Source organism: Podarcis liolepis (assembly GCF_965112155.1).
Source record: "Podarcis liolepis genome assembly, chromosome: 2".
NCBI classification, from domain to species: domain Eukaryota; kingdom Metazoa; phylum Chordata; class Lepidosauria; order Squamata; family Lacertidae; genus Podarcis; species Podarcis liolepis.
This window is the reverse complement of record NC_139555.1, coordinates 18,637,196-18,899,583: the sequence shown is the minus strand read 5'-3', so window position 1 is coordinate 18,899,583 and position 262,388 is coordinate 18,637,196. Positions and strand designations below refer to the sequence as shown.

General features: G+C 45.3%; 2 protein-coding genes and 2 long non-coding RNA genes across 5 annotated transcripts; 1 reads left to right on the top strand and 3 right to left on the bottom strand.

The window, feature by feature from the left end:
* Window positions 1-25,313: 25,313 nt before the first annotated feature.
* Window positions 25,314-29,225, bottom strand: LOC310700736. Of its 2 annotated transcripts, none has more exons than XR_014522773.1 (3): window positions 29,180-29,225; window positions 27,049-27,199; window positions 25,314-25,358 (listed from the first exon to the last, which is right to left on the bottom strand). It is a non-coding gene; the product is annotated as an uncharacterized lncRNA (long non-coding RNA). The 2 variants fall into 2 exon arrangements; XR_014522774.1 differs by lacking the exon at window positions 29,180-29,225 and adding an exon at window positions 28,901-28,991.
* Window positions 29,226-32,083: 2,858 nt separating this feature from the next.
* LOC310700747 lies at window positions 32,084-41,261 on the top strand. Its single transcript, XR_014522785.1, has 2 exons — window positions 32,084-32,762; window positions 39,902-41,261. It is a non-coding gene; the product is annotated as an uncharacterized lncRNA (long non-coding RNA).
* Window positions 35,338-172,115, bottom strand: STXBP4 (syntaxin binding protein 4). Its single transcript, XM_083490006.1, has 18 exons — window positions 171,602-172,115; window positions 161,365-161,450; window positions 159,425-159,557; window positions 157,842-157,974; window positions 149,275-149,381; window positions 148,571-148,742; window positions 142,150-142,228; window positions 139,169-139,263; window positions 135,380-135,476; window positions 133,616-133,728; window positions 132,762-132,851; window positions 121,961-122,026; window positions 119,177-119,353; window positions 112,915-113,031; window positions 111,357-111,406; window positions 107,750-107,883; window positions 64,143-64,200; window positions 35,338-37,914 (listed from the first exon to the last, which is right to left on the bottom strand). The coding sequence occupies exons 1-18, from the start codon at window positions 172,078-172,080 to the stop codon at window positions 37,794-37,796; spliced, it is 2,307 nt and encodes a 768-aa protein (XP_083346132.1). The 5' UTR covers window positions 172,081-172,115; the 3' UTR covers window positions 35,338-37,793.
* A 6,696-nt stretch (window positions 172,116-178,811) lies between these two features.
* On the bottom strand, window positions 178,812-238,386 carry TOM1L1 (target of myb1 like 1 membrane trafficking protein). The gene is made up of 15 exons (XM_083490041.1): window positions 237,774-238,386; window positions 231,630-231,714; window positions 227,438-227,516; window positions 210,548-210,697; window positions 204,479-204,598; window positions 203,346-203,447; window positions 202,267-202,383; window positions 192,940-193,073; window positions 191,766-191,826; window positions 190,830-190,950; window positions 188,412-188,514; window positions 188,042-188,102; window positions 182,823-182,901; window positions 181,789-181,870; window positions 178,812-180,463 (listed from the first exon to the last, which is right to left on the bottom strand). Exons 1-15 carry the CDS (start codon window positions 237,829-237,831, stop codon window positions 180,397-180,399), a joined length of 1,419 nt encoding a protein of 472 aa, XP_083346167.1. The 5' UTR covers window positions 237,832-238,386; the 3' UTR covers window positions 178,812-180,396.
* Window positions 238,387-262,388: the final 24,002 nt, after the last annotated feature.

Here is a 262,388-nt window from a genome sequence, read left to right as displayed (position 1 = left end):
CCCCAAATAACAATGAATTATTATCATTACTCTAGGCAGCTCCCAACAAAATATTCAAAACACCGCCCTGAGTTCCATGGAAGAAACAAAGAATATGAATGTAATAAACAACCATCCAAATCCACTCTCAATTAGGGATCTACTCTCTGATTAGGGATGGTGTGGGGAGGAGAAAAACATGATTCAGCTTGTACTGAAATACAAATTTATCTATTTCGGAGCTTCCAAAATTTGCAGTTTACAAAACAAGTGAACTGAAACACACCCATCCTTCAAAATTTGCATTTCTCCCAATCTGGCAATGCAATTCTCCAGCCGAAGCAATGTGCATATGCAAAATATACAATATACAAAAGATGTGTTATATTGGGGAACACCGCTTTGCAAATGTGTGTCAACGAAGCAAAATTGCACACAAAAATGTGTATATTAGGAGACTGTCACACTAAAATTGTGGTGAATTTTCGTGAGGAATTTTATAAATAATAATCCCAAACTGATGTGAAAATTTGAAGAACTGAATTTAAGACTGGAAAAATGAGGAATCGAGAGAACCCAAAATTCACACTTTAACCCACCTCTCATTCTCTCACGTATGAAAATTTGAGTCTGCACGTTTCATGTTGGGTTGTAAATTTGCCAGAGTCATGTTGGTAAAGGGACCCCTGACCATAGCTGTCAACTTTCCCCTTTTCTTGCGAGGAATCCTATTTGGAATAAGGGAATTTCCCTTTAAAAAAGGGAAATGTTGACAGCTATGCCCCTGACCGTTAGGTCCAGTCGCGGACAACTCTGAGGTTGCAGCGCTCATCTCGCTTTATTGGCCGAGGGAGCCGGCGTACAGCTTCCGGGTCATGTGGCCAGCATGACTAAGCCGCTTCTGGCGAACCAGAGCAGCACATGGAAACGCCGTTTACCTTCCCGCCGGAGCGGTACCTATTTATCTACTTGCACTTTGTCGTGCTTTCGAACTGCTAGGTTGGCAGGAGCAGGGACTGAGCAATGGGAGCTCACCCCATCATGGGGATTTGAACCGCCGACCTTCTGATCGGCAAGCCCTAGGCTCTGTGGTTTAACCCACAGTGCCACCTGCATCATGTTGGTATTCAGCACCTAATTCCACCACCCATTATCGGCTCCCGAGGAAGTGAAGCAAAAACCACCTAGCAGCACCCATTCGTGCAAAGGGCTGTCATCATTCTGCATCTAAAGGACTGCACTTTGATTGGAGATGACCGGAGGGGGGAGGGACTACTGCTGACATGCAGGATCATAGCAAAGGAATCGCTCAGCTGTACCGCTACATGGCAGAGAGATTATCAACCTCCTAGGTAAAAATCAACCAGTGTTTATGTTCCTTTTACTGCTGTTACTTTCTTCAGAGGAACTCGGCGCGTTTGAAGGTCAGGTTCAAGGAGTGCGTTGGAGGAAGCTGTTACCCACTTTATTACTAACCAATTAACAATTATTGTGATGGATGATGGGGGGTGGGAATATGTGTGCTTGCGGTCCACCGTGGAAATCCTTCCCAATAAAGGCTGGGTCACCCACTCGGCCTGGGATAGCTCAGTCGGTAGAGCACAAGACTCTTAATTGCAGGGTTGTGGGTTCAAATCCCATGCTGGGCAAAAGATTCCTGCATTGCATGGGGTTGGACTAGATGACCCCTGTGGTTCCTTCCAACTCTATACCAGGGGTCAGCAAACTTTTTCAGAAGGGGGCTGGTCCACTGTCCCTCAGACCTTGTGGGGGATTATATTTTGAAGGGGGGGATGAACAAATTCCTATGCTCCACAAATAGCCCAGAGATGCATTTTAAATAAAAGCACACATTCTACTTACGTAAAAGCATGTTGATTCCCGGAGCATCCGCAGGCTGAATTTAGATGGCAATAGGGCCAGATCTGGCCACCAGGCCTTAGTTTGCCTACCCATGCTCTATACTGTGCATTGTGCACAGAATGCAAGGGAATTATAGCTTTAGCAACTGCCCAGCATCATTGCTAGAGATGCGGGTGGCGCTGTGGGTTAAACCACAGAGCCTAGGACTTGCCGATCAGAAGGTTGGCGGTTCGAATCCCAGTGACAGGGTGATCTCCCATTGCTTGGTCCTAGCTCCTGCCAACCTAGCAGTGCAAGTAGATAAATAGGTACTGCTCTGGCGGGAAGGTAAACGGTGTTTCCATGTGCTGCTCTGGTTTTCCAGAAGTGGCTTAGTCATTCTGGCCACATGACCCGGAAGCTGTATGCCGACTCCCTCGGCCAAAAAAGTGAGATGAGCGCCGAAACCCCAGAGTCTTTCACGACTGGACCTAATTGTCAGGGGTCCCTTTACCTTTACCAGCATCGTTGCTAACTACATTTCCCAGGTCCCGTTTTTGGAACTTTCACTATACAGTACTTATCAGCCATTGTGATGGGTGTTCACCACTGGAAGCATGAAATTTAAAAATGGAAATGAAGAGCAGTGGTTAGATCAGCTTTTGCCAACCTGATTCCGTCTGGGAGTTTTGGACTGCAACTTTCAGTCAGCCCCAGGCAGCATGGACCATGGGCAAGGAAGCATAACAGCCAAGGAACTCTGCTGCTCTATCCTTTCTTAGTCTGCACAGGAAAATTGCAATTTGCTCTTTTCCAAAAGCTCTGTCGGTGCATGCATTTCGCAGCTAAGTCACAAGGCCGGCAACTTCTACTATTTTATTTCGAACCATGCTATTTTTAGAAAGCTACTTAAAGCCTAAAAACAGAGACTCGTAGCAGAACCAAAGGAATTTCAGACTTCACGTTAAAAATCAGAGCGCGCTGTTTTTAGAGCTGAACACCTGGGCTGTCTCAAAATTACACTTGGAGGTTAGAAACTGGACCATCTGTTGACGTTCCTTGACCTCTAAACCATCCTCAGCCCCGTTCTCCAAATTCTGAGCAAGCCGTACATAGTCGTGCTGTTACAGGATATCACGGTGCGATCAACGCGGGGAGTGCTTTTGTTTTAATGGCGTGTTTTTGTTTATTTAAATGAGATCACTGGGATGTGCCTGGGGAAGGCCCATGACTCAGTGTCACAGCATCTGCCTTTGTATATACAGTGGTACCTCGGGTTACATACACTTCAGGTTACATATGCTTCAGGTTACACACTCTGCTAACCCAGAAATAGTGCTTCAGGTTAAGAACTTTGCTTCAGGATAAGAACAGAAATCGGGCCCCGGCGGCGCGGCGGCAGCAGGAGGCCCCATTAGCTAAAGTGGTGCTTCAGGTTAAGCACAGTTTCAGGTTAAGAACGGACCTCCAGAACGAATTAAGTACTTAACCCGAGGTACCACTGTATAAGCATTTGGGTTCAACCACAGCATCTCCACATAGGAAAATGGGTTGAAACTCTTCCAGTCAGTCTAGACAGTACTGAGCTGGAACTGGGTCTGACTTGGTACAGATCTGCTCTTTTGTGTGAAAAGCTGCACACACATCCAGCAGTGTAGCATTGGCTATCAGTGCCCAGGTGTCTAGGACATGGGTAGGCAAACTAAGGCCCGGGGGCCGGATCTGGCCAAATCGTCTTCTCAATCCGGCCCGCAGACGGTCCAGGAATCAACGTGTTTTTACATGTGTAGAATGTGTGCGTTTATTTAAAATGCATCTCTGGGTTATTTGTGGGGCACAGGAATTTGTTCATCCCCCCCCGCCCAAAAAAATATAGTCCGCCCCCCACAAGGTCTGAGGGACAGTGGACCGGCCCCCTGCTGAAAAAGTTTGCTGACCCCTGGTCTAGGAGGTCAGTCAAGTATATACTTCCAGAGTCAATGCTCAACACATTACCTCTAGTAAATGAGCGACCATAGCCGCTAAAGGGCTGTGAAAATTTGTGTTCCAGGCTTTTTAGACCCATCTACCCATGTATTATGGGACGCGGGTGGCGCTGTGGGTTAAACCACAGAGCCTAGGACTTGCCAATCAGAAGGTCAGCGGTTCAAATCCCCACAATGGCGTGAGCTCCTGTTGCTCGGTCCCTGTGCCTGCCAACCTAGCAGTTCGAAAGCACGTGAAAGTGCAAGTAGATAAATAGGTACCGCTGCAATGGGAAGGTAAACGGTGTTTCCATGTGCTGCTCTGGTTTGCCAGAAGCGGCCTAGTCATGCTGGCCACATGACCCAGAAGCTGTACGCCGGCTCCCTCGCCAATAAAGCAAGATGAGCACTGCAACCCCAGAGTCAGTCATGACTGGACCTAATGGTCAGGGGTCCCTTTACCTTTACCCATGTACTATCTCAGGGATTTCCAACCGATCAACCCCCAGTTGTTAGAAGTCGATCGCGGTCAATCGCGGGCTCAGTTTCCTTTGTGGGGGGGAAAGGAACATCCGTCCCCGCCCCCCTCGCTCTCTCCTTTAACCACACACATTTTCAAGAACCACACACATTTTCAAGAAGACCAAGGAGACCAGAAAGAATGGGGAAATTTTTTTAATTTATTTAGGAGACCACTGCAAGCAGATGAAAACATTAGCATTATTTCAATCTCACTTGTAATGTAACAAATACTATGGACAATATGGATAGATACAAAATATAGACTATGAAATAATATACAGTTGAAAATGTTGACACAAAAACCCATGGGGTTTGGGCGTGGGGAGTCTTGAGATTCAGAGAAATCTCTTTACAGTGGTACCTCAGGTTACAGATGCTTCAGGTTACAGACGCTTCAGGTTATAGACTCCACTAACCCGGAAGTAGTACCTCGGGTTAAGAACTTTGCTTCAGGATGAGAACAGAAATCGTGCTCTGGCAGCGCGGCGGCAGCAGGAGGCCCCATTAGCTAAAGTGGTGCTTCAGGTTAAGAACAGTTTCAGGTTAAGAACAGACCTCCAGAACGAATTAAGTTCTTAACCTGAGGTACCACTGTATATGGATATGTATTTGGTATTGCTATAAATTCATATTTGTGAAATCAAATAAAAATGATTTCAAAAAAAGAAGGAAACACTGGCAGAGACCAATTTATTCAAAAAGAAATAAGTTACATGACTCTAGGAAATGAACTTAGGAGGAACAAGGTTTATGATGAGGACGACAATGACGTGAAAGCTGTTGGTCCTTTCATTATAACTGCAAAGCCTTTTTTTTTTTTAACAGAACAGGTTGTGTGCCGGCAAATTACAGCAGAGCAAATCAGGCAGGAGGAACCGTGTGTGGAACATGTGACGATTTACCGTGGAAGAGCAGCCAGTACTTTTACATGGTCATCTGAATCCCGTTGCTATGCAACGGGGATAACTTGCTCGACATCAGGCCCCGTTCAGATACAGTAGATAAGCACAGGGTGCTGTGCCCACACTACTCATGAAACCTCTTTTGCTAAGCAATATTTATGGGGGGACGGCGATGCGCATAAAGGGGCATGTTTGTGGAATCAAGGCTATCCTATGCTGCCAATAAAGCATGCTGTTTGCAAGTGCTAATTAAAAGTGGAAACCATTCCTGCTTCAGCTTGTTGTTGTTTAGTCGTTTAGTCGTGTCTGACTCGTCATGGACCAGAGCACACCAGGCACTCCTGTCTTCCACTGCCTCCCGCACCTTGGTCAAACTCATGTTAGTAGCTTCAAGAACACTGTCCAACCATCTTGTCCTCTGTCATCCCCTTCTCCTTGTGCCCTCCATCTTTCCCAACATCAGGGTCTTTTCCAGGGAGTCTTCTCTTCTCATGAGGTGGTCAAAGTATTGGAGCCTCAGCTTCAGGATCTGTCCTTCCAGTGAGCACTCAGGGCTGATTTCCTTCAGAATGGATAGGTTTGATCTTCTTGCAGTCCATGGGACTCTCAAGAGTCTCCTCCAGCACCATAATTCAAAAGCACCCATTCTTTGGTGATCAGCCTTCTTTATGGTCCAGCTCTCACTTCCATACATCACTACTGGGAAAACCATAGCTTTAACTATACGGACCTTTGTCAGCAAGGTGATGTCTCTGCTTTTTAAGATACTGTCTAGGTTTGTCATTGCTTTTCTTCTAAGAAGCAGGCGTCTCCAGCTACTTTACCGTTACTGTGGTACCACAGGTTAAGACTTAATTCGGTCCGGAGGTCCGTTCTTAACCTGAAACTGTTCTTAACCTGAAGCACCACTTTAGCTAATGGGGCCTCCTGCTGCTGCCACGCCGCAGGAGCACAATTTCTGTTCTCATCCTGAAGCAAAGTTCTTAACCCGAGGTAATATTTCTGGGTTAGCGGAGTCTGTAACCTGAAGCGTATGTAACCTGAAGCATATGTAACCTGAGGTACCACTGTATTTGGCTTGTTTCGTATGACTGTAGGTAGAATTCAATTTGCAGCTCATGCTGGCTTTCTTTGCATCCGGCATTAAGCATTCGTTTGGCCAACCAATCATAGGAATGAGCACAGATTGCTGACAGGCACATGCCAACATCCGCCACCCTCCTCCCCTGCAATCCAGAGATGAGGAAAGTTCAACTATTGATTTCTGCCTGTCATGTCACTATTCAAAATACAGGAGCTCGTCCAGGGAAAAGAAGAAAAAAGCTGGCATCCTAGTGACAAGCCGTGTGGCATTTCCTTATGCTGCTGACGATTGGTGATCTGCGCTTGAAACAAATCGAGTGACACTAAACACCGTTTTCAGTACACATCTGAAACATAACAACCCCCAAGAATGGCTTGAGTGGAAATAAACTCAGTTTGCCACGGTACGAGGCAAGCCATTCATGCACTTGGTCGGGGAATGTGCAATTTCGACACGTTCTCTAACAAGTAAAACAGATGGCCAGGTGTCAGGGGTTTAGGAGCAGAGGCACGGGCAAGGGAGGAAACAGAGAGCGAAGGGGAGGAGGCAGAAGAAAAGATGAGTGATGACGACGACCCGAGATCTCCTAGTCTTTCCAGTGAATCAGAGGATTCACAGAAAGGAGCACCAGTGGCCAGGGCAAGGGGGGAGTCTAGGGGGGCACCCCAGGAAGATAGAGCCAGAGGGGACTCAGGGGGGAGCAGCTGGAAATCGGGACCAGCGTCACCGCCAGGAAGCAGGGAAGAGGAAAGGAGCCAGGGGGGAAGCGCTGGCAGCTCACCACAGGAGGGAGGGCATGAGTCAGGAGTGGCCACACCTCCATCGGGGAGCGAAGAAACGGTTAAGAGGAAAGTGGAAGGTTGGGCGCGCGCGCCAAGTTCAAATGCAGAGGAAGGCGGCGCAGTAAGCAGCCCCGAAAGGGAACCAGGTCCTAAAGCCCGGCGCAAGGAGGCAGGAGGGTCCGGGTCAGCGTCAGAAGAATCCCGGAAGGAAGAAGCCCCGGGGGGTAGAGGGACCCAGAGGAGGACAGTCAGGCGGAAAAGGTGGAGCAAGGCTAGGATATTAAGTTGGTGCACACGGGGCGGAGACTCAGACGGAGCTTCGCCGATCTAGCTACTAGACGTAGAGTTGCGCGCAGCAGCGTGAGAATGGAAACTGTAATTCAATAAAGACTTTTACTTAATGATCGCTGGCTAGCGTGATCCTCTGTGAGCTAGGATCTTCAAGCAGCTCTGACACCAGGGAATATGTTTAAAATTACGAGCGGCTCTATAGAATCATAGAATTGAAAGGGATCATAAGGCAAGAATCTTTTGCTCAATGTGGTGCAGCATCCTCTGCCTTGTGAACCATGGTTTGTGTGTGGGCTGGTTCTGGCTACTCACATAACCCAGAGAGGGCACTGTAAATGTGCTCCAGATATATCCCATATCTGAGCTATGGCATTAAAAAAATAAGTTTGGTAGGTCTAAGCCCCTGTGAGTTCTGATTCAAGTTGAACTCTGGATGCTCTTCCTCTCTCCCTCTCCCCCTCCCTCTCTCTCCCTCTCCCCATGTGTGCTTGCAGTGGGGAGTGCTTACCAGGAGGACAAGGCAGTCAGAATTGTGAATGACAAGTTGCTGCTCTTCTAGACACCCTGAATCTGCATAGGTAGAAAGCTATGTAAGAACGTGCTGGAGCTTGCTTTCCCCTCCTTCCTCCCATTCCTTTTCCCCTCTCATGACATGTCTCTATTTCACTTCTTAAGTTCTCTATGTTTTTTAGCAGTTCTTGTTCTTAACTGTAAGTTGTCTTGAGTACCATCAGGCTATGGTATGTATAAACAACAAACAAATATTATTTGTACCACACCCTAATAATATCAATATCAATTTTAGTATCCTGTCCATCTGACTGGGTGGCATTTAGCATATATAATACATACATACATACATACATAACAAAACATTATACAGTAAAAGGCTTCCCTATACAGTGGTACCTCAGGTTACAGACGCTTCAGGTTACATACTCCGCTAAGTCAGAAATATTATCTCGGGTTAAGAACTTTGCTTCAGGATGAGAACAGAAATCGTGCAGCGGCAGCGCAGTGGCAGCAGGAGGCCCCATTAGCTAAAGTGAGGCTTCAGGTTAAGAACAATTTCAGGTTAAGAACAGACCTCCAGAACGAATTAAGTTCTTAACCCGAGGTACCACTGTACAGGGCTGCCTTCAGATGTCGCCTAAAGGTTATATAGTTACTCATCTCCTTGATATCTGATGGGAGGGTGTTCCACAGGGAGGGGGCCACTACTGAGAAGGCCCCCTGCCTAGTTCCCTGTAGCATCACTTCTTGCAGTGATGAAACCTCCACATCAGTTTGTATTGATTAAAAAGTAGATTCAAAACTCATTTTTATACATTATTGCCACACATTCTTGTTACATTTTTATTGATGGACTGATTTGCCAGCCAAGATTGTGAGGTAGCACAGGTCATGTTCCACTTATGGGGGTGAGGCGGGGGCAGATTTTCCTGATGCTCATGCACAAAGAGACTTTCACACGCCAAACTGGCTCTGTTCTGACAACGTGCTGGCCAAACAGTATTCTTTTTCAGACACCCTGGCAGAAAACTGATGGATGGGGAGACTCTTAACGGTGAAGAGCAATTTGAGAGACCTACAAAATTCATATGAATAGGTAAAGGTAAAGGGACCCCTGACCATTAGGTCCAGTCATGGCCGACTCTGGGGTTGCAGCGCTCATCTCGCTTTACTGGCCGAGGGAGCTGGCGTACAGCTTCTGGGTCATGTGGCCAGCATGACTAAGCCGCTTCTGGCGAACCAGAGCAGCGCACGGAAATGCTGTTTACCTTCCCGCCGGAGTGGTACCTATTTATCTACTTGCACTTTGACGTGCTTTCGAACTGCTAGGCTGGCAGGAGCAGGGACCGAGCAATGGGAGCTCACCCCGTCAAGGGGATTCAAACCGCCGACCTTCTGATCTGCAAGTCCTAGGCTCTGTGATTTAACCCACAGCGCCACCCATGTCCCTTGTTCATATGAATAGCCGGCAGTGAATCAGATCTAGCAGTCCCCCTGTAACAGGGACCTGTCAGATGCTCCTGGGGAGCTCAGAAGCAGAGCAAGATGAAATGGCTTCTTCCACCACCCCTCTGCTGAGGGATAAACTGCTGCTGAAGATGGAGGCTCCATTGCTTGTCACTGGAAAGAATCCACCTCTCTTCTTCATAGCAGAGACTGAGGTCGAGACAGGAGCCAAAATAAGACGTCCTCCTCCTCCACCCATTCTTCATAACCCAATAAAGATCTTAATTTGTTTCTTTAAAAGGAAAACAACAGGGGAAGCTCTTTGGCCACCAGTGGGTCCAGCACCTACATTAGAATATCCTCCAAGGTCAACCAGCATACAATTGCAGACTAAAAGTATTTTCTGCAGACAGTGCAGTATCTTTTGAGGGGAGGTCCATTAAATTTGGTTAAAGGGGACCTTGGAGGGTTTGTTTTTTGGCTTGTCAGAGGGGAAGCAGGATCTGTACAAAGTGGTTCTTCAGTGATGTGGTTCTTCGGTGATGCAGTCACCGAAATAAATTTTAAAATGCCTTGGACAAGCATCTTCTAAAAGCAAAAGAAATGTCTCTAAGCTTACCATGAGCTAGCACCAGGGTGGGGTGATAAGGAAAAGAGAGCAAATACCACAGTGGAGAGAGGGTGAAGAGAGAGTTTTTATTGTGACTAACAGGTCAAGCTTGTAATCAGCTTTGTCCAGAAAGCAAATCCCTTCCCAAGCCCAAATCAGTTTTAAATGTGCTCGGCACAAAAGTACCTAAAACCGTATGTTTGCAAAATAAAAAAAATCCTTCCTGTTGCACCTTAAAGACCAACTAAGTTAGTTCTTGGTATAAGCTTTCGTGTGCATGCACACTTCTTCAGATAACTTAGTTGGTCTTTAAGGTGCTACAGGAAGGATTTTTTTTATTTTGACTATGGCAGACCAACACGGCTACCTATTTGTAACCGTATGTTTGCAGTTCAGGAAGTGTTTTTTGTTTTTGTTTTGTTTTACCCAGGGGCACCTCTTTCATCTCTGCAGTTTTCAGACTTGCAAAATGCTTGGGGAGATTAAGTTATTCATTTTCACACACCTTAAAACTCTAACAGCTGCCCTCGTGGGAAATTACTGCAGCTCTTTCTCACGAAATTTGGCAAGATTTGTGACCTCAGAAGACCAACCTTGCCTGGAAATTTCACCAATTCTGCAGCAAATATTAAAAAGCTATAGACATCTCATTAAGAAAGTGTGCTTGCACGAAGCCCCTGAAACTATTTACCTGTAATTTGCCAGGCTCTATTCACTCTGAGAATGCCTGCAAATTTCATCCACTTCTGCCAAAGGAAAAACCAGCAGCTGTTTTTCAAATTTCCCTGTAGTAAATTGTGGGAGCGGCGAAAATGAAGCAGACTCAGAAAGAACTCAAGCCAAACTAGGCAGCCTACAAAACACCTTGACACCAAGGTGTTTTCCAAAGCACTGGATCAGAGTCTGAACAAAATCTTGTGACTGGTGCACACACCCAGTTTTAAATTCTGCTGCTGAACAATTTGTGGTAGTTTTACTCCTGCTCCCTTTTAAAGGTTGATTTGTTTTGTATTACAACTGTATGTATCCATTAAGGTTTTTATGCTGTTTTCTGTTGGCCTGTTGCTTTTATTGAATGCTACTTCAAGTGCCATTAGGCAGAGAGGTCACCTACGCCTGAAAGTAACAAAGCACAATATTTTCAAGGACGAATAATATTCTACACAATATATCGTGATTTTGTTTAGCATGTACATTGTAAAAATAGCAAACTATGGATTTGTGCCAGTGAGTCTAATTTACAGATGGACTGTGATACAGTGTCCTGAGTCAGGCATACCCCAAGGTAAGTCCCAATAGTGTACACAGTCCCATGGGCAATGCTTGAGAGGAGTCCAGTGGTCAAATACATGTTCAGGTCTAATGCAACAAGAAAGATTCAAAGTCAAACTGTAAGGCCAGGTACCCATATCTGAAGAAGCTCCAGGGTTAGAATCCTAGGGTTAGAATCCTAAATGGCCTCAGCCCACTAGGAGCGTCTCCACCCCCATCGTTCAGCCCGGACATTGAGGTCCAGCTCTGAGGGCCTTCTGGTGGTTCTCTCACTGCGAGAAGTGAGGCTACAGGGAACCAGTCAGAGGGCCTTCTCGGTAGAGGCGCCTGCCTTGTGGAACACCCTCCCATCAGATGTCAAGGAAATAAACAACTATCTGACTTTTAGAAGACATCTGAAGGCAGCCCTGTACAGGGAAGTTGTTAATGTTTGATGTTTATGCTTTTAATATTCTGTTGGGAGCCACCCAGAGCGGTTGGGGAAACCCAGCCAGATGGGCGAGGCATAAATAAATTATTATTATTATTATTATTATTATTATTATTATTATTATTATTATATAAAATCACAGTCCAGTTGAGTTCATCATTACGCCCCATCAACAGTGAGAGTTGAGCAGAGAGTTTGACCATGTCGAGCCGATAGAAACACACAGCAGTCTTCCCCTATTACAGGCAGAAATCCTGGTGTTATTAGTCACAGCCTGACTTTGTCACTGGTGGCCTTGAATTGCTTTCAACACACTAAGCTACCTTCTACTGAGTCAGCGCATAGGACCATCTAGGTCAGGCTTGTTTACTGCAGCTAGCAGTGCCTCTGCAAGGTTTCAGGAAGGAGTCTCTCCCAGACTACCTGGAGATGCTGAAGACAGAACCGCTCACCTTCTGCATGCCCTACCGCTGAGCTGCTCCAGAATTTTTAATTGTTGCTTTGCTTCCTCTGCTTGGCTTGTGGCAAAGGAAACACACAAATGAACCCTCATGAGCAGAGAGCAAAATAACTGTTGAATGAACTGTCTCCTCCTCCTCTCTCCCTCCCTCCCTCCTTTACCCCTGCTCCGCCTGTGCTTAGAGGAGCAATTGAATGTGGGAGAGGCAAGTTTGGAGCTGTTCCCGGGCCAATGGCAAGAGTGGCTCCTGGCGTGGTTCCAAGCTGCATTCCTGTTCTCAGAAAAATAGGTGTTGTTAGTCATCACTTAAGTGCCCGTGGACTGAAAGATTAATAGGGTGTCTCCACCCCCATATTCTCCCTGCCTTGCCAAAGTTTACGGTCGGGCTTGAGGCAACAGCAACATGAGTGCATGTACTTTCATGGGCGACTGACCTTGTTTGAACTGTGCAAGAGTTATGATGCAGAGAGTAACTCCCTTTTCAGAGCAGCGCTTCGGAGGTGGGCAGGGAGCCCAACAGCCACCCTGCGAGAGGGGCAAAAGTGGAGTAAGGACATGGATTACCGTATTTTTCGCTCTATAAGATGCACCAGACCATAAGACGCACCGTGTTTTTGGAAGAGGAAAACAAGAGAAAAAAATATTCTGAATCCCAGGAGCCAGGACAGCCAGCGGGATCGCAGCATTCCAGGACATGTAGCCAGAATGACTAAACTGCTTCTTGTGCAACGGTTACCATGACGGAAGCCAGAGCGCACAGAAATGCTGTTTACCTTCCTGCTGCAGTGGTACCTATTTATCTACTTGCACTGGTGTGCTTTCGAACTGCTAGGTTGAAAGGAGCTGGGACAGAGCAATGGGAGCTCACCCTGTCGCGGGGATTCAAACTGCCGACCTTCTAATCGGCAAGCCCAAGAGGCTCGGTGGTTTAGACCACAGCGCCACCCGCATCCCTTTCCCAGGAACTGTAGTTTACCCCTCACAGAGCTACGTTGCCCAGCATGCTAAGAAAACTACAGTTCTCAGCATCCTTTGGGGAAAGCCATGTGCAACAATTCTCATTTGGCATCTGCTAGCTACAATGGATACATTGGATATGTGTTGTGCAGCAGCATGGCATGGGTTGCCAGTGTCTGGGGTGGGCAAGCCACTGATGCTGCCAGAGCACCCCTCCCCTCCGGAGCCAAGAATGGCTGTGTTGCACCTTGCCTGCCTTCCTCTGTCCGTGGGCCTGAGCTGCTCTGCTGCCTTCGCCAGATTCAGCAAGGTGAGCACAAGGTCCAAATCAGGGATTCTGTTTGCAGCAATGCTAACACACCCCAGCTTTGGACTCTGCTGAGTCTAGGGACTTGGACATAAGCCCTTTGCAACATACCTGGGCTCCTCCTATGCTATTTTGATACAAGGATGGGGCACAATGATTTTCTTTTAGAGGGGAGCTGGCCTTGTTTGCTTCTCTGGGTGAGATGCTTTTCTCGGTTCGCCTCCATCCCATCAGGATTCGCACTCAGACCAGAGATATCAGCACCGAGCACGACACAAAAATGTGCAACAGAGAAATGTGTTAAAGAACATGTTGTTTTGGTAGGCATAGGAAATCAAGCTGTAGTCTCCCTCCTTCTCCATTTATGAAGGCTGTTCCTAAACCTTATCAAAGGCAGAAATAGAAGACTTTTTATGTGGCTGCTTGCCAACATTACTAATCAGGTTTTTAATTAGGGTTTTTTAAATTAAAAAATGAGGCCTAATTTAAGTCCAATTAACCGTTTACAAAGCAAACATTCTATGCCACGAAGAGAAGTGATTATATTTTCTGCTAATTATATAGAATTTACATGTGTATCTGTTTCCTAGAGGAAATGTCAGCTAGAAGCTTGATATGCTCACTTTTAATTTACTGTACTCAGACATCTTGCTTGATCTGCTCCAAAGAATGTTGCCTTTAGCAATGTGGATCTACATTGTTGTTGTTTTGATTACATCTGTAAAGTGGTCACACATGCCATATTTCAGTGTCACCCCTACAAACCTCTGATACCAGAAGTACGCATTTCCCTGCTCCCTGCAATAAAATTGGAGGCATGCTTCACTCTTAAGCCTGAAGATGGTTCCAGTGGGAACATAAGAATTAGCTGCTCTAAGAGGTGCTCAGCTTCTTGTATTTTCTAAATGAGTTGGTGTTCTGAATGTGTGACCCCTGATTTGGAAGGAGGGGAGCCCAGAGCAGAAATTTATGCAGAGTAGGTAATTTGGGCTGAAGCCCTGCATCAAAACAGTGTTTCAGTGATTCACTTAAAACCTAAGGTGTAGGTGCACCAAGCCAAGAACAGGGATGGGGAGACTGTGGCCCTCCAAATGTTGTTTGATGATGTTGCCCTTGACTGTTGGCTATGCTGGCTGGGTTTGATGGGAGTTGTTGCACAGCAACATCTGAAGGTCTTCAGGTTCTCCATCCCTAGAATCATCAATCCCTGTTGATGTAAGGAAAAAAATAGGTCTAAAAGGAGAATTCTCTGGAGACCTAGATCCAGGTTTGGGGCACACACCCTTTGTTGATATTTAAAATCTCCTGGCAGAGATTTAAAATCACAAAACACGCAACAAAGCAAAGCATGGAAATCTAGGCTGTTAGATCTTTAAAATATGCCCACATGAGTACCAAAACTCCCCTCTTCCCTTAGCATAGAAAAAGACCACACGTTTGGTTTACTTACAAAACCTCCAAAGGTCCGATGCATGTGCTTTCTCATACAGCATTCAGAAAAAGTTGCACAGGCAGGAAAACTTAGTTCGGTGGTGAAAGCTCCGGAATTATTGGTATCGTTCTGTGTGTGGGAAAGATGCCCCTCCTCTCTTTTTCTCACGTTCTTGCAAGATGAACCAAGGTGTTGATGTTGTGTTGGATCCACACAAGGAAAGATACAGAGTAGGCTGAGGTGATATTTTGTTAGCGCTATGTGTTGGTGGGGAAAGTTTTGTCGGGTTTTCTTTTTCAAAGCTAACTTTATTGTGCTCGCTTTCTCTCTTCTGCCTTGCAAACAAAAACAAACCACCTGTTGGGGAACAGCATTGGAAAGGTGGGTACACAATGTCAATGAGTAAGCTTGCTGTTATTGTACGGATATTTTTGAGCAGCCAAAAGTCTATGCGTACATTTGGGGGTGGGGAAAACTGGCAGCTATTCACAGCCTTTAGAGACGAAAAGCACGAGAAAGAAATACATATGATTAGAAACATGTTCAGGCTTTAAGGGGAATGTAGGAAGAAGAAGAAGAAGAAGAGTTTGGATTTGATATCCCGCTTTAGCACTACCCGAAGGAGTCTCAAAGCGGCTAACATTCTCCTTTCCCTTCCTCCCCCACAACAAACACTCTGTGAGGTGAGTGAGGCTGAAAGACTTCAGAGAAGTGTGACTGGCCCAAGGTCACCCAGCAGCTGCATGTGGAGGAACGGATACGTGAACCCGGTTCACCAGATTACGAGTCTACCACTCTTAACCACTACACCACACTGGCTCTCGACCCAAGTCAGACCATTTGTCCAGCTCTCTCAGTATTGTTTACACCAGAGCTGGGGAACCCATGGTCCTCCGGATGTGGCCACACTCTGACTCCCATCATTGACCATTGGCCATGCGAGTTGAGTCTGACGGGAGTAAGAGTCCAAGAACAACAGGACAGTCACAGGTTCCCCAGTCTTGGTTTACACTGACTGGGACCACAGCTGCGTTGTGTCCTGTTCCTTCTATCATATATGGAAGCAGTGGCGTAGCAGTTGCCCCGGGCACAGAATTCTTAGGGGTGCAAAATTTCAACACTTGGTGCTGCTTCAGTACAGCTGCATGCTTCCGGTGCTGGGGTCTGTTGAAAATGGTTTCTCCATGTGAACCAGGAAGTGACCTCTCCAGACAATGGAACAACTCTTCTTTTCTCTGTGACTGCAACCTCCTGGGTGGTGCAGACACTGTTAGGCAGTTGAATGCATATGCATACAGTGTCAATTCCCCCCCTCCACGTGGCCCAGGGTGCCAGCAACCCATGTTACACCACTGCAAGGGAGAAATTTGGGCAGCTGTATCTTCTGTTAGTGCCAGATGCATCCAGAGAATTATTTCATCAAACAGTCACAGCATTTGATCGAATGGAGACGTAACTGCTCTTAAACAGTCCTGGCTTGACGTCACCAACAACATGCTATCTGGTGGGGCCCCTTATTTTAGTGGGCCCTCATGCTACAGGCTTACCCAGTGGCTGGGTCCGGGAAGCTGCCATTTTGAATTTCCCACAATGCCCTGGAGTGCCTGACATAGCATCCCTTCAGGGCATTGTGGGAATTTCAAATGCTGGTTTCCCACACCCAGCAGCTTGGAATGTATTTGTGCCAATAGGGCTCATCACAGCCCTGGCAGCTGCCTAACAGAACCAGGTGCTGATGACAGGCCTGCATTTCAATTTCCATATGGCAGTGTGTACATTTCTTCAGCTGTGTAAATACTGCGTTTGCTATGCTTGTAAAAATAAGAGCGAGCCACAGGACAGGGCCAGACAGGATAATTTTGTGTACTTTCTGGACAGGGCTTTAGCTCATTTGTATTAGAAATAGTTGATCTTTATTTTATTTCTTTCTCCAAGTCAGAGGACGAGAATGGAATTTTGATAACTCTTTCCAGATGTTCATGTGCTTGAATGTCAGCTTGCCTGGGATTATGGCAGGAGTGGCTAAGCTGTGACCCACCAGATCATAGAATTGGAAGGGACCCAATGATAATCTAGTCCAACCACCTAAAACGCAGGAATCCCAGCTAAAGCATCCATGACAGCTGGCCTTCCAACCTTCGCTTAAAAACCTCCAAGGAAAGAGTCCACCACCTTCCAAGGGAGACCGTTCCACTGTCAAACAGCTCTTACTGTCAGGAAGTTTTTCCTGATGTTCAGTCGGAATCTCCTTTCGTGTGTGTGTGTGTATATATATATAATTTTTATTAAGTTTTCCATTTAACAATCCAGTCATGTCACATTAATTAATCTGAATTATACCAATACATAACATAACATCCAAATATTTTGCCGATTTTTTAAAAAAAATTGTTGGGGGTACCCATGCTTCGAGTTCAGAAAGGGTCCAATCATCTCATATTTCTGCTGCTTTGATGTTCACAAGTCCCATCTTTCCATCTCTTTGTTGTTATCCTTTACAAATCCCGTCTTCCAATCTTCTTGTTGTTATCGTTTTTCTTCTTAATTTCCTCTGAGTTGTTTCCACAAGCGAGTTGAAGCAAACATTATTATATTCCTGTGTGGATTTTCACGCTGATCCAAAAGTCCTATTCGGGCGGCAGGCGCCATTTCGGCAGTTCCGATGAAATACAGTCTAAGTGCCTGCTCATTAATTTTCCCAGACCTGTTGCTCCATAAATCAGCCTTTCCAGGAGAGTTTTTGCCAAATCAGACGTAGAATCCAAACATGATAACAGAACAGCGGCTCGCCTCCCGCTTTGACTGTAAATCTCGCAACAAAGTCTGTCTCATAATGGCGGATCCCGATTAGAACTGCATCACCTAAAAGCCTTTCGTTTCCTTTCCAGATCTTCCGCAAAACAAAGCCTTTAGTTAATATTTTTATTTCCACACAGTTTATTTTCCAGTCTCACTTGCTATCAATCATGGGGTGGTTCTTCTAGGGGAGGGGTTGTTAGGTAAATCATATTGAAGAAGAGAAAAGTCCCCCCCCCCCTTTCCGTTCCGTTTCAACATACCGACATAGCTGTGATTCTTTGATGTAGTCTTCCGTTCAGTCTCCTTTCTTGTAATTTAATTGGTTCAAGTTCTACCCTCTAGAGCAGGAGAAAGCAACCATGCTCCCTCTTCCATGTGGCTGTCATGACATGTCTTGTCATTGTTGGCCAGATGAGCCATTTGGTATTAGGCTTGCAGTCAGGTGGATATTCTCCATGGTAGAATACCGAGCAGGTCTCGTGCGCACAGAACATACAAAGGTTGCACACAAGATTTGCATACCCTCCAATATTTCTCCAATGAAAATAGGGACGTCCAACCATACCCGTCAATCTTTATCCAGTGAAAATAGGGATGTCCTAAGGAAAAGTGAGACATTCTGGGATCAAATCAGAAAACGGAACAGCTTCTGCAAATCTGGGACTGTCCCTAGAAAATAGGGAAACTTGGAGGGTCTACATTTTGTGAGATGGAAGACACACAGTGGCCCAATTTGCACATAACATTAGGCCTAACAAGGCAACCGCATACCCTCCAACATTTCTCTGATGTAAATTGGGACGTCCTATTCCAGAATAATAATAAAGATGTTTTTTGTACCCCACCCATCTGACTGCGCTGTCCCAGCCATTCTGGGTGGCTTCCAACATATATAAAAACATTACATTAAACATTAAAAAAACCTTCTCTATACAGGGCTGCCTTCAGATGTCTTCTAAAGGTTGAATACTTACTTACCTCCTTGGCTTGGGGGGTCGCATAACTCCATACCCTCCATCATTTCTCTGATGAAAATAGGGACATCCAAAGGAAAAGCAGGACATTCTGAGATCAAATAAAAAACAGGATGGTTTCTGTAAATCTGGGAATGTCCCTGGAAAATAGGGACGGTCTGCAACTGTGTGGTTGCAGTTGTTTTGCTTCTGCTCTTGTGCGCTGCCGCCATGCTCCTCTGAATGACTGAGGACCATGGGGCAACAACATTAGCTCTGTCAAACTACCTTCTGATAAATAATTACATGATGTTTCTGGCCTAGGCGCTCTGAAATGAATGATTAGCAGCTGTGTTTTATTACTTAAAGGTGGAACTAGATGTTATGGGGGCAAAGGGAGGGTTCTCAATTGCATGAGCAAGAAGGGACTGGGGAGAAATGCAGTCCACACTTTAAGGCAGACCTTTCTAATTCATGCTCTCCAAAACAAAATGAATGGAAGCAAAGCCATTCAGCCAACCTTCAAACCTTACTGAATTTTGCAATGTGCTTCTCCAGCCAACTAAGGTGTACAAAAAAAATGTGTGCGCTGCTTTAAAGTGTGCTCAAAATATAGTGAAAATGGCATGCAAATGGGTGTAAAGTAGATTCCAATATATATTATATTTGGGGGAAATGTATATGACAGAATTGCATACATATAGGGGTATAGATAGGGACGCAGGTGGCGCTGTGGTGTAAACCACTGAGCCTTGGGCTTGCCGATCGGAAGGTTGGCAGTTCGAATCCCCGTGATGGGGTGAGCTCCCATTGCTCGGTCCCAGCTCCTGCCAACCTAGCAGTTTGAAAGCACGTCAAAGTGCAAGTCGATAAATAGGTACTGCTTTGGCGGGAAGTTAAACGGTGTTTCTGTGCGCTGCTCTGGTTTTGCCAGAAGCGGCTTAGTCAAGCTGGCCACATGACCTGGAAAAACTGTCTGTGGAGTAGACAAACAATGGCTCCCGGCCTGTAAAGCGAGATGAGCAACCCCAGAGTCGTTCGCGACTGGACTTAACTGTCAGGGGTTCTTTACCTTTACCTTTTAGGGGTATATTAGGAGAAAGTTATACTAAAATGCTGAGACGTTTTCACAAGGACTTCTTCTAAAAAACAAAACAAAACCACAAGCTGATACATGGAGAACTGAACTTAAGATTGGGAAAAGGAGAAATGGAGAGAAAACAGCCTTGACAGATGCACCTAGCCCTGTGCTAAACGCTCTTCCCACCTGCCAATTCTCCCAAGGACAGACTCTCCAGCTTTGCAAAAAAAACCCCACCTTATTATTATTTGTCACAGCAAAGCTCTGGGAGAAGTAGCAAAAAAACAGCTACAGCAAAAAGCAAAACCCCAAAGCATTTGTAGGGGAGAATATGAAGGCATGGGGAGAATTTAGCACCTCTCACTGCGACTGTCACTTCTGTCCCTGCATTCATATGAACCAGAAGATGCGTGTTTAAAATGCACATGCTCACCTGCATAATGTGTACTATTACCCCAAGGCAATAGTTTAAAGGGGAAACACAGAGCATGAGAGACAGTGTGGGGTAGTGGTTAGAGTGTTGGACTTGGACCTGGGAGACCAGAGTTCAAATTACCGCTTGGCCATAAAGCTCTCTGATTGACCTTGGGCCAGTCGCTCTCAGCCTAACCTACCTCACAGTGTCCTTTACCTTTACCTTTACCTTCAAGGTAAACCTCACAGGGTTGTTGTAAGGATTAAATGAGGAGGGGGAGAACCATGCCTGCTACTTTGAGCTCCTTAAGAGAAAAAAAGGTGGGATGTTGATGCAATTAATAAAGAAATAAGCAAACAAACAATTCTATCCATATTGTAAAGCTACACTGTGGCACACAGGAAAAACACCCTAACTGGACAGCATAGTTGGTTGCAAGTTACAATACGAAAAATGGGAATCGGTCCTTGAAGAGCGTCATGCTATGCTGACTGGTAAAGCACTGCATTATTGTGGCGGGAAATGCCAACCTATATCCCCCAGTTGAAGAATGTTATTGATAGCCACAACATCACAAATGTCCCTGCTTAATGCAATTAACTCTGCTAGGCAGCATCTTAAAAAGCAGAGACATCACCTTGCCAGCAAAGGTCCGTACAGTTAAAGCTATGGATTTCCCAGTAGTGATGTATGGAGTGAGAGCTGGACCATAAAGAAGGCTGATCGCCGAAGAATCGATGCTTTTGAATTATGGTGCTGGAGGAGACTCTTGAGAGTCCCATGGACTGCAAGAAGATCAAACCTATCCATTCTGAAGGAAATCAGCCCTGAGTGCTCGCTGGAAGGACAGATCCTGAAGCTGAGGCTCCAATACTTTGGCCACCTCATGAGAAGAGAAGACGCCCTGGAAAAGACCCTGATGTTGGGAAAGATGGAGGGCACAAGGAGAAGGGGACGACAGAGGACGAGATGGTTGGACAGTGTTCTTGAAGCTACCAGCATGAGTTTGACCAAACTGCGGGAGGCAGTGGAAGACAGGAGTGCCTGGCATGCTCTGGTCCATGGGGTCACGAAGAGTCGGACACGACTAAACATCAACATCAAAGTCCACTGAACGTTGCACAGGGGCTGTGGATAGGACTTCTGACAGTGTTTTGTGACTCTCGGCAGCCCGCACTGCAAACAAACAATTCAACTTTCTTTCGATGCTGCTAGGAAAAGACTGTTTTGTGAGCTTCTCAAAAAGCCCACTCGCTACTTCAACTGGCTTTTACAAGAGACGTCCCTCGTGTTTTGAAGTGTTGGCTGCCAGCTCCACTCCAACATCTGGCTTGGTCCAGAGTCTCTACTCAAGAGATAGGGCTGTTAAGAGGATTTGCACGTCCAGGCAAATATGACTCACTCTCCTTTCCATTTTCGAACTGACTAGCTTTGTCCTCCGTATTTATCCTGGTCTGGTGAGCTCCTCACTGCTTGGATACCCTTCAACCGTTCCTTGTTAAGTGAATGTAAGTAACAGCTGATCGACACATCTGGTGGCTGCTTTTCTCTTGCAGAGTGCTGTATGTGGGCGGCATTCAGCTTAAAAGTTGCTCTGCAGCAGGATTTTCCAAACTTGAGTCCCCAGCTGTTTTTGGACTACAGTTCCCATCTTCTCTGACCACTGGTCTTGCGATCTAAGTTAGAGAAACACTAGTTTAGTCCAAGGGAACCATTTGCTGTGGCAAACGCCTACTGGGTTTCAAGTTCCACGGGGAGCTGAATGGTATTTTCCATCTTAAGTGCATTGGCCCAAGCTCTTCAACTGGCCTAATGAAAAATCTTTACACCTGTCCAGGAAAGCAGTTGCTAGTTCAATACGCAAATATTCCCCTTTCCTGTTCCTGTTTCCTTTCATATATAATTTTTATTAAACATTCTGTCTTACAACTGAAAATACTCATTTTACATCCTTAATATATCAATGAATTCCATTCTTTTCTTTCCGTGACTCATTTTACATATCATAAAGCCCTGCATATTTTACAAAAACAATACCATTCCGTATTCCATTATTGCATCCGTCAAAACTTATTTACACTGCTGAATTTATCTTAAACCCTGCCAGCATTTTCAGCTGTACACAATTATTTGCCATATATTCAATAAACGTTTTCCAATCTTCTTTAAACGTTTGTCATTCTTGTTCTCTTATTCTATCTGTTAAGTCTGTGAGTTGTGCATATTCTGTCAACTTCAGTTGACATTCTTCTTTGGTTGGGACCTCGCTCATTTTCCATTTTAGGGCTAACGAAACAAGTGCCACAGTAGTAGCATACATCAATAACCTTTTTTGACACCTGGGAAATTCTGTCTGAATTATCCCCAACAGAAAGGACTCTCCTGACCTGCGATCAGCCCAATTCTGAAAGTTAGTATTTGGCAGGTTTTTCTTCTCTGAGTCAGCGATATTTCTTGTATTTCTACGAAAGCTCCCTGGGGGAAGGGAAAGCAAACCAGAGCGTGTCTGTATATAAGCCTATCAGAGCTGCAGATTGAATGTGGAGTAGCATAATTAATTGATCTTCACTAATGTGCCTTATCTGAAAGAGATATACCGGTATATATCTCTTGATGCAAAGCAAAGCACTCCTGTTGTACTGATAACACACCGCTAGGGTTATGTGCAGAGGCCGCCAGGGATGCATTTGTAAACAGCTCTGTAGGAGGTCAATCCTCTTTATATAATTAGAAGCTAGGAGAAAAGCGATGACAAACCTAGACAGCATCTTAAAAAGCAGAGACATCGCCTTGCCGATAAAGGTCCGTATAGTTAAAGCCATGGTTTTCCCAGTAATGATGTATGAAAGTGAGAGCTGGACCATAAAAAAGGCTGATCACCGAAGAATTGATGCTTTTGAATTATGGTGCTGGAGGAGACTCTTGAGAGTCCCATGGACTGCAAGAAGATCAAACCTATCCATTCTTAAGGAAATCAGCCCTGAGTGCTCACTGGAAGGACAGATCCTGAAGCTGAGGCTCCAATACTTTGGCCACCTCAGGAGAAGAGAAGACTCCCTGGGAAAGACCCTGATGATGGGAAAGATGGAGGGCACAAGGAGAAAGTGATGACAGAGGACGAGATGGTTGGACAGTGTTCTTGAAGCTACCAGCATGGGTTTGACCAAACTACGGGAGGCAATGGAAGACAGAAGTGCCTGGCGTGCTCTGGTCCATGGGGTCACGAAGAGTCTGACACGACTAAACGACTCAACAACAACAACAACAACAGAGAGGCTGGTTGCCTTCAGCTTCAGGTCTCAGTGCTGTTCTCTTGGTTCAAGCCCCATCTACTTCCATGACCTTTTCTGGTCAGTAGAGTGCTTTAAAGATCACTGTGCAATGGAAATGGCATTGATGTTAGCCTTTTGAGATACACGGAAGCAGCTGTGTGTTAGCAATGATTACCCTTGTTTGTGTTCTAAGCAGGTGTTAGAGGCCTGATCCTGTCCGATGCTGATCATGCCAGTGAATCAGTGATGACAGCGAATCAGTGATATCTTTTTTAGGGCACTTAGCACCAGCCATTGCAGAGTTACAACTCTTGATTCTCCTGCAAATCCGAGAACCATCACATGAAAAGATACTTGATTTTTCCCGGGTCATAACTGAATGTGGCCACTTCATTCCTTGGTTTCGCTGAAGTCTTATGACATTTTGGAAGCTCTCCAAAGACTGCATTACGCTGCCCAGAATAGTTCAAGAGCCCTTTGGGTGTATTCTAGACGAGGCAATCTAATGGATTTCCTCTAACTTTCTTTAAGGGGAAAAAGTCACTTTCACAGGGTTGAATGATAACCTTGTGGGAGCAAATGAAGGAAAGAAGACTGAAGCCATTGATGGGGTGAAATGGCAGGGGAGCTGGCATGAGAGATCATGAGATATGGAAATGCGAGAGGCAGTGTTGGGCGTGTAACAGGGGAGGAGAACTGCAGGCAGAACTGAACAGGTGGCAGAACTGAGGCTAGATGAAAGAGACCTGAATCAGCGAGAAAGGAAGATCAGAAAGGAAAGAATTCTATATACATCAAACCGGGAGAGAACAAGGCTACACGCCCAAGCACGTTTACACACAGTGGTTACAGGTAGGTAGCCGTGTTGGTCTGCCGTAATCGAAACAAAATAAAAAAACCCCTTCCAGTAGCACCTTAAAGGTAAAGGGACCCCTGACCATTAGGTCCAGTCGTGGCTGACTCTGGGGTTGCGGGGCTCATCTTGCTTTATTGGCCAAGGGAGCTGGCGTACAGCTTCTGGGTCATGTGGCCAGCATGACTAAGCTGCTTCTGGCGAACCAGAGCAGCACACGGAAACACCGTTTACCTTCCCGCCGGAGTGGTACCTATTTATCTACTTGCACTTTGACGTCCTTTTGAACTGCTAGGTTGACAGGAGCTGGGACCGAGCACCTTAGAAACCAACTAAGTTTGTTATTGGTATGAGCTTTCGTGTGCATGCACACTTCTTCAGATACACTGAAACAGAAGTCACCAGACCCTAATATATAGTGAGAGGGAAGGGGTAATAAGACAGGTACTTTGAGATCTTGTACAGAATGTCCTGGGAGATTGAAGTGTTCTCCTACTGGTTTCTGTTTCTTGTGATTCCTGATATCAGATTTATGCCCATTTATCTATATTGGACAAACAGGCCAAACCCTACGCCAAAGGATAAATGGACCTGAATCTGATATCATGAATCACAAGACACAGAAACCAGTGGGAGAACACTTCAATCTCCCAGGACATTCTGTACAAGATCTCAAAGTACCTGCCTTATTACAAAAGATTTTCAGAAATAGATTGGAAAGAGAAGATGCTGAATTGCAACTTATTACCAAACTTAAAACCATGGAAAGACCTAATCTGAATAGAGACATTGGATTCTTATCTCATTATACATGTTATTGCTATTTTTAGCCATCTCACCCCTTGCTTTTTCCTGTAAAACCAATGGCAGTCGTTAACAGTCGTCAACAGGTTTACCACACCTATCAGCCAATCACCCATTCCCACTACCCTTCTGAGTAATATCCCACCCCAACCTCTCACTATATATAAGGGCCTGGTGACTTCTGTTTCAGTGTATCTGAAAAAGTGTGCATGCACACAAAAGCTCATAACAATAACAAACTTAGCTGGTCTCTAAGTTGCTACTGGAAGGAATTTTTTTTATTTTGTTACACACAGTGGGATCAACTTCTGAGTCATGCATAAGATTATGTTGTAGGAGAACAAAGCAATACCTTTGCAGCAGGAGTTTAATGAACCCTTTTTCGTGTCTGCAATATATTGAAAAAGAAAGAGAAGAACCTAAGATATATTCTTAAGATTTTTATCCCAGCCTAGAGGCTCTCAAGGGGCAGTGAACACAACTGTATGGAAATGTGTGCATCACATAACAAATGTAATGTCAAAATCACAAACAGGAACGGCAAAAGCATGCCACAGCGGACACAACTGCACTGTAGAGCATACAAAAATGAGACTTTGGAGCACAGGCGGAGGCTCTGTGGTGCCCCAGATGTTGCTATGCTACAGTGCCCTCCAGATGTTGGGCTATAACTCCCATCAGTCCCAGCCAGTAGAGCTTGTGGCTAAGGATGATATACAGGGTTAGGCCCTTTATACCTAAAATAGTGTCTCCATCCTCATCATCCAGCTTGGACACTGAGATCCAGCTCCAAGGGCCTTCTGGTGGTTCCCTCACTGTGAGAAGTGAAGCTACAGGGAACCAAGCAGAGGGCCTTCTCGGTAGTGGCACCTGCCTTGTGGAATGTCCTTCCATCAAGGAGATGAGTAACTATATCACCTTTAGAAGACATCTGAAGGCAGCCCTATATCAGGAAGTTTTTAATGTTTGATTTTTGGTTGTGTTTTTATGATGTCGAAAGCTGTTCAGAGTGGCTGGGGCAACCCAGTCAGATGGGTGGGGTATATTATGATTATAATTATTATGGTTGTATTCCAGCAACATCTGGAGGGAACTGTGTTGGGTATCCCCATGGCACCATAATTCCCATCATCCCTTATCATGGTACTAATTCTTGTGTGTACAATTTAAAACCAATCCTGAACCCCCCCTACATTTAACCATCACCATTTATTTGCATAATACCTTTCCATCATTAAACCATGTTTGTGTGTGTACACGCACACACACACCAAAATCCAGTCACAATATATAACATAGTTTTTGTGATTATAAACAATAAACCAGGGTTTCCCAAACTTGGGTCTCCAGCTGTTTTTGGAGAGGAGGAGGAAGCACTAGGCGGGTGACGGCTGATGGACACAGTGTCTTTAGAAAGCATTCCAGACCCCCTCTCACCCAGAACCTGGCGAGCCTTGAAAGTAGGAGAGCAAAGAGCTCAAAGGCAGAAGGCACCTAGCAGCACCCATAGGAGAGACAATGAGAATGATGAATGAGGAAGTGGGAGAGATGGGGGGTAGGGTGGATAGGACAACACCATTATCCAAGAGGCTGGGTTTTATAGCCTCTCTCTGTAAATACTGAATAGAAAATGGAAGGCAAGAAACATTTCCTTGTCTTTGTACATTCCTGGGCAACCAGCCGTGAGTCGCTGGCAGCAGCATGATCCAAGGTGATGAGAGTCTAGTGTGGCTCTTTTCTTCTGCATCATGACATTGTTTGTTGTGCACTGGATCCTGAGAATCTGATGGAGATTCAATAGGCACACATGGCGCCCCCCCTTTTTTGCCTGTCCCATGCCAGGAAGTCTGCTGAATGTGCCTTACCTTCCACATTGACGTTAAAACTGTGTTGCATGGTTGGTGGCTGGATGTAGAAGTTGAACAAGGAAAACCAACATCAACTCAAGCTTAGCTGGACTCATGGGAAGTGATGCATGAGTTTGAATGGCTCACCTGACTCACGTCCTCATATGTGACTATTCCCAACAATCCCAGTAATTATGGTCTTGGGACATAGTTGTGCTGTTGACCTCTCACCTGCTGGTTTCCCTGTTGAACTCATCCAACAAGTTCTGTAAGTCCTCTTCCTCTTGCCCTTGGGTGCCATTCAATCCTGGCGCTGGGTGCAAGGGAAGAAAGCTCAGTTACAAGAAAAGGAAATGCTCAGATTTTAAATATTGGCATTGAGCTGGAAAAGGAAACAACACCCAATGAAAAGAAGGGAGCATCTTATATAACAGTATTGCACATCTCTGGAAGTGCCCATATTTTATCCTTCTGTTGTAGAGCTACCGATGGCTCGGGCAAGAAAATAACTGACTGAAAACTGAGAAGCAAGGGAAGATAATACACTGTGTTTTGGAGGGGAAATGGTTTGAATAGGAAAGATTATATACACATCCACAACCCTCTTCCATATGAGAACCTCACAGGGAAAGAGTTTTCTCTTTGCTGAAAGGATATGTTAGTAAGGTCAACTGGTTAAGTCCAGTTTAATTTGACTATGGCTTTCAGGCCAAGGGAGCCGGCGATTGTCCACAGACAATTCCAGGTCATGTGGCCAGCAGGACTAAATTGCTTCTGGCATACGGAACACCGTGACGAGTACCAGAGTTCACGAAAATGGTTTACCTTCCCGCCACAGTAGTACCTATTTATCTACTCGTGCTGGTATGTTTTTGAACTGCTAGGTTGGGAGGAGCTGGGACAAAGCAGCAATCAATTGTATATAGCCAGGCCTTACATTACAGCTGCATCTGTTCCAACTCTACAGACAGGGATTCTCACTTAAGAGATCTACGGCAAACATTTTTGGAGCTAAAATATCCACCTGATGAAGTTAAACAACAGATCAACAAAGCCAGACTGATACCCAGAGAGAACTTGCTGCAAGACAAACCCCAAAGAGAAAATAACAGAACATCACTAGTAATCACATACAGCTCCCAAGTTAAAACAGTTCAATGCATCATCAGAGATTTACAACCTCTCCTAGACAATGACAGTTCTCTTTCTCAAGCTCTGGGAGGAAGACCTTTCATTGCCTACAGACAGCCACCCACCCAATCTTAAACAACTCCTCACCCACAATAATACAGCAACCAGACTTAACATGGACACTGGTACCAGAGCCTGCAATAAACCCAGATGCCAACTTTGCTGCCACATACACCCAGACAACACCATCACTGAACCAAACAACATCAAACATACCATCTCAGGCCTATTTAATTGCTCATCTTATAACATTGTGTATGCCATCAAATGCCAACAGTGCCCTTCAGCTCTCTATATTGGACAAACAGGCCAAACCCTACGCCAAAGGATAAATGGACATAAATCTGACATCAGGAATCACAAGACAGAGAAACCAGTAGAACACTAGGAGAATCTCCCAGGACATTCAATACAGTATCTCAAAGCCGCTGTCTTATTACAAAAGAATTTCAGAAATAGACTTGAAAGAGAAGTTGCTGAATTACAACTTATTACTAAACTGAAAACTATGGAGAGACCTGGTCTGAATAGAGATATTAGATTCTTGTCTCATTGCACATGCTAAAGCTATTTTTGGTCATCTGCATAATATCCCATGCTTTTCTCTGTAGAACTAATTGCAGTCATTAACAGTCGTCAACAGGTTTACCATACCCATTGAGTCAATCATCCACCTCCCACTACCCTTCTGAGAAAAACCTCACCCCACCCTCCCACTATATATAAGGGTCTGGTGACTTCCGTTTCAGTGTATCTGAAGGAGTGTGCATGCACACAAAAGCTTACACCCAGAACAAACTCAGTTGGTCTCTAAGGTGCTACTGGAGAATTTTTTAATTTTTAAAAATTTTAAAATTTATTTCAACTTCGTCAGACCAACATGGCTACCTACCTGAATGTAAAAGCAGCAGGAGTTCACTCCATTGCATGGGTTCGAACTGCCGACCTTACAATCAGCAGGCCCAAGAGACTCAGTGGTTTAGACCACAGCGCCACCCGCGTCCCTAGTATGTCCCTACTAACAGCGTGGGTGGCTTCTGATGCAACAGCGTTACTAACAGTGTTAGTAACGCTGTTGCATCAGAAGCCACCAATCACTAGCTTAATCTCACGTCTATTTCCATGTCTAGCAGCCAACACAACTTGCTCTAAAGAAATAGGTGAAGCTTACCTTCCTCTTCCAGGCCCTGAAGCAAAGACTCCAGAACAGATGGGGACACAGTGCTGAGCAATAGCCAGTGAAGCAACTGTTTGGAACTATAAATAAATGCAAGCAGAAAAAAACAAAACAGGAAGGGAGGAGGGAGGGAGGGAAAGAAGAGCAGGTCAACGTCAACCAAGGGTGAATCCAGACCAACATTATTTTCAATCACATACTGAAAATTCAGGATGGGAAGTGACCGTTTATTGGAAAGTCTTGTACAGCATCAAGGCCACTTCCCCGAAATACCACTTTTTATTTGGGCAGTAAGGAAAGTGATGGGGAAATGTGCCATGAAGTGTGTGACAACACTGGCTTTTACCCATCATCTAACCTTCCAGCAAACAAATCGGAATGGCTGCTCAAGGAACGGGTTGTTCAGAAATGCCACAAGAAGGGAAGTTTAGGCCGGCACTCGCTCAGTTATAGTCTGTTCTTATGGCCACATTTTCATATGCATTCCCATCATCTGATGGTTGTCTCACGGGTTTACATAGTCTTTAATCAAACTAGCCACAGCATAGCAGTGAAATACAGAGGACTGTTGCTAGAAGGACTTAAAAGTGGACAATCATCCTTTCCATGCTAGGCACACATTCATTTTCCTTTTGTCCCAATCTGCTGAAGTTGATTTTGCAAGATCTGGGGAATGTGACCAGATGGCAGTACATTTAGTATGCACACCATGTAGTAATAATAATAATAATAATAATAATAATAATAATAATAATAAATTGTAGCCCACCCATCTGGCTCGGTTCCCTCAGCCAGTCAGTTTATGTACAGAAACATAATACAACATTTTTTATAAAATCTCTATACAGGGCTGCCTTCAGATGTCTTCCAAAGGTTGTATAGTTACTTATCTTCTTGATATCTGCTGGGAGGTCATTTCACAGGGAGGGTGCCACTACCGAGAAGGCCCTCTGCCTGATTCCCTGTAACTTCACTTCTCACAGTGAGAGAACTGCCAGAAGGCCCTTGGAGATGGATCTCTGTGTCTAGGCTGAATGATGGAAGTGGAGATGCTCCTTCAGGTATGCTATAGTGCACCAGACGCTCTCTCACGACTGCTGTGGAAATGCTCCTTCATTCATTCTGCTGATACCCATCAACATACCCCCTAATCCTACTTTACAGTTTCTGGGAGTGAGCCCCAGCAGTGAAACAGATTTTGGAGCTATGCAATGCTTCTAATTCACCTCCAGGGACCCAAACCATCTTGTTGATGAGCAAGTAATCCTTGCCATCGTCTCTCCTTAGCCTTCTTCTCAGTCTGCCCAGAAGTGATTAATGGATTTAAAATCTGCCACTGGTCTCCTGAAAACAGCCCCCAAACCACTGTGAATACTAAGCAGGAAAAAATGAGCAAAGGATTTAATATGAAAGACTTCAAAGGGTTTAAATTCAACGCTGGATCGTTTCCTCTTTAAAACTCTTCAGAAAAATTATGGAGGGTAGAACGGCTGCACATTACTAGGCAAAAACATGCTGGGTTTTAGGAGCATCCCAGAATTTCATATTAATCATTTACATATCAGATACTTCATCTTCCTCCTCATTAGAAAATCTGCAGCGCTATGATTACTAGAGTGTCATGTAAAAGCTCACAGGGCAACAACTTCCAAGAACTGTCAATAGAACAGAGTTCTGCTTCCTGGGCCCTTGAGATTTGATGCATTTCATATAAGTAACATTCCCTCCCATTCTTAGCACTGCACTCATAACAAAAGAACAGAGCTAATGGCACAAACAGAGGAAGACAGCTTAGATGCTCCAGAGGGCAGAAGCAGAACCAGTTTCTTTCTTTCTTTGTTTAAATTTATTATTGGGAAATGATATATAATGAAATGAAAAGGATGTTTAAAATAACGTTTGTAAAAACCCCAGAAGCCTTTCTTCTGGGGATTATAGGGATAAAACTACCTAAATTGTATAGAAATAGCGACAAGAATGTTACTTGCCCAAAAATGGAAAGAAGAAGAAGTCCCAGCAAAGGAAGAATGGATACAAAAACTTATGGAATATGCAGAAATATCAAAACTCACTGGAAGAATAAGGAATCAAAATAACAAACTTTTTTTTATAAAAGAATGGAAATGGTTTATTGAATATCTACAGATAAATTGTAAACAGATAAAAACACTGGCAGGATTATTGTAATAACCTGCAGCTATATACCGGGGTGTGTGTGCGTGTGTATGTGTGTGTGTGTGTGTGTGTATGATAAATGAGGAAGTTAATTTGGATATGCAGAAGATAGTAAAAATAAATTCATGGAACCGCAGAAAGAAGGGGAAGGAAGTCAAGTTTTCAAATGTCAACATGAATGTAAAATTAGTGAAATGTATATATATCTGAAAAGTATAAATTATATATATAATTTTAGAATTTACATTTATACTATACCCTTGAAAATCAATCAATGCGTTCCTATGGAGACCGTCCGGGGACAGAGGGGAAGCGCCGCACGCCTTCCCCTCTGTCCCCGGACCTGTTTTAAAGCAAGGGAAGGGGCAGCGGGGAGAATCACTTCTCCCCGTTGCCGCCCCTTGGTTCAAAAGGGGTCCGGGGAGAGAGGGGAAGGCGTGCGCGCCTTCCCCTCTGTCCCCGGAGATTGCGGGGCTGGCAACGGGGAGAAGCGATCTTCCCCCACCGCCCCTTGCTTCAAAAGAGGTCCGGGGACAGCGGGGAAGACGCGCTGCGCTTCCCCGCTATCCCCGGAGCTTGCGGGGCAAGCTTCGTTTTGCGAAGCAAGCCCATAGGGATATGCATCTTGCAAAGCAGCTAAGAAAATGAAAAACTCCTTCGTCTAGCGAGTTTTTCGTCTTCCGAGGCGTTCGTCTTGTGGGGTACCACTGTACTGGTTAAACATTAGGAGAAGTTAAGAGATGCTTTACAACAGAACAAATGCCCTTGGGTGTGTTGGGGGTCTCCTCTCAAGCAGAGGCTGGCTCTGCAATTGCATCCTGCGTTGAGCTGGGGGTGGGGGCTGTCCTGGATGATCTTCAACATGCCATTCAACTGTACAATTCTATGGAAGATCTGAGACACTGAGCTGGTTTCGCAGAACGCGGGAAGCCAAACTACGATTTCTCCAGAGGGGAGATTGCAGCCACGCTCCTCCACTTCTTAAAGTTAGCCAGGTGGGACTGTTCATCTTGGGAAAGGTTTCCCCCGTTCTTCTCCCTTTTAAAAATAATGTTCATTTCACTTGATTCACTCTCCCCCCTCCAAAAACACCTCTTTCCCCACTGTGACACACTCCCTGTCTGCATGCCTGAAGCTGATGTAAAATAACAAACCACAAATTTGTGAACCGTGGGGTGGATTGCATGGAAAAAATGACGATTCTGGTTGACTTCATGTGGAGCAGTGGTGAGAGTCGGCTGAACAGGCCTTCTGGAAATTGCTGGCCACTTCCCTCACTATGAAGTGGAAAAAGCAGAGAGAGTGAACGAGAGGAGGGGAGAGAGAGACAGACGGACGGACAGACAGAGGACCACACTGCAAAGATCCATCCTGTATTATCAGCTAAAAGATCTACTTCGAAGTAAGTCCTGATGGGTCCAATGGAACCTACTCCCATGTCAGCGTACAGGATTGCAGCTGAAAAGCATTCTAGTGGGTTATCGTTATTCCAGATGTTGCTGCCTCTTGGTAATCCACCGTTCCCGTGATCTAATTATATTCTGAAGCAAAGATCTGATTAATATGAAGAAGATATGGCAAGTGCGGGATGCGGGTGGCGCTGTGGGTTAAACCATAATAATCAGCCTAGGACTTGCCGATCAGGAGGTCGGCGGTTTGAATCCCCGCAACGGGGTGAGCTCCCATTGCTCGGTCCTTGCTCCTGCCAACCTAGCAGTTCGAAAGCACGTCAAAGTGCAAGTAGATAAATAGGTACCGCTCTGGCGGGAAGGTAAATGGCGTTTCCGTGCGCTGCTCTGGTTCGCCAGAAGCGGCTTAGTCATGCTGGCCACATGACCCAGAAGCTGTACACTGGCTCCCTCAGCCAGTAAAGCGAGATGAGCGCCGCAACCCCAGAGTTGGTCACGACTGGACCTAATGGTCAGGGGTCCCTTTACCATTGGCAAGTGCGTTTTGGGGACAGATAACTTCCTTTCCTTTTACAGCTTTCTGTTGGCTCAAACTTGTTCATTCGGCAGCACAGATATATGTAGAACTGATGATACGGTGATTTGCAGATTCACGAGCTTTGATGTGGACACAGAAGTCCCCTTGCTCAAGTGGATTCGCTGCTAACTTCAATGGTGCTAATGTCTGTGCAAGTGCAAAGGGATGTGTTGAGCTAACAACCTCTACTCCCCCTGAAGTGCACAAAAAAGGCACAGAGGATCTTTAGGGGATTGTCTGAAGCTGTTTTTCAGACACAACTGAATGAGGCTAGTCCTCATGATTGCTAATGACAGCTTTGCCCCAAATTTTGAAAACTTCATTTATCCAATCCAATCCAAATAATTTTATTGTGCTAGCCACCGGCCTTGACAAATCTGAACCAAAAATTAACACAAGCAATAGGGGGGGTGTCGTGCCACAAATAATAGTCTCTATTTAGATCTCTGCGTCTCCCTTACAGTTCACTGCTATATTGCCCAGGGTCTTCTTTCTGGCCACCAAAGCAAAAAGGGTGACTTTATGAGTCACTGAAGTGTTTACATTGCTAAGAAACCATTGGACATTCTCTGCTGGGGAGACACATCTTTCCTTTACAGACGGTAAGGTGAGAAATCGCCTTCTGGGTCCAATGTATAGTGGGCAATATAGCAAATAGTGCTATATGTATTCTGGCTCTGATTACCCACATATACAGAGCCTGTCCTCGCAAGATTCCATCAATGGTGTCTCTGAATTTTTTTTACACATCACTTGGGAAGACTGGCAAACTAATGCCAGTGTACTGGAAGAAGCAAAGATCACCAGTGTCGAAGCAGAGATTCTTCAACATCAACTTTGTTGGACTAGTCACATTGTGCGCGTGTTTGATTATCATCTTCCAAAGCAACTACTCTATACTGAACTTAAAATTATGAAGCATAATGCTGGTGGTCAACAAAAGAGGTTCAAAGACTCTGTCAAGGCAAATCTTAAAAAAATGTAGTATAAACACCAACAACTGGGAAACACTGGCCTGCAAGCACTCCAATTGGAGAACAGCCCTGACCAAAAGTGTGATGGGCTTTGAAGATGCTTGAACTCAGGATGAAAGGGAGAAATGTGCTAAGCGGAAGACACACTTGGTAAACCCTCACCAACTCCCACCTGGAAACCTATGTCCCCACTGTGGAAGGACGTGTGAATCCAGAATTGGCCTCCACAGTCACTTACAGACTCACTGTTAAAACCATGTTCATGGAAGACAATATTACTCAGCTACGAGTGATCGACAAAGACGAAGATACAGAGCCTGTCTTTGTGTGGTACCCTGTTATATTGTCCATCTAGGACAGTGGAGGGCATAACATGAAAACGCAGCTCAGTAAGAGCAAATCTTAGTGAGGCTGTTCAGAGATTCAACAGGTAAAGGTAAAGGGACCCCTGACCATTAGGTCCAGTCGTGACCGACCGGGTTGCGGCGCTCATCTCGCTCTATAGGCCAAGGGAGCCGGCGTACAGCTTCCGGGTCATGTGGCCAGCATGACTAAGCCGCTTCTGGTGAACCAGAGCAGCTCACGGAAACGCCATTTACCTTCCTGCTGGAGCGGTACCTATTTATCTACTTGCACTTTGATGTGCTTTTGAACTGCTAGGTGGGCAGGAGCAGGGACCGAGCAACGGGAGTTCACCGTCGCGGGGATTCGAACTGCCGACCTTCTGATCGGCAAGTCCTAGGCTCTGTGGTTTAACCCACAGCGCCACCCGGATCCCTTAAATTCAACAGGTAACTGGCTCTAAAATGGACTGTTTTTAGAAGGGGGGGCATTTATCCAGAGACTATGACTGAATGCAAGGACAGTACCCTATTCCCCTGCCCCCCAGCCAATGATATGCCTTAAGCAGAGAGGAAGAGTGGGTATGTTGCACAAGCCACAAGCCCTGAATAGTTTAGGAAAAGAAGCCATCCAGATGACCAAGGCACGGGAAAGGCAAAGAATAAAAACCAAAAGTTAGCACAATCCGTTTTATTACAAACTTCTAAAAGAACATTATTGTTTGACATCTGTTACAAACTGCTGAGGATTTGTATCGTCAATCTGTCATCTCTACTTACAGTTCTCTGCGTAATCAAATTTACCTTGTGACTTAACACAGAAAGCAAGCGAGGCAGGATTGCAACGTCTTATGCTTGTAAACATAATCTGCTTTAATATACACTCCAGGTATCGATTCGTGGTAGTAAAAATTGTGATCCGGTGGTAGCTTATGTGACCAGCTAGCATTAAGAAGCGGCGAAGCGGGAATAGCAATCCACTTCAGAAAAGCCATTAACTAGAAAGCAAAGATACAAAAACCATCTCCAGATTGCTGAAACATGATCAGGTGGAGATGAAGATTGTAGCTATGGCCATTAGCGGGATAAAAACCTTGACCTAATTAGACTCAGTTTATGCCTTGGTTGGAAAGGCAATGAAACTGAAGATTTGGAGCTGGGAGGAAAATTCATCCATACTTTGCTAGAAGCAAAAATTGCTTCTGCTTCCTTTAACAGAAGACCATTTCAGATTAGAACCATGACCACTGTGCTGGATTGCCCTGAAGCAACGCTGTCTGAATTGGGCTACAGATTTGAGCTAGTTTAGTTGCCACGGCGTTTCTCAAGGACCCTGGGAACATTTGCTGAAGGATCATACTGAGATCCCTGCTAGCTTAAAGAGTGATGGTTCTCTAGGGTCCCTCATTGTGTGGAAACCATGGCAGGGGAAGTGATTTAGGATTATAGGTGTTGACTTAAGAACCCTGTTGGGTCAGACCAAAGGCCCATCGAGTCCAACCAGATGCCTCTCTCCACTTGTGATCCCCAGCAACTAGGATGCCCTTAGCTCCATGTCCCCCCAAAAGGCAACCCACTAGCCACTTGGCGCCCACTGAGTCTTACCCACTAGGGCTGGGCGAAATCTGGTTTTCAACAACGTAGCTAAATACCATGATACACTCCCCACCTTAGAAGGGGAGGAAGAAGCAGTCAAGATATAGCCCAGGCCTACCGAGCGAGCTCTGATGCCTCTCTGGCTTATGTGTATCTGTCTCAGGCTCTGTCTCACACGCATCTGTCACAGGCTCACGTTCTCGGGCTCCGTACGTCTGTCTGCCTTTGCCTTTGCCCGAGTGGGCAGGCTGAGTCTTTCCTTCTGGAGCAACTGACTTCCCCAAGTGGAAATACACTGCCCAGCCACTCGGGCGAAGGCAATTTGAGCAGCTGATACATCAAAGCTGCTGGGGAGCTCAAAAAGTCTGAAACCTTTATTGAGATGTGAGCACCATATTGGTTTCAGGCAGTAATTCGGAGTACAGTGGTACCTTGGTTCCCAAATGACTTAGCTGCCAAGGAAATTGGCTCCTGAACGCCACAAACTCAGAAGTAAGTGTGTTTGCAAATGTTTTTCGGAAGCTGAACGTCCGACGCAGCTTCCACGGCTTCCGCTTGAGTGCCAATCGGAAGCCGCGCCCTGGTTTTCGAATGGTTTCGTGAGGCGAATGGACTCCTGGAACGGATTAAGTTCGAGAACCTGCTACCCACTGAGACTCTGGATCATCCCCTAGCAAAATGGCTAATCATGATGAAAATCTCCATCCGAAGATTGCAGGGCGGTGTACAATATAAGAACAGAAAAATAGGTAGCATAACAAAAAACAATAACAATAACCCCTCCCTCCCCACAGTTTAATAGGCCATAGATTGTTTAATTTGCCAAAGAGGAATGTCTAGTCTGGGCTATCCTGTCCAAATCATCCAAGAAGTATGCTGCTGAGTCATTAAGCCGATACTCTCTTGATCTGTTGAAACAAGCTTGAACACCCCTGTGTTTCCATCGTCTCTTGATAACTCCAGCAGATTCTGTCGTCTTAAAGCCTTCCTCTGCTGATCCAGCTGGAACAAAAAGTGGACGAGCGTCATCCGCTCTGGGAGAATCCCCGAAATCTGCCAAAAACCACGGTCGCCGAGGCCTGGGTCACACCATCAGGGGCAGAGGGCAGATTTCGTGCAAGCCACAACTTTGCCCGTGACTGTATTGCTTTATTTTTCTCCGTTAATGGCAACCATCTACACACATATATGAGCAAAAAACCTACTGGTGGAATGTTGGGGATTGCCTTTTATACAAACAGGCTATAGATATACAAAGGACCAATAGCATTAGATGGAGAAGCAGGTGTGAATTGCCGCTGTTTTCTTTAAAACCCAGATGTGCTTGCAATCCTTGCTGCAAATCACCACAGGTGCTTGATCTGTGCGGCTGGGTTTATCTATACGCCAGAGAAAGTCCGTTGACGCAGGCAGCGCCTTATTTAGCAGGCAAACCACACAAGCGAGTTCATGGGAGCTAGACTACTGGAAGTGGGTCATCTCTTGACAATTGGGATGATACCACCATTTGCATCTGTTTTTTGCCAGCTGATGTTCTCAGCCTTTGGGATCCGGAAGCTCTCTGAAGCTCTCTTCCTCATCCTCGTTCTCTTCGGACCGTGGCAAGGCCAGTACGTGGGTGACAGGATGGATCCAGGACGTTGTCTGAGTCACATGGCTGGAGGGGAGTAAAATAAAATAAAATAAAATAAAAAGAAAGAAAGAGTGAACAAACAACAACAACTACAACAGTACAGTGGTACCTCGGGTTAAGTACTTAATTCATTCTGGAGGTCCATACTTAACCTGAAACTGTTCTTAACCTGAAGCACCACTTTAGCTAATGGGGGCCTCCTGCTGCCGCTGCGCCACCGGAGCATGATTTCTGTTCTCATCCTGAAGCAAAGTTCTTAACCTGAAGTACTATTTCTGGGTTAGCGGAGTATGTAACCTGAAGCGTATGTAACCTGAAGCATATGTAACCCGAGGTACCACTGTATTTGTATCCCGCCCATCTGGCTGGGTTTCCCCAGAGGCTTCTGGCACATATAAAAACATAATGCTAAGCATTAAAAACTTCCCAATACAGGGTTGCCTTCATATGCCTTTTAAAAGTTGTGTAGTTCTTTATTTCCTTGACATCTGATAAGAGTTTATCCCACAAGGCGGTGCTACTGCCGATAATGCCCTCTACCTGGCTCCCTGTAACCTCACTTCTCGAAGCGAGGGAACCGCCAGAAGACCCTCAGAGGAGGACCTCGGTGTCCCAGCTGAATGATGGGGGTGGAGATGCTCCTTTAGGTACCCCAGGGCCCAGGCCGTTCAGGATTTTTTAGAGTCAGAACCGACACTTGTGCTCGGAAATTAACTGCTTACCAATGACACATTTAAAAGCTTACCAACTGAAGACCTTTCCTGACAATAAAGCAAATCATGCTTCCCTATAAATAGTGGCTTCTTCCACCAGCCCCCCTCAAAGGAGAAGGGAGAGCCACTTGTAAAGGGTGTCCTGGAAGTTACAAAGACTCAAGGGAGCTATCAGTAGGGTGGCCCTGCTTATAGGTAAAGGTAAAGGGACCCCTGACCATTAGGTCCAGTCGTGACCGACTCTGGGGATGCAGCACTCATCTCGCTTTATTGGCCAAGGGAGCCGGCGTACAGCTTCCGGGTCATGTGGCCAGCATGACCACGCCGCTTCTGGCGAACCAGAGCAGCGTACGGAAACGCTGTTTACCTTCCCGTCGGAGGGGTACCTATTTATCTACTTGCACTTTGACGTGCTTTCGAACTGCTAGGTTGGCAGGAGCAGGGACCGAGCAACGGGAGCTCACCCCGTCGCGGGGATTCGAACTGCCAACCTTCTGATCGGCAAGCCCTAGGCTCTGTGGTTTAACCCACAGCGCCACCTGCGTCCCTGGCCCTGCTTATATGCATCAGCAAAAGAGGAACGCAAAATCTGCGGACAGAGGTGAATGCAGGGGGTGGGGAGGCTATAATTTCAACAGATATAATTCACCTCTCTGATCTGTTGCCCAGGTGCTAACTGTTGATGGGAATTTCCTGGGGCTCTTCCTTCTTATGGTTCTTGACCTTGGGCGGGGACAACCTTCAGGAAGAGGACACCTCCAATAACGGGCTGTCCTCTGGACAAGGTAAGGTAAAGGTAAAGGACCCCTGCATGGTTAAGTCCAGGCAAAGGCAACTGTTGGGTGCGGTGCTCATCTCACTTTCAGGTCAAGGGAGCCGACATTTGTCCGCAGACAGCTTTCCGGGTCATGTGGCCAGCATGACTAAACTGGTTCTGGTGCAACGGGACACCGTTGACAGAAACCAGAGTGCACGGAAACACCATTTACCTTTCCGCTGCAGCGGTACCTGTTTATCTACTTGCACTGGTGTGCTTTTGAACTGCTAGGTTTGCAGGAGCTGGGACAGAGCAATGGGAACTCACTCCGTCACGGGGATTCGAACCACCAACCTTCCAACCGTCACGGGGATTCGAACCACCAACCTTCCAACCTTCAGTGGTTTAGACCACAGCGCCACCTGCGTCCCTGGAAAGTAGGACATATGGCTACCCTAACCATCACATACCCTAGTGGCTTCATTTGCTGTTCTCCTGTTGTTGTTTTAAAATGTAAAATTGTAATTTATTTCCCTCCTAGTATCCAGAATAGCTCATCAATAAACAAATGAACAAAATGATGCTGATGCAGAAGGAAAAGGATAAGGCGGTCGGATCGCACCAAAGGAAACCCAGAAGTCCTATTAAGGTGATAACCCAAGTTAACAGCATGCTACTGGCCTTGTCAACACCTTCATTGGGATTTTTAAAAGAAGTTTTACTTAACAATCTGATGAAATAAGGACATCGGAAAGATGTTGTCCGAAATGATGCTCACATATTTACAAACTGGCTCTGAAGCTGAATGATGACATCCTCCCCCCTTTTTCTTTTCTTTTTGTTTGTTGGCTTGACAAAGTAATAATAATACATAAATGAGAATAAAAATCTGCACCCCACCACTGAGCCCATTCCATTGTAACTATCCAGCCTCCCAAAATTTCAACACCTCTTGCAATGGTTTGAAGCTTTTCCGTTTTAACAGTACAAATTTTACAAACACTTTCCATATCTCCTCAAAATCATTTCTCCTGCATATTCCACATCTTACCTTAATGACACATTTATCATTAATAGCTATACCTCAAGCCTCTTTATACCACTCTTCCATTTTATATTCTGCTTGCCCCTTCCACTTCCTAGCTATGATAATTCCTGCAGCTGTCAATAAATTTGTGAGCAAGTCTTTCAAAGCCTGATAACCTTCCACCCGGTCGTAAATCGATAATAATGCTACCTCTGGACTTTTGGTCAGCTTGCTATCCCTCCCTTTTGCCTTTCCTGGCTCTGCCCCACTGCTAGAGTTCCCATAAGTCTGCCTCCATCGCTTCGTTAATAGGGGTGGGAGCCAGCAACTCCACAGAGGGGTCTCAATGCCATTCCCTTTTATTACCCTAAATAAAATGGAGAGGGTTGGGGAACGCGCTCCAGCCAAGAGGTTGAGTAAAAAGTAGGTATTCTTCCACCTGTAACCACCTTAGGCGTCCTCTGAAAAACTGCCTATTTTCCTCAGGGTGCTTGCCCGAAACATTCATTTCCATTTTATTTCAGCTTAATGCCAGTGACCTGCTTTTCTTTCCAACAGGAAGTCCAAAGTCAGTTAACAATAACATACCACAACGAAGGCAATAACAACGAAGGAAACAACCAACAAACCAATAGGAAAGACGATTTAACAATCAAAATGCCACAATAGCCTCTCAGTAAGGTTTCCACCTACTGCATAAGGCGGGCCAGGAGAAATACAGTTAATAAACCTGTTGGAACACCCATAAACAGCCAAGTCAATAAATTCAAACCGTTTCAATGAATAACAAGGGAAGTAATAAATCGCAGCACATGTTTTACTCAGAAATATCCTTTTCTTCCCCCCTCTATATAATTTTTTTAATTGAATTTCCCCCCAAAATTATTCAAATTAAATGGTTACATTTTTCATGTATTGACTCCCCACCCCCTCTGTGTTTCGTTCAAACCCTTTTCTCCTGCATTATATATCCAACTCTTGTCTATTTCAGAAATCCCTCTAAAACAGTTACCGTATTTTTTGCTCTATAAGACTCACTTTTCCCCTCCTAAAAAGTAAGGGGAAATGTGTGTGTGCATCTTATGGAGCGAATGCAGGCTGCGCAGCTATCACAGATGCTTTCACTGCGCAGCGATCCCTCTTGCTGTTCTGGCTTCTGAGATTCAGAATATTTTTTTCCTCGCTTTCCTCCTCCAAAAACTAGGTGCGTCTTGTGGTCTGGTGCGTCTTATAGAGCGAAAAATACGGTACTTGATCATTTTTCTTCCACTGCCCCTTTCTCGAATCCTGCCCGCAATCTCGTTTGCCTGTAGTGCTTTCCCAAATAGTCCAGAAAAGGCCTCCATACTTCTATAAAAAGTTCATCTTTCTGACATCTTAATATTGCTGCCAGCTTTGACATTTCCGCATGGCCCATTACTTTTTAAAGCTATGCCTCCTTCATTGGAAGAAACGTCCTTTTCTGGAAACCTCCAGCCCAGCAGCCAGTGTGCCAGAACTTTTAAGAAATGCCTCTGTCCATTAGTGGTGGTGGAAGGGGAGACGGGTGATGGTTGTAAATTGCCTCTAGACTACTATCATCCTTAACCATTGGTCATGCTGGCTAGGCTGGATGGATGCTGGAAGTCCACTGCATCTGGGAGGCATCAGAAAGTGAAAGGTAACTCTAGCACAGAAGTGGAAAATACTTTTTGGCCTGAAAGCTCAATTGCCGAATGTGGAATTTTCAGGAACAGAGAGCATATTTATAATAATAATAATAATAATAATAATAATAATAATAATAATAATAAGTTATTTATATCCCGCCCTCCACAGCCAAAGCCGGGCTTAGAGTGGCTAACAACAGTATAAATAACACAGTTTACATAAAATCACAATCAATTAATTGAAATACATTCTAAAATCAATTCAGAGTCAAATCAATGGCAACCATTGGGCTAGCGTTCTATGAGGATTACCAGAGGAGGAGGTCAGGCTGTGCCTGGCAGAACAGCTCTGTCTTGCAGGCTCTGCGGAAAGATGTCAAGTCCCGCAGGGTCCTAGTCTCTTGTGACAGAGTGTTCCACCAGATCAGGGCCATGGCTGAAAAAGCCCTGGCTCTGGTTGAGGCCAGCCTAACCTCCCTGTGGCCCGGGATCTCCAAGGTGTTTTTATTTGAAGACCGTAAGGTCCTCTGTGGGACATACCCCCTTCCCTCCCCTTGTCCCACTTATAACTTTGTACCAAATACAGCATGTATACATATACCACATGACTTCCCTTCCACCCTTTTCCTGGTTCCTTTTGCTTTTCTGCTACTCTGCGTAATCCACATTTTCAATCATCCAATTTGTTATCTATTAAATACTCTATCTATTTCAACTCTGTCGGATTGACTTGAGACCTGCTGAGCTATGTATTTTTCTATACTGGTTCTTAAAACATTCAATAGACGTTATCCATTCCTCCTTATATTCCTTATCTTTGTTTTCTCTTATCCTGTTCATCAGACCAGCCAGTTCAGGATATTCGAACAATTTACACTGTCATTCTTCCTTAGCAGGTACTATACTTGTTCTCCACCTCTGTGCCAATAAGGTTCTAGCTGTGGTGGTGATGTATAGTAATAAACTCTTTTGGTGTTGTTGTGGGTTTTTTGGGGGACCTCTGTTGTTACCAACCCCAAGAGAAAAATCTCAGGGGAAGTTTTTTTTAAGTATCTTTTTAAATTCATTATATACAGTTTCCCAATATTCCTTAATTATTTTAGAGGACCTCTACAATTTCATCCCTCAATTTCATTACATTTCCAACATACAGTCATACCTTGGTTCTTAAGCAGAATGCGTTCCAGGAGTCTGTTGGACTCCTGGAACCGTTCAAAAATTGGCTTCTGAAAATTGTTCGGAAACCAGAACACTCCTGGGTTTCGATCGTCCGGGAGCCGGTTTGTTTGGGAGCCAAGGCGTTCGGCTTCCAAGGTACGAATGTATACCTTTCCCCTTTTAAAGACATTTTTGCCAATCTGGTGGGTGTTAAATGCTATCTCCGAATGGGGAATTTTCAGTGAGTCGGGGGCTCATACCAGTGGTGACTAGGGACAGAGGCAAATGTGGATGCAGAAACGGACGTGACTCTTAATTTTACAGAAAATAAATCAAATCCTTGTTTCCCTGACCTCCTCATACCTCCCTTTTTTGTGTTCCAATTCAATTAATTAATTCAGCGATTTCTTTCCCTCCTTATTATCCTGATCTTTAATCTTAATATATTGTAACATTAAATTTTTACCTATTTAGAAATCCAATTTTCCATATTCTTTTATATCATTACAGCTAGAAACCACTTAACTTCAATCAAACATCATTCTAACATTCATTAATTTTGCAATATTTCTGTAAATAATCTTTAAATTTCTTCCAATCTTCTTCCACCGACTCTTCTCCCTGGTCTTGGATTCTACCAGTCATTTGTGGAGTTCTTTATCTACTTGACATCTTATTGTCAGCGCAGCTGTGATGCAGGATTCAGGGTGGGCGGGGAGACTCTCTGGCATGCTCAGTACAACGTGGCCGAATCTTGACACAATACAAAACCACCTGACTACAGTCTGGGATTACCATTGTTTGCTCCACGAAGGAAGCTTGGTTACGAGATGTGTGCTAAATGAGCACAGCAGGAGCCTGCAAGCCTCCTTTGCAAAAAAAAGTCCCATTGTGTCCGGAAAACAGTTTGCATGGCGAGACGGCATGAAGGCACGGTGTGTGCATGGGGGGGGGGGGAGAGCAAAGCGAGGGGACATTGACGGCGGGGAAACACGAGGCAAAGCACATTGCACCCCCTGTGTGTTCATGCATAGCCAGCCCGAGGCCCCTTGAGAGCGGTGGGAAGGCTATTCCTTCTTCGCCGCAGCAATCGCTCGGTCACGTTTCCCCCATTCAATAGTTGAAGGCTAGCTTTTGCGTCACAGGGCTAGAGCCCTGACTTACCGGTGGAGAGATCCCTCTGTTCTGAGGATGATGGGTAAATGAATGACGGCATCACCCCTCTATTCCTGCCTTTCTCCCGGCTGTGCCAAGCTAATGTTAAATTGAGCATGACAGGCAAAAGCAGAGACGAAGGAGGTTGTCTTATTATTATGACCGCGAACACTATATAAATCCAGACCGGGGGAACTCTTTCCCATTTTAAACTTGAGGTGTGTTAATTAGATTAACCCATCTTTCGAGCAGACAGGCCGCATATATCTCTACTACTACAATCAAGGCTGAAGGTTTTTGCTTGTTGCTGCCAGAATTGCTTCTCAAATGTAGACTGGATAAGCACATCAGGATTTGGCTGGCTGAGGTGCTTCCTTCCACTTTTCCGTAGCCTTTAATGCTAGCAGGTTCAAGAGGAGAGCTCAGGATGAATGTTAAGCCGCAGATAGACACACAGTAAAGGTAATTATGACTGCTAATCATACCTTTATTTAGTTGCTAAAATTTACTACTGCTACGACTAATTTCAATATGTATTCCATTGAAATTAGGGGACCGAGCAACGGGAGCTCACCCCGTCACGGGGATTCGAACCGCCAACCTTCCGATCGGCAAGTCCTTATGTCGCTTGATTGTAACAAACCAACCAACAACAACACTCAAAGTGGTTTGCACACATGCAAGTTTTTGCTTGCTTCCTGAAAGCAGATGACATTGACCTCAGCCGGGCCCAGCTTTGTAAATCTTGGGGACAGTTATGGAAAGTAACATTTGCATTAATGCAACTGGGCAGGGAAACCTTGGTAAATTGGAAAGGCATTTTCTTTTTTTGTTTCCAGAGCGTTTTGAAAGCCCTTAAATAACTTACGTGTTGCCAGGCAGTAGAGAACAAATTTCTGTAGGTTTGGAAGCTACTTCGGTGAAGGGAGAGGTGCAGTCAAGGAGAAAATATATTTCTTAGGAACCTCCTTCGGATGGTTATAATCAATAATAAAAGCATGGTATTCAACTAAGGGTTTAGGACGTGGGTGGTGCTGTGGTCTAAACCACTGAGCCTCTTGGGCTTGCTGACTGGAAGGTCGGTGGTTTGAATCCCCATGATGGGGTGAGCTCCCGTTAAATTTCAGTTAAATTCACCCCCCTTCTGAAAGTTGATGAATATCCCTTCCCCACCCCCAAACTACTTTTCAGAGGCAAATAGCCCTGCAAAAGTGTGTGTGTGTGTGTGTGTGTGTGTGTGTGTAATATTCAGCACTCCTTCCTTTCAAATCACACTTAGAACATTATGTCTGTCTTCAAACGTTATTTCTGTCTTTCAACGTTATGTATGTCTTCACCACATATTTTTGTTTGTTTACATTTCTCTATTTTTATTCATTTTAGAACATTTTAATCTCACCTTCGCATCCAATAAATACTCAAAAGCTGCTGACAAATAAACAAATCAGAAAAAACCCTGTTACATCAACTGTCTTAATTCGAATAGGGTAACAATTAACAGAAGCACAACTGAGAACTTAAAACGCTGTAATAGCCAAAGGCAAAAATCATTCAACTCGTAGCTTCAGGACATTACTGTAAGCTGCAAATATCAAATCATATCACTATGAGGATCAGGGCTTGGCATGCAATGGGCTTAAATACCAGCCATAATATTTCAAAAGCTATGGATCTGTGCTGCCTGTGTTCTGTATCATAGCAGTGCTACTGCACTAAATCTGAGGCTTAGTTCAGACGTCTTCCCTTAAAGATCTAGAAAGGTTCCCCCCTTGTTTTGTTTGGATTGATGAAGAGGGGCCCCATCAGTGCTCAGAGCAGTCATTAGGTGGAAAAGGGACCTTAGGCCAGGCATGCCAACTCTTAGGGGTGGAGGGGTCTTTGACCCCCTCAATATAGGGGGCCAGGCCTGTTGAGGGGATGGGGAAGGCCAAGCACAATGCGGTCCAATGGTTGGCTCCTCCTCGGTGTGAGAGGAGGCCGCACTGTGCCGGGCTCCCCGAATCGGCTTTTTCCTGAGGGTGAGATGTCGTGCATCAATCGCCTCCAGAGGAGGAACAAGCCAATCAAGCACCTGGGGCATCGCGTGCGCCCTGTGCCCAGGGGCAGGGCCAACTGGAGCAGGACGCTCTGTGGGGCCTCCGAGGAGTCTGCCTGCCTCCTCCCACTCAGATGACCTACAGCTGGGGGTGGGGCAGTGGGCAGACCATTTGGGGCAGTGCGCCCAAGCCCACCGCATCACTCGCAGGAGAGACGTTTGGCTCGGGCATGCTGCAGGCCCTGTAGTGAGTGCCACCCGGCATTTGGTCACCCCCCTCAGTGGTGACACCCGGGGGTAGCCCGCCCCCACTGCCCCCTTTCCTCCACCCCTGATTGCCTCCCTCCCCAATTCTGGGTGCAAGACAGCACCTCTGCCTCTGAGTGCATGGAAAAAGCTGTGGAAAGCACATATGGAATTTACTGCTTGTGGTGCTGTGGGTTAAACCACAGAGCCTAGGATTTGCCGATCATAAGGTCGGCGGTTCGAATCCCTGCAACGAGGTGAGTGCCTGCTGCTCGGTCCCTGCTCCTGCAAACCTAGCAGTTTGAAAGCACGTCAAAGTGCAAGTAGATAAATAGGTACTGCTCCGGCGGGAAGGTAAATGGCATTTCCATGCACTGCTCTGGTTCACCAGAAGAGGCTTAGTCATGCTGGCCACATGACCTGGAAGCTGTACGTCGGCTCCCTCGGCCAATAAAGCGAGATGAGCGCCGCAACCCCAGAGTCGGTAATGACTGGACCTAATAGTCAGGGGTTCCTTTACCTTTACCTTTATGCTTTAAAGGAAAATTATATGAAAATGATGTACAGTGGTACCTCGGGTTACATACGCTTCAGGTTACAGACTCCGCTAACCCAGAAATAGTATCTCGGGTAAAAAACCTTGCTTCAGGATGAGAACAGAAATTGCGCGGAGGTGGCACAGCGGCAGTGGGAGGCCCCATTAGCTAAAGTGGTGCTTCAAATTAAGAACAGTTTCAGGTTAAGAATGGACCTCTGGAATGAATTAAGTATGTAACCAGAGGTACCACTGTATAGATGCTACTTAACACCTAACAAATTATCTAATTATCTAACAAATTACATATCCATCACTAGAAATGTAAACAGCTAGATGAATCTTTTTTTATAGGTGGTGGACTTGCAAGAATGTGAGGGTATTTTGGGAAATGTTACAAGATGAAATAAAAAAGATGTTAAAAATGAGTATATTTAAAAAGCCCGAAGCGTTTCTGTTAGGGATTATAGGGGCAGAAATCTCCCCCACCATGCTAACGTTGTTTATGTATGCAACAATAGCAGCTAGGATTTTTTATGTGCAAAAAATGGAAGGAAGAAATAGTTTCCACCCAAGAAGAATGGATAAGTAAGATAATAGACTATGCAGAACTGCTAAAATTAACAGCAAAATTAAGAGAATCTAATGATGAATGTTTTATGGAAGAGTGGATGCCCTTTTTGGACAACTTAAAGAAATATTATAATATGATGAACTCGCAAGCAGGATTTGAGATATGAGCAGCAGAAATAATTAGAGTGTAATATTGTGGTTATGATTCGACAGGCAGAAGATAGGGTGTAGCAGAAGGGGAAAAACAAAAATGAAAAGCAGGGCGGGAAATCGACAAAAATAAGATGGAATTGTGTTTTGATTGTGTGTGTTAAAAATATTGAAACTTAATGAAATATAATGGAGGGGGAGAGACAGCACCTCTGCCTCATGGACTGACTGGCTTGCCATCGTCGCCTCATCTGCCACTCTCAGAGAAAGAGAGAGGGAGAGGGAAAAGAAGATGGTGCCATTATTACACATCAAACTGCCCACCACAGCTGGAAATGTAGAGAAATGAAAAAAATTTGGGAAATGATATACAATGAACTGAAAAAAATGTTTAAAATGACATTTAAACTGACAAAAAACCCAGAAGCATTTCTGTTAGGGATTCTAGGACAAGACCTGTCAAGAAAAATAAAAAACTTATTTATGTATGCTACAACAGTGGCAAGAGTCTTGATAGCACAAGGATAAAAGAACAAGGAAATTCCAACGAAAGAACAGTGGCAAGAAAAATTGATGAGTTATGCAGAACTGGCTAAATTGACATACAAGCGGCAGGACAAGGACAACTGTGACTTTAAGGAAGAATGGGAACTTTTTACAAATTACCTAAAAAGACAACAAAATGAACTAGACTCCTTGGCAGGGTTTGAATAAACAAACACAAATTTATTGGTTGATAACATGATAGATAGATAATGTACGGATATGTACATTTTATAACATGCAGAGAATAGCATGTGTTGAGAAATCAGAGAGAGGAGCTGAGGGAAGTCTCTTTTTGATGGGGGTGGGGGAAAAGGGGGGGAAATAATGAATAGGATATGTTTTGAAATTTTGTCATGCTGAAATTGCTAATAAAAAATACTTTCAAAAACAAACAAACAAACTGCCCACCACAGCTGCTATGGCTGTCATTTGAAATAAAGGTGAATCGCTTGTCTCAGGCAGCCGGTGCATTTGCCTGGTCAGAAACTCCTAATGGGGGACACACACACCAATGTGTATATAAGCTTGCTGAATTTTAGCACGTTTGAAGAACTTTTGCCATTAGCTTGGATGAAACCTTTGTGCACATGGAACTACAGGTGTGTGTCCTCTGCAGTACTTTGGCTCGGGGCCTTTTGTCTCTTCCACCCTGATCCTGCCTCTTCACTGGAAAGCAAATGCTTACAGGTCAACCCTAAGTCCACCCAACATCACGGACCCAGCCACACAATATAGCAGAGACGGCTTACGCACAGAAATGATTACTGCCTGCCTTGCCACTTATTTATAGCCCTCTGAGAGTGCTGTGGCTAAAGAGCTTTGACATAATCAGTCCAATGAGATAATCCCAGATTTACTGTTTTGGGGGGAACATTGTGATATTGGAAATACGTCCTCCGGGACATGCATGTGGGGAACATCAGTGAAGAGGGCTAGTCTGGGGTGGTGATGATGTGTGCATCCATGGGTGTGAGGAGGGAGGGTTCAAATTTTCCCTCTAAGGTTGCATTTAGTGGGAGGACATATTTTAGAAATGTGCAAATCTGTCACGGGTCCAGCTAGCCCACTGTTTTCTACTTTGACTGAGAGTCTCTCCAAAGGTTGCGGATGGTTAAATGCATGCCCACACATTTAAAATGCAAATTGCATTGGAGGAGGGGGGGCACTGATAATTTAATAGAATCCAAGCCGATGTGCAGGGGAGAATTTAACCCTTTTCTCCCTTGTGCTCCTCTTCAGAAGCTGGAGTTCCACTCAACGAAATACTAACATCTGATGAGTGATATTTCTTAGGGCTGCAGTGGGAGAGAAAAGGGTTAAACTCCTCCTTATTAGTCCCCACAGCAGAGGCATTTTGCTTTTTTTTAAAAAAAAAACCCCTGCTTATTAAGAGGCAAAGACACATTTAACAATACCATCAAATAAATTCCTGACTCTCAGGAAGTGCCTTTCCGAATCATTTTGTTACCTGAGGTCTTTGTGACTGGAGATATCAGGGAACTGAATGGGAAATCCAGAGAGCTTTGGACAGAGACAAATAGAAATTCCGACATGTAAATACCCTCCCCTCCCCGAGCAAAAACAAATAAAAATGTTTTCCATTTAACAACATGCTTTGGGAAAATATCAGTCTGAGCAGAGGCAATAACCGGAACAATCAACAGACCTATTTGAAGCACCGGGTGGATTTTCAAAGGCCTTGTTTTTCAGAGGTTAATTTAATCATAAGGTCTGCTTTGCTGTCAAAATTTACAAGTAAGTTCATCAAATCCTCTGCTACAGTGAAGTTAGAAGAAAAAAATATTGGAAAGATCAGAGAAAGCAACAGGTTTTCTGCTGCAGGCAAATACACAACAATACGGCTTCTGAAAAACGAAACAAGGGAATTGATGATCGAGTCCTGCATGGGACTATTATGGGCTATCACTTCTACATAGGCATCTGGGCACCGAAGCAGATGTACATCTTATGGTTCTGTATATTGTCAAGTATTTGCCAACACTGAACTGTAAAAAGCAACGAGGGATGAAGCCCAGAGGCAAATGTTTGTATTTCAGAAAATGAAATAAGCTTGCACCAAAGAGTTCAGACTATAACAGAAAAAAACAAGATGGCAAACCCTCCAGCTACTGACTCCAAGAACTGGCTCTGATAAATATTTTTTATGTGACAAGCCACACTGGGATGCAACGCTTATCCTGCGTTTTCATTTGCCATATATGTTTTGATATGTGCTGTAAGCCGCCTAGAGTGGCTGGGGAAACCCAAATGTATTTGCATCGAAGTTACGTCTATCATGAGACCATCTATCAAGTATGCCAGGCATGGCCAAACTTGGCCCTCCAGCTATTTTGGGACTACAATTCCCATCATCCCTGAACACTGGTTCTGTTAGCTAGGGATGATGGGAGTTGTAGTCCCAAAGCAGCTGGAGGGCCAAGTTTGGCCATGCCTGAAGTATGCCAAGAGAGGAAAAAGGAATGACAAAAAAAGAAAAAGAAAAAAGGGATTTAGTGGAGGCTCAAATGTGGCAAAGCTGTGTCTCTAAAAAGCTAAAATTCTCCAACACATGGGAAATTCAGAAGGAAAGTTCAACATGCAGAAAAAGCACAGCACGGTGATTTTACATTAGCAAAAGCGAACCAGAGAATCGGGAGGAAGAAAATCCTGAAGACTGAACGAAGTCTAACTGATCATTTATGCAAACATGTTTGGCTTTCGTGTAGGGACCAAAGGAGTAAGTCGAGATCGACCAAGGTTTCTGCTAAAGCTGAATAGCTAGAAACTGAACTGTTCTATTTCTCCCGAAGCACATATCCCGAAACCCAGTCTTTAGCTAGCAACTGTCCTTTGCTACACTGTTAATTTTCTGTAAGCCGAACGCTGGGTTTGCTAGCAACACTTACGGTAACTTGCTGCAGTGCTACAGTGTATTGATGCTTAACAAAGCGCCAACCCGATTCGCGCCTTGGTGAGCATCACGGCACACGCTATCGGAGCTTGGTAGAGAATGATGCCTGCTCTCAAGCAGAAAACCAAGGCTGGGGCACCACATCACCCCCAAGCCTAGGACTGAGCTGCAAAATCAATGGGATCATGTGGCATAGAGCTAGTCAGACTATATAGATTTGCATTGCATATTTAAATGCTCTCTGTGCACCTATCTATGGGCAAATGTAAAGCAATATGAAACCCTCCTTCCTTCTAGAAAACTAAGGGTTATCTTCTTGGCATACTGTATGCTGAAATAAAATTACATGAAAATGATGTACCTGACTCCTAGTAAATTAGCATAAATGTACAAGACAAGTACAAATACCTGCTGGAAAAGTAAAGAAAAAGAAGGCACTTTTATCATATGTGGTGGATGTGGAAGGTAATAAAAGCATTCTGGGAAATGATATATAATGAATGGAAAGAAATGTTTGAAATATTTTTTATAAAAAAAAACCAGAAGCTTTTCTATTAGGAATTATAGGTACCGATATTCCAAAGGAGCAGAAAAGACTTTTAATGTAGGTGACGACAGCTGCACGGATGTTATTAGCCCCAAGATGGAAAGAAGACAAAGTCCCTACCAGAGAAGAATGGCAAATTAAGCTGCTGGAATATGCTAAGATGGCAAAACTGTCCGGAAAGCTCAGGAACCAAGAAGACAAAAACTTCAAGAAAGAATGGGGGAAATTTGTAACTTATCTGGGAGACCACTGTAAGCAGATGAAAACATTAGCAGGATTGCAATAACATTTGTAATGTGGCAAATATTATGGACAAAATGAAGTGACTTAAAATATGGATTATTGAATAATATGCAGTTGAAAAGGTTGACAATAGGACCTGTGGAAGGGAAGGTGAGAAGTTCAGAGATTTGCAGGAATCTCTAAGTATGGAGATGTATTTTGTATTGTTATAATTTCATGTTTGTAAAACCAAATAAAAATTACTTCAAAAGAAGAAAAAGAAAACCAAGGCTTGCAGTCAACGAAGTCCTACTCAGAGCAGACCCACAGGGTGCAATTCAAGTGTGGCACGCATGTGGCGAACAAGGTCTGCTTCCTCAACAAGCCTTCCTCCCTGTGCAGTCCCTAGACCAGTTCTGGAGTTTCCCCCCAACCTGCCAGAGCAGATTTATGGGTTGCAGGGGAAGAAGAAGTCCTGTTGTGTGAGCAGACCTTGCTCCATGCACACAACAACATAGATGAATCCCACCCATGAGAATCAATGACCGCAAGTTAGTCATGTCCATTAACTTCAGTGGGTCCGGTCTGAGGAGCACACTGAATGTCACCCTAAATGTCAGGAAGGCTACAAGAGAACTTACTGTATTTTTCGCTCCATAGGGCGCACCGGACCATAGGGCGCACCTAGTTTTTTGGGGGGAAATAAAGGGGGGAAATCCACCCCGCTGGCTGTCTTGGCTTCCTCTTTAGCCACGCGCAACCTCTCCAACCAGGAGAGGCTGCGCGCGGCTTTGGCAGAAGCCAAGACAGCGAGTGGGATGGATCCCGCTTGCTGTCTTGGCTTCGTTTTTAGCCGTGGGGCTGGGGCGGGGGAAGCCCGAGCTTCTCCTGACCCCAGCCCCCAAAACATGTCCAGGAGCGGCGGCAAGATTGCACGCAACCTCGCCGCCGCTCCCGGAGCTTGCGGGGCTGGGAACGGGAACTTCCGCCGTGCTCTGAAGGCTTGCGGATAGCTGCCTGAAGCCCGGGGAGCGAGAGGGGTTGGTGCACACCGACCCCTCTCGCTCTCCAGGCTTCAGCGAAAGCCTGCATTCGCTCCATAGGACACACACACATTTCCCCCTCATTTTTGGAAGGGGAAAAGTGCGTCCTATAGAGCGAAAAATACAGTATGTGTTACGTGTGACATGGGAAGTTTCCGTACAAAAGGAGCTTGATGGGAGGGATCATTGAAACATGTAGTGCATCTCCTGCAGACTACAGAAATATTATTCAGCAAGAGTTGCACAACAACTGGGTAGTTTGGCTCTTAGTGCTATGGAGCGTTTTATGGAAGAGCTCTAAGCTCCTGGGAGAAAGGGTGAGATCCAAAAGTGATAAACAAACATAGTATTGCCTTATGAAAAAGCAAGAGATGGGCTGGTTTTGCTACCCTTCGCAGGATTAAATCACTTTCGTCTTCATCGCAATGTTTCTGCTTTCCAGATTTGCAGGGGGATGTAAGGTCCAAAGAAAGCAAAAGAACAAAAAGCGAAGCAAGTACAGTAAATCTCTCTCAGGAGCAGCTGGCAGAGACAATTTGAAGGGACCCAGAACACGCCGACAGCTTGGGAAGTTACTTATTTCTACAATCAAAACCAGATGGCTTGACCTTAAACATCAACATGTCTTTTAATAACTTCTGTTTATTTGGTAGCCAGTTGGCCTGGGGTCACAGGAGAATTCTGGATTTTTTAAAAAAGGGGGAGACACCCGTTGAAGATGAAGAAGGCCAGCAAGGCTCACCTGACCATTAGCCATTCCACCTTGGTGCAGGTACCTGGGCTGTGCTGGGACAACAAGGGAACAAAGGAAGGACAGAATGCTATGGGAAAGAATGGGAAATGGACCAGGAATCCTCAAGAACCAGATGCCAGGCAAGGAAGCAGTGTCTTAAAGAAAAGAAAAAAGGCTGGCGGTGGCAGCAATGACCACCAATTCTTGTGATAAACAGAAGAGAGGGTGTCTGGAGCAGCTATGTTAAGGAAGGCCAACATCTGGCCCTCCAGATGTTGCTGGCTGGACCACAACACCCACCATCCCTGATCATTAGTCATGCTGGCTGGGGCTGATGGGAGTTGGAGTCATAGTTTTTCCACCCCTTAGTTAGGTGAAGCATTGGTAGGGATGAGGGGCAAAGGGAGTCCTGATTAGGACCAGACTAAAGGCTGAGGAGGCTCATTGATTCCATCTGAAGTGTTCAGAATGACTGAGATGCTATGAGTTGTGTTCAGTGCTGGTCCCACTCAGAGTAAACCCAATGCAATGAATGGACTTGAGTTGGTCATGACTTTTAATTTCAGTGGGTCTACTCTGGGTAAGACTAGCATTGGAGACAACCCTGTGTATCTGATGGTTTCAGAGAAGACCAACAGAACCTCCACTCTTCTTTTGCCTTTCTAACGCTGCAGAGCCTGTTTACCTATTGTAAACGGCATCTCAAGATACATAAGGTTACTCCAGGTCTTTCAAGTTATTGCAACCAGAATCTCCCATGAAAAGGGATACATGCTTATTTACAGGCCTTGGTATACACTGCGTAAGTATATGCAATATGTATACCCAACCGATCACTATGCTCTGCGTGAGAGGACAGCTGAAGACAGCATCTTATCAGGATTGTCCATTCTGCCTGATGTCAGAATTGGGCTTGTGGTGTGGTGGCAGCTACCATTTCAAACCCCCTCCCCAATTTATATCAGACAGACACAACCTCTACTGTCTTTCCAGTATCTATTAAGATTTTCTTTTTTCAACGGATATTTTTCCAGGTTGGAAACTGCATTGGATTTGAAACTTTTATATATGTAACCATTTTACAATGTTTTTATCCATTCTTTTGTTCTATACAGTGGTACCTTGGTTCTCAAACTTAATCCATTCCGGAAGTCCGTTCCAAAACCAAAGCGTTCCAAAACCAAGGTGTGCTTTCCCATAGAAAGTAATGCAAAATGGATTAATCTGTCCCAGACTTTTAAAAACAACCCCTAAAACAGGAATTCAACAGGAATTCTGCTATCGAACGAGACCATTGATCCATAAAATGAAAGCAATAAACAATGTACTGCAGTCACACAAACAATCAGTAGCTGAACTGGGTTCCACACAGTCACAAAAAAAGAGCCACAAAACAAAAACTCAAAATAAACAGCAAAAACAGACAGACCTCAACATAACACTCAAAACGCAAGTGTGGCACTCAAATCAGAAGCGTAACACTCAAAACGGAGCATGTTTGGCTGCTGAAAATTTCACAATCTGGAACACTTACTTCCGGGTTTCCAGTGTTTGGGTTCCAAGTTGTTTAAGTACCAGGGCGTTTGAGAACCAAGGTACCACTGTATATGGTTTTACTGAAATTGTGAAATCACTTTGAGATGGTTCATAAATGATAAAATGTTCAGAATCAGTAAGGGGGCTATGGCAGAGTGAAAAGGAGGTGGGAGCTTTAGGGTGAAGGGAAGGTAATAAATGGAAATAAAAGCCTTGGGCCATCTTGCAGTGATCTGGTGGGCTGCAGATTCCAAAGGGGAGCCATATTCCAATCAGCACCGGGATCCATTTGCTGTGGGTCAGTTAAAGCTGCTTTGGATCCCTAGTTTCGCATGCTGTCAGGCTGTCAGGCTTGTTATTTTACAGCCCAGTCTTAGGCATATTTACTCATGAGTAAGCCTCAGCGCATTCAGTGGGAGTTACTCGTGGGAAATTGTGCATGGGATTGAAGCTTTGACTACCTTTAATCAATTAATTGACTACAATTAATCCAGAATGCGGCAGCTAGACTGGTGACTGGGAGCGGCCACCGAGACCATATAACACCGGTCTTGAAAGACCTACACTGGCTCCCAGTATGTTTCCGAGCACAATTCAAAGTGTTGGAGCTGACCTTTAAAGCCCTAAATGGCCTTGGTCCAGTATACCTGAAGGAGCGTCGCCACCTCCATCGTTCTGCCCAGACACTGAGGTCCAGCGCTGAGGGCCTTCTGGCGGTTCCCTCACTGCGAGAAGCCAAGTTACAGGGAACCAGGCAAAGGGCCTTCTCGGTAGTGGCGCCTGCCCTATGGAACGCCCTCCCACCAGATGTCAAAGAGAAAAATAACTACCAAACTTTTAGAAGACATTTAAAGGCAGCCCTGTTTAATAGGTTATTGTATTTTAGTGTTTTGTTGGAAGCCACCCAGAGTGGCTGGGGGGACCCAGCCAGATGGGAAGGGTATAAATAATAAATTGTTGTTGTTGTTGTTACTTCTTGTTCAGCTACTTTGACCAGCATCTTGCAAAAGAAAAGTGGCACTGATATTTCTTTTCAAAGTCTGATAGGGCTTGCAAACGTTTTTGCAAATGAAGGGCTCTCTCTCTCTCATGTTTGTGTAGAAAAAACAAACCCTTAAGATATTAGGGGTTCAACTCACATTTGCTTTGGCAAAGGGCCTCACTTTAAAAACAGTTTCCAGGTCACAGGAAGCGTTATTCTGAACAGTGGCTTCGAGGAATACTCATCTAAAACATTGCTACCTCTGACAGTAGACAGTGTATTTGAAAGAGCTGGAGCTTGCTTTTTTTGTTTTGTTAAGGCAGATAGCAAAGCAAATTTGATAGGGGCAAAAATCCTTTGAAATTTTACACATATGCAAGCGGTGGGCGGGCGTGGGAGGATAGCAAGACCTTGCCTACTTTGGGGAGTTAGTCTCATGATGCTGAGCTACAATATGGCAAAGCTGAATACGGTAGGAGGATAGAAGAGACTGCCTGCGGTGGCTTGCTTCGAAACGTGCAGGTGTGGCTACTATGTTCTTTGCTGCTGTGCCTGCAATATAGCCCATTCAAAACTATGTGTGCTTTGCAATTGTCTCGCTCCCACATGCTCTTTAGAGTGGGTCCAGGTGGGAGATTAATATAGTCAGCAGGTTATTCAGATCCTGCAAATGGACTGTTGCCAGCACTTCTTCTTTTTTCCCCTTTTTTTAACGGATTGCATTTTCTACAGAAAGGGCAAATCAGAATAAATCTGAGAGAGAGAAATAGGGGATGCCATGGGGGGGATACATGAGCAGAACTGATACAACAACATGTCTGAAACCTTAATCTCCACTAAGACAATCCAAAACCACAGCGTGAAAAGCCAGTTTCCCTGATCTGCATAAATTGTGCACATAATTTGCGTCCTTTACTTATTTTGTGTAATAGGTACCGTAAAGGTAAAGGACCCCTGGATGGTTAAGTCCAGTCAAAGGTGACTATGGGGTTGCAGCGCTCATCTCACTTTCAGGCAAAGGGAGCCGGCGTTTGTCCACAGACAGCTTGTCGGGTCAAGTGGCCAGCAACGCCAGAAGCCAGAGCGTACGGAAACCGCGTTTACCTTTCCGCCGCAGCGGTACCTATTTATCTACTTGCACCGGCGTGCTTTTGAACTGCTAGGTTGGTAGGAGTTGGGACAGAGCAACAGGAACTCACTCCGTCGCAGGAATTTGAACAACCAACCTTCCTATAGGCAAGCACAAGAGGCTCCGTGGCTTAGACCACAGCGCCACCCGTATCCCTATTTTGCATAATATATTCTACTAGGCATAAGGCAAAGCACAGGCTTCTCTAAGACACTGAAGACCTATCCTATGACGGCTGTATGGTCCTGCTCAGAAAGGGTTCAGAAAGGTTGCGAGGAGCTGATAACACATTTCTAAGCCCATCCTTACTGAACTATGCAGTTTTGTCCACCTGTCAAACTGGGCTCACAGAGGTTGAGGGAAGACAAGAATCTGGCCCGCTGGCTGGGTTCAGTTCCCCACCTGTGCCTCACATTAAAGTTAAAGGGACCCCTGACCATTAGGTCCAGTCATGACCGACTCTGGGGTTGCGGCGCTCATCTCACTTTATTGGCCGAGTGACCCGGCGTACAGCTTCCGGGTCATGTGGCCAGCATGACTAAGCCACTTCTGGCGAAACCAGAGCAGCACACAGAAACGCTGTTTACCTTCCCGCCGGAGCGGTACCTATTTATCTACTTGCGCTGGGTACTTTCGAAATGTGAGGTTGGCAGGAGCAGGGACCGAACAACGGGAGCTCACCCCGTCGCGGGGATTCGAACTGCCGACCTTCTGATCGGCAAGTCCTTGGCTCTGTGGTTTAACCCTCACATTATTGACCTCCAAAACTGCTTGGAACCGGGGAAATCATAATGCCAGATTGAACTGTATGGCTGTTACCTTTGGACGTTTCTGTGTGGCTCTTGTCATGTGAATCGGTCAAAATAATGTTCCATAAATTGGATGATCAAGTAGAGATAGAATCTGACTTCATGAGGGACCTTATGAATTACGCTGGATGGGTTGGGTTTTGTATTTTTTTAATGCTTCAATGTTTTATTGTTTTTATCAGTTCCAGCTCACAGGGATCAGAAATGTTTTCCCCATCATCAGCATGTCTTTGTATAAATGTTTCATTCCTGTCTGTTATCCACATCGAATGTGCTCCACTGTCACATGCAACACAAACCAGCTGGTTGAGCTCCTTCTAAGCTCTGATTCTTCATGCAGTGCTTCATCCTGCTACACCACTCTGCTTCAGAGATATTTATAGAAACTTAAGCAGCATGCTCTTCCAGGCTTATGGGATATTCAGCTGCCATACTCCTGGAGCATTTATTGCATTCAATTAACGGCTACCCAAATTAATAGATTCAAGCTACTGGCTACGTACTTGGTACTGAACCAAACATTTAAAGGACCCCATTACCCCACAGCGAACTAAATACTCCCCCCCTTTTTTGGGGGGGGCATGGTGTGAACTTATAATGAATCCACAGCCACCTCCAGTTCCTATGCAATATGGAGCAAAGCACAGAACCAAATAAGGTTTAGAGGATTCAGATGCAGTGCAGATCAGGAATTGAGAGATTTGGGGGAATTATGATTGTCATGACAACCAAGACACGTTTCTGTATCTAATTTTGTGCTCTGGAAAGAAACCAGTGGTAAAATAGTTCTAAACTCCTCATGACTGCTGCTCTTCCAAATACCAGAGAGCGAAAGAATGGATTGAAAATTCACAGCCAAGCAGTACAAGAGGGTTATAGTATTAGCAGGAGTGCGGTTAATACCAACCATTCCACTAATCCCTATTTAAATACACAACAGTTATATTAAAGCCCATTGAATGGGATCATCTGATCAGAAGCATTTCCAAGTATGTTCTCCTCCGGAGAAAGGATACCTTTGTCACCGGACAGAGGCTTTCTTGCGGAAATCTGGGTCACAACGCACTAGGGTTGTGGGGTGGCTGCCTTGCTTCAATGGGTCAGGGCGGAAATGAACTTGCTGATCCTACTCCCTGGCTTTCAGCCACCAACTGTGCACAGAGCCCTATATGTTCACCCCCCGCCCCACTATGCATAGATGCTGAACACGTAATCTGTAGCCACGGTTATTGCAGGGCACAGATCACGCATTTAGGATGCAGGTCACATTCCAGCCAATGGAGGGAGCCTGTGGTGTAGGTGTGTGGGATACCCATGAAGGGGTTAAGACCACAGAGTAGGCTGTCCTGCCCGGCTTAGCTAGGTCACTTCATTTCACCTTGGGAGGAAAGGTTACCAAACTCTTTGTTCTCTCACACATTCCACATGCTACTAGCAAGGCAGTCTAAGCCGGATGCACCAAGTTTAGACAGCGTGGCTTAAGCAAGCAACGTTGGTGCTTCTATACAAATAATTTTGAAACATTTGCCATTTGGGAACCGAAGTTATACTGCCTGTTTCTTCCTGCTGCTGCTGCATGGAAAAGCACATGAATCTGACCTTTGCAGAGTTTGTCAGGAAACCATTTCTAACTGACCAAATGTGTGCTCTCTTTCTTTTCTAAAGGTAGCATAGGTACCAGACTCAGGAAGGCAAGAAGGATGCTAAAAATGGCATCCTAAGAAGCAGCAGACAATGCAAAGCAGTAACAGCTGAAAATAACCAGGATAGTGGAGGTGCCACATCACTCTGATCCCCTGGCTTCCCCATGCGCACAAGGGCCTGACATGCACACAAAGGTAAGCAGGTACATATTTTCTTCAGTGGGGCTGCCTGCATAAAACTTTCTCTCGCCCGGAGAGTCCTGGGCATGTGGAGAGCCCTCCAGAGATATGCCACTCGTTTCAAGTTGCTACCAGGCCCTGATGAGACACAAAGTCTTTTCAAAGACGGCACTTGAAATTCTTTAAAGATCCTCCTACAGCTGCCAGTTCTCTTTCAAGTCCATTTGATTCATCTCAAGAGGCCCTGCATCTATGAAATTCATTGAGGATCAGCCCGCCCCAAAAGAAAACGATTAAGGAAACCCTTTAATTTGGGGGAGGACAAAAGAACAAATGGGGAAATAGGACTGGATCTTAATTCTTTGCAGGTTTCTTCTTTTTAAAAAACAAAACAAAAACCTCTCCCCAGAGGATCGTCCCTTTTCAAGTTTTGGTGAAATCTGACATTGTGTTTCAGATGGTGTGTTACCGCAAAATCTTCTCAATGTCAGCTCTGGCTTGCGTCTCACGAGGGATTTTTAAAAGTAATTCGTTTGCACAGATTGTCTCACTTTCCCCACATATGCATATTTCCCCCTTAATCTTTCCCCCCCTTTTTTTCCCTTTGATGATGCGAGTTTTCTATTAGAACACTGAGCATATTGGACATTTTGAAGTGATGCCTTGTTATTGACTATGACAAAGGAAAGACAGGCAGGGAGGCACACATACATAACATGCAAGCAAGCAAAAAACAGGCAGAGACCTCAGCTTTTCTCACCCCAGCCCTGCTTCCTAGGAAGAACTTCTTCTACCGGGTCGTGGGTTCAAGCCCCACGTTGGGCAAATAGATTCCTGTGTTACAGGAGGTTGGACTAGATGATCTTTGGGATCCCTCCCAACTCTACAATTCTATTATTATATCAGGAAATGCTATCACTGCTTCTATAGGTAAAGGTAAAGGGACCCCTGACCATTAGGTCCAGTCGTAGACGACTCTGGGGTTGGGGTGCTCATCTCACTTTATTGGCTGAGGAGCTGGCGTACAGCTTCCAGGTCATGTGGCCAGAATGACTAAGCTGCTTCTGGCGAACCAGAGCACCGTTTACCTTCCCGCCGCAGCGGTACCTATTTATCTACTTGCACTGGTGTGCTTTTGAACTGCTAGGTTGGCAGGAGATGGGACAGAGCAATGGGAGCTCACCCCATTGTGGGGATTCGAACCGCCGACCTTCTGATCGGCAAGCCCTAGGCTCTGTGGTTTAACCCACAGCGCCACCCGCATCACTGCTTCTATAGGAACAGGCAAATAAAGATGCCGAGCAGCTGAGTGATCTTTTTTCACCTAGCCTTGGAGCTGTATGCAGACAAGCATTATTAGCCCCACTAAAATGTTCAAATGTGGTTTAAAAACCACATTTCTTCCCTGTACTGTGGCCTAATCTTTGAAATCCACCAGCGATGCACATCTGGTGGTCCCTGACAGTGTTAGATTGCCCTCAACCATGAATTGTGCATTTAGTGTGGTGGCCTCGGGGTTATGGGATTCTCTACCTAGTGAAACAAAAGCTGGATGAGAGTTTTAGGCACTCATTTCGGCAAGGAGCATTATTTGCTCTTTTTGCCAAGCAAACCTGTTCTGCTCTTCGGCTTCTTCCACGTGTTTTCCTTCCATTTTGTTTAGCTACCGTTGTTTTGGTTTCGAGATCTTGTGCACTGCATAGATCAGGCTTGGCCAAAGTTGGCCCTCCAGCTGTTTTGGGACTACAACTCCCATCATCCCTCGCTAACAGGACCAGTGGTCAGGGATGATGGGAATTGTAGTCCTAAAACAGCTGGAGCGCCAACTTTGGCCATTCCTGGCATAGATATATTTTACATGAGTTTTGGGTATAGCAAGGATAGATTGAATAATATCCACGTTTGTGACTGCAATGCACCTTTCAATCGGGGCTGAGTTTACAACGCAGGATAATAATAATTTAATAATAATTTATTATTTATACCCCGCCCATCCGGTGAAGTGAGCTGTTTCAGTTGGCAACATGGGAGGGTGTGTGTTAGATGAAGGCAGGAATTGGTGTCTGAGTGATACAGTAAGGCTTTTACAAATAAAATGTGATTGTTCAGCCCGGACACTTATATCCAGTGCTGAGGGCCTTCTGGAGGTTCCCTCATTGCGAGAAGTGAAGTTACAGGGAACCAGACAGAGGGCTTTCTCGGTAGTGGCGCCCGCCCTGTGGAACGCCCTTCCTTCAGATGTGAAGAAAATAAGCAGCTATCTTCTTTTTTAAAGACATCTGAAGGCAGCCCTGTTTAGGGAAATTTTTGATATTTAATGCTGTACTGTTTTTAACACTTGATTGGAGGCCGCCCAGAGTAGCTGGGGAAACTCAGCCAGATGGGCGGGGTATAAATAATAAATTATTATTATTATATTATTATTATAATGATAATAATAATTCCAGATGAAGCAACGTAGTGTGTGCTCTCTGTGTCCACCATTTGGGCTTCACTTCAGGCAACATAATGTTTTAGACTGGCACTATTTTTAGTGAAAGGGAAAATCTGGACTCCTATAGCAATGCCTGCACTATTTTGTGCCGAAACCCCTTGCCTACAACCTGGAAACATACACTATTGGAGTGTATGATGAGGCACAGCTGCCCTCTCAATACTGACCCACCTAGAGGAGGGGTAAGGTGTGACAAGCCAACAGAGAGGTTGGGTCAACTAGGATATCAGGTTATGCCAAGGATCTTAAAATCACCTCGCATGTGGCAGTGAGACTCACGATATGTCATAATTCCAATTTTATTCTAGCACAGCTGTTATTGATGTGACTGGAGTGTTTAGCCCTCCGATTTTGTGTCTCCCCATGAGAAAATTGCTTTGACTATACTATCGGTATATTACAAAAAAAAACACCACCACAATCATAGAACCCAGCAAGATATTATTCAATTAGTTTTTATCTTGGTGCTTCAAAGGAACAGACTAGAGCTGTGTTTCCAATGGTTTGGTGTTTCAAAGGAACGTGCTCCAACAGTTTGGTAACCAAAATCCCACTGACTGAACTGTCACGACTTAAACTTAAGAAGTTACATTTCAGCTCAGCACCTTAATTTTACAGATATGCATTGCTGTTATAATTCAGAGAGCAGTTCAGCTGGAGGCTGATTTTGCTACCTGCATGAAAGATAACACAAACACATTGGTCACTAGGGCTGGGCGATATCTGGTTTTCAACATCGTGATATATTAACAGCTAAACTTCACAGTATCATGATGTCTGAACTAAGGATGGAGCTATGGCTGGCTTCACGGTTTTTCCCACACAGTGAATTTTTTGTGGCACCTCCTCCTGCGATCCGCTACCCCTTGCATGAGGCAGGGGAGAACTGTGCTGGCAGAGGTCACAGGGGCTGCAGGAATCGAGAAAATCATTGGCATACACACACAGACAAAAATGTCATGATTTGAGATACTGTATTTTTTGCTCTATAAGACCCACTCCCCCCCAAAAAAAAAAACGTAAGGGGAAATGTGTGTGCGTCTTATGGAGCGAATGCAGGCTGCGCAGCTATCACAGAAGCCAGAACAGCAAGAAGGATTGCTGCTTTCACTGCACAGTGATCCCTCTTGCTGTTCTGGCTTCTGAGATTCAGAATTTTTTTTCTTCTTGTTTTCCTCCTCCAAAAACTAGGTGCGTCTTGTGGTCTGGTGCGTCTTTTAGAGCGAAAAATACGGTATATTGCCAGGTCAAAAATTATGAAACTGATATCACGATATGGACTTCAGACAGGTTTGGGACGATATATCGCCCAGCCCTAGTGACCACATTTATTAAAACATGCACCTCACATGTAGATCACATTTTTATATTGCCAGAAGCCTTTTAACCACCCCACTCCCTACTAACAGAAACATTGTTGTCCGCTGTTTTCCAGATAATGCTATTAATTGCATTCAGACAGTTGATAGTGCTACTCACTTGATGAAGTATTTGATTCCATCTGCTGTATAGGCCTCTTCCCATCCATAAGGCAGACCTAGATGGATGTCGGGGGGGGGGGGGACAAAATAAAAACCCATCACAAATCTCAGTCAGCACTTTCAAGCATAACATGGATCTGCATTTCTGAAGGGACGCCTGTTATAAATATGCACTCCGATAATGAAAAGTTAGGTATAAATCAATAAATAATAAGTTATTTATTATTTATGACAATATTCATATACATTAGGCACAATATAGAGGTGATATGCATTTTAAAAAACACAACCTAAAACTAATGCAACAATATAAAAGCATATATAAAAGGCGGGGAAAAAATTGATACAGGGAATGGATGGGCAAAAAGATAAGTCTCTGCAAGACAAGTGAAGCAACTGATGTTTGCTGTTTCACAAATGGCAGAGAGAATGGCATTCTGCAGTACAGGGACAACAGGAAAAAGCTCCCGTTTTCAGGTCCCCACCCGACAGTCTGTAAAGTGTAGTGCCTGAAGTCAAATTTCCCGAGATAATCTCAGTGATCCTACAAGTCTCTGCAAGGACAGGAGGTCTGTCAGCTGACAGAGCCCCAAGAAATATGTGTGTGAGAGAGAGACAGAGAGAGAATCTATATGTATATTTGAATGATTTTCCATATATGTGTGTATGTGTCTTTTTTCAGCTGAATCTTGCTGGCGCGGCTGCCGAGACCACATAACACTGGTCTTGAAAGACCTACATTGGCTCCCAGTATGTTTCTGAGCACAATTCAAAGTGTTGGTGCTGACCTTTAAAGCCCTAAACAGCCTCAGCCCAGTATACCTGAAGGAGCGTCTCCACCCCCATCGTACAGCCCGGACACTGAGGTCCAGCTCCGAGGGCCTTCTGGCGGTTCCCTCACTGCAAGCAGCGAAGTTACAGTGAACCAGGCAGAGGGCCTTCTCGGTAGTGGTGCCCGCCCTGTGGAATGCCCTCCCATCAGATGTCAAGGAAATAAACAACTATCTGACTTTTGGAAGACATCTGAAGGCAGCCCCGTTTAGGGAAGTTTTTAATGACTGATGTTTTAATGTATTTTAATTTTTTTGTTGGAAGCTGCCCAGAGTGGCTGGGGGAACCCAGCCAGATGGGTGGGGTATAAGTAATAAATTAAATAGCACTCTCACGCATGTGTGTATACACATACACACCACAATTCGTTTAATAATTGTAAACAGTGCTATTTTTCTAGAAAAAGAGGTGCCGGAACTCATCACAAACTCCTCCCTCATTCTCTTAAAATGGCAATGGCGCCCACCTGAGAGGTGCCAGAACTAGGTTCCGGCAAGTTCTGGCTCAAAAGAAAGAAAGAAAGAAAGAAAAAAGCCCTGGTTGTAAACCTGTTTTTTTATGCTTTAGTAAAGTGTCCTTCAAAATAATTGCATTCAGCAGCCATAAGCACTGTACTGTCAATGAAGTACTTGATTCGATCCTAGAAACTGTCAATACACAGCCAGAAGCGTGAATTCTGAGAACTGTCTGATTATTAAACAGCCAGGTGTCACCATATATAACGGTGTCATCTAAAATGAGTGGCAAACTGTCACCCCCCCCCCAATAATTACAAATCAGACACTTGCTTCTTTGGTAGCTGCCTCTCCAGCCATGACAATATTATCGTGGACTTCTCTTGAAGAATCAAAGATTACCTTTTCCAAAGGTCTCAGAAAAAGGTAAGTTTAGGAGCAGGGCTGGGGAACCTGTGGGCCTTCCAGATGTTGTTGGACTCCTTTTTAAATTTATTTGGTTTTTCAAATTAAAAATTTACAGTCATGTATCCAACTTACGACATAAAGACAAGATTCCAAGGAATCGCTCAGACTTTCCTCCTTTGGCAATCACTCATAGCCAAGTAAGATTGTCTTCCATAAACGCGGTTTTAAATATGAGTCTGTAAGTGACGGTGGAGGCCAATTCTGGATCCACACGTGCTTCCACAGTGGAGACATTGGTTTCCGGGTGGGAGTTGATCACGGTGAGGGTTGGCCAAGCATGCCTTCCTCTTAGCGCGTTTCTCCCTTGCGTCCTGAGTTTGAGTGTCTTCAAAGCCCATGACACATTTGGTAAAGACTGTTCTCCAATTGGAGGTCCTATTGTTAATCATTTCCTCCTGCATCTTTTGTGATAATCCAAAATCTTTTACCTCTCCACTGTGTCCAAAATTCACCAATAAACTACAAGTGTTATTCCAAACCTACTGATCAGAGATCAGGAAGACCAAAATTTTAATAAGGAATGGGGGAAATGTATACTTTATCTGGGCACCACAGTTCAAGAAGCACACTGACAAACTGGAACGTGTCCAGAGGAGGGCAACCAAAATGGTCAAAGGCCTGGAAATGATGCCTTATGAGGAACGGCTAAGGGAGCTGGGCATGTTTAGCCTGGAGAAGAGGAGGTTAAGGGGTGATATGATAGCCATGTTCAAATATATAAAAGGATGTCATATAGAGGAGGGAGAAAGGTTGTTTTCTGCTGCTCCAGAGAAGCGGACACGGAGCAATGGATCCAAACTACAAGAAAGAAGATTCCACCTAAACATTAGGAAGAACTTCCTGACAGTAAGAGCTGTTTGACAGTGGAATTTGCTGCCAAGGAGTGTGGTGGAGTCTCCTTCTTTGGAGGTCTTTAAGCAGAGGCTTGACAACCATATGTCAGGAGTGCTCTGATGGTGTTTCCTGCTTGGCAGGGGGTTGGACTCGATGGCCCTTGTGGTCTATTCCAACTCTATGATTCTATGATTCTATCTTAAAAACCATTGTAAAAAGCTAAAACCATTAGTAGGATTGGAATAACACTTGTCGTTTAATGGTGAATTTTGGACACAGTGGAGATGTAAAAGATTTGGATTATCAGAAAAGATGCGGGGGAAATGATTAAAAATACGACCTACAAAGGGAAGGAGGGAAGTCCAAGAGATTCTTTGGAATCTTGTTTTTATGTTGTGTGCTGGATATGTGATTGTAAAACTTTAATCTGAAAAACCAAATAAATAAATTTATATAAAAAAGAAGATGGCAGGCAAACGGGGAGCAAGGAGGAGGAGGAGCAGGCCGGGGGGGGGCTTGTTTTGGCCCCCTTCCTGGGGTGTGGGCCCTAGCAGGTATCTGACGCCAGCTTCGAGTGCCAATCCTGCTCTCAAGGAGAAAGAGTTGGAAACGCAAATTGCAGGCTTGCTCTACAGACAGCATCTAATTTTCTCCTGCTCCGAGCGCGAATTTCCTCGTGAATTGAGGGAAACGTTTCATCGTGCAGTTCATGAGCGTACATATTTCAGCTGGTGTACACAAACCCAGACCTTGACTCCTTACGAGCTTGCTATTCATTCGACAAAGGGCTGCATTTACAGACTGGAATGCTGGCAACTTATACAAAGCCTGTTGATGGAAAACAACCCTCTTTCCCCCTCCGCTTTGCTTTCAGCCGACTCTCGGAAAGGGGCCCTGAAAGCTTCTGCAGGCTTTTTGTGCGCCACAGACTGTTTCCAAATCGCACAAAGCCACGGAGTTACAAGTGCACAGCTTAATTTGTAGCTTTGTGCCCCAAGTGCCAATTTGAAAAGAAATTCCTCCATGATAATATTCCAGCCTTGATAGAATTTCTGTCTGGAGAAAGCAGCTTGGTTTCAACTGGGCAATTGACGCAGGCTATAAATAACCAAGCAATGCAAGCATTTTCAGGGAAAGGTAGCTAAGTGAGAAAGCAAATAGTTGCTTAGGATGAAACGCGGGAGTGACCAAGCTAATGTATTTTCACTTGTTTGTGCAAGTGACGTGCCCGTTGTCGTGACCCAACAACAGACCCAACAGAGATCTCTACCTCCCCGTCAGAAAGAAAATAGCCAAGTAGAAGCAAGACAAGCCACAGATCCATCAGGCTCCCTCTCTTTAAAATAAAAAAGTGTGGCAACCAGCCCACTTCAGTGTCCAGGGCCACCTTCTCACAGCGTTCGAAATTTGACAGGAGTGTTTTGCACCTGGCTATCAGCTGCTTGCAAGCAAGCGAAGATTGCCTTGGCGCCAGGGTGACACCTGATGTCTTCACCATTTGGAGGCGCATGCCTGGGGACGCTCGGATCCTGACTGTTTTCGCACACAAGCAACACATCCTGTAGAATTCTATCTGTGATATTTTATCTGCACAATCAGAATGAATTTCAGGAACCAAAAACGTGACTTTCGAGCCGTCTGCCCCAAATATGGCAGCTAGGAAATTCCATTTTGGCAACTGTTAAGAAGGGGCCATTTGGTGCTTAGCTTATATATTTTGAGTTTCTAGCACTGCTTTCTCGTTTCCACGCCACCTCTACGAGACTTAGCACTGCACTTTGTGTGGGAGCCAGTGTGGTGTAGTGGTTAAGAGCGGTGGACTTATAATCTGGTGAACCGGGTTTGCTTCCCTGCTCCTCCACATGCAGCTGCTGGGTGGCTTTGGGCCAGTCACACTTCTTTGAAGTCTCTCAGCCCCACTCACCTCACAGAGTGTTTGTTGTGGGTGAGGAAGGGAAAGGAGATTGTTAGCTGCCTTGAGACTCCTTAAGGGGAGTGAAAGGCAGGATATCAAGTCCAAACTCTTCTTCTTCTTCAAGCTGGGGAGAGTTCAGAATGCTTGTGAAGTGCTGCGGACATGGCAAGATTCCTCCTCCCTTGCCAGCAGCACACAGTGGCTGAATGGACTTCGCTGTGTTAGGCTGCAGCAATACATTGCAGGGGGATGGAATAGATGACCACCGGGTCGCTTCCAACTCTACAATTCTATGATTTTATGAGAAGTTCCACAAGTTATACCACTCTGCTTGGCCTACTGCTCCTCTGATGTTTAGAGTTGTATTTCTCCAGCAGGAAATAAAGATGAAAAGCCCATTAAACAGCGGTTCTCAACCTGTGGGTCCCCAGATGTTGTTGGACTACAACTCCCATCATCCCTAAGCTCTGGCCTTGCTAGCTAGGGGTGATGGGAGTTGTAGTCCAACAACATCTGGGGACCCACAGGTTGAGAACTGCTGCCATAATACTATACTGACTTGGAAAACGCACCCCACATGACATCATTCCATACTATTTCAATAGCAATCCATATATCCTGTGCCTGTTTTGCACTCCTTTCAAGGCTGTGTCAAACGTAAGCATCCTACTCTGCTTACACAATGCTGCCTTGGTACTCCTGCCTGCCCTTCCTTCACCCTGTTCATAAATGCACACCCCTCGCTTAGGACCGCAACATGAAGCAGTGACTTGCGTGCCTGAGTTATGTGGCATGCCAAGTGCTGAAGATGGTGTTTTCATTTCCCCGCAAACGCAGTGCTCTTCGACAGAGGCGATTCAGACATTTAGCTTGGACCTGCCAAGTAAATAAGTGATGACAGATGGAACGATACAGAAGCACACGTCAGCCTACCCAGACTCTTCCTGCTTTTTCCGCACTGTTCCACTCTGAATTGGCAACTTGATGACCAAATTCAGCACCATTTCCTACTACAGTGGTACCTCGGGTTACGGACGCTTTGGGTTATGAATGCTTTGGGTTACGAACACTGCAAATCCGGAGGTAGGTGCTCCGGGTTGTGAACTTTGCCCTGGGATATGAATGTAATCCACTTCTGGGGCCGCGGGAGGCCTATGTAGGAAATGTGCGCCTTGTGTTAAGAACGCTTTGGGCAGCTTTCCACTCCAATGGACCCTTCAGTGAAAGCAGTGAATGTCCCATGTGAGTATCTGGAGGTGGTTGGTGGTAGATGGCAGTGAACAGATTGAGGTTGAATCTCGACAAGACAGAAGTACTGTTTCTGGGGGATGGGAAAGTGTGGGGGGCTCCCTGTTCCTGAATGGAGTAACTATGGTCCTGAAGGACCAGGTGCACAACCTGGGGGTCATTTGGGACTTGCAGCTGTCCATGGAGGTTCAGGTCAATTCTGTGTCCAGGGCAGCTGTCTGCCAGCTTCATCTGGTACACTGGCTGAAGCCCAGCCTGCCTGTGCATGGTCTTTCCAGCTTGGTACATGCTCTGGTTATCTCCCGCTTGGATGACTGCAATGCGCTCTATGTGGGGCTACCTTTGGAGGAGACTTGGAAACTGCAACTAAGCCAGAACGCAGCAGCTAAACTGGGGGAAGAAGGAAATTTTAAGATGGATTCTCTCTTCAAGCAGAGGACTAAGGAGGCCGAGTAATGGGAGTGCGTCCCTGTAACATGCCCTAGAATCAACTTCACGGAACATGGCAGATGGCTCAGGCAGATGCTTAGTTACGGGAAGTGCTTCCTGAAGGCAGAAAGCTTGAGGACCACAGACTCAGGAGCAAGATTTGACATTTCCCCAGAAGTACCGTATTTTTCGCGCTATAGGGCGCACCGGCCCATAGGGCGCACTTTTTTGTGTGTGGGGGAAATAAAGAAAAAAAATTATTTACCCCCCGAGCTTGCCGGGCTGGGGGCTGGGGAAGCCCAAGCTTCCCCCCACCCCAGCCCCCAGAAGGGGTCCGGGAGCGACGGTGAAGTTGCATTCAACCTCGCCATCGCTCCCAGATCTTGCGGGGCTGGGGGTGGGGGAAGCCCGAGCTTCCCTCAACCCCAGCCTCCAGAACAGGTCCGGAGTGACGGCGAGGTTGCATTCAACCTCGCCATCGCTCCCGGAGCTTGCTGCTATCCGAAGCCCGGGGAGCGCGGCGCTGTAGCCTGCTGCACACCCCCGGGCTTAGGGCAGCTATCCGCAAGCCTGCGGCGCCCGGCGGGAACTTGCGGATAGCTTCCTGAAGCCTGGAGAGCGAGAGGGGTCGGTGCGCACCGACCCCTCTCGCTCTCTAGGCTTCAGCCTGCATTCGCCCCATAGGACGCATACACATTTCCCCTTCATTTTTGGAAGGGAAAAAGTGTGTCATATAGGGCGAAAAATACGGTAAGTGCATCCATCAGGTCTTGGTGAATACAGCAAGAATGTATGCACAGATTCTCCAGTTCCCGTTCCTGCTACAGTGACATGGAAGGTCCTCATTTCAGCACAACTAACGCCCCCCGCCTTCGTGTACAGCAGGAAATGGAGGAATGCAAGCAACCGACATAGGAAGAATCCTGGCCTCCTTTCATGCTTAAGAGCTCAACTCGATGGGAACTGACAACAGCTCTCCCTCCATGGAAACATGAAAGCCAGCAGGTCTTCAGCTTCATTTCCTGCCGAGCAGTGCTAATATCCACAATCTGCGAAGGGAGAAGAGCCCTAGAAATACGAAACTCCAGGGCTCCTTCCCTCCGCTCTTCCCCTACTAGTTCTTGTCTTCCACTGAAGTGTGTGCATGCGCCAGATGCCAACTTTCCACTCCAGGAAGCAGAGCTGGTGTTCCATTCTCCCACCCCAGCTGTGTTATTCTGGGATAAGACTCCTCTTTGACACCCACATGGAAGACCTGTGACTTGGAGGCGTACGCTTTCCTTCCATTTCCCCACTTGCCTCTACGCCTGCTTGTTGCGGATCATTTCTAGGAGGAGATACTGCCTGCTGGAAAGCCGTCCCTTTTGTTCCTCCTTGGCTTGTCACTATTGATTCCATTGCTCTTGGCTGCCTGTTGACTTTCTCGGCTGCATTCCTCCCTTTAATAAAGTGGGTCAAAGCTTGGCACTGAGAAAGTGCGCTTTCTGGGCCTGGTAAGAGACTCTTTAACCCACCCACCCCCCACTGCAACAGCATATAGACCACATGTCACGCAAACGTCTGTCCATTATGGAGCAATATGGATTTCTTAGAGCTTGCATTTATGAGACAGGGGGTTGTATGAGATAAATTGCACAACCCTATAGATGTCTACTCTAAAGTGAGTTCCTCCCCAGCTTACTCCCAGGTGAGTGGGCACAGGACTGCAGCTACAGTTACAAATATTTCACAAAAGGAAAAGGGGGGTGCTTAATTAAAACAGCAACTGCCAATTCCTTTGTGAATGGTATTTATTTAGATTAATTGCTCTTCCGATCCCAATGGGAGCTATGATTCAGTGACAGAGCATTTGATTTGCACACAGAATGGGGTCAATCTCCAATTTAGGGGTAACAGGGGATACAAATGGCCTCTGGACTAAGGGGGTAAAGCAGGCATCCCCAACCTGCGGCCCTCCCATGATTACTAGCTAACAGGACCAGTGGTCAGGGATAATGGGAATTGTACTCCAAAACATCTGGAGGGCTGAAGGTTGGGGATGCCTGAGGTAAAGGAACACATAGCGCGATGGTATCAGATCATATGCTGCACTCTATTGCACATCACTGAAGAATGCTGAAAGAAAACACAGATCACTAGCAGCAGATCACCACACCAGACGTTATGTAGGACACTCACGTGCTCAGTTTTGGATTACTGAGACATCTGGCTTTCAGTTTGTCGGCAGACAGTTTTTCCAGATTATGTGGCCAGCATGAGTGAGCTGCTTCTGAAGAAACCAGAGCAGCACACAAAAATGGTTTTTACCTTCCCGCCGGAGCAGTACCTATTTATCCACTTGCACTGGTATGCTTTTGAACTGCTAGGTTGGCAGGAGTAGGAACCAAGCAACGGGAGCTCACCCCGTCATGGGGATTCGAACCGCTGACCTTATGATCGGCAAGCCCAAGAGGCTCAGTGGTTTAGACCACAGTGCCACTCGGGATAATGTGAATTGTAGTCCCCCACAAAACAGTCGGAAACCTAAGTTTGGGAAACCCTTGAGGTTAAAGTTCTTTGTTTGCACCAAGAAATCCCGTGGTGATTTTAACTTCAGGCAACTGTTTTTGGTAGCAATTAAAGAAAGGTTCTACAAGGTTTCAGTAACCCGGCTTGAAAATCACCATGGGTGCTGGGATATCAAGAATCCTGTTCCACACTTTTCGCAAAAGTGGGCAGCCATTATCTATCTCACAGAAGGCATTCTGACCTGTTCCTTTTGTGCAATTCTCACCAAATAACAGCCTTACCTAAGGCATTGATTTGTTTTTCCAGACACTCATTAGCGTTGCTTTTTGTTTCCTCAAAGAAAGATTCACACAACTGCTGCTTGAATAAATCCAAGGAAGGACTTTTGAATCTACAGCCATACCTTGGAAATCGAATGGAATCCATTCCGGAAGTCTATTTGACTTCCATAATGTTCGGAAACCAAAGCGCGGCTTCTGATTGGCTGCAGGAAGCTCCTGCAGCCAATCGGAAGCCGCGGAAGCCCCGTCAGATGTTCAGCTTCCAAAAATAGTTCGTAAACCGGAACAGTGACTTCCGGATTTTTAGCGTTTGGGAGCCAAAATGCTCAAGAACTAAGCTGTTTGAAAACCAAAATACGTCTGCACTGGTCCTCAAATTTGGCTGGAGAAACTCTAGAGGGAGAAGATCTTGTTGGCACAAGGAACAGAGCCCTTTTCTGATGTAGCTAGAGACTCTTGGAGTCTTCCTGAGCAAGAACTGCAAGTGACCTTGTTGACTTCAGAAAACAGGTATCTCACCCAACCCTGTTTTTGGGGGGATGGTTATTAGTGTATCCACAGACAGCTGCTCTACACTGATAGGGAAATGTGGGAAAAGGCAAAAAACTTTTTGTGATCTTATAGAGAGGTTTATGCTGGACAGACTATATAGTCCACACTGGTTTTACAGCAAGGAGACTGGGTTTTGAACGGATATTTTTTTCCACTCTTAAGTTCATTTCTCCACAATCCCACATCAGTTTGCAATCTATATATTTTTTCAAACACCTCATGAAAATTCAGCTGCGTGCTGGTGTGAATTTTTCCTAACCTCATATATTTGGATGCCATCTGGTCTAACATGTTTAACAAAGCAGTTTCCCCCTAATGTAACAAACTTTTGTGTAATTTCCACTAACACATGCATTTCAATCTACACTTTACCCTAGTAAATGAATTTTTGCACACATTATTTGGTTGGCCAGATGCACTGCAAAATTCAGAGAAGCGTCAATTTCAAAGGATGGCCGTGTTTTGATTTGCATATGGTTTTTGAAAGGGTGAGTTAGGCAGGTTCGCCTATAAAAGCAAGTTGAACCAAATTTCTCCCCTACCCCCAGCTGCAAGTCCTACAAAACCCCAGGTACTTCACACTAAGAGCAACTCACCATTACAAGATATGGGGAAAAGATTCAAGATCCAAGTTTGAGAAACAAAATGTGTGCCTGCAAGTTTGCGTGCCTCTCTGTTTTTTAAAAGATGCTTCTAGCTCTCTCTCTCCCCGCCTAAACAAATATGTATTCTCATCTTAATAAGGCTCTGCTAAAGGGACATTCCATTCTCTTTTGTCTGCATTGCAAATTCCATTTTAAGCAGTGGATTGACTTCTTGGTTGTTGCTGCTGGTTTGGAGGAGATGGCGCGTCACAAATGGAGGCATCAAGGACACCAGGTCTGAGTGTTTGATGCTGCCGCCCCAAACACCCACATCTCCACAGGCCTTACGTTTCAAGACAGCATTGAGGGACAGGAAAAGCCTTATGCTCAACCACGTTATGTGGCTAACATGCATCTCAAAGCCGTATCAGCTCAAGGAGAAAGAACATGAATGCACATTAGTTAACAGTTTCCCCCTTGAAAGTTCTCAGACTCATTTGCCCTTAGCCTTGCAATGTACAGAAGTATTGCTAATGAGGAACTGTGACTGAGAGGAGCATAAATGTGCTTTAAAAATGTGTATAAATATTGTCCCTTTAACTTACTGTCCTGAATATTAACAGGGAGGCGTTTGTCTTCCAAGAAAATCACCGGCACCATAAACAAGATAAAATAAAATACTGAATAGAAAGGCAGCGTGTCCCAGTCAAACAGCAGCCTTTCACAATTTAAAACCAGAGCATCCATCATAGATCTGGACAGTTATTCAAATCAAAAGTGGAGGAAAAACCCAGCTGTGACAATTTTTTAATCTAGGCAGGAGTTTAAAATTGAAAGAAATGAGAACACCCCAAACCGAGCAATAAATCGATTTTTCTTGCTCTACGGACGGCACTCACAAACAACTGATTGTACTCAACTGTTGCATTCAACAAGCTGAAACCAACGACGTTTGTAGCATGTACTTAAAGCTAAGTATGTAAAAAAGCACTCCTGAGTACACATTTACATGAAGAGAACGTAATTTAAATTAAAGACCATTTTTTCCTTATTCCCAGCTCTTTGCCCGCTTGACTAGGTTGGCAGGAGCAGGGACCGAGCAACGGAAGCTCACCCCGCCGTGGGGATTCAAACTGCCGACCTTCTGACTGGCAAGCCCTAGGCTCTGTAGTTTAACCCACAGCGCCACCCGCGTCCCTTAGGACCTGGTAGATCAGGGTTCAAATCCTCACTTAGACATGAAGCTCACTGGGTGACCTTGGGAGTTGTAGTGTAAAACATCTGGAGGGAACCAGGATGGGAAAGTCTGTTCTACCTCCTATTTTCTTGGATGGAAGAAAAATCACACACACATACACACACACACACAGAGAGAGAGAGAGAGAGAACATCCATAGTTCAACTTGAATCAGAATTCACAGTGTCAGGGACCAGGCAGAAGAGGAATGGTGGAGACCACCTCCCCAGCCTGACCCTTCCAGAGAAGAAGAGGACAGTTCAGAATGACAACAGGGGTTTGAGGGAGATCACAGCTCAGAGGCAGATGAGGGGAAAAGCTGGGAAATAATGGGAGAGGAGGAGGAAGAAGAGGAACCACCAGGACAACAACAGCTGATGGACATAGTGTCTTTAGAAAGCATTCCAGACCCCCACTCCCAGAACCCAGAGAGCACTGAAAGTAGGAGAGCAGAGAGCTCAGAGGCAGAAGGCACTTCTCAGCACCCTTAGTGATGACGCATGAAGGGAGAGAAGGAAGGGGTGGAGACTCACTCGAGGCAATGTCATTATTCCAAGAGGTTGCACTTCCAAGCCTCTCTGTGAATATAGAATAAAAAGCTATTCGTAAGAACTTTCCTTGTCTTATCTGTTCCTGGCAACCTGACACACAGGGGCTTAGAACCACCAAACTTATTTTTAATGCCACAGCTCAGATGTGGGATTTGTTGAGCCTCTTGGAGCACATTCACAGTGTCCTCTCTGGGTTATGCGAGTAGTCAGAACCAGCCCACACACAAACAACAGTTCACAAGACAGAGGATGCTGCATCTCAACAGGACTGCAGCTCAATACCTCTCATTTTAGCTATCAGCCACTAGGGACAACTCTGAGCTTTCTGGGTTAGCGGAGTTTGTAACCTGAAGCGTATGTAACCTGAAGCGTATGTAACCCGAGGTACCACTGTATCATGAAACATTAATGATGCAGCATCTGTTCTCTGGATTTCCCTTCCTTTTCAAATTAGACAAGGGCCAACCAAACCGGTATGTTAGCACCTATTGAAAACTTTTTTATTTAGGCAAGCCTTCCTGGGGTGAAGCCATGCTTCTTGTCAATTTCTGGGATTCAAATATGAATTTTATACATATACAGTGGTACCTCGGGTTACATACGCTTCAGGTTACATACGCTTCAGGTTACAAACTCCGCTAACTCAGAAATAGTGCTTCAGGTTAAGAACTTTGCTTCGGGATGAGAACAGAAATCGTGCTCTGGCGGTGCGGCAACAGCAGGAGGCCCCATTAGCTAAAGTGGTGCTTCAGGTTAACAACAGTTTCAGGTTTAGAACGGACCTCCGGAACGAATTAAGTACTTAACCCGAGGTACCACTGTGTGTGTGTGCGTATATATATCTCCATGTACCATGTATAAGACTAGGTTTTTTTCTATAAAAAATAATGTCAAAAATTAGGGGTGCCTTATACACAGGGCCATCTCCCCCCATTTTCTTAAATCTGAGTTCCCAAAAATAGGGGGCGTCTTATACATGGGGGCATCTTATAGAAGGAGAAATTTGTGTGTGTGTGTGCGTGAGAGTTTTTTTTTTATGAAGTGATCAAATTTTGCAAATAAAGAAAGAATGAAGTGTGCCCCTCAGACAGGTTGAGTGGGTGGGTGTCAGGAGACCCCACCAAAACAGCTCTATGGGGGAGTGGGCAGATCGTTCTATCAGGCAAGCAGAAATGCATATGCAGATACAGTGATACCTTAGTTTTCAAATGTAATCCATTCCGGAAGACTGTTCAGCTTCTGAAACATTCGAAACTGAGGCACAAAGGGTGGTTTGCAATTGCAATGACGAAAACTGGGGGGGGGGGGGGACTCAGCGGAATCCATTTGACATCCGAGGCGCATTAAAAACCGGAAGCAATTACTTCCGGGTTTTCAGCGCTTGGGTTCTGAAAAGTTCAGGTTCCGAGATGCTAAAAAACGGAGGTTCCACTGTAGATCTCATTTGTACGACACTGAATTTCTCCCTACATTCTCAGGCTGGCACTCTCTCCCTCTCTCTCTCTCTCTCTCTCTCTCTTTAAAAAACAAAAATGAGGAACACATCAAAATTTTGATTGGCACATTTCACTTTGGAATTCATCTGCTTCTTTTGCTTAGTGGAGTAACTCTCCTTTGTAACTTATTATACCATCCGCCCACCTCTGCCATTGTCGTTTTCTATTGCTCACTGACGCATATGATTTTAAAATACAAGTTCATATATATATATATATGCATTTATTGTTAACAAATCCAATAGTGTCATCTAAATTTAGAATGAGGCATACACTGGCTATATTTTGCAGCAGTTACAAGGCTGAACCACAGACAAAAATATCTCCGGGTATAGGGCGGTATATAAATTCAATAAATGAATGAATAAATGAATGAATATCTTGACAATGACTAAACAACAACATTTCATGCTCCAGTAGCCAATGAAGGAGTAAATACACAGAGACATTCTTCTTGCCCCTGAAGCCAAGTACTCTTCCTAGCACTGATGGTCTTTGGAGAATTCTCCACCACCATCGTTCAAGCCCGGACACTGAGATCTAGCGCCGAGGGCCTTCTGGAAGTCCCCTCATTGTGAGAAGTGAGGTTACAGGGAACCAGGCAGAGGGCCTTCTCGGTAGTGGCACCCGCCACTGTGGAATGCCCTCCCATCAGATGTCAAGGAAATAAACAACTATCCTTCTTTTAAAAGACATCTGAAGGCAGTCCTGTTTAGGGAAGTTTTTTATATTTAATGCTGTATTGTTTTTAATACTCGATTGGGAGCTGCCCAGAGTGACTGGGGAAACTCAGCCAGATGGGCGGGGTCTAAATAATAAATTATTATTATTATTATTATTATTATTATTATTATTATTATTATTATTATTATTTATTATTAATATTAGTTGGAGTCCAATGACATCAGGAGAGCTGCAGGCTTCCCAGTTCTGCACTAGACATTTATGCATAAGTTTTAGACCTCTGAAGCCTTTTCTGGAATATACGCTTCCATTATGCCTGCTAGTGAAGGCTGTCCACTTACAAATGTAGACTTTAAAATGTAGATTATCTTCTAGAAGAAAGGCTGCCAGGACATGCTCAGGGAATTCTTCCCAGGAATTGGGCGAATCTGGTAATTTCAGCTTCACATTTTCCCAATCTTCTATCCGTTCTCCACATTTCCACACCAGTTTGTAATAAATCCTCATGAAAATTCATCAGCATTCTAGTAAGAATTTCTCCCAATAGGCACATTCTTACAAGGGAATTCCCCCTACAAGTGCTCTTTTGTATACTATCGAAGCTAATATATTCATTTCAATGTATACTTTACCCTAGTATATGCAGTTTTGTAGCAGACTGGAGCACTGCATTAGAAAATGTAGGAAAGTGCAAATTGCAATGGATGACTGTTTTGGTTCAAATACAGTTTTGCAAAGTGTGAATCAGATAGGTTAGCCTTTGGAGACAAATGGAACTGAATTTCTTCCCCACCACTAATTCTTGCTCAGAAAAGCTGGGAGATAACCGCTAAGAGTTATTTTGAGAGATTCCTATTTGGTCTGAGCACAATTTAAAGGGCAGGAAATTACCAGAACATTAATGTTTAAACCAGCAAGCTTTACTTATTTAGTAGATGCCCTTTTTCCAAAGTCTGCATACCGAAAACTAACAGGGGGAAATCACATACAACTTCCTTGCTTGACAATGCAACCCATGCACGTGTTAACAATTTTTTCAAAGGCCAGTGTAAAGAAGTTTCATGCCATCAGCTGAAGCTCCCCCCAAAACAAACAAACAAACAGGATCAATTTAGTATTTTGTCCAGTTCTGCCTATATTTCTAAAGGCTGTAGAAACTAGTTTAAGTTAATGAAGATTAACAACAACAACAACAACAACAACAACAACAACAGCAGCAGCAGCAGCAGCAGCAGCATACCCCACCCAGCTGGCTGGGTTGTCCTAGCTACTCTGGGTGGCTTCCAACACATATAAAAACATAATAAAACACCAAACATTAAAAACTTCCCTATTCAGGGCTTCCTTCTGATGTCTTCTAAAAGTCAGATAGTTGTTTATTTCCTTTCCTTATTTTTGATGGGAGGGTGTTCCACAGGGAGGGCGCCACTGCCGAGAAGGCCCTCTGCCTGGTTCCCTGTAACTTCACTTCTCACAGTGAGAGAACCTCCAGAAGGCCTTTGGAGGTGGACCTCAGTGTAGATAAAAGACCTTGATACTCTGGGATGGTTAACATGCTGACTAGGCTGGGGACTGACAGAAGACCATCTTAAAAGGCTGTGTTGTCCCATGTGAATTTGCCTGGAAGGTATGACCTGTGCTAGGTGTCATCTTCCAGGTGCCCCCACATTCAGAGGTTATGTATGTGGTGGTGATCAGGGAGAAGGTCTTTTCCGTGGCGATGTCCTGAGCATTGAGCACTCTCTTCAGACAGCAATGCTTTCATAATTTACGTGACAGGTCAAAACCTTTAAAAAAAATTATTTCCCAAGAATTTTAATGGTCGACTGACAATGGCAGTTTTAATGCTTTGTACTTCTTTGGTTTCCCATGATTTTACACTATATAGCTATGCTTCTTGGCCAGGTGAATGTATGAATCGGCCCTATGATTCCTCCCATCAACTATGTGAACATTATGTCAGCGAGTATTGTTGAATTCGGCAATGCAAAATAGCATCATCTTTCTCCAAAGCTGCTGGTGCCGAAGCAGCAAGAGCAACATGTTCACATTCAAACCAGTCAGAGTGTGAGAAAGCCAAAGGCCTTCTGGCGGTTCCCTTCCTGTGAGAAGTGAGGTTACAGGGAACCAGACAGAGGGCCTTCTCAGTAATGGCGCCCACCCTGTGGAACGCCCTCCCACCAGATGTCAGGGAGATAAAGAACTACACAACCTTTAGAAGACATCTGAAGGCAACCCTTTTTAGGGAAGTTTTTAATGTTTGATGTTTTATTTTAATATTCTGTTGGGAGCTGCTCAGAGTGGCTGGGAAAACCCAGCCAGATGGTTGGAGTATAAATAGTAATAATAAATAGGAATAATAATAATAATAATAATAATAATAATGAAAGTTGCTGGGGACGAGACAAGAACTCTTCCATAAGCTGGTCCCAGAAGCTCCACATATCACTGGATTCATGCAGCCCTTCTGTGCAATGCCAAAAGCTGTGCCAGACACAATCCTAACCTGGCAAAACAAGGAAAGAACTCTTCCCTACATCTGGAGATCCAGGTGTCCTGTTGCCGTCATGCTTATATTGCTCACAGACCTAAAATGAATGAAGATGTAGGAATCCGTGGTACCACACCAGAAATCCCTGGGGTAATACTGAGATGCGAGCAGGGCAAGCTGATCATTGTTGCAATTTCTAGAGCGCCGATCGTGCATGCACATCCTTAGGTAGCCTCATACTGTTACTGGTGTGTGGCCTTGGGGGCTGATGAAGAAGGCCTGGAAACTGTGGCCTGCACACCCCTCCATTAGCTGACAGCACTGGGATCCCCAACCTTGAATGCTGCCAAGCCTTGCTTTCCATATGCAAAGTCTCCAAAGGCTATGGGCACCGACAGAGCCTTATCGCGTTCTCCCATGTGCCAGCAAGGTTGCCCTGAGACGGCAAGCCGTGACATAATAATATACACAATATATAAAAACGTAAGATCTCAAGAACCAAGGAGAGAGGAGGGGTGGGGGAAGGGCTGCCACTGTGTTCCGCACGGCAGCTGAGCAAAAATGGCCTCTTCTTTCTCGTTCTCCCCGATGGGTTACTTGTGTTCTGCGTTTTGTTTGTGCCGCCTGTACATTGTTTGCTATTATGCTGCACAGAGCATGGCCGTGGGTGGCGAAGGCGGTTTTATAAATAACATTATCCCTTTCAATTCAAGGCAGAAATTCAACGCCACCCACATTTCCTGAGCTCGAGGGTCCTGATTCCCATCTGAAACCCGTCCGTTTTACTTGCTGCTACATGGTGACGTGTTTCTGTGTGCTTTGCATATAAATGAGCAAAGTGTGAGTTTTCACTTACGATTAATTCCCCCCCCCCTTGCTACAGAACTTAAATCTAAAGATGGATACTGCATCAGTACAGCACAGAAGCACCTAACCATTGTTGATGCAAATATCTAGCTTTAGGGGTCCCTCCCACTTTCTAGGACCGTAAAACTACACACACATCTGAATCTTGCACCAGTGAGAATTCAGCAAGGATCTCCTGGGGGCTGACCAGAGTGAGAACTGCCTGCAAGTCTGGCTCAAAGGAAACCAGCTGAAGTCCTCTGTATCTGTTGGTGAGATTGACTGGGAAAGAGAGGCTAGGGGTAACTGGCTATTAAGTTAAATAGGTTTAGGAACTAAGTTTCATCAACAAGCCTAATGCAAACCTCTGTCATTTAAAGATATACCCTTATTACAGCAAATCTAAGTAAATCTTATAGTATCGAAGTATAATAAATACTTCATAGCAAATAAAGAACACATTGTCACTTTTATTTAATCTAATTGTAAAAGTTTGTTTGACTTGTTTTGTATCGTGTCTAAATTGCCCCAGCTACTCCGCCCATCTGACTGGGTTGCCCCAGCCACTCTGGGTGGCTTCCAACACACATAAAAACATAATAAAATATTAAGCTTCACTATACAAGACTGCCTTCGGATGTCTTCTAAAAGTCAGGTAGTTGTTTATTTCCTTGACATCTGATGGGAGGGCATTCCACAGGGTGGGCGCCACCACTGAGAAGGCCCTCTGCCTGGTTCCCTGTAGCTTCATTTTTGCAGTGAGGAAAGTGCCAGAACTTCCCTTATGTTGGATTGTTGCTATATTGATCTCCCCGGGGGGGGGGGGATGGGACGGGACGGACGGGGACAGGACCCAAGGTCCAAACATACAAGAGAGGCTGATGCTACTCTACCAGTTTGAGTCGACCCTAATACTGAGTGAGTGGCAAGGGAATCAATCACCTTCAAAGCAGTATTGCTTCAAAAAGGCTTAGGACAATACTGCTCAAAAGGCTGTACATTCCAGTCTACTTTAAAAAGACAAATCCATGAAGCATAAGGCCACCAGTGATAACTTAGCCATGATGCAGTTACAGATAGGTAGCCGTGTTGGTCTGCCATAGTCAAAATAAAAAAGATAAAAAAGTTCCTTCCAGTAGCACCTTAAAGACCAACTAAGTTAGTTCTTAGTATGAGCTTTCGTGTGCATGCACACTTCTTCAGATACACTGAAACAGAAGTTGCCAGATCCTTCTATATAGTGAGAAGGTGGGGAGGGGTATTACTCAGAAGGGTGGTGGGAATGGGTGATTGGCAGTTAGCTGAGATGAGCCTGTTGACGACTCTTAACGACTGCAATAGGTGATGATGATGATGATGTTCTACCCTTCAATGTGTGCTTCTGAATGGCAGTTGCTGGGAATAACAAGAAGGGGGAAGCTGTTGCACTCGGTCCTGATTGCAGGCTTCCCGGAAGCATCGGGTTAGCTATCATGAGAAAAGGAGGCTGGACCAGACTGGCCTTTGGCCAATCCAGCAAGTCTCAAGTGATGTTCTTATGGCATGACCTGCTACTCCAAGAGCCATCAGGACTTTGCTTGTGGTAGATGCTGGTACCCCAGTTCCGGCTGTCGTGTACCTGATGTGTTGTTGTTGTTTAGTCATTTAGTCGTGTCCGACTCTTCGTGACCCCCTGGACCAGAGCACGCCAGGCACTCCTGTCTTCCACAGCCTCCCGCAGTTTGGTCAAACTCATGCTGGTAGCTTCAAGAACACTGTCCAACCACCTCGTCCTCTGTCGTCCCCTTCTCCTTGTGCCCTCAATCTTTCCCAACATCAGGGTCTTTCCCAGGGAGTCTTCTCTTCTCATGAGGTGGCCAACGTCTTGGAGTCTCAGCTTCACGATCTGTCCTTCCAGTGAGCACTCAGGGCTGATTTCCTTCAGAATGGATAGGTTTGATCTTCTTGCAGTCCATGGGACTCTCAAGAGTCTCCTCCAGCACCATAATTCAAAAGCATCAATTCTTTGGCAATCAGCCTTCTTTATGGTCCAGCTCTCACTTCCATACATCACTACTGGGAAAACCATAGCTTTAACCATACGGACCTTTGTTGGCAAGGTGACCCTGAGGTACCCATTAGGAAACAAGACAGAGAATTTCGTACAGCAAGCAAGGATCCTCTATGCACAGAAATGGAAGGAGGAGAGAACGCCCTCAAAAGAAGAATGGTTGATGAAAATCTTGGAAGAAGCAGAGATGGCAAAACTGATGGCACTAAGAGACACAAATTTAGAATCCTTTAAAGAAGACTGGAAGCCCTTTCTAGAGTATTAAAAAAGCTACTTCCCATATGTGAAGACCACAGTGGAGTTTGAAGTGCAAGAAAATAGCAGAATATATTAAGAAACGTGTTAAAGAGGATGAAATTAGATAAGACGGAACATTAAAATGTAATTTTATGCGATTGGGTTATAAACATCGATGTTGGGTGAGCAGGAAGCCGCTAGTCTTGTTGAACTGGAAGATAACTGTTGAGGAACAAATGCAACTGGAAAAATAAAAATAAAACATATTATTATTTTAAAAAATTAAATAGGACAGCTGGGAGTTTGACGCCACTGACTACCATGAGGAGTGGATCAGAAGCTCGAAAAAGTGGTTGAAGAGGAACAGAAGGTGTTAAGAAAACGGGGCCCAGAAAATAGCCAGTCTGGAATCCATAGCTGCTGCTGTTGTTGTTTTGTTACAAGAACTCCTCACTTAGCATTTCACATTTCTCTTGGACAGGTTGTATCTGTCTCTTATTTATAACACTCGGCTACATCAGCTGTTCATATGCTTCTAGTGCTCACCATGGGGGTGGGAGTATTGGTGGCTTGTTCCTCAGAGCCTTCGTGGGCACAGAAATGTTTGATACCCTCCTATTCCCTGCCCCCTTGCTGATAACTGCATTTCACCCTGTGCAAAGCTGGCATCAACAGGATTCATTTAAGGAGCCTGGCAGGTGTTGGGTGGCGTTGGAATTCAACAACCAGCCCACAAGCAAGCTGCAGAGCACCAGTGACGGTGGGGCGAGGCGTCACTGGCCGGCTGGTGTTAAAGAGCGCTCCCTAAATGCTGCCTGGGAGACAGATGGCTGGGGTCCTGATCCTGCAGCTAAGAAGCTGGAAGAGCAAACAGCTCTCCAGCGCAATGCAAGGAGCTTGCAGTGTAACACGTTGACATCACTGGAGCTGGAGAGCCAGCCAACAGGATGTCTCATGGCAGATGGGTTAAGAGGCAGATTGGAGTTTGCAACTGGCAGGATAAAGGACAACAACCCAGAGCTGAGCCAGCGAACGGTGAGAGCTGGCAGAAGAAGCCCTAGATGTTTGGAAGACCTTTCAAAAGGCAGCAGCGGGGAAATTCATTGCATGCTTGAGGGGAGTCGGATGAGCTTCAGTAAGGGATATGGTCTTCAAGGACAGAATGGGTAAGAAGCCATCACTCAACCTGGGTGATTGAGTAAGTATATGGACAGTCTATGCAGAAGATATTTGTATTTCGAGGAGTTAGTGATCTAACTCCTTCCTACGCCCTGTTCCTTCCTTTTCCCGAACTTTTGTTAAGCTCTTTCATGGCTGAGAACAGCTTATAATGTCGTAATCTGTTGGAAGGAAGAGATCGTGATGAGTACTTTCTTTGATGTTGGACATTGTTTGGAGAAAGTGAAGCATTGGAAGATGGTGGCTAATGAATAATCTGCACTAGCTAGTAATGTATTCGAATATCCTTTATTAGGCATAGCAAACCGCACATTATCAAACAGACAAATTGTGCAAAATACGAGCTCAGCATAACAAGGTTTGTCTCAGTCAGATTTTTAACTCCACAGAAAATCAATTTGCATAAATAATACAATACAATACAACACTACCACATCACTGATCAATTAAGAACCACTAAATCTCTTTATAATGGCCCAGTCTTTCTACACGGACAGCACTCAAAAATTCAGCCACTATTAAAGTAATTTGATCATTCCTGTCCGAGAGCAGGTCCTGAACCGTAGAATTGAGCCTGTTGAGTTGTAAGGCCTCTAATAATTGTCTTCTGGCATAAATGCCAAAATTACAAGAAAAGAAAATATGCTCCAAAGTATCAGGTTCCTGTTTACTACATTTACAGAGACGCTCTGATTCTGGGGGAGCTAAACATCTTCCTCTTACTATCATCGAGGGAAACATTAAATCTAGCCAGTAATGTATGATTGCATGTAGACAGTCAGGCAAGCCACATGGCCTGGCTAGCTATCTAGCTATCTATAAATCGGATGGTATTGCTTGCTGTTTAGAATAAAATCTTTAATCTTCTCACTCACTTGTGTTTTTTTATTACTTCTGAATCTCATTCTAACTTCCAACTAAGGAAGGCGGCTTTGGGCTCCCAAATCTGGAATCGTATCACCAGGCTTACCTGCTGAGTAAGACTAATTATTTGAGAGCTAGCAGGAATCCCAACTGGGCTACTCTCGAATATAGTTTTTTTGAACCTTTTGTAGGGTGGACTAAACTCGGCTTCAATTTTATGAAATATCCTGGAGACTATTAAAGCACCTATAAAAATTTGGATGAATATAAATAAAAATAATAAGGATGAGCCCTATCAGCATGAGAAATTAACAATATGGGCCAACCCAAAATTAAAAATTGGAAATCAAGTAAGAATTTGGCAAAATTGGGTGAAAAAAGGTATTTTGACATTGAATCAATTAATTCATGAAAATTATAAATTTGTGGAATATAAGAGTTTGCAAGTAAATATGGATTAACCAGTGAAACACAATGACAATACATCCAATTGAAACATATGTTGGAAAGGCAGTTTGGCCCTGATGCTATAGCAGCATCGGAAACACCCATGCTGCTACAAGATTTAATCTCTGCAACAAAAACAAAAAACTCTACACTTCCACTCTATAAAACCCTACTCAACAGGAAGAAATATGATTTAGAATATGATAGACAAAAATGGAGTGAAGAGTTAGAGGTACAGATAACAAATGATATATGGGAGTCAAGTATAAAATCAACAGAAATAGCCTCTATGGATCTAAGACTAAGATTTATTCAACAGAAAATAATATTCAGAGTCCACTGGACTCCAACAAAACTATACCAGAAGAAAATAACAAGTGCAGACAACTGCTGGAGATGTGGGAGTAAAAATGCGAACTTAGTACATATGTTGATTAACTGCCCGATGATAAGATCATTTTGGTGCGAGGTGAGGATATTTATAGCAAGAGTAATAAAAAGAAATTGTTATTTAGGGGAACTGAATTTAATTCTAAATTATGTCAGGAAACTGACATCAGAGCAACAGGAGAAGGAGAGGCTCTCCGATTCTGCAGGGGAAGGTACCAGCACTAGGGGGAGACGCAGCTTGATGGAGGGGGAAGGAAATCAGCGTAACACCAAAGATCCAGGAGAGCAAATGGGAGAAGAGGTGGAAGGGCTCCGGGATTCTTCCTTGGAAGTCAGTGAGGAGAGCCCTGGTCCTCCACTGCCCATGCCTTCCTTGCGCAGGAGACTCCCGCGCAATGAGAGGCGGAGACGATTGGGAGTCAAACAACTCTTATGCTGGCAAAGGTTTAAGGAACGCCCACAGACAGATTCTGCGAGCGACTGAGGCAGCCACGCTGAGATGGGCTGTGTAGTCAGGACGGTTTAACCCAGGCAGCCAAGCTCCAAAAGGGGACAGTTTATGCACGAGTAACTCCATACCACTACAAATTATATTCTGGAAACGTGGGAGATTTCAAGGTGTCAAAAAAATATATGGATGTACAGTGCTATATTAGAAACAAAAAAACTTGTTTTGATGAATTGGAAGAGCCGCAAAAAGATTCCATTGAGCACATGGATTGATAATATGGACAAATTAGATACATACGAATGAATTGCATGTCAACGCAAAATAAGAATGGATAAATATGAAGAAATCTGGAACGAATATTTAAGCGATAAGGTGGATTGTGGTAGGAAGTAGGGGGAGGAGAGAAAGGTGGAGAAATATTGTTTAAAAAGGTGTAGTCATAGGTATATCAGTGTATTCAAATCTGAATTGTCAAATTGTGTTGTTATTATGGTTTTTGTTGTATGTGTCTTTTGCGGTTGATGTTTGTATCGAAAAAATAAATTTAAAAAAAACACCTTCTGAATCTCATTCTAAAAGAATCACTTTGTACTTGGCAAGACAGTAAGTGAGGGGCTGCCATGTAACCACATAAACACACACACACACACAGAGAGAGAGAGAGAGAGAGAGAGAGAGAGAGAGAGATGGAGATGAAGAGAAAGAACAGTCCTCAGAGAAAAAAAGCTCTGCTATAATCAAACAGCACATTGTAGAAACTAAGCCCTGCTCCTAAACCGCTCACTGCTTGAGGACATGGTTAGGGACACTTAATGTTGCCATCAAGAGATGCATTAGTTCCAGTTTTGCACATGATGCAAAACTTTGTCTCAACGGAGAAAGTGTGAGAAAACAATGGGTAAGTGTGCAGCCTTTAGTTCAAGGGTTATTCCTGCACAAACACCATTCATATGAACACGGCTAATGAAAGAGCAGAGAGATCACAGACATATTTTGCAATCTGATCACCCCCCCAAGCAATTGGAAATTACAGTTACAGACCACAATCTGTAAATTTAGTTTCTAGTTTTATGTGCACTCGTGTACATATGCACGCACATGCACACACACACACAAGCATTTGTATTGCATACAGAAATGTCACAATGTTGCTTTTGTGAAGACGACACACACCATGCTGCATCCTCAGTGATGGACTGCGTATTTGAACATCTTATCTTTTCAAATCGCTCAGCCAACTAAACCAAAGGTAGCTTGTGGGGAGCGTGGAGGGGTGAAAATTACAGAGAAGGGAAAGTGATGTTTCATAAGCAAAAGTAAGACCCCTTTTCAAAGGCCTATCAAACGGCAAGTAATGACTGCTGTAAACATTCAGTGTAGCAAACAGGAGATTGACTTGATTCAAACAAACATCTGGTTCACATGGAGAGTCTACAATACATGAAGACAGATGAAAATAGCGGAAGCCTGTTGCAAGTGTGTGCCACTGCAATAGCAATTTGAAGAACTGGCAGTAAGAAGCTAGCCTGGTGTGTCTGTCCAATTCTCTTTCAAATTCTCACACTCTGAGCATTCACGGAGAACTCTAAATGTCCTCAAAGGCAGGCAGCGAAAGAAAGACGGCATGGTTCTTACAAGTGGCTAAGATTCAAAATGGGACGCGAGTGGCGCTGTGGGTTAAACCACAGAGCCTAGGACTTGCCAATCAGAAGGTCGGCGGTTCGAATCCCTGCAACGGGGTGAGCTCCCGTTGCTCTGTCCCTGCTCCTGCCAACCTAGCAGTTCGAATGCACATCAAAGTGCAAGTAGATAAATAGGTACCGCTCCGGCGGGAAGGTAAACGGCGTTTCCGTGCGCTGCTCTGGTTTTCCAGAAGCGGCTTAGTCATGCTGGCCACATGACCCAGAAGCTGTACACCATCTCCCTCTGCCAATAAAGCGAGATAAGCGCCGCAACCCCAGAGTCGTCCGCAACTGGACCTAATGGTCAGGGGTCCCCTTTACCTTTACCTTAAGATTCAAAATACAGAAAAGGAGAAATAAAATGTGTGTGTGAAGAAGTGTGCATACACACGAAAGCTTATACCAAAAACAAACTTAGCTGGTCTCTAAGATGCTACTGGACAATTTTTTTAAATATAAAATGTGTGTTTGTGTTTGTGTGTGTGTGTGTGTGCGTGCGTGCATGCACCATTTACACCTAAGCAAAACTGGGTTTTAAGAGATGGTGGGGTACCTAGTCTACCATGGAAAGGTTATTCTGCAGCAGAGGTTGCCAATATTATTATTGTTATTTTGACAGAGGGCACGTTTCAAATTTGGAGAAAGTGCCATGGCCTCCAGTCACAAAACAACTGTGGGAGACATGGCATAATGCAAGACGCCTGCTAAGGGGTGTGTGATGTAGCCAAAAAATGGCTGCCATATCTAAAACAGCATAGAGACAGGACCACAAAACAGTGGAGGGCACAAGCACCTCCATCTTCTGCTGCCACACTCACTCATGAGAAAAGCTCTTTGCATCTCTCGTCTGTGCAGGAGAAGTCAAGCCAATGCAAGTAGGAGCTGAGTAAGGAGAACAGTCTTCCAAGCGTTGTGGGGGAATTTTTTTTGCTGAGACCCTTTTGCAGCTGCCACAGGAGGTGCTACTCCTTTGAGTCACATGGAAGAACCAGCTAAAAGACCACTTAGGCTTAAGCATCTGGCCTTAAACAGAGACATCTATCTATACAGCAGACACTATAGCAAAGTTCTTGTTCCTCTCTCTATGCCGAAGTCCGATAGTATAGTATGGCATCTTGCGTTTCTTTCTTAAAGTGAGTACAGTGGTACCTCAGGTGACATACGCTTCAGGTTACATACGCTTCAGGTTACAGACTCTGCTAACCCAGAAATAGTGCTTCAGGTTAAGAACTTTGCTTCAGGATGAGAACAGAGATTGTGCTTCGGCGGCGCAGCAGCAGCAGCAGGAGGCCCCATTAGCTAAAGCGGTGCTTCAGGTTAAGAACAGTTTCAGGTTAAGAATGGACCTCCGGAACGAATTAAGTACTTAACCCGAGGTACCACTGTACATTATCTGTTCCGCTTTATGTAGCCTGTAAACTGGTTTAAGCAATCTGATGGGAGCCGTGCCAATGAAGAAAAATCTACCGCGGCTCAGCCTAAGGAATTCAGATTGCAGAATGCCAGGTGAAAAGACTGCAGTGGGCATTAAGTGGTTTCGGATTAAAAAGCATTATACTGCCTGGGTATGCAAAGCACCGGTTCACTTCACTCTTTAAACTTTTGCACAGACCGTAAATATTTAAGGAACAATTTACTGTGTCTTTCAAGCAGCATGCTGTGACGACTACAGATCCTGACGCAGGCAAGCTCACAGATCTCCTCGGGCTTTTCTGTTTCTTAGGAAACGCATTTCTCCCAAAGCAAAGCAAAACAAAGCCCTCAACTGCACATTCTAAAGGGGCTCAAAAAGAATAAAGACCTCAAGGGCAATGACATTTACTGTACTTTTCCATGTATAAGACGAGGTGTTTTTGTTTTTTTTTACTCTAAAATAATGTTCAAAAGGGGACGCGGGTGGCGCTGTGGGTTAAACCACAGAGCCTAGGACTTGCTGACCAGAAGGTCGGCGGTTCAAATCCCCGTGACGGAGTGAGCTCCCGTTGCTCGGTCCCTGCTCCTGCCAACCTAGCAGTTCAAAAGCACGTCAAAGTACAAGTAGATAAATAGGTACCGCTCCGGCGGGAAGGTAAACGGCGTTTCTGTGAGCTGCTCTGGTTCGCCAGAAGCGGCTTAGTCATGCTGGCCACATGACCTGGAAGCTGTACGCTGGCTCCCTCAGCCAATAAAGCGAGATGACCGCCGCAACCCCAGAGTCGGCCACAACTGGACCTAACAGTCAGGGGTCCCTTTACCTTTACTAATGTTCAAAAACGTGCCTCGTCTTATACACGGATAGTGAATGGGGACGGCAACGTCCACAAGCAGGAGCTTGCCAGCGACGATTTGGTGGGTGACTGTTCCCTGCTAGAAGGGCTGCTTTCGATTGGCTGCTGCTGCTCTAATTGGGTTGGTGATTGGTTTCTGCAGCAAGGACTGCGGTGGATTGGCTGTCGGTACCGCGATTGGCGCCTGATGTTTTGGGATGCGTGCAATTGTCAGCGGACAGCTTTTCTCAGGCAGCTTAGTGGTTTTCTGCTGGGGAAGGGTATGGTGGCGATTGGCTGTCGCTGTGGCAAGTGGGCGTTCTATTGTCGTCTGCCTACGACTGTCAGCGTCGGTGCTGCATGTGAGCAATTTTTGGCAATCCCCCCCCCCAAAAAAACCTCTGGGCAATCTGTACAACTCTGGGCACCCCCCCCTCAAAAAAGGCAAACAATTCTGGGCACCCCCCCCAAAAAAAAGATCAACAACCCAGAGCCATCTCCCCCCCTTTTCTTAAAATTGAATCACCCAAAACAGAGGGTGTCTTATACATGGGGGCATCTTAAAGGGAGAAAAGTACGGTAAATCTATTAAGATTAGGGTGTTTTCTTAAACACACACAAACTACTGAGCAGCTTTATGAGGTTCACAATCTGAGCCAAGGCATGTTTGTTCTGATTTAGCACTAAAGAGCGGGTGGAAGCGGCAAGCCAAAGCCAAAGGCAAAACTGATGCGACCCTTGCTTTCTAGGCATGGAACAAGTGGGTAAGTCCTATTAAAGGCACACAAGCTCTGTCCACCTCTTGCATCTGCCCACCCTGAGTGTAGCGGAGTAGCTTTCAGACACAGGGAAACATCACCAGTGTCAAAGCAATGATTTTTCAGCATCAACTTCGCTGGACTGGTCATTTTGTGCAGATGCCTTCAAAGCAACTACTCTATTCCAAACTTAAAAATGGAAAGCGTAATGCTGGTGGTCAACAAAAGAGGTTTAAAGACTCTCTCAAGGCAAATCTTAAAAAATGTAGTATAAACACTGACAACCGGGAAACACTGGCCTGTGAGTGCTCCAATTGGAGAACAGCCTTGACCAAAGGTGTCATGGGCTTCGAAGACACTCGAACTCAGGACGAAAGGGAGAAAAGTGCCAAGAGGAAGGCACACTTGGCAAACCCTCTCCAGAAACCTAGGTCCCCACTGTGGAAGGATGTGTGGATCCAGAATTGGCCTCCACAATTGCTGGCAATGTACCCCCAGCATCACTTGACCCACCCACAAGAAAAACAACAAAATTATTCTCATCTATGTAGATTCATTCTCCTTATATCTATTTATGTGTATAATTTTGCCTTTGAAAAAATGTTTCTGAGACACACTGTAGTCCTTTTGATGTTTGGCTATGCAATAAAGAAATATGGATTGACTTCGGAAAATTGGTCTATACTTCCCTTAGGGAAATACAATCTGGACTAACAGACCTGTCCACGGTTGCGATGAAAAACAGCTTTCCTCAAAAATGCAGAAAGCTCCCCTGTCAATTTGCCACTCCAGGGCAGTCACGTAAATGCTCTTGAACCATGTACAATTTTATAAGCATAATTTTAAATCAGGGCAAAAGAAATCTATTTGCATGGCAAGGTCCCAAACCCACCTAGGAAGTGGAATAAAGACACATGAAACAGTATTTTAGGTTAATGGGCAAAAAAGGCCACAACTTTATTGGTTACAGAATGTGAGTGGTATTGGCTTAGGCATTGGAAACCGCACAACTATATCTGACTCCTGCCTGTCTGCAGGAGTCTTGGAAGGGTTAAATACCAGTAGGGAGAGCCCTGCTGATGCACATCAACTAGGAACTCCCCCAGGGTCACCGCTAGGGGTCGTGCCATGGCCCTAGCCCCCTGTCTGGGGCTTCAGCCAAAGACCACACACCCCAGATTCCTTTAATGGAATACCCTTGAATTAGGAGGGTAGGTGATGGTCACTATCTCCCCTCCCCTTCAACCTAATACTCCAATGCCTAACTGCCAAACCTTACAAAGTTGTGACGATTTGCTACGAGGTAGGCGAAAAACCAAATGGCCGGTGCCAATTTGCCAAGTGAAAAAAATTCCTACTAGGCCCCTTGGACAACCAAGGCGACCAACCGAGGTCCATAGCAAGGTCAGGAAATAAAGAGCCTCCCAATTAGTTGGAAAGCTTGCAAATACCAGATAGGCTTAAGATTAAAATATATAATGTGATGAATAAATACGTTTAAAGCTGAATTGTTAAGAAAGAAAGATGTTAAGTGACTAAGTTTAATTTTTTAAGAATCTAGGTTTTGGAAAACCGTTAAAATGATATACACCAAAATTCAACCAGGGGGATACGAGGAAGTCGCCTAACAATGTTATGAAGTTCCATTCGATTACAGTGGAGATGTATGTTTGCTCGTCTGTTTATTTGTTTGTTTGCTTTAAAAAAAATTCTGGAAAATTAATAATTTTTTTGAATATAAAAAAAGAAATAAAGACCCTTACCTAAGGGAGGGAGGGCGGGACAACTGACCGAGAAGGGAGAAAACAGGGGCGAGTCCTTGGCGGCAGGTAGTTTAAATAGCCCGTGCCATCCCCCCGGACCGTCTGGATTGGACGGCCTAAGGATGACGTGGCGGAGGAACAACCAATGGCACAGGGGCTATCCCACCCAGTGTGCGTGGGGAGGACTTGCTCCCAGCCAGCAATGTCATCTCCACAGGAAGGGGAAATGGCTTTCCCATGTCAGTATTTGGGATAGTTGTGACCAACAAAAACAAAGGGTGTTAGAAGATTCTGCTGATGAATAATCAAATTCATTAGCAGGTAGTGGGGATGTCTCAACCTGAGTTGAGCTCTCACTTAGAAAGGTGGAACAGCAACTACTGGAATGAGGGAGAATCTAACGAGAAAACCTGCCCAAAAACACTGAGTGATTCTCTGTGGTAGCACCTTGATCCTGGCTTGTCCTTTCAAAAGATATAGGGCTTAGTATCCTGTATACTGTTCTACACTAGATTAATTTGTCCAGGCAATCCTACACACGCTTATGGATCCTTAAAATATACAGTTGCACCTCTAGATATGAACAAGATTCCAGAGCCCCGTTCACATCCTGAAGCGAACGCAACCCGCGCCTGCGCAGGTCGCAATTCACCACTTCCGCGCATGCGCGTGACGTCATTTTGACCGTCTGCGCATGCACGAGCAGCAAAAAATGGAAGTAACACGTTCTGTTACTTCTGGGTCGCCACGGAGTGCAACCCGAAAGCGCTCAACCTGAAGCAACTTCAACCCGAGGTATGACTGTATACTTTTTAGGTGCTGTAATGGTTCTAGGGGTAGCTCGTGCGTAAATCGGCGCCACACCTGGCTGGGTTGCCTGAGTGAACCCTTTCTGTCTAGACAGCCACTCGCCCGTGGCTGTCTCAATCGCTGGCAAAATCCGTCAGTGGGCGTTTCTTGAACTTCTTCCAGCAAAGAAGCTCTTTGACGCCTAGTCTCCGCCTAGTCTCCCTGCGCGGAAGCCTTCTGCGCAGGGAGGGTGTGGGCAGCGGAGGACCCGTGCTCTCCCCGCTGGTCCCCGGCGAGGAGTCATGGAGCCACCTCGCCGATTCCCCCATCTGCCCCCCTTCTCCACTGGTGCTACGCTGATTTCCTTCCCCAGAAGATGTGCTGCTTCTCTCCCTCCCAGGACGCTCTCCGGAACCCCTCTGGAGCCCTCTCTCTCCCTCTGGCTCCGATGGCAGTTCCCTGACAGGTATCATTAAGTGAAGGCTCTTATTCTGACAGGTCTCTGGGAAATGACTGCTAAAATACAGAGAAAGTGCTTTAATAGTGCTTTGATTTTTATTAATATCTGTATTTTCATAGATTTGGTTTTTTTCATACTGTTTTAATTCTGTAGAGTTTGATTACTGTTTGACGCTTACCTTTCATATGTTTTTAGCTTTTTGTATTTTATCTGTTGTGTTTTAATTCGTGTAAGCCACCTTGAATCCCACCTGGGAAAAAGGTGGGATATAAATAGGATTTATATCTGAGGTCCAGCTCTGAGGGCCAATTGGCAGTTCCCTCACTGTGAGAAGCAAAGTTACAGGGAACCAGGCAGAGGGCCTTCTTGGTAGTGGCACCCACCCTGTGGAATGCCCTCCCATTCGATGTCAAGGAAATAAACAATGATGTGATTTTTAGAAGACATCTGAAGGTAGCCCTGTATGGGGAAGTTTTTAATGTTTGGTGTTTTATTGTGTTTTATTATTTTGCTGGAAGCTGCCCAGAGTGGCTGGGGAAACCCAGTCAGATCGGAGGCATATACTGCAAGTAATAAAAATTATTTATTTATAAGTATACCCCATTGAACTCAACAGAGCTAACTTCCACACTGATGTGTATAGACATGCACTGTTAGAGGTCGAGATGTTTTACTACAAACTCCGCTTCATGGTGATTTCCCCCATCACTCTGCAAAAAGCTTGGGATGCTTTCATTCTTTAATCTCAGATTCAGGCTCAGCTGAGCTTGTACATATATTTGGAATGTTTCCCAAGTCAGAATGAACCCAGAGGGATGATGCTCAATCTTTAAATCCTTCTCTGCGCAGCTATTTTTAACTTCCAGGTTCAGAAAATGGATCCACCCTCTGGCCCGAGAGCTTTCTAACCAATTCCTACCTATTACAGTCGACACAACCAGATGTTAGTCCTCAGCTGCATTTAGGACTAAAGTTTTCTTTTGCATGACTTCTCGCACAGCCTGCTGGAAGTAATTGAACGTGGCAGAACATTTCCATCTGCATTCCCTCCATCGCCCTCCTCATCTCAAAAAGAATCTTTGTTCCTAAATAGTCATGAGCTATTGGCACTGTGGGTTAAACCACAGAGCCTAGGACTTGCCAATCAGAAGGTCGGCGGTTCGAATCCCTGCGACAGGGTAAGCTCCCGTTGCTCGGTCCCTGCTCCTGCCAACCTAGCAGTTCGAAAGCACGTCAAAGTGCAAGTAGATAAATAGGTACCGCTCCGGCGGGAAGGTAAACGGCGTTTCCATGCGCTGCTCTGGTTCGCCAGAAGCGGCTTAGTCATGCTGGCCACATGACCCAGAAGCTGTACGCCGGCTCCCTCAGCCAATAAAGCGAGATGAGCGCCGCAACCCCAGAGTCAGTCACGACTGGACCTAATGGTCAGGGGTCCCTTTACCTTTATTGACTATGGAAAAGTGTGAGCTGCTGATAGAATTCTCTATTGCTTTCCAGTGATGCAACATGTTGCATATATGTGTGTGTGTGTGTGTGTGTGTGTGTGTGTGCAATCAGAAGCTGTGATATCAAATCAAATTAGCCTGTCATAATGTATCTCTGCTCCTGTGATCCAAGCTTTGCTGACATGTTGTGAAAACCTGGCAACATTTGAACACATTCTTTATATATTTCTGTGTACACAGAATAAGGAAACAAGTCCCGTATCTGATAAGAGAAGGCGCTCAATTGACGCTTACCCATTTTTCATTGGGACTGCTTTAGAAGATGGAAGCCTCCTTCAATTAATCATTCAGAATTCTATCTTGAGGAGCTGCTTCTTTTTATCTCTGAGAAAACGTACCAATCGAAGTTGGATTTACATTGGTACAACCCCTGAAAATCACGTTCTTGCCTTGAAATCGTATTATGAATTGCAGACCATCTGCTGAGACCCAATGCTGTAACCTGCAGGTAAGGTAAAGGACCCCTGGACGGTTAAATCTAGTCAAAGGCGACTATGGGGTTGCGGTGCACGTCTCGCTTCAGGCCGAGGGAGCCAGCGTTTGTCCACAGAAAGCTTTCCAGGTCATGTGGAATGACTAAACCGCTTCTGGTGCAACGGGACACCATGATGGAAGCCAGAGCACACAGAAACGCTGTTTACCTTCCTGCTGCAGCGGTACCTATTTATCTACTTGCGCTGGCGTGCTTTCGAACTGTGAGGTTGACAGCAGCTGGGACAGAGCAATGGGAGCTCACCCTGTTGCAGGAATTTGAACCACCAACCTTCTGATCAGCAAGCCCAAGTGGTTCAGTGGTTTAGACCACAGCGCCACCCGCACTTCAGTCTGATAACTCTGCTTTTAGGTGAGAAGGTGGCGCTGTGGTCTAACAACGGCTCCCTCGGCCTGAAAGCGAGATGAGTGCTGCAACCCCATATTTGCCTTTTACCGCACTTAACCATCCAGGGGTCCTTTACCTTTCCCTTTTTTGGAACCAGCAGCATATAAGGACAAATCTACCTGTGAGTTTGTTGCAAGAATGCAGAAAGCAATGCACGGAAAAGAGATCAGGTTTCTATTATTAGCTATGGCACTTGTGCTAACTCCATAATATCTCACGCAGCACAGGTCTGACGTACAGACTACCATAGGATCAGCATGGACTTTGCCATATAGCTTGAGTGGATGAGACATGCATCAGAACCCAGAAGGGACAAGAAAGGTCATGTTCGCGGATTAGACATCACGAGATCTAACACAGCTGAGTGGATGCACACCAGATTCTTCTACCCTGGCAATGAGATGGAACAGAAGCCCCCTAGCACCACCTTTTGAAACATTCCCCTGTCTGAAGTGGAGAAACCATAGCAACATGTCTCCTAAAGCTAACACAGATAGCTGATCCACCATTGATGCCAGTGCAGAACTGAGCAGCCAGGTCATCGGAGCAAGGTGGTTTGAGCATATTACACCGATCCTGGTCCAACTGCAATGGCTACCAATTAGTTTCTGGGCCCAATTCAAAGTGCCGGTTTTGACCTCTAAAGCATGAAACGGCTCAGGACTGCAATACCTCAAGAACCGCCTCTTTCCATATGAATCTACCCAGACCCTGAGATCATCTTCTGAGGCCCTCCTTTGTGTGCCTCCTCCTTGAGAGGCCCAGAGGGTGGCAACATGAGAACGGGCCTTCTCTGCAGTGGCTCCTATCTGTGGAATGCTCTCCCCAGCGAAGTTTGCCTGGCACCTTCATTATACACCTTTAGGCACCAGGCAAAAACGTTCCTTTTTAACCAGGCCTTTGGTTGACCTGATCAACGTCCTATACACTTTAAAAATGTATCTCTTTTTGGGGGGTTTTATTGGGTTATTCTGGGACGTGGGTGACGCTGTGGTCTAAACCACAGAGCCTAGGGCCTGCCGGTCAGAAGGTCGGTGGTTCGAATCCCCGCAACGGGTGAGCTCCCATTGCTCGGTCCCAGCTCCTGCCAACCTAGCAGTTCAAAAGCATGTCAAAGTTCAAGTAGATAAAAAGGTACCGCTCTGGCGGGAAGGTAAACAGCGTTTCTGTGTGCTGCTCAGGTTTGCCAGAAGCGGCTTAGTCATGCTGACCACATGACCCAGAAGCTGTACACCGGCTCCCTCGACCAATAAAGCAAGATGAGTGCCACAACCCCAGAGTCGTCCGCGACTGGACCTAACGGTCAGGGGTCCCTTTACCTTTAGCTATTGGGTTATTGTATTTATTTTGATTTTATGTATTGTGATCTTTTCTGTGAACCACCCTGAGACCTCTGGGTGTAGGATGGTACAGTGGTACCTCGGGTTACAGACACTTCAGGTTACATACGCTTCAGGTTACAGACTCCGCTAACCCAGAAATAGTACCTTGGGTTAAGAACTTTGCTTCAGGATGAGAACAGAAATCGCACGGCGGCAGAAGGCCCCATTAGCTAAAGTGGTACCTCAGGTTAAGAACAGTTTCAGGTTTAGAACAGAGCTCCAGAATGAATTAAGGTCTTAACCCGAAGTACCACTGTATAGAAATTCAATAAATAAAAATACTGAATGTTACTGAGAGGTCTAGGGAATCTGGTAGGGCAGTGTTCTTCCCATCCATTGTCTATTGAAAAATTTGCACATCACCCAACACTGCCTGGAGTTGTCCAGCAACCACTCGCTCCACCGTCCTGCCCCAAAACACAGACAGGGCAGTAATTTTTTCACACTAAAGGAACCATGCATTTGCCTTCTTCAACAGAGGTTTGACTACTGCCTTTAGGACAGCAGGGGCTGCTCTAGCCCTCAGGGAGGCAGTCACATAGAATCACAGAGTTGGAAGGGACCCTGAGGATCATCTAGTCTAACCCCACACATTGAAGGAATATGCAGATGTCCTTTAAGGTGATCGAACATGCAACCCTGGCAATATCAGCACCATGCTCTAACCAAATGAGCTAGCTGGTGTATTCAGCACCTTCAAAGTTCACATACAGTGGTGCCTCGCAAGACGAAAAGAATCCGTTCTGTGATTCTCTTTGTCTAGCGGTTTTTTCGTCTTGCAAAGCAAGCCCATTGACGGATTAGCGGATTAGCGCTATTAGCACTATTAGTGGCTTTTAGCGGCTTATCAGCTTATCGGATCAGCCGATAAGCGGCTTAGCGGCTTAGAAAAAGGGGGGGAGGGGAAAAAACCCGCAGGAACTCGCAAGACATTGTCGTCTTGCGAAGCAAGCCCATAGGAGATTCGTTTTGCGAAGCACCTCCAAAACGGAAAACTCTTTCGTCTAGCGAGTATTCCGTCTTGCGAGGCATTCGTCTTGCGGGGCACCACTGTACTTGTTTTTATATCTCATGATAATCTACACTGAACCTAAACCTAAGATTAAATTATAGTAATTCTGAAGGATAAGAGAATTACAGGAATATGTCCAGAAAGCGCTGTTACTGAAAGGTATTATAACTCCCATTATATTTTGCTTCCTGCCTAGAAATCGAATCGAGTCAGCGCCTGACAATCCGTTCTGAACACAGAACGTGTTTAGCAAGCTGTTCAGATGGCCATCCTAATGAGAAAGTGTCTAGGGTGAATTTATACATTGTTATTTTCCAATTTAAGGTGTATTTCTTCTGACACCCCACAATGAAAATTCACACGGAGCCTGGTTTTATCAATGAGTTCCGTTTGGTTGCCTAGTCATGGCAGTGCAGGATTATTATTTTAAATAAATTATGGGGCATATGACCACTGGGAAGAGACTGCAAGGAAACAACTTGCATGAAAACTGTGATTGTGTGAACACACCTTTAGTTTTCTCTTCTGTCACAACTTACACGGGGAGCAAGCTATATAGAGGGAAGAGCCAAATCCACAAATCTAGAAGAGCGCTTGGTGCCTTAGGATAGATCTGCAGATTTGGAGCCATGGAATAATAATAATAATAATAATAATAATAATAATAATAATAATAATAATAATTTATTTGAACCCCGCCCATCTGGCTGGGTTTCCCCAGCCACTCTGGGCAGCTTCCACAGAAACCAAAAATACACTAAAATATCACACATTAAAAACTTCCCTGAACAGGGCTGCCTTAAGATGTCTTCTGAATGTCAGGTAGTTGTTTATCGCTTTGACATCTGGTGGAAGGGTGTTCCACAGGGCGGGTGCCACTACCGAGAAGGCCCTCTGCCTGGTTCCCTGTAGCTTTGCTTCTCGCAATGAGGGAACCGCCAGAAGGCCCTCGGCGCTGGACCTCAGTGTCTGGGCAGAACGTGTTACGGAAAAGGAGCAATGCGGCAGCGAGCTGCAGCTGGCTGGAAAGCAAAATATGATGGGAATGTTGGGACTGTACCGTGGGAACAAAGGGACAATCTATTCACAATGCTGAGCACCGGATTTAGCTCAGAGTGTAATTTGACCTGTACAGGAAGTACAGGAGGCGGAGTTTGTCTCTCTGCTGTTGGAGTTTGAAGAGAGCAGACGTGTTTCTCTGTAACGCTGCAAAGACAGAAATAAAGGCATGTAAATACATTTCTGTCTATCTCTTTCCCCTCCCTGGGGGAACAGGGAGCAGGGAAGAGTGGTGTGTCCTTCTCACGCTGAGGAGGATCGCCGATCGCGACCTAGCCTGTATCCTGCCGGGGAACGCAGACAGGGAGGTCAACAAGGAGATCAAGCCGGGTGCCTGGAGAGTGGCCAGTTTCTCCTGATAAGGCTTGAATTTCCAACAGAACGATGCGGGTGGAGATGCTCCTTCAGGAAGAGCACCAAGAGCTCACCTCAAAGCCTTATGACATGGTTTCAGTGCAGAATTGCCTTTCAGGGATCAGGATTTCAGAGTAGGCTGGGCAAATTATCCTCTCCTTTTTATATGCAGGGATGCTACTTATGAGTGTAGGGGGCCAATACTGGTACAGTGGTACCTCTAGTTGCGTTACGCTCTCATTACGGACTTTCAGCTTACTAACACGGTAAACCCAGAAGTGTTTACTTCTGGGATCGGCATGCGCAGAAGCAATCTGCGCGCTTCATGCATGCACAGAAGCGCTCGATCACACCACGCACATGCGCAGAAGAGGTGCTCTAGTTGCGGACTTTTCAGGGTGCAAACAACACCCCAAAACGGATTAAGTCCACAACCAGAGGTACCACTCTATCTTCCCATCAGTCTCATATGAAAATACATCTGTTGAATCATGGCTGTCTTAATTTCATGATGTAATATTCTGAGTATGGATCGTAATGAGTGAGGGTTGGATTTTACCCAGGGAAGAAGGTATATTATTTCCCCTGTTAGCCACTCTGGCATTGAAAGTTAGCAGCCATGCTATTCACTTCCTATCCTTTTAACAATTTTGCCAGCGGATGTTTCAAAGCAAATTTCCTGGCCTTGCCGTTGTATTGTAAAAGCATTTGCAGCTTTCTTCCACCCAGCTGCTAGTGACGTTGAAAATTTCAGCAAGGTCACAACGAAAACAAAAGGTGCACTGAATATTGCGTAAACATCATATTCTTCCAGAATCTATGATAACTGAAGCTTTACGCAGTCTTGAGGGAGTGTATTTTCCCTTATGATCCATCATATTAGCTATTGAGGCTTTGGAGTGCATTGAATCTGCATGCACAGCTAAATCTGCAAGGACTCAGAACGTTGTAGAGTCCATCTCCTTTTCCACCACCACAGCTACAGAGGTTTCTGCAGGTATCACATTCCAGATTTAACTTGAGTGCATTTTACTGCGGTGGTGCGTATTTGGTTCGGATTAATCCCAAAGTGAAGTGAACCACTTTAGAGAGAATCAAGGTGTTCTTCAAAGCAGATTCAACAGACTTGGGCTCTTTCTGGGAGCTTCTGGACTCATTAAAAATTATCTGTGGTGGTAGAACCATGAAAACTGGTGTCTAGATCTTGGGACATCACACCAGGACTAAGTAACAGTCACCTAGCAATCACGACTTTGCCATGTTGAAAAGGGACATAAGAATCTGGCCTAAAGTGACTACAATACAGTGGTACCTTGGTTCTCAAACGTAATCTATTCCGGAAGTCCGTTCCAAAACCAAAGCGTTCCAAAACCAAGGCATGCTTCCCCATAGAAAGCAATGCAAAATGGATTAATCCGTTCCAGACTTTTAAAAACAAACCCTAAAACAGCAATTTAACATGAATTTTACTATCTAACGAGACCACTGATCCATAAAATGAAAGCAATAAATAATGTACTGCAGTCACACAATCAATCAATCAATCAATCAATCAATCAGTAGCTGAACTGTGTTCCACACAGTCACAAAAACAACAAAAAGAGCCACAAAAATGCAAAATAATTAGCAAGAACAGACAGACCTCAGTGTAACACTCAAAACAGAAGTGTGGTACTCAAATCGGAAGTGTAACACTCAAAACAAAGCACGTTCGACTTCCGAAAAAGGTTCACAAATCGGAACACTTACTTCCGGGTTTGCTGTGTTTGGGTTCCAAGTTGTTTGACTTCCAAGGTGTTTGAGAACCAAGGTACCACTGTATTAAGAAATATTCAGTTATTTTTTCTTATGGAAGTACCAGTTGGCCTGCATCTTGCTTTAACCGAGTTTTTAAAGGGATTGTATTATATAGAATTTACCTTTTTTGGCAGAATTATCAGTCTCCTGTAAACCTTTTGCTATAGCATATGTCCTTCGGCGAGTTGGGAAACTCATCCTGCTTGCATAATCGAGGTCAACTATTATTTCTCTCAGTTGACTCTAGAATATGAGTGCAATTAACTATTCTCTCCCAACTTAAAGCGAACAGATAATTACTATTATGACTTTAGCAAAGATTGGTTGGGGGGGGAGGAGCTAATTGAAAAGGCAAATTATACACTTCTCTCTCCAGAAATGCTGCCACTACAGCTGCCTCAAACGCTGAGCGACTCGTGAATAGCTAGAACCAAGAATGGGCCACACTTCTCAGAACAACATCTGTGATAGCTAAATTGTAGGAGAAACATGTTAAAGAGGCATTAAAGGTAACAATAATAGATTTCATTACATCAAAATACCTTCAACCAACATTTGCCAGTGTTCCCCAGTTTCCATGTTTTGGTTGAAAAACTCAGATTTTGGGAGGGTGGAAGTTTTTTCCCCCTGAAGCAGGCTTTAAAAAAATATTATTTTTAAGCCATTGCAATCTATGCCAGTTGCCTTCCTAACTGCCAGCACAAATATGGCATCAGCTAGCAGAAGAGTTGGACAGCAAAGGATATTTTATTTTAGGCACCTGCTAAGTAAAATGTTTATTGCTAAGTGTACACTTCATTAAAATTGTGTGCGGCGTTGCTTTGTTTTTCAGAGAAATATTAATTCGTCATGTTTCACTCCCCCCCCCCCTCTTTAGAACAAGGGTTGGCAACCTGTGGCCGTCAAGATGTTGTTAAGATTCCCAGCTCCCATCAGTACAGCCAACGTTGGGAGCTGAAGTCCAAACATATCTGGACAGGCCACAACCAGGTTGTGTCCTGGTTCCCACCCAAAACACACAGACAGAGCCTCTTGCCTTCGCATAAGAAAGAGACCTTTGTTAAGGAAAGTAATGGCACAGGCTTGGTAACAGACACACTCAGGAGTCACGATTCAGAAATTCAGGAGCAGGGCCAGTAGTTCAGAACTGGGCAGAAGTAACCAGACTGTCCCAACAAGTTTCTCCACGCCCCTGCCAAACTTTTAACGACGACATGGGGTGACTCACCTTTTAGACTCTCTTCCCTTGGGGGAATGTTGGACTTACAAGTGTGAGCTCTATCGGGGTGGGGCTGTCCTCATCTGCAAATGAGATGCCTGGTTCTGCGTGGCATGACCATGCCCTCTAGTTCAGTCACTGCTGCCAGATGTTCAGTATCCCCTCTCAACTGATCAAGACCCTCTCCCAGTTCTCACTGAGGTGATTGTTTGCTTGCTTGATTGATTGAATTTATATACCACCCTACACCTGGAGGTCTCAGGGCAGTTCACAGAAAAGATCACAATATATAAAATCAAAATCAAAACAATAACCCAATACAGTCATACCTTGGGTTACAGATGCTTCAGGTTGCGGTTTTTTTGGGTTACAGACCGCCGAAACCTGGAAGTACCAGAACGGGTTACTTCCAGGTTTTGGCTGTCACGTATGCGCAGAAACGCTAAATTGCGCTTTGAGCATGTGCAGAAGTGCCGAATCACAACCCGTGCGTGTGCAGATGCGCCGCTGCGGGTTGCGAACGCTACAGGTTGTGAATGTGCATCCCGCATGGATCACAGTCACAACCCAAGCGTCCACTGTAACGCCCCCCCCCCCAAAAGAGCCACATTTTAAAAGGGTCTAGGATGTCGATCAGGTAAACCAAAGGCCTGGTTAAAAAGGAACCAGGTGTATAAAGGTGTATAATGAAGGTGCCAGGCGAACTTCCTTGGGGAGAGCATTCCACAAATGGGGACCCACTGCATAGAAGGCCCCATTCTTGTGTTGCCACCGTCCGGACCACTCAAGGAGGAGACACACGAAGGAGGGCCTCAGAAAATGATCTCAGGGTCCAGGTAGGTTCATATGGAAAGAGGCGGTCCTTGAGGTATTGCGGTCAGGAGCCGTTATCTGATCTGCAGAAGGATTGGAGGCGAGAGCTGGTATCTCTGCTTCCCTCTCCAAAGCAGGGAAGTCAGGGTGGAGAAGAAGAATAGTTTGGATTTGATATCCCGCTTTATCACTACCCTAAGGAGTCTCAAAGCGGCTAACCATCTCCTTTCCCTTCCTCCCCCACGATAAACACTCTGTGAGGTGCGTGAGCCTGAGAGACTTCAGAGAAGTGTGACTAGCCCAAGGTCACCCAGCAGCTGCATGTGGAGGAGCGGAGACGTGAACCCGGTTCACCAGATTACGAGTCCACTGCTCTTAACCACTACACCACGCTGGCTCTCACACTGGAGAGGGGAGACCACCTTTCCTCTAACCCTGATTCCTACCCTCCAGCCCCCTGCCCTCATTTCTTCCTATTTTCCTCCATCTGACCCCATCAATCCAAGCCCAACCCTGACGGCATTGTGGGGCTCATGAAAGGTTGCCTGCCCCTGTTTGGAAACAACAGTGTCTGAACATTACAGAGTTATAAGCAATGATAACCACTTCCAGAATCCTGCCGTGGCTCCTGCTATTCTTACTGCCTCTTGTGGTAAGAGCACTACTTATCCGTTAGACATTCCCATTCTCTCCCTTACCTCTTAATTTGGTCTAGCTTGTTAAACAAAGCTACGGAAGCTATGGCAACGTAGCTTAAACCGAAGCTCACGCACCTAGCAATGAGAAGCCTGCAAATAAGCTGCTTCCCACACCCAAGGGAAGACACTGCATTTTGTTGCATGGGGGGGGGGGAGGTGGCTATAGTGACTTTATATACAACCATCAACTTTTCAAATGTCTTAGTCCATACAAGAGAGGGTAGACAGAAGATTCTGGCAAAATGGACACTAGACTACGAAAGCTAGGGATGTGGGTGGCGCTGTGGGTTAAACCACAGAGCCTAGGACTTGCCGATCAGAAGGCCGGCGGTTCAAATCGCCGCAATGGGGTGAGCTCCCGTTGCTTGGTCCCAGCTCCTGCCAACCTAGCAGTTCAAAAGCATGTCAAAGTGCAAGTAGATAAATAGGTACCGCTCCGGCGGGAAGGTAAACGGCGTTTCCGTGTGCTGCATTGGTTCGCCAGAAGTGGCTTAGTTGTGCTGGCCACATACCCGGAAGCTGTATGCTGGCTCCCTCGGCCAATAAAGTGAGATGAGCGCCGCAACCCCAGAGTCGGCCACGACTGGACCTAATGGTCAGGGGTCCCTTTACCTTTACCTACGAAAGCTTACAGCACAGTTAATCTGGCAGCCTAAGGTGCCATTTTATGGATGTTTATAGTTGCTAGGAGAGGATATATTTATTAGATATTATCCTTCCTTCCTCATGTTTGTGAGTCCAGTAGAGTGCCATCCCTTTGCAGCTTTAAAGGGAAGCTTAGATAGGCTAGTTTTAGCCTTTGAGTTTAAGTAATCCAGGATGCTTTAAGGCAGACTGGATTCTCCTGGTGTTTTCCCCCTTTCCTCCCCCTTAAAAAAATATTCACAAAAACAACCTTGTAAAAGCTAAAAGTGACATTTACCCACTCAGAATGCTCGCTGATGAGTAAAAGATAACAGCAGTTTTGTTCAGGCAAGCTTAAAATGGCAATCCAGTTACAAAGACACACTTTAGTCTGGTTTGAAATGGGGTTCTGAATTGTTCTACATTGCTGGAATGAGGTGAAAGAGCAAAGAGGAAGTGCTCAGCCAGGTGAGATGATGAATGGCTACAGACAGTGGGTGTGGCTCTCGGAGTCCTCTCTAGCCAAACTTCCAGGAAAACTCTGTGAGCTTCAGCTCCTGTCATGTGCCTATCTAGCAATCAAGCATGCATTGTTGGTTTGATTGCTTTGTAAATATCACACAGCCTTAAGTCTCTTCGTTGTTTTCATTCACTGACTGTCCCTTCAAGGTGTGTCAGAACAGGAAAATAAGCCCACTAAAATAAAACTTTGGCAGATAACAATGCGCCGACTGGTGATTTATTCATGGGAGAAAAGACTCAGGAAGCCACAGCAGCCCACAAGTCAACGTTCACAAATAGGCACCGAAAATTCGTTTGCTATTGGACTGGGCATGTATAAAGGATATACTTTGGTGTTAAAAGACCAATGCTGGAGGTGAGCTGCAAAGAAAAGGACACCTGGTCATCTGGGGCCAATTCAGGCTCACTCCAGGTGACCAATTTCAGACTGCACTGAGTATCTCAGAAACATTTTTCCTTTGCCTCACGTTCGCTCAAGATCACACCTCTGCTTCATGGAAACAGAAGATGACTGCTCAGGAAGTTTGACAATAGTCTTATAACCATACCATCCACACTTCAAGGACAAGGACAGCTGCAGAGATGTCCCATGCAGCTTTAGTCACTGCTAATTCTGAAGCCACCATCATCTGACCAGTTCAGAAAGCACTATATAATCTCAACATTTTCATCACAAGTTGCTCTTCTCAACCTTTTGCCTTTCACTTGCTTTGCACGCGTTGAACAATACTGCTCCCTAGAATAGGCACAATTACGGAACAGGGGTGTTTGCATTCCATATCAGCAGTTTTCTATTTCAATAACCGAATTCTTAATTTCGAAGCACAAATACTAGAATTACCTGAATTGCTATATTTATTTTCACCCTTTGAACATCTCACTGATTGCTATTTTCTTTTCCTTTTGACAAACCGCACACTGGATGCATGGCACAACCCACAATTAGCCAAACATTTTTCTTGAGAGAGAGAGAGAGAGCGAGAGAGAAATGGGGGGAAAACATTTAAGACTCACACTCTGCTTCTAGAATGGCACGGACAGATTTAGTAAGTTCCTTAGCTTCTGCTGCAAGAGATGCTGGCAGAGTGCGTCCATTCCGTCCCAGGCGTGCGATGAGTGTTTTAGAGGAGAATGTGGCTTTGCTGTCACTGAAGGAGACACACACAAAATGGCCATGTTACAGTTGCAACACTGCAGCATTCTTGCACATGGCATTGAATGCATGATCATTTTCAGCTATAACTATGCTGCACCAGAAGTCAAGAGAGTGAGCTAGAAGAACGCACTGTTCTGAGCCTTCAACATAGCTTTTTATTTTTAACTAGGAAAGTGCTAATGGTGTGTGTGTGTGTGTGTGTGTGTGTGTGTGTGTGTGTGAAGGCGAAACCACCCAGTATGAGTACTGAAGGGCAGGCTTTACATTACTGCATCACTGTCATCAAGCACAGCGCTTTACTATTTTCCATGTGTCAGTGAATGGCAGCAATTACCGTATTTTTTCCTCTATAAGACTCACTTTTTCCCTCCTAAAAAGTAAGGGGAAATGTGTGTGCGTCTTATGGAGCGAATGCAGGCTGCGCAGCTATCCCAGACGCCAGAACAGCAAGAGGGATTGCTGCTTTCACTGCACAGCGATCCCTCTTGCTGTTCTGGCTTCTGAGATTCAGAATAATTTTTTTCTTGTTTTTCTCCTCCAAAAACTAGGTGTGTCTTGTGGTCTGGTGCGTCTTATAGAGCGAAAAATACGGTATATGGAAGTATGCTCCCAGTACGCTTCTGAGCACAATTCAAAGTGTTGGCCCAGAATACCTGAAGCAGAGTCTCCACCCCAGTGGTTTAGCCCAGACACTGAGGTCCACCTCCAAGGGCCTTCTGGCGGTTCCCTCACTGCGAGAAGTGAAGTTACAGGCATAGGGCCTTCTCGGTAGTGGTGCCCTCCCTGTGGAACGCCCTCCCATCAGTCGTCAAGGAGATAAAGAACGACACAACTTTTAGAAGATATCTAAAGGCAGCCCTGTATTGGGAAGTTTTTCATGTTTGACATTTCATTATGTTTCTATATGTGATGGAAGCCACACAGAATGTGATGGAACCCAGGCAGATCATTGGGATATAATAACAATAGCAATAATAAAGAAAGCAAAGAGACATTGATTCCTTCCATCGGACTACACAAATACATTCTGGTCCTTTTGAATGGGCCCCTAGAAGCACTCACTCTTGGCTGAATCCCTTCCAACTGGCATCTGGAGTTGTAATGAGTTTCTATGGCCATTCGGTATTTGGCGGCCATTCTTTTGGGTATCTCCTGAACACAAACAGGGAGGGCAGCTAAATCCAATGAACCCTGGCTATTTAGAACCTTCTGGTTGGTGTGTGTTTTTTGGGGGTGGGAGAGGGGGAGAAAAAGGGCCACAGCCCGGTGGCATGAACATGCTTTGCATCCCAAGGGTCACAGGTCCATTCATTGCAAATTTATTCATTTATGTTATTCCGCGATTCAGATGTCTGCCCCAAAAGCGGCTTGCATCAATTTAAAGCGTTGGAAAGGAGGAGAGGTGGGGGCATCCTGCAATCTGACTTTACAAAGACGCACATGAGTTGGGAAGTTGTGAGAGACCCTAGTGGTGCAGGATGTCCTTCAACTTCCCTGGAAGACTTGCCCTCACAACCATCTTTGGACATTCCTCATTTCCTTGAAGTCTCAACATGGGAAGAACCCATGATGCCAGCGCCCCTCCAGCCTGAAGAGGCCATATTGCCTTCCTTCGGACTCCAGCTCAGAGCTCATAGCAAAACCGGGCTGCCACTATACCACCGCTCCTAAAAGTGGCAGGGCTCCTTTAAGAGTAGAGGATCCACTCAACAAGAGTGGGCCTAGCTGCTAAGAGGAAGCTGCTGTCCTGCTTAAGCCTCAGGCTGGTTTGATTGGTTTTTTGAGTGGCAGTCAAGCAACTAGCCAAAGCAACATTGGGAGCTCTCCAGGGTGCTACCTGCCCTGCTGATCTTTTGGGCATGGACTTATGCTTTGCCTCACCTTCCTTTGACATGGTCCCAATTCTGCTAGGCTTGACTTACTGAAGAAATGAACCTATGCTGCCAATTCTCGCAGTAGACCAGTATAAACTAAACAGCACATAAGCGGCACACAAAACACTACCAAACCATTCTACGTTCTAAATCTTATATTAATAATCCAAAAATTGAGAGAGCTATGTACAAGATCTAGTAAATGAATAAATGCTTACGTCAAGAAAGAACTTAGCATATGAAGTTGAATGTTTATAAATATATCAAAACCGTGAGAGAGATTTTACTGAAGAAGCCCGAGACTCTTCATGGGTGAAACAGGTGACAAACGCCAGCACCCTGTCTAACTCTTGTGCGTAACATCACCGACACTTCGTTTGATTAAACTTATCCTCGTTGATATCTAACCCTTGAGCACAACATTGCCAACACTTCGTTTAATCAAACTTACCGTATTTTTTGCACCATAACACTCACTTTTTTCCTCCTAGAAAGTAAGGGGAAATGTCTGTGTGTGTTATGGAGGGAATGCCTATGGGTGGCATGCCTACGGATTTTCCTCCTCTAAAAACTACGTGCGTGTTATGGTCGGGTGCGTGTTATAGAGCGAAAAATACGGTACCTTTGTTGATATCTACAGGAGCCTGGCTAAAGGAACTTTAAAGACTGAATCTTCCTTTTGGACACAATTTGAATGAGTTTTCTGTTTGTGGCTTCTGTAGTAGATCTTGTACATAGCTCTCTCAACTTTTGGATCATTAATATAAGATTTAGAACGTAGAATGGTTTGGTAGCATTTTGTGTGCCGCTTATGTGCTGCTTACTTTATACTGGTCTAGGCTTGACTTACTGGCTACAAAACTGGGGCTACTGACTTGGGGTTCCTGTCATCTATGCTTAGCAGCTCCCCATTCCATTTGTCCACTGGCTGGAGCACTGCCTGGAATGGAACAAAGAACTGGACTAGATTGCCTGCAAGCATTCCTCCATCTCTTAGGTTTCTATTAATACGTGGTGAGTAGTCATTAATGGGTTTTTTAAACCCCAAACTGGTGGCTTTATTTGTAATTCCAATGTTCCTGAAAAGGAACAGGTGTTAGCTCAGGCACCCCAACCTGCGGCCCTCCAGATGTTTTGGGACTACAACTCCCATGATCCCTAGCTAACAGGACCAGTGGTCAGGGATGATGGGAATTGTAGTCTAAAACATCTGGAGGCCCGAAGGTTGGGGACGCCTGTGTTAGCTGGACTCAAAACTGAGAACCGGGGTCAAGCACCCCCTCTACTACAGCCTCAGTTGTGCGGCTGTTGGCAAGTCACTGTTTCCCAGCCTCATTTTACTCTGGGTTTTAAAAAAAAAGCACGACTAATTGTCCTGCCACACAGGACATTCTTAGTATTAACACAATAAAGATGATAAAAGTCCTGCAAACTGAAAGCGCTACAAGAGGTGACTAGCAGAAATAGTAATTGTAAGATTCAGGAAGTGTTTCAGTATGTATTTATATTTATTTATAAATATTTATGACGTACTTAGGATAATTTCACTAAACAAGCTGCAATGGCACATACCAATCTTAGGTTTTCTCACCTTAAATTGGTCAATGAAGTAGAGGTATCCAGCAGCACTTCCGGCAAAACCTGTTGGCAGATAGTCAAGAAATACGGTTTCAGAAAGTTTGCTACAGCATCATCTTTTTCTCTGCTTAATAGGTTGCTAAACGTGAAACATTGAGACTTGTGTACCTTGCACTTAAGATGACCTTTGCCCTATTGGCTGAAATTCACATCTGACCCGAATTGGTAGCAAAGTTGTTTTTCATCCTAATGGTTGCTGGATTTTCAAGTTGCTTTCTTGAAGATGGGTTGCCTGATCCTACAAGGGCCTAGAAGAGTTGTTGCTGCATCAACACAAGCTAGGCGGCATTCAGCTTCTAGCTGACATTCTCTGCCCACATCACATTATACTTGTGGCTGGAATCTAAACCAGTGGCGAGCAGATTTCTGGCTTGTTGGATCTACCGTATTTTTCGCTCTATAGGACGCACCTTGTTTTAGAGGGGGAGAACAAGAAAAAAAATTCTCCCTCTCTGCTCAGCGCCCCTTCAGCGAAGTGGCAGGAGCAACGGAGCCCCTTCCATTTCTCCTCCCACTTCGCTGAAGGGGCGCTGAACAGCTCTCCCTCTCTGCTGAAGCCAGGAGAGTCTTGCTCTCCCGGCTTCAGCAAAAGGAACCCAAAGCCTTCAGAGCGCAGCGCGAGTTCCCGCTGCGCTCCAAAGGCTTCAGGCGGCTATCCCTGAAGCCTGGAGAGCGAGAGGGGTCGGTGCGCACTGACCCCTCTCACTCTCCAGGCTTCAGCGAAAGCAACGCGTAGCCTCCGGAGCATGGAGTGAGCACTCCCTCTGTGCTTCGGAGGCTTTGCATTGCTATCGCTGAAGCCAAGGAGCCTGCATTCGCTCCATAGGACGCACACACATTTCCCCTTAACTTTTGGAGGGGGAAAAGTGCGTCCTATAGAGCGAAAAATACGGTACTTTTCTTTTCTTTATTGCTAGAAACCAAAGGGCTTCATGTCAGAGTCAGGTGCAAAAGGCATATAATTCAATAATTTTGCTCCTCGGTGCACATCCTTCAGCTGGCTTTCAGTATCAGAGCTGGACTGAGCGTCATCTCACACAAGAGTCCACTCATTGTATTTATTTGTTTCAACAGCCAAATTCGGCTGGGGAAAAGTCATTTGGTTCCTTTTGTTAAATAGCTGGGAGATGGAGCCACTGAAAGTGACCCAGAGATCTACTAGTAGATTTTGCTTTGAAATCTTTAATGTAATTAAGTAACTTTTAAACACACCACACTACCTATGTTTATGTTCTGGCTGTCCTTCAATAAAGCACTCCTTTGCTCACCACAAAATTTCTGGCTACAGATTTACTGCTTCTAAAGAGGCCCTGCCGCAGCAGTTTGTTTTAAATCTGGACTTTGCAAACCACAGATGATGAATTCGTTCTTGACTTTTATTGTGTTTGGCTCCAACTGTCAGATCTGAGGTATGAAAAAAAAACAACCCCCCACACACCCAACAAAAAATGAATATAAATCAGCACGCCTTGCTCCTTTCAGGAGAAGGAAGTTGCCAAAAGCGCCTTTACCTCAACAAACTGCAGCAGCTTTTCAGTTGCCACCTCAAACATCTTCTTGGCAGTTTCGGATTTTCTCAGCTGGCAATCGAGCACTGTAATCCTCTTCCTTAAATCTTGGATGCTGTCCTGAGGAACAAGAAATTCAGGTAGGCCACCAAACCAGACACACAGGAAGCGAGGTGTCGAGGAAGGGCCCAAGAGGTGTTTTGGACTATAATTCCCAGCTAGCATAGTTCGAAGCATGTTATAGTTCTAAACATCTGGAGAGAACCAGTTTGGCAAAGTCTACTCCACAAGAATGAGTAGATGGGGGACTCCTTGTATCAAGATCTGGTCCAAATCGCAGGTACAGTACAAAGGGTTTTTAGGTTTGTGAGGGGACAAAGGGGCTTGAAGTCTTTCAGGCCACTGGAAGAGAACATCAAAAGAGTAAATCACAATGTAATAAAGGAATGCTGAATGGTTTGGGTTGCGGACCTAGCATATAGAATAAGAGAACAAGAAGAACATATGTTTAAAGAAGATTGGAAAATGCATATTGGTTATATTGGGGGGGGGGGGGAATTGTGTACACATGAAAACCCTGGCAGCATTAAGCTAAATTCAACAGTGGGAACAAGTTTTGGTGGATGAAATAATGGAATACCGAATGGTTTAGTTTATGTAAAATACGCAGGGATTTATGATTTGAAAAATGGACCATGGAAAGAGAAGAAGGGAAGCCATGGGTATTTTAAGGTTGTTTAAATCAATATTTTGAATTGTAAAACAGAAAATCTAATGAAAATTATACACAATAAATAAATAAATAAAAATCTGAAGTGGGAAAAAAGAGAGTAAATCACGTGCCCTTAATGAGACCCAATTATTATCTCACAACTAACAAAATGCCTAAGACAGGCGGAAGGGAGAGGAAAAGGGGTCTGCATAGGATGCCAGAGGTCATACTCTCTTGTCAGGCATCCCCTAACTTGGCACTCCAGCTGCTTTGGGACTACAATTCCCATCATCCTGACCGCTGGTCCTGTTAGTTAGGGATGATGGGAGTTGTAGTCCCAAAGCATCTGGAGGGCTGAGTTTGGAGATCCCTGCCTGTGGTTTGCCCACAAAAGAATTGGGGGAATCCTTTACAGAATGTGTAGAGCTACTCATTGACAGGCATGCCAGCCCTACCATGAGGCAGACTGAGCTGCTTGCCTCAGGTGGAGGATGCTGGGAGAAGGAGAGGTGTTGTTGGAGAGGTGCTGGGAGGACACAGCTGTGTGCGTGCACCTTAAGCTAGCCTGCTGCTGTTGGGTGCAATAGTGGCTGCTTTCCCCTTACTATTGTACTGGTGGCGGTCCCACCTAATCCTTCAAGCAGCAAAATGTCCATGGCTGGCCCCTGGATGCAGTTCATTGCGTTTATAAGATGCAGAAAGAGGAAAGTGGAATGTAACCGGGGATGCTATTGTCATGGGTATGCGCCTAAACTTGCTCATTGTCCCTGGGGACCACAGGGAAAAGAAGGCTTTGCTTTCCCACCCCAAATCATAATGTCCGTTACAGTGGTACCTTGATTTAAGAACAGCTTAGTTTATGAACAGGATGCAGGTGGCGCTGTGGTCTAAACCACAGAACCCAGGGCCTGCCGATCAGAAGGGCGGCGGTTCAAATCCCTGCGACGGGGTGAGCTCCCATTGCTCGGTCCCTGCTCCTGCCCACCTAGCAGTTCGAAAGCACGTCAAAGTGCAAGTAGATAGGTACCACTCTGGCGGGAAGGTAAACGGCGTTTCCGTGCGCTGCTCTGGTTCGCCAGAAGCGGCTTAGTCATGCTGGCCACATGAGCTGGAAGCTGTACGCCGGCTCCCTCAGCCAGTAAAGCAAGATGAGCACCGCAACCCCAGAGTCCTCCGCGACTGGACCTAACAGTCAGGGGTCCCTTTACCTTTACCTAGTTTATGAACAACTTGGATTAAGAACACTGCAAACCCGGAAGTAGGTGTTTTGCCTTGGAAGCAGAACATCTTCCCCGCTTCTATGGGAAAGAGCGTCTTGGTTTAATAACACTTTGGTTTAAGAACGGACTTCTGGAATGGATTAAGTTCGTGAACCAAGGTACCACTATATACTTTTTATTTGCCTTGCAAAACATGAGGAACCGAAGGAAACTGCCTCTGAGATATAGGTCTCTTAAAAATTAACCAAGTTCAGGTCTGTAACACGGTAAGTGAACATAGGAAAAAGTGTATTTCTCTTCCCATTAAACCAAATACACGTTTATTTAAAAATAATCTTTTTAAACATTGTTTATCCTCCAGGGGGCGGGGGGGATGAATGGGAAACACAGCCTAGCAGGCATCGCAGAACTACAACTCCCATCAACCCCGGCCAGCATGGTCAATAGCCAGGGATTATGGGAGTTGGAGTGCAATGACCTATGAACCAGTTAGTCACCCTGATGTAGTCCATATTGCAAACGTTATAAATTTCCACACCTTTGGCTGCAGCTGGTGGGGAAAAGGAAAAGGCAGATAATGGCACATTAAGGATGTGAAGAAATGGATATCACGATACTGCTTTTGGTGGCATGCAGCAGTAACGTGTGTCGTTTCTCGCTGAAATTATGTATTACATGACAATACAGCAGATGCATTTCCACTTTATATAATTTCCACTTCTTTCTCTTAAAAAAAATAAAAAGCCACAGGGCACACAACAAAGGGATGTAGGAAATCATGGTTTGATGGATGTAATAATGGAGGTGCAGTTTTCTGCTCCTCTGAACAGAAGCAGAAAGATATATATTTTTTACAAATAAATTTTACCTTTATTCCACGCATTATGTCAAATCTTTTATCAATGAAGCCACACACAGGGAAATTACTGTGACCTCAGAGAAAGTCAGCACAATGCAGGGGGTGATTAAAGGTGATTCATTCTCCCCAAACCTGCGCTATTTTAGCCACAGAGACTCTTTGCAGATGTGGAGTGAATATTTCCGAATTAATATTGATCGCCTCCATCTTGCCTTCTGCACCCAGTGTGTCAGAGGTGCATACGCTATACAGCAAGACAGGCTAGTTCACAAATCAGATACCCCCTGTGAAACCTCAGGAGAAAGTAAGACGATTCTTGGGCACATATGGCAGCGCTAGTTTGTGTGAACACAGCATCTAGGAGCCCTTTCCCTCTCTTCCCACCCTTCAGCCCCACCTTTGAAGGTGACTTGGAAACTTCCAACTCATCCAGAATGCGGGAGCTAGGCTGGTGACTAGTAGCAGCCACTGGGACCATATAACACTGGTCCTAAAAAACCCTGAAGGACCAGGTATGCAACCTGGGAGTCAATTTGGACTCACAGCTGTCCATGGAGATGTAGGTCAATTCTGTGTCCAGGGCAGCTGTCTACCAGCTCCATCTGGTACGCAAGCTGGGACCCTATCTGCCTGCAGACTGTCTCGCCAGAGTGGTGCATGCTCTAGTTATCACCTGCTTGGACTACTGCAATGTGCTCTACGTGGGGCTACCTTTGAAGGTCACCCAGAAACTACAACTAATCCAGAATGCGGCAGCTAGACTGGTGACTGGGAGTGGCCACTGGGACCATGTAACACAGGTCCTGAAAGCCCTACACTGGCTCCCAGTATGTTTCTGAGCACAATACAAAGTGTTGCTGTTGATCTTTAAAGCCCTAAATGGCCTCAGCTCAGTATACCTGAAGGAGAGTCTCCACTTTCATTGTTCAGCCTGGACACTGAGCTCCAGCTCCAAGGGCCTTCTACAGGGAACCAGGCAGGGGGCCTTCTCAGTAGTGGCACCCACCCTGTGGAACACCTTCCCATCAGATGTCAAGGAGATAAAGAACTACACAACTTTTAGAAGACATCTGAAGGCAGTCCTATTCAGGGAAGTTTTTAATGGTTGTTTTATTATGTTTTAAATATTTTCTTGGGAGCTGCCTAGAGTGGCTGGGTCAACCCAGTCAAATGGGCAGCATATAAATAATAATGTTGTTTTTGTTCATTTAAACAGGGCTCCTCAGAATTACAAATAAATGAACTGCCTCGCCACTGTAATGGACAGAGTTTGCTTTTCCTCGTACTGGTCCATGACATTCACTAACTTCTAAAGATAGGGCCTCGGCTGAGAGTAGAGATATAACCTGTCCCTAGATGCTGTTCCAAGCCACTGGCATTGATTTAGAAGTGGACAGCTCCCGCAGATTTCTGGGGAGGGGGGAGTTAATAAGGCACCCTTAATGATAGGAATTAAAGAACCTTTTAATGAGGGTGAAAGAGGAGAGCGCAAAATATGATCTGAAGCTTAACATCAAAAAAACGAAGATCATGGCCACTGGTCCCATCACCTCCTGGCAAATAGAAGGGGAAGAAATGGAGGCAGTGAGAGATTTTACTTTCTTGGGTTCCATGATTACTGCAGATGGTGACAGCAGTCACGAAATTAAAAGACGCCTGCTTCTTGGGAGAAAAGCAATGACAAACCTAGACAGCATCTTAAAAAGTAGGGACATCACCTTGCCAACAAAGGTCCGTATAGTTAAAGCTATGGTTTTCCCAGTAGTGATGTATGGAAGTGAGAGCTGGACCATAAAGAAGGCTGGTCGCCAAAGAATTGATGCTTTTGAATTATGGTGCTGGAGGAGACTCTTGAGAGTCCCATGGACTGCAAGAAGATCAAACCTCTCCATTCTGAAGGAAATCAGCCCTGAGTGCTCACTGGAAGGACAGATTCTGAAGCTGAGACTCCAATACTTTGGCCACCTCATGAGAAGAGAAGACTCCCTGGAAAGACCCTGATGTTGGGAAAGATGGAGGGCACAAGGAGAAGGGGATGGCAGAGGATGAGATGGTTGGACAGTGTTCTCAAAGCTACCAGCATGAGTTTGGCCAACACGACTAAACAACAACAACAACATGAGGACATGTGTCCTTCCAGATATTGCTGAACTCCCATTAGCTCAAGCAACCCTGGTCAGGGCATCGGTCCAGGAACATCAGGAGAGCCACAGATTCATCATCTAGTGGGCATTTACATGGGAGAACACGCCAGAACTTCTGCATCATCTCAATTGTGGCATTTCCTAGCGGAGTCTGCTCTGGCCATAGCAGAGGGCCCGTGACCTTGGTTCTTTATTCAGAAGGATTTACTGCAAGGGAAAGCGGGCATATTTGTGGTACCTGCTCACGCTTTGAAAGCTGGCAGCTAAAGGCTACTGGGTTCAAAATACAGGACATACAAGGTATCCGTATCTTTCAGAGTTATATAAATGGGAATTGATAGTTATGTGTCTTCCAGCTATGTGCGGGTCTTTCAGGATATGGAAAGACCACTGGATATAGCAAATCTATTATTATGAACCTGCACCTACACTAACCTAAATGAAAAGGCGGAAAAGAACGCTGGTTCCATACAGTAGTTGATGGTGCCTAGAAACTTTAGAGCACAATTCTTGTATATGTCTTACAGAGTTCATTCAGGCTCAGTGGTGCTGCCTTGTATTAACTTGCGCTTCCCTTGCTGGGCTCTGTTGAAAACAGTTTCTCCATGAAAACCAAAAAGTGACCTCTCCAAACAACGAAATGACTATTCTTTTCTTATTTCTGCAGCCAGGATCTCCTGGGTGACACGGACAATTTAGGCAATTTAACACGCATGCGTAATCTGTCTGTTTCCCTCCCCCCATCCCTTCTGCACGGCCGTGACAACCCACGCTACACCACTGTTCAGGCTCACTCCATTAAGTGGCTATGGGATTGCAGCCTTGGTTTTCCATGTCTTGGAACACGCTCTTAAACTGAAATATTGTTCTATATTTATTATTCTGTATTTACTTATACCCCACCTTTCCCCCTAAGGGGGCTTACAGATAAAAACGGCTAAAACCATTAAACACTGATAGAATAACTTAACTCTTAAACTATAACGCTTTTATGCAACATATTAGTTAATAGGGAAACAAATGTGAAATCCCAGCAAGTTGTGGGCTCCACAATAATTAACCTTGAGCTGCGTCACATTGGCCAGCGACCACCCAAGCAAGGTTGTGGCTCAAGTTTCCCCCGACTAAAAAGCGTTCTCCGAAGAAAAGCGAGTTCATAGCTTTCGTTTCGCCCTCCCTCTGCTGCCTCCACAACACAATCTATTGAATAATACAAGACAAACAGTGACCTACTTTAGGAGAACAAAAGGAAGAAAAATGAAAGACGGGATACATGACAACAGCGAGGAAAAACCATGGCAACTCTCCGAGCTGCTCCCGAGGTGCTTACTTTATTTTGACCACAACGATCGCTGAGTTGAGCCCTCAGATCAGCAATTTCGACCTCCAGCAGGTGGATTACTTCCTCGTAGTCCAATTCCATGCCGCTAGCTTGCTTTTGCGCAGCTTCTGCAAGATGGATTCTGCTACGCAGGCCTCTCGCCTCCTCCACTGATGCCTTGGCTTCCTGTAGGGGGGAAACCCCCAAATATTAAAAAACAACAACACCAACTTTATGGGGTGGGGGGAATGAAGCAAAACTGTTTCTGAAGATGCAATTAAAAACGAATCTCTACTGAGAGCCAGTGTGGTTAAGAGCGGTATACTCGTAATCTGGGGAACCGGGTTCGCGTCTCCGCTCCTCCACATGCAGCTGCTGGGTGACCTTGGGCTAGTCACACTTCTTTGAAGTCTCTCAGCCCCACTCAGCTCACAGAGTGTTTGTTGTGGGGGAGGAAGGGAAAGGAAAATGTTAGCCGCTTTGAGACTCCTTTGGGTAGTGATAAAGCGGGATATCAAATCCAAACTCTTCTTCTTCTTTAATAAATAGAAGGGTTTGGGATTTTTTTAGCCAACATCTCCTGTTGTTAGCCTCCGGCTCCCATCAGCCCCAGTTTGCATGGCCAGTGGCCAGGGATACAGGGAGCTATAGTGCAGAAGTGTTGGTCACCCATGATCTAATCAGCCTTGAAAAGCAGCTGGCAAGTCCCTTACGCACGGCATATTGCAATGCTGAAAACTGCATTGGCGGAAAGCGTGCCATTGGGCTCACCCTTTGAAAACATGCGTGGGCAGAAACATGAATCAGCCAGATGCTGGCACATCTAGCCATGCTTTTGTTACGCCCTTTGGCTTCAACCTTGCTCCCCGGCCACTTGCCTGGTGAAAAAAAGGGGGGGAAGGCCTGCCTGAGTTTCAGAAACATTCCTGTTTACACCTGGCATGACTGCACAACGCTCCAGGAATTCTCAGCAAGAACCTACAAGCTTGACCCAAAAATATCACAAGCAAGCCCCACTTGTGGTATTTATTAAAAATCAGGAGCAACAGCAACATGCGAATTCGGAACTGAGGATTTTTCAGGATCTTGTTTCAAGGAAAAACCTAAAGTTGGAGTTTTTTTTAAGATCTCATGAACAGAATTGGTCTTGTAAAAGGGTAAAAGAGTATTGGGAAATGATCCATAATGAATAAAAAAAAATGTTTTAAAGTACCTTTCCAAAAAAACCCAAGTCCTTTCTGTTGGGGATAATTCAGAAGGATATTCCCAGGTGTCAAAAAATGTTATTTATGTATGCCCCTACTGCGGCCCATGTTTCGTTAGCCCCAAAATGGAAAATGAGCGAGGTCCCAACCAAACAGGAATGGCAACTTAAGCTGATGGAATATGCACAGCTTGCAGACTTAACACAGAATAAGAGAACAAGAAGCACATATGTTTAAAGAAGATTGGAAAATGTTTATTGCATATATGGGAAATAACTGTGCACAGCTGAAAACACTGGCAGCATTAAGATAACGTCAACAATGTAAATAACTTTTGATGGTTGTAATAATGGAATATTGAATGGATAAGTTTTTGTAAAATATGCAGGGATTTATGGTATGTAAAATGAACCACGGAAAGAGAAGAAGGGAAGTCACTGATATCTTAAGGATGTATAAAGGAGTACATTAAATTGTAAAACAGAAAAATTAATTAAAAATTATATAGATATAATCAGGAGCAGCAGCAACATGTGAATTTGCAACTGAGGATTTTTCAGGATCTTGTTTCAAGGGCAATTTTAAAAATAATAATATTTTTTGAAGATCTCATAAAGAGAATAAACCAACAGAGCATTACTGGTGTAGCATGGGAGTATAGATAAAGGTAAAGTTAAAGGGACCCCTGACCATTAGGTCCAGTTGTGGCCGACTCTGGGCTTGTGGCGCTCATCTTGCTTTATTGGCCGAGGGAGCCGGCGTACAGCTTCCGGGTCATGTGGCCAGCATGACTAAGCCACTTCTAGCGAACCAGAGCAGCGCACGGAAATGCTGTTTACCTTCCCGCCAGAGTGGTACCTATTTATCTACTTGCACTTTGACGTGCTTTCGAACTGCTAAGTTGGCAGGAGCAGGGACCGAGCAATGGGGGCTCACCCCGTCGTGGGGATTTGAACCGCCAACCTTCTGATCAGCAAGCCCTAGGCTCTGTGGTTTAACCCACAGCGCCACCCGTGTCCCGGCAGTAGAGATACCATAGCATAGTAGGAGGTAAGCAGCACGACAGCTCAGAGTTAAGAAGACATGGATGGTGGGTGTGGGGGAACAGGGTTTCCAGATTCAGAAAAGGAAGACAAAGCTTAGACCTCTCACAGCAGGATGAATGGGAGGGTCTCATGCTGCTATTGAAAAGTATAGGGACCTTCCCCTCCCCTGCATTTCGATATCCCAAAGAAAAGCAAGTGGAAAGATGTTGATGCATGGTGAAAAACTTGCACACTGAAATCAAAATATGGTCCCGTCAGGCAGATTGTGGTTAAAGCTGGAAGTGGAAACGTCGAGGACTGCTGACACACTGAAACTGGCAAGTCCTGCTCTGGTCAATGAACTGGCCCTGCCAAGTCATTGAGAGGAAATACGAAATTACAGGAACCACAGCTCTATGCAGCAGCTAGGGAAACACTGAACTGAGAACCGCAAGGAGGAAAAGTGCTAAATCACGGTTGCCACTGTCACATCGCTGGTGCCCTCCTGGGAAGAAAAAGGAAAATTCCACAACAACTCTGACTTGGCAGACGGTTTCACTTACTTGTTTGGCAGTTTGCAGCTCTTCGGCCAGCTGTTTTCTCCTATGTTCGGACTCGGCCAACTCTTCCTGTCAATGCAAAAGAGAGAAGCGTTAGTTAAGCAGTAAGAATTCCAAGGCTCTTTGAATAAAGGAAATCCGAATGTCATCATGAGTGTCACTTGTTGCTACAATGAACTCCATAAGCAGCTGCCAGCCAACGATTTGAGTTGAACAGGCATTTCCCTATAGACTTCATTCACAGAGTTCAGTATGGTGTGAAGGCTCATTTTATACAAGAATATCCTCTGTGTTGCCTCTTCTTTCTCAATAAACTGGATGCAGCTTTCTTTCTCTCCATTGGTTTATAGGTAAGTGATCTTGTAGGATCTCACAGAGTTCCTTGGCAATGTCTCTTTAAAACATTTCCTTATCTTAGCCACTCTTAACACCTTTTTTGCCATTATTTCTGACTGTGCGATTTGGTTGAGATTCGAAGAATGTACAGAACACTCCCCCCCAAAAAATCGTATACTGGCAGATTTTGTAGCCGCCCCTCTCCAAAACAGCTATCTATTTAACCCTACTACGTTTTAACCCAAAACTGCTCAAGAGTTTTACTTTTAAGGAAAAGCAGCATTTCTCTCTATATTTCTATCTCATTTGAAGTATCAGAAATAAAGAACTTCTACTGGTCTGTCTCTTAAGGGGACCAATGAGGACCTTTTAGAAAACAGATTTGCTCCTTTGTTGTCCCAGACTGCTGACCTCATACTACTAGAGCATATTTGAGCCAAATCTCTGAAGTGCTTACTGAGTTTTTGCCAGTTTTATTGCAGAGTCAGAACACCCAGGAGGGAGGGCAAGACAATCTCTACCACTGCTTCCAAGATAACAGTTTTGATTATTTACTTGTTATTAAAGGTAAAGGGACCCCTGACCATTAGGTCCACTCATGACCAACTCTGGGGTTGCAGCGCTCATATCGCTTTATTGGCCGAGAGACCCGGCGTACAGCTTCCGGGTCATGTGGTCAGCATGACTAAGCCGTTTCTGGCGAACCAGAGCAGCGCACGGAAACGCCATTTACCTTCCCGCCGGAGCAGTACCTATTTATCTACTTGCACTTTGACGTGCTTTTGAACTGCTAGGTTGGCAGGAGCTGGGACCGAGCAACAGGAGCTCACTCCGTCACGGGGATTCGAACTGCTGACCTTCTGATTGGCAAGTCCTAGGCTCTGTGGTTTAACCCACAGCGCCACTCGCGTCCCTACAAAGCACTCTGTGAGGTGAGTGGGGCTGAGAGACTTCAGAGAAGTGTGAGTGTCCCAAGCTCACCCAGCAGCTGCATGTGGAGGAGCGGAGACGCGAACCCGGTTCACCAGATTATGAGTCTACCGCTCTTAACCACTACACCACACTGGCTCTCTTACTTGTTATTACCCTGTATTTAATTCTGTGAACTGCCCTGAGATCTTTTGATGAAAGGTGGTATATAAAACTAATAAATAAAATACTAATAATAAGAGAGTGGCCTTTCAGAATGAAGGCATTGGCCAGCTATGCTCTAGAATAATAGAATCAAAGAACTGTAGCACTGGAAAGGACCCTAAGGGTCATCTATAGTCCAACCCCCTGAGATACAGGAATCTCAGCTAAAGCATCCATGACAGATGGCCACCCAACCTCTGCTTAAAAACCTCCAAGGAAGAAGAGTCTGCAACCTCCTGAGGTAGACCGTTCCACTGCCCAACAGCTCTTACTGTCAGAAGGTTTTTCCTGTATGTTTAGTCAGAATCTCCTTTCTTGTAACTTAAAGCCATTGGTTCCAGTCCTACCCGCAGGAGCAGGAGAAAGCAAGGTTATTCCCTCTTCCATGTGAGTGACAGCCCTTGAGATATCTGAAGGTGGCTATCATATCTCATGTACAATATTAAGTCTTATTCGCTAATGTGGTGTTTGCCTCCTAGGATGGGTCATAAGGAAAGGGTTAAAATAGGTGTGATGTGATTGGCCAGTGAGAATGCAAGGGGGAATAAAAGTTAGAGTGGGAGGTTTTGACAGTGACTAAACGATTAAACAACAACAACATAGTTTTTGTAAAATGTGCAGGGATTTATGATATGTAAAATGAATCACGGAAAGAGAAGAAGGGAAGTCACTGATATCTTAAGGATGTAAAATGAGTATTTTAAATTACAAAACAAAAAAAATTGATAAAAAATATACTTATTTATTTATATATTTAAATAGAACAGGGTGTTGGCCTGTGGAAAACCAGCAAGTAGGGGACCTGTGCACAACAGCACTCTCCCCTCCTGTGGCTTCCAGCAACTGGTATTCAGAAGCATTAGTACTTCTGACCATGGAGGTAGAGCAAAGCCAGGACAGCCCTCAGGCACTGATAGCCTTATCCTCTATGAATTTGTCCAATCCTTTGTTAAAGCCATGTTTGTGGCTATCACTATCTTCTCCTCCTTTAACTATACTCTGTCTGAAGAAGCACTTCCTATTATCTGTCCTGAGGTCCGTTCCAAAGCCTGGTGCAGCGGCGCCTTCCATACACTGTGGACTCCAATTCCCATCAGCCCCAGCCAGCATGGCCAATGGTCAGGGATCATGGGAGTTGGAGTCCAACGACAACTGGAGAACCACAGGTTTCCCATCCCTGGGACAGGGGGGTGGTAGCAGGCAGGGCTTTCGCCCCCAGGCAGAACTCCCTGGAACTCAGTTCCGGCACTCTTAAAAAAAGAATGAGACACAAATGGAGAACTGACAATCAACCTATTGAACGTCAATGTCTAAAATCCCTGGTAGAGGACAAGGATCCTGAGATCACATTAAGGGTAGCCAAATTCTGCGCGATTACCATAACACTTAGGGAACAAGCTGTGCTATCATAATGATTGAGGTTTTAAATGATAATTTTAGGTTATATGTTAGTGACTAAGTTTTAATTTATATATATTTTTAACTGTTGCTACATCTGTATTGTCCCTGTTATACCTAATTGCAAATTCAAATGCATCCTATCGTGTTTTATGACTTCCTTGATATTGTATGTGGGCTGGAACTGGTCTGTGACCAAAATAATAAAATTCATTCATTCATTCAGTTCCGGCACCAATCAGATGGGTGCCATTGCCATTATAAGAGAACAAGGGAAGCGTTCAAGGTGAGCTCCAGCATCTCTTTCTCTAGGAAAAAAAAATAGCAATGGCAGGCATATAAAAGCTGAGATGACAACAAGAAGAAATGGTTTTGGAGAGCAATAGTAGGAGCTCACATTCTACCACAAAGGCTAACATTTTAAATCCCAAAGAGACAAATCAATGTGTCAGTTAATTGCAGCAAGCTATTATCATATGACGGCTTGTCTGTAGACCAAAGGAAACACAGCAGCAGCTTCATACACCCCTACCCTCCCACATTTCAATGGGCATGGAACAATACTACAGCATGTTATGGAATCTTCAACAAGAGAGAGTAACCCACTACCCTAATTTTATAGGCAGTCATCATCAGAAGGAAGTACCGTATTTTTCGCTCTATAAGACACACTTTTCCCCCCTCCAAAAATGAAGGGGGGAAGTGTGTGCGTCCTATGGAGCAAATGCCGGCTTCAGAAAGCTATCCGCAAATCTGCGGAGCCCGGCGGGAACTCCTGCTGGGCTCCGCAGGCTTGCGGATAGCTGCCTGCAGCCCGAAGCCCGGGTAGGGTGGCACTGTACACCCTGGGCCTCGGGCAGCTCTCCGCCGGGCTCCCAAGGCTTGCAGATAGCAGCCTGCTATCCCCGAAGCCAAAACAGCGAGACGGGGCACTGCGCAGCCCTCCGCCTCACTGTTCCAGCTTCGGGATGGCTGCACAAAGCCTCCGCAGGGTGGCGGGGTGAAGGCACCCCGCCGCCCTGCGGAGGCAACAAAGGATGCCCCCCGAAGCCTCAAGCCTTTGGAGTGCAGCTGCGCTCCAAAGGCTTCAGGAATCTTTGAGGCTGGCGGTGGGGGAAATCAGTGCTTCCCCCCACCGCCAGCCTCACAAGCTCGGGGGGCAGCGGCAAGGCCTGCTCTTGAACGCACCTTGAACACACCTTGTTTCTGAGGGGGAGAACAAGAACCCCCCCCATTCTCCCCCTCCTATGGTCCGGTGCGTCCAATAGAGTGAAAAATACGGTAATTATGCACAGAGAGAAAAAGAAAGACAGGCAGACAGACAGACAGAGTGGGTGGGAGACCTTGTTCCTGAACACTCCTAGCTGCACCACCCACCCACCCCCAGATTGTGACTTCATTCTGAGTGTTGACTGCAACACCACCAATTCCAGGTGCTACAACAGGGTAGGGCTGGGCAATATATCGCCCAAAACTTGTTTGAAGTCCATGGCGTGATCTCGGTTTCATAGTTTTTGAACTGGCAATATACAGTGGTTCCTCGGGTTACAGACGCTTCAGGTTACAGACTCCGCTAACCCAGAAAAAGTACCTCGGGTTAAGAGCTTTGCTTCAGGATGGGAACAGAAATCGTGCTCCGGTGGCGCAGCGGCAGCAGGAGGCCCCATTAGCTAAAGTGGTGCTTCAGGTTAAGAATAGTTTCAGGTTAAGAACAGACCTCCAGAATGAATTAAGTTCTTAACCCAAGGTACCACTGTATTGCAAATCATGATGTGTCTGTCTGTGCTAAGCAAAAATCACAATGTGGGGGAAACCATGAAGTCAGCCGACGCCTCTGCATAGCTCCATCCTTATTTCAGACATTGTGATTTATCAGTAGATCGCAATGTTTAGCTGGCAATATATATGGCGATGTTGAAAACCAGGCATCGCCCAGTCCTGCAACAGAGGATGCAACTCGCTGCCAGCAACTCTTGCTTACGGGCTTGAGTTAGGGTACCTGTGTTGCTGCTTTGAAATCAGGGTGTCCTATGCAAACCCCCACAAAGCAGCTCAGGGCAGGTTTTGCCTCTTTCTTACAACGACAAAGAGTGGGGGCAACTCAGTCCTAAAAGTTAACCCTCTAATCTAGCAGCTCTTCCTTCCATCTCACATGCTTGGGGTGGCAACAGTTGTGATTGTGCAGTTCTAAGAGAGCAGAAAGGGAGACGGGTGGCACTGTGGGTTAAACCACAGAGCCTAGGACTTGACGATCAGAAGGTCAGCGGTTCGAATCCCTGCGACGGGGTGAGCTCCCGTTGCTCTGTCCCTGCTCCTGCCAACCTAGCAGTTCGAAAACACGCCAGTGCAAGTAGATAAATAGGTACCACTCCGGCGGGAAGGTAAACGGCGTTTCCGTGCGCTGCTCTGGTTTGCCAGAAGCAGCTTAGTCATGCTAGCCACATGACCCGGAAGCTGTACGCTGGTTCCCTCGGCCAATAAAGCGAGATGAGCGCCGCAACCCCAGAGTCGGCCACGACTGGACCTAATGGTCAGGGGTACCTTTACCTTTAAGGGAGCAGGACTCTGCGCATGTCTGAGAGGCCTTCGTTTTTAGTGGGTCAGGTTTCCCAGGACATTCAGCACAGATTTAAATCAAACCCCAGCTTTCCCAGGTCACTAATCCAGTGCTGCCAACACCACAGACTTCACTCGTTCCCATAAATATCTATGTGTTGTGCATGTGTTTGCAGAAGCAGGGGTTCTCTGGCTCCAGGATATTAAGTTGCTTTGTGAGCACTGTCAGGGTTGCAGGCTCTTGCATCGACAGTCCAGACCTCTGATCAATAGCAATTATTTACTTCACAGGTCTACCTGAAATAATCAAGCCAAGTGGTGACCTAAATTGGTTGGAAGAGGATGACCTGCATGCTTTCAATTGGAGGGAGGAAAAATCATTAAATTAGTGTGCTCCTCTCAGCCACACAGAGGAGCAGCCAGTATTTCCTGCTCTTCCTTTCCCCTTCTTTCTGCAAACATGGCCTAGACGTTCTCTCCTTTTTATTTATGGATGTGGCTGTCACACAAATAAACAGCGAGCACAGGTCGCTTAAATATAAACAGGTGCCAGTTCTGTTACAAAAGGGGGGAGTAGGGAATTATTGCCCTTTCCTCTCTTAATGGCATCTCAAAGCAGTAAAACTGGCCCCTTGACATCATCGTGAAACACGTTTCTAATCACGGAGCCTTTGATGCATAAACGCTGTGTCATCAGCCAATGTCTTCTTCTTCTCGCTAACAACTGCCATGAAAGGGAGAGGAAGCAGAGGTCAGGCCTGAATGGCTTGGTGAACTTTGAAAGAAAGAACTAGGGCCCAAGTTTTCATTTTTGCTCCTCCCCCCCCATTCCTTTTTCCTTTTGTGTCGTGTCCTTCGGATTGCAAGCCTAAAGTCAGGGACTGTATTTCTGATCACTGCAAGCCTCTCTGTGAGACTGTTTTCAGCTGAAAAGCAGAGCAAAAATTCTTTTAGACAAATACCGTATTTTTCGCTCTATAGGACACACTTTTTCCCCTCCAAAAATTAAGGGTAAATGTGTGTGCGTCCTATAGAGCGAATGCAGGCTGCGTGGCTAAGCCCAAAGCCAGAACAGGGAGACGGAGTGCTCCGCAGCACTCCGTCTCGCTCTTCTAGCTTGGGGATAGCTGTGCAAAGCCTCTGCAGAGGTCCCGCTGTGCTCCAAAGGCTTCAGGGAACTTTGAGGCTGGCTGTGGGGGAAAGCAGCGCTTCCCCCCACTGACAGCACCAAAGAGCAGGTCGAAAGGAATCTGAAGCCCCCCCCCCCCGTGCTCCAGAGGGTTCGGGTTGCCTTCACTGAAGCCTGGAGAGCGAGAGGGGTCAGTGCGCACCGGCCCCTCTCGCTCTCCAAGCTTCCAAGGTAGCCGCCTGAAATTTCCAGAGTACAGCGGAAACTCACGCTGTGCTCTGGAGGCTTTGGGTGAATGCACCTTGAACACACCTTGCTTTAGAGGGGAAGAACAAGAAAAAAATAAATTCCCCCTGTTCTCCGCCTCCTATGGTCCGGTGCGTCCTATAGAGCGAAAAATACGGTATATAATCTAAGCGGGTGGCGCAGTGGGTTAAACCACAGAGCCTAGGACTTGCCGATCCGAAGGTCGGCGGTTCGAATCCCCACAACGGGGTGAGCTCCCGTTGCTCGGTCCCTGCTCCTGCCAACCTAGCAGTTCAAAAGCACCTCAAAGTGCATGTAGATAAATGGGTACCACTCCGGCGGGAAGCTAAACGGTGTTTCCGTGTGCTGCTCTGGTTCGCGAGAAGCGGCTTAGTCATGCTGGCCACATGTACGCTGGCTCCTTCGGCCAATAAAGTGAGATGAGCGCCGCAATCCCAGAGTCGGCCACGACTGGACCTAATGGTCAGGGGTCCCTTTACCTTTACCCTTTATCTAAGCACCTGTCAGATGCTGCTGGTGATTGCTCGTGAGTAACCAGGCAGGACTCTTACCTGTCTTTTACAGGTTTTATTGTGCAAACTATTTACAGTGCAGTTCTACAAAGTTCATGTCCATCTTAGTCAGACCTCCCCCTCCCCTCTTTGCGTTTCACCCCTCTGCGCAAGCTGGGCGACTGACGTGGCGTGTGTCCCTCCTGGCCAGCTCAGCGAGGTGAGGCGCTGGGGCTCTCAGCAGCATCCTCAAGCCCTTTCCTTGCTCGGCTGGCCCCTTCCCTCTCTTCTCCACTGGAGGTGTGGCTTTTCCCATGGCTGGAAGAGGAACTGCTCCTCAGGAGTTTTGGAGGCTCTCTGTATCCCAACGGCCCCCCCTGCCTCCCTCCTCTGTTCCGATGGCAGTCCCCTGACACCACCCCTGAGGAACTATGTCACAAAATGCGCTGAGCCAATAAACTCCCCCCCCCCTGTGCACCTTTTGAGATTTCATTTCTTCTTCTCCCCACCATCAGAAATAGTGGAAAGGAATCCCTGAGAGACTGTACTTCCTGACTTTACAGCTGACTTTGTGAATTCTGTCTACTCAAAGTCTTACACCCCAAAATCCAAGAAGACCTACTACTAAATGATCAAAAGGAAAGCAATGTAGTAGCAAATTAAAAACATTTCAGCTGTAGCAGAGGTAGCAACGGCAATAACAGCGGTTGCCAGCACTGAGGACTTATTGTGCAAGTCTACGGAGACTTCTATCCTGGGGGCGAGTCCAAGGGACATAATCAGAAATGTTCTTTTATTACTGAACAAATTAAGTCTTACCACAGTCAGTCGCACAGGAACAGTGATTATTCCATGAAGCTGGCAGAGCACTACTGAAATCTAAATTACAGAGTAGGAAACCTTCTGCCAGTAGAAAATTAAAGAATGCCTATAATAAGTAACAGTTTAAAGAGAGGTTTGTCCCTCCCCATCTCTCTTTCCAAAAGCACTCGTGTAAGAATGGAAATATATACCTTACTTATTGCTTGGAACCTTATCTCCATGCGGCGTAAAAGAAAATCAGTTTTATGGAATGGACAATTAAATGAACAAACACACTTCCCAAGCTACCAAAGATGAACTTACCACCGATTGGTGAGATTTGGATTAAAAACATATAAAGGGAGGGCAAAATTGACATGCAAACTACAAGACAAGGACAACTGTGACTTCAAAGAAGAATTGGAACCTTTTACAAATTATCTAAAAAAACAACAAAATGAATTGGACTCCCTGGCAGGTTTTGAATAAACATACACACATTTATTGAGGGACAACATAGAAGATAGATAATATAAGAATGGATACAGTTTTATAATATGCAGAAGTTAACATTGGATGAGAAACCAGAGAGAGGAGCTGAGGAAAGTCGTAGGGGGGAGAGAGGGAGGTAGGGGGAGGGGAAAAATGGGGAAGAAACAAGGGAAATGATTTGTTTTGATAATTTGCTATGTTGAAATTGTTAATTTTTTTTAAAAAAAACCACACACATATAAATGGAGGAGGAAGAGATATCATTTAAAAAGCTGGGAGTCCTTAAAAGACAATGAGAAAATAAAAACGACAGGATGAAAGCAGGTCTGCAATGTTTAGTTTGATTAATTGATTAGATCAGGGTTCCCCAACTTGGATCTCCAGTTTTTGGACTACATTTCACATCATCCCTGACCACTGAGTCATGCTAGCTAGGGATGAGGGGAGTTGTAGTTCAAAAACAAATGGAGACCCAAGTTTGGGAAACTCTGGATTAGAAAGATGTTTGGAGCCATTTAAAAAAGTGCCCCTGATGAACTGGGAGCATATTTAAAAGCATTTCCCAACATTTGTTTCCTGTCTTTTGCCCAAAAAGCAGATATGCATACATCCCTTTAGTCTCACAATAGTAATGCCAGATACGTTAGGCTAAGAGATACTATCTGGTCAAAGCTTAGCCACTAGGTTTGCTGTTAGCTAGTTAGTCCTTGATACAAGTCCCACACTGTAACCCAGCAATACTCCAATGCGCTGCCCTTCAGGGTTATGGTCTGCAAGCATATGAGGCTACTACCTTGCTAAAGCTTAGGTACCTCGGGATACAGACACTTCAGGTTACAGACTCCACTAACCCAGAAACAGTACCTCAGGTTAAGAACTTTGCTTCAGGATGAGAACAGAAATTGCGCAGCGGTGGCAGCGGGAGGCCCCATTAGCTAAAGTGGTACCTCAGGTCAAGAACGGACCTCCGGAATGAATCAAGTTCTTAACCCGAGATACCACTGTAGGTCTGGATGGTCTCTTTTACTCCTGAAGGGACGCAGGGGGCGCTGCGGTCTAAACCACTGAGCCTCTTGGGCTTGCCCAAGGTCAGCGGTTTGAATCCGCGCAACGGGGTGAGCTCCTGTTGCTCTGTCCCATCTCCTGCCAACCTAGCAGTTCGAAAGCACGCCAGTGCAAGCAGATAAATAGGCACCACTGCGGCAGGAAGGTAAACAGCGTTTCCGTGCGCTCTGGTTTCCGTCACGATGTCCCGTTGCACCAGAATCGGTTTAGTCATACTGGCCACATGACCTGGAAAGCTGTCTGTGGACAAACACCAGCTCCCTCGGCCTGAAAGCAAGATGAGCGCCGCAACCCCATAGTCGCCTTTGACTGGACTGAACTGTCCAGGGGGTCCTTTACCTTTACCCCTGAAACCATTTGAATGTCTTAGACTGAGAGTCCCTAAGGGAAAAGACTTACCTCAGGTTAAGTACTTAATTCGTTCCGCAGGTCTGTTCTTAACCTGAAACTGTTCTTAACCTGAAGCACCACTTTAGCTAATGGGGCCTCCTGCCGCCGCCGCGCCGCCGGAGCACGATTTCTGTTCTCATCCTGAAGCAAAGTTCTTAACCCAAGATACTATTTCTGGATTAGCAGAGTCTGTAACCTGAAGTGTATGTAACCTGAAGCATAGGTAAACCGAGGTACCACTGTACTAACATAAAACTGCTGTAGGCCACTTGAAGCCCATAAGTGGGACAGGCTAATATACATATGTGCGCGCGCACACACACACACACACACACAAACACACAAACACATATAAACAATGGTTGAGTTGGACCTTCCTTGGAGAAGCAGAAAGTTATCCCATCTATTTCTCAAAATCAAGCCAAATAATTTTAACTCAGTGGGGTCAACATGGTATAAAGAATACACAAACTCCAGTTGCTACGCTCTTCAAATTTATTTTAATGCATTCCATTTAAAAATCCTCTTTTTAAAAACCAAAAAGTACTTGCATTATAGGGGTGCCATATTTCAAAAAGTGAAAATTGAGTTGTTGAGCCTTTTTTGGCAAGGTTATTGAGTTTTTGTTGTTTCTTGTTTTGTTTTACAGTTAACTGGCTATGTCCAGTAAATTCCAGATGTACGGCAACCCTATACTTGGAGGGATGAGTATATTTTGTTTCAGATGAGCAAAGCAAACTATTACCTTCAATTTGCATATTTCTTGTAACGCTTCACTTCTCTCTTTCTTAAGTTCTTCCAATTCCTCTCTTTGCAATGGATCATAGGAGACAAACTGGATGCGTTGAAATATTGGGGGGGGGGGGCGGGAGGAGCGGGGATTGTTAACAAAGAAATTTTGGAATAATTAGGTCAGTTTTATCCATGATGATACTTAAACACCTACATTGTATAACACCTACATTAACCATTCAGGCTTTAAGATTATGTAAAATGATGCTGTTTTAATTGTTATTGATTTGCGGAGACTGTAATAATAATAATAATAATAATAATAATAATAATAATAATAATAATAATAATAATAATAATAATATAAACCAACTTAATCCAGTCTTATTAAGAGATTTGCCTGCTACTCCAATGAATTAACTTAACTTGCAAAATCAGCAAGTACAAATTGAAGCAGAATAATTAGAAGAGAATCCAACAAGCTGGCCTTCAAACATATTTGTGTGTGTGTCTTTATCAAAGCCCTAAGTTATTGCTTAATAGCCGATGGTTTTTAGAAGAAGCTAACAAGACAATTTCATTTTAAAATGCAAGGTTGAGCAGGGGTTTGCAATATTAAATTCATAATATCAACCATTAGAAAGGCACAAAACTAAAGGGAAGAAAACCCAGCAATATACTAGCAGGAGAAAGACAATACAGGACAGCTGTATGAAATAAAAGTAACAAATTATTATTGTTATTATCTATTCATTTATTCAATGAATGAATGAATGGATGGATGGATTCAATGAATGAATGAATGATTAAATAAATAAACAAAGTCCAGATCAATGTAGAGAGCTCCATAACAGACACATTACTTACCTGTGAATCTAGTAATTGGGCAATTTCGTGAGCATTAAGTGCTGCCTGTCCTTGGGCACCACCTGCCCCATCTAGCTGCAAACAGAATAGGTTTCTTGCCACCTGGACAAAATCTGAAACAGAGGCTAAGTGAGCATGAACATGCCTGATCAATGGCAAAAGAAGCAATTTCAAGATTGCACCCAACTTTTAGCTGCCTGTTGAACAATTGCTATGTTTTTTCGATGTTCCCCAAGTTTCTCCCCATCACCCATTTCCTATAAAACACTAGCTATGAATTGCACGTAGGGAAATCTGTAAGCATACAAAATGACAGCCGGGTTTTTAACAAATCAGCTAGGTTAATTGCCATCAGTGTTATGTTAACTTTTAGCAACCCTAAAAAGGCTTGAATTAGATGAGAGACCTGTGGATTCACACACATTTAGCTACTTCCTCTTTGGCACAACCCATGGTTTCCCATTAAATCAGGCATAGGCAAACTTGGCCCTCCAGATGTTTTGGGATTACAACTCCCATCATCCCTGACCACTGGTCCTGTTAGCTAGGGATGATGGGAGTTGTAGTCCCAAAACATCTAGAGGGCTGAGTTTGCCTATGCCTGCGTTAAATAGTTGGTCAACTCTGGCTTGCGCTTCTCCACATACTAGGGACGGAGGCACTTTGGCCCCTAAAATGTTTTGGGGGTTTTTTAGGGGGCCGACCCGTCCCCCATTGTTCTGAGGGTGAACATGGAGCCGGGTACAAGGCAGCTCAGTGCTGGCAGCTCCTCCTGCTGCTGCCACAACTGGCTGGAGGGGGGGGGCGCCTTCCGCTGTCTTTCCCTTGCCGCTGGGGCCGTGCTGCCACTGCGTTCGACTCCGCTCCCTGGCTCCTAGCCCTAAGCAAGCAAACTGTGAGAGTAGCCCACAATATGACAATGCAGAGCCTTGTGTGGTCAAACCTAAACACTGTTTATTACTGTAATGAATAGGACTGGGAGATATATTGATGTATCATCCAAATCCAGTAGGAAGTCCATACAGTGGTACCTCTGGTTGCAAACGGGATCCATTCCGGAGACCCGTTCGCAACATGAAAAGAGCGCAAACCACAGAGGCGCGTCTGTACACGTGCGGGTTGCAAATCGCCGCTTCTGCGCATGCGGTGAAACCCAGAAGTAACCCTTTCTGGTACTTCCGGGTCGCCGCAGGACGTAACCTGAAAGAACGTAACATGAAGAGGACGTAACATGAGGTATGACTGTATCATGATAGCGGTTTCCTAATTTTTGACCTACAAATACATTGGTATCTCAGGTTACATACGCTTCAGGTTACATACGCTTCAGGTTACAGACTCCGCTAACCCAGAAATACTGCTTCAGGTTAAGAACTTTGCTTCAGGATGAGAACAGAAATCGTGCTCCAGCAGCATGACGGCAGCAGGAGGCCCCATTAGCTAAAGTGGTGCTTCAGGTTAAGAATAGTTTCAGGTTAAGTACGGACCTCCAGAACAAATTAAGTACTTAACCTGAGGTACCACTGTATATTGCAAATCATGGTGTGTGCCATGCAAAAATCGTGATGCTGAAGAACCGTGAAGCCAGCCAATGCTTCTCCATAGCTCCATCCTTCTTTCAGACATCGTGATATTTCAGTATGTCGCAATGTTCAGCTGTTGATCTATCACAATGTCGAAAACCAAGTATCACCCAAACACTGCGAGGAAGGCCTTTTTATGCAGCATTCTCTGTTACCATATTCCTAGAACTCACTTCATTACCTCCAAAAGACACTGTTCCTTTAGGATCTTTTGGGAGCTGCTGCCTTAGGATTTCTTGCTGTTCTTTTGTGGGTTGAATCCCGAGATAATTCAGAGCCTAGAAGCGGGATTTGGTGAGAGAGAAAAAGCACAGGGGTTTGAATTCTCTATCTGACAATGATGGAACATTGCACCTCCTTTTATCTGTTTAGGGAAGCTTTTAATGTTCAACAGATTATTGTATTTTAATATTCAGTTGGAAGCCCCCCAAAGTGGCTGGGGAAACCCAGCCAGATGGGCAGGGTATATATGTATGTATATATGTATGTATGTATGTATGTATGTATGTATAAATAAATAAATAAATAAATAATAAAAATAATCTGTCTTGTTTTAACTTGCTTAAGTCGCCTTTCCAGTCTGAGAAGAAGGTGTGATTTTAATAATAATAATAATAATAATAATAATAATAATAATAATAATGCAATAACACACTTTCTATTTCCTTTCTCCAACACTGGATGATGGGGTGCATCCATAGCTGTCAACTTTCCCCCTTTTTTAAGGGAAATTCCCTTATCCCTAATAGGATTCCTCGCAAGAAAAGAGAAAAGTTGACAGCTATGGGTGCATCTGTTCCGTAAAAGCCAACTCCTCGCGGCTGAGGTCTCTTTACAAAGGTCTCCCCCAATAAAATATTTGATGGGCATTACTATTCAAATGTTGTGCAGCTGCTATGTTTCGTTATCAATTATGTGTGGCAACGCTGACCCCCCCCCCAAATATTTGGCACCCTTGGGTTGGGCTCCCTTGATCTGTTCCTATACATCCACAGAGAGAAAAGTTTTACATACACTCATAAGTGTGCTGTGGCGGAACTGAAACCCTGATTCTGCAAAATGCCTTCGCGAAAGAAAGAAAAAAGCATTTACGTGGCACTCTGGGGCGTTCAAAGTGCTTTGCGCACATTATCGCAGAACGACATAAGCACCGGTTTATCCTTTCTCTGCTGCCTAACCCATCCTCTTTGTAATGTTTTAATGGGTCTGCTAGTGGCGGCCAAGTAAGCACACGATGTATCAGGGCGTGTGCGCAACAAGCAAGAGTCCCGGGCGCTTTTTAGAGACAATCCAAAGCGGCCAACTCTGAAACCTCCATTCATTACAACAGGCTCTTACTGAAAAGGTTAGGGAGGCTGCGGGAAGTAGATGGTGCTTCTTCTAGATGTTGGGTGGGTGGGTTACCTATGAAAGTAAGATAAGCTGGGGGATAAAGCAGCCTGGCTGATTCACAGCGCCATTTTCTGGCACCCAAACAAAGATTTTAAAGAGAGGAGATTTGAAAAGAGGCATACCCAACCCAGTGTGGGTTGCATCAGCACTTAGTCTCCTAAAACAAACAACTGACAACGAGAAAAAAAGGAAAGAAAGAGCAAATTCGGAAGCCCAATCTTCAAGCACTTACACAAAAACGATATAAATATTTAAGTGGTCTACCCCTCGCAGCTCTTTCCCCCCTTATTTTCCTGCTCTCGGTATAGATGAATTGAGAGAAGAAGGTATCACAAAAAAGAGAAATGAGATCTTTTTAGCAAAATAACTTTGGGAAATAGCTGGGGAAGAAGGCGGCGGCAGAACTTTGATAAAAGCACCTTGATGAAAGCACTTGAAAAGAAAAAAATTGTATCACTGATACCCAAAACATTTTCCTCTCAAACTGTAGGTGTTTCAGGGAAAGAAGAAATTTTACTAATGGGAGACTTCAACTTCTCTATTATCTGCTGGGTTACAAACGCCCCTAAGCATGAAATCTCCAGCAAATTTCTGCCATAGTTTGCTAGCACAACTTTCCAACTCAGAAATAGGAGGAAGGAGCAAGGGGTGTCCGTTACCCTCGACTTGATCTTCACTAACAGGAAAGAGCTCACAATTTCTAAGACAATACACGAGCTGTTTCCCCCCTTAAAAAAAGTGCACAAACATTTACGTATGCATGCACTGCATTATGAAAGGCTGCTTGCAGGAAAATGTGCAAATTGGGCAAAGTAACGCCCCCGAAACATGCATATGAGGAAAAAGGCACCCAAAAATACTGATGAATTTTCATTAGGTTTTTATATGATGATGGACATAGCAAACTGATAGGGAGATGCGGCAAACGTAACTTAGGATTGGGGGAAAAATGAGAAACAGCCATAGGGAGCTGTTTAAAAAACAAATAAATGTGTGTACAAGCAAGGCTGCCCTGTTTGAATATACTTCCTTGCTCCAAACTCACAATGAATCACAGGCTTCCATATTGGTCTTCCGGGAAATAATCTTTGGATGGCATCCTGCTCTTGCTGCATGGAGGGAGTGAACACATTGTGGAGTAGTGCTTAATAAGAGTTAAGTAGGATCTGGCCCTTCCATGTAGCCACCATTCAGGGAAGCCACATTCATGGCAAGGATGCTCAACGAAGCCAAGCTATTTATTCCAATCAGAGTCCCATCCATGCTATAACACAGGGTTTCCCAAACTTCGGTCTCCCACTGTTTTTGGACTACAATTCCCACCATCCCCGACCACTGGGGTATGATGGGAGTCGTAGTCCGACAACAGCTGGCGACCCAAGATTGGGAAACCTTACTCTAACACAAGGTCTCCCACCCACCTGCTCCTCCAAGGCCTAGAGCCTGTTGCAACATATTCAGCAGCAATGCACCCAGGAGGAGCTCTGCTCAATTCCTTTCAAGAAGCCAACCGGCAACTCGCTTTCATTGCACACAGGGTGGAATGAGGAAGGAGAAGGACTTGCAGGATGGCACCTCCACTGTGAACGTTCTTGCAACCATTTCAAACAGAAAATGTGGCTCCAAAACTGTCTAATCCATGGGTAGGCAAACTAAGGCCCAGGGGCCGGATCCAGCCCAATCACCTTCTCGATCTGGCCCTCGATCTGGTCCGGGAATCAGCGTGTTTTTATAGGAGTAGAATGTGTCCTTTTATTTAAAATGCATCTCTGGGTTATTTGTGGGGCATAGGAATTCATTCATTTTTTATTTCCCCCCCCCAAAAAAAAATATAGTCCGGCCCCCCACAAGGTCTGAGGGACAGTGGACCAGCCCCCAGCTGAAAAAGTTTGCTGACCCCACTCTAATCCTTTTCTCCATCTGCATTAACGTGTAAACTCCTCTATTTGGATCTGAATACACACAAGCACTCAGGCCCTGCCACTCTCTTTGTGAGTCCAAAGAGTCCTTGCTGAAATTCATTTACTTGGCAAGAAGAACAAAAGCTCTACAAGTTCATGTCATAGCCACAAAGTGCTCATAAGTCTTGGCCAAAATGAGAATCTTCCAGTTACTTTGGCTGCAGACCTACAGTAATATATTGCAAATTTTAGGGATCGCTAGAAATAAGCTAGTGTGGCTATAAAAATATTTTAAAAGGAAAGACAACAAGGGTCCCGAGCCAAAGTAAATTGCTAGAGCCAAAGTAAATTGCTGAAATTAATGGGATATAAAGTCAATGGGAACTCAAGCACAACTTTCCCTAGATTTGGGCTAAAGGTTCCTGCAACATTTGCAAAAGGCAGTTCTGCTGCTAGGAGAGGAAATCGCAGCAGAAAGAGTAGCATCCAAAGCTTAAAAACATTTTCATCCAGCCAGACCATTTCAATATTTGCTAAATAATTTCATCATAATTTCATGTCGATTCAGCACAGCAAACCGTTGGTCTCACGAGTGTTATTTACCCGTGTGGAATAGTAATTTCTGTCACCAAATTGCCACAGGAACAAAGGTAAAAAATAAGACAGAAGATATTTACCATCTCTAGTTTATCTGCTTGGAGACGAACAGTGGGGTTTAGGGAAATCTTCCTTCTTTGTGGTCCATAATCATCGCTCCACGTGGGGCCAACAGCTAAGAGACAACAGGCTGCACATTAATTGGAAATCTAATTGGAACTTTTTCTCCTGAAGGATGTGTTCCGAACTCCTGCTGTTCAAACAACTGGAGCTAATCACCTGAATACCAGAATCAACTCGTGTTTGTTATCCTCCCCCCTTTAAACGGTAAGCAAGATGCAATTTAAATGTTTATTACAGATCTCAAATGGAAACTGATGGATGCTGCTGAAATACTAGTTGGACCTTCCTGTACGAACCCGCCAAGATATGAGGGTTTGTGTGGGTGTGGGAACATCACACAAAAACCTGGAGGATAACTGGGGAATGATGGGCTGTGGATCAAACAGACATTATTGAAACATGAACGGTCATATCATGAGAGAGGCACATGGCTTGCACCTGTGATACCTCTTTTTAAAAAACAATCAAAAGGAAACAGGAGATGGAGAGAGGGAGAGGAAGAGAGAAATAAGTTGATACAGGCTGTGGCACAGATGTACACAATTTCTTTTTTGTGGTGAGGGGGCATTTCTTTGGACTCCTGCCAAGTCACCAAAACTTTCTAAAACATCCCCCAAAGCCTGCATATTTGCATAGCAATAACAGTAACAATAACAATTTATTACTTATACCCTGCCCATCTGGTTGGGTTTCCCCAGCCATTCTGGGTGGCTCCCAACAGGATATTAAAAACGCGATAAAACATCAAACATTAAAAACTTCCCTAAACAGGGCTGCCTTCAGGTGTCTTCTAAAAGTCAGATAGATGTTTATTTCCTTGACATCTGATGGGAGGGCGTTCCACAGGGTGGGCGCCACTACCGAGAAGGCCCTCTGCCTGGTTCCCTGTAACCTCACTTCTCGCATTGAGGGAACTGCCAGAAGGTCGTCGGTGCTGGACCTCAGTGACCTGAACAATGGGGGTGGAGACGCTCCTTCAGGTATACTGGGCTGAGGCTGTTTAGGGCTTTGAAGGTCAGCGCCAACACTTTGAATTGTGCTCGGAAATGTACTGGGAGCCTATGTAGGTCTTTCCGGACCGGTGTGTTATATGCATGGTGGAGCAAGCATGACTGTACCAACACTAGACAACCCATACAGTATTCTACCACCCAAGGTGCATGTGCTTTTAGAATACCCCAACACATTTTTGCATCTATAGCTATACGTACACATGAACTGCCTACTGCCTGTTTAAGACATAAGGCATAAGCGACTTGGAGGTAAAACAAGGATTTTGCCTATGCCTGAGCCCTTGCCTCCTACCCAACCTTTGGCAAATGTGAAAACAAAATGCAAGGTGCTTTTACACTCATTTTATATCCTTAATATACACGTGGCAAACATATGTTAAGCGCAGAGTCCTATAAGCACTGGAAAATACTTAAGTTTCTATGGCAACTGGATCTTCAGATACGCCGGTGTTATTCACCATGCTGTGCCAAAGTGAGCCTATTGATTACTAATTATATAAGCTTGACAGGTTTTCAATCTGCCTACTTCCAGGGAAGCCTGTCCATGTCTATTTGTTTGCCAATGGTGCCTGGTGTGGCATTGCAAAGCATTCTGGGAGCGTTAGTTCATGCAGGGCTCCAGCCAGGCCTACTGAATGGAACTACTGCTGCAGAAACCAGGGCTTATCCTAGAATACACTCAAACAACAGCAACAATTTATTTGTATGCCGCCCATCTGACTGGGGTGCCTCAGCCCCTCGGGGTGGCTTCCAACAAATGAAAACATCAAACGCAGTAAAACCCCAAACATTAACAACTTCCCCTATACAGGGCTGCCTCCAGATGTCTTCTCAAAGTCAGGTAGTTGTTTATTTCCTTGACATCTGACGGGAGGGCATTCTAGGGAGGAGCTGTCATGGAGGGCAAGCTTGTCCAGCGTTACAGATATTCTCAGGGAGGAAGCTTATGGACAACCCCATATTCATAGAATTGTAGAGTTGGAAGGGACCCTGAGGGTCATTTAGACCAACCCTCCTGCAATGCAGCTACCCCAAATGGGGATCGAACCTGCAACCTTGGTATTCCCTGAAACAGACTTTGAAAACCATTTATTACTCCCTTTATAGGTAAAGGATCCCTGGATGGTTAAGTCCAGTCAAAGGCGACTATGGGGTTGCGGCGCTCATCTCGCTTTTCAGGCCGAGGGAGCCAGCGTTTGTCTGCAGACAGCTTTCCGGGTCACGTGGCCAGCAGGACTAAACCGCTTCTGGCGCAACAGGACACCGTGATGAGTGCCAGAGCGCACGGAAATGCCGTTTACCTTCCCGCTGCAGTGGTACCTGTTTATCTACTTGCACTGGCGTGCTTTCAAACTGCTAGGTTGGCAGAAGCTGGGACAGAGCAAAGGGAGCTCACCCCATCACGGGGATTCGAACTGCCAACCTTCCGATTGGCAAGCCCAAGAGGCTCAGTGGTTTCGACCACAGCGCCACTCTTTATATCTGACATCTTTTCCGTTATGGCACTCAAGGTGACTTACATGGGCCTCCTTGATGGTCTCCCATCCTTTCACTAGCCAGACCCAGATATGTTTAGCTTCAGAAAGGTCGCTACATCATGAGCTTTGGACCAGGCCCTGGCACCCACAGCCCCAAACCCCAGGTGTCAATCCTATAGCTGTAGAAGACAAATGAGCAAGGACAGGGTGCATTGTCCTTGCTGGTTACAAGCAAGGACAATCCATCCTTGTTCAGCCATCCCACAAAATAGTCAATGGCCATTATATTGGAAAGGGACTGCTAGGCAATCCATTCATTCGTGTTAGGGCAACAATTGGTGCATAATAGAGGCTTTTTCTAAAGGAAAAGTAAACACATTAAATGCTACTCCTGTGAGAAAGGCAATAGCAACTATGTGATGAGAAAGCAAGGAAGTGAGCGTTTACCCCCAGCAGATGCATCAGCGGTACTGTTGTTTGCAGAAAATGCGGGAGATTGCTCTCTCTTCTTGAATCTGGCTTTCGTCTATGAAAGAAAAAACACAAAATAAGGAGGTGCCTTCTGGTAAAGTAGGTCAAGGACCAAACAAACAAATGTCATTAAAAACCAAACACACACACACACACACACACACACACACAGGCTGATTACATAAAAGAAGTCCTGCCTAATGCTTTATCTAAACTTCAGATGAATATACAATACATAGCAAAAGCTTTAAAAGAAACTGGTTCCCTTTGAAACATGCACCCATAGAATTATGTTAAGCAGCTTTGGAAGAGTGGTCTGCATTGACTGTTCTTCAAGCAGCCCCAGAACAGCTGGAATAAACCATGGTTATTTAGTTTTTCTCCGCCTGCCGCTGCAAAGAAATCCATCCCCACCCTATCAACTCATGCAGTGATGCAACCACGCTAGAAGGGACACTGTTAACTGCAGAGAGCGAGAGAAGATATAGAAGCCAAAAGGAACTTAATTTGGCATTCCGGACCAATCCGTGGACACCAAGCCAAACCGCCAGCCACAAAGAACGGGAGGTTGCATTCCATCAGATATGTGGGCAACCTTAAGTACTGCGCAACTGGTAAAAGTGCACTCCCGACGGAGGGCCCCTAGCTAAGGAATTCCACACTGGATCCAAGGCTGGAAAAAGGCTTCAATACACTCCTACCTCCCTGACATGGCTTTTTTTAAAATGTCCAATTTCTCTTAGTAGCTCTACACAGACAGTGGCTACGGTGGTGGTCCTGAGAACGAGGAGATCCAAAGCAGGAACTCGGTGCCATTTATTACGCAAAAAGCACGTAGAGGTTTTCCATCAGGGAACGTATAGCTCTTGCCAGACAGATCCCTGTCCTTTTCTGACAAAAAAACCAGTAGCATTGAGAATTTCCACTGTTTCGTACTGCGTCACAGAATTCTAGAAAGTGTTAACGGCTAAAAAAAAAAGGAGCAAGGGAACATTTGATCACATGTCCCAGGGAAGCTCTGATTGATTGATTTCATTTGTAGATCACCCTTTCCTACAAGGAGCTGAAAGTGGTGTGCATGGTTCTCCTCCTTCCCATCTTACCCACCCAACAACCCTGCGAGGTAGGTTAGGCTGAGAGTGAGTGACTGGCCAAGGTGACCCAGTGAGCTTTCATGGCTGAGTGGGGATTCAAACCCTAGTCTCCCAGGTTCCTAGTCTGACACTCTAACCACTACACCACACTGGCTCCCACGTGTTCATGGCTTTTCAAGGACTCTGCTTTATACATTACAGTGCAGGCACATCTCAGCGACATGCAAGACTACTGAAAAATTCAGGTTGCAAATCTAATGCAAGGGGACGGACAATGTAATGTATGACCTATCGTGTTTTGCTTTCCTCCGTCTAAATAAAAAAATTCCTTCCAGTAGCACCTTAAAGACCAACTAAGTTAGTTCTTGGTATGAGCTTTCGTGTGCATGCACACTTCTTCAGATACACTGAAACAGAAGTTGCCAGATCCTTCTATATAGTGAGAAGGTGGGGAGGGGTATTACTCAGAAGGGTGGTGGGAATGGGAGATTGGCAGATAGCTGAGATGAGCCTGTTGACGACTCTTAACGACTGCAATAGGTCTTACAGGAAAAGGCAAGGGGTGAGAAGGTGAAAAATTGCTAAGTCATGTATAATGAGATAAGAATCCAATGTCTTTGTTCAAACCAGGTCTCTCCATGGTTTTAAGTTTGGTAATGAGTTGCAATTCAGCAGCTTCTCTTTCCAGTCTATTTCTGAAATTCCTTTGTAGTAAAACAGCTACTTTGAGATCTTGTATAGAATGTCCTGGGAGATTGAAGTGTTCTCCTACTGGTTTCTCTGTTTTGTGATTCTTGATGTCAGATTTATGCCCGGGCATATCTCATTATACATGACTTAGCAATTTTTCACCTTCTCACCCCTTGCCTTTTCCTGTAAGACCTATTGCAGTCATTAAGAGTCGTCAACAGGCTCATCTCAGCTATGTGCCAATCTCCCATTCCCACCACCCTTCTGAGTAATACCCCTCCCCACCTTCTCACTATATAGAAGGGTCTGGCAACTTCTGTTTCAGTGTATCTGAAGAAGTGTGCATGCACACGAAAGCTCATACCAAGAACTAACTTAGTTGGTCTTTAAGGTGCTACTGGAAGGAATTTTTTTATTTTGACTATGGCAGACCAACACGGCTACCTATCTGTAACTTTCCTCCGTCTGTTTGTCATTTCCCAAGGGAGCTTTTTATACCCAACAGTGCTGAGAAAGAGTACAGTCTTATGCATATCTATGCTCCTCTTGTGTCTGATGGAGTTTACCGTATTTTTCGCCCTATAGGACGCACTTTTCCCCCTCCAAAAATGAAGGGGAAATGTATGTGCGTCCTATGGGGCGAATGCAGGCTTTCACTGAAGCCTGGAGCGAAAGGGGTCGGTGCGCACCGACCCCTCTCGCTCTCCAGGCTTCAGGAAGCTATCCGCGAGCCTTGGGAGCCCGGCGGGAGTTCCCGCCGGGCTCCCAAGGCTTGTGGACAGCAGCCTGCAGCCTGAAACCCGGGGCAGCAGGGCACACCCTGGGCTTCAGGCAGCTCTCTGCAAGCCTTGGGAGCCCGGCAGGACTTCCCGCCGGGCTCCCAAGGCTTGCAGATAGCAGCCTGTTCTGGGGGCTGGAGAAGCTCGGGCTTCCCCCGCCCCAGCCTGGGGGGAAAATAATTTTTCCCCCTTTACCCCCCCCCCAAAAAAACTAGGTGCGCCCTATGGGCCAGTGCGCCCTATAAGGCGAAAAATACTGTACTCCAAAGAAAGCATGCTTAGGATTCAAATAGACTCCCAGTTCATCGAAATAATGCTTAAAAGAGGACATCCAACTGAATGGTATAAAAATGTTATTCACTGAAATTTCTCCAGCTGTATTAGCATTATATTTCAAAGAAGAGCATGTTTTTCATGCAGAGCTTTGGGGTTTTATTGGGAGGGGGAAGGGAGGTGGAGAGAAGGAGGAATCATGTGTCTGTTCAAACTTTCTTACTTCCTCCATACTAAGAATGATGACAGGATGCTGGCTACGGGAAGAAGCCACACAGCACGCTTGGCAGAGAAATTCTTCTTTATTCTTTCTTTCCTTTTTAATTTAAAAAATGTATTTTCCTCTCGACTGTTTGAACTGAGGAAGAGCTTAACATATCATCATCATCAACTTTATTGCACTAGCCAAAGGCCATGGCATCATTCACAAAGGGAACGAAGAGAAAAGCAACAATAACCATAAAGGTAAAGGTAAAGCTGACCGTTAGGTCCAGTCGCGGATGACTCTGGGGTTGCGCGCTCATCTCACTCTATAGGCCAAGGGAGCCGGCGTTTGTCCACAGACAGCTTCCAGGTCATGTGGCCAGCATGACTAAGCCGCTTCTGGCGAACCAGAGCAGTGCATGGAAACGCCGTTTACCTTCCCACCAGAGCGGTACCTATTTATCTACTTGCACTTTGATGTGCTTTCGAACTGCTAGGTGGGCAGGAGCTGGGACTGAACAAGGGGAACTCACCCCGTTGCAGGGATTCGAACCGCTGACCTTCCAATCAGCAAGCCCTAGGCTCAGTGGTTTAGACCAGTGTTTCCCAAACGTTTTTGGGCAACGGCACACCTGTTAGCCGGAAAAAAATCTCGCGGCACACCACCATTAAAGCCCCGCCCCGTGACGTCAGCGCGCAGCGTCACGCCGGGAGGGACGCACAAAAGCGAAAGTTTTTCCCCTCCCCCTTGCCGGGGTGGGAGGAGGCAGCAGAGCGAGGGCAGCTGAGGCGGCGGCGGCGATAGCGGGCGGAGGAGGGGGCGGCGGCGGGAGTTGCTGCTGCTGTTGTTGCTGCTGCTGCCCGGACATGCCGGCCTCCTCCTCCTCCGCTGTCTCGCGCTCCTCCCTTTTGCGCGCGCTGCCCCGCCGCTCGGCACCACCACCGCGGAGCCGCCCCCGGCTCGACGCGGATCCTCGCCGCCGCCGCCGCCTCTCACCGCCCGACTCGCCCGCCTTCCTCCCACGGCACACCAGCCGGTGTCTCACGGCACACTAGTGTGCCGCGGAACACCGGTTGGGAAACACTGGTTTAGACCACAGCGCCACCCGCGTCCATAAAAAAACCATAAAACTTCAGGCACTGCAGATACAATAAACCACGATCACGTCTCCTAAAAATTATTTGTTGCATACGATAGAAGAGCAAGGGGTTATCAGGTGGAATGAGCCAGCTTAAATGTCCGAATGACCTTTGCAATTGACTATTTTATCTACCGTATTTTTCGCCCTATAAGACGCACTTTTCCCCTCCAAAAATGAAGGGGAAATGTGGGTGCGTCTTATGGGGCGAATGCAGGCTTTCGCTGAAGCCTGGAGAGCGAGAGCGGTAGGTGCGCACCGACCCCTCTCGCTCTCCAGGCTTCGCGGACCTCTCGGCAAGCAGCGGGAACGCTCCCGCTGCTTGGGGAGAGTTGCAGGCATCCTGAAGCCTGTGCGCGCTGATCTCAGCGCGTGCAGGCTTCGCGGATCTCTCCTCAAGCAGCGGGAGCCACCGCTGGGCTCCCACGGCTTGCAGAGAGCTGCCTGTTTGGGGGCTGGGGAAGCTCGGGCTGCCCCAGCCCCGCGCCTGGGGGGAAATAATTTTTTCCCCTTTATTTCCCCCCAAAAATACTAGGTGCGTCTTATGGGACGGTGCGTCCTATAGGGCGAAAAATACGGTAGTTCTTTTCTCCTGATCTTCTTAACTGCCAACACATATAGTGCTACTTTATAAGTTACAAAATCTCAACATATCTCAATAGCTGGTGGAGCTCATCAATTTGCCTACATACAAAAAGAAACCTTGGTTGCCACTTATGTTCCATCGGACCAACACAGACAAGAAAACTTCAATATAAATTGAGGTGAGTTTTTTCTTAAGAAAAGGAAGATTTGATGATTATTTTTTTTAAATGTACCAAAATAAGGAACATATGTGTGTTGGGGCACACATGGTATAAATGAAAGTGAGCTTTCAACTAGGGGGGCGGGGCAACCTTTGGATAGCTCAGTTAGCAGAGCATGAGACTCTTAATTTCAGAGCTGTGGGTTCGAGCCCCACATTGGACAAAAGATTCCTGCATTGCAGGGGGTTGGACTAGATGACCATTGGGGTCCCCTGCAACTCTACAATGATATGAGGCTGCTGTCCTATATAACAGGAATGGGGAACCTTTTTTTTCTGCTAAGGGCCAATCATTTATGAAATGCACACTGGTGGTTGGTTGAAGTCAAAACTGGGCGAGTAACACAACTCTCTTGCTCCCTTCCTTGTCAGCTGCATAAAATTACACAGAGAGCTACATCTCGCCATAGGACTGCCAGCTGCCCATCACTGCTATGTGTACGTGGTTGGGTACAAGTCCCACTGAACCCAGCAGGCAGTGCCGGATTTCTGTACAGTGGTACCTCGGGTTACATACGCTTCAGGTTACAGACTAGCTAAACAAGCTATAGCTTAGGGTCCCACTTTCTTGCCCCCCCCCCCAAAAGGGGGAAAACCTGGATGTACATTTTCAAAATATAAGATAAAAAACAAATAAAACCAAACCTACATATAGAAACAGTGTTTTGTGTTGTGTAGGCTCCTATGATGTAAGTAATGGGCCCCGCCTGCTAGCCTGCTCCCTAAAATATCACCGGTTTGCTCATTTCTATATATAAGGTGCCAACATTCTGCATGTGCAAATGGCTTTAGATACCTATTAGGTCCATAAATTATCATACAGTGGTACCTCGGGTTAAGAACTTAATTTGTTCTGGAGGTCCATTCTTAACCTGAAACTGTTCTTAACCTGAAGCACCACTTTAGCTAATGGGGCCTCCTGCTGCTGCCGTGCCGCCACTGCACAATTTCTGTTCTCATCCTGAAGCAAAGTTCTTAACCTGAAGCACTATTTCTGGGTTAGCGGAGTCTGTAACCTGAAGCTTCTGTAAGCCAAGGTACCAATGTATAGCATATATTCAACACAAAAAACAGTGACAATTTGTTGTTGACAAAGGACAGCTGGACATATAAAGGGCCCCGTTACCTTCAGTAGCTTAGGGCCTCATCAAACCTAAATCCGGCCCTGCCAGGGGGGACTCACTTCCAAGCTAGACATATATAGGACTGCACCGCCAGTCACTTGTGCCTTCTGAAAGACCATATAGTGTAAGTGAAGAGGTCAAGGAATTGATCTCTGCTAAAACAAGTGGCTGCCTGTGAAATTTGCGACAAGCAGGACTTGGATAATCTATCTAGTTTAGCAGTTTGCTTGCTGATTGCTGCCCCTTTGTCAACCGACGACGCTTAAATTGGTTTTCAGAGAATACTTGCCACATTCAGAATAGACATCTTTGAGTCAATGCTTTCATTCGGAGACGAAGATGGAGGAAGCTGCAGTTCGTATCCATCCGAAGTTAACAGGCTAGAGGGGGGCGGCACAGTTTCTGCCTGACTGGAAAGAGGTTCACGCCGAATGAAAGCGATTTCCCACGAGGAGCTAGATCTAAAAATGAAGTCACAGGTTGGACACAGGTATTGTACGTTGCATTCTTCCTGAAATAACAAAGACCTCCCTGTAATCATCAAAATATGTCAGGCAGCAAGTGATGTTTAGAGGATCAATAAAATTCAGTGGGACAAAAATCTGTTGCACCAACTTGTTTTTAATTATTGCCCTTGTTCTTGATGGCTAGGAGGGCCAAATCTGCGAGGGTTTTACGTTTTTAATGTGCTGTTACCAGCCCAGAATGTTTGGGCTTAGATGGCATCTGTCTTGGGAAACAATGGAGTGCGTCTATGGGGCTGGGGTCAAACCACTGGAGAATCACAGCGCCCAAAAGTATCAGGATTTATGCCCGCGAGACAGGGAGTTCTTTTTAACAGCTCTATATTTTAGCACTTCCAACAACACATATCCAAAATTCTCTCTCTAATCATGAGGGCTAGAGACATAAATCGACCAAATCTATACTAGGGAAGACAGACGGATGTAAAATGCAACGTTCAGAGGACTTGTTTTGTAGGGCAGTTGTTACCTCAGCTTTGTTCTGTTGATTAGGCTTCTTGCTTCTTCATAGGTGATTCCAATCAATGACTCCTTGTTAATGGAAACAAGCTGGTCCCCAGCTCTCAGCCGACCATCCTAGCAAGAACAAGGACAGTCGTTGGCACTTGTTTTTGCAATCAAGTTGCCTTAAGAGGTCAAGGCAAACTCCAAATTTATAAACTCCCAAGGTTGTTCAGTCTGTCAAATTGCCTTTTAGAGAAGGGGAGGGCCAGATTTGATCTGATAAGAGTGCCAGACTCTTGGTACAAATAAATAACAAATCAGAGTGCCTGGTATAAATAACTGCCCGACTGAAGCAGGCTGATCTCTGCCCCTTGCTCTGCTCAGTTTATGAACTGTATGTGGCTTTTGGTATGACTGCGTAGAAGTGTAGAGCCGAAATGGTCATTTAGTAAACCCCCTGCAATGCAGGAATCACAGGTAAAGCATCCACGACAGGTGGCTATTCAGACTCTGCTCAAAAACCTCCAATGAAGGAGTCTGCCACCTTCTGAGGTAGCCTGTTCCACGGCTTAACAGATCTTACCATCAGAATGTTCTGCCTAATATTTAGCTCAGGGGTCAGCAAACTTTTTCAGCAGAAGAGAAGAGTTTGGATTTGATATCCCGCTTTATCACTACCCGAAGGAGTCTCAAAGCAGCTAACATTCTCCTTTCCCTTCCTCCCCCACAACAAACACTTTGTGAGGTGAGTGGGGCTGAGAGACTTCAAAGAAGTGTGACTAGCCCAAGGTCACCCAGCAGCTGCATGTGGAGGAGCGGAGACGCGAACCCGGTTCCCCAGATTACGACACTACTGCTCTTAACCACTACACCACTGTCCCTCAGACCTTGTGGGGGGCTGGACTATGTTTTGGAGGGAAAAACTGAATGAATTCCTATGCCCCACGAATAACCCAGAGATGCATTTTAAATAAAAGCCCACATTATACTCATGTAAAAATACGCTGATTCCCAGACCGTCTGTGGGCTGGATTTAGAAGGCGACTGGGCCGGATCCGGCCCCTGGGCCTTAGTTTGCCTACCCATGGTTATGTTGGACTCTCTTTCTTGTAACTGAATTCACTGGTTTGGGTCCCACAGCAGAAAACAAGCCTGCTCAATCTTCCATGTGACAGCTCTCCAGATATTTAAAGAAGGCTATCATATTTCCTCTCAGTCTTCTCTTTTCCAGGATAAATTAATACTATGCTGTATTCGTGTTTCTGTTTTTTAAGTATGTGGTAGGTCAAGTGTGTGACAAGTGACTAACGAATCTAACCACCACCAGCAGCCAACAGTGAAAAACCTTCTATGGAATACAAAGGAAGAAGAAAAAACCTCAACTCTCAGCTTGCATATTAGAAGAAGGAATTCGAGCAGAGCCTTGTCCCAGATGCACAAGTTTTCTACGTGCAGGCAGGTTTTATCAATTCAGTCTCCTGTATTGGCATAGAATGAGTGTGTTGTATACATGGATCAGAACACACCACAAGTAGGAGGCACTTTTAGGTAAAACTATCCAGACATCATGAAGAACAAAGGTGGCTCTAAAGATATATGGTGACGTTATTTCATGGCGTCACTCAAAAATTTTGCCAAATTCTCCACAACGTCATTCCTACAGTTATTCAGCAGACTGGACACCCTGGAAGAGGTTTTAGAAATGGGAGCCTATTAAAAATGTTGGTACCCTTACATGCATTCTGAACTAATAGGGTCGCAGCAGTACTGCACTATATGTGTGTGTTTGTCTGTAGAGGTAAAGTAAAGGTAAAGGACCCCTTGTCGGTTTATTCCAGTCAAAGGCGACTATGGGGTTGCAGCGCTCATCTTGCTTTCAGGCCGAGGGAGAAGGTGTTTGTCCACAGACAGCTTTCCAAGTCATGTGGCCAGCATGACTAAACCACTTCTGGCTCAACAGGACACTGTGATGGAAACCAGAGCACATGGAAACGCTGTTCACCTTCCTGCCACATTTATCTACTGCCTATTTATCTACTTGCACTGGTATGCTTTCGAACTGATTGGTTGGCAGAAGCTGGGACAGAGCAACGGGAGCTCACTCCATCGCGGGGATTCGAACTGCCGACCTTCTGATTGGCAAGCCCAAGAGGATCAGTGGTTTAGACCACAGCGCCACCCGCACTTCAGCCTGATAACTCTGCTTTTGATTTAGGAGAGAGCGCAAAATATACAGAAGGGGTCCTTGTAGGTGAAGCTTGTATTTTATTCCCACTACAGTGGTACCTCGGGTTAAGTACTTAATTCGTTCTGGAGGTCCGTTCTTAACCTGAAACTGTTCTTAACCTGAAGCACCACTTTAGCTAATGGGGTCTCCTGCTTCTGCTGTGCCACTGGAGCACGATTTCTGTTCTCATCCGGAAGCAAAGTTCTTAACCCGAGGTACTATTTCTGGGTTAGCGGAGTCTGTAACCTGAAGCGTATGTAACCTGAAGTGTATGTAACCCGAGGTACCACTGTATTTTATCCTGATGAGGAGCAACAGCCACTGTGATGACGCGAACCAAGTCCTCATAGCTAAAGCTGTCGGAATCAGCAATAGATGGACTGGACTGCCGCATGGATGCCAGAGGATGAAAAATAAAAAAAGGATAAGGGACAGGGAAGGGGATAATCAGGCAGTACTAGATGTCCTGGAAGGGAGAAGCTGGCATTAGGAGCTGAACTACTTTGCTGCTGCAGAACAGAGTAACAGATCAGCGAGAGATATCAGCGGAATTTCACTGGGCACAAAATTGGACACAGATGGTCGTTTTGTTTTAGAATTAAGCCACAGACAGTTTGTGAGAAGTTTCTGTACCAGTTAATCCAGCTCTGAGCTGGATTAATTCGCACCAGAGGGGTGGGGGTAAGGGATCCAGTTTCAAACAGCTATACATACAACCTCGGCGAACGTTTGGACCCTGACCAGATGCAACAGCGGAGAGCCCAAAGACTTTGGCACCAATAATTTAGCGCACAGTTCAGGAAAATGTGGGTGGGTGGCTGGGGAGGTGGAGAATGAGGCCAGAAAAAGCGCTTTTGCACTCAGCTCAAACCAACGTTTAGCCTACAGCACATCACATTTCTGTTTTTGCCAAGCTCTACACTTAAAATTAAAAAAGAGGCTCTTTTAAAAAAAAATTCAATGCAAGCAGCAATTCAGTCCGTGAAAATTGCAGACCCTCTAAGTGTCTCTTTTTTCCAGGAAGAGTCCCGGACTTAAAGAAGCCATCCCGGTTTCTGCTTTGAACCAGCAATGTCCTGCTTCTCCTTAGGATGTCCCTATTTTCATGAGAGAAATGTTGAAGGGTACAGTAGGACAACCCTCTTTTCACTGGAGAAATGTTGGGGAGTATGGAGTTATGTGACCATCCCCAGCCAAGGAGATAAGTAACTATACAACCTTTAGAAGACATCTGAAGGCAGCCCTGTATAGGGAAGGTTTTTTTAAAAAATGTTTAATGTTTGATTATGTTTGTATGTATGTTGGAAGCTGCCCAGAGAAGCTGGGACAACACACTCAGATAGGTGGGGATATAAATAATAAAACTATTATTAGTATTAGTATTATTATTATGGAATAAGACATCCCAATTTTATCAGAGAAATATTGGAGGGTATGGAATTGCTGTCAACATGAAAACAACAGGAATTCTAAGCCTACAGGTCACTTCTGAAGGCACGAAAGTACTCTATAAAGATGTTCAGCCACACACATCCTTATGCATTGCAAGGGGTTGGACTAGATGATCCACAGGGTCCCTTCCAACTCTACGATTCTATGAGTGTACCAGGCTGACAAAACTAGAGAGGCTGATTATTCCCATTTTACTGACACAGAACTGAGGCAGGTACAGGATTTGAACCGAAACTTTCAGGGCAGAATGCGTCAATAAGGAGGCCAATGCCCCTCCTTCCTCCCTAACCACTGAGAGATCCTCTAAATCAGGCATAGGCAAACTCAGCCCTCCAGATGTTTTGGGACTACAACTCCCATGATCCCTAGCTAAGAGGACCAGTGGTCAGGGATGATGGGAGTTGTAGTCTCTGGAGCGCCGAGTTTGCCTATGCCTGCTCTAAATCAATCGCGAGAATCTCTGCTTCGCAATGCCTGGAGGCTATCCCAAAGGGATGCCCGGTTGGAATGTCACGAGTTAATAAACCGACACTAATCAAATGAAGGCCGCTGTCACCACTGGGGAAAGGATGGCTAGAAAAAGAAAGAGAGAGCAGGAAATCAGGCAGAGGCCGGAGTGTGAGCTTGTGGGCTAAGACGCCTCCCCACCCTGAGCCCAGATATGGCAATGGATAAGGAAAAGAGTGATTACTTGACACTTCACCTATGGCAAGAGAAAGGAAGGGATGCCACACATTTATTTTATCATGCACAGGATTAAACCATTAATTGCTTTTTAATATACACTCCAGCAGCCTATGCAGTGGTACCTCGGGTTAAGAACTTAATTCGTTCTGGCGATCCATTCTTAACCTGAAACTGTTCTTAACCTGAGGTACCACTTTAGCTAATGGGGCCTCCCACTGCCGCCATGCCGCCGCTGTGCGGTTTCTGTTCTCATCCTGAAGCAAAGTTCTTAACTTGAGGTACTATTTCTGGGTTAGCGGAGTCTGTAACCTGAAGCGTCTGCAACTCGAGGTACCACTGTATATGAAAATGCATGCAACAGCCTATTCCACAAGAAGCTAATCCTGGTTTGCTTTCTTAGATGCCACTTTATAACTTCTGACGCTATACCACTGAGCAACAGCATCTTGTTTGTTCCTCAGTGCTTATTATTTTTTCGACTAGGCTAAAATACGTCTTATCTGGCAGTGGTAAGCAACACAAGTGACAACAGCGGCCTCTGGTGGCACTGGTGCCAAACAGCACACACAAACCACATCTGAAGCTAGTTCACAGCTAAAGCTCCGAACTGCCTATAAATTGTAGGATTGATTTGGAGGGGGTGGGACTTGGGTCTTAAATTTGAGAAAAGCGTAAACAAGCATAAATAGGTTTCTTTAGATTGGCACGCTTTCAAAAGGAGGAGTTAAAAATTTGACAGCCGTGCGTATTCTCTCTCTGTGCTATAATCACTGTATTTTTCGCTCTGTAAGGCGCACCCGATCATAAGATGCACCTAGTTTTTAGAGGAAGAAAACAAAAAAAGCCAGCAAAAGCCGCAGACACGTTCGCTCGGCGCAGCTCTTTAAAGATAGAGTGGCTCTTGTTGACTTTTCCGGGAGGTGGGAGAAGAGACTGACGGGCTGCCCTCCGTCCCTTCTCCTACCTCACTGAGAAGCCAGAGCAAGTTGCGCAGCTATCGCTGAAGCCAGCAGAGCAAGAGTGATAGCTGCGCAGTGGCTCTTCTCCTGCTGGCTTCCCAGCGAAGCAGGATGAGAGACGGAAAGGGCTCTGTAAGGACTCCCTTCCGCTCCTCCTCCCAGTTCGCTGGGAAGCTAGCAGAACAAGAGGCGCCGCGCAGCCATCACTCTTGCTCTGCTGGCTTCAGCGATAGCCTGCATTCACTCCATAAGATACACACACATTTCCCCTTACTTTTAAGGAAAAGTGTGTCTTATGGAGCGAAAAATACGGTAAATGAACTTCAAAGGTAAAGGGGTAAAGGGACCCCTGACTGTTAAGTCCAGTCGCAGACGACTCTAGGGTTGCGGCGCTCGTCTCACTTTACTGGCCAAGGGAGCTGGCGTTTTGTCCGCAGACAGCTTTCCAGGTCCAGGCGAACCAAAGCAGCGCATGGAAATGCCATTTACCTTCCTGCTACAGTGGTACCTATTTATCTACTTGCACTTTGATGTGCTTTCAAACTGCTAGGTTGGCAGGAGCTGGGACCAAGCTACGGGAGCTCACCCTGTCGTGGGGATTCGAACCGCCGACCTTCTGATCGCCAAGCCCTAGGCTCATGCACATCAAACAAAGCATTTAAGGTAATTAAAGGCACCAACCAACTTCTAATGAAGGTCAAAAGGTTATACGCAAATGCCGCAGAGCTTTTTCTGCTATACAATCTCACCAAAAAAGAAGCCTAACAGAGGTCCCAACACAAGCTTTCCATGCTGCTACGTTCAATAAAGAGAAAGGGGAGAAGGGAGAGAGACTTGTAACAGGAGGCCACTGAGAGCCTTCATTATTTCCAGTGCTGTGCTCTTCTTGTTGTGTTTTGCGGCCCAGTTTCCAGACTGGGCTAAAATTAAAAGCAAGTCAACTTTGAACCTCTATGTGACCTTTTTGTTTTACTTGAGGCGTATATGAATCTAGCCGCGCTGGGGTTCACACTTCACTGCTTGTAACGCAGCATGAAGATAAAGAGAGAGATGATATTTCAGGGGACAGGGATGAAAACAATATGCCCGGCAGGGCATGTTCTCTATTTACACACATGGGGGACTTGGCTAGACTGGTAAAGAATAAGCGATTTATATGCGTTGTGTGTACGATATAACATTGTGCCACCAGGTGGCGATGTGGAGTCCCGTTTTCCCCTACCTGTTTTCCCTGTTTAAATTGACAACGCTTTAAACCGAAACGCTCCTTTGAGGTCTCTAGATCCAGCCAGGGCTTGAGGGAGCGCAAAAAAGCATCTGTAAATTCTATCAACGCTTGTATTAGAATTATGAAAAGCCATTAGCTTTTTCTTTTTTCTTTAATTCCTTCTTAGATATCTCCCATTAGTTTCAACGGTAGCAATTAAGTGAAAACACAACGCACAGTAACTAAATAGGACTGAACGTGCTTTTATTAGCAGGGGGTAACAAATAAGGCAATAACATCAGTTTAGGAGACTGGAAACCGGAGTGCAGTTTCAAAGATTTAGGGAATTAATCTGGTGCTGGTAAGACTTAATTGGAGCATCCTGTTCCATTGTGGGCATAAAAAATTCAGGAAGGATGATGGAAACTTGGGAAAGGTTTAGAGAGGAGCTACGAAAATGACGAAGGGCAGTTTTTTAAGAGCTAAAAGGAATGGTGCATTTCAGCCAGAGAAAGAATGGTTAAGAAGGGTGACTATGTTGCTATTTTACAAGTATTTATAAGATCACACAACTGAGGAGTGGGCATAATTGCTTACTTTATCCATTGCCTATAGGACAGACAAGGACATCTGCTGTAGACATCAGGAAATACTTTAAGTGAAAGAGGTTCTGCAGAGGAACAGACTGCCCAAGTACCGTAATGAGTTAATTTTCATCCCTAAAATTATATATATATATATATATAGACAGGTAGACCTATCAGGGATGTTTATGGTGCAAAACTGCCTTCCTTGGCATTAAGATGGCCATGTTTCCTATTTTACAAAGGGCATTCCTCTACAGTGGTGCCTTGGTTCTCAAACTTAATCCGTTCCGGAAGTCTGTTCCAAAACCAAAGCGTTCCAAAACCAAAGCACACTTTCCCATACAAAGTAACGCAAAATGGATTAATCCAACCTCTAAAACAGCTGGAAGAGACTCTGGAGAGTCCCATGGACTGCAAGAAGATCAAACCTCTCCATTCTGAAGGAAATCAGCCCTGAGTTCTCACTGGAAGCACAGATCCTGAAGCTGAGGCTCCAATACTTTGGCCACCTCATGAGAAGAGAAGACTCCCTGGAAAAGACCCTGATGTTGGGAAAGATGGAGGGCACAAGGAGAAGGGGACGACAGAGGACGAGATGGTTGGATACTGTTCTTGAAGTTACCAGCATGAGTTTGACAAAACTGCGGGAGGCAGTGGAAGACAGGAGTGCTTGGCTTGCTCTAGTCCATGGGGTTACGAAGAGTTGGACACGACTAAACGACTAAACAACAACAACATATATATATATATATATGGACAGGTAGATCTATCAGGGAAGTTTATGGTGCAGAACTGCCTTCCTTGGCACTAGGATGGCCATGTCTCCTACTTTACAAAGGGCAGTCCTCTACAGTGATACCTTGGTTCTCAAACTTAATCCGTTCCGGACGTCTGTTCCAAAACCAAAGCGTTCCAAAACCAAAGTGTGCTTTCCCATAGAAAGTAACGCAAAATGGATTAATCCAACCCCTAAAACAGAAATTTAACATGAATTTTACCATCTAACAAAACCAGTGCTCCATAAAATGAAAGCAATAAACAATGTACTGCAGTCATACAATCAATCAATCAGTAGCTGAACAAAAACAAAAATGCAGACCTCAGTGCAACACTCAAAATTGAAGTGTGGCACTCAAATCGGAGCACGTTCGGCTTCCGAAAAAAGTTTGAAAACTGGAACACTTATTTCCGAGTTTGCAGTGTTCGGGTTCCAAGTTGTTTGAGTACCAAGGCGTTTGAGAACCAAGCTATCACTGTACTTAAAGGATTGCCTTTCTCAAGTCCGGTTTAATGACAAATCAACATAAGGAAGGGAACAGCAGAGAAGTCTGGAGTTGATTTTGAAAAGCGCCACAATACAATAAATAAGATCCGATTTTGAAATGCTCTTACAACACCTGAGCAGATACTAAGTAATACCGCCAGCTCGAAAAAGGGGGAAAAGAGCGAAGAGATGTCCCTCCCTTCATCTACCTTATGACAATCACCTCCAGGAATAACTTCCAGAATATGCACCAAGGGCCCTTCGTTCCTGTTGATGCCTCCTACAACGTTCAAGCCAAGGCCTGTTCCCTTGGAAACAGTGATGATCTGAAACACGCTGTCACTAAACAAGAAGAGAAAACAAAGTTAGCTTTCAAAGGTCAGCGGCTGGAACACCAGGATCAGCCTGAAGCAGACATCTCCTTTTGTTTTCTCCTAAGGATGCTATGGCATCAAGGTTGCTCCAAGATGCTTACATCTTAATTGGGGGAGCTGCCTTCGGTGTAAAAGATGCAGCTACAGGTGGCTGTTTGTGTAACCAGAGGTTGAATCAAGCACTGCTGTGCAGACGGGAACCTTCGGAGCAGAGCTTTATGTAATCCTGCTCTCATAAAAGACAAATCTGCTTCAGTGGGCTCAGAAGGAATCCCTATACAATCTGCCTTTGATAACAAAGCAGTCAAAGGAAGATACCTTGGCAGGGTGGATAAAAATCAATGATTTTTTAAAAAAATAATTTTAAAAATTGATATTTTTTCATTTAATTAGATTTTCTGTAAATTGGATTTTTTTTAAAATTTAAATTAGATTTTTAAAATAAAATGCTTTTGGAGGAACAATCTTTCTAAAGATAGTTTTAAGTTACATTATAGCCCAAAGGCTATCAGGAAATAAGGATCTGTTTTAAGTTTTTCATGTGTGCTAAAACTCAGTCTAAGCTGTTGGGGTTTTTTTTTAAAAAAAGTGTAACCGCATCAGTGAACAAATATGGATACATATGCTATAATGTTATTGTTTCAATTAAATAAATTGTTTAAATTGTTATTAAGGGGTGATTATTTTTCTCCTTCCAATAAGCTAGCAAGGGCTGATGGGAATTGGAGTCCACAGCACCTGGAGCACACAAACATGGCAGAAGGCTGCTGCAGGTACAGTGGTGCCTCGCAAGACGAAAAGAATCCGTTCTGTGATTCTCTTCGTCTAGCGGTTTTTCCGTCTTGCGAAGCAAGCCCATTGACAGATTAGCGGATTAGCGCTATTAGCGGCTTTTAGCGGCTTATCTGCTGATTGGATCAGCTGATAAGCGGTTTAGCGGCTTAGAAAAAGGGGGGGAAAGGAAAAAAACACCAGCAGGAACTCACAAGTCATTGTCGTCTTGCGAAGCAAGCCCATAGGAAAATTGTTTTGCGAAGCACCTCCAAAACGGTAAACTCTTTCGTCTAGCGAGTTTTCCGTCTTGCGAGGCATTCGTCTTGCGGGGCACCACTGTATTCACATTTACAGAAAAAACCACCAGTGCTAGACCAGACAGGGCGAAACGGATGCCCATGCCTGATGAATTCCACAGCCAACTGGCTTTCCGAGCAGATTTGCAGAGAAACAGAACATGAAATAAATGAATGCGTCAGAATTCATACAAGTTCTGCTTTGATTGCTTCCATTCGCTTTTGGCAGCTCAGGGTGGGTAAGACGGCTTCTGGAACGCTAACACTGTCACGCTTTCAACAGGTATTTCCCACAAATTCTGGAGCAGGGGGACGGAGAAACAATCTGCAAATGATTTCAAACATTACTTTGGGGTGGCTTGAAGAGAAGTTGCTGTCAGGGGCTTTCCGTGGTGGTTTGCAATGACGTCGCTTGGATACAGCAGCTGTGGGCTTAGTGACCTCGAAGACGATCCCAAAGAGAGGCTGTCAGCAGGTTTACCTTAGAAGGAGAGAGAAAGGCAAAAGGACATACAGTGGTACCTTGGTTCTCAAACGCCTTGGTTCTCAAATGTGGTTGTTGGCTTTTGTTTCCAGGGTGCCTGCACCAATCAGAAGCTGCGCCTTGGTTTTCGAACATTTCGGAAGTCAAACGGACTTCTGGAACGGATTAAGTTTGGCACTTTTGTTTTTACTTTTTATTTTGCGTTTTTGTTTTCGAGGCTTTTTCGGTTAATTTGTTTTTGTGACTGTGCAGAACCCTGTTCAGCTACTGACTGACTGATTGTGTGACTGCAGAAATGGATAAAAGCCCCCTATCCAAACAATGACCATCATCGGTGAAGGTAAGAACAAAAATTAAATTAAATTTTTATCATCTACAATACTCTCTTACAGTGGTACCTCTAGTTACAGACTTGATCCGTTCCGGGGTGCTCTTCGCACCCCGAAAAGTCCTCAACTAGAGTGCCGCTTCTGCGCATGCACAAGATGCACAGAACACTTCTGCGCATGTGCAAGACATGCAGAGTGCTTCTGTGCATGCGCGTGGGATGAAACCCGGAAGTGTACACTTCCAGGTTTGCCGTGTTCGTATCCTGAAAAAATGCAACTGGAGACTGATGTAACAAGAGGTATGCCTGTATTTGTTTTATAGTGCAGTACATTATTATTGCTTTCATTCTATGGATCAATTGTCTCATTAGATAGTAAAATTCATGTTAAATTCCTGTTTTAGGGGTTGTTTTTAAAAGTCTGGAACGGATTAATCCGTTTTGCATTACTTTCTATGGGAAAGCACACCTTGGTTTTGGAACGCTTTGGTTTTGGAACAGACTTCCGTAGCGGATTAAGTTTCAGAACCAAGGTACCACTGTATATCCTCAGTTACCTTCTGGAAACCTCGAATCTGCAATTTGCAACACAGGTGATCAAAACTGATGAAAGAGGAGCCATACAAGTTTCTTGGGGCCGGACTAGTACTGAGCAGTTGGCTTGCTGGTCTTTGCCTCCATTTGCTGTTCATAAGGCTAATACAAGGTGTGACCAGAAAGTTCGGTGAATGGTCACAGAAATTGGACAGTGAGAAATATTCGAACATACATACCTTACAGGCCTTCAAAGTAGGCCCCCTCTGGGACAATGCACCGTTGACAACATTCATAGAACTGTTGTAAACCTCTGGAGAAGTTTGCCGCCATTCTGCTCATTGACGGCCTGCCACACTAAGGGTCATCTTCGATGGCTTGCCACCCTTCTCGGAAACGCTCAAACCACTCATACGCTGTTACGGCTTCATCTCCGTACACAACAGTGCGCATTTTGTGGGTTTCCGATGCTGATTGCATGTCTGAATATTTCTTGCTGTCAGATTTCTGTGACCATTCGCCGAACATTCCAGTCACACCTTGTATTTAGTGGCAATTGCCTTGTATAGTAACTACTCATGCACCTCAGAGTGTTCCCAAATTACAGTGGTACCTCGGGTTACATACGCTTCAAGCAAGGGACTTTATGCTGTTACAAACCAATGAGGACCAAGACACTGCTTTGCAATGTGTGAAATGAGCCCCTAGGGGGCATTGCCACACTTCTCTCTTGCTCAACTGATTTTCAAGGAAGGATCGATTGAACAGAGGTGTCCTTTCTTTCTGTCCATCAAACATCAAGCCACACGTAAAATCTGGGTTAAGGGTCTACCGTCCAATTCATGCAAGCATTCCTACCAACCTGAAATATTAATGGAGGCCACCAGGCCACCAAACATATTCTACGCTGCACAAAGAAAATATATATAACCAGCAGCTCACCAGCTAGGAGTTGTGTCGGGGAATTCCTCACAGAGTCTGTGTTGCTATGCGAGCTGAACTTCTCCATCAGGTTCAGAAATTCTACCCTGGGAACAAAGAGGATGAAGAGATGTTTTATATATCGATGTCACTTCTGAACGTCTCGTTCCAAGGCTTTTCAAGGAAATGGCACCGAGGATTGCAGCCAACAAAGTTGTTGCATTTCAAGGTCCCCAAGCCACCCCCCAATAATTCACACATCACACATCAATTTTGGTTTGGGTTTTTGGCACGATTTTGGCCAAAACTTTATTTAAATACACACAAGTGAGTGGTTGCTTAGGCATTGGTTCCGACTATCCGTCCTTGCCCAGGGACAGAACTTACTTCCAGATTCCAGCGGAAGCCAGTGAGGGAAACAATTTTGGGGAGAAAATGAAGCTGAGCCTCAGACCCTCACTTCTCACCCTCATGCTCCTGCTGGCTTGCACGGCCCAAGTCCGATGCCAGGGACAAGGATGAAAAGAATGGCAAGCCCCTGGATTCCTTTAACGGACTTCCCTTTCCACACCAACATTGGAGGGGTAGGCACTTACCCCTCCACCAACCAATTTGAACCAATGCCTAACCGCCAACCTTACAAGTTGTGACGATTTGCTATGCAGTAGGCAAAAACCAAATGGCACCAGCCAATCAGCCAAATGGACAAAATTCCTACCAGGCCCCTGCCTCAAAGCAGACGACCCCATGACAGGCATAGCAAGGTCAAGCGAACAACCCCCCCCCCCCAATATGGGGAGGGTGGGCGGGTGATCCGGTGCAAGCAGCCAAGAGGACGCCCGAAGTTGGGCGACCAATATTTAAAACCTCTGACCCCTCCTTCAAAATTGGCAACAAGCAATTCTCCCCGGCGACCCAATCAACCAATTCACTGCCTGGGTCACTCCGCAAATCTGCCCAGCAACACTGGGGTGGCTTGTATCTCCCACCGCAACACGTGCTCTCTGCTAGGGAGAACACATATAGCACGACAATGGCTTGTGCAACAGAAGAAGAAGAAGAAGAAGAAGAAGAAGAAGAAGAAGAAGAAGAGGAGGAGGAGGAGTTTGGATTTGATATCCCGCCTTTCACTCCCTTTAAGGAGTCTCAAAGCGGCTAACAATCTCCTTTCCCTTCCTCCCCCACAACAAACACTCTGTGAGGTGAGTGGGGCTGAGAGACTTGAAAGAAGTGTGAGTGGCCCAAGGTCACCCAGCAGCTGCATGTGGAGGAGTGGAGACGCGAACCCGGTTCCCCAGATTACGTGACTACCACTCTTAACCACTACACCACACTGGCTCTCTGTGGTGGACTTCCTCTCCCACTTCTCGCACCCCCTCTAAATCAGTTTCCATTGTCCTGGGACAACTTGGTTGCATACAACCCTTACCAAACGCTGGACGAAAACTTTGCTTTCATTCAGCCTCTTACATGGCAGGGAATTCCTGCAGCAGTGCTCGACTTAGTCCCACTCCAAAAGGAGAATGCTGGAAGAAAAATTCTCAGACAGCAGAGCATGAAACTCTTAATCACAGAGCCCCATGCTGGTTTCCTCCATTGCGGGGGACAGAATTAGTGACTCTCGTGGTCCCTTCCAACTCTACAATTCTACTAGAAATATATTTTAAAAATAAAAAAAATGTCCAGTAGCACCTTAGAGACCAACTAAGTTTGTTCTGGGTATGAGCTTTCATGTGCATGCACACTTCTTCAGATACACATCCACAAGAAAGCTCATACCAAGAACAAACTTAGTTGGTTTCTAAAGTGCTACTGGACAATTTTTTAATTTATTTTATATATTTCTAATGTGTCAGACCAACGCGGCTACGTACCTGAATCTACAATTCTTTAAATTCAAGAACAAATGATGCAAGAATCAATGGCCCCAGTTCAAGCTGGAGTTCAATTTCAAATATGGTTAAGATGCACCACTTGCAAAGTACAACTGAGCACATTATTATTATTATTATTATTATTATTATTATTATTATTATACTGCCCTATACCCAGAGGTCTCAGGGCAGTTCATAGAATAAAATCAAAATATAAAACCATAAAATGTATAATAAAAACAAAAACAACCCATAGCCCTCCCACCCCCACAAAACACATTTTAAAAGGGCATAGGATCCTCACAACATTTAAAGTAAGACAATAAGCAAACCCAGACAAGAGCTACTCACTGGAAAGACCATGATATCAGTAATGTTTGCACATCCTTGACGTTCAGTGATTGGCTAGTTACAGAATATGGCTACTGTTGCATTCTAGTGGAGCTCTATATAAGCAGGCTGACTGAGCTCCTCAGTTCAGTTCTGTTCCAGCTTACAAATAAAGAGCTGCTTTGGAAGAATCGCTGTGTCGTCTGATATGTTCGCCCACAACTTAACAGTGGGCATCATGACGGGTGCTTCGTGGGGCTTCGGCTGGAGCTTGGCGTGCCTGCTGGCCCCACGCCTGGTGCCCAGGAAAACTGGCCCGGAAAGGAGAGGCGCCGCCACCACCGCCAGCTCCCAACCGCAGGCAGAGCGGCGGAGGAGGTAGGAAAGCAGGGGGAGGGGAGGGGAGAGAGAAGTCCCTCTCCGCCACGTGTGTGCGCGCACGCATGTGTGCAGTCCGGCCCGCCACAAGGTCTGAGGGGCAGTGAACCGGCCCCCTCCTTAAAAAGTTTGCTGACCCCTGGTATAAAAGGAAACTGAGCAGAACTCAGGGAGGGCAAGAGAGTGGAGGCCTTCACGACATGCTGTACCTAGGTCATATAAAGCTTTGCAGGTGTGGATTAAAGGCAGGGCCAGCCCTACCATCAGACGGACTGAGGCGGATGGCTCAGGGGGCTGGGGCTGGAGAACATCAGCAAGATATGGGTGGAAAGAGCTATGTCTGCTCTAGAGCCTGCCCAGCACCTCCCTGAGCTAGCTAGATGCCTTCAGGTGTAGTACATAGAGAAGGACCAGTGTTAGAAACTCAAGATATATAAACTAGGTGCGAAATGGCTCCTTAAACCAGGGTTACAGTCACCAAAATGAAATGCCTAATTGCCATTTGGGGGCTAGACGGCTCGAAAGCCGCATTTGACAATACAACTTCTTGGTTCCTGAAATTCATTCTGACTGTGCAGATAAAATATTATGGATAGAATTCTACAGGATGTGTTACGAGCGGGTGAAAACAGTCATGATCCAAGGATCCCTAGGCATGCACCTTCAGATGGTGGATATATCAGGCGCCATGCTGGTGCCCGGACATCTTCACTTGGTCACAAGTGGCCGATAGTAAAGGTAAAGGGACCCCTGGCCATTAGGTCCAGTTGTGGCCAACTCTGGGGTTGCGGCGCTCATCTTGCTTTATTGGCCGAGGGAGCCGGTGTACAGCTTCCAGGTCATGTGGCCAGCATGACTAAGCCACTTCTGGCGAACCAGAGCAGCACACAGAAACACAGTTTACCTTCCCGCCGGAGCGGTACCTATTTATCTACTTGCACTTTGAGGTGCTTTCGAACTGCTAGGTTGGGAGGAGCTGGGACCAAGGAACGGGAGTTCGCCCCGTCGCGGGGATTTGAACCGCCAACCTTCTGATCGGCAAGTCCTAGGCTCTGTGGTTTAACCCACAACGCCACCCGCATCCCTTAAGTGGCCGATAGCCAGGAGCAAAATGCCCCTGGCCCCTGGCTAATTTCAAAGGCTGTGGAGGATGTCCCATCGCCAGAGCTGAAGAAAAGGTTCTACTGCCAACCAGAACAGCTTTTGTACATAGAATTGAAGTGGGGGGTGGGTGGAATCTTGTATTTCAACTAAGGCAGCACAATGTGTTAGGCTGGCCTTGATGAAAATGTACTGGAAATCACAGATCAGCCTCGCTACTGCAAGAGAAAGAAAAAAAATTCCCCACTGCTATTTATACCACAGTGACAGCAAGCATACAACAAGGAGTTTAATTCTGTCTACCAGAATGATCAAACTGCTTGTGGATTTTAATTATTCAAGAAGGATAGAGAAAACTAGGTCAGCATTCCTTGGCTGAAAGGGGATTAAGAAAACACCTCAAATCTGCACAATAGGAAGAGACAGGACAAGGAGACAGAGAAAGCCGTATGTATACAGATGGCAATTGCACAGTGAAAAGATGTACAGTGGTACCTCAGGTTAAGAACTTACCGTATTTTTCGCTCTATAAGACACACCAGACCACAAGACACACCTAGTTTTTGGAGGAGGAAAACAAGAAAAAAAAATATTCTGAATCTCAGAAGCCAGAACAGCAAGAGGGATCGCTGCGCAGTGAAAGCAGCAATCCCTTTTGCTGTTCTGGCTTCTGGGATAGCTGTGCAGCCTGCATTCGCTCCATAAGACGCACTCACATTTCCCCTTACTTTTTAGGAGGGCAAAAGTGAGTCTTATAGAGCAAAAAACACGGTAATTCGTTCCGGAGGTCTGTTCTTAACCTGAAACTGTTCTTAACCTGAATCACCACTTTAGCTAATGGGGCCTCCTGCTGCCGCCGCGCTGCTGCTGCACAATTTCTTTTCTCACCCTGAAGCAAAGTTCTTAACCCAAGGTACTATTTCTGGGTTAGCCGAGTCTGTAACCTGAAGTGTATGTAACCCGAGGTACCACTGTACGGACAATGCTAGGTCAAAAATTAAGGGAAATTAACAGAGCTTCCTTTGGACACAGATGGCTGCCACCAATTCCTAATGCCTTGTGTGAATCTGGAGACAAAAGGATCTGAGATACTTGTCTGCATTAGCAGAAGTGTAATGCTGATAAAAGAAGGGGAGGAAATCAAACCTGAGATACCACCGTATCTGATGAAATAAAAAGGGTAAAGGGACCCCTGACTGTTAAGTCCAGTTGTGGACAACTCTGGGGTTGAGGCGCTCCCTTGCCAAGGTGGCTGGCGTTTGTCCGCAGACAGCTTCCGGGTCATGTGACCAGCATGACTAAGCTTCTTCTGGCGAACCAGAGCAGCACACAGAAACACCGTTTACCTTCCCGCTGGAGCAGTACCTATTTATCAACTTGCACTTTGACGTGCTTTCAAACTCCTAGGTTGGCAGGAGCAGCGACCAAACAACAGGAGCTCACCCCGTTGCAGGGATTCAAACCGCCGACCTTCTGATAGGCAAGCCCTAGGCTCTGTGGTTTAGACCACAGCGCCACTCGTGTCCTACTATCTGATGCAATACAACATTACAATTCACAAATGAGAAAGACAGCAGCTAATTATCCACTTTTCAGGAAAATATAATAAACTGATGAGCTTGTCACACTTCTACTTCTCTTTTGATTTCAGTGGGTGAGGGGAGAGATTTTATTATTACAGCGGGAACAAATTCAGCAGGAACAAATTCAGTTTGCTTTCTTTAAGCACCCACCCCTCCCAGCAATAAGCTGTTTCAGAAAAGTTCTTCTGAAAAACAACAACAAATGGCTTTTGTTGTAAGCCATTCTCTGATAGCTAAACGGTGATGGAAAGGCCAATGCAAGGTGAGAGAAAATGGAGGGGTGAAGAGTTGCAGTGGCATCATGCCAATGTCTATGGCCATTTTGCTCCCTTATAGGCCTGAATAATTTTTTACAATTTTTTTTCTAACTTTCTGCTTCTTCAGCTCTGGCAATGAGTAAAGACACGCAGCTGGTTGCTGATGCTGTTTGCAATTATGTCAACAGCTCTGTGGGGCTATACAGAAAATGTAGGGGTTAAAATATACAGATTTTCTCCATTCAGCTGCTGCAAGGACTCTGCTATTATGCAACAGGAAATTGTCTCTATGAGCTGAAAGGCAATGCATGCCTAGCAATGAATAGCTTTAATATAACTCTCACAGTAAGACCACAATCCTAAGAATCCTTGCTGGAAGCATGCCCAACCAAAAATCCTGTAATTTTCAGATTAAAGGTGTCAAGTTTTAGCTTTAAAAATTGGAATATGTAATTAATTAATTAGCACGGCACTTCAATAACATGCTAGCATTAGGGAGCCAATGTATCCTGTAGATGTTTAAACTCTGAAGACATGGGTGTGAGTCTGTAAAACGGGAACAACATAGAGGTGCACATCACAGGGTTATTGCGAGGGAAAATTTCTCATGTGGTTCAACCTGCAGCCATTATGATCCATGCTTAAAGTTAAATGTCTAAAGCCAAGCTTTCATTAGCTACAACAACCAAGTCTTTGCCATTGACTTCTAAAATCAAGTCTCCAATAAGCAATCAACATTAAGAAAGAAAGAGGTCAATAATGAATGGCAATTTGATTGTACGAGTTAGCAGGTAGAAACATACACTAAGCACATGAAACACAAAATATTTTGCTATCAGTTTTACCATAAAATAATGCCAGGAAGAAATATTAACAACTTCAGATATGCAGAAGACACAAGCTTGATGGCAGAAAGTGAGGAGGAATTAAAGAACCTTTTAATGAGGGTGAAAGAGGAGAGTGCAAAATATGGTCTGATGCTCAACGTCAAAAAAACGAAGATCATGGACACTGGTCCCATCACCTCCTGGCAAATAGAAGGGGAAGAAATAGAGGCAGTGAGAGTTTTTACTTTCTTGGGTTCCATGATCACTGCAGATAGTGACAGCAGTCACAAAATTAAAAGATGCCTGCTTCTTGGGAGAAAAGCAATGACAAACCTAGATAGCATCTTAAAAAGTAGAGACATCACCTTGCCGACAAAGGTCCGTATAGTTAAAGCTATGGTTTTCTCAGTAGTAATGTATGGAAGTGAGAGCTGGACCATAAAGAAGGCTGATCGCTGAAGAATTGATGCTTTTGAATTATTGTGCTGGAGGAGACTCTTGAGAGTCCCTTGGACTGCAAGAAGATCAAACCTCTCCATTCTGAAGGAAATCAGCCCTGAAGGAAAGATCCTGAAGCTGAGGCTCCAATACTTTGGCCACCTCATGAGAAGAGAAGACTCCCTGGAAAAGACCCTGATGTTGGAAAAGATTGAGGACACAAGGAGAAGGGGACGACAGAGGACGAGATGGTTGGATACTGTTCTCAAAGCTACCAGCATGAGTTTGATCAAACTGCAGGAGGCAATGGAAGACAGGAGTGCCTGGCGTGCTCTGGTCCACGAAGAGTTGGACACGACTAAACAACAACAACAACGATTCCAGAGAGACTCCCAGTAATATATAAATCTCACCTTTCAGATTTACTCCCTTATGGCAGAGTTCTGAATGAATACAGCCACATCATTCATTTTATAATAGGACACCCTGAGAACATCGTAATGCAAGCTGACATTTTGTCTTCTGTCACAATGTTCATGCTGGGATATACCGGTAACTACAACTATTATGTGAAATGGCCATCACCAATCAGCTGTTCTGACCGCCGACAGGAAGAAAGTTGATAAGCTTTCCCCACTTGCTCAACTAGCAGTGTGACCAGGAAAAGAGCTCTTTGGCATTGAGCTCTTTCACAAAACATTACTGTGTATGGGCCATAGGGATTGCAATTCAGATAAAAGGCAAGTGTGCTTCGTGCCTGATCTCCCTTTACTCTGCCTAATGTGCATTCATGGAACTATAATGAAAAGTGGTGGGGAGAATACAAATACATAAAGTTGTTTTTAGCAGCTGTACTGGCAACTACAATAGCATGAAAGGCAGTTATTTACTATCTACTGCAGCCATTCCCCCCACCCCAAGGTAATATCCTCTTTATGAAAATTCCATAGGCTTCATCAGATTGCTTTCGATAGCCTCCGATAAGTTCAGTGCCTGTTGAGCAAGCAAAAGCAGCAAGAGATAAACAGGTCCATTTCCTCTGTTCCAGTAAATATACCGAGGTAATTGCTAAATACTTTTTATGAAGATCTGAAGATCTCAACTCCCGTCTGGTTCGGAGTGGACTGCAAGAGCCCAGAAGGGGCCCGACAAAACACTCCTGGCTTGTTAGTGCAAACTGTACACATAAGCTAATTACCTAATCTGTTTGGGCAGTCTGGAAATGCAATGTGATGTATATAGTTCGACTGATTTCATGAGGACCCATAATAGTCCTTTGGAAGTGGGGGTGGGGGGGAGAGAGAGAGGAGGCAATGGCAAATTTCCGAACAGTTGCAATATGCAATTCTTTACAGGGGCTTTGCACCTCTATTCATAACACAGCAACTTAGCTTGTTTTTTTCTAAAAAATAAATTTATCTCAAAACTTTCAATATTATTATCCAACCTTCTTTAGAAGATATTATGTTACCCACAGGATAAACAGAATAAGGATGCATTCTGAGCGTTTTGCAAACGTTGACAAAAAAATAGTTACTGAATGTAATTTGTTTGTTTCCCTTTTACAGATTTGCTCTCTATGTTTGGCTGGAGCAAAGTAATGCTTCCCCTGTCAAGTGGCTATATCTATCCAGTTAACTTTCACTGTCTGCCACTGCCGCACCCTTTTCCAAATTCTCACGTGAGGTCTAGTCCTACAGTGCATCTCAGTCCTTTTAAAGATGATGTGTTTTCAACTAGGAGGCAGCAAAGAGGAAATCTTGCCTGCAGGAGGAGAAGTCCTTTGCAGGAGTGGACAGCCTGAATATCACATTGAATATCCAGTTGGTAGGAGACCTGCATTTGCTGCTCAGTTATCATATAAAACACCTTTTATCAGCCTCCTCCAGAATCATTGTTTCATAAGTTGTGACCCAAAGAGCTTAGAATTTATTTGGAACTGTTTTTCTTATAACTGCTCCCTTTCCCTTACGGGCTATTCCGGAGCCCATATAGAGTCCTTAAGAAGGTTCCCTATCGGTAGGAGAAAATAACAGAGGCCAGCCAGAGTATATTGAGAAGCAAAGCGGCTAGTAAACCTGATCTTTATTAAGATTGCAACAGGGTCCCCACTCACCACATGCAGGAGGGAGGAGAACCCTGAACAATGGTGCACAAGCCAGAGTTTTGAAATTGCCCACCTTGTAGCCCAAGACACACACACACACACACACACACACACACACCGCCGAAACATCAGACATACACCACAGAAGGAGGTGGTCTCCAGGAGAAATCCTGCCTGATAATGGTCACTGATTGCACTACCTGGGCAGCCTGGTCATTCTTTTGTGATGGTTAATACTTTAGTTCCTGAATGGAGGTCACAGGCTCACCCTATTCATACACAAAGACGCCCTTAAGACAGGATTTGTAAGTGAAAAGACAATGGGAAGGCTTTCCCCATTTGCCTCCCTTAAAGGTAAAGGGACCCCTGACCATTAGGTCCAGTTGTGGACCACTCCGGGGTTGCGGCGCTCATCTCGCTTTATTGGCCAAGGGAGCTGGCGTACAGCTTCCGGGTCATGTGGCCAGCATGACTAAGCCGCTTCTGGCAAACCAGAGCAGCGCACGGAAAGGCCGTTTACCTTCCCGCTGGAGCGGTACCTATTTATCTACTTGCACTTTGACATGCTTTCAAACTGCTAGGTTGGCAGGAGCTGGGACCGAACAACGGGAGCTCACCCCATGGCGGGGATTCGAACCACCGACCTTCTGATCGGCAAGCCCTAAGCTCTGTAGTTTAGACCACAGCGCCACCCGCATCCCTTGCCTCCCTTACTGCAGAGGAATATCTGAGGTCATTGGGAGAGTGAAAATGGCTTCAGGATTCCTCTCCTGTATTATTTCAGACACATGGTTCATATACAGTGGTACCTCGGGTTAAGTACTTAATTCGTTCCGGAGGTCCGTTCTTAACCTGAAACTGATCTTAACCTGAAGCACCACTTTAGCTAATGGGTCCTCCTGCTGTCGTAGCGCCGCCGGAGCACGATTTCTGTTGCCATCCTGAAGCAAAGTTCTTAACCCGAGGTACTATTTCTGGGTTAGTAGAGTCTGTAACTGAAGCGTCTGTACCCTGAAGCGTCTGTAACCCAAGGTACCACTATACATGTATATATGCATGTATGTATGTATGCATATTATTTATATAACTTGTGTGTGCTTGCTTGTATCACGTAACCACAGCCTGAGGCTCTCTCACTACTCCGTCCATAGAATCACAGGATCCACAGCACTGTAGAGTGGGAAGGGCGCACCACTGTCATCTAGCCCAACCCCTTGCAATGCAGGAACCTTTTGCCCGACGCGGGTCTCGAACCCACGACCCAGCGATCAAGAGCCTCACGCCGTATCAACGGAGCTAGACCGTGCCCTGCGAGGAGGCGGGGCGACGCCGAGGGAGCAGGTAAACGAGAACGCGGACTTACCCCCCGCGGCCGCCGTAGTCGATTCCCGCAGGCGGAGGAGGCGGCGTTCCAAGCGACAGTGTCGCGCGCGCGCCGCCCGGCTGTGGGTTCGCCACCTTGGGGACCGAGCTCTCGCGATAACCTGACGACCCCTCGCGCGCGCGAAGAGAGGTGGCGGCGACGGTATCGGCGAAGAGAGGAATGCCGAGCGCGTCCACGTGACAGGACGGGGCGGGGCAGTAAAAGAGGAAAGGCATGGGCGGCTGCGCGCGGGGCTGGGCTTGCCTCGCGGCTCCCGCGGCGCGAGGATGGGGGCCCTGGCGGGCCTGGCTCCGTCTCCATGGCAACGGCGAGGCGGCGGCCTGCTGCGGGCGGCGCGCCAAGAGCAGCGGCGGAGACCCCTTCGCTGGGGCCCGGCGGCGGCAGCAGGAGGACTGGAGGCACCGCAACAAGACGGTGCTGACGTACCTGGCGGCCGGCGTCGTGGGCGTGGCGGGCATGTCCTACGCGGCCGTGCCCCTTTACCGCCTCTACTGCCAGGTGAGAGGTCGCCTCGGGGCTCGCTTCTCGGAGGGGGCCTGCCTCGCAGGGTTGTTGTTGTGGGAAGCCAAGGATGGGGAAGGGCGGGGGGACCTGTGAGAGCGTTTCCCAAATGCAGGGAAAGAAGGAAGCGACTGCTCCAGAGTCAGGGGAGCGACGGGGCTGCTTCCTTTGCCAAGCTGCGTGCAACCTGCTGCTTCTTTCTACCTGACTCGCAAATCTGCAAAATCCAACTGTTTGCATGAGTAGGGTCCCTGGATGTCCCTTCGTTTGAAGATAGCGTGTGCTGGATCTGTCCCCCAAGTTGGATGAGCAGGGGCTGCCACCTATTTTATTTTAGTTTTAGTTTTTTTATTTATACAGTGCTTTTCGAATTTCTACATTTTCGTTAGTTTTACAGTCAATTTGACATTTCAAAATTGGACTTCCTTCCCCCCTCTTTTTGGGGTACCTTAAATTTATTTTTCAATATCTTCTGCATATCCAAATTTGTTTTAACTTGCTCGTTTATTTATCTACTGTAAATATATACTCTTATAAAACTGCAGGTTATGGCAATGATCCTGCTAATGTTTTTGTCTGTTTACAATTTGTCTGTAAATATTCAATAAACCATTTCCATTCTTTTATAAAAAGTTTATCTTGATTTCTTATTCTTCAGATAAACTTCACCATTTCTGTTGTTGTGGGGAGCCCAGCATGGGGGAGGGGCCTGTGAGACAGCGTTTCCCAAATGGGATATAGAAAGGATCTCCTAGGCTCTGTGTATAATGAGTGATATAACAAATAAAGAAGAATGCATTCTACCAGTCATTGCCCACGTACAGTGTTAGAAACTGAGATATGAAAGCTAGGAGCTAAATGGCCACCTTAACTAGGTGATGTATGCAACAATGGAATGTCTAGGCGTCCTTTTTAATAACAAGAATATAGCTGAAAATGAACTGCAGCTAAAATCGTATGTTTGTTTTTCACATGGTCTAGTCCTTCCCCAGCCTACCCACCCCCTAATAGTCTTAAGAGGGTCTCTTCTCTGGTCTTCAGAAAGTGGCTGGAAGTGGGGAGGCAGAAAAAGCTTCTCCTTTCCTTCCACTCTGCAGTTTAATCTGAAATCTTCGGTAAAAGTACTGCGCCCAGAGCTCAGATATTGCTTGTGCTAATGAGATGCCCTGTCACAAAATGTGCCTAGAACAATGGGAGTTTCAAACACTGCTCACATTTACAGAGTACATCTACATAAGGGATCTTGTTGTAACACTTATCCAGCACTGTTGAGGGTATTACTTGAAAACAGCACTCTATAAAAGCAGATCTTAGTTGAACATGCAAGCATTTAGACAAATAGCAGAAAAGAGTGGAAACTTATGAAGAACAATTGGAAGATTTAATCACTTGTAGGTCCTTTCTGGATTCTGTCCAGTAGATTTAGTCCCTTAGTTGATGCCTGTTCATATTCAAAATCTCCCTCGACCCATGAAGATGATAATAATTCAGGCTACATTAAATGTTTGATTTGCACAATTAACTGTTCCATGTAGCACATGCCTAGAAATCACTTGAAGGGTAAGGAAGTACAGTGGTGCCTCCCAAGACGAAATTAATCCGTTCCGCGAGCCTCTTCGTCTAGCGGTTTTTTCGTCTTGCGAAGCAACCCTATTAGCGCTATTAGCGGTTTAGCGGCTATTAAAGGCTTAGCGGCTATTAAAGGCTTAGCGGATTAGCGGCTAAAAGGCTATTAGCGGCTATTAAAGGCTTAGCGGATTAGCGGCTAAAAGGCTATTAGCGGCTTAGCGGCTTAGTAAAGGGGGGGGAGCGAAAAAAAATCGGAACACTTGCAAGACGTTTTCGTCTTGCAAAGCAAGCCCATAGGGAAAATCGTCTTGCGAAGCAGCTCAAAAACGGAAAACCCTTTCGTCTAGCGGGTTTTCCGTCTTGCGAGGCATTTGTCTTGCGGGGCACCACTGTAAGTCTTTTCAGATAGTTTAATTGGGTGCAATCGACTCTTGCCATGTTTGTTGCCTGTCTGGCTTTTGTACATAGAAGTAGCAGCTTTTATGTTGGTTGTCTTGGGAAAGTTTTCTTGAAAGAGATTGTTTCTGTTTAATTCTTCTTGCCTCAGATACCATTTCTTGTTTTTAATCAGGCTATTGTTAATTACAGCTTCTTTTCCTTTAAGGCTACTGGACTTGGAGGGTCAGCGGTAGCAGGCCATGGTTCAGGAGAGATTGAGACAATGGTACCTGTTAAAGATCGCATCATTAAGGTTACCTTCAATGCAGATGTACATGCAAGCCTTCAGTGGAATTTCAGACCTCAGCAGACTGAAGTATATGTAAGTTATTAAAAATTTGTAGAGATGGGTTTCATATATGTCTGGGGGTGTCGTGGTTTATTTATAGACAGATGGGCAAGGGTTGTAACTAGCCATGCTAAATTGCAGTAATCATAATGAGAGGCTGCTTGTTTTATAATCTGGTTTGTCAGGCATTAAGGTCTACAGGCTGCAGTATAGCAGTTGTTCACCTGTAAGAGTCAGAGGTTGGCGCAGTTTTTCATCTGCGTAGAATTCTGAACCTACCTGCATCCCAAAGTAAAATTAATTTGAAATGGGGCAAAGTGGGAGGGGAAAGGGTATACTGTTTGCATAAATGCTGCTGTTGGTGTCATATCTCTGTTATTGCTTATGTTTGAAAATACTCTGCTTTGGATTTACTTATTTTGTTGGAAATATTTATAATCCTCACCCAAAGGTCCCAGGCAGGAAATATACATAGTCTAAACCAAAATTAAACAATAACATTAAACAGCAGAAATCAAAGGCTAAATTCTGATTGGAACTTACACAGGGTAAGCATGCATTTAGTCTGTTGCCAGTGATGGGTAAAGATTACTGTATTTTTCGCCCTATAGGACGCACTTTTTCCCCTCCAAAAATGAAGGGGAAATGTGTGTGCGTCCTATGGGGCGAATGCAGGCTTTCGCTGAAGCCTGGAGAGCGAGAGGGGTCGGTGCGCACCGCTTTCCCCGCCCCCAGCCCCACAAGCTCCCAGAGCGATGCCAAAGCTGCCAAAGCCCGAGCTTCCCCAGCCCCGCGCCTGGGGGGTGGGAATAATTTCCCCCCCTTTATTCCCCCCCCAATCTAGGTGCGCCCTCTGGGCCGGTGCGTCCTATAGGGCGAAAAATACGGTACTTCCTGGCAAACAGGCTCACAACCCCACGCTGCCTATTTGCTCTCAGCACACAGTTATTCTTTTGTGTTTCCACACCTAGGGAAATGCAACATCTTGCTGCTGCTGCTACCGAATCAGCATGTGGACTCACGTTGTTATTATTTAGTTACATTTAGTTTGCCTTTCTCTACCAAGCAAAAGGCACTGTGTGTGTTCTGCCTCTCTCTCTCCCCCCCCCCCCCCCCGGCCAACAACAACACTGCCCCAAAAGGAATCCAGTGAGCTTCTTTGCCAAGTGGGAGTTTGAATCTGGGTCTCCCCAATCTCAGTTTGACCCTAACTGCTATGCCATATTGACTCGGTCAGAGGCGGTGAGTGAGCCATAGCGCAGTTCTCTGAATTTCTGGTTGGAAGAGCACAGCAGCATGCTGTAGAGACACCCTCTTTGCTGGAGACCTTACTTTTATGTAAGTCTGTCCTCCATGCCACATCTGCATGAGAAATAAACTCCCTTTCCTTTGAGTTTTCGGCAGTTTCTTGATTTAGACCTACTTTAGACGGAAACATGGTTAGCATTCCAACACAGAATGCTGATGAATGTACAGGTGTTTTGTCTACTTCAGGTGAGTTAGCGCAAGGGTTGACAACCTTTTAGGACCACTGGGCATGTTTTGAATTTTGAGAGTGTGCTAGTCACAAAATAGCTGTGGGGGACGTGGCATAACACAGAATTAGAGATATATCCCCAACAACCTTAAGTTTAGCATGCCTGATTGTGGAGATTGATTGACTTTACACATGCACAAGCATGCACACTGATGTTGTTGCTGTCTAGTAGCAACAGGGAGCATTCCCCAGTCCCATGAAAAATCTACAAGGTGGCTACACCACACTTTCATTTCACATAAATTGCTGCGCATTTCTGTTCTCATCCTGAAGCAAAGTTCTTAACCTGAGGTACTATTTCTGGGTTAGCGGAGTCTGTAACCTGAAGCGTCAGGTACCACTGTATAAAAACCTAAACACTGAAGAAAAGCCCTGCTGGATTGAGTGAAGGGAGTATCTAGTCCAGCACTGTGTTATCATAGCCCCCCCCCCCATGCCCATGGGAAGCCCGCAAGCAGATCCTGAGTGCAACAGCATTCTCTCAACCTGCAGTTCACAGCAACTTGGGTTCAGAGGCAATACTGTGACTACTAGCCATTTATAAACTTACCCACCATAATGCAGTTTGGCTGGCAGTGACATGGTGACATGGGTGAAAGCAAGAAAGATCACTAGTGCAACTTCTTCTTACAGGTGGTTCCAGGAGAGACCGCACTGGCATTTTATAAAGCAAAGAATCCCACTGATAAACCAATAATTGGAATCTCTACCTACAATGTGGTGCCTTTTGAAGCTGGGCAGTATTTCAACAAGATACAAGTAAGTGTGGTATGATGCGCTAAGAGTGGACTGCTGCTGCTGCTAACTGAACTCTCCTACTTTTGAAGCCTGATTCTGTTTTAATCCACGTTAGCAGCAATATCCAAGATGTAGGTATATGCCCTCCACTTTCCTTGTCATTGGTGCAAGGAAAACTTACTCAGGATCTAGTACCACCCTCTGCTCTGAAAAAGCTATTAAAGAAAAAGTTTTTTCTTTAATATCTGCTGTCTTTTCTAAGACAAAATAAAGCTGTGTGATTTTGAATAGTTCAAAATATCACACACACACACACACACACACACAAAGTGTGGATATAATATGGTTTAATTCGCTGTCAATGGTGCTAGCGCTTCATGTTAAATCCTTGGGGTGATCTCTATTTAAGTTATAGTCAGCATAGACTCATTGAAATTCATGGAGTTTAGTCCATTAATTTCAGTTGCTGTACTACAAGTATGACTAACTCTGGATATTACCCTTTGCATTTAAGCGGGTATTACAGTTTTCACAAGACAGTGGCAAAATGAATGGATTTATATGGATTTTTCATGTCCTTTGGTGGAAAATATCACAAATAGCATTTTGCCACATTTAATTGAACTAGGCACAGAGGTTCTCCTCCCGCTTAAATTAGATTGTGGATATATTATTGGCTTAATATAAACTTCAGAAACAATTCTAAACCCTCTTTCCCCCACATTTACAGTGTTTTTGTTTTGAAGAACAACGACTTAATCCCCACGAAGAAGTGGACATGCCGGTATTTTTCTTCATTGATCCTGAATTTGCAGAAGACCCAAGGATGGCCAATGTTGACTTGATCACGCTTTCTTACACATTTTTTGAAGCAAAAGAAGGACAGAAACTGCCACTCCCGGGTTATAATTAATAGTACAGCAGACGGACACTGCAGTGGAGATTCCTCTGCTATTCAATAATTATGATCTACAGACAGCAAAAGCACATTCCTTAACTCAGTAGGAAGATGCTTAAAAACTGTAAAAGTTGTGTTTTAGATATTGAATCGTATAGAGATTTGAAGATGTGACGTTTAATTTTGCACACAGGAACCATGATTATGAATAATAATTATAAAATGCATGTGGCGGGTGGTATTTTCAAATCTAATTTAATTTTAGACACCGCTAAAGCTCCTTTAGCTGTTTGCAATATATCAGAGGTAGCACTCTTCCATAAATTGTGTGAAGGTTTGTAACCAAAGTGCAGATGCCATATGAAATGTTATGCTGAAACTCAGCTGTTCTTTGCCATCTATGTTCTTATTCTCATAAACTGAACTCTGAAGAATCTGTAACCAACCCAGAATCAAAGGAATTCACCTCTTATAAGTTCCCTGATTATTATTTTTGGACCTTTTTTCCCTTTCTCCTAGCCTTAACTCTTTCCTCCTACTATTCCCTTCTGTTAAAGTGACATTGAAGGTTAGCATGTTAAACTTTGGTACTATCCTTAGAGCTGCATTGGTACCCGGATGGTGAAAAGCGGAGTTAAAATAAATAAATTTATTCTGCCTTTTTTTAAAAAAAAATCATGACTGTTTTGGACATTTATTCTGAATATAGTTTACATATCAGGGTGCAGAGGGACTTTTCCTGCATGTATTTCAGCTATGCTTTGAAGTACATGAAAGCACCTTTTAAAAAATAAAGATCAAATGACAGAATATTTCTAGGGATTCTGGCACTTTGGGTTGATAACAGTTTTACCTGAATTTTCTGTGCCCTGTATATTCTGTTGGGTGAAATTCCTAGCCAATGTGAATAGAACTCCCAATAAAGATAGATGTACCTTGGGGTGGGCAGGCAGAAGACAGAAGAGTTATTGGTCATGGCAAACAGAAACATCGGCTAGTTTCAAAATATCTACACTACAGCTGACAGTGATGTTAAATGTATGATTCCAAAATGCAGTGAAGACTCAACAGAAACTTCAGCTCAAAGCTGGATAGCTGCAGAGCAAATAAACTGATAAATAAAGCAGCAACGGTGTGATGCCTTACTTAACACTAGCATGCAAACATTTGACATAAAATGCAGGAGGCAAGCTATAAAACCAAATAGGAAAGAGCTGTGTTAAACTGGAGAGTTGTGCAGCTACTGAAACCACCCATTAGCTGGTTTCTGACCGCATTTTATTTGGATTGTATAAAAACAGCATAGGAATTGTAAAACATAATTAAATACTACATAGCAATCAGACTTAAAATGTACCATCTGCAGTTAGCAAGCATTAATTTGAACAGCTGATTGTAATTACATTCATTATAAATAGGTTTAGCAGTCACAGTCTCAGAGCAGTACATATTTTACTTTAAATCAGAAAGAAGGCACCTCCTCCCATCACCCTTTTACATTGTATGATCCTATGACCCAAGTGACTGTCCTTACCTGCTTAAAGATAACTTTAGTTGCTAATAGTACCTGCTTAATGTGGAAAACAGCTACAGTAACAAACAATGGCAGAGTTGCTCCAAAATACCTTAAAGAAGAGTGTGCTTATGTCCTTGCTGTCCTCCATCCATCTGCTTAGTGCCTTGTTTAGCTGCTCCCAATGAAGTCCATGAAAACTAGAGCATTTGTGGCTTCCCATCACACGTGCAGCTCTTTAAAGAATGTTAGGACAGAAATGGAGCAAGACTTCTACTACAGCAAACCCTCATGAGACTACAGTCGTACCTCGGAAGTCAAACGGAATCAGTTCCAGAAGTCTATTCGACTTCCAAAATGTTCGGAAACCAAAGCGCAACTTCTGATTGGCTGCAGGAAGCTCCTGCAGCCAATCGGAAGCCACAGAAGCCTTGTCAGACACTTGGCTTCCAAAAATAGTTTGCCAACCAGAACACTCACTTCCGGGTTTGCGGCGTTCGGGAGCCAGAACGTTCGAGAACTAAGCTGTTCAAAAACCAAGGTAGAACTGTTTTCACGTTCCCCTCTGCTTTGGAATAGCTTGTGCAAGTCTGATACGATGAGTGGATTACATAAACTATTTAGAGAAAAGTGCTATAGTGACCAGTCATCAGAAGACCAAGAAACTTGCTATGAAACATCTGATTTCAAAACCATGTGCCTGGTTAGCAAATAGTTTTACAGGAAGATTATACTGAGAGGATAGAGGGGTAAGGTCCACCCCCACAAAATGTGGCACTAAATCCCAGATAACAGCTTGAAGGCTAGCTTGAACCTCGATTTGGTCCTGGACCTCTAGCACAATGACGCACATCAACTTAAATCAAGTTCCATTATGTAGTTCTACCTATGGAAAAAGTTGTTTGCTTTTATAACTAAGCAGAATGTACCATAAAATAAAAGTACCTTATTTTTCTAAGTGCAAAGTTTCTTTTATAATTACAGTCTTGGGTATTTTGCTCCCTAGAAAGAATGGTTTTTTTAGGGGGGGGGTTCATGCTGTATAGAATTTGTAGACTTTGGTCCAAAGTATACACACAAGTAGAACCTTGCATTCTTAACGATCAAATGAACTTAATGTAATGCACTTAAGGGAGAATAGGTTTTGAATCTCTTCATATGAACGGTGTGACGTATCCAAATCATCTTCCAAAAATTGTCCTCCTATTCTTTGTCACAGAACTGACAGGTTTTGAGTGATCAAAATAGTCTCTAGTACTGGTAAAGTAGTGGTTCTCTTGGACCTCTGCTTTTAACAACTGGTGTTGTTTCTAACACTTGCTTTGAATAGGTGTGCATCAATTTCTTCATATACAGGTCTGAAATCAAAAGCACAAGATAAAACACTCTTTTGTGACATGAATAACAAGGATTAGTCAACAAAACAATTACAGGAGAGCTAGGGGCTGAGCCCCACATAGCGTAAAACTCATTTTGCTTCATTATCCATGGTATCCAATTCCTCATAGCAAGAATGGCCAGCGCGTGGTCTGCAGCCCACATCCAGCCTTTCAAACAATTTTCTTTGACCCCAACGGACTTAGCTTCAATGAATGTCTGCAAAAATGAATGGTCAATGCGTCTGCCCACAAGTTCCCTAGTAACAGAAATAATTTCAATGTGTGAGGGAGATAATTGGGTTGTTTCCCGTGCTCAAAATGTGTGAGCAGAGCAGACTTCCATTTGTGCAGTGGGAATGCACCATCCGCTCCCCTGCACACATGCAAAATCTGATTTGGAGGGTTGCTCACACAATAGTGGATTTTGCTCATCATGTTAATCTATCTTCTCTTTTGGATTTTGTATGTAATACTTTTACAGTGTTTTGCTGCACGTACTTCAGAGCTGTGAGGTCCTCGCTGCTTACTAGGAAGCTAAAACTTTGAATCCATGCCCTCGGCTTTCTAATTCCTTTTCAGTGGCTTGGAACTAGAGTTCCTATTAGTAGGACTTCCATCACAAGACACTCCCAGCAGAGGCAGGAGGGGGAGGCAATATCTACCAATTCTTCCTTTCCCCTGCAGCTTCTAGAAAAGCTGCTCTGGAAGATTTTGGGGTGGGGGGGTAAATGCTGGAGGTTGCAGAGAAATTGGCAAAAATTGCTGCTTTGTCCTGCAGAAATCTGTTGGATCTTTGCCCCTTTCACCAAGCAGAAGTACCGTATTTTTTGCTCTATAAGACTCATTTTTTCCCCTCCTAAAAAGTAAGGGGAAATGTGTGTGCGTCTTATGGAGCGAATGCAGGCTGTGCAGCTATCCCAGAAGCCAGAACAGCAAGAGGGATCGCTGCTTTCGCTGTGCAGCGATCCCTCTTGCTGTTCTGGCTTCTGGGATTCAGAATATTTTTTTTCTTGTTTTCCTCCTCCAAAAACTAGGCGTGTCTTATGGTCTGGTGCGTCTTATAGAGCGAAAAATACGGTAACACTCTGGATCCAACCCTAGGGATTTACTTAAATATGTATTTTTACTAACGACAATATATTTTTCAAATAGTCCTGATTAAACAACAAATGTGCCTCCAATAATGGTTTTTTGGCCACATTTAATCAAATCACTCATTTACCTTCAGTTGCCAACACCCTGAATTGTATTATAAATCTGGAGTATCGACAAGCAGTAAATTTGTCATTCTCAAAATTACTTACTCTGTTTTGTCACTGGGAGCCAAGGGGTCGAATTCCATTAGCTCATAATAATTAGGAGGAGGCGGACTGCTTTTTGATACATCTGTGGAAGAAGGAAACCCAGAGATGTTAAAAAAAATAGCATCATATTGCTTTGCCAATGTAAAATTATAACCAACCAGCTATCCCAGTCCCAGCTATCCTTAATACCACCTTCTTCTGTAATTCTAGGGTAAGGCAAAATTATACAAGTGGATCATAGCAATAGGAAAGAGCACAATACAAGCATGAAAAGGTTTTATGGACTCAAATATATTTAACCACATAGGAAGTTGCCTTATTGGACCAATGGCCCATATAGCTTGGTTCTCTGCACTAACTGTGGCAGGTTAACTCTCCAGGATTTCAGACAGGGAATATGCTCCCAGCTTTTCCTGAAGATTGAATGCCTTTTGCATGTTCCACTGAGTGACGGTCCTTCCCTAGTAAAATGTATTACTAGAACACAGAACTGTAGCTGAACTTAATTTTCCCAGGCCTTTGCATCTCCCAACATTGTGCAGTATTCTCTGAATTTGCAGTGGTTCTCAACCTGTGGGTCCCCAGATGTTGTTGGACTACAACTCCCATCATCCCTGAGCTCTGGCCTTGCTAGCTAGGGGTGATGGGAGTTGTAGTTCAACAACATCTGAGAAAGGCTGAAGGGAACTCATTTCTTCCCTGAAGTCTGGAAAACGCATTAAGCTGAGCTTACTTAAAATCCCCCTTTCCGGCTCAATTCAAGTCATTTAGGGCTGGGAAGGCCCGGGCCAGCATGCACGGCCTCTCCAGAGATAAAATTAATGAATAATTTATCTAAAACCAACATGTTCAGGCTTGCATTATGCAGTTGGTTCCCTTGGGAAAGCACAGTCTCACTTTCCCACCTTGGCTAACCTCTGCATGTCTTGAAGTTTATCTAAAACAGGTAATAGCCCAAGTTGGACATAATCCTGCCGACATATAAGAAAGCAGTCACAACTTAGGTAATGTCAACTGTAGTTGGTTAGACCTACCTGCTGGGGGCACCTCTCTCGAGCCATTACTCTGAAGGCTTACGGGATGCACAGGTACTGGATTTAAATAGGTGTTCACCTAAGGGAATGAAATGAATTTAATCCGGTATGTAGGAAGATAGCTTTGTGAAAAAACTGGTTTAGCCTCACATGCTGGTTCATTCTTGCATTGTTTACTTCTTAATGTGAGGATTAAAGTTAGTATCAGCAGAGACAGAAATCCTTTAACCCTGTTGCTGCTTGCAATACAATTCTCTCTGTGATTCATAAAGCGTTTACAGGGGTCCCTTGGTTCTCAAATGCCTTGGTACTCAAACAACTTGGAACCCAAACACTGCAAACCCGGAAGTAAGTGTTCCAGTTTGAGAACGTTTTTTGTAAGCTGAACGTGCCCTGTTTTGAGTGTTATGCTTCCAATTTGAGGGCCACACTTCCGTTTTGAGTGTTACACTGAGGTCTGTCTGTTTTTGCTATTTATTTTGCATTTTTGTGGCTCTTTTTTGTGACTGTGTGGAACGCAGTTCAGCTACTGACTGATTGTGTGACTGCAGTACATTGTTTATTGCTTTCATTTTATGGATCAATGGTCTCGTTAGATAGTAAAATTCATGTTAAATTGCTGTTTTAAGGGTTGTTTTTAAAAAGACTGGAACGGATTAATCCGTTTTGCATTACTTTCTATGGGAAAGCGCGCCTTGATTTTGGAACCCTTTGGCTTTGGAACGGACTTTCGGAACGGATTAAGTTTGAGAACCAAGGTACCACTGTAGTGGTTCAGCTGGGCTCCACAGAGCTACTTAGACATGCACTAACCTCTGGGTTATTTCTTGGGGAGGGGGCGAGTTTTTAATAATTGCTGGCTCACAAGTCGCAACACAAGCTGCTTCCCAATCTCCCTTGTTTCAAGTGCTGTCTGCCACAGCCACGCGAGTATTGTTTAAAGCAGTGTTTCCCAACCGGTGTTCCGCGGCACACTAGTGTGCCGTGAGACACCGGCTGGTGTGCCGTGGGAGGGAGGCGGGCGAGTCGGGCGGCGAGAGGCGGCGGCGGCGAGGATCCGCGTCGAGCCGGGGGCGGCTCCGCGGTGCTGGTGCCGAGCGGCGGGGCAGCGCGCGCAAAAGGGAGGAGCGCGAGACAGCGGAGGAGGAGGAGGCCGGCATGTCCGGGCAGCAGCAGCAACAGCAGCAGCAGCAACTCCCGGCGACGGCTCCTCCTCCGCCCGCTATCGCCGCCACCACCACAACAGCCGCCGCCGCCTCAGCTGCCGCCGTCCCTCAATCCCTCGCTCTGCTGCCTCCTCCCACCCCGGCAAGGGGAAGGGAAAAAACTTTCACTTTTGTGCGTCCCTCCCGGTGTGACGCTGCGCGCTGACGTCACGGGGCGGGGCTTTAATGGTGGTGTGCCGCGAGATTTTTTCCCGGTAAACAGGTGTGCCGTTGCCCAAAACCGTTTGGGAAACACTGGTTTAAAGAGGGGTGTGTGTGGAATCTCATTTCCTCTCGGACTCGTGGAGCAAGCCTGTTGGTTCACTGGCCTCTAGACAATACATTTTTGAGGATTACTTTAGAATGCGGATATCCTGTTTACCCAGCCTCCCTTCGCCTGTTTTAGCTACACTGCAAGGTTGTTGTAAACCACACTCAGTTCAACAGTGGAATTTGCTGCCAAGGAGTGTGGTGGAGTCTTCTACTTTGGAGGTCTTTAAGCAGAGGCTTGACAACCATATGTCAGGAGTGCTCTGATGGTGTTTCCTGCTTGGCAGGGGGTTGGACTCGATGGCCCTTGTGGTCTCTTCCAACTCTATGATTCTATGATTCAACCTTCAATGCAGTGTATGAAAACAACTGATGACACTAGAGGTTTGTTGTAAGCTACTCTCTACTCTACTCTTTGCTCTTACATTTTGGTTTTTTGAGGGGTGGGGATGGAAACACGGATGCCGAATACCAGCTACATAAATCTCTATGTGCAGCTCACACTCAATTCCTATAGTCAGGGCTTGCATCATAACCCACTTCTGGAACATTTAAAAACAGGTTGATCGGCATGAACCAGGAGATGACCTCTCCAGGGAACGAGGTGGTTCCCCTTATCCTTTTTATATTCACATACAATACGGTAATCTTTATTGTCATTGTCCCATACAGAACAACGAAAGTGAAAAAAAATCGAAAAATCTACATCAGACATTCAAAAACCAACAAGCCTGCTATCCCAGCCTGGTTAGCCCCCCCCCCCCAAATTCTGATACCCCATAATTAAATACAGTGGTACCTCAGGTTAAGAACTTAATTCGTTCCGGAGGTCCGTTCTTAACCTGAAACTGTTCTTAACCTGAAGCACCACTTTAGCTAATGGGGCCTTCCGCTGCTGCCTTGCCGCTGGCGGAAAATTTCTGTTCTCATCCTGAAGCAAAGTTCTTAACCCGAGGTACTATTTCTGGGTTAGCGGAGTCTGTAACCTGAAGCGTATGCAACCTGATGTGTCTGTAACCCGAGGTACCACTGTACAATATACTCCCATAGATACTACCTTACACTGTGTTTAAAACCAAAATCACATTTGGATAGAAACTGTTTCTCAGGCGGCTAGTCCTAGTCTTTATAACCCTGTACCTTCTTCCAGAAGGCAGAAGCTGAAAGAGATCATTTCTGGGGTGTGCACTATCCTGCACTATCTCTGCAGCTTTCTTATGACACCTGGAAGCACAGATTTGATCCAAGGTGGGAAGGGTGCACCCAATTATTCTCTCTGCAGTCTTTACAACCCTGGACAGCTTTGTTTTTCCCCCGACCGTGCAGCTCCCAAACCACACACACAGACCATAAGTTAATACACTCTCAACAGTACAATGGTAAAATGCCATCAACAGGTCCTTTGAGAGATTATTTTTTTCTGGAGGATTCTCAGAAAATATAACCTCTGCTGTGCTCTCTTCATCAGGTCTTTGCTGTTTTCTCCCCAGGTTAGGTCATCTCTCAACTCCATTCCCAGAAATCAAAACACCGAGACCTGTTCCATGCATTTCCCCTCAATCATGAGTGGCTGAATAGTCACTTTACATTTCCTAAAGTCCACAATAATCTCTTTTGTTTTCTTTAAGTTAAGGAGTAAGTTGTTTTTCCTACACCACTCCCCCAGTGACCCCTTTTATGTTCCTTCCTCTCAGAGGAGGAAAGAGAAGAGGAGTCAGCTGGAGAAACCCAGGATGAGAACTAACGTCCTATACCCCTTTTAAATGTGTTTGTGGGAGGGGGGTGTTGGTTTGTTGTTCTTGTTTGTTCTTGCTTTCATCATGCGTTTTGTACTTTGTATATTTATGTTGTGAGTCGCCCTGAGACCTGCAGATGCAGGGTGGTATAGAAGAAGAGGAGAAATGAAGCAAAGGGCAATAGAATACAGTGGTACCTCGGGTTACATACGCTTCAGGTTACATACGCTTCAGGTTACAGACTCCGCTAATCCAGAAATAGTACCTCGGGTTAAGAACTTCGATTCAGGATGAGAACAGAAATCGTGCTCCAGTGGCGTGGCGGCAGCAGGAGGCCCCATTAGCTAAAGTGGTGCTTCAGGTTAAGAACAGTTTCAGGTTAAGAACAGACGTCCAGAACGAATTAAGTACTTAACCCGAGGTACCGCTGTAATTGAATTGTACAGTTGGAAGGGACCCCAAGTATCATCTATTCCCTGAAATGCAGGAATCTCAGCTAAAGCATCCATGACAAATGGCTATCCAACCTCTGCCTTAAAACCTCCAAGGTAGAAGAGCCCATAACCTCCAGAGAAGGAAAAGAATTGGAGACAGAGCTACAAATCCTCAACTTCCACTCTCCTCAGTTCTGCTCTGTGGCTCCTTCCCTTCTCTCCTAGCTAACCTCTCCTGCTTCCCAGCAGATCAGTGGGCATTTTGAAGTGTCATGTTCTGGTTCTGAGAGCCAGTGTGGTGTAGTGGTTAAGAGTGGTAGACTCGTAATCTGGTGAACCGGGTTCGCGTCTCCTCTCCTCCACATGCAGCTGCTGGGTGACCTTGGGCTAGTCACACTTCTCTGAAGTCTCTCAGCCCCACTCAGCTCACAGAGTGTTTGTTGTGGGGGAGGAAGGGAAAGGAGAATGTTAGCCGCTTTGAGACTCCTTCGGGTAGTGATAAAGCAGGATATCAAATCCAAACTCTTCTTTTCTTCTTCTTCTTCTTTGGCCACACCTTCCTCTTCAGTGGAATTCTCTTCCAGCCAATTTAATTCCATGGCCACCCATTGCTCAGTACTCACTGGGCCTTTGGGGGAACCTCCCCCTTCTTTAAATATTTCCTAAATATCTTTGTTGGTTTGTTCTCCTGAGCCTGCAAGATCCTTCGCTCTTGTTCATAGATGACACTGCTTCAGCTGCATAAGGACTCAGGTTAAGTTTGGCACTGGTAGGATTGTTAAGACGAATAACTCCTATAACTAACACCACAAACACTGCGCGGCTGGACCAACAGGGATGGGGAACTTGTGGCCCTCCAGAAGTTGCCAGACTACAACCCCCATCATCCTTGACCATTGCCATTGGCCATGCTGGCTGGGGCTGGTGGGACCCAGAGTCCAACACATTGCTGTCAACCGTCCCTTATTTGGCGGGAAAGTCCCTTATCCCAGCGCTGTGTCCCACTGCTGTCCCCAATTGATGATGTCCCTTACATTTCCCGGGTTTCAAAGGAAGCAGCTCCTCTCCCTCCCTCCCTGCCAGCCAGCCAGGGAGGAGGGAGGCTCCAACTGTGTTGCTTGGCTGCGTTGCTCACCCAATAAGGAGTCTAAGAACGACTGGGGAGGTGGAGCTTGCATGCCTTGTGCCAATCAAATCGGCCGCATTGCCTGGGGACTCGCCTTTGCTCAGCGCTTCCCAGCGGAGAGGTAACAGTGGTTTTCCTTGCTGCATCCCCTTTGCCGGGTTGCTGCGCTGTAGGAACCACCACTTGAGGCTTCGTTTGGCTGTTGGCTGGGCTTTCTGTCTTTGGCTTGGAGGGGCTCAGAAGTCGAACATACCTGTGTTTGGAAAATCCCTATTTTGGCTGCTGATCCCTTATTTTCGAGGCTGCTGGTCCCTTATTTTCAAATCTGTAAGTTGACAGCTTTGGTCCAACATCAGTTATGCAAACAGAAAACATGTGCAAAGCTATCTCTCTGTGATACCTGCTGAAGAAGGACTGAAGAAGGACTGAGAAACAATTTGCTACTTACATTGATGTATGTGGAGCTACCTGGAAAGCTTTGGCATGTATTTTGTGCTTCTGATGTGAACCTAGGAGAGGAAAGAATGAATGGGAAGCCATCAAGGAACCATACATGAAATTTCCATCCAAACCTCTGGCCGCATTGTTAAATCCCTGCATTCTCAATTTGTCTCGGTTCACAAAAGTCCGTACTGACCTTCCACAAATTACCTTACAAAATGACGGACTGAGTCTGACAAATGTTCACCTATCTTTTTAATTTTTGCCAGCTTCCAGAGATGGGACATTTGCGTGACCATGTCCTGGTTTTCAACTTAGCCTATCATCCTTTAAACCCCATTTAAAAGGTTTAAATAGCTTCAAAAACTGCTACTTACGGAGTGTGTGCAGCATTTGTAGTTGCGAGTGAATTCAGTTGAGGGTAAAGTGGTGGCTGAGTGGGATAGGGACTTGGAACAGCAACACTTTGAGGCTGGCAATCTAAAAAAAGAAAGAAAAACAGGCATGATCGTGATTTTTCTGCAAACCTTTAAAGCACACGGACACACAAAAAATATAGGCAATGTTTTAAGGCAAAATATCACGGTGGTGATCTCTGATCAAGACATTGGCCCAGGATATAGATCAATAAGCAGAATTCAGCAACACATTATTTCAAATAAACTCAAGGTGGGGATGTGTGTCTTCTATTATCCAGTCACCATTTGGGAGTTCATGTGAAGTTCAGTTCGCAACAGCCTTCTTCAGATGATCATTCCTGGCTTTATAAGCCATGGTTCACCAAGCTGGTAATGTGTGTTGGGACTGAGCACTCCTCCCTTGCTTCCTCCCTTCATATGCCAGCTCTGGCGCAAAGGTTATGGTTTCGATTAAGCCAGAGTTCCCCAAGCAAAGTGGAGAATTTTGGCTACTGATGCGTAAAGGAACAATGCTAGTGATCCAAAACACCCAAAGGTGGAACTGCCTGTACTTTCCCTCCATGGCCTCTGGCTTCTAGGTCACAGTCTGCATCTCTTAAGTATGCATCTGAAATGCATCTGAGAAGAAAACAGGTAGAGTCAGACCACTTGGTCCATCTAGCTCCATCTATACTGGAGGCAGACCTCCAAGGTTTCACACAGGAGATATTCCTGGCCCTGCATGAAGTTGCTGGAAATTGAACTGTGGAGGAAATTTAGCCTGGAGGTTAAGGGGTGATATGATAGCCATGTTCAATTATATAAAAGGATGTCACATAGAGGAGGGAGAAAGGTTGTTTTCTGCTGCTCCAGAGAAGCGGACACGGAGCAATGGATCCAAACTACAAGAAAGAAGATTCCACCTAAACATTAGGAAGAACTTCCTGACAGTAAGAGCTGTTCAACAGTGGAATTTGCTGCCAAGGCGAGTAGTGGAGTCTCCTTCTTTGGAGGTCTTTAAGCAGAGGCTTGACAACCATATGTCAGGAGTGCTCTGATGGTGTTTCCTGCTTGGCAGGGGGTTGGACTCGATGGCCCTTGTGGTCTCTTCCAACTCTATGATTCTATGAACTTGATTTCAAAGCAGAGGCTTTCTAACACTGAGCTACAGCACTTCCCTAACAATAATAGGAGGGAAGTGGTGATTTTGACCTATAAAGCCTTAAACGGCTCAAGACCACAAGACCTCAAGGACTGCCTCTCTATGAACCTTCCCAGACTCTGAGATCTTCTGGGGCCCTTCTTCATGTGCCTCCTCCACAAGAGGTCCGGAGGGTGGCAACACGAGAACAGGGCCTTCTCTGCAGTGGCTCCCCATTTGTGGAATGTTCTCCCCAGGGAGGTTTGGCTGACGCCTTCATTATACACCAGACAAAGACGTTCCTCTTCAACCAGGCCTTTGGCTGATTGACACCCAATGCCCTTTTAAAATACGTTGTGGAATGGGGATTATTGTATTTGTTTTTATCATATATTTTGTGGTTTTTATAATGCTATTTTATGTTGTGAATCACCCTGAGAGCTACAGGTATAGGACAGTATACAGTGGTACCTCGGGTTAAGTACTTAATTCGTTCCGGAGGTCTGTCCTTAACCTGAAACTGTTCTTAACCTGAAGCACTACTTTAGCTAATGGGGCCTCCTGCTGCTGCCGCGCCGCCAGACGATTTCTGTTCTCATCCTGAAGCAAAGTTCTTAACCCGAGGTACTATTTCTGGGTTAGCGGAGTCTGTAACCTGAAGCGTCTGTAACCTGAAGTGTTATGTAACCTGAAGCATATGTAACCCGAGGTACCACTGTACAAATATAATAACAATAACCATAATAATATAAGAATCTCTCCTGTGCGACACCTTGGAGATAATAATAATAATAATAATAATAATAATAATAATAATAATTATTATTATTATTATTATTATTATTATTATTATTTATTATTTATACCCCGCCCATCTGGCTGGGTTTCCCCAGCCACTCTGGGCGGCTTCCAAAAGAATATTAAAATACTGTGATACATCAAACATTAAAAGCTTCCCTAAACAGGGCTGCCTTCAGATGTCTTCTAAAAGTCTGGTAGTTGTTGTTCTCTTTGACATCTGGTGGGAGGGCGTTCCACAGGGAGGGCGCCACTACCGAGAAGGCCTTCTGCCTGGTTCCCTGTAACTTGGCTTCTCGCAGTGAGGGAACCGCCAGAAGGCCCTCGGTGCTGGACCTCAGATCTTCCATATTGCAGCTCTCCAGTCCAAATCCATAGGACCTGTACAAGGATAAGTCGGTTTCCATATTTTCCCACAAGGTTCATAGCATTCCATTAAAACATACATACATACTCACTCAATTCTGAAAACTGAGGAGGTGCAGGGCCAGCTTCTCCAGGCTTTGGCACAGTAGTGGAAAAGCTTGAAGCCAGGTCAAGCAAATCACACGAAGGAGCAGATGGCTGGTTGCCATTGACCTTGAGAGGAAAGGAGGAGATCAGAGGTTATACCTAGTGTTCCCTCTTAGGTGTGGGTTGAACATTCAGTGTGCGACAAGCAATTGCTAACAAGGTCTTTTTTGCTCTCTTATGGAAGCAGATCCTGGCTGGTGGTAAGGGTCTCCTCAAGTCACCAGTGTGACCATCTATGATTCACCGGCTATATCTGTAAAATCTGAAGGTTCTCAGATTTTAGTAATCTGAGATTTAGTAATAGAATGAGCAGGATATAATTTTGCATTGATCCCAAAGAACACTTCACAGTTCAAGATAAGTGCAGCCAAAATTCATTAAGAGAATTATTTTCTGCAAGAATTGTGTAAGATGACAGCTTAACAGCTGTCATTTGAAGAAGCACTAGGGATGGTATTGTGGTTTCGTCCTCCCCGCTTCCCTTTTGCAGCAGCTTTTCAGTGGACTTTATATATATATATATATATATAGAGAGAGAGAGAGAGAGAGAGAGAGAATGATTCCTCCCCCATCCACCACCCAGACATATTTGGCTACTTGCTCTGTAATGGGTGAACTAGCAATTTATGCATTGTCCTCTTTGGAACACTGAATCTTACGCACTGCAATCTTACGCACACTTACTTAGGAGTTAAGCACCACCAGACTTAGCTTCTGACTTGCTTCTGAGTCAACATGCCTAGACTTAGAAGGCATGAACTATAAACGTTGCAAAATGACTCAAGAGACCCAAGAATCTAACAGAATCAGAGGTTCCAGAATTCTTGTCCTAACAAAAGAAGGCTCTTTCCAGGCTAGAGGACAGGCTGTTAATTACTTACCCCTGCACCTTCGTTCTGAATCCTTTGATTCTCCAAGAAGCGTACTCTGTTTCGAGAGAACCTGTATGAAATGGTACGGTCAGTACCTGCGTTTCAAGCCATGCACTTACAATGAACAACGGAAAGATGTGTATGCAATGTTTGCCATATTCCAGAGATGCCCAGTCAATTGAGAATCACCAAGGAGGCAAAGCTCACAGTCTTTGAGCAGACCTTGAGGGGATGTTATCTTTTCCTCCTTTTTATAACCTCAGCTAGCAAGGAAGATGGTTATGGCTTTTTTTTTTTAGCTTGCCTGCTTCCAGCTTTTGCCAATGTTTCTTCTTACAAGAAAACCCTCCCAGGGGGAAGAGAAATTAGCCCCATCACTCAAGAATGGGTGCTTGCTTGTTTCAAAATAAACAAACAAGCCAAAGAGAAAACAGTAAGAAAGAAATTGGTCCCATTATTCTAGGGCACTTGAGTAATGGGGCCAATTTCTATTTATCTTTTATTTTACCTTTTGATTACTTATTTATTTATTCTATAACAAAAACATTACATTTGGACAGCATACATGTGCCAAGGGAAAGAATTGCATTGTGCCACTCGGATTAACAGGCAAGCAACAATGTTCGCTTCTCTCCAGAGTATTGTGTCTCAAAAGTAACCTAAACGGACATGGAAAATAACGTAAGCATCACAACAGAGACTTGTAACTTAGTCTATTCAGAGATTTTCTCCTGAAGGACCTCTCCAAAGAAGTAGGCCAGAGGCTTTCTCCCCTGCTCCTTGCTGTGGGGTGGGAAGTGAACTGAACAGTGGGAATGCCAGACTCTGCAGTCGCTGAGAGGCAAATATTGCATGGTCAGGATGAGATCCTATGCTCACCAGCCAAGCATAGGTTCCACTGGTTCAGACATTCACTTCTCTCCAAAGCAGAAGGGGAAGGGGAAAGTGAACATGAGGCCTACTCCCAAGGAACACTGCAAGGGAACAAAGCTCTTCGTTAGCTCAGGCAACCTGTAAGCCCTTCAAATATTGTTTGGACTACAACTCCCATCATCCATGACGGTTGAGCCAATGTTGGCTGGGGCTGATGGGAGTTGGGAGGGCCAGTTTCCCCACTCCTGAAACTGGCATAACCTGTGTATATATAAGCAACGAGTCCCCAGTATATATAAAACAGCTTTACCTTTCATGTCCCAGTAGGACATTATTCAGATTTTCATTCACTTGTATCAGTTCTGTGATCACGTCTTCATTCTGCACAGTCGCTAGCAGTTCCATAATTCTCTCTTGCATCACCCGACACGTCTTATAGAGCTTCTGCCAAGGGATGAAAGGAAAGACATTCGCTATCAGCATTTGAAGGGCAAAAACAACAGGCGTCAAATACACATTGTTTGTATCCAAGGCACACAATCAGAGGCTCTTCACTCTTCTGGTGACCACATACAGGGCTAGCCCTTCCATGTAGCAAGGTGAAGCAGGTTCCTTCATTGGGACTTAGAAAGGAAGGGGAAAGCAAATACAGAAAAAGAAGAAGAAGAAGAGGAGGAGGAGGAGGAGGAGGAGTTTGGATTTGATATCCTGCTTTATCACTTCCCGAAGGAGTCTCAAAGCAGCTAACAATCTCCTTTCCCTTCCTCCCCCACAACAAACACTCTGTGAGGTGAGTGGGGCTGAGAGACCTCAAAGAAGTGTGACTAGCTCAAGGTCACCCAGCAGCTGCATGTGGTGGAGCGGAGACACGAACCCAGTTCCCCAGATTACGAGACTACCGCTCTTAACCACTACACCACACTGGCTCCCAGTGTGTAGTCTTTGCCTGGGCACCAAAATGTCTTGGTCCTGCACTGATCTGCCCTAAAAGCAGATGCAATAAAAAAGGAAGGCTATATCTGCTATAACCTCTTCCCTGGGTTTCTTTTTGGATACTGGCGACCACCATAAAGAAGGACAATGCACAAGGAAGAAGTCTTTGCCCTCTCCACAATCTGCCCTGGAAATCCTTCAGATGAGTTTCTTCATTGTACCGGGGCTGTCTGAATCAGGCCATTGTGTGCACAAGGAATTCTCCTACTCTGAGAAGTAAAACCAGCAACTGACTAACATATCTATAGATTTCAGTGAGTCTTCTCAGAGTCTTCTTTTTCGGAAGCAGTTGCCTGGGGACAATTGGTCAAATCTGTTTTCTGCTACTGTGTCCTGCAGATTGGCTCAACTGCTTGGGTTATCTGGAGTTGAGTTGCCACAGGCCTACTTTGTTTCTCAATACAGTGGTACCTCTGGTTAAGAATTTAATTTGTTCTGGAGGTCCGTTCTTAACCTGAAACTGTTCTGAACACGAGAAACCACTTCAGCTAATGGGGCCTCCTGCTGCCGCCGCAGCACGATTTCTGTTCTCATCCTGAAGCAAAGTTCTTAACCTGAGGTACTATTTCTCGGTTAGTGGAGTCTGTAACCTGAAGCATCTGTAACCTGAAGCGTCTGTAACCCGAGGTACCACTGTAAGACATTATATGTTGGCCATTCTAAACAGAGGAAGCTTGTCAGCCAGACCATTTACACCACCATCCTGTTCCCTACGGAGCCCAACCAGATCCTTCTGTGGATCCCCACCACAAGAAGTAAACAGGATTTAGCACTGTGACTTATACAGTCTCTGAACATGGAGATGTCCACTCTATTTTCAGCAGATCTCTCTCTCTCTCTCTCTCTCTCTCTCTCTCTCTCTCTCTCTCATCTATCATCATCTTCTTGGAAAAGTAACAAGTACAGCATGATGAGGACAGCCATCCTTCATCACAGGAGCAAGGAGCCTGTGGCCCCCTAAATGATGTTGGAGTCCCAACTCCCATCAGCCCCAACAAACAGGGCGAGTGGTCAGGGGGGGGCAGTGGAAATTGTAGCCCAGTAACATCTGAGAGGGATGCGGGTGGCGCTGTGGGTTAAACCACAGAGCCTAGGACTTGCCGATGAGAAGGTCAGCAGTTCGAATCCCCGCGACGGGGTGAGTTCCCGTTGCTCAGTCCTTGCTCCTGCCAACCTAGCAGTTTGAAAGCACATCAAAGTGCAAGTAGATAAATACCTTCTCTGGCGGGAAGGTAAACGGCGTTTCCATGCGCTGCTCTGGTTCGCCAGAAGCGGCTTAGTCATGCTGGCCACATGACCCGGAAGCTGTACGCCGGCTCCCTCGGCCAATAAAGCGAGATGAGCGCCGCAACCCCAGAGCCGGCCACGAATGGACCTAATGGTCAGGGGTCCCTTTACCCTTTACCTAACATCTGAGAGGGTCACAGTATCCCCATCCCTGATTATTGCTTATGCATAGCATAAACATTTTCCCTTTTTTAAGGGAAATCCCCTTATTCTGAATAGGATTCCTCGCAAGAAAAGGGGAAAGTTGACAGCTATGGCATAGCATCTGGTAACCATTAATGGTGTTCTCGTGTTTACCCATCATGTCCTCCATTAATGAGTCTCATCGTTAAAAACAAAACACAACATGACATCACAACACCTGATGCTGCAACAGCCTTGAGGTGTGCCTCAAGGTTAGAAAATAGCTCCAAATCACTAAAGGCCAGAAGCTTGGAGATGCTTTAGAAAAGGTTGTATGGGTTGTTTTTATAAAAACAAAACAAAACTGCAGGCAATTCATATCCGAGAAAGAATCCTTCAGCTTTGGCGGAAGGAAGGAACAAACAATAGCCAACCTATAAAAGATGTATGCGTGGGAGGAAATGGAGTTTCTACAGATAAACTACAATAAATCAGTGCATATAATTGGCTTGCTCTTTTTTACTGCTGTTTTTACGAGGTGGCTGTGTGCGCCATTATGTTGTTAATTGCACTGCTCTATATCATTTTAAAACTGCATGGTGGGGAAGAAACGATAGCCCCAGATCAAAACCGGGAACGCCCCAAAATGCAGGAGAAATTAAGCTGTCACCACTGTGTGTCCAAAAAAAAAGTGAGCAGTTTGCATTTCTGGCCATTTGCAAAACTCGTATGACAGCATTGCCATTCACCAGATTGCAGACCTTCCCTGTTTATTCGTTTATAAGGTTTGCTAACCGCCATTCACCATAAGGTACAAGGCCAGGTTACAACAACGAAATATACAATTATGAAAACATGACCATTCTAAAACAAGCAGAGCTATTCTAAATCGAACAGAACAGTATGAATCCGGCAAAATACTTTGGGTTGTATCAAATGCTAATCCCACTCAAGAGTTGCGCCCAACATTGGGGGGCTGACGTCACGTGCATCGCGCATTGTGTGACATCATGTGTGCGTGACAACTGTCACATCGGGAGAGGCTTACTAGGTTTGTTTAGTGTCTCCCAATGTCACGCGGCCTCCTGTGTCCCCTCAAGATTGGGAAAGAGGTGAGCCCTGGCCCAGCAGACATTTGGGGGCCTGTAGAGGCCTCAGTAGGGACACGGGTGGCGCTGTGGGTTAAACCACAGAGCCTAGGACTTGCCGATCAGAAGGTTGGCGGTTCAAATCCCTGTGACGGGGTGAGCTCCTGTTATTCGGTCCCTGCTCCTGCCAACCTAGCAGTTTGAAAGCACGTCAAAGTGCAAGTAGATAAATAGGTACCGCTCCGGCGGGAAGGTAAACGGCATTTCCGTGCGCTGCTCTGGTTCACCAGAAGTGGCTTCGGCATGCTGGCCACATGACCCGGAAGCTGTCTGCAGACAAACGCCGGCTCCTTCGGCCAATAAAGTGAGATGAACGCCGCAACCCCAGAGTCGGTCACGACTGGACCTAATGGTCAGGGATCCCTTTACCTTTACCTAGAGGCCTCAGTCCCATGGAGTTGGCGCATCTGAGCCCTACTGAGGTTAATAGTCACAACCAGGTTTGGTTTGTTAATTCCAGCGGGTCTACTCTTGAGTAGGACGTAATAGGATGCAGCCCTTTTACGCTGCAGGTCAGGATACAGAGGTTGCGTCTTCGGCACACAGTGAAATCTGTACAATAAAGATTTGGGATGCACCTCTGTGGGGAGATAGTTCCACAATTCAGGGGCTGCCAAAGAAAATTCTTTCCCAGGACACCATTCTCCGCACATCTGAGAGTGATGGCGCTACCAAAATATTCCCCTCTGCACACCTTAATGCCAGAGAAGGTCACTAGAGATGGAGATGGCCTTCCAGATATTGGGAGCCTAACACACTAATTAATGTTGTTGTTGTTGTTTATTAAATTTGTAGACCGCCCTATACCTGCAAATCTCAGGGCGGTTCACAACCTAAATTATAATATAAAAAAACCACCACGTACACACCCATCTCTGACTTCCTAAGAGCAAAAAAACTCAATCTCTTTTGAGAAACAAGGCTGATTCTAAACTTATCCATGGGAATGGGCAGATTCCCAGCACCTCCCACAGATTTACAAAGTAGTGAAGTGTATTCTCAGAGTTTTAAATCCATAATATGTGACCTACTCATCGCAAAATATTGGAAGACACAGGAGCTACCCACACTGGAAGAATGGCAGATGAAAGTGATGGACTACATGGAATTGGCAGAAATGACTGGCAGAATTTGTGACCAGGGAGAAGAGTCGGTGGAGGAAGACTGGAAGAAATTTAAAGACTACCTGCAGAAGCACTGTAAAATTAAGGAATGTTAAAATGATGTTTGATTGAAAATAAGTGGTACTGGTAAAAAGATGTTTAAGAAAATGTAAATAGGGATTGATAAAGGATAAATGCTAGAGGGTAAGGATTTGCTGAATTTAATATCTGAACTGGAATACAAAATGGGAGGTGTGAGGAGGTCAAGAAACTAGTGAATGAAGTATAAGATATGAAAATATTAACCTATTTTCTATTTTGCTTTTTGGTTTTTTCCCCTTTTTTTCTTTTTTTCCTTCCCTTTTTTTGTTAACTGTTTTCTATTGTGTATTGTCTATGTGTTTTGTTCTTGTATTTTTTCACTTTTGTAGTTTAAATCTTGAAACTTTTTATTGTTTGTGAAACTTTAATAAATATTATTTTTTAAAAATTAAAATTCATAAGATGTGAGATCTTTAGACATCTCAGTTGTACACAGTTCATGTCTACAGTGTACAGGAGGAAAGGGGAAGCACCTTCAAATTAACTACCTGCCTCCTCGATATCGATGAGACGATAGACGAATTCTTTAAATAAATAAGTACAAAGGAAACTGAAAATAGCAGACAAAAATAAAAGAGGAAACAATGAGTTTGATTTAGCCTTTGTCAGACTTAGAGATCATCCATTGAAATGGATACTATTCAGGTTCCTCCTATTGATTCCAGTGGGTTCCCTCTGACTAAGACTGCATCCAACCCAATGATGTTATCTTTGGGCTCTTGAGACGGCATTTATGCCACACAGCTCTCCCACAGATCATTTCTTCAGGCTCATGTCTCACGTGGCTTTCTGGAGCAACCACCGTTTCTGTTATGAGTTGGCTTACCACAACCATTTTGTGTGGTGATTTAATTCCTCCAAATCTTCATGTGGCGAGAGAGATCCGGCATTTTACTACGAGAGCAAAACTCCTGCCCTCATACCACAAGTACCAGATCTTGCCACATGAGGGCACAGCAAAAGCCACACAAACGTGGAAAATCCATCCCATTAAAAAGTATCAAAAGGCATTGAAGGGAAACGGGATTCATGCTGTAAATCTGGATTCCCTACCATGGTTTTGTCGGTGAATGTCAATAGCCCAACCCGTGTGTGTGTGTGTGTGTGTGCGTGCATGCATGTGCGTATTAAGGTTTTCTCTTTTTTGTAAATATTTTTAATTTAATTTTAAAGAATATACAGTGGTGCCCCGCAAGACGAACGCCTCGCGAGACGAAAAACTCGCAAAACGAAAGGTTTTTTCGTTTTCGAGTTGCCTCGCAAGACGAATTTCCCTATGGGCTTGCTTCGCAAAACGAAGCTTGCGCCGCAAGCTCCGGGGACAGCGGGTCTTCCCCGCTGTCCCCGGACCTCTTTTGAAGCAAGGGGCGGTGGGGAGAAGCGATCTTCTCCCCGCAGCCCCAGGTCCGGGGACAGTGGGAAGCACTTCCCGCTGTCCCTGGACCTCTTTTGAAGCAAGGGGCTGTGGGGAGATCGCTTCTCCCCACCGCCCCTTGCTTCAAAAGAGGTCGGGGACAGCGGGAACCGCAGCGCTTCTTCCCCGCTGTCCCCGGACCTCTTTTGAAGCAAGGGGCGGTGCGGAGAAGCGATCTTCTCCCCGCAGCCCCAGGTCCGGGGACAGCGGGAAGCGCAGCGTGTCTTCCCCGCTGTCCCCAGACCTCTTTTGAAGCAAGGGGCGGCGGGGAGAAGCTATCTTCTCCCCGCAGCCCCTTGCTTCAAAAGAGGGGACCGAATGGCGCTTCCCCTCTGTCCCCGGACGGTCTCCATAGGAATGCATTGATTGATTTTCAATGCATTCCTATGGGAAACCGTGCTTCGCAAGACGAAAAACTCGCAAGAAGAAAAAACTTGCGGAACGAATTAATTTCGTCTTGCGAGGCACCACTGTAAACAGTTAACAAAGTCAATTAAGAAACCATATAAAGAGATTACTCTGAATCTCCCTTCCATCACCTCCATGGGTCCTAGTGACAATATTTACAACGGCATATCAATCAGTTATCCAAATTTTTTACCCATCTAAATTGTCCATAGTTCTTGTTGCTTTAGAAGCGCAGTTAAAATCCTGCTAATTTTTTCATCTCTTTACAATGGTCGCCTAAATAAATTATAATTTCTCCCCATTCTTTTTTTAAATTCTTGTCCTCTTGGTTTCTGAGCTTCCCAGTTAATTTTGCCATTTCAGCATAGTCCATCAACTTGGTAATATATGTCTTAGGTGTTTTGCTTGAGGGGGTGTTTTGGAGAAGTGTCTGTTTTTATTCTCTGAAATGGATATTTTGTATTGCCCAAAACAGTTCCTTAGATTTCCATACATGGCCAAATCTTTATGGGGCGCCGTGTTGTAAACGCTTAATAAAATAGGTAGGAAGGGCAGCTTTAAAAAGAAGCCAAGTCAGACAGTATTGGTGGAATCTAGTCTTATATTCAGTGATTTTGAGAGAACAGATTACTTTTTTAACATGTACTTGGCATTAGGAGAGAATAGTATGAAGGCTTGGTCTGTTTATGGAAATCCACATTATACTATCTAGAGCCACTGGGTTTGGCAAAAACATTTTCCCATTACTGAAGTGCTCAAAGAAAAGGCCTTGGACGGGACTTTCTCTTGACAAGGAAACATATTATTAGGGAAATCCCCCTTTTTCCCTTCCTTTTCCAAGACTACCTCCCAGAAGTTCACTTTTTTAAAAAAAATGTTTTTATTAAGGATTAGGTTGGGTTACAAAACAGAAATCAGTTCTGCAGGAAATCTCCAAAATAATTTGTTTACAGTTAAAACCACTTCAAGGAGTGTGGTTTTCTTCATTATTGATTCCATCTGTGGTAGACGGGTGCAAAAGGAGTCTGGGTATACAACTATTAACCCAAAAGTTTGTTTTAAAATGGGCATGTAATTTGCTTTTTAAAAAAAAAAGTTTGTGATTCGTTTGTTTTAAAATGGGTTTGTGCTTTGTTTTTAAACCTGATTACCCATTTCAATTCTGAGAGAATGAGAGAAATAATTCTCTGATGCTGGGATCTCTTCGGTTCTTCTAAACCAGGCATGCCCAAAGTCCAGCCCGCTGGTCGATTTAATCTGGCCCCTGTGGCAGTTCAACAACTTCAATCCTAAAAAAACCTCAACAACTTTGGGGGGGAAATCCCAAAAACCTCAATAACTCCAATTCTTAAAAAAAAAGGTCAACAACTGTGGTCGGCCCTCACGCGTGTTCACTTCATCAAATCTGGCCCTCTTTGATAAAAGTTTGGACACCCCTGTTTTAAACCTTTTCTTCTTCTCTTTTTACATTTTAGAACTGGCACAGATTAAGGGGAACAGGAATGGGCCAAGGGGCTGCAGACACTGCCATCTTAATTTCCCTAGAATATATCTGGACCCCATTATAGAACTCTGGGGAAATCAAGATGGTAGCTGCAGTTACTTTGACTGGGGGTTTTCTCACAGTCCTAGGCTGGCTGCCCCTGCCTGTCTGCACAGCTGCCCATGGTGGCAGCACCCAGTTTCCCACCCCCAGTATACTTGTTGGGGGAAAGGGGCATCAGGTGGAACTGGACAGGAACACTAGACACTGGTGCTGGGTCCCGCTCCTTGATAATCCAGAGTGCAAATTAATGCCTTGAGATTCCACATATTCCATCACCTTTGCTTTTCATTAACTACTGTTTAAACTGCTATAGCAAGGGTGTCTCTGGAGCTTAAACTGAGGCTCATACAACAAAAAATGATATTTAGAATACACTGGACCCCATTACATTTGTTTTTTAAAAAGGGCTAGCTAAGGTATTGAACAGGACGCGGGTGGCACTGTGGGTTAAACCACAGAGCATAGGACTTGCCGATCAGAAGGTTAGTGGTTCGAATCCTCGCAATGGGGTGAGCTCCCATTGCTCGTTCCCTGCTCCTGCCAACCTAGCAGTTCGAAAGCATGTCAAAGTGCAAGTAGATAAATAGGTACCGCTCCAGCGGGAAGGTAAACGGCGTTTCTGTGTGCTGCTCTGGTTTGCCAGAAGCGGCTTAGTCATGCTGGCCACATGACCCGGAAGCTGTACGCCGGCTCCCTCGGCCAATAAAGCGAGATGAGCGCTGCAACCCCAAAGTCGGCCACGACTGGACCTAATGGTCAGGGGTCCCTTTACCCTTTAAGGTACAGTGATACCTCGGGTTACATACACTTCAGGTTACATACGCTTCAGGTTACAGACACCACTAACCCAGAAATATTACCTCAGGTTAAGAACTTTGCTTCAGGATGAGTACAGAAATCGTGCTCCGGTGGCGCGGCGGCAGCAGGAGGCCCCATTAGCTAAAGTGGTGCTTCAGGTTAAGAACAGTTTCAGGTTAAGAACGGACCTCTGGAACGAATTAAATACTTAACCTGAGGTACCACTGTATCTAACTGTCGGAGATGCAATGGGATAATGCTCCTCTAAAACATGTGTTTTTCCATTGTGCTATATTGAAAGATTTTTGGCAAAAGGTAACTGAAACCATCAACAGAATGGTGTGGAACAACCTTACATTTACAGAGCAAAATATCCTCTTGAATTATATACCCAGAACATGGAACCTTACAAAAGTACAATGCAAGTGGATTCTCAATGCCCTTATCACAGCAAAAAGACTGATACTGATGAATTGCAAAAATAAAACCGCTGCTCCCTTCTATGACTGTATTGAAGACTTAGACAGACTTGCAAGATATGAACAACTTGCATATAAACACAGACTTTCCATGGACAAATTCAATTATATTTGGAATCCATTCCTACAAATACTGTAATAGGTTAAGATCTGGTGAAGTACAATAACAATCTTGTAATACACCCACACACACCTTTGCTTTTCATTAACTATCCCAGCAAAAGGGCATACAGTACCTGGAGAAGCTCCATATCATCTGGATTTTCTGATCCAGGGACGTTTTCCTTCAGGATGGCTGACATGACCCTCACGTTCATCTTTACCATATCCAGTTCGCTGTACAGCTTTCCAATCTGTTCAGGACCATAACGCAGCAAAATACAAGGCAAAAATTATTTTGCATGTCATGGTTTGGGCTCTGAAAGTCCTGCCAGCTTTGCAGCGTGAGACATATCTATTGCAGGGCTGGTTTACCATGCCAGATGCATAGGGAATAAATAATAAAATTATTACTATTATTATTATATCTGGTTGTAAGTTTCTTAGGGCCTTTGGCTACCCCTATTAGAAAATTCAATGCTGAACTAAGGTTGCAATCCTAAATGCACGCATCAGGGATTAAGTGCCACACAAATTCTCTATGAGAATGCATAAACATTGCATACCGCCCAACATTTCCCTGGTGAAAATAGGAACTTCCTATTCCATAATAATAGTAATAATTTTACTATTTATACCCCACCCATCTGACTGGGTTGCTCCAGCCACTCTGGGCAGCAGTTCGAAAGCACACCAGTGCAAGTAGATAAATAGGTACCGCTCTGGCGGGAAGGTAAATGGCATTTCCGTGCACTGCTCTGGTTCGCCAGAAGTGGCTTAGTCATGCTGGTCACATGACCTGGAAAAACTGTCTGCAGACAAAGCCGGCTCCCTCGGCCTGTAAAGCGAGATGAGCGCCACAACCCCAGAGTCATCTGCGACTGGACTTAACTGTCAGGGGTCCTTTACCTTTACCCTTTTACCCTCTTATAGAATGCAATTCCGCCTGGTGCCTGCCCTATACTCCTTTCGGTGCCAGATAAAAGTATTTTTTACACTGTTTTCCTTGCTGCCGTTAATATATTTATGTAGTTTTTTATTGTTCTGCCATCACATTTTCGGTGGGTTATTGTTCTAAGCTATCCAGACAAACACTGTTATTGGACAACATGCAGCTAAGTAAATAAAAGATTTAGAAGCTCCACTGTCAAGCCAGTGGGTTATGACAACGAACTCTTTGAGTTGCAAAATATTAAAAAGAATAGTGGCGCTTTACCTGTTCAGGAATCAGTGTTATGACTGCAGATGGGGGGAGGGATCCTAAAATGCCCCTCCTGGGACTACCGTATGATGCTTTTGTGGAGACCGGAGGCAAAGGCTGTGGATACACAATGCAATAAGATATTAAGGGGTTGTTGTTTGGAGAACCATAAACCCGTTATATTGTTTCATACCCTCCAATGAAAACAGGGATGCCCTATTTAACAACAGCAAGAATTCTTATTACTACTCCTCCTATTTTATTAGGCTGGGCTGCTGGGCTGCTGCCTGAGCGGCTTCCAACATATATAAAAACATAACGAAACATTAAACATAAAAAAAACTTCCATATATATGGGGTTGCCTTGGCTCAGGGGCACGCATAACTCCATACTCTACAATACTTAAAATGAGAAATTAGTACTACACTTGGCAAATAAATATTATTCTGCATTCTATTCTGTGCCTAAATTAATCAGGTGAAACTGTGAGGTTATTTCCCAGTCACCATGAAGCCTGGATAACAACAACAACAACAACAACAACTTTTATTTATACCCCACCCTCCCCAGCCAAGACTCAGGGCAGCTAACAACCAATAATAAAAACAAGTTGATTGAAATACAACTTAAAAAACAAGATTGAGCTACAACATTAAAACATTAAAATGCAGTCTCATTTTAAAGTCAAAGGCTCCTTACTTTCTTTTTTTAAGTCCATAATTTGCTTTATAACCAATTTTACACTCTTCCCTCCTTCCTTCCCCACCTTCCAAATATGCCTTGTGCTTTGCCTGCACGTGTCGAGATTTGTTTTTATTTTGGCGGAAATTTACAAAGCCCGGAAGGCAATCCGGATGCCTACATTTGCATTAACCCACAGAGATGAAACTGGGATTCTGGATCTCGTGGGCAGTTTTAAGCACCTCAACCTCGACATTTCCTGTTTCAAAAAAACAATTCCTCCCACTCTCGGATTTTTAAATGCTCCAAGGCAGAAACGAATGACTGGTTTCCTAAGCATGGAAATCACTCTGTCAAATGTGCATTATTGTTTTTTAATTAACCGGCTCGACTCTGCCACACATGCAGATTTTGCAAGGATAATATCCTGTTTCCAATCGGAGAAGTGCCACAAGAGCATTCCTACCTTCTTGCTCCCATTGTTGCTTCCCAAGGATGGAAACTCGACTCCTTTCTTAAGCAGCTCCAAGTACACCTCCTTGACATCGCTGATATCCACAGCTCCTTGAAATCCTCGGGCCCAAGTCTTTTTTAAAAGGAAAGAGAAAAGCTGCTGAAACAGAATTAAGGTTTCCACACATACACACATACCCCCACAACTGCCAATACAGTGGTAAAGGTAAAGGGACCCCTGACCATTAGGTCCAGTCATGACCGACTCTGGGGTTGCGACGTTCATCTCATTTATTGGCCGAGGGAGCCAGCGTACAGCTTCCAGGTCATGTAGCCAGCATGACTAAGCCGCTACTGGCAAACCAGAGCAGCGCACGGAAACACCGTTTACCTTCCCGCCAGAGCGGTCCCTATTTATCTGCTTGCACTTTGATGTGCTTTCGAACTGCTAGGCTGGCAGGAGCTGGGACCGAGCAACGGGAGCTCACCCCGTCGCGGGGATTCGAACCACCAACCTTCTGATCGGCAAGTTCTAGGCTCTGTGGTTTAACCCACAGTGCCACCCGCGTCCCCAAGTACTTAATTCATTCCGGAGGTCCGTTCTTAACCTGAAACTGTTCTTAACCTGAAGCACCACTTTAGCTAATGGGGCCTCCTCCTGCCGCCGCGCCGCCGGAGCACGATTTCTGTTCTCATCCTAAAGCAAAGTTCTTAACACGAGGTAATATTTCTGGGTTAGCGGAGTTTGTAACCTGAAGCGTATGTAACCTGGAGTGTATGTAACCCGAAGTACCACTGTACCACCTTGGATCCCCAACGCCTTGGTACTTGGACGCTTTGGCTCCCGAACACTGCAAACCTGGAAATGAGTGTTCCAGTTTGCAAATGTTCTTTGGAACCCAAACACCTGATGTGGGTTCTGCAGCTTCCAATTGGCTGCAGGTCCTTCCTGCAGCCAATCAGAAGCCGCGCTTTGGTTTGCAAACCTTTTGGAAGTCGATTGGACTTCCGGAACGGGCTCCGTTCGACTTCCAAGGTGCAACTGTATTTACAAAAAGCATATTTTGGTCCATATTTCGCCAAGGTCTGTAACATACCCAGTGAAACAGATATGATTGGCCAAAGGTTCGACACAGTTTCTCTTTCACAGAATGGGGATAAGAGAAAAACAATTGCAGTGGGGTTTCCCTCCCCCTTTAAAAAAGTTTTATAGTTGCATTCTTGAATACGGCTGTGAAGCAATTTGGGAGCCAATTCTGCACAAAATGTGATTTGGAACCGGGGTGGATAAAAATCAATGATTTTTTAAAAATCAGATTTTTAAATTTAAATTGGGGTTTTTTAAAATTTAAATTGGATTTTTAAAATAAAATGCTTTTGGAGGAAAAATCTTTTGAAAGGTAGTTTTCTATTTAAGTTACATTATAGTCCAAAGGCTATATTTCATCAGGAAATAAGGATTTGTTTTAAGTTTTTCATGTGTGCTAAAACTCAGTCTAAGGTGTGTGGTTTTTTTCCCCCCCCAAAAAAATTAACCACATCAGTTAACAAACATGAATGCATATGCTATAATTTTATTGTTTTAGTTAAATAAATAGTTTAAAATGTTATTAAGGACATGTTTATTTTTCTCCTTCCAATAAAGTACAGCAGAAAGGTTGTCCAACTATAAACAGTTAACTTATTAAACCTCGCCTTAATTTCATAATTTTCTGTCTATGTACAGTGGTACCTTGGGTTACATACGCTTCAGGTTACATACGCTTCAGGTTACAGACTCCGCTGACCCAGAAATAGTATCTCGGGTTAAGAACTTTGCTTCAGGCTGAGAACAGAAATCGCGCAGCAGCAGCGGGAGGCCCCATTAGCTAAAGTGGTGCTTCAGGTTAAAAACAGTTTCAGGTTAAGAACAGACCTCTAAAACGATTTAAGTATGTAACCAGAGGTACCACTGTATTTCTAATAGTATAACCAAATCAGTCATTTTGGATAGAACTGTAAAAACTACTCTGAAAATTTATTTTTCCAAAAATGAAACCTTCATCTTGTCCTAAATATGAAGATTATACCAGCAAGAATAAGCCTTTCTGTCAAAAAAAGAGATTTAAATCAAGTCTTGTTGACTAGTGATTTAAATTAAAAGGTAAAGGTAAAGGTACCCCTGCCCGTACGGGCCAGTCGTGTCCGACTCTGGGGTTGCGTGCTCATCTCGCTCTAGAGGCCGTGAGCCGGCACCGTCCAAAGACACTTCCGGGTCACGTGGCCAGCGTGACGAAGCTGCAGCTGGCGAGCCAGCACCAGCGCAGCACACAGAACGCTGTTTACCTTCCCACTATAAAGCGGTCCCTATTTATCTACTTGCACTTAAGGGTCCTTTCGAACTGCTAGGTGGGCAGGAGCTGGGACCGAACGATGGGAGCTCACCCCGCCGCGGGGATTCGAACCGCCGACCATACGATCGGCAAGTCCTAGGCACTGAGGTTTTACCCACAGTGCTACCCGATCCCCCAGTGATTTAAATTGAATTGATTTAAATCAAATCCACCCTGTTTGAAACCTGATGAAATAAATAGTTTCAACGTTGGCAAATGCAATGGTAGGAATACACAGTCAGAGATGCATCGCACAGCGACCCTACAAAGAAGAAAATGCTGTCATTTCTTTCAGCTCTCTCTCTCCCCCCCCCCATATCACAACCTGCTCCCATCCATTCACAGGTGCTGTCTCAACTCATCCCATTCTCAGTGTTTTTCAAAAGGCGACACAACGCATTAAAGCGCAACTCTGCTACTCTGCAACTCTCATATCTCTTCCTCATTCCTCATTCGCCTGTCTAGTTTGACAGGATCTCAGGCGGGTTTGACTTTGGGTAGGTGGATGGCAGGCCAAGAAACCGTAGCAGCTAGGGGAGGGTGGAAACTAAAGAGTGTGTGTCTCTCAGGTCTTGTTTGAACAAAGCAGGGCTCTCCTTCATGGAGAGCACGTGTTGCGGTGGGGACAACCATGACATCCACTGTTGCTGGGCAGGTTTAGTATGAATGGCCACAAATTTGATAGGGCACCTCCAATTGTTGCTAGGGAGAATCTAATGTTGCAAAATTGTTTGATTGATGGGGTTGCTATTTATTTCCTGTGCGCAGTGTTGAGCTTCCGCTTTTCGCCACGCACATCGGATCACCCGCCCTCCCTCCCTATATTTAGGGTCTGTTCGTGCTGACCTTGCTATGCCTGTCATGGGGACGTCTGCTTTGGAACAGGGGCCTGGTAGGAATTTTTACCATTTGGCTGATTGGCTGGTGCCATTTGGGTGTTTGTTTGTTTTTTGCCTTGTTGTTTAGTCGTGTTCAACTCTTCGTGACCCCATGGACCAGAGCACGCCAGGCGCTCCTGTCTTCCACTGCCTCCCGCAGTTTGGTCAAACTCCTGCTGGTAGCTTCACTATCCAACCATCTCGTCCTCTGTTGTCCCCTTCTCCTTGTGCCCTCCATCTTTCCCAACATCAGGATCTTTTCTAGGCAGTCTTCTCTTCTCATGAGGCGGCCAAAGTATTGGAGCCTCAGCTTCAGGATCTGTTCTTCCAGTGAGCACTCAGGACTGATTTTCTTAAGAATGGAGAGGTTTGATCTTCTTGCAGTCCATGGGACTCTCAAGAGTCTCCTCCAGCACCATAATTCAAAAGCATCAATTCTTCGGCGATCAGCCTTTTTTGCCTACTTTGTAGCAAATGGTCACAACTTGTAAGGTTGTGGTTGGTAAAGGTAAAGGGACCCCTGACCATTAAGTCCAGTCGTGGCCAACTATGGGGTTGCGGCGCTCATCTCGCTTTATTGGCCGAGGGAGCCAGCTTACAGCTTCCGGGTCATGTGGCCAGCATGACTAAGCCGCTTCTGGCGAACCAGAGCAGCGCACGGAAACACATTTACCTTCCCGACGGAGCGGTACCTATTTATCTACTTGCACTTTGAGTGCTTTCGAACTGCTAGGTTGGCAGGAGCAGGGACCAAGCAACAGGAGCTCACCCCGTCGCGGGGATTCAAACCACCAACCTTCTTATCGGCAAGTCCTAGGCTCTGTGGTTTAACCCACAGCGCCACCCGCGCCCCTAAGGTTGCAGTTAGGCATCAGTTAATTTTGGTTCGTGGAGGAGATGTGGTTGGATGTCTGCCTCTCCAATGCTACTGCTGCAAGGGTATTCTGGTAAAGGAATCCAGGGGTTCGCCATGCTCTTGTCCGAACCCCTGGGAAGAGGCTAGGGCCATGCAAGACCCCTGGGAGCATTTGGGGAGAGGTGAGCGCCTGGCACCCAGCTCTATTCTTTCCCCCAAAATGTTTGCCCTTACTGACTTCCGCAGGCTTGCGGTTGTCAGTTCTGTTCCTACCTCTAGGTGGGAACAGATAGTCGCTAACCAATGACTAAGCAACCACTCACATACTGCAATTCAATAACGTTGTGTCCAGAATTATGCCAAAAACCCAAACAAAAATGTTGTGTGAACTGTGTCGTTATTTGGGGGTGTCCAGGGTGGCCTCGACACACAAGAGGTTGCTCCCTTACACAATTCATTCCAAAATAACAGTTGCTTACTGAATAAGGCATTATTGTTGACTATATTCGATCACCCATGGATCACCCGCCAGAACTAATAACCTCGCTATTGTTTAGAAGGTGGCTCATTTTGAGACAAAAGCAGAGGTCTCCGATTTCCCCAAGGATGGCTGAGCTTCTTTCGAACCTCTCCTTGTGTCTACAGACCAAGTGATGGCATTGTGTGGGAAACGCCTGCAAAGAGCGCAATATACCTCAAGGACCGCTGCTTTCCATATGAACCTGCCCGGACCCTGAGATCGAGAGGTCCAGAGGGCAGCAACATGAGAACGGAGCCTTCTCTGCAGTGGCTCCCCATCTGTGGAATGCTCTCCCCAGGGACGTTCGCCTGGCACCTTCATTATACAGTGGTGCCTTGGTTTTCAAACGCCTTGGTACCCAAACAACTTGGAACCCAAACACTGCAAACCCGGAGGTAAGTGCTCCCGTTTGCGAACTGTTTTCGGAAGCCAAACATGCTCCGTTTTGAGTGTTATGCTTCTGTTTTGAGTGCCACACTTCCATTTTGAGTGTTACGCTGAGGTCTGTCTGTTTTTGCTATTTATTTTGTGTTTTTGCGGCTCTTTTTCTGTTTGTTTTTGTGACTGTGTGGAACCTAGTTCAGCTACTGATTGATTCTTGATTGATTGTGTGACTGCAGTACGTTGTTTATTGCTTTCATTTTATGGATTTATGGTCTTGTTAGATAGTAAAATTCACGTTAAATTGCTGCTTCAGGCATTGTTTTTAAAAGTCTGGCATGGATTAATCCGTTCTGCATTACTTTCTATGGGAAAGCGTGCCTTGGTTTTGGAACGCTTTGGTTTTGGAATGGACTTCCGGAATGGATTAAGTTTGAGAACCAAGGTACCACTGTATTGAATTTGAAGTTAGTGTTTTAAGTTTTCAAAATTGAATAAAACTCATTATAAAAAAAGGAAAAGAAAAAAAAATTCTTTTGTGAATGATGCAACCAAACAAGAAATCCCTGGGAGAGAATCCAGGCTTGCAGCCCCTGCTACACAATGCAAACAGGTTTGAAGCTGATCAAGTCGAGGGCAGAAACGAGTTCACCGGTTTGTGATTTCAAGCTAACTGGTGGTGTAAACAAACTCTCGCTTTCCCACCCACCCACAGCAAAGACACTCAACTTTTTGTTGGTTGACTGGCAGAATGGCCATTCTTTTGTTTGCTTTTTTAATAGAGACACTGAGAACAGAGCTAACACTATGCAAAAGCCCTCCTTTTTCTCAATAGAAGCAGCCAAGGAACCTGACAGGACAACAAAGGAATGGCTTAAAAGCAAGGCCGATAGCCAGCTATCTTCTTGCCCAACTTTCTCTTACTCTCCCTATAGCTTTGCTGCTTTCCAACCATGGCTTAAGATAAAAAGGAAGGCGAACTAGCAGAGACTTCGCTTCACAGTACAGCTCTCATGAACCATTTACTACCCTGGCAACACTGGAAAAATGGGAAAGATAGAAAAGAAGCACTTACCATGATAAAGGTCAGGATTTTCTCCTGCATATCAACAGGGAGGTTGAACCTTGGATTCAGCAGCTTCACGAGTCTGTCTTTGCAGAAATCCCTTCTCACAACCAGAGCCTGGAAACTTGGGCCACAGTTCTGCATGCACATGTCAAGGAGCTGCAGAGAGAAAGAGAGAGAGATTCTCCCCATCAGGACCATTACTGCAAAGCGCTCTACGTGAGGCTACCTTTGAAGGTGACCCGGAAACTACAACTAATCCAGAAAGCGGCAGCTAGACTGGTGTCAGTGAGTGGCCACCGAGACCATATAACACCTGTCCTGAAAGACCTACATTGGCTCCCAGTATGTTTCCGAGCACAATTCAAAGTGTTGGTGCTGGCCTTTAAAGCCCTAAACGGCCTCGGCCCAGTATACCTGAAGGAGCGTCTCCACCCCACATCATTCAGCCCGGAAGCTGAGGTCCAGCTCTGAGGGCCTCCTGGCAGTTCCCTCACTGCGAGTAGTGAGGCTACAGGGAACCAGGCAGAGGGCCTTCTTGGTAGTGGCGCCTGCCCTGTGGAACGCCCTCCCATCAGATGTCAAGGACATAAAAAACTATCTGACTTTTAGAAGACATCTGAAGGCAGCCCTGTTTAGGGAAGTTTTTAATGTTTGATGATTTATCGTTTTTAAATAATTATTATTAATTTTCTGTTGGGAGCCGTCCAGAGTGGCTGGGGAAACCCATCCAGATGGGCGGGATATAAATAATATATTATTGTTGTTGTTGTTGTTGTTGTTGTTGTTGTTGTTGTTGTTGTTGTTGCTGTTGTTGTTACACATCAGGCCTCTGAGCACTCTCCTCCTGGTCCCGTCTGTACCACACATTTAAAGCTGTTTCACACCACTTTCAATGGTAATGACTCTCCCCAAAGACTCATAGGAGCTGTCCTTTCGTTAAGGGTGCTGTGAAAGCAGACACCCTAGTCCTGTCACATACTTACAGTACCCAGGGTGCTTTAACAGCCAATCCCTTTTCCCAGGGAATTCTGGGAATTGTAGTTTTGTGAGGGCAGCATTCGCAATTTGCCAGGTGCCAGGCGCATTTTGCACCTGGCTATCAGCCACTTGTGACCAAGTGAAGATGCCTAGGCACCAGCATGGCGTCTGATGTCCCTACCACCTGGAGGTGCACGCCTGTGGATCCCTGGATTTTGTCTGTTTTCACAAACTAGCAACACCTCCTGTTCTCCATTTTGGCTTTATTTCTGTTAAATAGATCATGACACAGATGTAATATGTCTTGTGTTGCTGTTCATCCGAGCTTGTATTTATATAATTTTAAGACCTGCTAAGGGACAAATGATTGTTATTATGTCCTCATATGCAAAACCACGGAGGGTTTTTACATATGCGAATTCAAAGAGGCTGCACTTCCTTTTTCCAAGGACTGTATTTTATCAGAATGAATTTCAGGAACTAAAAAAGGGTGCAGCAGAATGGGAAAAACGACAAGACCACGGAAAATGGGATGGGAAGTCTACCCCAAAAAGAAAAAAGAAGTAATTACGTTTTTATTGTGTATGTTAAAAATGTTGAAATTTAATAAAATATAATGGGGGGGGGGAATAATTTCAGGAACCAAAAATCCGTATTGAAAAATACAACTTTTGAGCCATCTGGCCCCAAAATGGCAACTAGGCATTCCGTTTTGGCGACTGTAACCCTGGTTTAAGGAGCCATTTGGCGCCTAGCTTATACATCTGAGTTTCTAACACTGTGTGAGGGGAATAGGGGGTCTTCTAACAACCCACAGTACCCTTAACAAAGATTATTCCCCCAGGATTCTCAGGGCGTAGCCATTACTGTTCAATGTGGTTGGATGTAGCTTTAAATATACAGTGTGGTGCAAGGGGCCTGAGAGCTGTCAAATTTAGCAGCCTAGCTAAATAATGATCATTTCGATTATTCAGTTATGGCAGTTGCCCAAAACCAGTACCAATATTACAATATTACAAAGCTAGGACAAACATAAACATGAAGAAAGTGATCTACATCTACAGTGAAGTGTCAATAAATATATCAAAGCAAAAGCTTGAGCTATAGGAGCATTGGGCACATGCCAACCACTTAGGCTTAACTGAAAACAGAATTTTAAAAACTATTTTTGTTGTTGTTTAGTCGTGTCCGACTCTTCGTGACCCCATGGACCAGAGCACGCCAGGCACTCCTGTCTTCCACTGCCTCCTGCAGTTTGGTCAAACTCATGCTGGTAGCTCCAAGAACATTGTCCAACCATCTCGTCCTCTGTCATCCCCTTCTCCTTGTGCCCTCCATCTTTCCCAGCATCAGGGTCTTTTCCAGGGAGTCTTCTCTTCTAAGTTAACTGCTAACTAAGTTAACTAAGTTAACCTAAGTTAACTTAGGCTTAACTGAAAACAGCATTTTTACACCTGTTATAAAAAGCAGCTTTCCCTCAGTGTACGCAGGCTCTCGGGAGAAGAAATGTGCAAGGATGGCAGGAGAAAACACCACTCACAGGATACAGAACTTCCACTTTTTTTAAAAAAAAGAGGGGGGAATGGGGAGCAGGGTATACTGCCATTTGAGAAGCCAAGCAACCCACAGCTGACAAAAAGACTTGGCTTGAATGGGGCCTTTTAAAAAGCAGAGTGCATGAAAGACATGCTAATCAGCTAACCCCATTGCCTGCAGAGAGCGCTTCAAAGAGATCTTGCGCACTTAAGACAGTCTTATTTAAATTATGCGAAGGAATTAAGAACAAAACTCCGATTAGTGCCTTTTCCCTAGACAAGCGAGGGCTAAACAGCTAAGCTATGATTTTGAGGGGAGCTAATGCAGTTAATGGGCCAGATCTTGAACTCAATTAGATCGGTGCAACCCTGTCATTGATTTCAATGAGGTATATCAACTAGGCGAAGCATCTGAATGGAGGTGTGTGTGTGTGTGTGTGTGTGTGTGTGTCCGTGTCCCCCATTTGTGAACTGACTGGTGAAAGTTGCTTCCAACAGAAACGATTATTTTGATTGCAGAACAGGACTGCAATTAGGTCTTCAACCAAGTTGGAGCCACTGTTAAATTCAAGGAAAATGTAAACGTTCATTGGGCACATTCAACGACGTATTAAGAAGCTGGCTGGCTGCCTAACGGCAGAGGCCTTCTTCCTGGAGTGGAAGCTCTTTTGTAAGGGGTGAGCAGATCAGTAGCATGCTGTGGAAGAGGCCTACTGAAAGCTAACTACACTTGTTTGCATTTTTAAAGCCAAGATTGGTATGCCTGTCGTGCAGAGAAAGCTGCACGGTGGATCCAAAATGTGGGGACCCCACAAGCATAATTATCCGACAGCTCATTTCTATGTAAAGACCTCCAGTTGTTGGACCACAGGTCTCCTCAGCCCCAACCGGCATGACAAGGATAACAGCACTATAGCCCAACAACATCTAGACAGCTTCATGTTGGCTACCCCTCCTCTGGGGGACGCGGATGGCACTGTGGTCTAAACCATTGAGCCTTGGGCTTGCTGCTTGGAAGGTTGGCGGTTCGAATCCCCGCAACGGGGTGAGTTCCCGTTGCTCGGTCCCAGCTCCTGCCAACCTAGCAGTTCGAAAGCATGTGAAAGTGCAAGTAGATAAATAGGTATCGCTCTGGCGGGAAGGTAAGTGGTGTTTCTGTGCGCAGCTCTGGTTCATCAGAAGTGGCTTAGTCATGCTGGCCACATGACCTGGAAGCTGTACTCCAGCTCCCTCGACCAATAAAGTGAGATGAGCGCCGCAACCCCAGAGTCGTCCGTGACTGGACTTAACTGTCAGGGGGGCCTTTACCTTTACCCCTCCTCTATAAACTCAGGTATATAAGCTAGGCGCCAAATGACTCCCTATTCCAAGATTACAGTCACCAAAACAGAATGTCTAGTTGCCATTTTGGGGCAAGACGGCTCTAAAGTCTAATTATTCAAATGATAGCCTGACTGTGATGGATTCTCTATTAAACATCTGGCTAGTTTAGATGACATGGGACACGGGTGGCGCTGTGGGTTAAACCGCAGAGCCTAGGACTTACTGATCAGAAGGTCGGTGGTTCGAATCCCCATGACGGGGTGAGCTCCTGTTGCTCGGTCCCTGCTTCTGCCAACCTAGCAGTTCAAAAGAACGTCAAAGTGCAAGTAGATAAATAGGTATCGCTCTGGTGGGAAGGTAAACGGCATTTCCGTGCACTGCTCTGGTTCACCAGAAGCTGCCAAGTCATGCTGGCCACATGACCCGGAAGCTGTACGCCGGCTCCCTTGGCCAATAAAGTGAGATGAGCGCCGCAACCCAGAGTTGGCCATGACTGGACCTTTACCCTTTACCTTTTAGTTCAGACGACAACCTTGAGCTCAGTTAAGAACTTTGAGGACTTAAAGAAGAAAAGTCACTTGATCCAGGGACGGTCTGCATATATATTGGCCTATTCCAACCTCTTTTTCTTAATGGTGACATGGATCATTCATATTGTGAGAATATTATTCACAACTGTGAGCAGGGCAGTTGGATGGGGGAAGTGAAGACAAGCGACAACAATTAACTATAACGTTATATAACGTTATAGATAACCAAAACAATTAACTATAACTGCTCCTGCTCAGGCTGCACAGGAAAAAAAGCAATTTGGTTCCTGAAGTTCATTTTGATTGTGCAGATAAAATAGAACAGAATTCTACAGGATGTGGTATTAGTGTGTGAAAACAGTCAAGATTCAATGATCCCCAGATGGTGGAGATGTCAGGCACCATCCTGACACTCAGGCACCTCCACTTGGTCTCAAGTAGCTGATAAAAAGGTAAAGGGACCCCTGACAATTAGGGCCAGTCATGGCCAACTCTGGGGTTGCGGCGCTCATCTCGCTTTATTGGCCGAGGGAGCCGGTTATGTGGCCAGCATGACTAAGCCGCTTCTGGCAAAACAGAGCAGCGCACGGAAACACCGTTTACCTTCCCGCTGGAACGGTACCTATTTATCTACTTGCACAATGCACCTGGCGCCTGGCTAATTTTGAACAGGGATCAGAAGGCTCTCAGCAATCATCATCCTCAGATGTACAATAAACAAGAAGTTATTCTCAAGTGTGTATGGAGGCTGCCGTGGGACATGGATGAAGAGCTAGTTCCTCAGAGAAGGTCACACCAGCACCATAAACCTGGTCTTCTGACAGAACATTTTAATGTGAGGATGAAAGCATGGCAATAATTAATTAATTAATTAATTAATTAATTTTACCTGACCCAACTGGCTGGGTTTCCCCAACCACTCTGAGCGGCTCCCAACAGAATATTAAAAACACAATAAAACATCACACATTAAAAGCTTCCCTAAACAGGGCTGCCTTCAGATGTCTTCTAAAAGTCAGATAGTTGTTTATTTCCTTGACATCTGATGGGAGGGCGTTCCACAGGGCAGGCACCACTACCGAGAAGGCCCTCTGCCTGTTTCCCTGTAACCTCACTTCTTGCAGTGAGGGAACCGTCAGAAGGCCCTTGGAGCTGGACTTCAGTGTCCAGGCTGAACGATGGGGGTGGAGACGCTCCTTCAGGTATAATGTGAATTACACATTCACGTAACTGTACTGTCCTACACACCGAATGGCTTTGTGAAGAAAAGGTCCCCAGAGCAGGGGTGACTCTACCATGAGGTAGGAAGGGGCAGGTGCCTCAGGTGGCTAATACTGAGGGGAGGGGAGCAGTCAAAGCTGTGTGTGTCACACAGACTGCTATGCACCCCCTTAAGCTAGTTTGATGTTGCCAGATGCAGCAGAAGACCAGTGTCAATGTGAGATTCAACTGCCATCATGGCCAACGATCACTGGTGTTGTGAGTTCGAATCTAAGAACGTTTGGTGGAGGCCCACTAGTCCCAGCCCCCACTCCTGCCACCGATGGCCGAATAGCAAACTGAGTCATTTATTCCAAAGTTACAGCACTTGTTTCCTGGGTTGCTACCACCAGTCTTAAAAAATTAATAATAATAAACCCCAATTTTCTTTAGCACCATAAAGGTTCTTTCAGCAACACCTTGAACAGTTCTTTAAAAAAGGGTGCAGTTTTTGTGCCCCAGGCAAGACAGGGGTTTAGAGGAATGGAGCTTATGGGAAGGAAGCAGAGTCTGTAAATGTGCAACCCAGTTGCTGAAACCTTGGGAAACACGGCAAACATTTAGCAAAGAGCATTTTGCCCGCAGGTCAAATTGCAAAAGGAAATTAAGGTTGCACCATCAAGATTTGCAGATGCTACAAGCAGCCTCCTGGGCTACCAAGGTCTAACAATCTGCACTAAGGCAGGAACGAAAAGGATCTGCACAACTCTGGTAGACTCTGAACCCTGAGGTCTGTTTACAGCTTTCACCAAAGGAGTCAATTCTACAGCTTCCTAGGGATATGCTGTTCTATTGGCCAACTGTACTGTGCCATCCCCTTTTCTAATTAGTATTCCACAGAAAATACAGGAGGTTCAGCATACAAAAAAGACAATATACAGAGCTGATGTGCGGGGAGTTTTTAAATGAACACAAACACATATAAAGAAGAGAGAGAACAAGGTTTCAATCATATGACCCATCCCATTCCTGCCTAATGGACCAAGAGTAGAGCTAAGCTTAACAAATCAAGCAAAATAACAACAACAACAACAACAACAACAACAACAACAACAACAACAACATTTTGTATCCTGCCCATCTGACTGCATTGACCCAGCCACTCTGGGTGGCTTCCAACATATATAGAAACATACTAATACAGTGTACCCTCAGTTTTTGAAAATAATCCCTTCCAAAAAGTTAGAAAACCAAAAACTCAAAATGGCAGCCAAGTGGCATATTCAGCTTCCGAAAATCGTTCAAAAACCAAAGCAGTTACTTCTGGGTTTTTGGCATTCAAAAGCCGGAATGTATGACTTCCGAAACGATCAAAAACCGAGGTTCCACTGTATATGAAACCTTCAAAAGCTTCAGATGTCTTCTAAAGGTTAAAAACTTAAACCCCATCCATTTCAATCTGGGGAAAACGAAGCAGGCTTAGAGTCTATAAACTTCTGCTCATTAAAAATAGGGTAGTGTGTGTGGCTAACTGGAAGGTGTTTTCCCCACTCCTAGGCTTGCAGTTATGGGCCCCACTTTATATGCAACTGTTCCCCAGAGTGGAATGCATTTGTGGGATTTACAAGGTGACTTAATCTGCTATCCCACCCATGTCCTACAACAGAAAACCCTGGTAATTCTGCCGGGCCTACTACTCAGTAATTATGGAGATTGTACAACCTCTCTTGGGAAAGTCGCAACACTACTGATCTGAAACCAGATCTGTGTGGGCAGATGCTGAACTCCTGAAGATCTTCTTCGTGAAGACCAGCAGTACCCTGACCGTTCAATTAACTCTTGCATTGCCACCATGCAGATGTCACACAAACCCCACTGGCCAAAGTCCAGGGAACTATTAAGGCTCCTGTAAACCTGGCAGGTTGTTTTATCGACACACGAAACCTGGAGCTTCTCATAAAAACAGGTTTGACACACCCAGAGTCGATTAATACGAAACGAGGTTAACTATTAAGCAGCTGCCTTGTGGCCTAAAAGTTCAATTCCTTCTTACGTTGTCTAAAAGAGATATTTCTCGACTGAGTAGCTCTTGCATCTATACTGTACCTTGGGAACTGTAAAACCCCATCCAAGAAGCAGTTTCCTAAATGTATACATATTAAGCTATCTTCACATACATCCAGTGTTTGGAGTTCCCCAGGTGCTCGGCTAATTTTGCTACTGGCACGGGTCCAACTACACGGAGATTTTTGGGTGCCAGGCTGGTGCCCACAGTTTAAAAACCTCTGCCTTTGTGCATAGTTAATATCATTTCCTTTTTTTAAAGTTTATTCCAAAACCGAAAAAGAATTACAAACATCAAATTCAAAATCCATATTCGTTTTGTAACATAAACCTATTACATAACGGACTAGATTAAAATATACCTAATTGCTATAGACTTCCCTTTGCTATATATAAGTTATATATATAAGGTATATACCACCCATCCGTGGTGACACCCGGGGCGGCCCACCCCCACAGCACCCCCCTTCCTCCGCCCTGGCATTGAAAGGGACCCTGAGGGTCATCTACAACAACCTCCTGGTGAATAGATATTCCATTGTGGCGACCGTAACCCAGATTTAAGGCGCCATTAGGCACCTAACTTATATATCTGAGTTTCTAACACTGCCTAAAACTATTACAGTGGTACCTCAGGTTATATACGCTTCAGGTTACAGACTCCGCTAACCCAGAAATATTACCTCAGGTTAAGAACGTTGCTTCAGGATGAGAACAGAAATTGTGCGGTGGCGGCACAAGCTAAAGTGGTGCTTCAGGTTAAGAACAGTTTCAGGTTAAGAACGGACCTCCAGAATGAATTAAGTTCTTAACCAGAGGTACCACTGTACGTATTCATTTTTGTTACAGTTACATTGCCTTTTATTTCAAGGAAAAAGACCACGGTGGTTCAAGTAGGTGCCAGGAACCACCACAGAGAAGACCCTTTCATTGTTTTAACCACTGGGCAGTGGAGAGAGACTTTCTGTTCCTCATCAAGCAATGGCTTTTCCACCTGCCGTAACCCAACTAGCCTTTCCCAGTCTATGACTTTGAAAGCAGCAGCAGAGAAGAGAGCAGTTCAGGGATATATATGCAGTGGTACCTTGACTCTCAAACATAATCCGTTCCGGAAGTCCGTTCAACTTCTGAAACGTTCGAAAACCAAGGTGCGGCTTCCGATTGGCGCAGGCACCCCGGAAGCAACAGCCGACAGCCGCATTGGATGTTCAGCTTCCGAAAAACGTTCAGAAACAGGAACACTTACTTCCGAGTTTTCAGCATTCAGGAGCTGAAATGTTTGAGTACCAAGGCGTTCGAGAACCAAGGTTCCACTGTATATATTTTATAAGTTGTGCTTCTTTGTTTCTCAATTTGATCCTTCTACATGGTTTTGTATCTTTTGTGTTATTTTATGCATTGCGATTTGCTGTTACTTTTATTGATTTTAGATTGGTAATTCTTTATTGTGGCTGAACTGTTTAATTATTATTTGCTGATGTTTAATTTTACCGTTTACTATTAGATTCTGATGGATTGTTGAATGTTGCTTTGTTTGATATAAATTGTTTATTTTAAAGTTATTATGACTTTTACATTGGATCAGATTGTTACAATTAATGTTTGATGTTTTATTATGATTTTATGTCTTGGAAGCAGCCCAGAGTGGCTTGGGAAACCCAGCCAGATGGGCGGCGTATAAATGAAATATGATGATGATGATGATGATGATTAATTATCATTATTATATATTCATACAGGAACAGAATTTCCACATGGATTCTGACACTGATCTGCTTTTCTTGCACACATCGTGCAGTGTAGGAAGGGATGTGGATTACAGTTTCACATCAAGTTTCACCACCAACAGCCTTGCCTAAAGGCAGATCAGACCCTACAGGGCTATAAAACTTCCATTCTTTACTTCTGGGCATAGAGGCTGCAACCCGTCAGACAGCTTGGGAGGCCTTGTAAAATACTGAGCATCTTACATTTTTCTCTCCCAAGGGCACCCTCATCTGGCTCGCAGCCTAACCTTCCCCCAACCTGGCTGGAACCCCTCCAGGTCAGGTGAGCACTGAAACATTTGGTTGGCAAACCGCTCTGCACTTTCCTTCCTCAGTTTGCCTTTACTGGGCTTTGCTCCACCACAGAACTACCATATTTTTCGCTCCATAGGGCGCAGCGGACCATAGGGCGCACCTAGTTTTTAGGGGGGGAAATAAAGGGGGGTAAATTATTCCCCCCCCAGCCCCAAAGAGCAAAGAAGGCAAGACAGCGAGCGGGATGGATCCCGCTTGCTGTCTTGGCTTCGTTTTTAGCCGCGGGGCTGGGGCGGGGGAAGCCCGAGCTTCCCCCGACCCCAGAACAGGCTGCTATCTGCAAGCCTTCAGAGCCCTGCGGGAACTCCCGCTGCACTCAGAAGGCTTGCGGATAGCTGCCTGAAGCCCAGGGAGCGCAGCGGGAGTTGGTGCTGCGCTCCCCGGGCGTCAGGCTGCAGGCAGCTATCCGCAAGCCTTCGGAGCGCTCTGAAGGCTTGTGGATAGCTTCCTGAAGCCTGGAGAGCGAGAGGGGTCGGTGCGCACTGACCCCTCTCGCTCTCCAGGCTTCAGCGAAAGCCTGCATTCACTCCATAGGACGCACACACATTTCCCCTTCATTTTTGTTTTCAGCTGGCCTCCAGATTCCTGGCTTTGATAGATCCACAAATAAAAAGCTTGGAGCAGAGCGGGAGAAGAAAATGCTTCTAGCTATTTTGTGATAGCTGCCAATATTCTTTACCATAAGCAAACGGAATCCATTTGCAGTAGGTCAGGGATGTTATCTGCAACTCCTGTAACAACCAGAACATATGCATGACGACGCCTCTCCCCACAACAGCAACAAAAAACCTTGAACGGCGGAGAAACCTTAAGTTTGCAGAACGAATTATTAGATAAAACACCTCAAAGCCCAGTGTCCTGTTATCACAGCTTTTCCGACCGACTGGAACAGAGAACGCTCCGCTCCCAGGAATGGTAAACAGAAATGAAATGAAAAATCTGACACGAAATCTGCATGCCAAGTGGAAACCCGAGCTGTTTCTGCTAGGCAAACACGGACACCAAGGAACCAAAGTATGCAATACTGTGTGACTCAGGGTTGCAAAGGAGCAGGCGGGGGGGGGGGAGGGATGCCGGAAACAAGTATTCAGGCAACTTGAGATGTCTCCCCAACCCAGGGTGTCAGCCCCGGGGCAACCTAGCTGATGCCTGACCAAAGTCAGTCACCTTTCAACCTAATTTATCTGCTCACCTCCGCTGCTAATGGCCTTGCGCAACAAGATACAGGAAGCAGCTCAGAATATGCAAACAGCAATCGCAGTCACGCATGCATGACAATCAGCCTATGCTGTAGAAGGTGCTTAAGCACAGAATACACAGGGGAACTGTCTACTCTCCCGGAAGACTAACAGACATATCCTGTTTACACCTATATTGGTTTTTATATTCCACACAACCGAAAGCTTAGGTGATAATGTGGATTCTGGGCTAGGGCACAGCATCAGACTTTCTGAACCTGTTTTTTCTTCTTCTTTATTTGTATTTTATTTAATAATAATAATAATAATAATAATAATAATAATAATAATAATAATAATAATTTATTATTTATACCCCGCCCTTCTGGCTGGGTTTCCTCAGCCACTCTGGGCGGCTTCCAACAAAATAATAAAATGCAATAGTCTATTAAACATTAAAAGCTTCCCTAAACAGGGCTGCCTTCAGATGTCTTCTAAAAGTTTGGTACAGTGGTACCTCGGGTTACAGACGCTTCAGGTTACAGACTCCGCTAATGCAGAAATAGTACCTCGGGTTAAGAACTTTGCTTCAGGATGAGAACAGAAATCGCACGGCGACGACATGGCAGCAGCGGGAAGCCCCATTAGCTAAAGTGGTACCTCAGGTTAAGAACAGTTACAGGTTAAGAACAGACCTCCAGAACGAATTAAGTTCTTAACCTAAGGTACCACTGTAGTTGTTTTTCTCTTTGACATCTGGTGGGAGGGTGTTCCACAGGGCGGGTGCCACTACTGAGAAGGCCCTCTGCCTGGTTCCCCGTAACTTGGCTTCTCACAGCGAGGGAACCGCCAGAAGGCCCTCGGCACTGGACCTCAGTGTCCGGGCAGAATCCTGCCTTTCTTTTATCATGGAACCAAAGGCAACATAGAATAGTAAGAGTTGGAAGGGACCCAAGGGTCATCTAGTCCAACCTCCTGCAATGCAGGAATCTCAGCTAAAGCATCCATGACAGATGGCCGTCCAACCTCTGCTTAAAAACCTCCAAGGAAGGAAAGTCCAGAACCTCCTGAGGGAGACTGTTCCACCATCAAACAGCTCTTACTGTCAAAAAGCTTTTCCATATATGTTCAGTCAGAATCTCCTTTCTTGTAACTTGAAGGCCTTGGTTCGAGACCTACCCTCCAGAGCAGGAGAAAACAAGCTTGTTCCTCTTCCACGTGATAGCCCTTGAGATATCTGGAGATGGTTATCGTATCTCCTCTTTTCCAGGCTAAACATACCCAGCTCCTTCAAGCGTTCCTCATAAGTTTTGGTTTCCAACCCCTGAACATCTTGGTCGCCCGCCTCTGTACATGTTCTAGCTTGTCAACATTCTTCTTAAATTGTGGTGTCCAGAACTGGACACAGTATTCCAAGTGTGGTCAGACGGAGGCAGAATAGAGTGGTGCTATTACATGTTGTTTCCATGCAGTCTCCCATCCAGGTACTGACCAGATCCAGACCTGCTTAGCTTCAGCAGGGTGTTGATCTCATGTGCCTGCAGACCATTCCCTAGTCTGCACCCGTTTTTTACTCCGCAGAGCTGTCAAGACAGTGAATGAGCATGATCCAGTTCATATGGACTCTTCATGCCTTGAAGGCTCCACTCCACAACAGCTTAGGATACAATAAATCTACTAGTCTTTTCAATAGCAGAATATTATTTGGGGATGATGATAGGACATCACATATTTCATGATTGACCATGCTGGACTATACTGATGGGAGACTTTTAGCAGGGTAGATGAATCTGTAGCATCTCCACACAGGGGTGCAACTTGAATAAAACATTGTGGGGGCCCAGGTAAGCCCCGCCCCTCATAATCAATCACATGATGCAGTGCACACACCCCATTTGAATGGAATGCCCACCAACTTTGTTTGGACTCGACCCCTCAAATATTTTATTGGGGGGACTGAAGCCCCCAAGGCTGCTGGGAGTTGGTTCCAATGTCTCCACTTAATTTTGAGGTGCCAGCTACCATGGAGTCAAAAAAAAATTGCCAATGGAGTTTTCTCTACATTTTCTCATCAGATAAAACATCTTAACAGACCTCTGTTGACTTTAACACAAAGGACAGATCATAGGTGATGCACTGGCTACTTTAACAGAGGAGGGACATGGGTGGCACTGTGGTCGAAACCATGGCGCCTCTTGGGCTTGCCGATCGGAAGGTTGGCGGTTCGAATCCTCACAATGAGGTGAGCTCCCGTTGCTGTGTCCCAGCTCCTGCCAACCTAGCAGTTTAAAAGCACGCCTGTGCAAGTAGATAAATAGGTACCACTGTGGTGGGAAGGTAAACGGCGTTTCTGTGCGCTCTGGTTTCTGTCCCGGTGTCCCGCTGCACCAGAAGCAGTTTAGTCATGCTGGCCACATGACCCGGAAAGCTGTCTGTGGACAAACGCCGGCTCCCTCAGCCTGAAAGCGAGATGAGCACCGCACCCCATAGTCGCCTTTGACTGGACTTAACCATCCAGGGTCCTTTACCTTTACCTTTTTACTTCAACAGACTGAATTAAATCATAGAATCATAGCATTGGAAGGAACCCTGAGGGTCATTTAATCCAACCCCCTGCTACACAGGAATATGCAGCTGCCCCAAACAGGTATTGAACCTGCAACCTTGATGTTATTAGCACCATGCTCTAAGCAACTGAGCTCTGCTGAAACATACATCCTCTATCACTCAGAGCCACAATATCAACACAGAGGGAAAACAGGATAAAAAGCTCTGTGGAACCTAGAAGGAGACTCAGTCCAGAACCTTTGCCAGCAAACCTTTACATGCTTTCAGAATGTTTTCAAGTTAAATAGGAACATGGCTGCAAAATAAGGGGAGAGGTATTCATTCAGAACCATACTCAATTCATCCCGTCTCTGACGTTCTGCCACTTCTGGATAAAGAACCTGAACACCAAAACTTTGGGGCGATTCATATTTATGCAGCTTAACTAATAACAGAGCACTGTGAATCACCTGTTTGCCCTAATGACTTCCTAGCTTATGGTAATAATGTTTTTGCAAAACGAATTCCACAAATTCCACAGCAGCAGCATAATACGCCGTGACCAACAAGGTAACTCTGTGTACAAGAACTGCCAAGTCACTTTTGCACTGGCTGACGTTTGGAAACAAAACAAAAACAAAAAGGAGTCACACATTTCTGCTTATTACAAGCCCTGGGAATATTATGTTATGTAAGTTTAAACCAATGGACTGCTTCCTATGGCACCAGTCTAACCCATATCACCATTTGACATCACTGACCTAGATTAGATTCTGGGCAGAAATGGGAAGTCAACATACCCACAAGCAATGTGATTCTGGGTCAGAACAATGATCCATCTAAACTGGAAGTGCTTCTGACCATCCAAGAAGTCATAACCAACATCTAACAGGGACAACCATCTCCTGTTGTTTGTTGCCCGTGGCTGGTAACACACAGGTTGCAGTGTTAGTTTGCACCTCTCAATACAGTGGTACCTCTGGTTGCAAAGAGGATCCATTCCGGAGGTCTGTTCACAACATGAACAGAACGCAACCCACAGCGGCGCATCTGCGCACGCGCGGGTTGCAATTCGCCGCTTCTGCACATGCGCGTGACGTCATTTTACGCGTTTGCGCATGCGCAAGTGGCAAAACCCGGAAGTAACCCTTTCCAGTACTTCCGGGTCGCCGCAGGACACAACCTGAAAAAACGTATCATGAAGCAAACATAACATGAGGTATGACTGTATTCCTATTTCTCCAAAACATTCCATTAATCCTTTAGAAATCCCATGCCATTTCCTTATAACACCCTGGGGGCAATCGATGGCATAAGTTAACTACCAATTGTATAACTAAGCTTATCCTTTAGCTCATCATAAAATGTTCTGCTTCAATAAATAATCCTGAGTTGTATTTTGAAAGGGAGATACTGTTTCCTACTCATTCTTTCCATGCCAACTGTCTCCATTCTCTTTTACAATAGTTAACCAAGTCTTCTCCCTGTTTAATTCTCTTATTTCCGGAAAAAAATGCTATCCTCGATTTTTTTTAGTTGCCCTTTCATTCCTTTTTGAGGTGGGGCAACCAGGAAGACACACAATTGTTCATGTGATAGCATTTACGATGTCTACTGTTTCATTTTAATCCCCTTCTCATTAAGCCTCTGTCACAACTCATTTTTCTTCAACACAAGACGGCAGATAAGCAAGTACACATTGTGACTTGGCTCAAACAGGCGCTCTCTCTCTCGCTCTTGCGCTCTCTCTCTCTCTCTCCCTCCAAAAGCTTATTCCATGATACATTTGTGAACCTTTATTTCACCACAAGACTCTTTGCTGTTGTTTCCAAAGCCTCTCTTGAATGGCAAACCACAAACTGAGATCTATGCAACTCCAAAGTTTGTCGATCAAAATAAAAGACAGCATCTTGCTTGCTCTGATTGAGTGACCTTTATTCTGTGATTTCAATACCTCTCCCCTTACCTCTGGCTAGAAGCCATCAGTGTTTGTGTACGGTTAAGAACACATGCCATAATGGACTTTATTTTGCACTAATGAATACTGAATCGCATATTCCACTTTGTAAAAGTGGAAAATGCCGTTGGAATAACTCAACACTGAACAAGATGCTACTCTTTCCCTTCTTAACCAGTCTTTAACCGGAGTGCGTTAATTCAAAAAGGAAAACCAAGAAGCAATTTTCTGAGTAACATGCTAAATACCATTTTATGAGGCGCCTGTGGGTGATGAGGTGAGTTATGAGGACTGCCCATGGCTGAGAGGCCTTCCCCTGTCCAGCAACCATGTAGTGTGGGAGATTCAGGTCCCAAACATGTTTCTAGACCCAACACCACCTGCCCAGGTTACAATGAAGCAGTCCTCACACCTTAGGAGGAATGGTGGTGGTGCCTGGTTTATAAACTTATAAACGCCATCTTCAACTCCTCAAAAGATTCCATCAACTACGTCTCCAAAAATTTGTACACATCACTTGGGAAGACAGGCAAACTAGTGCCAGTGTACTGGAAGAAGCAAAGATCACCAGTGTTGAAGCAATGATTCTTCAACATCAACTTCACTGGACTGGTGATGTTGTGCGGATGCCTGATTATCGTCTTCCAAAGCAACTACTCTATTCCAAACTTAAAAATGGAAAGTGTAATGCTGGTGGTCAACAAAAGAGGTTTAAAGGCTCTCTCAAGGCAAATCTAAAAAAAATGTAGCATAAACACCAACAACTGGGAAACACTGGCCTGCAAGCGCTCCAATTGGAGAACAGCCTCTACCAATGGTGTCATGGGCTTTGAAGATGCTCAAACTCAGGGTGAAATGGAGAAACGTGCTAAGAGGAAGGCACACTTGGCAAACCCTCCCTGTCATAAACTCCCGCCCAGAAAGCTATGTCCCCACTGTGGAAGGGCGTGTGGATCCAGAAATGGCCTCCACAGTCACTTACAGACTCACTGTTAAGACCGTGTTCATGGAAGACAATTTTACTTGGCTATGAGTGATCACCGAGGAAGAAGAAGGAGGAGGAGGAGGAGGAGGAGGCCCCTGATGGAACCCAGGTGGGGCATTGGAAGATGAGCAAAGACTTATCTCCAGATGTCATTGTTTGTCTTCTTCATAATACTGGCTCAATCCCCCCTCCCCCCGCAAGCCCTGAAGGTGGAAAGCAGGGGTTAATCTGTTGGAGAATCTCCAACGGTGAAGAACAATTGACCTCCGTCCATAAAGAATAGTGCTCAGAAACCCCAGGCAAGGATCCAGATGACGTTCACCTAAACATGACCCAGAAAATGAGCACCGCCTTCCCCCGAAGTTCATGTTTGGTGTGTCAGGAAAATTGTTGCTGTTGTTTAGTAAAATGTTCTGCTCAAACAGGTTCCTCCCTGGGCTGTGATCCAGAGAAATCCAATGGGTCCCCTTCTGTGTTTAGCAGACTTTTTTTATGAGGATCAAAAGTATCATACTTACAGAGAGTGTCAGACGAATCTCAACATGGTTGCAGTTTTTGGAAAGCCTTTTCCTTAGTGCTCTGATCGCATTCTTAGGTCTGCAATTAAAAGAAAGGAAACCAGATAAAAGCAATGACTTAACACGCTGTTTGCCATGTGACACCAGCCAGAGAGATAAAGACTGCAGCGACTGTTTGCGTGGAAGAAAATACAGATAAAACTGAAATAATGCACTGTATTTCAGCAGCAGCCAGATTATTGTCTTCGTGACAGGTGGGCTGTGTGTAGAGATACCCTGCAAAGTGTGAACAGATGGATGTTCAGAATCTGAAAGTCTTGGTCACCCAGCATCTAGGGCAGTAGGCAGGTTTTTCTCACATTTCCTAGAGGGTAAAAAGGTAAAGGTAAAGGGACCCCTGACCATTAGGTCCAGTCATGGCCGACTCTGGGGTTGCGGTGCTCATTTCGCTTTATTGGCCGAGGGAGCCGGCATACAGGCTCTGGGTCATGTGGCCAGCATGACTAAGCCACTTCTGGCAAACCAGAGCAGCACAGAAACGCCGTTTACCTTCCCACTGGAGCGGTACCGATTTACTTGCACTTTGATGTCCTTTCGAACTGCTAGGTTGGCAGGAGCTGGGACAGAGCAACGGGAGCTCACCCCGTCGCGGGGATTTGAACCGCCGACCTTCTGATTGGCAAGTCCTAGGTTCTGTGGTTTAACCCACAGCGCCACCCGCGTCCCTAGAGGGTACCCAATTGCAATTATTTTTCTCTAGAAACACGAAGAACCACCATGGGGTCTGGTTGGATTACGGGCAGGGTAGACATAAAACCAAGTACAGTGGTACCTCAGGTCACGTGTTTTCGGGTTGCACACCGTGCTGAACCCAAAAGTACCAGAACAGGTTTTGGCAATTGCGCTTTGCACATGCTCAGAAGTGCCAAATCGCAACCCGCACGTGTGCAGATGCGGTGCTGCAGGTTGTTAACATGCCTCCCGCACGGATCGTGTTTGCAACCCGAGGCTTCACTGTAATTAATTAATTAACTCCATCCCACTTATATGGGAGAAAGTAAACCCCCACTTATATGGGAGACACATTTCAGTGGGAACTCCCTCTGTTCCACGTGTCTTCCAGTGTCCCCCAGTCTTGGTCAATAGATTCTGCTCCTATCCTCATGCCCTGACTGCTTCAACTGCATAATCAATGGCATGCTATCTCTTGGTCATGCTTGAGTATGACCGAATGCTGGAACCTGGGGAGATATTATTATTATTATTATTATTCAGTTTATTATCCACCCTTCACTAGCAGGTCCCAAGGCAAATTACAAGAAGTTTAAATTTGGTATTAAAATCAGTAAAAACAAATTACAGTCACTGAATCCTGAAAGCACCAATCTCACCTTTCATGCGGCCCCAAACACACAAAGCAGCAGCCCATACTATTTCTGCAGCTGATAAACCAACCGCAGAGATTTGTTCATTTATTTAAAAGCATTTTTAGCCAGCCCGCCATCCACAGATCTCAGAGCGGGTTACAAAACTTTCAAACAAGAATTCTCTTTGTATCGTCCAATGCGAAGCTTCCCCCAACCCCGAACTGAATCCCCCCCAAAAAAAAATTCCTCTCTTTCTTCCCCATCTAGCACTTCAATGTGCTCCATTTATAAGCAAAATTTAGCAGCAGCAGCAGCAGCTTAGTATTTAAATATTGCACAGTGGAGCCAGAGACTCAAAGGAGATTGTTTTATTGCCGCCTCCTCTGTTTTCACGTCAGATCCTCAAACCTTTTCTTAAACGGAGAAGATGAGGACACTGCCTAAATAGTCTCACCCATTATCTGAGCCCAAACACTAATAGCACTAGATTACCCTATCAAAAATCCTGTGGCAAATTGTGTAAGACTAAGGGTGTTCACATCAGCTTCTTGGCTCTCCTCCAGTCTAATTATAGGAAGCTTCAAAACAATCTAGATATTTTTTTCCCCCACATGCTAGCAGATAAACAAGTACACTACACCTCATAGGTGGATGCACTATTGAGTGATGGGGTTGGGTATTGCTTTCCACCATATTTATAAATCCATGGGAGCGAGTGGCGCTGTGGTCTAAACCACTGAGCCTCTTGTGCTTACCGATCGGAAGGTCGGCAGTTTGAATCCCCGTGACAGAGTGAGCTCCTGTTGCTCTGTCCCAGTTTCTGCCAACCTAGCAGTTCGAAAGAACACCAGTGCAAGCAGATAAATAGGTACTACTGTGGTGGGAATGTAAACAGCATTTCCATGTGCTCTGGCTTTTGTCACAGTGTCCCGTTGCACCAGAAGCGGTTTCGTCATGCTGGCCACATGACCTGGAAAGCTGTCTGTGGACAAATGCCAGCTCCCTCGGCCTGAAAAGCAAGATGAGCGCCACAACCCCATAGTCACCTTTGACTGGACTTAACCGTCCAGGGGTCCTTTACCTTTACCTTATTTATAAATCCATGCTATGGGAGTGAGGCGAAGGAGGAAAAGTAAGGAGAAACCTTTGCTCCTCCCTCATGAGAATTTTACAGTAAACGCGGGGGATGCATTTTCCATACAGATGAACACAATACGTGCATTTCTAACACTAGCAGTGCTCTTCGGTTTTTCCACTATATTGCGTTACAGGAGCAAATATTGGGTCAAAGGAGTGCACTGCCAACGTGGCCACTGCTCAGAAATTATGGAAGTTGTAGTCCAGCAACACCTTGATGGCTCCAGGCACCCCATCCCTGTCTTAAGATGTTACAAGGGCTGAGTTTTCTCTAGGAAGAAAGCCTGTTGCTTTTAGCTCATGCTAACTGAGCACAACCGACTGCCACCGACGACTCTTCTCTTTACAGTGGATGTCTTTGTTGCTCATCCAAATTAAATGTTAGGATCAAGGAACGCACACAGTCATCATCATTACACTGCAAGTGACCAGCCTTTGGCTACGTCGTTTCTTCATTCCAGTAGTGAGAAAACAGCACAGCACTTCGCTTGCAACCAATCACCTATCCACATCTGAATATTGTTTCTGAAGATACGGTCAGTGACTAATTTGAATAAGGTCCTATTTGGAACTGGGGAAGAGCTGGAGGGCTCAAGGTGTTGGATCATTCGTGATGTGAGTCACAAGCAAAGGGCTGATTAACCCTTGCTCTGCTTCCACCGGCTTGCCCCATGTGAATATTGCAACTGTGGTGACCCCTTCCTTTATCACGCAGCACAGCTGCTCATAGAGATGTGAAGGCTGGGGGCGGGGAGAGAATCAGGAAAAAACACAGTCCTCCACTCCACCCCCAAACAAAGAAACTGAACTTTTAGAATTCTTTTCTTTTTTTTAAAAAAAAAGGCACTTACATGCTCCCTTTTCAGAATAAGGATCCCATGGATTTTAGCAGAACCAATGTGCCTCCCATTATTGCAGTCTTGATCCCATCTCTAAATTCTGTAGTTTCTCTACTTGATTGCATTAAGTTTCAAGAGTACCTCCCAATTTGACGTTAGAAGTTGCTGGCAGATAGACCCATTCAGGTGAGAGAAACAAAGGTAAAGGTAAAAGACCCCTGGACGGTTAAGTCCAGTCAAAGGCAACTATGGGGTTGTGGCACTCATCTCACTTTCAATCAAGGTCCTAACATTACCTACTGCACACAGTCATGAACCAGACATTCTAGGGTTGCTTCATGGGTCATGTTTTAAAGATGCATATGCAGTTACCGTTGCCAACTTTTAAACCAGCCTTTGTAGCTGTGCCTTTAATAGGAATTCACAGGCAAAGCTTTTGACAGCATGGCGATAAACACGCCCCCGGTGTAACTGCTGTTGTTCACGCTTCAGTTAAAGGCACAGCTATAGGGACTGTTTGAAAGTCAGCAACTCTAAAAACCGCTACGCTCAAACAGCATATAAATTTCATTAAATAAACAAACATGCATCGGTAAACATGAACTTGAGATGTAAAAGTATCGACAAATACGTATTGAAATCAGATTCCCTACTGCCTTCACATGTGGCTTTCTAGATGAGCGAATTGTAAAATTACACATGCACAACAGAGGACAAAGGGTTTATACCGGGGTATGGAGTGCCTTTATCGTCATACAAGCAGGATTAGACTTTTAACACGGAAGGCCAATATGTCTTATCAGCAAGACCAAATTCCATGAGAATTCTGAAGAACATGAACCAGCTTACCCTTCCTCAGTTGTGTTGATAATATCACAGATGTGCATGAACTGACCCCACTCTTCTGTCTGCAGTGCTCCAAAAGTAGCCTTTTCTGCAAAGACAAAGATTTACTTCCAGTAAAGAGTAATAATAATAGTAATAATAATTTTATTATTTATACCTCTTCCCATCCAAAATAGCTATGCAGACACTACAGTGGTACCCCAGGTTACATACGCTTCAGGTTACAGAGACTTCAGGTTACAGACTCCGCTAACCCAAAAATATTACCTCGGGTTAAGTACTTTGCTTCAGGATGAGAACAGAAATCGTGCTCCGGCGGCACAACAGCAGCAGGAGGCCCCATTAGCTAAAGTGGTGCTTCAGGTTAAGAACAGTTTCAGGTTAAGTACAGACCTCTGGAACGAATTAAGTACCTAACCTGAGGTACCACTGTATACAGACACCTAACAAACAGGAAATATAACTTTGGATGTTTCAAATGACTGGCATAAAGAGTTTTGATTTAAAATGGTCATTCCCTCTGAAGTACCCTGAGTCTTAAATCTCCTTCCTTTATAAAAAAAGAAAAGAAACAAGAAACCAGTTAGCCAATGTCAGGAAACACCTAGGATATCCAGTTCCAGCATTCTGATTCTATGAAATGCTTTGAAAGTGGCTTACTGGATATCAGCAAACAAAGACGTAGGGCTAGAACAATCTTCCCCCAACCTGGTGCCCTCCAGGTATTTTGGCTACCACTCAGCTTACTGGCTGCAGCTGACAGGGGCTGTGGTAGTCAAAAACATCTACAGTGGTACCTCGGGTTACAAACGCTTCGGGTTACAAATGCTTTAGGTTACAGACTCTGCTAACCCGGAAGTAGTACCTCAGGTTAAGAACTTTACCTCAGGATGAGAACAGAAATCACGCGGCGGCAGTGGGAGGCCCCATTAGCTAAAGGGGTACCTCAGGTTAAGAACAGTTTCAAGTTAAGAACGGACCTCAGGAATGAATTAAGTTCTTAACCAGACGTACTACTGTAGAGGGCATCAGTTTGTGGAAGGATGAGCTGACCTGTTGCAAGGGAGGACCAGACTTCTGCAACTTTATTAATAGCTGTTAGGCAAAGTAGGAATGTTAGCAAGTGATGTTTATCCTGCAAAGGTGACATTAGCTGCCCTCGCTGAAACTTCCTCCTCTGCCTAAGGGCACTGAAACTCTGTCCACCTTTGCCTCTGTTAATACAGGGATGGGGAACCAGTCACAGATGACCTCTAAATGTCACTTCAACACACATCAGCCTTAACTAGGGCTGGGCAAGATCTGTTTTTCAGCATTTGATCAGTGGTGGAGCAACATGCTGCTGCCCCCAGAGCAGAGAACAGGCGGGGGCATGGCTGACACGCATCCCGGGGTTGTGGTGCATCACCCACGGGGGTGTGGCAAGTGTCCCGGGGTTGTGCGTCCCGAGGGGGTGGCCACAATGGGACCATTTCCCCAAATGGTACCTGGGGCGGAACCCCCCCCCTTCATATACCAGTGATTGTGATACATCAGTCTTTACCTTTTATAAAGGTAAATGTAAAGAGACCCCTGACCATTAGGTCCAGTCGTGGCCGACTCTGGGGTTGTGGTGCTCATCTCGCTTTATTGGCTGAGGGAGCCAGCATACAGCTTCCGGGTCATGTGGCCAGCATGACTAAGCTGCTTCTGGCGAACCAGAGCAGCGCACGGAAATGCCGTTTACCTTGCCGCCAGAGCGGTACCTATTTATCTACTTGCACTTTGACGTGCTTTCGAACTGCTAGGTTGGCAGGAGTTACCTTTTATATCAACAGCTAAATACAGTGGTACCTCGGAAGTCAAACGGAATCCGTTCCAGAATTCCATTCGACTTTCAAAACGTTCGGAAACCAAGGTGCAGCTTCCGATTGGTTGCAGGTAGCTCCTGCAGCCAATCGGAAGCCACGGAAGCTGCATCAGACCTTTGGGTTCCACAGAACATTCGCAAACTGGAACACTCACTTCCGGGTTTGCAGCGTTCAGGAGCCAAAACATTCGAGCTGCAAGGTGTTCAGGATCCAAGGTACAACTGTACCACAACATGCTGATGTTTCACAATGTCTATATCTCGCCAGCTTCTTCCTCCCCACCTTAGAAGCAGCCGAGATACATTGCCCAGCCCTACAAGCAAGCCCATAGGCTGGAGGAGCACTGGGGCTTCGTTGAACTGCTCAGCTGGGAGACGGAAGGCCTCTCACTTCTCAGCTAAGCGAGCACCAATACCGCTCCAGCTTGCACATCCCTTATATAATACTGTGGTACCTCGGGTTAAGAAGTTAATTCGTTCTGGAGGTCCGTTCTTAACCTGAAACCGTTCTTAACCTGAGGTACCACTTTAGCTAATGGGGCCTCCCGCTGCCGCTGCCTCCTGCTGCCGCCGCACCGCCACTGCATCATTTCTGTTCTCATCCTGAAGCAAAGTTCTTAACCTGAGGTACTATTTCTGGGTTAGTGGAGTCTATAACCTGAAGTGTCTATAACCTGAAGCATCTGTAACCTGAGGTACCACTGTACAAGGGGAAAACTCACTCTTTTTTTCTGGGGAGAATGGACTGAAACTGACTAGCATCACTTAAACCTTGATGAGTCACTCCGTTAGCGAGTCTCCAGCCACTCCCATCATCCTCACAATCCAGAGCAGCTAAAGGAATGTATTTCCCTCCACCCCCAACTCGACACATGTCTCTGGGTGAAGCGGGGAATTCCAACATGCAAAACATTCATTATTTTGAGCACGGCAGCAGGGAACGTGGGCTGCAGTCGCTCCAAATGAAGGGAAGAGAGGCGCACAGGCTTGGGAAAGGGGGAATTGACGGATGGATTCCGAGCTCTTAACTGGAAGTCAACAGTGTTAAGGAAGCACAGCTGGCCCACCCATAAGGCAAGGTGGGGTTGCTGCCTCGGGAGGCAGAATCCACAGGGGCAGCAGATCTGGCCTCCAAAGAATGCATCACCCGCTGACCCGCTGCTGCAGCGGTGTGATCCTTAGAGGCAGGAGTTGATGTCTCCTGGGGGCAGCCCCTGCAACTCTGCCTCTCCAGCAGCCGCTTGGAGAAGAGGAGGCATTCCTGATGTAGAACTTTTATTCCTCCCTTGTTCCTGAGGGAGAGAAGGCGAGAGGGGTTCCTAAGCAGATATACAGTGGTACCTCTGGTTATGAACTTAATTCGTTCCGGAGGTCCGTTCTTAACCTGAAACCGTTCTTAACCTGAGGTACCACTTTAGCTAATGGGGCCTCCCGCTGCCGCCGCGCGATTTCTGTTCTAATCCTGAGGTAAAGTTCTTAACCCAAGGTACAGTACAGTCATACCTCATGTTACATTTGCTTCATGTTCCTTTTTTCAGGTTGTGTCCTGCGGCGACCCAAAAACACCGGAAAGGGTTACTTCCGGGTTTCGCAGCTTGCGCATGCGCAGATGCACTAAATCACACTTCACGCATGCGCACAAGCGCCAAATCGTGCTGCGCACCTGCGCAGATACAGTGCTTCAGGTTGCGGGCTTTTCATGTTGCGAATGGGCCTCTGGAACGGAGGTACCACTGTATTACTTCCAGGTTAGCGGAGTCTGTAACCCGAAATGTTTGTAACTCGAGGTACCACTGTATAAGCTAATTGCCAAATGGCAGCTTAAACCTTAGGTTATGGTCACCACAACAGCCTAGGTGCCAACCCCCCTCCCCAATGAGAGCTATTTTTGTTATTACTATTATTGTTCATTTCATTTCTACAATATACCGCTTTATATAGTAAAGAAAAAAATCTCAAAGCGGTTCACAACACATCAAAACATCAAATAAAGCAATCCAGAATAAGACAAACTCAAGCTTCAAGGAAAATATTTCAGATCCTTCTCTAAGTGACATTTTGCTTTCCCCATATTTATCTGCCTACTTAATTGATACAGTGGTACCTCAGGTTACATATGCTTCAGGTTACATACGCTTCAGGTTACAGACTCTGCTAACCCAGAAATAGTGCTTCAGGTTAAGAACTTTGCTTCAGGATGAGAATAGAATTCGTTCTCCGGCGGTGCAGCGGCAGCAGGAGACCCCCCATTAGCTAAAGTGGTGCTTCAGGTTAAGAACAGTTTCAGGTTAAGTACGGACCCCCAGAACAAATTAAGTTCTTAACCCAAGGTACCACTGTATAGCTGCCCCACAGCAGAAGAACTCAAGGAAGGCAGCATGGTGCAGTGGTTAGAGTGTTGGACTAGGACCTGGGAGATCAGGGTCCAAATCTACACTCCGTCACGAAGCTCAATGGATGACCTTGGGCCAGTCACCGCCCCTTCACCTACCTCGCAGGGTCATTGTAGAGGTTAACTGAGGAGGGGCCAGCCAGATGGGGATGTCTGTCGCCAACGTAATGTGGTAGCAAATGGACCCGCGCCAGTCACAAAACGCGCCTGGCGCCCGGCTAATTTTGAACACTGGTTCAAAGGAAAGGCACACATGTCTAACAATGGCAGGGAATCTGCCACATTTTCCAGCCTCCACACTTGTCACATAGAGTGGCTAAGAAAAGCATGAGTAAAAAGCGCCCCATGGCTGGGAACTGCAGTCCGCAGGTATCAGAAAAGTCGAAACACTTTTCTACTTGCCCTGGCACTTCAGACTGGAGAGGGTTGTTGGGATCGGGTCCCATTCTGCTTTTCGCTTTATTGTGTTCTGATGCAGTAAAGCTCACCTGTCAACTTTACACAGCATTTATACGTTGTGTGAAGGCAGTGCACACACCAGCTTGGCTTCTATTGATGACGGATTGTTAAGAAATATTCTGAACAAACAGCAACCTGGGTGGTGTTTTTTTTCGCTGGAGCCAAACAAGGAGACCTTCTGATCCTCTGCGGCTGACTAAAGCTTAGTGATGCCTGACCTCCAAAACAGAGATAAGGCTATCAAAGATTTCTCTTTCTTTCCTGGTGAGGCTTTTCTGCCTTCCCTGATCAGAATTTCAGCAGGCGAATCTTATCCTGGCATCAAGATACAGTGTTGATCAATAACAACACATGCATTTTAATGAGTATTTTTTAGTTTATGGTTGGTTTTAATTGCGTTTGAATGTTTCAAATATCAGTTTTTACTGATCATGTCATGGTTCTGTTCTTTTCTGTAAATCACTTTAAGGTGGGCTGCTCTTGTTTTTCCTTTACAATTGAGCGGCATATAAATTTTCTGAAAAGTAATAGCAATAAATAAAATGCAGCTGCTTGATATTTGCTCATGGGACAGCTCCCACAGTGGGTGGGAGGAGACTAGTTAGCAGGGCAACAGCAAACAAATTGGTTAGGGACCTGGAATTGGAACCCCCTAGAGGGGCAAGAGTAGCTGGTGTAGATCTTGGGTTTCTATGGGCCTGGAGGAGCTGAAAAACCACAGTGCTGTAGTTTAACCGAGTGTATCACCCAGTACAGCAGTGCCATTAAAGTAGGACTTTGAGGCAGGAGTCCAGGAGACCAGCTCAGCAAAATGAGCAGAAGACATCACCACCCAATAAAAAAATACAACAAAGTTGGCCTATCAGATTTGAAGCAGAATCCGAAGGAAACTCCAAAAGGCATCTAGCCAAGCTCCCTGCCCATACAGGTCATACACAATTCCATCTATAGGATGGGTGTAGCCAAGGGGGACAATTGCCCCCCATCAATAAAAATCAATAAAAATACTTAACTGAGGTCCGAACCCCGCTCACTAGGAGGGGGTGCAAAAACATTAAACACAGAGCTGAATATCCCCTTACCTGCCCCGCTGACCCAGAAGCCTGTTAGGTTTCCAGAACTCGGAAGGGCAGCAGAAACTATCCTTTCCCTCTCCGCCTACATCCATATGGGAACGCTGTCTCGCCCCGAGCCACACCACTGGCAAGGCTAGCTTAGTACTGCAGGCACTGGCAGGTAGCGTCTCCCCAACGGCTCCAGACCTGGAGACGCCACCTGAGCCCTTCGGAGCGCAAAGGCTGCCTCCGCTACCGCGCCGCTGCCCGCCCTCCCTGTCTGAAAATGGGACGGTGCCTTGGGAAAGTTTGGCGCTCCGCCCAGTACAGGGGCAGCCACCCACGGGCTGGCAGTGAGGGGAGGCAAAGGGGGGAAAGATGCCGCTTCTTACCGATCAGATGCCCCACGGCTGTGCCGAAGGGATCCTTCTGACTCTTGCCAAAAGCCATGCTCGAGTCCCGGGTCTCCAGGCGCGCCAAGCAAGAATCCGCGCTCGCTCTCTCCACCAGCCGGCCGGCGAGCTCCCCGCTTTGTGGCGCTCCAGCCAGCCAGCACGCCGGAGGGACGCCCTTCCCCGGCCAGGGGAGGAGGGGCCCGTCAGCCTCCAGGTGCTTGCCCCGCGCCGTCCCACGGGCTCCTCGTCGGGGATGACGCGCCGCGCGGGGAGGGAATAGCCTTGGAAGCGAAAGTGCCGCCGCGCAAAGGCGCAAAGGGGAAGGTCGCCAGCCTGCGCTCCCCTTGGGCGGAGTCTCCTTCAGACGCGCATCTCCAGTCCTTTCCCGAAGGCGTCCTCGGATCCGGAGCAAACCTCCGCGCAAATGCGCCAAGCGTTTCGGAGGGGATTCGTCTAGGGGCAGGGGTGGGACTTCCTGCGGCTCCCACCCCTCTTTTAACGCAATTTTCCGGGAAAGGAGTGCCGCTGCAAGCTTTCCAAGCGGCGGCCAAAGTTTCCCGGACGGCTTCCAAGTTAGCTCTGGTTTGATGGATTCCTGGCATTTGAACTCACGGCGCCGTACGGGGCAGACTTGAGCTTGCATGTTGAAAGCACATCACGTATGTTACCCATGGGTGTAGCGGGCAGGGCAGGGAGCAGCCCCCCCCCATCAGATAAATAAATAAAAAATACTTAGCTAAAAGTAGAAATTGTAGAAAGGATGTTGACAGATTTATCTGAGCACTTGGGGTCAAAAGAAAGTAATTTTAAACAACTGTTATGGGGACATTTCATTCCGAATCTTCTAGTCGTGTCCTGCCCCCCATCCCAATAAACCCTGGGTAAAGGTAAAGGGACCCCTGACTGTTAGGTCCAGTCGTGACCGACTCTGGGGTTGCAGCGCTCATCTCGCTTTATTGGCTGAGGGAGCCGGTGTGCATGACTAAGTCGCGTCTGGCGAACCAGAGCAGCACACGAAAACGCCGTTTACCTTCCTGCCAGAGTGGTACCTATTTAACTACTTGCACTTTGATGTGCTTTCGAACTGCTAGGTTGGCAGGAGCAGGGACTGAGCAATGGGAGCTCACCCCATCGTGGGGATTCGAACCGCCGACCTTCTGATTGGCAAGTCCTGGGCTCTGTGGTTTAACCCACAGTGTCACCCACGTCCCCCTAAACTCTGGTTACTCGCAACATAATTCCTGGCTACGCTCATGATGTTATATCTCGGTAATAATCCAACATAAAACACACATATTGGGAATGTGAAAATTCACAGGTTAGGACGGGGTGAATTCAGTTTTGGGGAAAATCTCTGAATTCTTCCCTCCTCTGGGTTTCACCTTTTTATAATTTTTAATTAAATTTTCTGTTTTGCAATTTAAAATACCCATTTAAACATCCTTAAAATATCAATGACTTCCCTTCTCTTCCCATGGTTCATTTTGTATATCATAAATCCCTGCATATTTTACATAAACTAAACCGTTCAGTATTCCATTATTACATCCATCACAACTTATTTACACTGTTGAATTTATCTTAATGCTGCCAACATTTTCAAGTGTGCACAAGTTCCCTCCCCCATGTATTCAATAAACATTTTCCAATCTTCTTTAAATGTATGTTTTTCTTGTTCTCTTATTCTATATGTTAAATCTGCAAGCTGCGCATATTCACTTCCTCCTAATGAAATCCACTTTTAGAAGACTTTCCAGATGGCAACAGCATGTGTCTTGGCCTTCCCTTGAAGCTTGTAGATCTCTGCTCACGCGAGTCGCTTAGAATGTTTTTCTGCTGGCTCTGTAGGGGAGTGTTACACACAATATTGTGTCAAGGTGAAGGTCGGGATGGGGGAACAAATGGCCCTGTCCGAACAGCCGAAGAGTGAACTGGATATTTCAATATCTTCAGTAAGGTGATCCCACAACCACACTGTCACTGTGACACACTGTTGAAGCATCCTGTCTTGTCAAGAAAACACAGGCTTGCAGACTATTGAATCTTGATCTCATCCAAGCATGAGGTTTTTAGGAGAGAGATGCATTTGAGATGAATGAGGAAAACATCTCGTTCTTCCTTGTTGACTGTCACTCCTTTGTTGACACTTCCTCTGCCCTTCCCTTTTCTGTGGTGTGTGTGTGTGTGTTAAGAGGTTGCGGTTTTTGCTAGTCACATTCTTGGCTGTTTGCACAACAGGAATGCTTCCATCTGAACCACAAATGCTGGGGAACCAGGGGGAGGAAGGCAATGGAAAATATGAGACTTCTGTGATTTAATATTGTGATTTTACTTTTTAAAAGTTCCATAAAAATATTGATTTAAGCACACGCAACCCAAACGTTGGACCTATGATGATCGAATCACATCAACACAATCAGATAAAACAGCCTAAGATATGACAAAAGTCATAAAAGGTAAAGGTAAAGGACCCCTGGACGGTTCAGTCCAGTCAAAGGCGACTATGGGGTTGCGGCGCTCATCTCACTTTCAGGCCAAGGGAGCCGGTGTTTGTCCACAGACAGCTTTCCGGGTGATGTGGCCAGCATGACTAAACAGCTTCTGGGGCAACGGGGTGCCATGATGGAAACCAGAGCACATGGAAATTTTGTTTACCTTCCCACCACAGCGGTACCTATTTATCTACTTGTACTGGCATGCTTTTGAACTGCTAGGTTGGCAGGAGCTGGGACAGAGCAACGGGAGCTCACCCCGTCGCAGGGATTCGAACCTCCAACCTTCTGATTGGCAAGCCCAAGAAGCTCAGCACCACCCATGTCTATGTTACAAACCTCTGTGTTACAAACCTATATCTATGTTACAAACCTATGTCAGTTCTATATCATCTTAGGTCACAACCAAAGTGTTATTTTAAAGCATTCTTGCACGACTTTGAACAACCATGGCTTCCCCCAAAAGAATTCTGGTAACTGCAGTTTGCTAACCTTGCTGACAGTTGTTAGGAGAACTCTCAAAAACCTGCAATTTCTAGCTCCCTTTACAAACAAAGTTCCCAGGATCATTTGGGTGGTGTAAGATTTTAAGAAATGACTGGAACAAAGAATTGGAGGTTCCTATATTACCTAGACAGTGGGAAAGTGTTTTACCTTTTGTAGCAAAGGCGTCTATGGCTGTTAAACTATAACTTATACAACAGAAAATAATATTTAGAATTTACTGGACTCCATTGCTGTTATATAGAAAAGGACAGTCAAAGGCAGCATGATGTTGAAGATGCAATAAGGATCATGCTTCTTTGAAATGCCTGTTTTTACAACGTCCTTCGCTTCCTAAGTTTTGGGAGAAAGTATTAGATTGCAAAAACATGACCGTGCAGAAAAAAAGTTTAAATTTTCAGAGGAAAACATTCCTTTGAATTATGTACCAACTATATGGAAATTGGGACGTGGGTGGCACTGTGGGTTAAACCACAGAGCCTAGGACTTGCCGATCAGAAGGTCGGCGGTTCGAATCCCCTCGGTCCCTGCTCCTGCCCACCTAGCAGTTCGAAAGCACGTCAAAGTGCAAGTAGATAAATAGGTACCACTCCGGCGGGAAGGTAAACGGCGTTTCCATGCACTGCTCTGGTTCTCCAGAAGCGGCTTAGTCATGCTGGCCACATGACCCAGAAGCTGTACGCCAGCTCCCTTGGCCAATAAAGTGAGATGAGCACTGCAACCCCAGAGTTGGCCACGACTGGACCTAATGGTCAGGGGTCCCTTTACCTTTATATGTGTTGGAAGCTGCCCAGAGTGGCTGGGGCAACCCAGGGGTATAAATTATTATTATTATTATTATTATTATTATTATTATTATTGCTATTACTATTAATAAAAACATCTTGAAGATCCCAGGCCACAGAGAGGTTAGGCTGGCCTCAACTAGAGCCAGGGCCTTCTCGGCTGTGACTCCAATCTGGTGGAACGCTCTGTCACAAGAGACTAGGGCCCTGCGGGACCTGACATCTTTCCGCAGGGCCTGCAAGGCAGAGCTGTTCCACCAGGCCTTTGGTCAGGGCGCAGCCTGACCCCCTCCTCTGGCAATCTGCACAGAATTTTGCTTAATGGTTGCCATCAATTTGATTTTAATTAATTTTTATAATGAAATGTTTTTAGAATCGTTGGATGATTTTGATTGTTGTTAGCCGCCCTGAGCTCAGCTTCGGCTGGGGAGGGCAGGATATAAATAAATATTATTATTATTATTATTATTATTATTATTATTATTATTATTATTACAGTCTCGCCAGAGTGGTGCATGCTCTAGTTATCTCCCGCTTGGACTACTGCAATGTGCTCTACGTGGGGCTACTTTTGAAGGTGACCCGGAAACTACAACTAATCCAGAATGCGGCAGCTAGACTGGTGACTGGGGGCGGCCGCCGAGACCACATAACACCGGTCTTGAAAGACTTACATTGGCTCCCAGTACGTTTCCGAGCACAATTCAAAGTGCTGGTGTTGACTTTTAAAGCCCTAAACGGCTTCGGCCCAGTATACCTGAAGGAGCGTCTCCACCCCCATCGTTCTGCCCGGACGCTGAGGTCCAGCGCCGAGGGCCTTCTGGCGGTTCCCTCATTGCGAGAAGCAAAGCTATAGGGAACCAGGCAGAGGGCCTTCTCGGTGGTGGCGCCCGCCCTGTGGAACGCGCCCCCATCAGATGTCAAAGCGATAAACTACCTGACACTCAGAAGACATCTTAAGGCAGCCCTGTTCAGGGAAGTTTTTAATGTGTGATATTTTAGTGTATTTTTGGTTTCTGTGGAAGCTGCCCAGAGTGGCTGGGGAAACCCAGCCAGATGGGCAGGGTACAAATAATAAATTATTATTATTATTATTATTATTATTATTATTATATTACAGTGGTACCTCAGAAGTCAAATGGAATCCATTCTGGAAGTCCATTCGACTTCCAAAACATTTGGAAACCGAGTCGTGGCTTCCGATTGGCTGCAGGAAGCTCCTGCAGCCAATCAGAAGCCACGTCGGACATTCGGCTTCCAAAGAACGTTCGCAAACTGGAACACTCACTTCTGGGTTTGTGGCATTCAGGATCCAAGCTATGACTGTATCACTATTTCCATGATTTCCTGTCCAAAAATCCTGGGAATGGTGACTTGTTTGATGCAGGTGTTAGAATCCTCTGTTGGAGATCCATAGCACTCACTGGCTTCCAGAGAACGTAAAATCTTCACCTTCTGCCTTCTGCAGATGACATCTCTCCTAAAAAGCATCAGAAACAGGCTGCCACCAGCTGCTGGTGTAGCTTATTTGCTATCTGAGATACTACAGGCAAAAGTTACTCAACTCCTGTTTTGTAAACATGACTATAACTCTTCGACTTCCATGAGTGGGAAGCGATAGGAGGATCTGAAAGATTTGAATTTGGCAGCTTTAGATTTCAGTAGGGGAAGGGCTCAGTGAGATGGAGGGAGATTCTCCACAAATTTAAGGTCTGCTGCTGGATAAATTCAAAGCAACATTAAAAAAAGAGGGAAGGAAGGAAACACAAACAACCTTATATTTTTTTTAAAGGACAGCCTTAGAATAAGTATAGCATGCCTAACATGTTATCAGCACAGTGCAATCACCGTTTGTGTAAAGCAATATGATTTGTGTCTTTGGCATGCATACCTAATAGCGAGTCTCATTTAATTATTCCCTCTATTTCTTATGTTCTAGTTGTGCATGTCATTACTTATACTGTATAGCCAAAATGGCTCTAGACAGAAGACTTGGCAGACCTATGAAATGAAAAGGATGTTTAAGATAACCTTTGTCAAAAGTCCAGAAGCCTTTTTATTAGGCATTACAGGTCAAGACTTGCCGAAAGAGAAGTAGAAAATCTTCATGTATGGTACAACGGCGGCTAGGATACTGCTAGCCCAAAAGTGGAAAAGCGATGAAATACCAACCAAAGAAGAATAGCAAGACAAACTTACAGACTATGCCGAAATGTCCAAACTGACTGAGAGATTAAGAGATAGAGACAACAGAGACTTTAAAAAGGAGTGGGAACCATTTATGATGTATCTACAGAAACAAAGAAATGAACTCACTAGCAGGATTTGACTAAACACTTACAATTAACAAACTGAATATAGAAAGGACTCAATTTAGAGAATATGATATTAAGGTATAATCAAAAAGCAGGAGAAATTAATATGCAACAAACCAGGGGAGAAAGTTGAGGGAAGTCCATCATTCATTTTACATATCATAAATCCCTGCATATTTTACAAAAACGATACCATTCACTGGACCTAACAGTCAGGGGTACCTTTACCTTTACCTTTTATACCATTCAGTATTCCCTTATTGCATCCATCAAAGCTTATTTACACTGTTGAATTTATCTTAATGCTACCAGCGTTTTCGGTTGTGCACAATTATTTCCCATATATTCAATAAACATTTTCCAATCTTCTGTAAACGTATGTTCTTCTTGCTCTCTTATTCTATGTGTTAAGTCTGCAAGTTGTGCATATTCTGTCAACTTAAGTTGTCATTCTTCATTGGTTGGGACCTTGCTAGTTTTCCATTTTGGGGCTAACAATACACGGGCTGCAGTAGTGGTATACATAAATACCCTTTTATGACATCTGGGAATTTCAGTCTGAATTATCCTCAACAGAAAGGACTCCATTTTTTTTGGGGGGGGGGAATTACTCTTTAACATTTTTTACATTATGGATCATTTCCCAATACCCTTTTACCAGTCCATATCATCATCATTTTTGTTATTATTACATTTATTTCCCATCTTTCCTCCAAGGATCGCATGGTTTTCTTCTTCCTTATTTTATCCTCACAACAATCCTTTGAGGTAGGCTAAGCTGAGAGACTGTGACTTGCCCAAAGTCACCCACTGATTTTCATGGCTGGGCAAGGCTTTGAACCCTGGTCTCCCACGTCCCAGTCCAACACTAACCCAGGCATAGGCAAACCTGGCCCTCCTGATGTTTTGAGACTACAATTCCCATCATCCCTGACCACTGGTCCTGTTAGCTAGGGATGATGGGAGTTGTAGTCCCAAAACATCTGGAGGGCCGAGTTTGCCTATGCCTGCTCTAACCACTATACTGCTCTGGGTCTCATAGTAGGTTGAAGAATTCCAGGCTGGTCATTAGCAAAACAGTTTCAGCCATGCTGGCGGGCTGTGCTAACCACCTTGTAGAAACTCTGCCATAAAAGTTGATTATGTTCTTCAGCTGTGTCATGATTAGACCAGCAGAGGCGACAGTGTCAATAAATCCCAATTTAATCTATAGCATGAGCAACTGCAATACGTGGCACAGGTGAAGGACAAAATGAAAACTTCATTATTAAGACTACAACCCAATCCACAGATACAAGATCCATTAAAATTGGCGGGACTTACTTCTGAGTAAACATCTTTGCGATTGCACTTCATATGCCTTGGCTTGGCGTCGTTGGTGAGATTTCAGGCATTTCCAAGAGAAATGTATATTTCAGAGTCTGCTTGGTGTTTGGAGTGCATTTTCACCCCACCCCCTTTTTAAAGGAAACTGAATACAAATTAAAATCAATGAAGTATTTTCAAAGGACATTAAAATTCTATTCCCAGCCTACATCTGATTGTGTTACTTATTTATTGATTTGGTTTCCTCCCCACATACTCCCAATCCCATATCTCAGGGCAGAGGACAATTGCACAGTAAAAAGCTGGAGATAAAATAGGACAATATGAAACTAAAGAGAATGAATAGGATCCTAAAGACCTGATTTTTGAATGGGGCATGGTGCTTTCCTGCCTACTGTACTTCCTGGTGCATATCCCTGGACTCTCCCTGCTCCCAACTATTCATAATGGTTGAAGGACCCTCAGGATCAAGGGACTGAACCTGAGGTGGAGGACGGACAGACTATGGACACATCCTTTAAGCCCTTCTGCTATTGCAAGCCACTTGGGGGGTCTTTTTCTTAATAAATAATTTTTATTTGATTTTACAACTATAAAGTTATAACAATACCAAATACATGCTCATATTTACAGATTTCTCTGAATCTCTAGACTTCCCACTATCCCCTCCGTGCATCCTATTATCAACATTTTCAACCGCACATTATTTCATCTTCCATATTTTAAATCTCTCCATATTATCCATAGTACAGTGGTACCTTGGGTTACAGACGCTTCAGGTTACAGACTCCGCTAACCCAGAAATAGTGCTTCAGGTTAAGAACTTTGCTTCAGGATGAGAACAGAAATCGTGCTCCGGCGGTGCGGAGGCCCCATTAGCTAAAGTGGTGTTTCAGGTTAAGAACGAACCTCCGGAACGAATTAAGTACTTAACCCGAGGTACCACTGTATTTGTTACATTCCAAGTGTGATTAGAATCCTGCTCATGTTTTCATTTGTTTACAGTGGTCTCCTAAATAAATGATAAATCTTTACCATTCTTTCTTGAAGTTTTTGTCTTCTTGGTTCCTGAGCCTTCCTGTCAGTTTTGCCATTCCGGCATAGTCCAACAGTTTAATTTGCCATTCTTATATGGTAGGGACTTCATCTACTTTCCATCTCTGGGCTAGTAGCATCCGTGTGATAGTCATTGCATACATGAAAAGCCTTTTGTGCTACTTTGGGATCTCAATACCTACAATTCCTAATAAAAAAAGCTTCTGGTTTCTTTATAAAAGTTATTTTAAACATTTTCTTTCATATCATTATATATCTTTTCCCAGAATGCTTTTGTTACCTTACACGCCCACCACATAATGTTTGATGTCTTATTATGTTTTTATATGTGTTGGAAGCCGCCCAGAGTGGCAGGGGCAACCCAGACAGATGGGTGGGGTATAAATAGCACCTTCTGGCAGCTCCCTCACTGCGAGAAGCACAATTCAAAATGTTGGTCTGACCTTTAAAGCTCTGAATGGCCACGGTCCATTATACATGAAGGAGCTCCTCCACCCCCATCGTTCAGCCCAGACACTGAGGTCCAGCTCCAAGGGCCTTCTGGCGGTCCCCTCACTGCGAGAAGTGAAGTTACAGGGAACTAGGCAGAGGAACTTCTCGGTAGTGGCACCTGCCCTGTGGAATGCCCTCCCATCAGATGTCAAGGAAATAAACAACTTTTAGAAGACATCTGAAGGCAGCCCTGTTTAGGGAAGTTTTTTTTTATGTCTGATGTTTATTTGTATTTTTAATATTTTGTTGGAAGCTGCCCAGAGTGGCTGGGGAAACCCAGCCAGATGGGCGGGGTATAAAATTATTATTATTAAGAGAAATGTCGGAGGGCATGTGTTTCTAATGAAGATATTCTCTCTTCTTCCCTGGCATGGCAGGGAGGTGTTTCGTGGTTGACCTCAGGAGCCAAATATCTTGGGTCAGCCCTGAGATATGGTGAAGTTCCAGAACCTGAAGCAAGCCTTTCATATGATTTTTTTTTTTTTTTGTACTAGTTAAACCTCCCTATTGTTCTGAAAGCTGACCAAGCTGTGCCAGCCACATCCTTTTGGGGGGCGGCAGTGCAACATTAATGACACAGGACGCTCAGGAAACGTCTCTTTATGAGGCCAATTATTAAGAGATGATTCCCCGATGATGTAGAAAATCATTCCGGAAAGCTTGGTATGTGAAAGCCATGGCCTTTGGGAAGGTGACTCATCCTCCCCACATCCATCAATACCAGCTAATGGTGATGGCTGATCTAAGCCAGGGTCGCCAATGGTCAGAAGTGTTCAGAGTTGTCCTGTGGAGAGCACTGCATTGCAGTACCATTGATCTTAGGTGCAGGGTTGGGAGCAGAAGACTGCAGGGTTTTTTTTTTTTTTTTTTAAAAAAGATATTTATTGAATTTTCACAAATTATAAAATACAAACAAACACACACAAAGACAAACAAGTATAATTTCAAATCCTTATTCTCTTAAACCTTACTTCACCGACCTCCTCATACCTCCCCTTTCTGCATACCAATTTCAAATATTTAGTTCAGCAAATCCTCACCCTTAATTTAATCTAATTGTAATCCTTTCTTTTCTTTTAACCTAATCTTTACAGCTGTAATCCGCTTACTTCTATAGCCGTAACATTTTAACATTCATTGATTTTACAATGTCTCTTAAGATAAATCTTAAATTTCTTCCAATCTTCTTCCGCTGTCTCTTTTCCCTAGTCTCGGATTCTGCCAGTCATTTCAGCCAATCCCATATAGTCTATCACCTTCATCTGCCATTCTTCCAGAGTGGGTAGCTCTTGTGTCTTCCAATACTTTGCAATGAGTATTCTTGCTGCTGTTGTAGCAGTTTTGAGGAAGAGAGAGACCACAGAGTTGGGCCAAGAGCTTGCTGATCGTTGAAAGTCAACGGAGGATGCTCCATTAAGGCAAATGGGACACTGCCTCCTCCCTGCAACCCCAGTTTGCCATCAGCCAGCTCCCCCTGCCTGCATTGCTGTCCAGGGGGCAGCTATGGCTGTCAGCTTGGTCTCAGCTTTGCCCCTGTAGAATTTAGCAGAAGGATAGGGATGAAACGAGAAGTTGATGGCTTCATTGGTCATTGACTCCAGCTCCATCTGCTGTTGGCTTCTTTGCTTTCTGCCATACCAGTTGCAACAGGCACCAGCCACCTCTGTTGAAAGCATCTTAAGCTGCTGGGTGTTTCTGTTTCCTCCATGATGTGGGTGCTTCTGTACCCCCATGGTGTGGGACTGTCAGGGGCTGGTCTGGATCGGAAGATTGGGAAATGCAGTCGCAGGGAGATCAGCTCCTAACAGAAGAGGAAGGGGAATATCCCCCCTCCCTGCTTCCAGTGTTTCCAGAAGCAGAGAGATAGGCAAACACAGAAGCTGCACATTTGAGAGAGGAGCTACCCAGCTATTAGATAGTAGCTAAGCAACCAGAAGGGAGGGAGCAGCTGAGGGAGCACTCTCATCAGTTGAGAGGGGGGGGGGAATCCTCTACCTCCCCCCAAACTCTGAGGTCTGAGCGTGTCAGAGAACAAAGGAGATGCGGGGGGGGGGGAGGGACTTCCTGTTGGTGCGCTTCTTGCTGAGGAAGTGAGGAGGAGTCAGAGTAGGCAACTGATATCCTGGCAGAGGGTTGTCTGTGCTTGCAACATAATGCTGTAATAAAAGGTCTATACAGTGGTGCCTCGCAAGACGAAAAGAATCCGTTCTGTGATTCTCTTCGTCTAGCGGTTTTTTCGTCTTGCGAAGCAAGCCCATTGACAGATTAGCGGATTAGCGCTATTAGCGCTATTAGCGGCTTTTAGCGGCTAATCGTCTTAGCGGATAAGCGGCTTAGTGGCTTAGAAAAAGGGGGGGAAAGGAAAAAAACCCTGCAGGAACTCGCAAGACATTTTCGTCTTGTGAAGCAAGCCCATAGGAGATTCGTTTTGCGAAGCACCTCCAAAACGGAAAACTCTTTCGTCTAGCGAGTTTTCCGTCTTGCGAGGCATTCATCTTGCGGGGCACCACTGTAAATCTACCAAATGTTTGTTAATTCTTATCGGTGAGCTACCAGAAGGGAGAGGGGAACTCCCGTACTTGCCAGGGACAGTGGGTCTGCTCTGCCATCTGCTGGGAGTGCTAATTCTGTTCCCACCCACTTCTTTCCTACTTGTACATTTGTAAATAAATCAGACATTGTGGAATGCCATAAATCTCCAGGGATCTCACCTCGGAAAGGAAGCAAAACGTGAGTAGCACCACCTCAATGTTCAAAGCACACCATCCCACCCAGCATGGTCAATGGTCAAGGATGCTGGGAGTTTGAGTCCAGTGACATCTGGAGGGCCAAAGGTTCTCCCTCTCTGCTATAAGGGATGGCCATGGTACACCTGAAGGAGTGTTTCCACTCCCATGTTCACCCCAGACACTGAAGTCCACCTCTGAGGGTCTTCTGGTGGTTCCCTCACTGCAAGGAGTGAAGTCACAGGAACCAGGCAGAGGGCACCCTCCCTGTGGAATGCCCTCCCGTCAGATGTCAAGGAGATAAGTAGCTATACAGCCTTTAGAAGACAACTGAAGGCAGTCCTGTTTGGGGAAGTTTTTAATGTTTGATGTCTTATTGTGCTTTTATATGTGTTGGAAGCCGCCCAGAGTGGGATATTATTATTATTATTATTATTATTATTATTATTATTATTATTATTATCATCATCATCATCATCATCATTATTATTATTATTACGGGCCTGTACTTAATGAATACTGCTTTTTCTGTGCAACATGTGGAGATCTGTTGTGTGTCAGCCTCCCTGTCTCACCAGATGAAAATGGGAGAGTACTGCTGTCAAAACAAGGTTGGTTTATAATTACAGTGCGTTTTGGATGATTGCTGCCTGAACATGTCATAGGAATACAGTTCTGTGTGACTGTGGTCTGCAGCCATCTCATTGCTGCCATATCTCAACACTGAGGCTTTTTTTAAAATAGTAACATTATGGTTTGCTAAGGTAGTAATGAGCAATATGACAAACAGTAATGACAAAACTGCTCACCAACAAAAGTCATGTTAATTACTAATGGTGTCAGACTTGAGAATGTGACCTGTTTCTTTGTTTTATCTTCCTGAATATTAAGGGACTGCCTTTTCATAAACCGGGCAATGGCCTGCCTGTCTCAGGACTATGTGGCTGCTTCCTGTTGTCCAGGATCTCATGAAGAATGTGGAGCGGCCCTACCAGTAGGCAGGGTGAAGCAACCTGCCTCAGGTGGCAGATTTGGCCAGTTATCTTGTCTTTGTGTGATACTTTTACTGCTACGGGGGCTCCACTTGGATTTGCTGCCTCAGGCACCAACATGTCTTGAGTCACTTCTCGGGAGAGACATTTCCCTTACCCTTACCCTCCAACATTTCTTCAATGAAAATAGGGACACCCTATTATTATTATTATTATTATTATTATTATTATACAGTCATACCTCTTGTTACGTCCACTTCATGTTACGTTCTTTCAGGATATGTCCCGTGGCCACCCAGAAGTACCGGAAAGGGTTACTTCCAGATTTCGTCGCTCGCACATGCGCAGATGTGCAAAATAACATAACACGCATGCGCAGGAGCGACAAATTGCGACCCACGCACACGGAGACGCAGGTTGCGTTCTGCTCATGTTGCGAACAGGGCTCTGGAACGGATCCCGTTCGCAACCAGAGGTACCACTGTACAGAGCTGCCTTCAGATATCTTCTAAAAGTTGTACAGTGGTACCTCGGGTTAAGCATTTAATTTGGGGAGTAGGAGAACCATGTACACCACATTGAACTCCTTGGAAGATGAAGGTGGTCTAGATGTAATGAATAAAATAAAATCTGGCAGGGTGGGGCAGTATTGTCATCCCCACACTGCAAATGGGCGGCTGAGATTGAGAAAATAGTCACTTGCCTTTAGTTCATGGCAGAAGTACTGTACAAATAGGGCTGCCATATGTCTGGGGAATTTCCAGAAGGCAGTGGTTTGTCCTGGATCTTCGGCAAGTAAACCTAAACTTTGGGGCTCAACAACTTTTGGGGTGTCCTGCTTTTCACTTTTTGAAATATGGCAACCCTAGAAAGATGCCTGATTCCAAAGCTCAATTACTATGGCATATCAAATCTCTATAAAAGTACAGTGGTGCCCCACAAGACGAATGCCTCGCAAGACAGAAAACTCGCTAGACGAAAGAGTTTTCCGTTTTGGAGGTGCTTCGCAAAACGAATGTCCTATGGGCTTGCTTCGCAAGACGACAATGTCTTGCGAGTTCCTGCTGGTTTTTTCCCCTCCCCTCCTTTTCTAAGCCGCTAAGCCGCTTATCAGCTGATCCGATCAGCAGATAAGCCGCTAAAAGCCTCTAAAAGCCGCTAATAGCGCTAATCCGCTAATGCGTCAATGGGCTTGCTTCGCAAGACGAAAAAACCGCTAGACGAAGAGAATCACAGAACGGATTCTTTTCGTCTTGCGAGGCACCACTGTACTGCCCCCCATACCACATTTTGTGCATATGTGCACACAAGCAAGCAAACAAACAAACAAACAATGTGTGTCAAAGTAAAACTACTAAATAGATCAATGCATAGATATACAGTCATACCTCGGGTTACAGATGCTTTGTTACAGATGCTTTGGGTGGTGCGATTTTGGGTTGCGCACTGCACTGAACCCGGAAGTACCGGAACGGGTTACTTCCGGGTTTCGGTGCATACGCAGAAGTGCTAAATCGTGCTTTGTGCATCCGCAGAAGCGCCGAATCGCAACCAGCATGTGCGCAGGCGCTGCGGGTTGCGGATGCTGCGGGTTGCAAATGTGCTTCCCACACAAATCATGTTTGCAACCCAAGCGTTCACTGTATATACATTATATATATATATATATATATATATATATATATATATATATATATATTTGCTTTCGTAGATTTTCACGGGTACAGGAATGCAGGTTTTGGTGTCTTCGGGTGTCTTCCCGTGTAAGAGTTGGGGTGTCTAGGCGACGTTTCGACGAGGTCTCACTCGTCATCTTCAGGCTGGTGCTTTCGGCTTCTTGTTACTGGAACAGAGCAGGATCTCAGTCACTGAGATCCTGCTCTGTTCCAGTAACAAGAAGCCGAAAGCACCAGCCTGAAGATGACGAGTGAGACCTCGTCGAAACGTCGCCTAGACACCCCAACTCTTACACGGGAAGACACCCGAAGACACCAAAACCTGCATATATATATATATATATATATATATATATATATATATATATATATACATACATACATACACACACACACACACACACACACACACACACAATATATACATATGGGAAGCGGGTGGCACTGTGGGCTAAACCACAGAGCCTAGGACTTGCCGATCAGAAGGTCGGCGGTTCGAAACCCCGCAACGGGGTGAGTTCCCGTTGCTCAGTCCCTGCTCCTGCCAACCTAGCAGTTCAAAAGCACGTCAAAGTGCAAGTAGATAAATAGGTACCACTCCGGCGGGAAGGTAAACGGCATTTCCGTGCACTGCTCTGGTTCTCCAGAAGCGGCTTAGTCATGTTGGCCACATGACCCGGAAGCTGTACGGCGGCTCCCTCGGCCAATAAAGCGAGATGAGCGCCAAAACCCCAGAGTCAGTCACGACTGGACCTAATGGTCAGGGGTCCCTTTACCTAATATATACATACATACCTATTCCAGCTCTGTTCCAGTAACAAGAAGCCGTAAGCACCAGCCTGAAGATGACGAGTGAGACCTCGTCGAAACGTCGCCTAGACACCCCAACTCTTACACGGGAAGACACCCGAAGACACCAAAACCTGCATACATACCTATATATATATTCTCTGGTTTCAATATTCTAGACCTCCTGGTTGCAACCCTGTGGTTCTATGGACAGTTTGCAAATGCACAAGCCTCCCTTTCAGTTCTGCTGGAAAGAATTGCTTCATGTGTACTGAGAGCACAAAAGAAGAATGGGGAATTCAGCCTATTTTTAGCCCGGGATCACAGCCTTTCCCGTTGAGAAATAAAGGCACTGTCTCCTACTGCAGCCTTGGCAGAGCAACCCTTGCAAGGCTGATGTATTTCATGACACAGTGACTCCATCTGCTGGTTAACCTGAAACACAGGATGCAGAAATGTATGAGACATGCACCACAATATTTATTACATCCCACTCTTCTGGCAGGAAGCTCTGCGTGGCTTACTGGGTGTTGCCGTGCACAGACATGCATATTTATATTTACAGCCTTTGAGATCACAAAGAATCCAGCAGATACAGGAAGGAATCAGTGCCACCGAAGTCTATTGTGCTCTCCCTCTCAGCAACGACTTGTGTATGCTTCCTAGGCTCTGCCTGGGTTCCTCTCTGCTTAGAATCATAGAATCATGGAATCATAGAGTTGGAAGAGACCACAAGGGCCATCGAGTCCAACCCCCTGCCAAGCAGGAAACACCACCAGAGCACTCCTGACATATGGTTGTCAAGCCTCTGCTTAAAGACCTCCAAAGAAGGAGACTCCAGCACACTCCTTGGCAGCAAATTCCACTGTCAAACAGCTCTTACTGTCAGGAAGTTCTTCCTAATGTTTAGGTGGAATCTTCTTTCTTGTAGTTTGGATCCATTGCTCTGTGTCCGCTTCTCTGGAGCAGCAGAAAACAACCTTTCTCCCTCCTCTATATGACATCCTTTTATATATTTGAACATGGCTATCATATCACCCCTTAACCTCCTCTTCTCCAGGCTAAACATGCCCAGCTCCCTTGGCCGTTCCTCATAAGGCATCGTTTCCAGGCCTTTGACCATTTTGGTTGCCCTTCTCTGGACACGTTCCAGTTTGTCAGTGTCCTTCTTGAATTGCTTCAGCCCTAGCTCTGAATTTATTATGATCCATTTATATAAAGCCATCAATAGTTATGATGTCTCTTGGGAGAGCTTCGAAAGCAAACGGAGAAGAATCCTGTCCCATAGAAGTTAAACTTGGACAGCGTAAATGACACCAGAGGAAAGGGAAGGAAAGGCCGTGTGGGCCACCTCCATCATTCAGCCTAGACATTGAGGTCCACCTCTGAGGGCCTTCTGGCGTTTCCCTCACTGTGACAAGTGAAGTTACAGGGAACTAGGCAGAGGGCCTTCTCGGTAGTGGAACACCCTCCCATCAGATGTCAAGGAGATAAAGAAGTACACAACTTTTAGAAGACACGTGAAGTCATCCCTGTATCAGGAAGTTCTTAATGTTTGATGCTTTATCATGTTTTCATATGTGTTGGAAGCTGCCCAGAGTGGCTGGAGCAACCCAGCCCAGATGGGCAGAGTACAATTATTATTATTATTATTATTATTATTATTATTATTATTATTATTATCATCATCATCATCACATGGCTGGAGAACCTTGCCACACTCACACAACCCTCTGTATCCCCAATCCAGACAAGCAAAAGGCATATTCAGAATCTGACACAAAGGGGAGACATTCTTGCTGTAAAGAAAGGATATAATTTGCCATTGCTCGCAGTCACTAGCTGGACATGAAATTGCAGTCATGATGAATGCAGGTTTGGTAACAACCTGCTGACAACTGTGATTGAGGGCTGCTGTTGACTTTGATGAGACCCTTGCAAGATAAATTCCCAGTGGAATAACCCATGTGTGTACAAACACAATAATCAGGTTAGCGGTTGTATATCAGTGTTTAATGTCTACATCTTAAAATACCCTATACAACCACAACAATTTTGCATATGTGCTGGATTCCCAAAAGTATGAAAGATATAATCATTTTTATAATAAATTATTCAAACTGATATTATATAGCTTATTATATAGATTGTTATTATAGATCTCCTGCTCTTCCTTTATCTTCCATTTGAGTTTTTCATAAACTATATTTCACCTGGAATTTCTCTGTCTTCTATCCATATGCAAGATTTTAAGAGATCCAGTGATGACAGAAGAAAGCTCAAAGCTCAAACCATGACCACATCTTACTTGAGACTCAGCTACATTAGTAAAAAAAATAGCGTTTTGAATGTGTTATAAACACACAACACCAGATGGTGCTGGAGAGCAAAAAAAAATTCTTTGCAATTTTACATAGGGTTTTCTTCTTTTGTTACAACGATTTAATATCTGACTTTTTTAATAGCATTTCCCCCCCGTGTGTGGATCCATCCTCGGTGTCTTATTATAATGACCCACAACTCTCACACATCTTTCTCCTTCTGCATCACTTTGCCAGAAGCCGACAGGAAAGAGGAAGGAATATTTTAGTAGAACATTTAACTTCGACTTCGAGGAAAAACCAGCTTAAATGCCTTTCCTTCTCCTATGAATTTCTCCATACAAAAAATGAAGAAAGGTGCCTTACAGACCACTGGTCCACTTAGCTCAGTAAAGGAGGGAAACAGGTGGCGCTGTGGTCTAAACCACTGAGCCTCTTGGACTTGCCGATTGGAAGGTTGGCGGTTCGAATCCCCTCAATGGGGTGAGCTCCCATTGCTCTGTCCCAGTTCCTGCCAACCTAGCAGTTCAAAAGCACACCAGTGCAAGTAGATAAATAGGTACCACTGTGGCAGGAAGGTAAACGGTGCTTCCATGTACTCTGGTTTCCGCCACAGTGTCCCGTTGCACCAGAAGTGGTTTAGTCATGCTGGCCACATGACCCGGAAAGCTGTCTGTGGACAAACAGTGGCTCCCTCGTCCTGAAAGCAAGATGAGCGCCACAACCCCATAGTCGCCTTTGACTGGACTTAACCGTCCAGGGGTCCTTTTCCATTTTTATTTTTTATTTTACCTTGAAGAAGAAGAAGAGTTTGGATTTGATATCCCGCCTTTTACTCCCTTTAAGGAGTCTCCAAGCGGCTAACATTCTCCTTTCCCTTCCTCCCCCACAACAAACACTCTGTGAGGTGAGTGGGGCTGAGAGACTTCAAAGAAGTGTGACTGGCCTAAGGTCACCCAGCAGCTGCATGTGGAGGAGCGGAGACGCGAACCCGGTTCCACAGATTACGAGACTACCGCTCTTAACCACTACACCACACTGGCTCTACCTTAGCTCAGTATTGTCTCTACCAGGCATGTGGAACTTGCAGCCCTCCAGAGGTGTTGGGCCCGCAACTCCCCTCAGCACCAGCCAGCCTGACCCACATTGTCAGTGGCCCTGCAGGATTTAGGCAGGTGTCTTTCTGAGCAGTACCCAGATGTGCCAGGTAGACCTTTGGCTTATAAACCCACCTGTTTCCCGACCAAGCAGCAGCCCTCCCACACTTCTTTAGCAAGACATGTGTGCCTTTCAACATCACCTGCTATCCTCCCAATCCCCATTTTCACCTCAGATCTATATTTGCGGGTCTAGCAATCAACACAACTCGCACAGCATGAATGTCAGCTCCCATGTGGCTCCCCCTCTGTCATCCTTCTGGAGGAAAGCTAAAGAAAGACCTTTCTTTTCCATTGCGCTTTTCAAAGCAGTGTCTGCTTAAACAAGTTTTCCTCTCTGCTCTCTTCTTTATCGGGTTTTTCTTTTCTTTCGGAGGGGCATTAACTGTTTCGTAACACGGCGCTTTCTTAGCTTCTTGTCTAGGATTGCTTTTCCTTGGGGGCAATTTTCTGGGGCTGAATTCTGCTGGTGGGCAGTGCTAGTCTCTATCCATCGCTTTCTTTCTCTCTCCCCCCCCCCATTCTCTTCTCATTGTTTTCCTCCTTCCCTTGCCATCCACTTAAAATCATAATAATTTATCATAATTTATTATTTATACCCCACCCATCTGGTTGGGTTTCCCCCACCACTCTGGGTGGCTTTCAGCAAAATATTAAAATAAAACAATTCATCAAATATTAAAAGCTTCCCTAAACAGGGCTGCCTTCAGATGTCTTCTAAAAGTCAGATAGTTGTTTATTTCCTTGACATCTGGTGGGAGGGCGTTCCACAGGGCGGGCGCCACTACTGAGATGGCCCTCTGCCTGGTTCCCTGTAACGGCACTTCGCTCAGTAAGGGAACCACCAGAAGGCCCTCGGAGCTGGACTTCAGTGTCCAGGCTGAACAATGGGGGTGGAGACGCTCTTTCAGGTATACTGGGCCGAGGCCGTTTAGGGCTTTAAAGGTCAGCACCAGCACTTGAATTGTGCTTGGAAACGTAACTGGAGCCAATGTATGTCTTTAGGGACCGGTGTTGTGTGGTCTTGGCGGACGCTCCCAGTCACCAGTCTGGCTGCTGCATTCTGGATTAGTTGTAGTTTCTGGGTCACCTTCAAACAGTGGCGTAGCGTGGGTTGTCAGCACCTGGGGCAAGGCAAGTAATTTGCGCCCCCTAACCCGTGGATTTGCGCCCCCTAACCCGTGGATTTGCGCCCCCTAACCCTAACCCCCAGATGTTGCGCCCGGTGCGGCTGGCCCCCCTGCACCCCCCACGCTACGCCACTGCCTTCAAAGGTAGCCTCACTTTCAAAGGTAGCCCCACGCAGAGCGCATTGCGGTAGACCAACCGGGAGATAACTAGAGCATGCACCACTCTGGCGAGACAGTCTGCGGGCAGGTAGGGTCTCAACTGGTAGACAGCTGCCCTGGACACAGAATTGACCTGCACCTCCATGCACAGCTGTGAGTCCACAGTGACTTCCGGGCACAGGAGTCTTCAGGAGTGCTCTCCTCCTGCGGAGGCTTGGGAAGGAAGCTGCATGCCCACCAGCCATATGGTTGACGGGGCGCAGCTGGCGGGCATGCAGGGAAAGGAGAGGCTGCCGTGCAGCTCCCCCACTCACTGGGCTCCCTTGAGAGGCCGGCACCCTGGTGCAACGCACCACTAAGCCCAATGGGAAAGATGGCTCCTTGTACGCCTCCTTCTGGCGACTCCTGCAGCCAAGCTGGTGTCTAATGTATTTCTCTGTTTTCCTTTGGATCACATCAGCGAAGGCTGAGAGGAGAGTCTTCTTCTCTGGGCAGCCAGGGACCTCCATACACGCTGCCCAGCTTTGTGTCCAAGGGGGGTCACTTTGGTGCTGCCAATACAGCCGTTTGACTTCACCCCCAGAAGCGCACTCCATTATCTCTCAAGACAGACAGGTGCAAACTATAAAGGACTAGCACACAGCCAGGTAATAGCGCAGATTTAGGGAGGGGGAGAAAGCTTTTTCTGACAGTGACAGGGATGGGAGAGCTTGTCCGCTTAGTGTTTGCCATTATATTATATTATATTGCTTGCCAGTTATTTATTGATTGGGCCTGTAGAGCAATGGGACATACTCTGTGGAATCTGCCCTGATCCATTGGATGTAGTTTCTATCTATAGAAATGTCACAAGATAAGGAAGTGTGTGTGTTTATAGAATTCCCTCCCCTTGTGTAGGGAAATTTTCTAGTCCTGCATATTAGCAGAGGAGTGAAATTGAATTAGAGCAGCTTGCAGGCAGCCTCAGTCCTAGTCAATGTCACATGGGAGAGTCCTGCAAAGAGGAAGAGAGAGCCTTACACCCCCCTCCTCCAGTCTTACACACACACACACACACACACACACACACACCACATATGGGTAACCATCAGGGGTGCACACCACCCACAAGATTCAATTTGTATCTATATCTGTAGCTTCAGGGAAGCACTCCAATCTGTTTCATAGCCTCTCTGTGCCTCTGCAATTTGACTCATTATATGGGGCCAAATTAGATCTTTTAAAAGCAAAGCTCTGTTTTCTCCCTATTCGCTCTAAGGAGGAATCTAAAAAGAACTATCACTTTTATTTCCCTTTGCACTTCCCACTGCTGTGGATAAAATGTGAAGGCACAGCAAGCCTCCGCAGGGCACAACATCCAGCTTTAGCATACCAACAGCAGAATAAAAGGTAAAGGGACTCAGTTGTGGGTCCAGTCGTGGCCGACTCTGGGGTTGCAGCGCTCATCTCGCTTTATTGGCCGAGGGAGCCGGTGTACAGCTTCCAGGTCATGTGGCCAGCATGACTAAGCTGCTTCTGGCGAACCAGAGCAGCGCACAGAAGCGCCGTTTACCTTCCTGCCGGAGTGGTACCTATTTATCTACTTGCACTTTGAGGTGCTTTCGAACTGCTAGGTTGGCAGGAGCAGGGACCGAGCAACGGGAGCTCACCCTGTCGCGGGGTTTCGAACCGCCGACCCTCCGATCGGCAAGTCCTAGGCTCTGTGGTTTAACCCACAGCGCCACCCGCGTCCCAACAGCAGAATATATATATATATATATATTTGCTTTCGTAGATTTTCACGGGTACAGGAATGCAGGTTTTGGTGTCTTCGGGTGTCTTCCCGTGTAAGAGTTGGGGTGTCTAGGCGACGTTTCGACGAGGTCTCACTCGTCATCTTCAGGCTGGTGCTTTCGGCTTCTTGTTACTGGAACAGAGCAGGATCTCAAACACTGAGATCCTGCTCTGTTCCAGTAACAAGAAGCCGAAAGCACCAGCCTGAAGATGACGAGTGAGACCTCGTCGAAACGTCGCCTAGACACCCCAACTCTTACACGGGAAGACACCCGAAGACACCAAAACCTGCATATATATATATATATATATATATATATATATATATACTCCAAGTTGATAGTAAATTATCTCACAAGTTTGCGTTGCTCTAGTCAACTCTGTAGACGTTGTGTAAGTGGTCAACATACTAACATTGGAATGAATCGCACTGCTTCTTGCAACTCTCCCATACCCCCCCCCAAAAAAACCCCCAGAGAATTTGGTATAGTGTTGACGTCATCATTACTCATTCAAGCTTCACCCCTTAGCCTTCAGTGCCCCCGCCAGGCATGGGTTACAAAGCTTGAATCCTATGCTTATGTAACACATATTCAAATCACAGTGGCCACAACACTGCACACTGTTAGTTTGGATAGCTCAGTTGGTTAGAATGTGGTGCTGATGACGCCAAGGTTGCAGGTTCAGTCCCCGTATGGGACAGCTGCACATTCCTGCATTGCAGGGGGCTGGACTAGATGACCGTTGGGGTCATTTCCAACTCTACAATTCTATGAAATCAAATCTTGTCTAGATGATACAACCAAACTACACAAGTCCTTGGAGGAAGTTTTACAGCTTTTCCTGTGCTGAAGTGTATTACAGGGTAGTGATATTATTTGGCTACTGTGATCCTATATTAGTCGACATGGGAGTAAGCCCCACTGAATCAAATGAGTCTTACTTCCAAGTAGAACTGAACTGCAAGCCTCCTTAAAAGCAATTGGGCTACCTTGAAATGGATGAAACTGCCTGTCTATCTGCTTTTCTCCAGTGATTTTGTTCTCCCCCCCCCCATCTGAGAAGCAAACCTGGCTTCTCTAATACCCCAGAGGTGCGACAAGATTGGCCAACTCATTAACTAATTGCCTCGCAAGCCGCTTTGATATTCCTGAGTGAAAGGAGCTGACACCGGAGTTCAAAGTATTATAGCCCTCATTTTCAAACAAATTAGCAAGAAGAGCCTTCATCGTGCTTAATCCTTCAGTCCATATCCATCTGCCCACAGAAAGCAATGAACACCCCCCCCCCCAAAAAAAAATCACCTCAAAATGAAACTGGAACAGCCGGTGCCAGTGCTGATGACAAAGGACAGACAGTTGCATGGAAATCATCTCCTTTTTCCAAGGGGGAATGGCTTTTGAAAATAGAATTTGGGGGTGTTTAAATATATTCTCTCTCCCCCCCCCGCCCCAAGGGGGCTGCATTTACAGCCTCCTGCCTTCATTGAAAGTCTGTTTCAGTTCTCTTTCTTTCTCATTATCCCTGCGCTGCAAAGACAAGATCAGCAGAATCTCTCAGCAGGTCATTAGACAGATGCTGGTTCAGGTCTATACTGGCAGCTGAACTCTGACAAACAGCTAAAGAGGCCTGGATCAAATCCCTTCTGCATAATCTCCATTAGCTCGTTATGCTTCCAGGACTGGGATGTAGCTTTCTTTTGGCTGCTTTGGGGGACTCGGCCTCAGCGGCCACAAAGATAACCCCAGCAAATGTCTTCTGTGTGATGCTCCTGGAATGTGCATGCTCCTAGGATGATTATATATGTACACACACATACACCCTATTAAAAGCAACACGTGCACTAATTAATTTGCAAAAAGCCATAGCGTCCCTCCTTCCCCGCAAAGCGAGAAAAAATATTTCTGCTTATCTGGCCAGCAGAGTGCAGTGTTGTTTAAGCAATCCAGAAACCCACCTGCGTCATGTATTTTGACTGGTGGGGCTCATTGAAAAAAGAGAGCTGCTAGTATTAAAGGAACTTAGTCCGTGTTGGTGGAATGTATCCTTAAACAGCACAGAACAACCCCAGTTGAACAAGCCTTAAAATTCCAAACAGGTCCTCTTAGGAAGATCAAACTTCATTGGGTTTGGTGCAAAGGACAGCAAGAGAGGGGCTGATGTAGCAAAGGATAATTGTGGCAAGAGATGGGGAATTGGTCCAGGATAGTCCCAGCTGGGTGACAGATGGTTATGGATTCCCCAGTTAGAATATACATGATCCATGATATATAATGAATTGAAGAAAAGGTTCAAAATGACATTTGCAAAAAAAACCCAGAAGCATTTTTGTTAGGGATCGTAGGACAAGACCTGCCAAGGAAAACAAAGAACTTATTTATGTATGCAACAACATCAGCAAAAATCTTGATTGCACAAGGATGGAAGAATGAGGAAACCCCGACAAAAGAACTATGCAGAACTGGCTTAATTGACATACAAACTGCGAGATAAGGACAACTGTGACTTCAAAGAAGAATGGGAACTTTTTACAAAGTACTTAAAAAGCCTCCAAAATGAATTGGACTCCTTGGCAGGTTTTGAATAAACATACACAAATTTATTGATTGTTAACATAGTAGAAAGATAATATAAGGATTTAGACAATTTTACAGTATCCAGAGAATAATATGTGTTGAGAAATCAGAGAGAGGAGCTGAGGGAAATCTCTGGGGGAGGGGAAGGGAGGGAGGCTTTGGGGGTGGGGGGGGGAAGGGAAAAAATAATGAATATGATATGTAAAACCTCAGTGCCTAGGACTTGCCGATCGCATGGTCGGCGGTTCGAATCCCCGCGGCGGGGTGAGCTCCCGTCTTTCGGTCCCAGCTCCTGCCCACCTAGCAGTTCGAAAGCACCCCTAAGTGCAAGTAGATAAATAGG

Coding starts and splice junctions, on each gene's coding strand:
- STXBP4 (XM_083490006.1), bottom strand. CDS start 172,080: ATGCCCGCCACGCCCACGACGCCGGCCGCCAGGTACGTCAGCACCGTC. Junction 149,382..157,841: donor CTGGAGGTGATTGTCATAAG/GTAGATGAAGGG, acceptor TGTTCTTGCTAG/GATGGTCGGCTGAGAGCTGG. Junction 111,407..112,914: donor AGCTGCTGCAGTTTGTTGAG/GTAAAGGCGCTT, acceptor ATCTGCCAACAG/GTTTTGCCGGAAGTGCTGCT.
- TOM1L1 (XM_083490041.1), bottom strand. CDS start 237,831: ATGGCTTTTGGCAAGAGTCAGAAGGATCCCTTCGGCACAGCCGTGGGG. Junction 227,517..231,629: donor ATCAACACAACTGAGGAAGG/GTAAGCTGGTTC, acceptor TTTTAATTGCAG/ACCTAAGAATGCGATCAGAG. Junction 202,384..203,345: donor TAACACTGATTCCTGAACAG/GTAAAGCGCCAC, acceptor GGTCCTGAACAG/ATTGGAAAGCTGTACAGCGA.